Source organism: Haliotis rubra, unplaced genomic scaffold, assembly GCF_003918875.1.
Source record: "Haliotis rubra isolate DU_JTF1 unplaced genomic scaffold, ASM391887v1 Scf1269, whole genome shotgun sequence".
NCBI lineage: Eukaryota > Metazoa > Mollusca > Gastropoda > Lepetellida > Haliotidae > Haliotis > Haliotis rubra.
The window spans coordinates 1-235,232 of NW_025765191.1; the positions used below are offsets into that span (position 1 = coordinate 1).

Below are 235,232 nucleotides of genomic sequence, written 5' to 3' on the forward strand. Positions count from 1 at the left end.
CACCATCAAAAAGGAATTCTGATCCCTACTAAGAAATCTGAATGGTAAAAAATGCCACCCTGGTAATGTAGTATATAACATACATGAGTGGCTGGTACACTTCAGCAACCTATTTTCTACCGACATACAGGTTGATAACCAAGGTAACCTGAGTAGTGTAACACCACCTCCTGTAGACGAAGTTACATATGATATATACTGAACCATAAAAAGAAATGTCGCACCGATAGCGGTTTCTAAAAAGCACACACTTTAACCTTCACTCTAATTATACTACATTGTCCTATAAGCCATGAAGAAGTAACCAAAAGTATAGATAACCTCTCAAAACTGGCAAATCACCAGGATATTACAAAATACCTCCTGGAGTTTTTATATATTGTTACACCATACCTTGTTTTACTCTTTTAACCAGATTTTACACACAGGGTGCTTTCAGGAATCTTGGACTGTAGGGATTATTGTTCCGATCCATAAACATGATGGTAGCAATAATACGAACAAATTACAGAGGCATAACGTTACTAAAGCTTATTCAGTAAGATATTCACTTTATAAATAAGAGACTAAAGTTCTGGGCCGATAGTAATGAATAAGATAAACGAAGCCTTCAAGCTGGATTTCAAGTGAGGGTTACAAAACAGTTGACAATATCTTTATCCTACAATCCCTTATACAAAGATACTTGAATAACAAAGGATCAATTCTATGCCGTTTTTTATTGATTTCTAAAGCTTTTGACACGATGGGATAGGAAACTATGGACACTTCTGCAATCCCCACGTAATCACCCCCAAAATGAACACCCTCTTAACAAGCATATAGGGTAATGTAAGAGGCCTGTGTATAAATAACAGTGAACTTTTAAGATATGTTTAAAATAAATAATAGGAGTTAGACAATGATGTATTCTGAGCCCTTATTCTTTTCTTTCTTTATTAATGAATTAGCCAGCCAAATTCATAAAACTGCAACTATGGACTACAACTACACCCTGATGCCATTGAGCCTTTCTTGCTACTTTTTGCAGATGATGTTACAATGTTTCCACCACAACTTCCAGCAAGCAAATTTGGGAACTTGAAAATTCTTTGAAGATGCAAAATTGAGTGTGTAAATATGGACAAAACTAGAGTGATTGCTTTTAAAACTGGAGGTAAATTAGCGAAAAAATGAAAAGTGGTTATATAACGGGCCAGATGTTAGGAAACTATGTCTTTCTATAAATATTTAGGTGTCTATTTTACAGATCGCCTCACTTGGAACTTACTTACATACTAAGGAGGTGTCAAACCAGGCTAAGAAAATACTGATAGGAATTGGCAAGAACCTTCTGTACTTTAAACATTTTTAACTAAAAATAAGTCCAATACTACTTATGGGTCAGAGGTATGGGGACTTAAAAGCTTATTATGCAATCAAAAAGTACACACTTATTTGGTGTGTAAAAAATATATAGGAATTATAACAAATGCTCCCAGTGTTATGGTGTAATGGGAAACTGGACGTTATCCTATCTATATATATATGTATATATATATATATATGCTTTATATAAAAGTCATTAAATATTGGTTACGGACCCATCCATATGCCCCTTACAGATACCCACGAAAGTGCTACAGAAATGATGTTAGTATATGGTGAAAATGGTAAACGAAATTTGGCCATTACTAATGTGAAGGGAGATTCTTTTTAATACGTGGGATTTTAACTACATTTGGTATGATCAGCATGTAAACTGTACTTCCAAATTTCATAATGACTTTTACACAGAGATAAAAAAGACATATTTCTGCAAGATTGACATCACACACCCTGAGTCTGTCGAGTAAATGTTTCTATTACAAACAGCTAAAATCCACTATTGAAACTGAAACTTATCTCAAGGTTTTAAATGTGAAGACATTTAGGATAGCAATTGCAAGGCTAAGATGTTCATCCCACTTGATCTCTTTGTGGGAACCGGAAGGTACACAAATATCTCTAGAGAAAAGATATTGTAAGCATGAATAGCATAGAAGACGAATATCATTTTACTTTATATGTCCATTTTATTCAGCAATAAGAGAAAAAATATCTGTCTAATTATTATAATAGACACCCAAACACTCACAAATTTATTGATCTACTTAGTTCGTATTAATTCTCTAATTCTACGAAAATGTATCCAGCATTTATATTGAATGTTTTATACCATAGGAAGACTGTCATGTCTTAAAAGAGTTTTATGTAGTGCCCACGTTAATGATTGCTTATGTTCTAACATATGCATATATTGTGAATGTACTAATAGGCCTGTTGCCTCTTTTAATACAAAAATAAACGGATTGACATTCCAACTCCAGACATTGATTCCGGTTTCCGATAACCGGATTGCAGATTATATATTGTGAACAGAGAATCAGTAGGCAACGATCACAACACCACAGATACTGCAGAAGGTAAAGGAGATTTTATTTCTTTGTTTATCTTATGTCTTTGTAGGATAATGATATGTAAATATAATAATATATAAAATAACTTCAGGTTCACAAAGCAATTGTCATCGACTTTTTATACATGTATATTCATAGCCAATCTTGCACATTTGCCGGCGGGATTTTAAGGGCGAGAATGTGATCCATAAAAGTATGCAATATTTACTGTTTTCAAAATTTTCTTCAAGCGTTGAATACAGGTAAAACCCTGGGTTATCTTTACTGTACCAAAACGTTTAGATCTAAAAATTAAATTAATATTAAAGAAACCAAAACGATGTCTCAAATTCACACGTAGTGCATTCTCTCATGCACATGCACGGACATTAGACGTACTAGCTACAGTCCATGAGGACCCTACTTTGCTGTACGCTACTTCAGTCCTCTAACAAATCTTCATGACATGTGATCTCTCAACATATGTACATGGTACACAGAACACAAACGAGATGAGGGCTTTATCTATCAGTCTCTTTAAGTGAATGCCATGGCAGCCATAAACAATGGGAATATCATGTTAATTGACGATAAACATATCGCGATTTGCATGTTTATTGCAATAAATACAACGTAGAAATATCGTTAATAATATGGTAATGACCAGGATTATATACATTCCACGAATGGCATCTTTATTATGCACATATGACCTGATGCTTAGCCAAATGTTTAGTTGGTATCATCTGAGTTCCAGCTTATCATAAAACTTTACTGGACAAAGCTATAGTCTGTCAACCTTTCTTTGGCACCCAAACACAGCGAGACAGACATTGGATTAGGGAATCTTCAGTGACTGAGGAAATAAACTGGATTACAGTGAGTAATATGCTTTAAAGCGCCTTTGTTTTCACTTTAATGGGATCATAAACCACCAACTAAAGCATACCATGCAATCATGTCTTATTTGTTGACTTAATGGGTTCCTGGATATATGGTCTGTCGTGCACACAGGGAGCACGCTTGTCACTCCACTCTCGGCAGTGTCACCTAATACTGCGCATGACGAAACGGATCACTGCCATGAACTTACATGATAACAATGAAGGAAATATCTTCAAACTCAAAACCTTTTTCTCTTGTTAGCCTCTTGTTATAAATAGTGTTGATCTTAATTTTCATCATATACAAAATATAGTCAGGCGAATTAATACTACTGACTATAGAACGTAGAATGAGCCAGTATCCCCGTCAGTTTGTTTAAATATGTACAAAATAAAACAAATATCCGGGCTGGTTAAAGCGTTTTGGGGATATCTGTCTCTTCAAAACACAGAAGTCCATCATTGGGCTTTATCTTCGGCAGATAAGTATGTAATTACATGATGATACTGCAGCAACGGCCAGGCAGCATCATCTCAGGGCGATCGTCAGCCCACCTGCCTAGCCGTCCTCTGAGGGTCAAGTCCCGTTACATTAAGAATTCATTGTCTATATACTACTGACTGTCAGGTTGCCCGCGTATCGTATTACGATACATGTATGAATCAACCTGCAGTATCCAGAATGCACCTCATCCACAATGTTAAACTTCCGTGGCCAACCGGTCATACTCTAAAGTTAATTAGGGTTAATTACACGCAGGCAGTTGACCTGTACATGGCTGTGCTGATGGTCATGATAATAAGCTGCTGATATTTCATTTTATATTTGATCAGCACTGTGATTTAGATTTAGATAACCCAAATTTAACCTAACTCAGAGAATATACAAACGTGTCTATATTTCCCCGATAAAACCCATACCCCATCAAAGTGCCTACGACACACAAATTATAAATGTCATACACCTCAATATACCACAAATGGTCCTTCAGTACAATGAGCATTATATATTACATGATCAACTCCACTTTGAAGATGAAAACACCCGTTTGGTCAGTTCTTCTTCAACGCAAAATCGGAAAAACCCCACCCTCAATAGTAGAGACCCACCACTTAGAATATGAAACACACCTAATGCGTTATGCTTTGAAAACGATATGTGCTCGTTTGAAATCCAGTTATGCTGGCCGGGCTACGTTTGTGCTATTCCAGCATATTTGGGTAACGCGCATATATCCTTTGCTTATGCAAGCTCTCAAATATCTTGAGCATGTGTGTTTTAGATTGTTGGATTTTGAAAAGTCTCCATGGAGGACTGTGGGAGACTGTTCCAGGCCATTAGTCCTGCAAGGACTCCGTTTCCATACTGCACTGTCTTTACTTTGGGAACAACAAGCAGGTTCATGTATCCTGTGAGCGGAGAGATCGGGAAGGCGTGTACACGGTTAGAAGATTGATAGATAAGAAGGCGCAGTTCCAGTGAGACAGCGGAAAACAAGGCACAAGGAGTTTAAACTTGATCCGGAACTCGACTGAAGCCAGTGGAGAGTGTACAGTAGTAGGAGTACATGTAATGTGTCTATATATTTCCAGAGCGAGTCACGATGCGGGCGGCGACATTCTGCACTCTCTGCAGCTTGCTTATTTGGATCTTTTGATGCACCGACCAGTAACAGTTACAATAATCAAGTTTACTTAAGTGACAATACAGAGTCTTGGCAGATCCAACTGTAAGACATTGGCGAATATTTCCAATGTTCCGGAGTGACATGAAACAGGTTTTGACAAGAAAGAGATACATGAGAATAGAGTGACAAAGATTGAATCTAGGAACACGCCTTGAGGTCTTCTTTGACTTGATCAGCAAAGTAGAGACATGAATTGTCAAATTCAAGTGAGCTGACTCCACACTTGACCTCCGCTTCTCTGGACCAAGGAGAATGCATTCTTGTCTTGTTGCTGCATTGGAGCTAAAAGTTTGTTGTGGGTCATCCAGGATTTAACGTTATCACAGCATTCAGGCGGGTAGCAAGCCAATTCTTTTCGTGTAAGCCCGAACGGATTCAAAGCTTTATATATCGATAGTACTCGAGGGCTTGCCCAACCTTTTAGCAATAAATCATGTAAGCCCGGGTTTTAATGGTAGCTACGCCCCTGGCATTGACTCATGTGTCTGTTAGTACGCTACATGACTGTTCTTATTGGTCTGCAGGAAAACACTTGATGACGATTTAAGTTTTGTTCGGCAATAACACTTACAAACTTCTTTAACATGTTAAGCGTGAAGAGAACCGGCCCTAGGACCGATCCTGTGGTACACCATGTTTGAGATGGACTGAGCAGAGTGGTGTCCGTCTGTGAGCACAGATCTGACGGCGGGAGGTTTGGTAGGATTTGAACCAACACATGTCATTTATTAATTGTATCAAAAGCCGAACTAAAAAATCGAGGAGTGTTAAGGATACAAATATTGTTGTTGTATGTGGGTAGCGTTAGGAACTAACTGGACGCAGTGCATGGACTCGAGAAGACCTCTATGTTATCACACTGAGTAATTTGATTTGCTATTTGCTAGCATCCAAGCATGATGAATCGAGAACGTGTTGTGCATTTTGATTCAACGAAATATTGACATTTTGATCACAAATTGGTTTTTCCGAAAGAACGTTTGTTTCGCGTTGAAGGAGTGGGTCTGTATAAAGCAACAATGTTTGTTGTTGGTTTTGCAAAGCAGTCAACAGAAACTCTAAACTTCAAAAAGAGGAAAATGTCTTCCCAATGACGATGAGATTTCAAGACAATGGCCACGCCTCCACCCCTGAGATGTGCGGGGCTTATGTTTCAACACATACCCTGGCGCGGTGTCATTGACGCAATCTTCGATTCATCCTGAGGGTTGTAGCCAAGTCTCAGTTAAAATCAAAACATCAATGTCTCTGTCATTCAACAGGTCCAATATTTCATCGCATTTTATTACAGGCTGGGCGAATGTTCAGTAAACACATTGTGATTTTAGAAGATACCTTGGGAGGGTTGGATAAGGATGAGATTGTCTTTATCTACTGACCTCTCTGATTGGTTGGTTTCACTCTGGGAATGCCGTTATCACCCCTTTTGATTGAACAATGTTTGAATCTACTCTTGCCCTGGTTCCTCTTCTGTACATCCCCCTGCAAAACTTCGTTCAGATGGGGCGTGATATCAAAAACAAGACAGTAAAGTTGTATGTACAGTTTTACTTTAGTTAAGAGCAACTGTGTTTCTCGTATTTATTTTTGGCAATAATGAAATTCATTTTCATACTCATCAAAAAAAGCAACATCCCAACAGTTACTTGCCCCTTCTACCCGTGAAGATTTTGGGTTAGAACTAGTCTTCAGTAACCCATGCTTGTCGTAAGAGGCGGCTAAACTGGATCAGGTGGTCAGGCTCGCTGATTTGGTTGACACAATCAACATCCCGATTGCGTAGATCGATGCTTGTGCTATTGATCACTGGATTGTGTTGCCTGAGACTCGATAACTGACAGATCGCAGGCCATGTATCTGGAATATTGCTGAGTGCAGCGTCAAACGAAACAACAACCAACCAAATCTGTCCCTTGTAATCTATATTTTATGGTATATCCGTACACATGTGTCATGGTAATAGTGATGATCATTAATGACTTTAATTATCTTTATTACAGGTATATTATATCCATAGACTGAATGCACGCTCCTTGCATAATTTATTTATTATTATTGCAAACCATCCCGTTATCTCACTCGGTCGCCAGAACTGAACCATGTTTTCACCATTTTGGAGGTCTGTCTTCTTGACAAAAATGCCACTATCATACACACTACAACCGACATAAGTTCAATAACATCAGACAGTTGCCTTGCTCGAAAATGTCGCCATCAATATCCGCTAAAAGAACAATATCCCATCCATTCACAGCTGACGGAGAAACGTGTTCCATGTCACGTGTCTGTTGTACAAATGTAAATAACGTTTCGAGATATCATACAGTTGTACCTTTAATAGCTTCTCCACTGGTCATCATGTATGTAACTGCGTTTCAGGTTTTACACAAGTTGAAATTTTGAAATTATTACGAAAGTGTACCTTTAACTCTTGAATATCATGTTGTTAAAAATGTTCTTGAAAAACAACAAATGTGTTGTATTTCTTCAGGACCATGTCCCATAACGTCGAGATGGAACCCCACCCGAGACGCTGAGTTGTACCCCTGGGCCGAACGCAGCACCTTCCTTCGCATAAAGCTCGACGTTCTCTACAACAAAATCTCCATTCTCAGCAAAATGATGTTCGCAGCATACAGGTTGAGATAATCTACATTTCCATCCCTGTTTCTAAATGATTAGCAGTAAAGATGTACATCTCTTTCTGTTCTGCAGTGGGCGGTGAGTTAGCCTAGTGGTTAAAGTGTCCGCTCATCACGCTGAAGACCCGGGTTGATTTCCCACATGGGTACAATGTGAAAGTGAAGCCCATTTATGGTGTCTTCCGTCGTAATATTGCTGGAATGCTGCTAAAAAGCGGCGTAAATCTGAACTCACTCACTCCGTTCCTCTTGTCGTGAGCAGTTTGACAAGATACAGCATATTCTATAGAAACAGGGCCATTTATTGCCATTACACGAGACAACCAGTTGATCTTAGCGTGATACATACAATTTACCGTTAGTTATTGATTTGGTTGAAATCCCCTTTACATAAACATGAGTGAGTGAGTGAGTGAGTTAAAATTTTAAGTCAGATCGGCAATATTTCAGCCATATCGTGACTAAAGCAAGTTATAAATAGATCAACAATTTAAGTGAAATGATAAAATTCTGCCGACGAAGGACAGTAAAATAACTAGATTATCACAGATATATATATGTGAAAACTAGTAATTGAATCTAAAACATTTTAACTAGAGGGGACAACACAATATAAAATGGGCTATAGATCGCTAACAACTGAAGTTAGATCACCATACTAGAGACCATGGGGACTTACAGTACATTTGCTTCCTGCATGGGCCCTAGTTGGATTTACATCATCCCTCAGCTGTTAGCAATTGAGATAAATCTAGCCATACGTTAAAATTACACATATTCTTCGATTAAAAAACGGAAAGTTGAAATTTACTTTGAATGTTTTGGGATTTACGTACCCTCTCTCGGGAGGACAATAATTTTACAGTACTTTTAACCCTCGAGGATACAGCCACTAACAATCTGTGTTACTAATTCGAACTTCCAATCATAAAATATTTAGCTATTTACAAATCTGTTAACAAATCTAATTCTTTTAAAAATTCAATAATTAAATGATAACTGATACTATTTAAAAGATCCTTCATAGTTCGTGATTGATAATATTTATCCCTTTGTGATGGAATATTTCAACACAGTCAAGCAAGACATGCTTGACCGTGATTCTTTCATCACAAGGGATACAAAACGGAGGATCCTCACCTTTAATAGGTACTCATGCGTATATCTTGTGTGGCCAATACGACATCGTCGTATGATGATCTTCTTCAAATCTGGACTGACAGCCCAAGTAGGTGTAAACTGATATAGGGTTTTATTGCATGTAATTTATTTATACCTACTTGGGTTTCCCACTTTTCTTTGCATCAGATCACGGATATAAGATCTTAATAGCAGCTTTGTAATCAGAGTATGGAATAAGAAGTGGTGTCACAGATTTGTTGAGTGCTGCCTTAGCAGCAAGATCGGCCATTGTATTCCCAGAAATGCCAACGTGGCTGGGTAAACCAACAAAAGACGATGTCGCATTGGCCAGTAGCAAGTTCATTGTACAATTCAATAATTTCTAATAAAAGTGGATGTTTACAGGATAAGTTTTAATAGCCTGGAAGACAAGAAAGAGAATCTGAAAAGATGATATATTGTTTATACTTACGGTGTTTATTAATATATTTAAGAGCTGTTAAGATGGCGTTTGCTTCTGCTGTAAAAATAGAGCTGTTATCTGGTAAACGAGAAGATATGGTTCTGATCCAATTACAGTGGCACATGCCACCGCGCCACCATCCTTGATCCATCTGTAACAAGGATTTATATGTATTATATTGACTTTTAATTGATGATATTCTTGTTTATATTGTAATTCATTAGTTTCTGCTTTTTAAATGCTGTTAATGTTAGGTCAACTTGTGGCCTAAACCAATTGCCAAGGAGGAGAAGAAAGAAGATGGGAAGGAGCTATATTTTCCAGCTCAATGCCGGCAGCAGCAATAAATGGCTTAATTTGAGCCCAAGAGGCGGAACAAGAGAAGGTTTTTCTTATACAAATCCTCATAAAGAGGATTAAAGACACAGTTAAATGCAGGATTAAACTCGTTAGATATATAATTTTGTAATATATTGTAACGATAATTTTATACGTCGTTGGTTAAGAGAAGGTTCATCTGCCTCGACGTAAAGACTGTCAACGGAGAGAGGTTCGAAAAGACCCAAGACAAAGTCTTAGGCCTTGGTGATGGACAGAATCAAGTAGTTTGAGGTTGCTTTTACAAGCCCCACCATATACGATAGAGCCGTAATCAAGCTTCGAGCGGACAAGTGATCTGTAAAGGTGTAGGAGCGTAGCTTGATCCCCTCCCCACCTTGAATTAGACACGACTTTCAATAAATCGAGTGCCTTCAGGCATTTAGTTTTAGGGATTTAATATGCGGAAGAAAGGTTAAATGGAGTCGAAAATCAGACCCAAGAACTTGGCCTCTTTACAAACCTTGATGGGAGTGCCATTTAAAAAAACAGTTCTGGGTCTTTATGAGGCTTATATTTTCTACAGAAGTGTAGACAATTAGTTTTGATTTAGAAAATTGTAAAAGCCGTTTTGAAGACACCATTTATTTATCTTATTTAAACACAACTGCAGTTGCCGTTCAATAGTATGCATATTCTTACCGCGACAAGAAATGTTAAAATCATCCACAAAAAGTGATCCATCAATGGAATCGTCTAAAACCTTGGATAAACTGTTGATCTTAATGCTAAATAAAGTGACAGACAAAATACTGCCTTGTGGGACACCCTGATCCTGATTGTAATGGTCAGACAGGGTTGAACCCACTCGGACTTGAAATTGCCTTTCTTTTAAAACTGTGATATAAAAGAGGTAAACGACCCTTTAAACCAAATTCATGTAAATCCTTTAAAATGCCATGCTTCCAGGGTGGTATCGTACGCTTTCTCGAGATCAAAGAATAGCGATACTGCATGTTGTTTATTAACTATTGCATTTTTGACAAAGGATTCTAATCGTACCAAATGATCAATGGTACTACGATTTTTTCCTGAAACCACATTGAATGTTGGTTATAAGGTTATTGGTTTTCAAGATGCCATGTTAATCTATTATTGACTATTCGTTCCATGGTTTTACAGACACAACTCGTTAAAGAGATTGGTCTGTAATTCGATGGATCAGTATGATCCCGGCCAGGCTTTGGAATAGGAACAACAATGGCATCACGCCAATGAAGTTGGGAAATTCCCTGAAGTCCATATTTGATCAAAAATGTCTAAAAGGATTTGTAAACATGATTCGGGCAAATGCTTCAAGAGCTGATAGTGAATATTATCAGCTCCTGTTGCTGTATCGTGAGCTTGCTCAAGGGCGGTATGGAGCTCATGTAACGAAAATAGTTCGTTATAATCTTCACCGTTGTCTGAGTTAAAATTTAATCTGTTTAATCTCTTCTCCTGTTGTTTCTGATACGTTTGAAACTCAGGGACATAATTAGATGAAGATGAATGCTTGGCAAGAGTTTCACCAAGTTTATTTGTAATGTCAGTTTTATTAGTCAATAAATTATCACCGTCCTTCAAATGATGAAACAGTAGATTTGGGAACCTTTGCCCTTTATTCTTTGGATCATGTTCCACACTTTTGACATAGGTGTACGTGAATTTATTTTAGAAACATAATTTCGCCAAGACTGACGCTTATTTTGTTTTTAAAAGAACGTCTAGCCTTTTAGCATTAGTAATTTTGACCTTGTCTAGATTATGGACAGTAGGGTGTTTGCGGAAAAATATTTTTCGGCCTTTTTCCTACATTTTCTGGCCTGTTTGCATTCATTATTAAACCATGGTTTACGAATATGCGGAATTGCAGAGGAGTTAGGAATTGTTTTGTCAGCAATGTGATTAAGTATATCCGAAAAAGACTGTATAGGATCTTTACTGTTCCTAAAAAAAGATCATGCTGCAAGTGTTCAACACACAGTTTCTCATATAATGACCAATCCGCCCTGAAGCGAAATTTCTCCTTGATAAAGGTGGATCATCACCAGGGCTGATTGTTTTGAGAATGGTACGGAAGTGAGTCACTCCCACATAGGTCATCATGGACCATCCATTCAAAGTCATTATACAAGTTTGAGTCAGCGAGAGACAGATCCAGGAAGAATAAGTCTCGTAGCTGAATCATCATTCAAAATACATAAATTATTATCAGCAAATGAATTCCTCAATAATTTTACCTTTAGTATTAGTATGGACACTGCCCCCAAAGCGGGTTGTGTCCGTTCAGATCGCCCATGATGATACATGGCTTTGGCAGCTGATCATACAGATTTTGCAGATCCGACAGTCGGATATCAGAAGATGGAGGGACGTATAAACTGCACAGCGTCAACGCAATGTGCATAGTCAGACGAACAGCTACAGCTTGGAGATTGGTATTAAGAGCGACAGTGGGCTATGTATGATGCCCTGCTGTACCAAAACAGAAGCACCACCAGTTAGTTTTATCTCCTGGCGGAGAGAAGTTGTGATAATCACTGTATTGTCGTAAATTGAATGAGTCCGCATTTTTATATATGTCTCCTGAACACATAATGCTGAAGGTTTAAAAATCCTGTAATAACAATTGTATCTCATTGAAGTTATTCTTAGCCCCCTGCAATTCCATTGAATTAAATTGGCCACTAACTGAGTCAAGTCAGTCTGACATGGCAGTTGAGGACACCGCTACAGAGCGGGATACTGCAGCCGAATACGTGATACTCTGAGGGGTTGAAGGCTGATTATTGAACATTTTTTTTCGCATCAAGGTGGGAATATTCTTTCAGACATTTTATCTTCATAATTTGTGATTCCCGATACACGGGGCAGGACCTGGATGAAGCAGAATGTAGACCATTAATTAGCGCATTTGAAAAGTATTCTGACAATTCTGTACTATCATGATTGTCCCCACAACGGTGACAAACTGCAGAATTACGGCATGAATAGGTCCCATGACCAAATTGTTGACACTTGTAACACCGGAGTGGATTGGGGATATACACATCCAACCTGATGTTAAAGTAACCTGCCTTGATCGACTGGGGAAGAGCTGATCTGGCAAAAGTCGTAAGAGATAGGTGTTGGTTTTACTATTTTCCTTCTTTTGATCGTAAAACGCTTCACCGCTGTAACAGCCTGATCTTCAAGCTCTGCAGCTATCTCCTCCTCGATTATGACAGAGAGACAGCGAGCCCTGTCTCGTATAATGCCACGGCTTAAGAATTGAGAGTCCTGTGCACGGACACAGCAACCTCCACATTTGCAAATGTTTTGATAGACAAAAAAGATTTAGAGATTGCTGTTTCCCGCGCACTCCACCAAAGTGAACCACTACGGAGCCGGGTGACATTTTAACCTCACCACATATCTCATGGATAGCTTTGGATATGGCAAATGGATTTAGCTTTTATTGGTAGAAAATCCGAAGCTTCCAATTACTAGGAAACGAGCCCATGAATCAATGTTTGGCGAATTTGTTTCAGTAGAGTGATCTGTTCGTCTAGTCGTCGCTTTTCTCGTATCGAGATGAACCAGCTTGTTGGGATGCCATCATGAAAGGAAAGTATTCAGCACCCTGCTCCCCACCCACCATGGAGTGTCAACAAGGACGGTGTCAAAGAGCACCGGATATCCAAGATGCTGACACCAGGGATACAGGGATGTTATAATTCAGAGACAACGACACAAATAGCTATATTTATCTACCGAATCAATGTCAGGCTGGTTCGGCCCATGACAATAAATTGAGACATACATCATTTGGAGGTCATTATCACCAGATTGGCCCATGAGCCACCGCCTTCTGGCATAGAACTCTAGGCAAGTTAACATAATAATTCGAAACATTGAGGATAAAAAAATAACCAAGGCCAAAAAATAAGCAAATGTGCATATAATAGATTCACCCATGCACAGGGCTTATGTGACCAGCCGATTGATAGAACCGGGCCAGTTCTACCACCCGTCTAGGTGAAGTAAGGGCCAAAGTGGTGTGTTAGGCAACAGGAACACGGTTCCAGGATCCTATTGCCCTCAACCACCAGAATCCCGTCCTCCACCGACACAGGGGCGCAATCCACGGCAAACAAGTTGGTTGACCAAATATGCCCCGGGTCCACAACGGGGTTGAAGGGCGCTTAGCGTGACCCAGCACCCACCACGAGGAGGTGGCCCTTCATGGGTGCCCCGCTTGGATGAACCAAGGCCTTTGTCCACAACGTTCAACATCATCACTGACGACTTCACCGTGAAAAAGATGGCTGCTACTCGGCACAATCCCTGATGAGGTGACGACAAGCTCCTAGCTGCCAGACTACCTCGCGTGTTTGTGGCTGGTGGACATGCTGTAGCTATCACGAAATCCTGGTGACAGACGAGAGATGATATATAGTGGATTGTTAATCGTGGAGGAATGTTGTCTGATCATCTTCCACGTGTTACGGCAAGGGTGTCCTGTAAAGAGTTAAGTCCTTGCGGGAACGAGTTGTCCCTCTTTTCTTACATTCCACATGTGTCGTCACTGTCACAGAAGATCGTTGGTCCTTGATGGGGTATACCCTTCGTCACAAACTTTGTCCATGTGGTTACAGTGCATAGATATTTCCATTATTGGGAACAAGCTTTAGACTTTGTCATAATAAAAGCGTTATTGTTTCTGTAATTGAAATACTGAGTTGTTAACGTGATCCAGTTAGACATTAATACTTTCTACGGACAGCATTGGCTTGTTACTGGAATAACGTCATTGAACCTGTGTTCATGCTGCCCGATTCACATGTACCTAAAAGTCAACAAAATGATGATCACAATTACCCATCGTGGCAAAACACTATCTTTCATTTATCACTTGGAGTTAAGTTAGTCATAAGACTTTTGTAGCAAATATGTTTGTAAGGCACTTTGTTACAGTGTTTAATATATAATATATTTCTAAACTATATCTATTTAGAAAAAAATCAAGCACCTTACAGTACGAATGAGAGGTCATTTTTCAGATGACCAGGTCACAAACAAAGGATATTAACTATCATTCACGTAGCACTATTCAATCAGAAAATGTAATATAAAAAAATGGTTCGTTGTGAAGCTGCACCACGCATCAGAGCCTCTTTGGGATAGATGGGTTCAAAATGAAGGTAAAGTTCTATTTCAAAAACAATGATGCGTTCACAAACATAGTTAGAAGATTTCCTGATAGATTGAAAACTGTGCTCTGAAACGTTTCTAGACAAATAACAGCTCAACAGCCTCTCCGTTTACTTTATCCTTGGTTATGAAATGCTACTATCCAGTGAGTGAAACTCACAAAATTCGATTCCCTTCCTGGACAAAAATTAAATGAAAATTACAGTTATTTTTGCAATATGGTCCTTATGGGGCCTAACACCTCACTTCATCAGTAATTTTGCCTTTAGTTTTGTAAGTCATGTCAGACAGCAAGGACGAAAGCTATGTCTCAAGCGTAATGATCTCAATGCTTTCGGGTAAGACAAATGACTTAAATAACTAAACACGCTCGTAAGTGTACATTTTAGTCTGACCTTCAGATCGCTCTATGGCTGAACGAATCAATGCCATCGCACCAATTTGCTAAGTAATCCAAATCACTATTAGTGCCGTAAATACATGTCTAAAATGAGCTAAATATTTACGTAATCCAACTACACGATGACTTGAACATATGTGGCCAAGGGATTTTTCTTTTAAATTTACGCACCACATACATTGTACTATTGTTCAACAAATTACAAATATAATGATGGTATGGAATGTGGTCATGATGATCTAGCACATTGTAGTGTGCATAAAGAAATGTATAATTAATAGTAAATGGAATTATATTTTTATTAAAAATATCGTTTCGCAAGCTGTTGTCATGTGTTATATGTGTAAGAAAATAGTGTTTGCATGAAAGACAAGGTACCTCACATGTTGGTTGTTTGCCTAGTGCCACACAGCAATATTCCAGCTATATGGAGGCGGTCTGTATATGATCAAGTCTGACCAGACAATCCAGTGATCAACTCCATGATCACCGATCTACCACAACTGGGATACGTTGACATGAGTTAACCAAGTCGGCGAGCCTGACCACCCGACCCCGTAAGTCGCCTTTCACTACAAGCATGGGTTGTTGAAGACCAATTCTAACCCGGATCTTCACGGGTCTTCACATGTACAATATATACCTGTTCATTGTTCATTGGTATAGCACGTTTCCAAGATAAGGACTTCTACAGAGGCAATACTGGCTTATGTTTGTTAAATCTAGCTAATGTTGTGTGGAGTCCTGAACAGAATTGGTTTTTCAGAAAGCATCGATTACAGTCATTTCGACAGCAAATGTCTTGGATAATGTGACATTTGAAACTGATTCCAGTTTTGGGTTTCTGTTAACGGGATAATAGAATAGCGCCAGTGGACCTACCATAATTTAACAGATCTGGCTGAAACACCACAACAGCATTAGACAGTAAGCCGACCTGTGTTGTCTATTTATTATATGATATGTATTCTATAACTATTTTAGAATGTTTGTAAATAATTAAATAACAACTTATATATTAAAGGTCACATGCAACGTAAAACACAACTTTGCAGATTCTGATACCGTTTGGTATGGACTTACCGAAACAAATCATCAAAAATGCAAATTCAACTTATAAAGTTGAAAAATAACGCGATGAAAAAAACCGCGCGAAATCGGAGTTCAAACGATTCACTAATTTTCCCCCAGCGCTTGGGGGAATTGAAGTGGTTTCAACAGCTGGGCTGCGCTCATTGCACATGCGCAGTGAAATAGGTTCGCGCAGCTTGGAAGCGGGTTGTCCGGTGAATACTCGATGAAGGCTTTGATGTGAGCTATTTTTCTAATGTTTTGTTGATATTTCACAGGCGCGAGCTTTTTATATGTTATGACCGTAGATTACCGATTTAACTGTTTATATAATTTCATTTGTCTATTTCACCACACGTTCTTCTTACCGAGTCACTTTCAGGTCGATACTTAAAAAGCAATGTCATTATTTAGCATTGACAGAATTTCTAACTGTGATATAGATATGTCGTTGTCACAGACAAAACTCAATGTCTGTTTTATTGACACCTATATGTCTGCCTGCCCGTCTGCTAATGACAATATTCAATACAACAACTTCGATCACTGACCACATGCAATTTGAACTTAACACCTATCAGGCTATACACCATAAACAAAACGCATTGATTTATGGCCCGAGTTCGGTCTCTGTCACGTTATGTAATTACACAGACAGGCAGGTGTGATACTTGTACACATAACATGTTATGATGTCTGTTGATTGCAAAATGTTATACACAAAAAATGAGCATGTATTTACAAAACCTAACATCTCTAAATATGCACACACAATGAGCCGTGAGGGCATCGGCAAATGAACCAGCCGTTACACTTGAGTGCACACCCACCCGCTCTGACTGGGTTCGGTATCGCGGCTGCTTCGTTTCTTGGGAAGTAAACCCAAGTACAAAATATTGCACTTTTGATTTGCGATTGTACACTTATAATTTCGTTTATATGTTTTTTCATAATCAGCAATGTATACTATTTGTCATGAATAAGTGATAATTGGGTTTTAATTATGTTTGATTTTTTGGTTGCATGTGACCTTTAAAGGTACTGTGAATAATAATAATAATAATAATAATATGAAATTTAAAGCGAAACTAAAATGGGGACATGATCCGGACATATATTTACTGTATATTAGTTACAGTCATATTAATTGTAGATTAGATATACAATGAACATTAATTAGTGATGCATTGTCGAAACTGTCCAAATGTTCGTGACAAGTGCTGCCGTATAGGTCTGTATGAATGAATGACCTTATCTCATACCATGAACTCTCATAGCAGATATGTTATGATAAGTTCAAGTGTATGGGCTCGATGGGGTAACCTTGTGCGCAAAGCGTCCGCTGGTCACGCTGAAGACCGGGTTCGATTCCCCACATGGGTACAATGTGTGAAGCCAAACCGTGATATTGCTGGAATGTTGCTAAAAGCGGCGTAAAACTAAATTCACTCGCTCAATCACTCAGGTGTATTTCCGAGTCTGTTCTTTTTGATTATCCGATATCTTCCTTATATGTTGTTGTCCGAGACTATCCCTAAACCGTGGAAACATGCCATTATTGTCCCAGTGCCAAGACTTAGAAGGATCTAACAACGTTATTCCTTTTTCATGTAGGCCAGTTTCAGAAACTGCAATCTATGCAAAAAAATTGAAAGCCTACTGACAAATAGATGAATTTTTTTCTTGAGAAGAATATAGTGCTCCTAGCAAGGGACGTTCATAAACAGATTATTATGTACGTTCCATAATGAAGTACATCAATCCTTATTCAATTAAGAGTAGCCTGTGCATCTTCCTCGATATTGAAATGACATGGGAAACAATCTGGAGACAAGGCATCCTTTTCAAATTACAGAATTTTGGGGAAAAAAACATCATCTTCATCTTCACTAACCACACGAAAGAACAGTATTTCCCAGATCTAACCATGTGAGGGAATAAATGTATCATCCGAGGTGAAAATGACCAACGTATTTGGGAGAGAGTAGTATAAACAATGGGGGTACGGGACCAGTCTATATAAGGCAAGGAATCAATAAGTATCTATTCCTAACTCATATTAATTTATAAATCCATAACACAACTACTTTTCATCTCCCCTGTAAAAAGTTGATAAAACTTTGATCGAATCTCTTCTTTCAATTTTTAATATTTTTCGAGTTCACATAGGATCAAACGAAACTCTTCCTCTGAGATTTTATTCTCATTGAGTGCGGTGGAAATATGGTCTTCTATCGTGTTTAACTTTGCTTCAGCAAGAATTCTAATTTCATCGTGTTTCTTAGCTTTACGATTCAATTTGCGAGATACAAATTTAAACACTGACCCAGCTATTCCTGTCACTACAGCTGTTATTTCAAGGTCTAACACCATTGGTGCAGCTACGATGGTGGTCAACAATCCAACTCCTACTGGTCCTAATCCCCTGCTAGTTGTCATTAGAGTAGTATCAGCCCCATCCATGTAGTTTAAAGCTCTATTGTATTTTTTGTGTAGCGATGCCCGAATATCACGGTCTTGTACTAGCTGACGTTTTATTTCACATATCTGTTTAAGTCGAAACCCTTCTACCCTTCCCTTTATATTTCCTTCTTCATCTATGGCTGGGTATAGCCCAATTTTATGTGTTTATAATATATTTTATAAATTATTTTTTAATTATATGTCATTTAATTTTTTATTAATATATTTGAGGCTTATAATGTTTAGATTATTGTACAGGTAAATGGGTGAGACATTAATAGGTATGTTTTGGTCTCAAAATACTGACCCCATCTAGGCTTATTAATGGTTTATAACCTTGTCTTATTATGATTCGCAACGTTTATTCTCATGTCTTTTAAACCAAATTATTTTCAGGCCGTCTAAAAGTATTCTTGGACTGGACATCTCTGCGAGATATACGTCTATAACTAGCGTGGTGTGTGATTCCATACCATGATTTTCTGGAAAAACACGTTGGTAATCGTAAATTCTGCGAATGAATAAACTGGCATTCAAGCCGACTGGAGCTATCATGTTACCAGTGTGCCCTGGTATTCCTAATACTTTGAACAGTATTTTCTTTGAAGGGATTTAAGCACGTGAGAAGAATCCCGTTGTTTGTAATTTTGGAAACGAAATCATTTTGATTAGAAAAGATGTAAGGTGAGGTTAGTGTTATTTTAATTAACCATTCAAGCTCTGAAAAATCTGCTAGTGGCATTCGTTCGTATACGTCGTCTTTATAGTATAGTAGGTACGGGGTGTCTTCCTCACCAGGTAAATTGAACCGCTTTGTGTGTCCTAGATCACCGAAAGTGTTACATTGGGGTGATGACTTACCATTGTTTATATAACTGTTATAAAATAGTTTCCAATTGTTTTTCTGATAATTTCTCAGGAGTTAACTTCAATTCCATAAAATGTATGTTCTCGGATAGAAAAATACTGGCTAGAGATATAGTGTCTTCCACGTTAACGGTGACACCCTGCAGACTGGTGCGTGTGAATCGTCTCCCACCCGCACGTAAATTGAGCAAACGCGATACTGGTGTTTTTAGCCCACTGGAGTTTGATTCCTTCACGATCTCAATCTCACTCTGCTTTGGTTGGCCCTAGGTAGACGACTTGATGAACAGCGTGGAATTCTCCTGTAGATTTTGCAAGATGTTGAGCACGCCGCCGAATTCAGACACCAACTTCAATACCGTTTTTTTTCCCCTGGTTTAACCGATAGCATGTGGGCAAAGCATCCCTATTACAATATAAGGTAGCTCTATTTATTTATCACGCGCTTATATTGAGAAGAGATTCAATGTAACGTGTGTGTCGCATGTTGTATATGTTGTACATATCATACATATTTATTCTGTATATGGGCCTCTGGCCTTCATGCAATAAACTGATAGACTACTCGCATTCCTGGGCCTTGATTGCTAGCCATTATTGTATATGTAGTGTTACGCTGAGGTATCCTATATTTATATTATTATTTTTTGTATCTAAAATTGATATTTTTAATTCAGAAATATTACCATTTATCAATTTTTTATACTGTCGTGATGAAAACGACTCGGTGCGTCCATCATTGTATTTTTCTGTTTTAACCGGGACAGCCCTCAACAACGTGGAAGGACGTTCACTTTGTACATTATCTGTTGTGCTAAGCTGATCGAGAGGAATGCATAGCTCGCGGTATGGAACTAGCTCTGGTAACTTCGTACCAGTAACGGTAATCTTAGGGTTTATTTCTTCTGGTGGCAGCCCTAGTATCTTCGCCAACGGTCGACCGAGTCTCAATTTGTTTAGACTGTTGTTAATCAACACCACTGTTCCGTTTGAGTCATTTATTTTGAGTTCAGCTCCTAAAGGTTTGAAAACTTCATTGAGAGAACACACGCTGTAGTATCCATCTGTTATTTTACGTAGGAATCCACCAAAGAACACCTTATTATTATTGCTGTTGATGTTTGTCCATCGGGGGTAGTAGGTTATATCACATAGTGCTATTTCGAGTTGACTAGACGTGTTATCAATAGCGTGCATAAGTTGAACGGCCTCACCGCTCGTTACACCCGGAAGTAATGTACATATTTATATGTATTTATATATTATATAATAATATGTATAAACCCGAAGTACGTTACCCAAAAACGACAACATAAAGGCTTATGACTTCACACACATGAAAATAGTGGTTGACATGGCTGGTTCGTACTTCAAAACCAAGTTTATAGGCGTGTTTAAAAATTATAGGTTTTCGGTCACTAATGTTAAAACGGTTCACGATTGGTTTCACAACCCTATGCAGTTCTGGCAGAATCAATTCAATTTTGCCGTGTGGTGTGCGACAACTGGATGTGGTTTGACATTGACAGACACTAGGCGTAATGAGCTAAGTAAATCCGTTTTCACTTTTCACGTGTATTACCAGGTAAGGCGTATCCTCAAAGAAATCAGCGCTCCAGTCCCACAGGACAAGGCATGGGATGCAGTAAACAATCCGTACGGTGGACGTGCGTATGAACGTATTTGTAATGAATTCGAACTAGACCCAAAGACGGATTGGCGTTTTACGGGCCCAAACCATGGGTTGGGCATCCCTATCGTTCACAACATGCCCCTCGTGGAAGCCAGCAAAAGCTAAAAGAATGGGGTGGTAAAACATATGCTAATGCTTACGTCACGAAAGTAACGAATGGAGAGATGATCTCATGTCTTTCGACGACAGCAAGGATTACCGAGTATGGAGGTTCGAGTAGGGTCCGATGACTGGAAAATATTTATGCTGGACACGTCGAAGGGTTTTACTCATGCTGGTGTTATCAGATTGAACGATTCGATTCGAACGTACGTGTGCTATTCTAGGGTCTCAATCACAGACGCGTTCTAATATTATAGGTAAGGGAACGGCTTACGATTCTCAAAAACAGTTCGTGGCTAATATTGAGGACGCTATCTCATCACCAGTAGATTTACCTAGTGCTATAAAACGATATCAGGATACGTTGCAATAAGCCAGGTCAAAAGTCGACTACGTGTTCGTGTTCGGTGTTGGATTGTACATGGCTCCGAGTGATATGCGTCTGAGAATCAATAAAATAACAGGCTACAACAATGAAATAATCATCGCCACAGCCGACCAAAAATTGGGTGTTAACGCCGACGTCAACGTCTCCCATGTACCACCACCCACGCATACTGGTGAAACGGGTATAGTGGCATCAACCCCAGAGTCTAGGGTTCAGTCCACACCACCACAACCCCAACCACCACACGTGCAGGTGTCTAATCAGCAGCACATCGACCGTAAAACAGCGCTGGTGGTTGTTGGGATCGCGGTTGGCTTGGGTTTCATCTGGTTAAAAATTCCTTAGCTTAACACGCGCATTACACCAACCCGCAACGGCGACGATGAACGCCCACAGGTTTTGACTGAGCCACGTGACTGTTTTCGAGAGAGAGTGCTAAGCAACAACAGACGATGCTACCCAGGATACCTGGCAGGGCTTCAGCGGCTTTACCGGCGAGTTTAGCCAGGGATTCCCCTAGTGATTTCAGATGGTTTTTTATCCAGTCTCTGACCTCACCACCACTCGGTGGCTTTGGTGGTGTTGGTGTTCCTCCACCACCCGTCAGCGATACGACCAGGGCTGATATGATGAAGCCAAATGCTGTAAGAACGCTGGCAATGGTGATACCTCTTGCCTCGGAACAATATTCTGATCCTTTCAGCCAACGTGGTATCCTCGCTCAGTACTTTCGATTGATGGTTTCACCACGCTGATCTGAGATCGAAGCTGTTCTCGATTCGAGGAAGCTTGATTCCAATCGGGTCTGTCTCTCATCTTGTAAATTACGTAGTCGTTCTGTGATATGACGCTTCATATCATCGTCTTCAGTTTCTGTGAGTTTGGTTTTTCACCGCATGTATGTGCTCGCCGAGTTCGCTCAGTTTATTCATGTTGTTCACGAGTTCTCCACGTACATGTTTCAAGGCTTCATCTAAACCGCATAGCAGTTCCCTCATTGGAAATTTAAAACCAGGCAATGGTTTGTCCCAGTATATACCCAACAGTTTTCGATGCTGTCTGACGCTTCTGTAGCACACTGTGTCATGTCACCACCACTACTGAGTTCGGACCTGGTAGCTTGCAGATCTTGAACTACCTTCGGAGGAATCTTAGGTTTTGCACCACCATAATCCTGCATGTTTAGTTTATTACGGATAAATTCGGTACCATGGCGACTGGTTAGCGTTGACAAGGCAAGTGGTTTTCTAGCGTGTTCATGATATCAACCTCCGGTTATCCTTAAAGAATATAGAATGCCCTTATCATCTATGGTAAACTTCGAATAGTCTTTGTACTGAGGCTCGACGTAGTTTCTATCGTTTTTTAATCCATCATAATAATCGTCTACTGTTGTTTTCAGTAGTTGGCTGCTCAATGATGAGTTAGTAAACGAAATGTCTTCATCGTAATCAACATCAGCAGAGGCCATAGATCCAAAATCATCCATCGGGATATCGTCCATATTTTTAAAATTATATTATATTAATATAAATATATAACAATGTCATATGGTAGAAAACTAAATCCTTTTCGAAGATTAAGAGAACCACTAGGCGTCAAAGCCATGCGTCAGTCGGTGACTATTACAAACAACCCCAGCAAGATAGACCAGAACCAAGTACTGTTGGTTAGATTCCCCAACTTGGGGGAGAACGACGTCATAGTACCAGGTACAGTACGATTGGCATTTAACATCACGTTGAAATCAGACAACGACAAACGTGAGCTAGTGAATAATGTGGGCCGTGCTATAGTCAAGAGGACCTCGATAAAAATTAGTGGTAATGAGGTGCTTAGCATAGACGACAGCGATGTATATTTACTCCTAGGCCAAATGTAGAGATAACATCATTATCAGGTAATATGATACACCAGGTCTTATCAACCATACTGCATATCCTGATCATGTTGAACATCAGTGCTTGTCACCGTCCATTAAACCATGCAGTTAATACTCATGAAGATGGTCTATGAACATGTGGACACTGTTTCAACAGCGGGGTAATCCTTGTTTGTTTTCAGCAACCTGATACATTCTGTGTCTAGTTCCACATTGACAAGAATCTCTGGAGGGTGGGAGTTGTCATACCAATTACTGGATAACGCTTTTACTGCTGCTGATAGATCCTAAAAGATAGGGACTTTTCTAACATTTGGCCTAGGACTATATTACTGTTACATATACCTATGGAAAAGTGAGGGAGAATGCGCCAACGACGTGTACCAGGGAATCAGTAAATCGACTAGGTTACGTGATCGGCACGCCTTCACACAAGACGAGACAGCCAAACTATCGAATAGTGAAAAAGCCATCGCCGAAGCGTATGGAAACAGGTTCTGTATCCCGCTAGACTTTGAGTTGCTAACGGGGCACGCACCATTTTACCAAGCCGCATTAGGTGACAGGTTGGAATATGAACTCACGTTCAATGATTACAGCAAAGTCGTATACCAAACGGTAAAGAGGGTAGTTACGAGATCGATAACATCTCGTTGGAGTTCGACATGGTGACTAATCCTGATCTCGCCCGGCAGATTCGAAATCAGTACTCTGGGAAAATGACCATCCTGTACGATAGGATACTGCGACATAGAATGATATTACGTGACAAGAGCGACACGGTATGGAATATCAACATGAACGTGCCGGGCGCCGATCGATGAAAGGTGTATTAATCATACCCATGGAGGAATACGATCCATTCGAAAGAGACACAGAAATTTTTCAACCCAGGGATCACCAAAGTTGAAGTGACCATAGAGGGAGTGCCTAATCAGCTATTTAGCCATGGAATGAAGGCATATCAGCAGTGGGATGAAATAATGAAGCTACCGGCTATCAAACGAAACTCAATAGTCAACAACTTAGTCAATGACCTGCATCTATCCTCCGTGCATATCGGGATTACCTAACCACAAAGTACGCTAAGTATGGTTGGATATGAGATCGACAGATGACGACACTCTTCACGGTAGTGGTGGTCGCATCAACAACGGAAGCGAGGGTATAACCATTCAAATAATGAAGAAGGCTCAACCAACTGGTAAATTAAAATTATATTTATATGTAATTATGGACGCGCAACTTAATATAGAGAATTGGAGATTTGTGCAAGCCATCTATTAATTTACCACGAGATCACCGACGCCTATAATATGTGGGCAGACGGGTTGTGGTAAGACAGTTTTCGTACTGGATTTGTTGGAGGGGTACTATAAAGACGTATTTGACAATATCATTATCTTATGTCCTACTATAAATATGAACAAGACTTACACGGATAGATCTTGGGTGATGAAGGATCCCGATGTATATAAAATCGACCCGGGAACACACCTGCAGGACTATTTGAAAGTTTATCACAACAAATTTAAAGGGAAGCCGACGCTATTCATCCTGGATGACTGCAGCAGTAGTATATACAGTGATAGTCCGAGATCAAGTCTAACAAAAGCCTCTGTAATTATTTATTTCACAAATAAAGCTTTTGTCAGGCCCTTAGATCTCACCCCCCATTGTATATACTACTTTTGAACCCCCAGTTAACTTCCCGACCCCACGTGGCACAATAGTGCCGCTATGGCCACGAACTAGCACTTGACACTATGTCGCGTTGACCTCAATGAAACAGGTTAATGTGAATGGCCTATGATCTCTTTGGCGTTCGTAATAAAGGCTTGCTGGGCTTTTCGTACCCCCTGTTCTATGTACTTTTTTTTCTCGTCTTCGCTGATAGCAAACTTACAAGACTTGGACCGGATTTCTTGTTTCATCTTACGGTACTTGTCGAGTTCAGGGAGGATTGAACGAAATTCCTCCTCTGAGATCTTACTGTCAGTGAGTGCCATGGAAATACACTCACTTACCGTGTTCAGCTTTGCTTCGGCTAGAACCCTGATCTCGTCGTGTTTCAACGCTTTATGGTGCAGTCTGCGGGGATGCAAACTTAAACACCAACCCTGCCACCCCTACCACCCCAGCTGTTATTTCAATGCCTAGCACTATAAGTGCGGCCACGATGGTGGCTAACAACCCAACACCTGCGGCCCCTAGTCCCATGCTGGCTGCGATAAGGGCAGTATCAGTCCCTTCCACCATATTGAAAGCTCTATGGTACTTCTTATAAAGTGCTTTCCGCATGTCGCAGTCTTGTTCTAGTTGGCATTTTACATCACATAACTGTCTCAAGCGGAACCCGTCTACGGTTTCCAGGGTCTTCGCGACTTCTTCTAGGACAGGGTACAGCCCCATCCTGTGTGCCTATAATATATCTTATGAGATACTTTCTAATTGTGTGCTATTTAATTCTTGCACAGTGTATTTGAGACTTATAAGGTGCAGACTCTCGGGTAGGGTAATAGGTGAGAAACTAATAGGATGCTCTGCTCTCACACGAACCCCATGGAGGCTTACTAAGGGGTCTATAGGATCCTTGGAGCCCGGTTGTATGACAATACGGCAACGTTGGTTCCTGTGTATGCCGTTCCAGTACATTGTCACCTCGGGTAAAAGTGGTAGTGCTGAACTATAAAGGGTTCCCCCAAAATGGACTTCTATGCTGAGTGTGGAGAATCGTACCACACCCATAAACCTCAATTGGGGATCAGAGGCGTCAAACCTTAATTTATTATTTTTGCCTGAAACTAACATGTTGTTCATTCGACCCGAGGTTCGCTGGACACTTATATCAGACTCCGGAATGAAAACCCCGAGAAAGTTACCGTTGTTCCTAATTTCGGAGACATAGCCATCTTTGTTTAATGAGATATAATGTGCGGTGAGGCTCATGTTGATCAACCATTTGGGTTCTTTATAGGCTGCTAGGGACACCCGCCTATACACGTTGTCTTTTTAAGTGTAGGACGTACAAGGTGTCTTCCTCGCCGGGTAGAACGAATCCCTCCGTGTCTCCTAGATCGTTAAGTGTGACGTTGGGCCGATGATGATTGGACATTGCTATAATACTATTACGATATAGTTTCCAATTGTTTTTCTGATAATTTCTCAGGGGTGCACTTCAACCCCATGAAGTGTATGTTGTCGGGTAGGAAGATCTTGGTGAGCGATATCGTGTGTTCCACGGTCATGGTGACCCCCTGCAGACTGTTGTGGGAGTCGACACCCACCTGCACATAAACAGTGCAAACCTGATCCTGGTGCCGTTTCACCCACCGGAGTTTTACCCCCTTCACGATTTCGACTTCATCCGGCGATGGTTCCCCTAGGTAGACTTTGATGACCAGCGTGGAGTTCGCCGGTAGGCATGCCAGGATGTTGACCACGCCTTCAAATTCAGACACCAACTGCAATGCCCGGTCTTGCACTCTCGGTTTACTCGATAGCATGTGGGCTGCCATACTGGCGACTGGGCTGATGATTACACTACGTCTCTGCGCCGGGACATAAGCCACGGCGGGGTTCCGTTGTTCACAACTTTGTTTAGGTAGTTGTCTTTGTTCTCCCTGAACACGTAGGGGGAGCCGAGCCTAATATTGAGAAACCAGTCGACTTTAGCGGGTAACAACACCCACTTGTCATCGTCGGTGTAGACGAACTTATATGGCTTGTTTCGGGCGACAGTCGTGCTCTCAACATCTCCTATGTCGAACAGTTTGCCTCCGAACGATGGGTATACCATCCATTTATCATCACCGGTGCGGACTAGGTCGAACCGAGTGTTGACGGCTGCCCCTGAGGTATCTACTATGTCACCTAGGGTTCCACCGATGGAGGGGACTTCAACGCGTTTGTAAATGTTGTTTTTCAGTTGCAAGGCGTACAGTTTACCATCTACTCCGGGGTCGTCGAGTCCGCGCGTGTCCCCGAGGTCTGAGATCCCCACTTCATCCCGGGACCTTGTGCGCTAGTCATTTTATGTGCAGCGTTATGCTGAGGTATCCTATATTCACAGGATTATGATTTATATCTAACACCGATATTATCAGCTCAGGGATGTTACCCCGAGTTAACCTCTTATACTGCCGCGGTGAAAACGACTCGGTTCTACCGTCGTTGTATTTCTCCGTTTTCACCAGTACGGCTCTCAGTATCGTGGAAGGGTGACCCCCCTTGAATGTTGTCCATTGTGCTCAGCTGACCGAGATGAATGCACAGCTCTCAGTACGGTACTAGGTCGGGTAACTTCGTGCCTGTGACGGTAGTTGTTGGTTTTATCTCGTCAGGCGGCATACCGAGTGTCCTCGCCAATGGCCGGCCGAGCCTCAAGGGGTTTATTCCGCTGTTGATTAACACCACTGTGCCGTTTGAGTCGTTCATCTTGAGTTTGGCTCCAAGGGTTTGAAGACCTCATCGCTTAGCGAGCACACGCTGTAGTAGCCGTCAGTTATCTGGTTGCGGGCGCCACTGACGACCAGCTTGTTGTTGTTGACGTTGATGTTAGTCCATCACGGTAGGTAGGTGATATCGCAGAGTGCGACTTCGAGTTGGCCCGACGTGTTATCGATCGCGTGCATCAACTGAACGGACTCGCCGCTCGTTATTCCTGGAAGTGTTACGTACATGTTAGAGTATATATACCCAGTATATAATACTTTAAAAAATGTACAACCCAGGAGTGTTTTACCCTAAACTGGACATAGACTTCACAAATATGAAGATCGTGGTCGCTGTTGGGCTGTATTTCGGCGCCCAGTTTATGGATGTATTTGCCAGGTATAGGTTTTCGGTGACTAACGCTAAGGTAGTCCACGCTTGGTTCAACAACCCGATGCAGTTCTGGCAGAATCAACTCAACTTCGCCGTCTGGTGTGCGACGACTGGGTGTGGCTGGACATTAACCAACACTCGGCGGGGACCACTGTGTCAGTCTGTGTTCATGTTCCACGTGTACTACCAGGTCAGACGTATCCTCAAAGAGATCAGCGCTCCACTCCCACAGGACAAAGCATGGGACGCAGTAAACAACCCGTACGATAGACGGGCCTACGAACGTATTTGCAACGAATTCAAGCTAGACCCAAAGACGGATTGGCGTTTGCCGGGACCGAACCATGGGTTGGGTATCCCAATCGTTTACAACATGCCCCTCGTGGAAGCCAGCAAGAAGATGAAAGAATGGGGGTACAAGTCGTATCATCACCTCACAACAAACGAATGGGATGGCCGTTACATGGCTTTGACGCCAGCAAGGATTACCATGTCTGGAGGTTCGAGCAGGGGCCAGCGGATGACTGGAAAAAGTTCATGTTGGACACGTCGAGGGGGTTCACTCGTGCCGACATCGAACGCTTGAACGACTCGATTCGAATGTACGTGTGGGCCGTGCTGGGCGCTCAGAATCAAACGCGTTCCAGTATCCTCAGCAAGGGGACTGTTTACGACGCACAGAAACAATTCGTTGCTAACGTCGACGATGCCATAGCCTCCCCGGTCGATCTACCGGGTGCCATCCGACGATACCAAGACGTGTTGGAATATGCCCGGTCGAAAGTCGACTACGTGTTCGACGTGGGACTGTACATGGCTCCGAGCGACATGCGGCTGAGAATCAACAAAGTGGTGGGCTACAACAACGAAATAACCATAGCCACGGCAGACCAAAAGTTGGGCATCAACCCCGATGTGAACGTCACCCACGTACCACCCCCAACGGGTGAAACGGGTATAGTCGTACCACCCCCGGAGCGTAGGGTTCAACCCACACCCCCACAACCCCTGCCACCACACCGGGTGGCTGAAAACAAGGAACACATTGACTGTAAAACAGCGCTGGTGGCAGGCGTCAGCGACACCACCAGGGTTGATATGATGAAGCCCAATGCAGTCAGAATGCTGGCGATGGTGATGCCTTGTTCTCCAAAGAGGATTCGGATCCTGTTGGCCAACGTGGTGTCTTCATTTAGGACTCGATCGATGGTTTCCCGTACACGACTGATCTGGGATCGGAGGGCTTCCCGGTTCGAGGAAGCGGATTCCAACCGAGTCCGTCTCTCGTCTTCCAAGTTTTTTATTCTCTCCTCGATACAGCTCTTCATATCCTCGTCGTCCGTTTCGGTGAGTTTTACTTTCTCGCGAGCGATGTGCTCATCGAGTTCGTTCAGTTTCCCAATGTTGTTCACGGGTTCTCTGCATACACGTTTCAAGGCTTCGTCTAGGCCTCGAAATTCGAAACCAGGCAAGGGTTTATCATGGTACGTGGCCAATATTTTTTCGATACTGTCTGATGTTTCTTTAGCACGTTGGGGTACGTCCCCGATATTGCTGAGTTCGGTCCTGGCTGCTTGCAGATCTTGGACGACCTTCGGGGGAAGCTTGATCGTGCGCCACCGTTATCTATGAAGCCTAGTTCCTCACGGATCACTTGACTCCCACCAGGGCGACTGGTGAGTGTTGACAAAGCATACGGCCCTTTCCCGTCTTTTTTCATGATATCGACCCCTGGGTGAGCCTTCAATCGCAGCGTGCCCTTCTTATCGACGGTAAACTTGGCATAGTCTCGTACCAACGGCTTGATGTTGTCTCTATTTTCAACTGCGTCATAATAATCGTCGACGGCCGGCTGTACAAGTTCAGCACTTAAGGCGTTGTTCGTGAATGTGGTGTCATCGTAATCCACATCAGCACCAACATCCATATCATCCATCGGGATGTCCTCATGGCCGCCTTCAGCCATTATTTATATTAAACTTTTATATTTTATCTATATAACAATGTATGGTAGGAAACTAGATCCTTTCCGAAGATCAAGAGAGCCTTTAGGCGTCAGAGCCGTGCGCCAGTCGGTGACCATCACCAACAACCCCAGCAAGATAGACCAGAACCAAACCAACTGGTTAGATTCCGAAACCTGGGTGAGAATGACCTCATCGTACCAGGCACGGTTCGACTGACGTTCAATATCACGTTGACCTCTGCCAACGACAAACGCGAGCTAGTGCAGAACGTAGGTCGAGCCATCATCAAGAAAACCACCATCAAGATCAGCGGTAACGAGGTGCTGAGCATCGATGACAGCGACGTGTTTTATTGCTACGGGGACCTCTGGAAAAGCGAGGGAGAACGCGTCAATGACGTGTACCAAGGTATAAGCAAATCAACTCGGTTGCCCGTGGGGTACGGCTTGACGGCAGACCAGCTAGACAAGACCTCGGATGGTGAAAAGGCCATCGCTCAAGCGTACGGGAGCAGGTTCTGCGTGCCGCTCGACTTTGAGTTGCTCACGGGGCACACGCCGTTTTACCAGGCCGCGCTGGGTGATAGGCTTGAATATGAGCTCACGTTTAGCGACTACAGCAAAGTCGTGCGTACGCCGAACGGTGATGAGGCCAGTTACACCTTCGACAACATCTCTCTGGAGTTCGACATGGTCACTAGCCCGGAGCTGGCCAGGCAGGTTCGAAACCAGTACTCGGGGAAGGTGGCCATCCTGTACGACTGCGTATTGAGGCATAGAGCGATCGTGCGGAATAAGAGCGACACGCTGTGGAATATCAACCTAAACGTGCCGGCGCGGTCTATGAAAGGTATCCTGATCGTCACCGTGGAGGATTACGAGCCCTTCCAAAGGGACAGCGAGAAGTTTTTCAACCCCGAGATTGAAAAGGTGGAAGTGACCATCGAGGGCGTGCCCAACCAGCTGTTCAGCGCCGGTATGAGGGCACACCAGCAGTGGGACGAGATAACGAAACTACCGACCCGGCACCAACACATCATCAAGGACCTGGACCTATCCGCCGTGCAGATCGGTAAATACCTGACCACCAAGTACGCGCTATGGTTGGACATGCGATCCACGGACGATGATCAATTACACGGTAGCAGTCGCCGCATCGACAACGGCAGTGAGGGGATAACAATCCAACAATTACCAAGAAGGCTCAACCCATGGGCAAGTTGAAATTATAACTGTACGTGATTATGGACGCGCAACTTAATATAGAGAATGGGAGATTCGTGCAAGCCATCTATTGATTTGCCTGGTGGCAAGCCATCTATTGATTTGCCTGGTGGCAAGCCATCTATTGATTTGCCCCGCGACCCGCACTGCACCATAGTGTGCGGGCAGACTGGTTGTGGGAACACCGTTTTCGTGCTGGATATGTTGGAGGGGTACTACCGGGAGGTGTTCGATAACATCGTTATCATGTGCCCTACTTTGCACATGAATAGAACGTACACGGAAAGACCTTGGGTGATGACGGACCCGGACGTACACAGAGTCGACCCGGGAACACGTCTGCAGGACTGGTTGAAAGCTTATCACAACAAATTCAAGGGGGAGTCGACGCTGTTCATACTGGACGACTACAGCGCTAATCCTGGGATAACAAAAAAGAGAGACATGCTATCGTACCTGGCCTTCTCCGGCCGGCACGCAAAGCACAGGGTCTGGGTACTAACGCAGAAGTTCAACTCGGTGTTGAAAGACCTCAGGGAGCAGACGCGATGGGTGGCCCTATTCGACAGGGATTCGTTCGAGGAGTGTTTGAGGGAAAATGATGTGATGAATAAACATTATAGGGAATCGGTGAAGAAACAGCTTGCTGAAACTAAACATGCTAAGCTCGTGCTCAAGACCGACCAACCCGTGGCCTATAGGGTGTTTTAGCTTAGCAAATGCTTAGCAAAGCTTAGCAAATGCTTACCAAAGCTTAGCAATTAATTGTTACAGTTCTATAGGGAAGACCGATGGTTGTTTTTGAAGTGCTCGTCGTGTGCAACTTAACCTTTATCTCGTTATGTTTCACCTGCATCGGGTATTATATTATTAAAACTAAAACTTGCTTATTACATTATAAGATGGAGTGTGATGAATTGCTAGAACAACTGTTTGTGGAGGGGGGATAAGCGAGGGGACGATGACAAGACTGAGAGACTGGTAGCATTGGCTGTTGGTGGTAAAGCCAAACAATACTTTGGGGACTACACTCCCGATAAAATTCACAAAATGTCAACCGAAGAAATCGATAAGCTGTACGCTAGATACGAGACTAGACTCGGGGCCGAGATGACAAAGACTATAGGATCGGCTATGACCCAGATCTACACTGGTATAGTGTCGTACTTCCTTCCCATTTCCCAGGAACATCGACTTTACCTGTGGGAGGACCTAGAGAAAGACCCGTTTATTGAACACGCCTTGAGCTCTATCAGCTGCGTGCTGTACCACAAATACGGTATGTGTTTATCCCCGGTGACGGCGGCGATTATCACAGCAAAGCATTGCCAATTTAAGGGGAAAATGATAATAATAGTATACAAGATGGATACTACCCAGGAAGAAATGACACAGGAGGTGAACGAGGGAAATCCACCCCAACTGGGGGAGACCCCCCGGGAGGTGAAATCCTACAGTCACCAGGCAGAAGAACCCCAAGAGAGTAGCTGCCGGTAAAAAAAGGTGGTCTAACCAACATAAGAGTAACTACACGTTGAGCCGGGCTCCACTTCTGTGGATTGCAGGCGCAACTGCTGCCGCGGCTCTCTCATTATTGTTATATAATAAACAACCTCCCCGAGAGGGTATCCCTTCCCCACAATTAGAGGTCAACCCACATATCATGTTATAAATATATATTTTTATATCATATACATAATGTCTGAGGGTAAAACGTTCGTCAACGATGCCGACCACACCACTGTGGTCGCCAGTCTAGCCGTAGGGTACGCTCGGTTGACCAAAATGGTGCTTAAACAACCGACTATCAAGCTAGATTTCAACCTGCAGGATATGGGTATGCTCATAATGAACCTGGGTATGGCGGTGGCCACCAAGTACATCCTCGTAAAACAAGGGATCATACTGGAAAATATTTTGAAGTAAATGTAACTATATATATATAGGATGGCTACGATCGCCATTATGGTTGGCGGGGCGTTAGTAAACGCTCTGGCATTTTCCGGGAGTAATTTCCTCTTCTCGAAACTAAGGGAGTCGAACGCGGCTGAGATACAAGCTGAACGGAAGCACCACGATCTGGCCTTTGAGAAATTTCAAGCAACGCAAGCCGAGTACGCGAAGAAACGTGTACAGAGGATCGATTACATTAACGAACAACTCCATCGTGAGAACCATGCCATAAATGGATTAATACCAAATTAACAGTGTTGGCATTTTATTTCGATGGTTTGGTAATATAATGTGTCCGTATCATATTAACAGTAATGGCTCGTTAGCGAGAAGCATCCACGTTAGTGACGTAATGAGATAATTGGCGTGGAAATCCACTTTTCCGCAGACATTTACCGTGTAGGTGGAGTATTTGTAAACCCTAACGTCATCCACGCACTGCATTGAATTGATATCAGATTTTAACTAAGCAAAGGCCTACAGAGAGTTTGTGATATATGTATTATATATGTAACAACTATACAAGTTTTTGATGTGACTAAAACCGTTTAACATGTGTGTACACACTCCAACATGTTTATTCCATGGGGTTATATGCAGTACCAAGGGCTTGACCCATCAACCAATGTGAGCATGTTACCATCAATACACCAATAATTCAATCCCTGACATCCACCACCACCCATAATATCATTGAATTCAAAAGTAACTTAAGTTGCAAGTAATATATCTAAGTATATATATTAATAAATAAATTGATATTCTCCAGAAATTTACTCTTCACGAAAATAACATGCTTACACCACAGCTTTGTTTCATTGATTCATGTATGCACGAGTGCACACCTCCGGGTATACACTAATAAAAAGAGTGGGCCAAATGTTACGCATCCGCGTTTTTAAGATCAGCAAGAGTTGGACATATATAAAAATACCCAAAAGAAATGTGAAACAAGAATAAGAACTACGTTCATAATGTTGCGTTTTCTTTTAACTTATACTCTATATCTACATAGCGTGACATAACCTATAGTGATTATGTGTAATATATCGGGTTTCACAAACACCTGACATTGTCAGAGTAAGTACCGTCAAAATGAGATAGAATATTACATGGTGCTCAATATCATGGCATAAAATAGGACATTTCAGTGTATTCAAATATTTAGACAGTGGACTTAACATGAAGTGTTCCATATATATGTAACGGAATGAATGTATTTTATGTGTATAGTTTCATACAGATCTGAAATTAGCGATAGAAACGACCATGCCTCAACTGTGTCAGTAGGTTTGGAAGTGATTCAAATGACAGGATTATTTACACATATTCCAAACAAATGGCATTTAATATGCAAGTCTGTCATGCATATATCTCATGAGTTTTAGACGTTTGAAATATATGTGACATACTTGATATCACTGACAGTGTTTGAGTACAGTGTAAGCTGATACCAAACCCCAGTACTGAGTTAATCTCTCATTATGCAGGTGGTACGCCAGGAGAGGGAGTTATGGTGGTGGTTAAGGTACTGAAACCTTTAATGAACAGATGCTTTGTTCTGCATCTGATGTACGGGCCTATCTAATGTCTTTGGTCAATGCAGGTAACACGTACAAGAAGAGTATTGGTTTGGTGTCTTATCACACATTACTTTCAGAAAGTATGCTTGTTGTTGAAATGATATGTTGATCGGGAGCTCCGGCAACTTGTAATAAATGTCCTCAGACGATTCAGACAGATATATACGATTTATTCCCTCATTTAGTATGGCACACTTTCTCTCAGGTTTGGGTTGGGGTAAACACGTGTGTAATTATCATGACTTAGGATGTTTGCAAGCGTCCTGCGACTCAAGTTCGTGGGTTGTCTGATTGGGTTGTGAGCACACGGGACCTGGGTCGGGATTCAAAAGGTTTTGTTTTGGACGTGATGACGGTATTTCCAGATTTGGTGTAGCAGTTACGAACATGTTGTCCCTTGCAATTCCCCTTTATGAATTAAACCAAGTGTATCCTAGGGCCTACGATGAACATTTCACAGTCATTGAAAACAATAATCGTCATTGCATGTAATGGAGATTAAGAGAAAATCGTTTTCTATGGTTAGTTAAGCAAACATAAACCAGAATACAAAACTCCACATGCGACATGAACTTGAAACATACTGTGACAAGAAAACATTAAAAAGAAAACACTTGTGTGCTGAGTCAGCAGTACTACATAAATCACAAAATAGTTTTTAAATAGAATCCTAGCTGAGTTTAAAGTTGAATCGGGGACAATTACACTTCACTAATTTTCGTCTTGCTACAGGAACAGATTCTTATGGCGAGGCATGCAAATTCACCCAGAAGGAAATATCCTTCTTTTTAGTACATATGCAGTTCCGCTAAATATCACCATACATGTGCGGAATTCAGGTTTCTAAATCTCAGTTGCTGTGTGGAAATTCGGGAAAGATATTTGAATGAAAATTGTAGATGTGTTCATTTCAATATGAGGAATGTCTTAAAATGATCTTCGCCCATGCTGAGTTACACTGAAATAATTTGTTTAATTTATATGACATCCAACAACTAGACCCTTAACAACTATCAGTACTCACTGAAATAGACATGAAATGGTTTGGGCGTTTATTTGTTTATTGATTTAAACAATATTTTATTTCCATTATTGTTCACATTTTACATGTTACATGACATAACAAAATGGAAATATATAGGGTAAACAAACAGGCAAAAAGGCCTATGTCAATGCTTCTCCGCATACGGTACATCATAATCAATTCTATGAAGCACACATTAATGAGTGACTCAAAAATCAAAATAATATAAAATAAAAAGCAAGACACTAAATGTATTTTATATTCTTAAGTTTTTACTTAAATTCCGTAAAGCGGTTATTTTCAAATGTATGTTGGAACTGATTTTATAATGTTTACATTGTCTGAAGGAGAGGAATCGTCATTGCCGTGAAGTATAGTATGTATGCTAAGGTGGTTAACGACAAAGTATTTATCAATTCTGAACTGGGCATAGCGGGGACAAGAAAGAAAGAAGTGGAAAGCATCTTCTGTTATTGCCACATGAACAAGTGGGATCATCAATAAAACATCTGTCAAATAAATGTGATTTTAAATCACTTCAACCTTGCCTAATTCTAGATAGAATCACTTGGCATTGGCGCTGGCCATAACCAGCAATGGAGGAAAGCTTAATTTCGGTGGAAATCAATTGCTTAAACCTAGATAAGGAATCTACATTCCCTACATAAATGTCGAGTGCATTCCAAGCTTGAACAACAGATGGCAGAAAAGATCGATTATGCTGGGATAAGCGCCCTGCATAGATCTGAAAGTTGTTAGAGTTACGAGGTTATATCCTGTTATGCTGGAGATATTAGGTGGGACCCATAAATATAGGTATTTAGGAGTCAGCCCATCGACCATTTTATAAAATATACACAATTTATGGTAATGCCGTCTGTCTGACAGTGAGCAAAACACTGTTTTCCTGTAAAGTTTTTCATGGCTGGTTTCTCGTACTGCTCCACATATTGTTCCAAGAGCATCTGAGTGTAAGTGTTCTAATATTTTTACTTGTTCATTATTACAATTATCCCAAATGTTATCGCAGTAGTCTAATATGGGTTAGATAAAAGATTTGTACTTGATTTCAAGCGTTCTTCGATTTAGCCTGTATTTTAGACTGCGTAAATAATTTGTCAATGGACTCACTTTAAGGGCAAGATATTCAATAGTTTTGTGCCATTTTCCATCTTCCTGAAAAACATGTCCTAGGTGTTTGTGATCACTTACTTCATCAACAGCATGAACATCAATCTGCGCAATTGGGATGCGATGACATGTGTCAACCCAGTCAGCGAGCCTGACAACCAGATCCCGTTAGTCGCCTCTTACGACAAGCATGGGTTATTGAAGATCAATTCTAACCCGGATCTTTACAGGTCCGATTCTGACATGAAGTAACATATGAAATGAAAAAAGTGAAAAGGAGGGTTAGTTGCAAGCTTATGGATGTATCAAATGTGATTAAGAGTTATCTGATAGAACAATTTGAATACCTACAACCAAAGCTTAGACGTAGTTATCGGCCATGAAGCGTAGTTTTCAAACACTTCTGGATAATGTTATTTCCTCAAATATTTTAGGAGTGTGAAGCTTTGATTGACCATATCATTGAAATTTAGCTCTATTCCTATACTGTATTAAACATTAGACACAAAATGAGTTGTTTGGATTTCATATCAGTACAAATTTAGTCCTCCACTAAGTATATGTAGTTAAACTACAATGGCGGCCACTTTTGCGGCCATTTTGAAATCTGGGTAATATATAAAAATTCGTAATAATATGCCGTCACTCTAGAAGTAAAGAGAAAACAAAAAAAATTTGTTATAAAACAAAAATATGTTAAGTGCCATTAAATAAATCACCCTCACACAAAACCATGAAAAGTCGGAGAATCGCTAAAATGCCCCTGTCTCAAAGAATAAGCTGTAAAACATTAAATTGCCACGATATGACCATACAAAATGATTTGTTTGGGGCCCAAGCCATCACTCTAGGAGAAACAAGTGTCAAAAAAACATAAAAAGTATCAACTTTGGATGTAAATGGAAACATTCGGTGTTCATTTTTATGTAAATTTAACTGCTGAGAAGGCAAAACACGACAAAACAAAATTATGTAAAATAATTTCTACATCCTTTAGCAGTACACAGAAGTCAAAATGAAAGTGATCAGATTGATAGTAGTAAAACTATTAATGATTATCTTTGAGGTATCGTCAGGCAGCCTGTAAAAAAAACCTGATACCACAATCTGAGAGTATTACAGGCCTTTTTCATGAGCCCAAGACATCATACTAACTGAAAATAGTGTCAAACAAAATCAGTACTGGGGAGGCTACGAAATCTTATTTCTAGGCCCCTTTTTGAGATTCTCCTCCTGGACTATCAGGTATAAGAACAATTTGTTCGAAGAGGTAATTTAGGACTAGAATTAATTTTAGTCGAGAATAGCATGGCTTCCGTTTTGGTAGAACTAAATTTAACTTGCCATTTACCTTCCCAGTCTGACATGAGTTATAAGTCACTATTCGGTATGGAGATTGTGGATTCAGGGTCTTCAATAAACAGATATGAGGATGTATCATCAGCTAAACGTTTAACATTACTCGTTATCCCATGAGTCAGATCATTGATATAAACAAGGAATAACAGAGGTCCTAAAACCGAGCCCTGAGGAACTCCGTCTAGAACAGGTTTATAATTTGACATATAGCTATTACTAAGGTAACTCCCAAACCAATCCAAAATATTACCACTTATCCCGGTTGACTTTATTTTCAAACTTTCATTGCCAAAACACGATCAAACGCATTGCGGATATCACAGAATATAGCGCGAACTTCCTTTCATTTAAAGTTGCTTAAATACACATTTTTCAAATACCTTAGGAAGAGAATATGTCAAGGCAACTGGCCTATTTTTATGGCAATCATGATGGCTACTTTTTTATGAATTGGAACAACAACAGATTGCATCCATTGACAAGGAAAGCAGGAAAGACCTGGTGATAAGTTGAACAACTTGGTAATGGGAGCGCACAGAAATACAGCTATTTTTAGAAGCTTATTACCAACATTAACTAGACCTTTAGCTTAGTAGTATTTAGATTTAATAACATATCATGCACTTCTTTTTCGGACAAGAGCAAGTCATTAAGTTTATTTACAGGCTCATGTAAGCTGCTAGTTTCCTTCTCGGGTCCTTCAACTTGAGATTGTTGAGAAAAGAATTCATTAAATGCATCAGCAAATTTGTTTATTACTTCATTAGAGTAGGTAGTTTCAACAGATATTAAAATAAGTATTTTTCCCAACTAGGCCTTTTCATGGTCCTCTAATCATCATCCAAAATACATTACAGGTAAAAATAACACAAATTTGCATATTCTTTGTTCCTCTAATCATCATCCAAAATACATTTGCATATTATCAACAAATTTTGAAACATACGTCACAATCAACAATGGTCTGTAACAACCTGCAGCACTGTTTAGGCAGGAAGATGCTTTTGCACCTGCGTCGCCATAGCGATTATGCAATTGACAATCAAAGCTATGAATGAACTCGTAAAAGTAGTAGACTTCCAACAAGCATACAGGCATGAGAAATGTAATGAGACAATCCCTAAATTAATTATTTTGTATATCAATTAGGATAAAAGAAATAAAGAATGAATGGTATATGACCTTTTTCATGAAATATATTATGTACGCGAACCTATGGAGAGTACATCTCACTTGCATGCTATAGCTTGCATCAGAACCGGACGCTTTGACTTTGATGATATTCCATGGGGTAAAAATGACACGATTTGTTCTCTTGTATTAAACTCATCTATTTTGGATGATTTTACAAAAAGTGTTCAAAACAAAAGTTGGAAAAAACGATTGTCATAAAATATTTAACAATCAAACTTTAGTTCTGTTCAAAACTACGAAATAAACGCCAAAAACCAGTTTATTTCTGTTTCCGTGAGTATTTTAGATATACGCAGACGAATACACCTCAAAATTAGCCTTTCTCACGTGTTTGAACCTATTTTTGATGTGGTTGTAAAATCGTCTATTTGCACCGAGTTGTTAATGTATGTCCGTTTGCTTTGTGACGCTGCACACTATTTGGCGATGTATAAATAGTCGTAACAATCTGACAAACCAAAGATTGCCATTATTACATTGTTTTAACATGCATCAATGAATATCGAGTTTTTCAATGTAATCATATATTTCATGAGAGTGAAGTGAAGTGATAGTCAAGTTAGTGCTATCCTTGTTCATTATTATTCATTATTATACATTAATACTGAACGAACTGACCGAGGATCATATGCATATCGCCAAGGTAAACGTAAAACCAGGCTATAGGTCGCCAACAACTGAAGGTAGATCACCATACTAGGGACCATGGCCAGTGATCAACAGCATGAACATTGATCTAGGCAGTTGGCATACGATGGCGTGTCCACCAAGTCAGCGAGCCTGACCACTCGATCCTGTTAGTTGCCTCTTACGACAAGCATGGGTTACTGAAGACCAATTCTAACCCTGATCCTTTCGGGTCGGCTGGGAAAGTCGGGCCAGGTGGCCTGGTTGATTGCACGCCGGATGGTGATCCCAACCTCCTCTTTCATCGTTGCGCCTGCTCTTTAGTTGCTGGTTTAGTTGGTCCAGACTCGATAGTGAACACCCATTGATATAGGAGCATCATGTTAGGAAACGTTCAAGATGTAATGTAAACTGATTGACTGTTAAAGTTGACTCCAGCAGTCGGTATAATGTCCTCTTCAGGACCATGTACCATAACGGCGAGATGGAACCCCCACCCCCAGACTCTGAGTTGTACCCCCCGGGCCGGACGCAGCACCTTCCTTCGTATAAAGCTCGACGTCCTCTTCAAGAACATCTCCATTCTCAAGGAACGGTGTTCACCCCATACAGGTAACGATCATTAACTGTATTCTACTAGTCTCAACAGGATAAAGACGCTCCCCTTTGTTCTGAAAGGTTACTAAATGACCTTTGAAACTCTCCTGCACATGAACTGTGCAACCACCGCCCCCAACTCCACCCCACCCCACCCCTCTTTCTCAAAAAGCTGTTTCCGCCCCTGATGTCGATATGTATTATTTTATTACTCGATGGATTTGCATCATCATCACTTGCTCATCATAATCATAAACGTAAGTCATCTACTTTAAAGTCGAAGCGATTTTTTCTAACAGACATCATAGCAGTGGTGAAAGCCAACGCCTACGGTCATGGCAGCGTGGAGATATCCAGGTATCTGGAGTCCCGGGGGATCGGGCACTTCGCCGTCGCCACCCCAGAGGAAGGCGCTCAGCTCAGGCAGGCAGGGATACAGGGACACATACTGATTTTAGGTATGCATTATTCGACGTACCTTAACCGAAGCTGAAGTCACATTGTAATGTGGTGATCATGTCGTCTCATTTACAAACTGAAATACTCTTCAAACGGATTATTAATCCATCTCAATTTTTTCATGCACTGTAAACGTGTTTAGAATAAACACATTAGGTTGTAGTCACTTTTAGCTTGAAAACGATGTAAGAATCTACATCGAAACGTCGCTCTTTGCAGTAAACAGTTGTCATCAATAAAGTTGTGTAAGGTCTTCAGGCCCACATAACACGCAACACAGATGAACAAATAAGAGACGTTTACTTGACGAAGACAAAGACGAGACTCACTACAATCGAGAAACAATCACACGACACAGTTGACGAGTCCACGTGCAGGCGCACGCTATTGATGGATGCGTTCGTGCGATACTGTCCAAATACCAGGAACAACCTCAAATCCCTCCCCTCTCAAGAAAAGTCTGGCACGACTTGATCAACACTAACGACGACTGTTTCTCTCGATGAACGATCAGATGACTTGACTTGTAGGAACTCACCATAACACTTGGATACCACAAATCCGGACTTGAAATGTTTCTTGAACATGTGTCCTCCTAATATTTTGACTGCAACACGATCACCAACATTAAACAACCTTGACACTCTTTGTGATGTCTGCTCCTGACGATGTAATTTAGCCGACGTATGGGATTCGACACACATATCCCACACCTCTACACAGCTATCCATCTCCTCCCCCACAGAGGAAACATCGTCTGACACTAATTGATGAATCAAACTGTTCGACCAAACATAACTAAATAAGGAGCGAAACCCGTGGTACGATTTAACAACGATTTATGTGCTAAAACAATTTCTGGCAAAACTCTGTACCACGTTTTGTCACACTCTGCTGTTTTCACTAAAGAAATTTTTAATGTTCTGTGAGCTCTTTCAACTGGATTAGCCTGAGGTCTAGCAACTGGAGTATAACTGCATCTAATTCCCCACTTGGAAGTAAACACACAAAACTCTTTTGATGTAAAACAGTTACGTACCATTATATGTAAAACACTGGGTGGACCAAATATGGAAAACAGACGTTCAAGCACTGTTGTTGCACTAGATGTCGTCGCCGTACGAACTGGAAAGGCGAAAAACATCCTACTCAAATCATCTAAACATGTAAACACATACAAATAACCACAAGACGAACGTGGAAGTGGGCCAACAAAATCACAATGAAGAACCTCCCAAGGACGCGAAGCAGTAACAGTAACACCTAACGGAGACCTTGCTATAGCATGTGGACCCTCTATACACACAGTACATTTCTCCACTATTTCAGCTACCTCACGTTGTGTAACTGAAGAATCAACTTTTTGTGCTAATTGCCATGTTCTTTTTACACCAAAGTGACCCAGTTCATGTGCTTTGAGAATAATATCACGTCGTTTTTCTTGACCTCTAGTCACAGCTAACACTGGTAATTCATTGGCGTCTTCAACAGGCTTACGACTCAAAATATCACTTGGAATGTTTTCATTCCCTGGAATGTGATCAATGTCAAATGAGTACTCAGAAAGTTCTAAACTCCATCTGGCGAATTTCTCTGATTTTGATGTCAAAATGTATGTCAGAGGTTTATGATCTGTTCTCAAACGAAACGTCTTCCCGAACACATAGGGTCGAAATTTCCTAACAGCCCAAATTATCGCCAGTGCTTCTCGGTGGATAGTGGAATAATTTCGTTCAGTTTTGGAAAGTTTCTTTGAAGCATAACTGATGGGATGGTCATCTTGCAAAAGCACTCCCGCTAAACCTGTCTTACTAGCATCTGTTTGTATTATGAACTGCGACGCCTCTGCACTAAAATCAGGATGTTTCAAAACAGGGTAAGACGTCAAGATCAACTTGAGCCTATCAAAAGATTCCTGATGTGGCAACTGCCAACAGTAGACATGCTTTTCAGCAACACGACTGAGAGGCATAATAAGATCTGAAAAATTTGGAATGAACCTCTGAAAGTACGTTGCAAGGCCTACCAACGAACGAACTTCTTCCCATGAAGTCGGAACCGGAAACTGCCTGATTGCTTCCAAACCTTTCTTTCCTGGACTCACACCTGAAGCAGAAATCTCATAACCTAGATATTGGACACTCTCCATGAAGAAAAAACATTTGTCTGGCCTTAAAGTAACACCACTGGATGCAAATTTTTCAAATACCTGTCTCAAACTGTCCAAATGTTCATTAGCTGTACGGGAATGGACTAACACATCGTCCAAATACACCAAAACATGATCACGAGATATCTAAAGTCCGCTGACTTTTCCTTTGGCTTAACGACTATTTCCTCAAACCTACACATAAAGTCCCATCCTAGCAACAAATGGTCATCACGAACATCCAACACATTGAATCTACAATCATAGATTTCACCACTGATCTGTATAGTTGTATCGAACACACCGATAACGCACAAAGAACCCGACAGATCAGTTAATTTAGATTGTCTCTTCTAGACAAACACCATTTGGAAAAGCTCTCTTAAGCAAAGACACACTTATGCACGAGACGCTAGCTCCACTATCTATGATTGCAGTGAAAGACTCGCTACCAAGACGGATTTGTGTGGTTGGTGAATTTTGAGGAATTGAGGGAAAGTTTCTGTTGGTGTCTGAAGAAACACAATGTACATGGGATTTATCTGGACATTTAGTCGCAATGTGTCCATATTTTCGACAGTTGTAACACCGAATGTTTCTGTACTTTGACATATCACTCGACTCTGAATCACGACATTCAGCTGCTGACTTTAAGGAACAAAACTTGCTACGACTATTTGATGAACCTAAATCCCGTTTCTTCTTGTAACACTGTCGCTCCTTGTGACCTGGCTTCTTGCAATAATTGCACTTGATAAGAAACACGGACTTATCACTGTCCTCACACAGAGAACCCGCAAGACGTCTAGCCATGTCTACAAGAGCATCAAATTTTGGAGATTTAGATTGTTGAAAAAATGGCAATGTTCAGTTGATTTCTCAATTTCTTACTTGACAAGCCATCAAAAAATCCTTGAGCACAGAGTTCATTTTTGTTTGTTTTTGCGAATGAGAGATATGCTTCATTAACCTTGACCTGAAGACGGTGGGCGAAATCATCAATGGATTCATGGGGTTTTTGACACATGTCTCTGAACTGTCCCTAGCAGCAGTTTGAGTACGCTCTTGGGTTCTATGAAGTTCTTTAATCAAAGCGGCTTTCAGACTTGCATAATCAGTTTTGAAATATCGTTGAATACTCGTGAGCAAAACCCTGCAGGAAGTACTAAAGCTAAGCCACGTAACTTTTTTATCAGAGTTCCAGTTTAGGCCCCAAGCTTTCACTTCATACACATTTTCAATAAAGTTCGCAAAAGTTGACCGTTTGGGATCAAATAGAGGAATTTTGAAATGCTTGATATCGCCAGAATGTTCTTGACTTGAACCACCTTCAGCCATGATGAAATGAAGAGTATTCTTGCTTAAATGTTCAATGTCATTCACACAGAAGACGAAAAAGTTCAACCACAAGGTCAAAATGGCAAAATGGAACAAACTCACGTCACAGTTCGATGAAGAGCACATTCCTTGAAATTCTTCTTAAAGTCGCACTTCCTTCAAAGTCCTTCCATGTGTCTACACTATCCCAACGCTGCCACCATTGTAAGGTCTTCAGGCCAACATAACACGCAACACAGATGAACAAATAAGAGACGTTTACTTGACGAAGACAAAGACGAGACTCACTACAATCGAGAAACAATCACACGACACAGTTGACGAGTCCACGTGAAGGCGCACGCTATTGATGGATGCGTTCGTGCGATACTGTCCAAATACCGGGAACAACCTCACAGTTGATATGTCATTTTTGACTCACCAACTTCTAGAATGGCGATCAAACAATGCACATCAAGCAATAGTTAATCCGACACAACTGCTTACATTAGATAGTAAAACACACGTTCCTGAAAAGAAATCGTCGTTAAAAACAGCATCTGCTGAATCTTGCCAGAAACAATGCAATGCAATCACGATATTGTTTAACAACAATTACCATTAATGGTATTAGAAAAAATGACATTTGTGGCACAGGCAATGTCCGTAGCACAGGCAATGGTTTCAGGTGCGTTTCAAGAGTGATGTGTTAGCACAGGCAAAGGTTTCAGGTGCGTTTCAAGAGTGATGTGTTAACACAGGCAAAGGTTTCAGGTGCGTTTCAAGAGTGATGTGTTAGCACAGGTAAAGGTTTCAGGTGCGTTTCAAGAGTGATGTGTTTATAATGTGTTGTTTGTGTATAACTAACAGTATTTCTGGGACACAGGCATCTCAATCAAAGGGTATCTGATTACTGATATAGACATCCAAGTGTCTCCCTTCTTCAAACCATTAAACTCTCCAAACATAGACAGCGCTAGACCCTAAACGCCTCAAAATTATGGGACAATGAACTCGCGGTGTTTTGGATTCGAACTATTTGTTACAGTGCTGGTACCGTCTCGATATAGTTTCTTTTCAACGTCCTCAGAAGATTTATTTATATCACAGGTAACGCCATCGAGGAGGACATCCCTATATTGGTGAAGTATACGTTGACACCGACGGTGGCGGAACTCAACTTCCTCAAGGAATGGCGTAAGGCCATCACAACAGACCCTGTAAGTTACAACAGCTCCTGTAACCAAGTCAACAGTAACAACCATGTCATCACTTTAAAGGAGAGGGTAACTAAAAGTTCGGTGCGTTTTCCGATAATTTATTCGGTAGAACACCTATACATTTCTACGTCGAAGTGGTTTCAAGTTCACACTGTATCCTTCACAGGTCCAACTAAGCAGTTCGTGGTGATCACATTCAGGGTTCAGAATAATGAGTTTCATTGTATAGAGTGAGTGAGTGAGTTTGATTTTACGCTGCTTTTAGCAATATTCCAGAAATATCACCAGAAATAGGCTTCACACATTGTACCCATTTGGGCAATCGAACCCGGGTCTTCAGCGTGACGAGAGAACGCTTTAACCACTAGGCTACCCCGCCGTCCCTGATTGTATAGAGCAACGTATGTGCACGGTGTGTTGTGTGGATTTAGAAGGTGTCAGTTATTTCTAGGTGAAGGAGAGACACCAGGTGGTGCTGAAGATTGACACGGGAATGTCCAGGAACGGGTGTCAGACTCACGACTTCCTCTTCCTTATACAAGTAGGTCCTTGTGGTTTTCCGGAATTAACATGGGCACCGTTCTGGATAATATGCTGCATTATATAGAACGTTTCTCCATACCAAATGTGTTGTGCGGATGTGCGTAATGCATCGGAAAAGAGTTGAGCACAGGATGAATCTGTGATTTAGTTATCGAATTTGACTGAATACCACAATTGTTAATTTGCAAACATGATCCTATGCATCTGACATTGTATGTTGGTTCATCGATAACATCCTTTTTGGAGATTGCATGCAGGGATGGTATTACAATTGTCTCCTTGCAGTTCTGCCAGACACACGGTCTAACTATCCACAGTGTGATGACGCACTTTTCCCAGGCCTGGGACAACCCCTACTTTACCAAGCAGCAGCTGAACACCTTCATGACCCTGGTAGGACCACTCAGGTATACCTTATACACCTTGGTAGCTCTGAGAAACATTAGTGTGGTTCCTAAGCTACTGCATGCTGGCGCATTGTCAGCAGATTTTTGACATGCTGTGTGGTGGAACCTTGATCAGCTATGTCAGTGAGGCTGCAAGTTTACTTACCGGGGCACAGGTTGAAGGTCACGAAACAGTAAAACTTAAAGTATTGTGTATGGATGTGTAATTAGATGCTATAGATTATAGAAAATATTTGACAATGGTTCCACGTATGCATATTACAAACTCTTACATGCCAAGATAACATGTCTTGACTCATTCAAGCTCCGGTTTAGTCTGTCACACAAATATACCCAATACAGCCCGTGGAAGCCTAGAATATGTGACAAGTCCTCAATACTGCAGTTTCTGAAAATGAAAAAGTCTCTGGGCTCCTATTTAATATATTTTATGAACATAATTTAAGAACAATTCTTCTGTAAAATATATATATTTCAGAGACTAGATGTTAGTCCTGCGCCCGTTAAGAAATTATCTTCATTGCATATACATAGCTGTTTGATGACGCAGCTCTGATACCTCTGATACCTAAATATGAAACAATAGTCATGTAGTAAAGATGACTTTGTGTATTGTCCACAGAGCAAGTGGCGTGAAGGTGCATGTCGCCAGCTCCGCCGCCATCATCAGAGGGTTGGGGACACAGCTGGACTTCATCAGACCCGGGAGCTGCATGTACGGGCTTCCTCCAGGTCAGGCTGTCTTCCACATCCCTCCCCAGGTATAATGGCGGTAGGGCTGCTTGCTTCAACTGGTAGATCTTGACAACGAACCTACCTTGCTGAATAACCACATAGGCAAGACGGGATTATGAAATGAATTTGTGCAATGGACAGAAGAGAACATTTCAAACTGCTTGGTAAGGTTGTTTTGTGCGGCTATTGAAGACAATGTAGAAAAAGGCATCGTGTATAACGCGTCCTGGTATTTACAGAACCCATGTCGGAGACTGGTGAGTTGGTGGAGTCCCTGGGACTGAGACCCGTTCTCTCGTGGCGAGCTCGCCCCACCCTCATCAAGCAACTGCCCCAGGGCAGGGTCGTGGGATATGACAACACCTACGTGTAAGCAAAAATACCAAGATAAGATCATATGTTGTCCTGTTTACCTCCCGGCTGGGATCGCGCTGCAGATAGCTATATTTAAACCTCTAGGGAAAGTTATGTCCATTGTTCTTGGAAGTGTTTTATTAGCATAACTGGATAACTGCCCTAGGGCAATTATTTCTATTTAAAAACAATAAACTTGTACTCATTTTGTTAATGTCCATCATGCCTAATACATTACACGCGTCTTAAATAAGTATGCCCTCGTGGTGCAAGCTGTTTAATCATCCTCACTACGGTAGTTATCTAAATAAACTCTGTTCGGGCTAAAACCCTCGCAGAGTTTATTTAAATAACTACCTTGTAATGGTAATTAATCTATACATAGTGAATTGTGGTTTGGCAATTAATTATGTCCAGAATCTACCCCTGGTTTGTCTAGCCACCAGACGCGACTGTGAGTGTAGTGATACACATTCAATATGTCTGACTAGAATATGTCATCAACATTGACCGACGAATTAAAAAGGCAGGGTAGGTGGCATTGATATATAAACACAGCTTCATGATATAGTCGAAATCGTACTACCGACATTGCTTTTGGCAGAGGATCCTTGTCGATGTGGAAAAGGTTTTGTCGCCTTTACATTAAACATATCAAATCCGAGGATGACAGATGGTTCTTTCTGCTTCCAGGACTCGGGCTACAGAGACCATTGCAACCTTCAGTCTGGGCTATGCAGATGGGTACAGCAGGCTGTTGTCGAACAGAGGTGTGGTGTCTCTGGATGAAGGTGAGGCCGTTTGTCAGTATTATAGATGTCTCTGGCTATTTTTAGAAACATGGTAAGGAGTGGGTAGCTTCCAGTTGAATTCCAAGAATAATCCCAAGCGTCCGTGTCCTAACATGACACTACCTCAGGGAAAGTGAATGTCCCTCACATAGGTTTCGTTTCGTCACATGTTTACTAAGATGTTGCATCCTTATCACAGCCCTTTGGCCTTCGTCTTTTTTTGACATTTAGGTTTAGTGCAGTGTTACCCATAATTCCCTCATTATTTCAGATGGTCTCCAACTTCCGGTTGTGGGGACAGTGTCCATGGATGCCATCACAGTCCGCTTGGATAAACCAAAGCCTTCGTCCACAACGTTCAACATCATCACAGACGACTTCACCTCCCCCAACAGCGTGACAAAGATGGCTGCCACAATAATTCCTCACGATGTGACGACAAGCCTAGCTGCCAGACTACCTCGCGTCTTTGTGTCTGGCGGACATGTTGTAGCTGTCACGAAATCCTTGGTGACAGACGAGAGATGATAGTGGATTCTATATTGTGGAAGAATATATTCTGACCATCTTCCAGGTGTGTAGGTAAGGGTATGTTGACAGAGTTAGCTCCCTTGCGGGACGCGAGTTGTCCCTCTTTCCTTACATTCTATATGCTGCCGTGTCTCAGTCACAAACGGTCGTTGATTCTGGATTGTGGCGGGTTATATCCTTCATTCGTGAACAAACTTTGTGGACTTTTCCTTTCCAAACAGATTGTTTCAAGAGTAAGAAAAGACACCAGGTGGTACTCACTTATACACATATGTTCGATTATCATTATGATATTGCGGGTATACGATGTGCGGGTCTCTGCTTCTACTCCTAACCACTGCAGGATCAGGTACGGCTTGAAGAAACAGTACCAACGTGGATTACGCCAGCTTCCATGTGTCAGGGAGATGAGGTTTATGTCAGTACATTTATTCAGCAATATGGAACATTGTTTACCTGTCGAAAATGGGATACTGGCTCAGTTACTGCTTGTCAACCCACCCTTGTATGCCTCCCATCCTTGATAAAACTAGCGGGTGGTGTTGAGTCGAACCCTGGACCTGAATCATCCCAACTAGATACAATGAAAGATGCACTTATAGCCCAAATAAAGCAAACAGAAGATAGACTTACTAAAGAAATAAGCTCAATAAAAGAGAGCGTAAAATCTACCAATGCAGAAATCCAAGATCTCAGAGGTGAAGTAACAATACAGGACTAGAATACCAAAGGATGGACATAGACTCACTTAAATCTGAGCAGATGGAAAGTTTCCAGAAGCACGATTAGAAGACCAGGAACGTCGTAATCGGAGAAATAATTTATGTAACAAACTTAATCGTTCCACTGATGACTTACATTGTCGTAGCGGGATATCTGTGCTTTTCTTTATCAATTTTCTTTATCACATAAGAATTAAAACCTTCCAATTATGGATGACTTGGATCGACCTTCAGGTCGGGGACAGTAACCATTGAACCACAGAACTGGTTGCATGTGTTTCCAGGACCAGATATTTTATATTTTATAAGTGTCTCTTTAGACTGCACTTTTCTGCATCATCGCAGTCGACTGAGCATCCTTCCTCCACATCGTACAGGCCCAGTAACAAGGCGTGTACGGCCATAATAGTCATTTGATGTTTTCAGAACAACGATATCTTTTAACTTCTTTGAGTGGCATGTTAGAAGTTGGAAGTACAATATTGAACATGTGAGTGAGTTTAGTTTTACGCCTCGTTTAGCAATATTCCAGCAATATCACGGCGGGGGACACCAAAAATGGGCTTCACACATTGTACCCATGTGGGGAATCGAACCCGGGTCTTCCATCCCTCAGTTTTGAATATAACTTTATGAATAACAACTTCTGTCTGTTCAATATTCAACGTTATCTTCCCTCGGTAACTTCACCCATTACTTTGTCACTCTTGGTTAAACGTGACCTACGATACTGGGAGTTGCTGTCATCTGTCATCGCATCTCATAATGTCAGTCGCTGGATTGTCTGGTCCAGGCTCGATTATTTACAGACGGTCGTCAACTCAACTACTACTGGTATATATCACAGTGACTGTCCTTTCGCAAACAAAACTTTAACGGTGATATAACTCAGTGACCTAACTGTCAGGTTACGAAACTACCACGGCGATATACTTACTTTAAATTTATGTGTTTTGTTCGCCAAACATACTACAATGGCGACACAGTCCAGTTAACCGGACATCGGTCCTAAGAGGAGTATGTATGAAACCGTAAAACAAATTTCACTCCGCAAGAAGCTTCACCTCTAGTTCCTATTTTCTCCACTGAGACGTAACAGATGACGTTCCATACACACCCAACTCTGTGGTGGATTGTAGTTTCTGATCAACACGTGAAAGCATATTAAACTGGCATAACATTCATTTAGAAGGTGGTGTGATATTAAATGCCCAATGGACATGTTAATGATTTGATTTTAGAGTATAAAGGGATGTAATTAAAAGATGGCATATACATATATATAACGTTTGATTGAACGTTTGGTACAGAACACCTTGCCTTTGAAACATATATTTAATTATTTTAATTGGTATATAATTCCACACTACAAACCTGTAAGTTGTTACTTCCATTTATTTAATAATGCTGCTTTATACTGTCGCTTTCAAGATTCTTGATCTTAAATGCGGATGTGCATGCACGTGTGTGTGCGCGTGCGTTTGTGCGTGCGTGCGTGCGTGTGTGTGTCTGCACGTGTGTGACTGAATATACTAGTCTAGACTAATGCCGGTTTATAGTCCTTTCGCTCTCAGTTACCATGCCCGAGTCGAGCCTGAATACCCGATTAAGACACTTTATACGGTGCATACCCACTTCGCCTAAATTTCCTGCTAAATTTTTCCCACATCGCCTAATGAGCAGACATATCAGAACGCCTACTATCTATAATCACTGAACCGTTGAGTCTCACTGGAACAGGCTAAGTTCCCAAGACATAGTAAATCTATCAAAATAAATCCTACATCTATCATCTCTTGTCAGAAAAAAATGTTAATATGTTGTTTACTTCCATCTTGAATTTGAATTTGTATTTGTATATATGTTTACAATATATGCTCTTGTACCACCAAGGTGGTTTATGAGAATAAAGAATTGAATTGAAGTGGGGATGTCCCTTCTCCCAGCACTCCATTAATTCTTACAACAACATAGTTAAAGTAGCTTTATGTGACTTTGAGATGAATTTGGCTCAGGATATGTGGAAATATATCTAAGAAACACTTATAAGAATTTTATCATCAAAACACGAATCTGTCCATGTAAAATTAGCCCTCTTTTTAACACATTCGTTGTCGTTAAGGAAGAGTCTGATTTCTCCTGTCAACTAACCTAACAATGTTATGATGCTTTCCACTGTTTGCAATGTCCATACCTTGCCTGTCATTACAATACTATGTATACGGGCCAGAGGCCTTATGTACAATAAACCATCTTGATCTTGATCTTGTATTTATTATGCACTCAGCAATATTGCAGCTATATGCGCAATTGGGAACCGATGACATGTGTCAACCAAGCCAGCGAGCCTGACCACCCAATCCCGTTAGTCGCCTCTTACGGACTGAATGTATGACATGAGTATGACATGTGTTAATGACTGAAACTGATTGTTGTATAACTCATCTACACTCTTCAAAAAAAGAAACGCAAAACCCAAATATCAATGAAAATTTGGTGTTATTCAAGGACGTGTAGATCAGCGGAAAAGTATGGAATCCTAGAAGGGACATTGTCGCTATGTCGCATTGTCGCGTTGTCAAAAACAAGTAAAGTGAGGCAAAATAAACCAAAACGCGACACGCGACATCGCGACAACGCGACATTTCGCCCATTTGTCGCATTGTCACGATGTCGCGTGTCGCGTTTTGAATAATATTTTTCTATTCTTCCAAAGGGCGACACGCGACATAGCGACAAGTTTCAAGGTCAAAATATGTCGCGTTGTCGCGCGTCGCCCTATCTAAGATGTGTAAAAAGAAGCCTAAAAAATTCACACGCCCTTTTCGATTACCGGTGCGCATGCGTAAAAAGTCAATGAGTCTACGCATGCGCAGGATATGTTATACTCTATTTCACACTTCAGTGGTCTTTTGTTACCTCCAAAGGTTTTTACAATGAAGTAGTACGCGTAATGATAATGGGGGCTGCTTTTCTTGAACTTAATGGAAATCTTTCATTGTTGCTTTGAAAATTATTGTATATATTGTAAATGTATTTGGCCAATCAAGTGTGTTTTAGCAGCAAGACAAATTATTAGCGCTACTACTCTTTGTAATCACGGGACACGGTGGCTCTGTCATTCAAGGCGGGGCAATTTGCTGTGCAGAGTTGTGTCTCTTAGTCACACCAGAAAACTATGATCATAGGTTCGAATCCCAGCACCATACACATTCATCACTTTGGACATTTCACCCATATCAAGCTCACAGGTTGTGAAAAAACTCAAATATTGTTAAAATTCAGGCCACATCGGCAGAAACATCAAGTGGTGTCCACGAATGGGTCACTATGTTCCACAGTGTGGCTCCTCAGAGAGATTCTTGGTACAGTCCTGTCCGACGCTGATGAACTTGTTCAGCCAGCAATGGATGGATACCAGGTAGAATGAGATGGTAATATCACTTTACCATCCAGCACCTCAAATACAGTTTTGGTCGACTTTGAACGTGATATTCTTCTTGGGAAAACGCCATACAAATGGAATGTTATGATTATGATTTTAAAAGCGGTCAAATCGCTTGGCGGAGTTGCGTACCCTTGGAGTGCCAGAAATCAACCCTCGCTCGCTCGCTCCCTCCCTCCCTCCCTCCACTCCGCTCCCCCGCTCCACCCACTCACTCACTCCACCCCTCTCCGCTCCACTCCGCTCTTCTCCACTCCACTCTACTCTACTCCACACCACTCCGCTCCATTCCGCTCCACTCACTCACTCACTCATTCCACTCCACTCCGCTCCGCTCACTGACTCACTTCTCTCACTCACTCATTCCTCTCCGCTCCACTCCACTCCGCTCCGCTTCGCTCCTCTCCACTCCACTCCACTCCGCTCACTGACTCACTTCCCTCACTCACCCATTCCGCTCCTCTCCACTCCACCCACTCTCTCACTCCACTCCCTCATTCACTCACTCCGCCCCTCTCCGCTCCACTCACTCTACTCCCCGCTCCAATCACTCACTCCACTCCGCTCCTCTCCACTCCACTCCACTCCACTCAAATCCACTCCACTCAAATCCACTCCACTCAAATCCAATCCACTCCAAACATCGAAAAGTAATCATGCTTGTGATAGTTTATAAAATCTGCCGTAACTAATAAAACGCGTGTCGCGTTTTGTTAACATATTGAGTATAGTATGTATTATAATGCATTTGACTAAAACGCGACACGCGACAATGCGACATTTTGATGAAATGTCGCGTTGTCGCGCGTCGCGTGTCGCGCTTTGTAAAAATATTGAGTATACTATGTATTATAACGTATTTGACTAAAACGCGACACGCGACACGCGACACGCGACAATGCGACAACGCGACATTTTGATGAAATGTCGCGTTGTCGCGCTTTGTTAAAATATTGAGTATAGTATGTATTATAACGTATTTGACTAAAACGCGACACGCGACAATGCGACATTTTGATGAAATGTCGCGTTGTCACATTGTCGCGTGTCGCGCTTTGTTAAAATATTGACTATAGTATGTATTATAACCACAGGGGTTCGAATCACTGTTTGGCCTCTCTTCGATAAACATAGACAGTTTCCGTGGATATTTTAATGACTCGGAAACAGAAAACGGCTCAGCCTGGTTCCCAGGGTCTGCTGCCCTAACGCTTCCACACTGAAAAAGCCATTTGTTATCTAATTCTTTTCTTATGTATTATGAGGAAATAATTGATAAAGTTCAAACCATTGTTTTTTAACTGCGGGTGTGCTTGTAAAATTATCGGCTCTCAGTAACATAATACAGAAAAATATATTCCTTATCTTGAGTTACTTTGGTACATATAATTTGTAATAAAATTAAACAGATCCATCCATGTACACACTTTTCTTCGAGGAATGTTGTCTGAATCGGTTTGTAAAACAAGGTTTTACCAATATTATTCAGAAATGTTTATGATTAAAATAAACATGGGGAATCAAATGATGTGTACAGAAAACACACACAATTATACCCATTATTTTACTAAAATGAATATATAAAAATACACAGTATGATCAGTATGCTAATACACTACCATAAAAATACATACATTGCCTTAAAAGTACATATATTTGAAGATTAACATTTAATACAGATGTACATTCCGCTATTTGAGCTTTTTACCACTGAAACTTGTCCTGAGTACTGTAGTTTTTATGGCTTGAAGCCAGTATCAGTGTATACATTTGGTATACATGTATACTCTCCCCAAAAAAGAAACGCATATAGGAATTTCAATTGTATTTTTTTGTTTATTTATGAACGTTGGTGCACAATTGAACTCGATGTCGACGATGCTACAATGGAGTCTTTTTGCGTTACTTTATTATACTTTAGGGCTGTGCATACAAACAGATTTCAACACATAATCAGTGATTTTACATTGAATTTTGGAGAATGACGGTGCTCTGAATTTGTTAGCCAGTTCACTATTGATATTTGTTTTAAATTGAAATTGTATGGTTTGTATCTAGAAATCTGGGTATTGTGTTAACACCTATCCTTATTTGGACTAAAGCACTAACTACTCTTGGTGTAGAGATTGAAAAGGCTATTATGACATTGTACAGATATTAAAAGAAAGTTGGAAATATACTATGTCCAGATTTATATAAGATATTTAGGGCTCTTTGCCTCTAGGCAGGAGACCTATTGTAATCGTTAGTGTTTTTATTATCATTATTATTTATTATTCCGCCGTATTTTGTACCAGCCCTACAAAGAGCACCAGTGGGCAGAATCGCTTGAGAAAGGTCACCTAGGTGCCCATCGAGGTGTAGATATTCCCCATTAAAATCTCAATGCTCTAGGCCCAATGGCAAAGGGCAGATAATTCAAAATAATTTTAAAAATTCAATTTCAAAAGCAAGTATGTGCAAAACTACTGATCTAATAAGTGCCAAAGTTCTTGAGCAGCTGCGCAATCAAAATGCCTACACTTTTGCTTGTACGGGTCAAGTCGCTAAAATGTACCGTTTGGCAATTATATTTGTTTAACTGATGTCCAGTACAATTGTGCAAATTCTGCACAAAAAGCGCCAGGACGATAGACAAAGTCTGGGTGATTCCAGAACACTAATTGTTTTGACCATAGACTAAAGAACAACTGAGATACCGACTTTTAAAGAGGGAACTATTTCTTCTCAAGAACTTCTTAAAAGGAACATGACCCCCGCGACCCCGGCTGCATTTCAACGATTCGCTCCCGTGTCAAAAACGTGTTCTGGATGCGTTTGGGGCGATTTCTATCCCTCAAATACAATTCAAACACCCGTAACTCCGATTTCGACCAAAATGTACCTGTACAAGTGGGCTATTAGTGTGGATTATAACTAACGATTACAGTAATGTATCTCCAAAGACAACAGAGGGACAAGTGAAAATATATTTTCCACATTTTAGTTGCTATCTTCATCGGTTCTCTAGAGAACACAATGAAAGTTAGCCGTATGTATCTCAAACGTTAGCTGATCAGTTTCTGTTTTTTCGGTGCATGTGAAAAGTATCACCGTTTGGTACATATCTTCTTCATGATTGTTAGAGGTAATTAAGATAGATGTTTGAACAAAGGGTTCTTCTGTTTTGAGATTCATGATACCCAAGTGATATTTTCTAATCTAAGAAAAAAGGTTTGGTGATGAATTTATCGAAACTTAAAGACCTTCCAGTACTTCCAGTCGAAGAGCATTCGACTAGCAGTGATATGATTCATATTGACTAAAACTATTACTACGTTCATCAGTTATGTGATAGACACAATAGGCTAGATAGAACTAAAGCCAAGGAGCCTACATCGTTGCTTGCAACTATATTTGATGCTATGATTGTTCCTATGGTGTGTTATGGTGCAGAGGTATATGTTACCTCATTCTTATTGAACTATTGAAGATGTTCAGTATAAAATGTATAAATGGTTTCTCAAAACAATGGTATGGTTTGGGGAGAATGTGGCACAGCCCCTCTCCAACTTGTCAACACCACAAGGGCTATTAAGTATTGGTGCAGGCTACTGCATTTGGATGAATGCAGACTGCCAAGGTTACCTAATGGATGACTCTGGCTGTACCATATGGGCTACTCATATTAAAGATATTCTGTTTAGACCTGGATTTGAATATGTGTGGTTAACACAAGATGTGGGAAAAGTGAAGATATATATTCTCCTTTTGAAACCATGATTATTTAACAACCTACAATTATCATGGTGTTGTTCTATCAACAGTTTATCTGATTCCTTCTATTTATATTCCATAATGTGTCCGTTTCCGATTACATAAAAACAACTGTAGCTGTATCTGGAGTGGGATGGGTATTGGGGTACATTCAGTTTTATTTTTATCATAGTCATGTGATTTTACATATCCAGAAAATAACAGGCATCACGCAGATGTTGTAATGCCATGGCCACTGAAGATCATTATGTCTATTCCATCACCATGATCAACCTCATGCAAAATGGAAGAATAGAAATGGATGTTATTTTGAAATGATATATGCAAAATGAGTAAAAATAATAAATACTAGTATATTCTTCTTCACATACATTGTCAAAAATAAATGGTTGAATTAATCAGTTATGTGTTACACATGTATTAGATCTATTTATTATTGGTTACATAATGTGGTAAACAACAATTTTCTAGTTACTATTACTGGGTGTTCAGTTTATTTCCAGCATACAACAGGAGAAAATGGGACCAAATCATCGAATCATACGTCATCAACTATGTTAAAATAAAGATGCTAACTATATTCAATCAATGTGGTCGTTCAGATCCATGTTTTATGTGTACGATTTTGACACAATAGCGAGCTGGCAGGAAATATCAACGCACATGTCGGTGTTGAAAATGGGGTCTTTGTTATTGTAACGATTTTCGTGTCTCGAACCTGCATAAATAACGTTTTCGTACACGGAAAGATTTACGGAAACTGTCGATGTTTACCTAAGAGAGGCCAGACATTTGTTCAAAGCAGAGGGTAGTGCTAATGCGAGGGTCAGTGTTCAAATATCAAAAGCGGGTAGACAAATTGAATACAATGAGCAGAAAGGTAATAGAATAACCTACAAGCTCAAAACAATGTTTTGTGAAAAAACGTAAGTTTTGATTGAACCGCACGTTAAAATAGTCGGGCTGTCCGGTTTTCGATAAGGTTTTGAGCATCGCGAGTGTCACCCTTTGAGTATTGTATGTAACTAGTGCAGCGGTAGAATTTTCTTAAAAATTCATTTCTTCACCGATCTCGTTCAAATTTGAAATACAGGTTAATCATAACATAAAAAACAACAATATACGATTGCAAAAGTCTAGATTTTTATTTGTATTGTCCAAACAGTGATTCCAACTCCTGTGGTTATATAATGCATACTATAATCAATATTTTAACAATGCGCGACACGCGACAATGCCACAACGCGACATTTCATCAAAATGTTGCGTTGTCGCATTGTCGCATGTCGCGTTTTAGTCAAATACGTTATAATACATATTGAACATATTTTAACAAAGCGCGACAACGCGACATTTCATCAAAATGTCGCGTTGTCGCATTGTCGCGTTTTTAGTAAATACGTTCATAGGCGCTTGACTCTGATATGTTTATAAGTATGACCTATATATATCTTACCTATATCTTATATATATAGGTCATACTTATAAACATATCAGAGTCAAGCGCCTATGAATACGATTATAATACATACTATACTCAATATTTTAACAAAGCGCGACACGCGACGCGCGACAACGCGACATCATCAAAATGTCGCGTTGTCGCATTGTCGCGTGTCGCGTTTTATTAGTTACGGCGGAATTTCAAAACTATTACAAGGATGATTATGTTTAGATGCTTTTAAAGGGCTAACATACACAGGGATCGAACTGAGAGTAATAATAAATGTGGCCGTGAAGTCTGAGGGTTAAGAGCTCTTGGTTAATGGAATGGATGTGTTGAAACTGGCCATTTTGCTGAAAATTATTATGATTGAGTAGGTGTATGTGTGAAACGATACAAGTACATGTGTATCGCTTGATATATTATTATTATTATAAATAATATAGGATTCAAATAGAATTGAAAATCAGACATCACAACACATTATTGTAATGAAATATCTTGCTAATTTACCTAGTTCCCTAAACCTTGAGTGAGTGAGTGAGTGAGGAGTGAAAGTGGAGTGGCGTGGAGCGGAGAGGAGAGGAGAGGAGTGTAGAGGAGAGGAGAGGAGTGGAGCGGAGAGGAGAGGAGAGGAAAGGAGAGGAGCGGAGAGGATAGGAGAGGAGAGGAGAGGACCGGAGAGGAGAGGAGTGGAGGGAGAGGAGCGGACAAGAGAGGAGAGGAGGGAGAGGTGAGGAGAGGAGAGGAGGAGGAGAGGAGGAGGAGGGACCGAGAGGAGAGGAGGGCGGAGCGGAGATGAGCGGAGGAGGAGGAGGGTGGGAGAGGAGGAGAGGGAGGAGGAGAGGAGAGCGGAGAGGAGGTGAGGAGGAGAGGAGAGGAGGTGGAGGAGGAGAGAGGAGGAGGAGAGGGAGAGGAGAGGAGGGAGAGGAGAGGAGAGGAGAGGAGAGAGGAGGAGAGGAGAGGAGAGGAGAGGAGGAGGAGAGGAGAGGAGAGGAGAGAGGAGGAGAGTGGAGGGAGAGGGGAGGGAGAGGAGAGAGGGAGGAGAGGAGAGGAGGAGAGGAGGAGGGAGGAGGAGCGAGGAGGGAGGAGAGGAGAGGAGGGAGGAGGAGAGGACAGGAGGGAGAGGAGAGGAGGAGGGAGAGAGAGGAGAGGAGAGGAGAGGAGAGAGAGAGGAGGAGAGAGGAGAGGAGCGGAGAGGGGAGAGGAGGAGGAGAGGACGGAGAGAGGAGGAGAGGAGAGGAGTGGAGAGGAGATGGAGAGGAGAGAGGAGAGGAGAGGAGAGGAGAGAGGAGTGGAGCGGAGAGGAGCGGGGTGGAGAGAGGGAGAGTTGGTTTCTGCCACTCCAAGGGTACGCAACCCTGCTAAGCGATTTCATCGTTTCTAATATCATAATGATAACAGTCCATTTGTATGGCGTTTTCCCAAAAAGAAAATCACGTTCAAAGCCGACCTAAACTGTCTTTGAGGTGCTGGATGGTTAAGTGATATTACCACCTCATTCTACCTGGTATCCATCCACTGCTGGTTGAACAGAGGCAGATGTCGGACAAATTCATCAGCGTCGGACAGGACTGTACCAAGAAATGACCCGATGTGGCCTGAATTTTAACAATATTTGAGTTTTTTCACAACCTGTGAGCTTGATCTAGGTGAAATGTTCAAAGTGATGAATGTGTATGGTGCTGGGATTCGAACCTATGATCATAGTTATCTAGTGTGACTAAGAGACACAACCCTGCATAGCAAATTGCCTCGCCTTGAATGACAGTCATTACAATGAATAGTAGCGCTAATAATTTGTCTTGCTGCTAAAACACACTTGATTGGCTAAACACAGTTACAATCTATAAAATAATAAAGCAACAATGAAAGATTTCCATTAAGTTCAAGAAAAGCAGCCCCCATTGCCATTACGAGCACTACTTCATTGTAAAAACCATTGGAGGTAACAAAAGACCAGTGAACGCCGAAATAGAGTATAACATTGTCTGCGCATGCGTAGACTAATTGACTTTCTACACATGCGCACCGGTAATCGAAAAGGGCGAAAACGCGTTTTAGTCATATGTCATAATACATACTATACTCAATATTTTAACAAAGCGCGACACGCGACAATGCGACAACGCGACATTTCATCAAAATGTCGCGTTGTCGCATTGTCGCGTCATAATCTTTAGTAAATTTTAGGCTGTTTTTACACATCTTACATAGGGCGACGCGCGACAACGCGACATATTTTGACCTTGAAAATTGTCGCTATGTCGCGTGTCGCCCTTTGGAGGAATGAAAAAATATATTATTCAAAACGCGACATGCGACATCGCGACAATGCGACAAATGGGCGAAATTTCGCGTGTCGCCTTTTGGTTTAATTTTGCTTGTATTTGAGAGGGCGACAATGCGACAAAGCGACAAGGTCCCTTCCAGGATTCCATAGAAAACAAAGATACATGAATGACATTTTGTGGAGCAATGCATTGCTATCTTGTCCATATCTCATGAGAATAAGTCATCACAGTCATTATTGCTGTCCACCAGGTGGTGTTGAAGTCAGTACCTCGTATGACCACCTCCAGCTGCTACCACTGCCCGACACCTCCTGGGTACAGATCGAATCAGTCGTTGGATGTTTTGTTGTGGAATCCTTCTCCATTCCTCCTGCAGCATGTGGAACAACTGTTGAAGATTCTGTGGTGGAATACGACGTCGACGTACCCGTCTATCGATCTGATCCCAAAGGCGTTCGATTGGGTTTAGATCCGGGGATCTGGAGGGCCAGGGGAGGGTATTGATATTGTTATTGGCCAGGTAGTCAACGGTGGCATGTGCTGTGTGGGGTCTGGCGTTGGCCTGTCGGAAGAGCTGCCGTTGACGGTCAACAAAGTGAAGGACGTGCGGACGGAGAATCTGGTCGATGTATCGATTGGCCGTCAGATTGCCTTGGACAAACACAAGTTCCGATCTGCGGGTGTATGAGATCGCTCCCCACACCATAACACTCTCTCCACCGAATCTGTCCACCTGTCTGATGCAGTTAGGAACAAAACGTTCATGACGTCGTCTGTAGACACGGTCTTTACCATCACGTCGCCTGAGGAGATAACGGGAATCATCGCTAAACCATATGTGCCTCCAGTTTGCCAGGTTCCATGGCAGCACCGTGTTACACCATCTCACTCGTCGACGTCGATGTAGTCGTGTCAAGGAGGGGGCAACTTTTGGACGTTTGGCACGTATTCCTACTTCTCGGAGACGGTTCCTAATTGTCTGATCGGACACTCTTCGGGCTCCAAACTGTTGTTGTGCTGTGTCCCGGGAGGTACGATGGCGGTCACGTAGGTGGGTTACCCGGATGTACCGATCTTGGGCAGGTGTGGTGACTCTAGGTCTTCCTGATCTTTGACGGTCATTTGTCGAATTTGTTTGACGAAATCGATCCCACAATCGAGTTATTGTGCTGGGATGAACGTTGAAGATCCATGCCACCTCACTCTTTGATTCGCCAGCTTGCAATCGTCCAATTGCCTGATTTCGATCGGCAGCGTTGAGACGTCCCATTTTCGTGTACAGTACTTGCAAAGATCGTGGATGAAATTGTGAGATTCATTTGGGTCTTTTATAGTCACATGCTGTACTCTTGCTTTGCACGTGAGAAACAATCATTGTGCCTGATATTCGTGCTGCATGACATCCACGCACATCATGACAATCCTGATTGATAAAACCGTTCAAAATCATTTTTGGTTGCGTTTGGTCAAGCATGATCTTCTAAAACATTCCAGAAACAATGTGCAACCCTAAAAAAATGTTTGAGTTTACATATGTGTACAAAATTGTAAGTATCATTCTTGAATTTCATTTTGCGTTTCTTTTTCTGAAGAGAGTATTATTGTGATTGAGTGGGACATGTGTTAATGATATGTTAAAGATGTGTATAAAGTAGTAAATGTATATAAAAAGGTCACTTGCATTTTCTCATTCTTTGAACACCCCTCTGATCACTGCATGTGGACTCTCCCATTCCCTCTTCGCCTACTTCTTAGTAATCATCCAGGCGTTACATACGTGCATTCCCTAAAAGATTTTCCGTACCCAATGGGTTAAAATTAGGCGAAGTGGGAGGACACCCTTTATACAGACGCCGAGCCGACCAGTCCTCCGTTTTTATCCCCTTAATACCCAGGCTGGGTAACGACAAGCACCGTCGTTTGACATCTTGTGGTGTGATGAGGCCAGGGGGTCGAACCACAGAGATTCCGCTCACTGGGCAAACGATCTATCATCTACACCATCACAGCATGAACAAGTACAATATATGAAGAGGCAGGAACGCTAAAGCAAGGCTTGATGTATATTGTAATGGGTTCATGTATATTCACACAAAAGCATCATGCATACCAACCTGTCTTTTTCTTGATTATTTTAATAATTATAATATAAATTTCAGAAACGCATTCAAAGGAATGGTGTGGAAATACGAGATGATATTGCTGAAATTAATCCATGCATATCTATTAGTATCTATAGAAAAATGCTATTCTATAACAATAGCACTGTAAAAATAGATTATGTTATTGATACTGCCGCTTTTTAGCGTACCTGAATATCAATATATACATGTATTTGTTACGCGGGTTGACATAATGTAATACATAGTTTCGATGGTTTCATATAACACTTTCATCAGCAAATAGTGCTATCTCTTACACAAACATAGCAATATTTAAATGCAAGTGTCCTACGGATTCTAGGATACACCAAACCCAAGGAAGGAGCTAGTGTACTTCTCTTCCCAACATGGCGGGAGGTGTACGGTAAACTGTATTCTTAGTTCCTTACTCTGTTTCCTTTTGTCGCGACCCGTGAAGATCCGGGATAGAATAGGTCTTCAGCAACCCATGTGCTTGCCATAAAAGGCGACTATGCTTGTCGTAAGAGGCGACTAAAGGGATCGGGTGGTCAGTTTCGCTGACTTGGTTGACACATGTCATCGGTTCCCAATTGCGCAGATCGATGCTCATGCTGTTGATCACTGGATTGTCTGGTCCAGACTCGATTATTTACAGACCGCCGCCATATAGCTGGGATATTGCGGAGTGCGGCGTAAAACTAAACTCACTCACTCCTTTTGTCGCTGTGTGGGACATCTGACTGCATTTTGTGACGTTGTGACATTATACTGACCAGTAAGACATTACACAGTTGTGAAGTCTCATAGACTAGAATAGCCTGCCATTGATATTTTGTGTTTCTCATGCCTTTAAAGATCTTGTATTCTTAAAGTGACGTCGCCCAATCATGAATGTTCCACATTGTAGGTTTAAGGGCAGCATAGACGTCAACACTGACTGACTACACACGTTCTTGGGAAAAAATGAGAATTTCCTACAACGAATAAAAACAGAAGCATTAATTGTTATAATTTAAACCCTTTAATCATGGATGTAGTGTTTTAGTATTTAATGGAACACGTCAGAGAGTAAATCGAAAAAAGGCACATGGACGCTTTGATGTCGACATGGACATGTGACGGTCCACAGCAATCTGCACATCTACCTCAGTTACCATTTGACGCATCTTTATATCACGTTTCAGTTGATCAGTGATCAACAAGCTGACAATTTCACGTTGTCACAACGTTATGCTTTCGTGTTGTTACGTTATTCTGTAGACACCCATTGACGTTGTCACAACGTTGTGGCCTGACGTTGTGATACGTCATTGTTACGTCGCCACAAGGTCAAGTTATTTGATGCTAACGTATTTTACGTTGTCTTAACGTTCTATTTAACGTTAATAGTTGAATAGTTTTCCCAGTAGTGAACAGTACATAAGAAACAAAGCAGAAATTCACTTCGATGTTTATTCGTCAATTCGCATGTTGTTTTGGTCGTGTGTTTTCTGAAGCTGTAGTTGAATAGTGAAGAAAGAATCTCAAAGTGACAGATTTTACAGAAAACTATATATCGTGACACCAAGTTATAAGAAACGTTGTTAGGAGCCCAAAGCATAACGTTTTCCTCAACGTATATTTGCAGCGTTGTTATTACGTTGTGACATAATGTTATAAAATGACGTAATACTAACGTTGTTTATCGTGTCGGACAGTATGTTACCAAGAGCTGTATTATACCTTTCCCATTTGGTGATGGAATTATTTGAATACTAATACGTTCATACTATGTTTGGCTTTCAATCTATGAAGGGTCATACTAAAATGAACTCAAAGTGAAATTAAAAGCTCCTAAACCCTTTCTGCATCCATAAAAAGCTTCTGTTTAAGGCAGAGCCGACTGTACAATTCCGACGTTAGGGACCGTTCATAATTTATGGCTAGTTTTTTTTGGGGGGGATTGGATGACTTTTATGGAGAAGTATGTACAATGTGAATGACCCCCACCCCCCTGCTGACCCCCCTAGTACGTGTGTACCAAATTAATGACCCCCCTTGCTCCCTAGAAAAAAATGGTTCAAAACACACACACACACACACACACACACCCTTAAAATCATCATCATTCCCTCCCCCGAACGGTCCCTTATCATGAACTAATTACCATCAAGTACTGATGGTACCAGGTTATCGCGAAAACGTGAGCATATCCTGCCCTATCTGTGGCACCCGTTATAAACAATTCCAATGCTTTTCTTCTGTGAAATACATGTGAACGTATGGTGCAAATAACAAGGGATTTGCACGGGACATCATTTTAGGCGTCAAATTTGGAAATGTATTCCATATGTCTTCCATAAAACGTTTTGAAAGCTATACTGAAGCCTTGGACGTTGTAACTTTGGCCAAACAACCAGCAAGAGTGATACGGACCTCTTTGAAATCTTGATAAATAGAGCATGCTCGACTGTACCTCTTGAAACGTAAAATCCAAAGGCACCGAAGTCAATTAGTAAGTCTATCTATTTATAAATCTTTAAGTCTTTTTGTAAATTCAAATATACCTGGAATGTGTATCAATCAATCACTAAATGACATATGTTCCATTGTCTTTTAACTGCAATCATATCTTATTAACATGGATGATTTTTTATCGTCTTCCAGTTGTTGGCTGAGAAAGCTTGCAAACACTATATCAAGGTACGCTTTAACGTAAATGCTATGTACATTTCTTTTCGCATTCACAGTAGAGTTACGTAAACGTTACATGTGATATGTATATTTGGCACAGATGGTTATTCAATCATTGATCATTCAAAACTTAAAATTATGAGTTGAAACACCTTTTCGAGAAAAGACGGAACTAACGTTACCAGGTTAATACAACCAAGCCCATTTCACAGTGTTACATCCAAGACAAAGTTCTCGAAGACCAAGATCAAGGCCACAGATGCACAGATATATACATTGGTGGGACGACGTACCTACCTCCGTATCGACCTCGACGCCCTTGACAACAACCTCGCCATTCTCAGACGCCAGTGTTCACCGTTTACAGGTACCCGTAACAATTCATTTTTTGTCTCTTTAGCATCAAGGTATAATATATTGTCACTGCCGGGGTGTTAACACCGTCTGAAAGGAAAGGGATGTACCGAGGTCAACACACCTGGCTATGGAATCCGAGAAGGGACATTGTCGCTATGTCGCATTGTCGCCCTCTCAAAAACAAGTAAAGTGAGGCAAAATAAACCAAAACGCGACACGCGACATCGCGACATTTCGCCCATTTGTCGCATTGTTGCGATGTCGCGTGTCGCGTTTTGAATAATATTTTTCTATTCCTCCAGGGCGACACGCGACATAGCGACAATTTTCAAGGTCAAAATATGTCGCGTTGTCGCGCGTCGCCCTATCTAAGATGTGTAAAAGAAGCCTAAAAGTCACTAAAACGCGACGCGACAATGCGACATATTCAATATGTCGCATTGTCGCGTGTCGCGTTGTCGCCCTTTTCGATTACCGGTGCGCATGTGTAGAAAGTCAATGAGTCTACGCATGCGCAGAAAATGTTATACTCTATTTCACACTTCAGTGGTCTTTTGTTACCTCCAATGGTTTTTACAATGAAGTAGTACGCGTAATGGCAATGGAGGCTGCTTTTCTTGAACTTAATGGAAATCTTTCATTGTTGCTTTATTATGTTATATATTGTAAATGTGTTTAGCCAATCAAGTGTGTTTTAGCAGCCAGACAAATTATTAGCGCTACTATGCATTGTAATGACGGCACACGGTGGACCTGTCATTCAAGGCGGGGCAATTTGCTATGCAGAGTTGTGTCTCTTAGTCACATTAGATAACTATGATCATAGGTTCGAATCCCATCACCATACACATTCATCACTTTGAACATTTCACCCATATCAAGCTGACAGGTTGTGAAAAAACTCAAATATTGTTAAACTTCAGGCCACATCGGCATAAACATCAGGTGATGTCCTCGAATGAGACACTATGTTCGACAGTGTGGCTCCTGACAGAGTTTCTTGGTACAGTTCTGTCCGACGCTGATGAATTTGTCCGACAACTGCCTCTGTTCAGCCAGCAGTGGATGGATACCAGGTAGAATGAGATGGTAATATCACTTAACCATCCAACACCTCAAATACAGTTTGGGTCGGCTTTGAACGTGATATTCTTCTTGGGAAAACGCCATACAAATGGACTGTTATCATTATGATATTAGAAACGATGAAATCGCTTGGCAGAGTTGCGTACCCCTGGAGTGCCAGAAACCAACCCTCCCTCTCTCACTCACACTCCGCTCCACTGCGCTCCGCTCTTCTCCACCCCTCTCCTGTCCGCTCCACTCCACTCCTCTTCTCTTCTCTCCTCTCCACTCCACTCCGCTCCTCACTCACTGACTCACTCACTCACTCAAGGTTTAGGGAACTAGGTAAATTAGCAAGGTATTTCATTACAATACTGTGTTGTGATGTCTGTTTTCAATTCTATTTGAATCCTATATTATTAATCCTGCCATGTCATGATTCACAATATATCGATAATTTTCTCATACGATACTATACCAAGCGATACACATGTACTTGTATCCTTTCAAACATACACCTACTCAATCATAATAAATTTCAGCAAAATGGCCAGTTTCAACACATCCATTCCATTAACCAAGAACTCTTAACCCACAGACTTCACGGCCACGTTTATTATTACTCTGAGTTCGACCCCTGTGTATCTTAGCCCTTTAAAAACATCTAAACATAATCATCCTTGTAATAGTTTTGAAATTCCGCCGTAACTAATAAAACGCGACACGCGACAATGCGACAACGCGACATTTTGATGAAATGTCCTGTTGTCGCATTGTCGCGCGTCGCGCTTTGTTAACATATTGAGTATAGTATGTATTATAACGTATTTGACTAAAACGCGACACGCGATAATGCGACAACGCGACATTTTGATGAAATGTCGCATTGTCGTTTTGTCGCGTGTCGCGCTTTGTTAAAATATTGATTATAGTATGTATTATAAGGTATTGACTAAAACGCGACAACGCGACATTTTGATGAAATGTCGCGTTGTCGCATTGTCGCGTGTCGCGCTTTGTTAAAATATTGACTATAGTATGTATTATAACCACAGGGGTTCGAATCACTGTTTGGCCTCTCTTCGATAAACATCGACAGTTTCCGTGGATTATTTAATGACTCGGAAACAGAAAACGGCTCAGCCTGGTTCCCAGGGTCTGCTGCCCTAACGCTTCGACACTGAAAAAGCCATTTATTAACTTATTCTTTTCTTTTGTATTATGAGGAAATAATTGATAAACTTCAAACCATTGTTTTTTAACTGCGGGGGTGCTTGTAAAATTATCGGCTCTCATCAGTAACATAATACAGAAAAATATATTCCTTATCTTGAGTTACTTTGGTACATATAATTTGTAATAAAATTAAACAGATCCATCCATGTACACACTTTTTTTCGAAGAATGTTGTCTGAATCGGTTTGCAAAACAACATGAAAAGGTTTTACCAATATTATTCAGAAATGTTTATGATTAAAATAAACATGGGGAATCAAATGATCTGTACATAAAAACACACACAATTATACTGCTGAATACAATGAATTTGACCCACTATTTTACTAAATGAATATATACAAATACACAGTATGATCAGTATGCTAATACACTACCATAAAAATACATACATTGCCTTAAAAGTACATATATTTGAAGATTAACTTTTAATACAGATGTACATTCCGCTATTTGAGATTTTTACCAATGAAACTTGTCCTGAGTACTGTAGTTTTTATGGCTAGAAGCCAGTATCAGTGTATACATTTGGTATACATGTATACTATCCCAAAAAAGAAACGCATATAGGAATTTTAACTGTATTTTTATGTTTATTTTGAAACATCTTGTAGGCTTTATGAGTGAATGAAATATAGCGAAACTGCACACTGGGAATGCAGACTTATCCGTCTTTAGCACCAACTCGAGGAAAGTCAGCTGTTTGATGACGCAGGTGATGTACCCGGATGTAGCGATCCTGTGCCGCAGTGGTCGCTCAAGGTCGCCCACTACGAGGGGCATCTGCTACCGCATTCTGCCGGCGATATCTCTCCCAGAGCCGTGAAATGGTGCTTTGGTGAACATTCATGCGTCGGGCAACTGCACGTTGAGACTGGCCAGCTTCAAGCAAACCAATGGCGATATGACGGTTGGCTTCACTTAGACGTGGCATTTTGCGTTCGTCAACAATATTCCAAATACAGTGAATAATCGACAGACAACGATCAACCTTTTATACCAATCATTGAGACTATCTGATCCCCAACTTTCACGTGCATTGCATGTGAATTGTGTATTCTGTGACACTACACGCCGAAATTGAAACTCATGCTGTTAAATACGGGTATTTTACGGATGGTGCGTTTTGTTGTGATGTTTCAAAACATAAACACCATAGGACTCATAAACAGAGCAAAACCTTTTGTAAAATGAATCACGTTTTCATTCATTGCTACATGAAATTGCTATTTTCATGATGCGTTTCTTTTTTTGGAGAGTATATATTGATCGTTTTTGAGCATGATAACCCTGGTGATATTAGAATAGATCTGATACATGTTAATAATCATATAATTTGATATCAGCAATTATTCAGCAGTTAACAAGTTTGATAAAGTGCTACAATGGAGTCTTTTTGCGTTACTATATTATACTTTAGGGCCGTGCATACAATCATATTTCAACACATAATCAGTGATTTTACATTGAATTTTGGAGAATGACGGTGCTCTGAATTTGTTAGCCAGTTCACTATTGATATTTTTTTAAAATTGAAATTGTATGGTTTGTATCTAGAAATCTGGGTATTGTGTCAACACCTATCCTTCTTTGGACTAAAGCACTAACTACTCTTGGTGTAGAGATTGAAAAGGCTATTATGACATTGTACAGATATTAAAAGAAAGTTGGAAATATACCATGTCCAGATTTATTTAAGATATTTAGGGCTCCTTGCCTCTAGGCAGGAGACCTATTGTAATCGTTCGGATTATTAGGGCTCCTTGCTGCAAAGCAGGAGACCTATTGTAATCGTTAATGTTTTTATTATTATTTATTATTCCGCCGTATTTTGTACCAGCCCTACAAAGAGCACCAGTGGACAGAATCGCTTGAGAAAGGTCACCTAGATGCCCATCGAGGTGTAGATATTCCCCATTAAAATCTCAATGCTCTAGGCCCAATAGCAAAGGGCAGATAATTCAAAATAATTTTAAAAATTCAATTTCAAAAGCAAGTATGTGCAAAACTACTGATCTAATAAGTGCCAAAGTTCTTGAGCAGCTGCGCAATCAAAATGCCTACAATTTTGACTGGACGGGTCAAGTCGCTAAAATGTACCGTTTGGAAGTTATTTTTGTTTAACTGATGTCCAGTAACGATTTTGCAAATTCTGCACAAAAAGTGCCAGGACGATAGACGAAGTCTTGGTGATTCCAGAACACTACCTGTTTTGACCATAGACTAAAGAACAACTGAGATACCGCCTTTTAAAGAGGGAACTATTTCTTCTCAAGAACTTCTTAAAAGTAACATGACCCCCGTGACCCCGGCTGCATTTCAACGATTCGCTCCCGTGTCAAAAGCGTGTTCTGGCTGCGTTTGGGACGATTTCTAGCTCTAAAATACAATTCAAACACCCGTAACTCTGAAACCAACCGTCCGATTTCGACCAAAATGTACCTGTACAAGTGGGCTATTAGTGTGGATTATAACTAACGATTGCAGTAATGTATCTCCAAAGACAACAGAGGGACAAGTGAAATTATATTTTCCACATTTTAGTTGCTATCTTCATCGGTTCTCTAGAGAACACAATGAAAGTTAGCCGTATGTATCTCAAACGTTAGCTGATCAGTTTCTGTTCTTCGGTGCATGTGAAAAGTATCACCGTTTGGTACATATCTTCTCCATGATTGTTAGAGGTAATTAAGATAGATGTTTGAACAAAGGGTTCTTCTGTTTTGGGATTCATGATACCCAAGTGATATTTTCTAATCTAAGAAAAAAGGTTTTGTGATAAATTTATCGAAACTTAAAGACCTTCCAGTACTTCCAGTCGAAGAGCATTCGACTAGCAGTGATATGATTCATATTAACTAAAACTATTACTACTTTCATGAGTTATGTGACAGACACAATAGGCTAGATAGAACTAAAGACAAGGAGCCTATATCGTTGCTTGCAACTATATTTGATGCTATGATTGTTCCTATGGTGTGTTATGGTGCAGAGGTATATGGTACCTCATTCTTATTGAACTATTGAAGATGTTCAGTATAAAATGTATAAATGGTTTCTCAAAACAATGGTATGGTTTGGGGAGAATGTGGCACAGCCCCTCTCCAACTTGTCAACACCACAAGGGCTATTAAGTATTGGTGCAGGCTACTGCATTTGGATGAATGCAGACTACCTAATGGATGACTCTGGCTGTACCATATGGGCTACTCATATTAAAAATATTCTGTTTAGACTTGGATTTGAATATGTGTGGTTAACACAAGATGTGGGAAAAGCGAAGATATGTATTCTCCTTTTTAAACCATGATTATTTAACAACTTACAACTATCATGGTGTTGTTCTATCAACAGTTTATCTGATTCCTTCTATTTATATTCCATAATGTGTCCGTTTTCCGATTACATAAAAAAAACTGTAGCTGTATCTGGAGTGGGATGGGTAATGGGGTACATTCAATTTTATTTTTATCATAGTCATGTGATTTTACATATCCAGAAAATAACAAGCATCACGCAGATGTTGTAATGCCATGATCACTGAAGGTCATTACGTCCATTCCATCACCATGATCAACCTCATGCAAAATGGAAGAATAGAAATGGATGTTATTTTGAAATGATATTTGCAAAATGAGTAAAAATAATAAATATATTCCTTATTATTATTATTCCCTTATTGAAAGCACATACATTGTCAAAAATAAATGGTTGAATTAATCAGTTATGTGTTACACATGTATTAGATCTATAAATATTGATTACATGATGTGGTAAACAACAATTTTCTAGTTACTATTACTGGGTGTACAGTTTATTTCCAGCATAAAACAGGAGAAAATGGGACCAAATCATCGAATTATATGTCATCAACTATGTTAAAATAAAGATGCTAACTATATTCAATCAATGTGGTAGTTCAGATCCATGTTTTATGTGTACTATAGGTTAATCATAACATAAACAAATATATATACGACTGCAAAAGTCGAGATTTTTTTTGGTAACAATTATTGTCCAAACAGTGATTCGAACTCCTGTGGTTATAATGCATACTATAATCAATATTTTAACAAAGCGCGACACGCGACAATGCGACAACGCGACATTTTGATGAAATGTTGCGTTGTCGCATTGTCGCGTGTCGCGTTTTAGTGAAATACGTTATAATACATACTATAGTCAATATTTTAACAAAGCGCGACGCGCGACAATGCGACAACGCGACATTTCATCAAAATGTCGCGTTGTCGCATTGTCGCGTCGCGTTTTAGTCAAATACGTTATAATACATACTATACTCAATATTTAAACAAAATGCGACACGCGACACGCGACAATGCGACAACGCGACATTTCATCAAAATTGTCGCGTGTCGCGTTTTAGTCAAATACGTTATAATACATACTATACTCAATATTGTAACAAAGCGCCACACGCGACAATGCGACAACGCGACATTTCACCAAAATGTCGCGTTGTCGCATTGTCGCGTCGCGTTTTAATCAATACGTTATAATACATACTATACTCAATATTTTAACAAAGCGCGACAGGCGACAATGCGACAACGCGACATTTAATCAAAATGTCGCGTTGTCGCATTGTCGCGTGTCGCGTTTTATTAGTTACGGCGGTTTTTATAAACTATCACAAGCATGATTACTTTTCGATGTTTGCAGTGGAGTTGAGCGGAGTGGAGTGAGTGGGTGGGTGGAGAGGGAGCGGGGAGCGGAGTGGAGTGGAGTGGAGTAGAGTGGAGTGGAGTGAGTGACTGAGTGACTGAGTGGAGAGGGAGCGGGGAGTGGAGTGAGTGAGTGGGCGGAGAGGAGCGGAATGAGTGAGTGAGTGACTGAGTGAGCGGAGCGGGGAGGGGAGTGAGTAACTGAGTGACTGGAGCGGAGAGGAGTGGAGTGAGTGAGTGGAGCGGAGTAAAGTTTGTGAGTGAGTGAGTGGAGCGGAGTGAAGTTGAGTGGAGTAAGTGAGCGGAGCGGGGAGGAGCGGAGTCAGTGAGTGAGTGGAGCGGGGAGCGGAGTGGAGTGAGTGAGTGAGTGTATGGAGCGGAGTGGAGTGGAATGAGTGAGTGAGTGGAGTGAAGCGGAGTGGAGTGGAATGAGTGAGTGGAGAGGAGCGAAGTGGTGTGGAGTAGAGCGGAGATGAGTGGAGTGGAGCGGGGTGGAGTGAGTGAGTGGGCGGAGCGGGGAGCGGAGGGAGGGAGCGAGCGAGCGAGGGTTGATTTCTGGCACTCCAAGGGTACGCAACTCTGCCAAGCGATTTGACTGCTTTTAAAATCATAATCATAACATTCCATTTGTATGGCGTTTTCCCAAGAAGAATATCACGTTCAAAATCGACCAAAACTGTATTTGAGGTGCTGGATGGTTAAGTGATATTACCATCTCATTCTACCTGGTATCCATCCACTGCTGGCTGAACAAGTTCATCAGCGTCGGACAGGACTGTACCAAGAATCTCTCTGAGGAGCCACACTGTGGAACATAGTGACCCATTCGTGGACATCACCTGATGTTTATGCCGATGTGGCCTGAATTTTAACAATATTTGAGTTTTTTCACAACCTGTCAGCTTAATATGGGTGAAATGTCCAAAGTGATGAGTGTGTATGGTGCTGGGATTAGAACCTATGATCATAGTTTTCTGGTGTGACTAAGAGACACAACTCTGCACAGCAAATTGCCCCGCCTTGAATGACAGGTCCACCGTGTGCCGTCATTACAATGAATAGTAGCGCTAATAATTTGTCTGGCTGCTAAACACACTTGATTGGCCAAATACGTCTACAATATATAACATAATAAAGCAACAATGAAACATTTCCATTAAGTTCAAGAAAAGCAGCCCCCATTATCATTACGCGTACTACTTCATTGTAAAAACCATTGGAGGTAACAAAAGACAACTGAAGTGTGAAATAGAGTATAACATTTCCTGCGCATGCGTAGACTCATTGACTTTCTACACATGCGCACCGGTAATCGAAAAGGGCGACAACGCGACACGCGACACGCGACAATGCTTCTTTTTACACATCTTAGATAGGGCGACAGCGCGACATATTTTGACCTTGAAAATTGTCGCTATGTTGCGTGTCGCCCTTTAGAGGAATAGAAAAATATTATTCAAAACGCGACACGCGACATCGCAACAATGCGACAAATGGGCGAAATGTCGCGTGTCGCGTTTTGGTTTATCTTGCCTTACTTTACTTGTTTTTGAGAGGGCGACAATGCGACATAGCGACAATGTCCCTTCTCGGATTCCATACAAATCCTTGCTTTCCCTCTTTCAAGTTTTCTGAATTCTGTGTCTTTTGATAAAAAATAAATAATTATCTGATCGATACCTCGTTGTTATGTCAGTTGAAACAATTGATTTGTAAAGAATTCTCCTCACGAGGAAGAAGTCTACTGTGATCACCCCCCAATAGGGATTTCGTACATTGGTCTGAATCTGATCATTGAATGACTCAAATCTTCTGAATAAACCTAATTTTTAAAATACTATCTGTCACTCGGTGCAACATCAAAGTATTACCGGTGTATATGTAAACCTTGTGTTATATATGTTCATACTAACAACATTAAATATGAGGTAATGTGAAGTCGGCTTACCAAACCAGTAAAGAGCATTCACTTCTCATACAGATCATTTGATAAACGAGCTTTGGGTAGCTTGCTTTCAATCATGTATAGTCTTCTGTTACATCATTATTATGACGACGCACATAAACCGATCGGAATTATAGTGGAACACTTTTCTTGTAAGACATATATTCTTTATTATTATAATAAAGACGACACAGGTCGTACGATGGACTAAAACAATTTTAAATGTTTTGCAATAAATGAAATACCATAACTCTCCATTAGTTTCTCTCTCTCTCTCTCTCTCTCTCTCTCTCTCTCTCTCTCTCTCTCTCTCTCTCTCTCTCTCTCTCTCTCTCTCTCTCTCTCTCTCTCTCACACACACACACACACACACAAACACACACACAGGGCTTTGACGCAAACGGAAACGTTCGGGCCACATAAAATGTAAACAATGAATCAGTGGCAATTCAACTGAAATTATAAATCTCAGTGAAACATAGCGAACAATGTTTCATTCAGGGGCAAACATACTGATGAAGTTATTTTCACTTATTCGTTAATTTCATTAATCATAAACATTTGTTTCATGTTGATTGTATAGTTTATCTTGTTTCATTATTGTTTCATTGTTTGTCAAGATCCATGTCATGTTACCATTGTTTCATTGTTTGTCAAGATCCAAGTCATGTTACTGTTGTTTCATTGTTTGTCAAGATCCATGTCATGTTACCATTGTTTCATTGTTTGTCAAGATCCATGCCATGTTACTATTGTTTGTCAAGATCCATCCATTGTTTGTCAAGATCCATGTCATGTTACCATTGTTTCATTGTTTGTCAAGATCCATGTCATGTTACCATTGTTTCATTGTTTGTCAAGATCCATGTCATGTTACTATTGTTTCATTGTTTGTCAAGATCCATGTCATGTTACTATTGTTTCATTGTTTGTCAAGATCCATGCCATGTTACTATTGTTTCATTGTTTGTCAAGATCCATGCCATGTTACTATTGTTTCATTGTTTGTCAAGATCCATGCCATGTTACTATTGTTTCATTGTTTGTCAAGATCCATGTCATGGTACTATTGTTTCATTGTTTGTCAAGATCCATGTCATGGTACTATTGTTTCATTGTTTGTCAAGATCCATGTCATGTTACTATTGTTTCATTGTTTGTCAAGATCCATGCCATGTTACTATGTGTGGCGAGTATGGAACATTAGCTTAAGCTAATATGTCCCATATGAATTGTTTGCTATCTCGTCGACAGACATCATAGCAGTGGTGAAAGCCAACGCCTACGGTCATGGCAGCGTGGAGATATCCAGGTATCTGGAGTCCCGGGGGGTCGGGCACTTCGCCGTCGCCACCCCAGAGGAAGGCGCTCAGCTTAGGCAGGCAGGGATACAGGGGCACATACTGATTTTAAGTATGCATTATTCGACGTACCTTAACCGAAGCTGAAGTCACATTGTAATGTGGTGATCATGTCGTCTCATTTACAAAGATAATTTTCGCTTCTCATATGGGGCTCATTTTGCATTAATACTCCAATCTGGATATATTTCCCAAATCAGTATACCGAGGTTAACGGGATTTTTTTGTCCAAGGCAACGCTGTCGAGGAAGAAATCCCAGCGCTGGTGAAGTATAGACTGACACCGGTGGTGGCCGAACTAATATTCCTCCAGAAATGGTCTCGCGCAATCACAACGTCCAGCCACACGAGGAACACAAGCCAGGTGGGGACATTCCGAATCTTTTGTTCAACATTCCATTTAATCAACTCGGATGGTGTGCATCTCTTACTTGGACGTTTCGAATTTTGTTGTTCTTGTTTAAGACTAGAGAGAGACACCAGGTGGTGCTGAAGATTGACACGGGGATGTCCAGGAACGGGTGTCAGACTCACGACTTCCCCTGCGTTATTGAAGTAGGTATGATGTTATTAAGGGCGCCGACACTGTCACCAAATGAGTGCTCTGTGAGAAAATCTATTTGGGCTTTGAACTGGATTCTTAGGCTTCACAGGATCCGTATGATCACCAACTGCTTTTCACAAATACAAAGATTAACTAATGACAACAATCAACTAAAACACAGAACCTATAGGACAGATTTCATCGTATTTAATTGTTAACTTGAAAGCATTTCCTTTCTTGTGGTTATGCCAGTCATGATGCCCATTGCGGGTAGTGGTGGCCGTCAATTTGAATTCCCAAAGGGTAATCACTGCCCACACACAGCTTCTATGTTCAATTTATGTTTTATGAACGTCACCAGTCGTACATAGATGCCTTTCATCACTTTGATGAAACATAATTGTGTGTGTAAAAATCATGTTATAGGTGTGATGAACATGTCACACTGGTCAGCAATAATCTTGATACTATAACGGAGTGAGTGAGTGAGATTAGCTTTACGCAGCTCTTAGCAATATTCCAGCAATATCACGGCGGGAGACACCAGAAATGGGCTTAACACACTGTACCCATGTGGGGATTCGAACTCGGTTCTTCGGCGTGACGAACGAACGCTTTAACCACTAGGCTACTCCACCGCCCCTCACTATAACGGAGGTGTGAGTTAGTACGGATAATCTACTTAATGAATCATTTCTTTCCAGTATTGCCTGGAGAACAACCTTCACATTCACAGTGTGATGACCCATTTTCCCCAGGGATGGGACAATCCAGATTTCACCCGTCACCAGTTCAACACCTTCATGTCTCTGACCGAACCGTACAGGTTGGTACTCGCAACAAATGATCTCCTTTACCAGAACCGTCATATAACCGTCAAATGTTCTTTTGTGATTTCCAGTTCCCGAACGAAGGAAGTTATAATTTACGTGACATATAATAACTTTGTAAATCGACAGTGGTTGGTTGGCTGGTTGGTTAACGCCACACTAAGCAATATTCTAGTTATATGCCGGCGGTCTGTAAATAATCGAGGCTGGACCAGACAATCCAGTGATTAACAGCATGAGAATCGATCTACGCAATTGGGATACGATGACATGTGTCAACCAAGTCAACGAGCCTGACCACCCGATGCCGTTAGTAGGCTCTTACGAGAAGCATGGGTTGCTGAAGACCAATTCTAACCCTGATGTTCACGGGTCTTGTACTTGGCAGGAGACTTGGGGTGAAACTGCATGTCGCCAGCTCGTCGGCCATTGTACATGGGCTTGGGACCAATCTGGAGTTCATCCGATATGGTGCTAACCTGTACGGTCTGCAGACAGGTAGGTCATCGCACCAACATACATCAGTTTCACGACTTCCGATTCCACTTTTGTAGTTAGTTGCAGGTCTCATTTGGCATAAATATCAGACCCTGTAGTGGTCATCATTGCCCATGGTATGGATATGTTTCACGACATCCCGTCCATTATGTGGCTTGATGTGGGTGTCAGTGTAAGTGTCCTTCATTGTTTCATTTGTGTAGGTTCTTTTCCCTCTTTTAAATCCTCTGGTTTTGTAACACTTGAGGTTTTTGTGTCCTCAGATGCCAGTTCTGCTGAACAAGTGCGGTCACTAGGACTCAAACCTATTCTCTCGTGGCGAGCTCGCCCCAACCTCATCAAACAACTGCCCCAGGGCAGAACTGTTGGATACGGCAACCACTACATGTATGGATATACAATAATACAGGCAAAACATTAGCACAATCCTGTAAAATCTGTGAAAAACAGAAGCCACAAGGCCATAACCAATGAGGAGAAATCACAATATTCCCTTGAGTCAATTGTCAGATTACAAGCCAGGTGAAAATCCTACAATAAAATGTGACCATGACCTTTACAATCAACCAATCATATGCTAAAATGTCATCTCTTAGTGACTTAGTTTCGATTTGAAAATCTTAAATGATCGTGTTTCATTCTTATTTTAAGAACACTTGGCACAGAGACAATAGCGACCTTCGGTCTTGGCTTTGCGGACGGGTATGACTTGTTACTTTCTGGGAAAGGCGTCGTTACGCTCCAGAAAGGTGAGGTATCGTGCAAGACTTTCTGCCAAGTGACAAGTGGACTGCCCTTTCATAATCAGTTATACAAGTTCCTACAGGAAGATCTTACTCACGTGACATGAAACAATATTCATATTCATATTCAGAATGACACGTCTTGCCAAAATCCATGCCAAATCATCAAACAGCACCACGACACTGATCTGTAAAGCAAGTTAATGAAGCCATGACTCAGAAGGATGGAAAATAAATTACCAACATGGTCAAGAAAAGTAGGAAATGTCCTTGTCTGTTTAGCTGCTTAACAGATATGGAACCATATATTTAATTTTTTCTAGACATAAGAATTCTATAACATGTTCCCAGGAAAGACGGACATAATGTATCCATATCACAATAACAGCAGTATAGTGGCTTGTTGAGTTATGAGAATATGAAGGAGTCGGCGACAATACAGCTAGTTCACACCGACCTGGGAGATTGACATGGGCCTAAAAATCAGAAAACGGTATTCAAGGCTATGGCAGGGAGCACAATGACTTCTTTGATTGGCATTCTGGAAGTTGAGATGAAGAATGAGGACAATCTTTTATGGATATGTAACCTCTTTATTCTGTGCGGGCGACGCTTTGACATATTCTGTCACTTGCTTGACAACGACATTAAAAACTATGTCGAAACGTCGCCTATACAGAATAAAGAAGTTGTATATCTATAAAAACTTGTCCTCATTCTTCAGTGGGCACAATGTTATCAAAATAAAACTACGATATAATATCACGTCAAGTGCTAATCAAGTCGAGTTGTGTTGTATTTCAGATGGTCTTCTGTGTCCAGTTGTTGGTAAAGTGTCCATGGATGCCATCACAGTCCGTTTGGATGAACCAAGGCCTTCGTACGCTACGTTCAACATCATCACAGATGACTTCACCTCCCCGAACAGCTTGACTCGGATGTCTGCCGCGCTTGGTATGGATTCTGTGGAAGTGGTAACAAAGCTATCTTGCAGACTGGCCCGTGTCTTCGTGTCGGGAGCGCATGTGGAAGCCGTCAGTCATTAATGGCCTACCTTTAATTAAACCTCATAAACAGCTTGCCTGATATATGTTTCTTCCACGTTAAAAGAGAACCTACTATTAAATGACCTTACACCTTAATGGGAAAACGACCTTCATCACAATTTTCCACCGGACTTATGGAATACCTATCACTTTATACCATTCAGAGCTTTTCATAACACTAAGGAAAGATTGTTTCAATATCGTATTGTCCACAGAATTCTCACGACCAATAAAGACCTATACAACTATAATATATTAGAATCACCACCATGTACGTTTTGCAAGGCTGACAAAAAAAACATTGTACATTTGATGTTAGAATGCAGATACGTAAATAGGCTGTGGCAAAACCTTTTAAATTGGATTGAAGATAAAACAGACACTACTATAAACCTGGATCCGAAAACAGTCCTTTTGGGCTTTCATGAAAAACGTAACGATGTTCTGAACTTGATATTTGTCATGACAAAGGAATATATATATTCCAGAAAACTAGCAAATTTACGTCCAACCCTTGAAAGTCTCAAAGCCAAATTAAACCACAGTCACAATCTCCATATATATAATGCATACTCTGTATGCAAATATAGCAAGTTCACGACTTTCTCGTCATCATGCCACAACTTATTTACATAATCTATTCGATCTCACTTATGCTTGTTTTTTAATTGTGCTATGTATTTGAAATAGTGTTGTGTATGAAGGATAAAACTGTACCAGTGCGAAAAAGAAATAAAGTGAACAAAAAATATGACCTTACAAATGGGCGTAAGTAACCATATCCATCCTTAAAAGTTTCAATGCTCAATCTTTGCATAATACTGTTAACTTTGTGTCATGTACAGGTCAATATTGTAATAGAATCTAAATATGGTATAAGTATAAAAAACATCATGTAAACTTTGTCAATCATGAGTGTCACCTATGTTCGTTATATCACGATCTATCTGCAAATGTCCATCCATATTTTTAACATTAAAGTAAATAATAACCTAACAACATCATAGACAGTTACCTGGTTCTGAAGTTCACAGATCTGAGGCATCTTTAAGGGGGCATATTCACTGTTGATAGCTATGTTTTATCAAGCACTGAACGTTCGCGGTAGCAGCACTTGTCAGACATGACCTAATTACCACTGTGTGTCACTACGCTATTTACATCCATGAAGGATTCTACTACTGATGTCATTGTGTACTATTATTACACAGACTTATGTATTTCATGTCTCAAATGATATATTTATTCACTGTCTTGAATCATTGTGTATTTCGAGTGTTAACACCGATGTTTGTCAGGGACTATTTCTTGAGTACACTCCTATTTATAGAAAGTAAGTGTGACTTTTGACCCAGATAAACAATGACTTATTACACTTGTTAATGACGATTTTCTGATAACTTTCTTGCTCAGAAGTGTTTTAAAGTGTATTCCATGATGGATACTAATGAAAATTACACTTGATTGAATTGAATAACGAATTTGATCTGTTTGACATTTCTCAGGTTACGGTGTCCTGTCAACAACAGTTACGTTAGGCTGAGTGACTAATTATAAATTGGATGTCCGTTTTTATATCAAAGCCACATATTCATTATCTGGTATTTTCCTGCTTTCTATGGTAGAAATGCCTTGCTTTACGATATAGAGGACAATGTATAACCATCTGTATTTCCTACATTTGTACCTGCAATATGACAGTCGTTTCGTGTTTTGACATTTGTTGCCGACAATCATTCTAGGCACTAATTGACAGTCTGCTGTCCGTTTTCTCTGTTTGCATTTACCAAATATTTTGGCCATCTTGTTAGTGTCCGAATTGTTAAAGGACACATAGGACAACATCAATTCCTGGATACAGGGCATATTGATGCTACACTGGGCCAAAGTTGTCAATGGTCTTAGTATACATTTGACGTCTGTCAAAATGTCGTCCCGCCGCTTGGCCTGAATATTATCGTTGTCCTTATTCTTGTTATATCACATGTTTACACAAATCTCACTTGTCCATCATGGTTGATCTTTTTGGACACCTTATTTAACATAAGGACAATACCATATGATAAAGGAAACTGATGCTTTTGTAAATTTCACTTGTCATAGAGCCGACCACAAACCAAGATGGCGGCCACTGGCGCTACGTTGACGGAAAGATATTGTCCGTTCTATTATAACAAATTGTCTCGATGTCCTGATTATTTCTACTGTGTCCTAATTGTATTCGGACAAGAAGGACAACATAAGGACAATTAGTAGTCACTTACTTCTGTTAGAAATGAAACTGCCTAAGCAGTGTTTCTTGTATGCAAGCCATCAAACCTGTGTTCTGATTGGTTGAGAAAGGTCACATGACCTCCTGATGATGCCTATAAATACGATCACTGGTCAAGGCCTGACACACTCGATTCGGATTCGATTCAATCGGGTCACTGGATTTAGATGCAATAAGACTTTCGGTCTGATTAAAGGCTCCTGCTCGTTTTTACCTGGCACCTCTACTGACTTAGATTTATCATCATAACTGCTTCTAGGTATATATTTTAAGTCAAATTACAATCAATTTAATAACTATATTACATACTCAGTAACATTTCTGCAAGATATTTGAGTTGAAATAACAAAATAACTATTTCCTTGGAGACTGAGCCTTGTCATTAGATATATATATATATATATATAGGCCGAGTAGTGTGTAATATTTATTGGCATTTATTTTATTGCATTGCTAACAAAATCCCATCTACATTCTTGCCATTGAAACAAAATTAAAACAAAGTTTGCATGTATCACGGCAAACTTTGCTCTCTACTTCATGGTCTCCTTGTGTTATTTGTTTTCCCACGTGCACCCCAGGGTGTTACAATATTACCAAGGGCAGACAACTCCCAGATACAGAAGAGGAAGAAAATCCTCATTACCTGGGACATCGAGTATGTTCTTGTTCACGGACTGTACATAAAATGACCACAACGCTTTACAAATGTATCATGTCTTTATCCATTCTGGTCTTTGAAATTTACCAATCTGATGCATTGTGCAGAAAAACCAAGCATTATTATCATGGGAAATCTTGGCTTTAAACTCACATTCATGGATATTGACCTTCCTAAGACATGCAACTCAGCATTGTGGCACTGTCTGATCATGGGCATCAGCTGCAGGGGACCACTTTTAACCATGAAACCCCACAAGACACTGGCATGTTGTCCAGGAGTGAGTGAGTTTAGTTTTACGCCGCACTCAGCAATATTCCAGCTATATGGCGGCGGTCTGTAAATAATCGAGTCTGGACCAGACAATCCAGTGATCAACAGCATGAGCATCGATCTGCGCAATTGGGAACCGATGACATGTGTCAACCAAGTCAGCGAAACTGACCACCCGATCCCGTTAGTCGCCTCTTACGACAAGATAGTCGCCTTTTTATGTTGTCCAGGAAGTGTGGGTACTAACATGCATCTCTTTTTTTCTGCAGACATCATTTTCAGGACATCCACCATGCCCATATGGCATTTGTATATTTTTGTATGTCACAAGTTAGCATTGTCAAAAATACCTTTATATCTCCACTGTTTTCTTTCCATCCTAAGGTCGCTTTAACTACGTACTGTAACAATAGCCACACAAATCCCAACATACCTTTGGCAGTTACAAAAACATAATGCTGTTTATGAATATTGTTCTGGATGTAAGAGTCAAATACTCCACACTAACTCCTCATCCATTATCTCAGTGAAACTATTTTGCTTCAGTATTCCTTCAGTGTAATTTCCAAAGCAGAAACAATCAAACCCCTGATAACAACATACAAGACAAAAAACAAAACATTCTTATTTAAATATTTTCATTCCTCCACATTGATGTATATTCTGTACATACATTACAGTTTGAAACTGACAATGCTAAAGTACTTGTAGATTGAGCTGAAGGAATTGTGACAAGCTTCAAACACCACCATAACGATTTATTACACAATATTTAAGTGTTCCAGCTGTAGATTCACTAGTGCCAATGCAAAGAGTAACTGTTTCCAGTTTCAAAATCATTCATTGGATGATTAAGAATTACAGATTCAAATTACTAGTAATTTTCATTTTCTCCAAATATTCCTTTTGTCATATTCTCATTATGAGCACGCTGTGACTGTATTCATTAAACTGAATTAAGTCTGATAACAAAACAGTAACATGGTTGTTCACGAAGAGCAACTGGGTACATCTCATCTCTCACACCAATACAGGGGGAGAAGTCAATGTCACGTCGCTGCAGACGCTTCAGGAATGTGGAAGTCGTCGTTGTCAAAGATGAGTGGACGTTTGGTTAGTTCTGGCTTCTTTTCAGCTGTACACAGGTTAAGGACAATGTCTATGAACATGTATTATCAAACATATACATCATTATATCCAAATCCTTCATACATGTAATATCATACACAAGCTTGTCTGGTACGAATCTTGATCATATCAGATTTCTTTCTTCTCTCTCTGCTTGAAGACTCGGAAACCCTCCATAGAAGTTATCCAGTAAACACTAGTCCCTTTCACTAAGTTCCCTACAGAATTCAGTTACTGGTCTGGATACTCTGCTTAACCATACTGAGAATCTATAAGCTCATTACTGACTGGGAAAGTTATAAGAATGTTACCCTGACATTCTACAGAAGGGTTACCAGACCTTCATACAGAGTAGAATCACCTCAGAGCTAAGGTCTGCTTTTAATGAGATTGTTCCGTATCAAAAAGTGTTCAGTGTATTTCTGGATTTAGTTTCTATTACATTTCTTGTAGGTGATATGCATGAAATGTAAATCACAATTAATCATTTATTGCTACATTTTTATTGACATTTTGAAAATTTTAATATAAATTGTATATTTATATACTTATCCTATCTCGCAATTTGCACTTCTCTCTCTTGCTTCAACGCTGAGTGGAACGAATGAGAACTTTTCCTGTAGGCCTCTCTTGTAGATAGACCTGTGTTCCCCAGGCTGCTCTCCTTATAGGACAGGTCCCTAGTCCCCGGCTAAGCGTGCAGCACGTTCCCCTGTCTACCCACGTGACTACCTCAGAGTGATCATTCTCTTCTTGGAGCCAATGACAGTTATACTTAACCGTTGTAATCTGAGTAGAGGGGAGGCTGGGTGGGCATCCATCTCATAAGATAGGATAAGTATATAAATATACAATTTATGGGTACTCCTGAGCAATGTGGCGTTCGGCTGCAGGATCCAACTAGCATAGTATCTATACTAGTGATGGGTTCTCCTGAACCCCTTGACGTGAATGCTCTGTGGAGTAGAGGTCAGCAAGCGAAATTGTCGAACACTTCTACATATGTAGGAAGCAACGACGAACTAGGTCAATAGCTACCAAGGTCACTACATGCGATGGATAGTTTGAACCCACTGACTTACTAGGCACAAGTGCTCCCAGGGACCGGGATTCCCGAGCAATGTGGTGTTCAGTCACTACCTTCACGAAAGTGAAAGGACGCAGCTTAGCGAGATTTCCAAGGTCTAACGACTAGTATCAGGCCAGCCCCTGCTTCGAAACAACCCCCACAGACACCGTCCCATGGAGGGTGAAAGGGTAATTGAATCAGAAAACTCACAATTTTAACGTTCAGTACAACATCATCTTATGACTTCCACTACTGCCCACAGTAAGTATTTTCCACTCTGTGGGTGACGATTGTTTGGGACGTGACAGGGCATCGGAAATGACATTCCTCGTCCCGGGAATGTGTCGGGCTCTGGCCACTGTGTTTAGTGAATCGATCAGATGATAAATTCGAAACATCAACTGAAGCAGAGCTGCTGATCCTGTCGACCCCTGATGGTTTATGTACCAAACTACCATCAAATTATCTGATTGAATCAGTATATGAGAGGACCATAGTTCAACTGCTCAATACCGAACGTCGAGAATGACAGTGCTGAAGTCCAATTCGTTGATATGAAGGGCCCTTTCTCCTAATGACCACTGCTAGGCCACTTGATGGAGAAAGTGAGCGCCCCAGCCCCTGAGAGATGCGTCAACAAACAGGTGTTGAGTCGGTATGAAGGCACCATAGAGACTCCACCGCAAACATTCCACTCGTTCAGCCAGCAACGAAAGACTGAATGTAGTTTTGCGGGAAGATGAATCAACTCCCTGGGGTTGTCGTCCCCGATGTATGGGCACAGAAACATCCGAAGAGGGCGAAGCTGCAGCTGGCCCCTGTAAGTCAGCGCTTGTGCCGATGTCAACCACCCTAGTAACTTCTGCCACTGGCGAAAAGTTGTGGGTTAGACCAGCACTAGTGGTACATTGCACTGAATCTTGACCTGTCGTGTTGAATATTGTCCCAATAAAAAGTAATCACCAGGTCGGCGTTACCTCCAATTTCTCTGAATTCAGCAGCCACCCTAATTGTACGAGCAGCTTGATGATGAACTGCCTTTGGAGATGAAGGACAACTGGATCCTGCTGGGCTTGAACAGTCATCAATATAGTTCTCAAATGTCACGCCTCAACAATGCAGGTAGCTTGTTATCGGATTGGGTACCTGAGTAAAGCACCATGGGGCCGTACATATGCCAACCCTCCATTGGTAATGATGCCTCTTGAAAGTAAATCGAAGATACTTCCAATAGTCTGGATGTATCGGAATGTGAAGGTAGGCGTCTCGCAGGTCGAGGGAAATGAGAGGTCTAACAACTCTTGCCTCCGACAAAGAGAATCGAGATATCTCCTGAGATAAGAATGTTCAATAAGTCGAGCTACTATGTCAGTACTAACGGAGTGCTGAATGTAGTATGTTCGGCGCATGGAGATTGTCAGTCAATCTACAGGAACGTTCACATTGTAAACGAATTGAAGAAATTCGTACGATCGGCGACCTCAACGTTTTGGTTCGCCAAACAAAATGATAGTTCACCAGGTGGAATGATAAAGGCAGTAGATAGGTGCCTGGTGACAGTCCACACATAACTACAGTGACCTCTGAACTCAGTGCTTGAGCCAGTGTAGAAAACCGCGTAGCCCCAGCCAAAGTCAAACCGTTCACGGGTGTTTCTGTCTGTCACCTTCGATAAGTAGTCTCTCTCGACAAGCTGTCGAAATCCCGACACAATCACTCTTACCGGGAATGGCACCGTTCAATGTTCCTAGCATTGAAAGGCTGGACTTGATATCCGATTCGTGGGACCAGAGTCACTCTTATCATCAAAATTCGGGTGAACAAACAGTAGTCCGCCATTTGCAAACGTTACACACGAGTGACAAAAAAACGGACAACACGGTCTTCGGTTAACCGGGCGAGTCGCAACCCATAAATTCCGGGCTGAGCTATGCTGGCTATTTGACAAAACATCACTGCTTGTACCATGTGCAAAAACTTGACCCATCTGTTATCTGTCCAGAAACTTGCTTATCATGTAAAACAAAGGGAGCTGAAGATGACGAACCATCTGCAATAATTGCACCCAGCGATACACAAACACGCTGTTATCAGTAGTCTGTAGTAACAAGACTCAGTGAAGCGTCGTAAAGTATTCCTGGCTAGCAAGCGTATCTAGTAATGTCCTATCGGGTGGTTGTAGAACTGATATCGACACCGAAGGGTAGAATCGTTGAACCGAATCATTCTTCAAAGGTGAAGATCGGATGGTAGATTAAATCTGGAATGAGATGAGCCCCAGTCACGGAGGACTCTTGAGAACTGGGAACATCAGACCGTCAAGTGCCGAGTATGATATGTCTAGATGACTGTGCTACTGACATCACATGTAAATCGATTCGGCATGGTGAAGCACATAGCTACTACCTCTGTTCAACCAGCCGAAAAGGGGTACAAGGTGGGATAAGTAATGTGACTAAAAACATTAAGCACCTCACAAGCCGTAAGGTAAACCGGGTAAACTAATCAAATTGTCGTGCTTAGAGCTTGCCACTTCGTAATGAGGAATTCAGAGCCTCAACCAAACCAATTCCTGTATCTCATAGGCGATTGGCATAGCCCGAACCATGAAAACAAAGACGAGGTTCGATGTCGGTTAAGTGTCTTGGGAGCCATCCGAGACACATTTGGTAGAGGCTCTGATGGGCTGATAAGATGCGCTGTGTTGGAAATAACACGAGTGGTCAATCGCCTGATTCGTGAATAAGCTCAATTGCTGGCAAGGTCCGAGGAACGGATTATTGACGAATACTGACAGTTCGATGAATGCTGACAATTCAGCAATCTTGAACGGCCAGGTGAACTGGTTCTGCGATAGGAATCGGTTCGTCCTGGTGAAACGGTACGAGTCGGGCTGGTAAATCGGTTCAGGGTGGTGAGCCGGAACGTTGATGTGATCTGAATCAGTCCATGATCTGGATCGGCGTTGTGATCTGGAGAGGACTGTGATCTAGATCGGTTCGGTAATCCAAAACATTTAAATGATCTCAGCTGATGGAGAGATCTAGAACGATCAGATGAATCGGGGAGGAGAGGTGAAATGTTCCGGCCGAGGTGAATTGGTTCAACGAGGTGAATCATTTCGGTGAAGAGAGCCGTGTACGACGAGGCAAGCCGTTTCAGTGCTGTGAATCGAATCGATGATGTGAACCGTTTTGGCGATAAGAAACAGTGTTAATATTACGGCGAATTGAGTCGATGTCGTAATCCAATAGGCCGTGGCGAAACGGTTCGGTCTGGTGAATCCATTCGGTATGGCGAACCGATTCTGTGTGGTGAATTGGTTCGGCGATTTGACGATGTAGATCGGCTGTGTGAGTCAGCTGGCAACACAGAGCGGTTTGATGAGGCGGAACGACGAGTAGACATCTGATGATGCGCCAATAAAATCATCACCATCCGACATGGGAATCTCTGGACGACGAGCAGTTAATACTGGTTGTTGAAAGCGGGGTTTTGTTGGGTGATCAACTGTTGAAATGTAACGAGCTCTGTCTGCCAGCCAACGGGAGAAAGCATGTCTATATGCTCTAAAAACGTCCTTGATAAAGGAGCACATTCCCGACAATGTTTGCTCCAGGAACACAGGTCAATACAACCCACACATGACGAGTGGGATCCGAGGAAGTAAATATACTTAGGGTCAACTACCCATGATATATTTCTCATGTTAACTTGTAAGTAAAGCTGAAAACTCTCACATTACGTCCACACAGTGGTGCGACAAGCAGAAGAATGATCACTCTGAGGTAGTCATGTGGGTAGACTGGGGAACGTGCTGCACGCTTAGCCGGGGACTAGGGACCTGTCCTATAAGGAGAGCAGCCTGGGGAACATGGGCGTATGGACAAGAGAGGCCTACAGGAAAAGTTCTCATTCGTTCCACTCAGCGTCGAAGCAAGAGAGAGAAGTGCAAATCGTGAGATACGATAAGTTTAAAAATTTGTAATGTCCTGTTATCTCCAGCAAAAATTTTCACCTTCACAAAATAATGTAGGTTTGGACTGTGCAATGTATACAAAAAGATAAAATATACACAAGAGAATATTATACAAGAAAACATGGCATCAATTTACTTCCAATATGCTACTCCCATTTTACTGTCTGTACAGGAAGTCAAACATTTGCAACCACACTAGTTAGCAACAGTGTGAGTGAGTGAGTTTAGTTTTACGCCTCCTTAAGCAATATTCAAGCAATATCACGGTGGGGACACCCATGGGGGGTATGGAACACGGGTCTTCAGAATTACGAGCAAAAGCCTTAACCACTAGGCCACCCCACCACCCAGTTACCAATAGACGGTGTATTAGAAGTTATTAGAAGTATGTCCTGACTATATTGTGTGTAAATGTAGAGGTGTAAAAGGATATCTGTAGAGCAGCTTGAAGAGGCCAGTGCCTATTGTCATCGGGATTCCCATGATGATGCACTCACTCACACCTGAAACACAAATATTACACACGACACTGTTGATCAGTGGTTGATACTCGCAGGATTAATGTACCCAAAACTATTGGGTATAAGCCACATTCACTGAAACAAATTCCTAGGGGGTAAAATGTGAGACATAGATTATGTCATCATGTCCTTTGATATCAAATATATCAACATGAATAAACATTCTGATGACTGAGTGTTTGATTGAGATTTGATTTCTCATTCTATCTGTGGTGGCGTGTGTTCCTGTGCATTAAGCTTAGGTCACAATCAGGTGAAGTTAAGCAACGTTGGTCGCGGAGAGTCCTTAAATAGGTGATCGTGTTTGGCAGCTTGACTCCTGAGAGTTTCTAGGCCTTGAGTCCTGCCCCACAACGAAGCACATGAGACATGTGGTCTCACCGTAGGCAAGTGAGTTTGTTCAAAATTGCCTAGGTTCACCCAGCAGAAAAAGGGTACCCGGTAGGATAAGGCATGTAACCACTAACCTTCTAGCGCTTCACAGGCAGCTTGGGTTATCCAGGGTAATAATAATCAGATTGTTTGGGCGCTTCAAACATGCATTTTGCATGGAGAAATGAGCGTGATAAATGGACTATTATTATCATTATTCTAAATATTCTGAATGTAAACAGTCATAATCATCAGCATAAACCATACAGCTAACCAGCTTCAGGGAAGCCAACACTCAATATCTACACATCAGTTTATCCGTTGACATGTTGGCTAATATCTACTATGTGTATATCCTGAAAGCAATATACAAAATTTGTTGATTTTGACATATCTAGTGCCAAAAGACGAATGGGTAATGTGTATCAAATAAACAAACCATTGATGGAGTCTGTCTGTCCGTAGTATGCAGCATCGAACAGATGGTCGGCAGTTTTCTCAAACTGAAATGGAGAATGTGTTCTGTCAGGACCGTCACAACAAACACACCTGTGTTCATTAGGCAAGGTGAAGTGGGGTGTAACATTTCAAGATTTTTGCACTCAAACAGCCCAGTGTGCTTCACTGTACAGTGGAAGCTGTCAAAACCAGCAGTTGTCCAATCCAGCAAGTTGTCAACACCGGCATAAAATCTCAGTCCTGTCTGTGGCTAGTACATTTATCATCATATAAGAGCTCTCCAATCCGGCAGCTGTCAATTCTGGATCTTGGCATGAAATGAGCCGCCCGAATATGTTTATACAGTAATCAGCACTGTCTAACCCGGTGCATGGCGGATGTGTATTGTCACAAATTAATCCTGCGTTGAAACTACATGGTTGCTGACAAAGATAATTTATTCCTAGTTCAGTGTGGGTATCCTTGTACATGTAATTAGTGAGTATGAGCTCAAATCTTTGTCTTTTATTGTCAGTGTGTGCAGTAATTGAGAGAACCACATGATACAACAACGTATATGAGAGTGACAAAACTGATTCAGTTCTAGTTGTATGTAACCGAGTGAGCTCTACAATCCAGCACGCTGTCTAAACTGGATTATTTCTTCAGTCCCAACGAGTGCCGGTTTAGACAGCTTCCACTGTATTAGTCTGGACAAATGTCAATTTTACAGTACGAGCCCGATGCCTATATGAATACCAAATCCGGAAAAGTTATGATTACGATCCCAAGCCGTCTTTGTTATATCTTCCTTACTGCCCACAAGAAGGCAGGGAAACAACAAGTGACATCTTTTAAAATCTTTTGGTATGACCTTCTGATGTCCTGGCAGGACCATGGTGTGGTGGTTAGAGCGTCCGCCCAGACGGTGGAAAATCGCGGGTTTGATTGCTGGCCACATCATACCAAATGGTACTTGTTGGTCCTTGCCTGGCATTAATGGGTACAACAAGGACTGGTCGGCTCGGAGTCAGTATGTGTGTGAGTGGGGTATTCATGCTTAACTGCAGCATGGTACCTCAGTAAGCTGGCACTATAAAACCAGCTGAAGTCTGGGCTTGTACAAGCAGTCACACATACACAAACATGCACGTCGTCATATGAACGAAATATTTTTAAGTACAACGTTAAACCCCATTTCACCTCACCTCACCTGTCCAGGCAGATGCTCCATCAGCTACATCACAGATGCAGAGCTACTTTTTCATAAATCTGTTTGCCTTCAGAAGTATCATACTCTAATATGTCACTTCAATATGATCCATAGTTTGACAAAAATAAACAATATTTTCAGGATTGGCATCCATCAGATTATACAAACCTCTCTAGTTGATATAGACAGGCAAGTCCAGCAATCAGCATTTGGAAAACTATATTCAATGAGGGAAACTTACAAGGATGTCAGTGAAAATCATGCAGTTATCTGATGGAAGGGCTGACTGTGGACACTGATTCCATGATGCGACACAACTGAAATACTTACAGACGCCAGCATCAACACGCTGTCCTTCATTTTGGCCAGCCCAAATCTGGTGATCCCAAGAACTTCTCCCTTGAAAAACAATAAACATTTCAATTCTCCATTTCCTGACAATTCTTGAGTTGGGGGTGAAATTTGGCTCGGCATAAAAAACACACAAAAAATAATTTAGGTTCAACTGCATAACACGGGAACACCTCACAGAAAATCGACTGAACCTGAGTAACTATGACAAAAGCACATCAAACACTTTTCTGAAAAGATCTTATGAAACATAGTGGGTGATTTCACCTTAAAGGTCATCAGGTCAGCCAGTAACATGACATGTCTGATGTCGATGCTCATGCCATGGTTGACCATGGTGTATACAATCTCGTTCATGATGGTTGAACGAGCAGCCTCCACCCCAAGTGTCTTCATCACCTCGAATGTATTATTAGATAATGTGGCGGTGCCTTTCACCCCTGAAACAATCAATTTGCTGTTAGAAACTGTTGAAGTGTAAACTGAAAGAATGAAAGGGAGCGAATAATCCAGTGTAATGAGATCAGTGAGACAATACTGACAATACATCATCACGGTAAATCTGTGAACCATTGCCATGGGAGACAACTCTGCACATGTACAAGACATACCACTAGCCAATTTGTGATGACAGATTGAATATTGTTCAAAGTCAGTCAACAGTAATACAGTCATATCACAATGACCTGTAAACAAATGACTCTGGACAAGACTCTAAAGCTTAAGAAACAAATTGACAATCAGCAAATTCTATGCAGACGGACAACACTATCAATTTTCATGGACCCTCAGTAAAAAGGGCATAGGTTCATGAGGACCTGTTCTGCCTACGTATCCCAATGGATGACTTGAACGAATAAGTGAATATTGCTTATTGCCACATCAGCAGGTTTACTGCTATTTACAGTTAAAGTAAAACATGATCTTCAGCCCCCTAACAATCTAATGTCACCACTGTTGCTCGCCCAACCACAGATGTCAACCACTACCACTTATCCACAGATTTGCTGTACATACCTTGAGTGGCCATAACCTCCAATAAATTATCTCCCTCCACCAGCAGTGTGAGGGAGTCAGACTTCTCGTCTATATGTATCACAGCACGCGTCACAGTCGGGATGCCCTGAAAGCAATACAGACAATAATCTGAGGTCTTTGTATGGCAACCCAAATGTTTAGAATTATACAAGGTCGGGAGTGTCATGAAGCAACCACAGATCCAAGATTCATAACTTGTCTCCAGTCAAGCGTATGTCCAGAAGAAAACAATGCATTCACATCTGTCATCTTGGTGGGTCTTATCTGCATCATCTTGTTTTGTGATGATGATTTTGTAGTCATCAATACAAGAGCTATTCATGACAGCCTGCAGTGTAATCAAGACTGGATCTGAATATTAATCATTAACAAACAGGTGTCACAAACATAACTATATTCAGGCACAAATCAGAATGATCATCTGATCCCATTGTGGTCTCCATAAACACAAGTACTGACACAAAGCAACAATACAAGACCTGACAGGTAGTCAAGTCAAGTCAAAGATATTAATTGTACTTAAGGCCTCAGACCCATATACAAGTAATACAAGTATATACAAGTATACACAACATGTTACATACATTTCAAAAAACAAATTAAATTTCAGATAAGATATTGTTTCTACAGATAACAGCATGTTTTATATAAAGCGTTAGATTACATATTACATAGTCCCAGGGTGCACAGTCTCACCTTGATCATGACGCCAGGCAGGTGCTTCTTGAGGTTCTGCAGCACGGCACGTAGTACATGGACGACTTGGACGTCTCGTGTGCAGATACCGAAAGGAGGTCAGTGTTGTAGATGTGGACATCCTGCACAAATCACAGTCAAAGTGACATTTGCCGGTGAAACCATAGATTGAACATACCCAGTATATATTGGTTGATTGGCATAACGAGTAAGTCAATGAGTTGGTTTACTATGAACAGTATTTCAAAATCTTGGTGACAAAATACAAACAAACAGGAATAAAACACGAAACACTGTTGAGATGACATTATAAATACTTACAGGAAACTTGATCCCAAGTTTGGATTTAGTTAATGAATCTCTGATACTGTCTGCTGTCACCTCCAGCTGAAGCAAAAACACACGTAGAACGTTAACATCGTTCTCTTTAGCCTCCATGAATTGAATTCATCCATGTCAAAAAGCCAAACTGTTGACAACAAAGATTAAACCAAATCACATGAACACAGAGACGACTTACCTTGAGCAGTTTGATTCTGTCCATGTCTAGTTTGATGAGTATAAAACAATCATCTGGAAGGAATACTTCTTCAATGTACTCCGACACCTGAAATAGGAGACTTGATCAGGAAAACTTTGAAGCAGTATCAGTCTGAAAAAACTGGTTCCCCTATCTCTCCTGAACAAATGAACAGTGAAGTTGATGTTATCACCATGCTTAAGAAGAAGTCATTATGTATTCCAACATGGCAATAAACATTCCTGTCACACCCACCCCACACAACATCTCCTAACATTTAGCAACATCTCCCATCACACATCATGTCCCACATCGACCCACCTCTCCCATCACACATCATGTCCCACGTCGACCCACCTCTCCCATCACACATCATGTCCCACGTCAACCCACCTCTCCCATCACACATCATGTCCCACGTCGACCCACCTCTCCCATCACACATCATGTCCCACTTCGACCCACCTCTCCCATCACACATCATGTCCCACGTCTACCCAATTTCTCCTATCACACATCATGTCCCATGTCGACCCACCTCTCCTATCACACATCATGTCTATCACGCCAACTCCCACCTCTCCTATCACACATCATGTCCCACGCTTTCATTCCACCATCACACCATGTCTCCTCCCATCACACATCATGTCCCACGTCTACCCACCTCTCCACATCATGTCCCACGCCACACATCATGTCCACGTCAACGCCACTCTTCCTTATCACACATATCATGTCCCATCGCCTAATTCCACTCTCTCCCATCACACATCATGTCCCACGCCTAATTCCACCTCTCCCATCACACATCATGTCCCACACTCCATCTCCCATCACATCATGTCCCACGCCAACCCCACCTCTCCCATCACACATCATGTCCCACGCCTAATCTCATCATCACACATCATGTCCTATCACATCCCACGCTTCATGTCACCATCGCCCACCTCTCATCATCACACATCATGTCCCACGTCTACCCACCTCTCCCATCACACATCATGTCCCACGCCTACCCACTTCTCCTATCCACATCATGTCCCACGCTTCTACCCCACCATGTCCTCCTATCATCATGTCCCACGCTTCACCCTCCTCCCATCACACATCATGTCCCACGTCTACCCACCTCTCCCATCACACATCATGTCCCACGCCAACCCACCTCTCCATCACACACATCATGTCCACGCCTACCCACCTCTCCCATCACATCATGTCCCACGTCTACCCACCTCTCCCATCACACATCATGTCCCCGCCGCATGTCCTTACTTCTCAATATCATGTCCCACGCCACCCACTCCTCCCATCACACATCTCTCCCATCACACATCATGTCCCACGTCTACCCACCTCTCCCATCACACATCATGTCCCACGTCTACCCACCTCTCCCATCACACATCATGTCCCACGTCTACCCACCTCTCCCATCACACATCATGTCCCACGTCTACCCACCTCTCCCAGCACAGTCTCTCTATATCCCACCCTACCCACCTCTCCTTGACAACCCTTTCTATCGTCTGCCCTTGACAACCCTGGCAAATTCCGCGTTGTCGCTGACCTCCAACTGGGCGCTGATGATGGGAGTGCTGATGGACTTGGAGGCGTTGATGATCTCCTTGATTCTGGGCACACCAAGCGTGATGTCTTACACTGTCAAGGACGTTTTCCAGGGAATATCATCTTTTCAGTAACATTTACTATGATGTAATTAAAACAGGTGTATCCATTTTCTCAAAGAGATATGCAAACCAGGACAAACAATTGCTGGGGCTTATCCCACACCATGAGCATTTAAAGTTAGTATTTGTCCCGACACCCAGCACCCAACACCCAACAACCTGCACCCAACACCCAGCAACCTGCACCCAACACCCAGCAACCTGCACCCAACACCCAGCAACCAACACCTACTAACCTGCACCAAACACCCAGCAACCTGCACCCAGCAACCAGCAACCTGCAGCCAGCAGCCAGCAACCTTCACCCTGCACCCAACACCCAGCAACCAACACCTACTAACCTGCACCCAACACCCAGCAACCTGCACCCAGCAACCAGCAACCTGCAGCCAGCAACCTTCACCCTGCACCCAACACCCAGCAACCTGCACCCAGCAACCTGCACCCAGCAACCTGCACGCAGCAACCAGCTCCCAGCAACCAGCACCCAACACCCAGCAATCTGCATGCAGCAACCAGCAACCAACACCTACTAACCTGCACCCAACACCCAGCAACCAGCACCCAGCAACCAGCACCCAACACCCAGCAATCTGCACCCAACACCCAGCAACCAACACCTACTAACCTGCACCCAACACCCAGCAACCAGCACCCAACACCCAGCAACCAACAACCAACAACCTGCACCCAGCAACCTGCACCCAACACCCAGCAACCTTCACCCAACACCCAGCAACCTGCACCCAACACCCAGCAACCTGCACCCAACACCCAGCAACCTGCACCCAATACCCAGCACCCAACAACCTGCATGCAGCAACCAGCACCCAACACCCAGCAACCTGCACCCAACACCCCGCAACCTGCACCCAACACCCAGCAACCAACACCCAACACCCTGCAACCAGCACCCAACACCCAGCAACCTGCACCCAACACCCCGCAACCTGCACCCAACACCCAGCAACCAACACCCAGCAACCTGCACCCAACACCCAGCAACCTGCACCCAACACCCAGCAACCAACACCCAACAACCTGTACCCAGCAACCTGCACCCAACAACCGGCACCCAGCAACCTGCACCCAACACCCAGCAACCTGCAACCTGCACCCAGCAACCATGGATTGAGTGTCCACGCTTGGTAGCCTGGTTGATTGTGTGTCAGTGTGCTTGTAAATCATGAATCACTTCTCCTGGTATCAGTGACTTATAGGAGATTTAATCTACCACTGTCATATAACTGGAATACTGCTGAATCCGTGACAAACAAATCTTGATTCACATGAAGTTGTTTTCTGGGTGTAACAATATTTTACTTGCAGTTGAGTACAGAAGTTGAGCATGTTGTGTACAGAGCCAAGTTGGCTCAGTGTTACACATGGCTCGACAGGTCACTGTGCAGAGTTGTGTCCCTTGCCTTCAATTTCGGGCTCTCTTCTGACCACAAGCTGATGCACGATGAATACTGTTCAGTCACTCACTAAGATATTGTCTGAATAGACCAAACACATATGACGTGTTTAAAATATTTAACGTTAAATATAAATAAGGATACTCATGGACGCCACCCCGGCGAAGTGAAAGGTCTTGAGGGTCATCTGTGTCCCCGGCTCCCCGATAGACTGGGCACACACAGCTCCCACTGCCGTCCCTGAGGGTAGACATGTTCAACAGTAGTACAGCTACATGGATACACAGCACACTGATCATACTACACATCTCATCACATCCTTTACACTGCAGGTTACAATGGTGGACACGGAAGTCTTGCACTTTTCAAATACACATCATACTGTGTTGGAAATCATGTTACTGAGACTAGCGTGACCTACCTGGCTCTATGAGGGCCCGCATGTACTTGTCCAGACAGGTGTTACTGAAACTAGCATCACCTACCTGGCTCTATGAGGGCCTGCATGTACTTGTCCAGACAGGTGTTACTGAAACTAGCATCACCTACCTGGCTCTATGAGGGCCTGCATGTACTTGTCCAGACAGGTGTTACTGAGACTAGCATCACCTACCTGGCTCTATGAGGGCCCGCCTGTACTTGTCCAGACAGGTGTTACTGAGACTAGCATCACCTACCTGGCTCTATAAGGGCCCGCATGTACTTGTCCAGACAGGTGTTACTGAGACTAGCATCACCTACCTGGCTCTATGAGGGCCTGCATGTACTTGTCCAGACAGGTGTTACTGACACTAGCATCACCTACCTTGCTCTATAAGGGCCTGCATGTACTTGTCCAGACAGGTGTTACTGAGACTAGCATCACCTACCTGGCTCTATGAGGGCCCGCCTGTACTTGTCCAGACAGGTGTTACTGAGACTAGCATCACCTACCTGGCTCTATAAGGGCCCGCATGTACTTGTCCAGACAGGTGTTACTGAGACTAGCATGACCTACCTGGCTCTATAAGGGCCCGCATGTACTTGTCCAGACAGGTGTTACTGAGACTAGCATCACCTACCTGGCTCTATGAGGGCGCGCATGTACTTGTCCAGACAGGTGTTACTGAGACTAACATGACCTACCTGGCTCTATGAGGGCCCGCCTGTTCTTGTCCAGACAGGTGTTACTGAGACAAGCGTCACCTACCTGGCTCTATGAGGGCCCGCATGTACTTGTCCAGACAGGTGTTACTGAGACTAGCATGACCTACCTGGCTCTATGAGGGCCCGCATGTACTTGTCCAGACAGGTGTTACTGAAACTAGCATGACCTACCTGGCTCTATGAGGGCCCGCATGTACTTGTCCAGACAGGTGTTACTGAGACTAGCATCACCTACCTGGCTCTATGAGGGCCCGCATGTACTTGTCCAGACAGGTGTTACTGAGACAAGCGTGACCTACCTGGCTCTATGAGGGCCTGCCTGTACTTGTCCAGACAGGTGTTACTGAGACTAGCACGACCTACCTGGCTCTATGAGGGCCCGCCTGTACTTGTCCAGACAGATGTTACTGAGACTAACATGACCTACCTGGCTCTATGAGGGCCCGCCTGTACTTGTCCAGACGACCTACCTGGCTCTATGAGGGCCCGCATGTACTTGTCCAGGCAGGTGTTACAGAGACTAACATGACCTACCTGGCTCTATGAAGGCCCGCCTGAACTTGTCCAGACAGGTGTTACTGAGACTAGCATGACCTACCTGGCTCTATGAGGGCCCGCATGTACTTGTCCAGACAGGTGTTACTGAGACTAGCATGACCTACCTGGCTCTATGAAGGCCCGCCTGAACTTGTCCAGACAGGTGTTACTGAGACTAGCATGACCTACCTGGCTCTATGAGGGCCCGCCTGTACTTGTCCAGACAGGTGTTACTGAGACTAGCATGACCTACCTGGCTCTATGAAGGCCCGCCTGAACTTGTCCAGATAGGTGTTACTGAGACTAGCATGACCTACCTGGCTCTATGAGGGCCCGCATGTACTTGTCCAGACAGGTGTTACTGAGACTAGCATGACCTACCTGGCTCTATGAAGGCCCGCATGTACTTGTCGAGACAGGTGTTACTGAGACTAGCATGACCTACCTGGCTCTATGAGGGCCCGCATGTACTTGTCCAGACAGGTGTTACTGAGACTAGCATGACCTACCTGGCTCTATGAGGGCCCGCCTGTACTTGTCCAGACAGGTGTTACTGAGACTAGCATGACCTACCTGGCTCTATGAGGGCCCGCATGTACTTGTCCAGACAGGTGTTACTGAGACTCGCATGACCTACCTGGCTCTATGAAGGCCCGCATGTACTTGTCCAGACAGGTGTTACTGAGACTAGCATGACCTACCTGGCTCTATGAGGGCCCGCATGTACTTGTCCAGACAGGTGTTACTGAGACTAGCATGACCTACCTGGCTCTATGAGGGCCCGCATGTACTTGTCCAGACGACCTACCTGGCTCTATGAGGGCCCCATGTACTTGTGCCCGAGACAGGTGTTACTGAGACTAGCATGACCTACCTGGCTCTATGAGGGGCCCGCATGTACTTGTCCAAGACAGGTGTTACTGAGACTAGCATGACCTACCTGGCTCTATGAGGGCCCGCATGTACTTGTCCAGACGACCTACCTGGCTCTATGAGGGCCCGCATGTACTTGTCCAGACGACCTACCTGGCTCTATGAGGGCCCGCCTGTACTTGTCCAGACAGGTGTTACTGAGACTAGCATGACCTACCACCTGGCTCTATGAGGGGGCCGCATGTACTTGTCGAGACAGGTGTTACTGAGACTAGCATGACCTACCTGGCTCTATGAGGGCCCGCATGTACTTGTCCAGACGACCTACCTGGCTCTATGAGGGCCCGCATGTACTTGTCCAGACGACCTACCTGGCTCTATGAGGGCCCGCATGTACTTGTCCAGACAGGTGTTACTGAGACTAGCGTGACCTACCTGGCTCTATGAGGGCCCGCATGTACTTGTCCAGACAGGTGTTACTGAGGCTAGTATCACCTACCTGGCTCTATGAGGGCCCGCATGTACTTGTCCAGACGACCTACCTGGCTCTATGAGGGCCCGCATGTACTTGTCCAGACAGGTGTTACTGAGACTAGCGTGACCTACCTGGCTCTATGAGGGGCCAAGATGTGTACTTGTCCAGACAGGTGTTACTGAGGCTAGTATCACCTACCTGGCTCTATGAGGGCCCGCATGTACTGTCAGGCGACCTACCTGGCTGGCTCTATGAGGGCCCGCATGTACTTGTCCAGACAGGTGTTACTGAGACTAGCGTGACCTACCTGGCTCTATGAGGGCCCGCATGTACTTGTCCAGACGACCTACCTGGCTCTATGAGGGCCCGCATGTACTTGTCGAGACAGGTGTTACTGAGACTAGCATGACCTACCTGGCTCTATGAGGGCCCGCATGTACTTGTCCAGACAGGTGTTACTGAGACTAGCATGACCTACCTGGCTCTATGAGGGCCCGCATGTACTTGTCCAGACGACCTACCTGGCTCTATGAGGGCCCGCATGTACTTGTCCAGACGACCTACCTGGCTCTATGAGGGCCCGCCTGTACTTGTCCAGACAGGTGTTACTGAGACTAGCATGACATACCTGGCTCTATGAGGGCCCGCCTGTACTTGTCCAGACAGGTGTTACTGAGACTAGCATGACCTACCTGGCTCTATGAGGGCCCGCATGTACTTGTCCAGACGACCTACCTGGCTCTATGAGGGCCCGCCTGTACTTGTCCAGACAGGTGTTACAGAGACTAGCGTCACCTACCTGGCTCTATGAGGGCCCGCATGTACTTGTCCAGACAGGTGTTACAGAGACTAGCGTCACCTACCTGGCTCTATGAGGGCCCGCATGTACTTGTCCAGACAGGTGTTACTGAGACTAGCGTCACCTACCTGGCTCTATGAGGGCCTGCATGTACTTGTCCAGACAGGTGTTACTGAGACAAGCGTGACCTACCTGGCTCTATGAGGGCCCGCATGTACTTGTCCAGACAGGTGTTACTGAGACAAGCGTGACCTACCTGGCTCTATGAGGGCCCGCATGTACTTGTCCAGACAGGTGTCCAGCATCTTCTTCACCTGCAGCTTGGTGACCCTCTCCACCTGGTACACAACTACAACAAACAAACACACCATCTGAACATTCTCTCGTCACCATGAGACAATAACAAATATAAGATGTGAGCCCTGACAATATTCTATGATAACATTACCTACATAACTGTGGTATCAAACAAACATCTACTACCGTCATCCCATCTGGACCTTTACATCATCACATCCTGGGGAAGAAAAACAGGGGGATGGTAGTGTGAGCAGAGATTACTAGAGGGTACTATGTGGGTGGGACACACGTAGTGGCACGAGACAATCCTTGGAGCTGTGGCAATAATCTTTATGAAAATTCCCCAGAAACCTCATTTTTAGTAACAGATGTTTATCTATGATTTATAAAGAGTGAGTGAGTTTAGTTTTATGCCGCACTCAGCAATATTCCAGCTATATGGCAGCGATTTATAAGGAACTAATGATTTCAATTTTACCATTTCCTTTCTTTGACTTCTGTTTTGTTACAAGTTTACTCCGGGTTTTGTCGATCTTCTCAGCATAATTCTCCATATATTTCCTGAGATGAAAACACAACATATTAACATCTATCATATATTGATTTCTATCATAAGCTCATAGATTTACATCACACAGAAGTGTGGTTCTGCGTTTTTCATTAAATCCTCAACCACCCACTTGTGTCCAATACCTTGACGTAGATTTGTAAATTATATCAAAATTGGACCAGACATTCCAGTGATTGATATTATGTTCAACTATATAGCCCCATCAGGGTACAATTACATGCGATCCAAGTCACAGAGTCCGACCATGAAATCCATTTAGTACAACCTGCATTGGTTACTTGGAAATTGTTTAAAACAGAGTCTCCAAGGGGTCAGTATGGTCAGATTTAGTTATCACTGGAAACAATGCATTACAAAGTTCCTGCCGCCTCCACTTACCTGACCTCCTCCCTGAACTCCTTGCTGACCTCGTGCCAAGCCTCCCCTTCAAGGATCTGGCTGGAGAGGTCACGCAGCTGCTTCCCCGTCAGGGACGGATCACTGTGACAGTCCCTCATAGTAACACTCTAGGAGACAGAACAAACACTGCACAATGGTAGTCGCGTAATTACATTACAACCAGATCTTAGTTCCCACTATCACTAATCATAGATATGAGAGATCCTATTGGGCAGACACTGTCAAACAGAACCAACATCGATTACATCATGACATACACACCAGGTATTAACTTACTTAATTGTTTATCACAACAAAGTATATCGACCTGCAATGTTGGATCTACTACTCAAGTACAAGGAATGTCTTTAACAATCCATAAACTATCCACTGATTAACTATTAACCTGCTTTCGATTACTTTTACCCTTGTAATCTAATAATTTCTGTTTTCCCAAATACCACCATACACATTTTACCAAAATGAGGACTCACAGCTCCAGGAATTTAAGAGGCCCAATTGTGTTTGGTTTGCTGCTACAATACTTTTATCTCAGGACCCAATAAATCAACCATCATACATCAATGTTACAATCAACCTGCTTAATTTCAACCAGTGTTAAGCTGTCAGTACAAATTATGATAGCGCTGTATAATACAACCGTACCCGGATATGATCCATGACTCTCTTGAAGACCATAGGCTTTTCATTGCCCTCCATGGCGGCTGGGTCAAGGCTGTCTCCCCCGTACACAAACTGCACCACCTCCCCTGTAGACGACCTGACTGTCAGGTCGTACTGCAAGCACAGGTCCTCGAGCGACTGAAACAACAGCAACACTGTAGCAATCACGCTGCACCATCCCAACAAAACCAAATCTATTTTTCCTGTCAGAAAGATTTTATTAAAATCTAAATATTTTAGATATTTAAATACTTACCTTACCATAGGTCTTATGCATATTACCTCAAGCTCCGCTTAAAAGAGATCAGACAGTCGTTGATTCGCCATTCTCTAGAATGGCTGCCTCAACTATCGACGAGTGTACAGGAACGAAGTGACGTGATCTCCCCTCCCGCGCAAGCGCGGTCTATCCAAAAATCACTTTTCATGACCACCCCTTTCGACTTGCCACGAAAAGGCCGAACTCAGAGCATCGAAAGTAGACAGGGAAACCTCAGTATTAGTAAGCTCCACGTGCTCCTTATAAACCTCCGGAATCCGGTCATCAAAGAGGAAGCAAGAGGATCTCAACAGCTTTCTTTTGAACTCTTCCTGCCAAGAGCAAGGCTCAAGGAACTCCACCCGCCGAACAACTGTCATCATGGCCAACGCCATCAGGAGGTGTGCCAATAAATCATGTAACACCTTACCCTGCCATTGAAACAGGGTGGTAAGGTGTTCTGTCCTCGACGTGTTGTCTTCAGTCAAGTCCCAAGCTGCAGCCAAAGTTGCAGAGGCCAACGCCAAAACAGGCTTCAACATCCTCTTGAGCTCTGCATCAATAGCCAACATCTTAGAGTCCTGCACTCAGGAAGAAGACAGTGGAGAACCTGATAAACGTTTGAGGGATTCATCATGAGCCGCGCCACCATCAGCGAAATCCAAGCCATGTATTTTGTAGTCCCCTTTGCGCGACTTAGGAGCCTTAATAGTAGTATTGAGAGACAGTTTAGCAAAGTCGGCATCCAAAGAGGCCACAGCATCGGCCACCAATGGGTGAGGCAGGAGGAGTAACTCGGGAGAATCCGGCAGTCTGTCGGCAATCCAGTCAAACACAGCAGATAAGGGGAGGTAAGTACCCCCCATCATCTTCCTCTAGTAACATCTCCTCGTTATAGTCGGGAGAAAATAGTGCTCCTCAGTGTCTTCCCAGGACACGGTCAGGAGCATTAAACCGTTGGCCAGAAGCAGCAGGCGTCGGGCGCTCAGATGACAGCTGAGAAACAGCACTAAAGGTAACTGTAGGGGAACGTGGCTGTCGCGGCGAGCGGCAAAAAGGAGGCTACCTTGAACTGGACCAACGGTAGCGCCTCCCACGAGTCGGTGACCTTGAACGCCTCTCCCTATCATTGGAACGTCTGGGAGAGCGAAACCTGGAATCAGACTGATGACGGCGATGATTAGTATCAGAACTATGACGAGGACTCCTAGAACGATGGGGCTGTCGAGGAGACCTAGAGTGAGACCGCTTCAAACGACGGGAGCACTCGGCTTCCTGGCGTCGGGAACGCTCTACCAATAACTGACACTGTAAATCCTCCTCTCTAGACATTGTAGACACAGGTGCCTTCTTGGGTATACGGTAGTCTGATAACGGCGTCAGTGTCGGCATCGAGGGAGGCGCTGGTTGATGCAACAATCCAACAACGTCAGAGCTAGGTGCCACGGCTGTCGGCGCTGGAACTGCACTAGGAAACACAGAAGTCGGCGCTGGGACAGCGCTAGGTAACGAGGGTAACGAGGGTGACGAGGGTGTCGGTGCTGGAACGGCGCTAGCTTGGGCTTCAACTGCTGCAGGCAAGAGGAGCGTCCTTAGAAGCTTCTGCACCTCCAGATGAGATAAGGCGTCCGGCTGAGATAAGTCAACAAATGTGTCAGACAGGCGCTGGGCTTCAGGCGTCAGCACACGCGGCACAGGTGTAGATGTCTGTTCTGCTAAAGGAGAGGAGAGTCCATCCGGCGTCCGTGGAAGAGAAGATCGGGACCCCAAAGAAGAAGCAGGTGAAGACATCTTCCTCTTACGTTGCGACAACTGTTTCTTCTCGGCGGTGGTATAAGCCTTAAAATCCGCGACGGACAACGGAGTACAAAAATGACAGCACTCAGCAAGTGAACAGGCAACTGTAGTGCAGTCTGGGCATCAAGGGTGGGGATCCTTGGCAGACTTCTGCACCTTGCAGATGCAGCAAAACTGGCGGGTCATGCACACATAAAAAATACGTAAACACACAGAAAAAAAAAAAAACCTGCAGAGAAAATGGAAACACCCCTGCAGCAAGAATGGGCACGCCCAAGCAGGCGGAACAGTAGAGTAAACAACCAAGATGGCTGCCCTCACTGCGCCGAGAAGAACGTGAAACAAGCACAAATTAGGCAATAATATCAAGATACACAAAACCAAGCATGAACATTATGGTGACAGAGACATAGGAGAATACAATACACCAAACATGCCTAGTGTAGAGACACTCGCGACGTGGGAACACACCCCACACCGAAGTGAGAAACATGAGGCAGCCAGGTAAGCGAAGTTTACTTTAATTATGCTCTTTACCCACACAGAGAAGACTATAGGATTAAAAAGCATACATACCAAAAACAAACAAGAACTTTAATATCTGAAAGTATCAGTAAGTAGCAAACTAGCAAAATCAAAAAACATCTGACACGCAGTATGCGTGAAGTAAAAGTGATTTTTGGATAGATCACTTCACTTCCGTTCCTGTACACTCGTCGATACTTGAGGTAGACATTCTAGAGAATGGCAAATCAACGACTGTCTGATTTCTTTTATGCGGAGCTTGAGGTAATAAGCATAAGACCTATGGTAAGGTAAATTAAAATGTAATTTTCTGAGTAAAATTGATATTTTATACTTATCCTGACTCATGCTTTTTGCTTGTCTTCTTCTTCTTTGCGAACATAGTGGAACATTTGTATCTCCCAATTGAAGTTCCCTTCAATGTAAAATCACTAATTAGTACTCACCCTGAGTTATCTTTCCCCTCGTAAGAGCGGGAACGAGGGCGCCACCTCCCACCATTTGCCTCACTCTCTCCTTTGTAGCGAGCCCAACACTTGAATTTACAGGGAAATCCAAAGTGTTATGTGGGGAGGACGGGAGGGCTTACCTCATGAGTCAGGATAAGTATAAAATATCAATTTTACTAGGAAAATTACATATTTTTCCTTATCCTGACTCATGCTTTTTGCTTGTAGAATCCAACGGCTATGGAGGTGGGATTATATAATACTTTGGATTTGGATAATTAGTGATTAGAATAGTAAAAAACTGTAATAACCCTATGGGAACTTCATAAAGGCACTGAACTGATGAATTCCTGCTGCTAAGTTATCAGCTGCCATATATGGGTTATTACAATATAACTGTTACAATATACATATTATGATAAAGTATATACAACCTAGTACAAAACTTAAGACTCGTAGACTTAAGTAGTTAATGTGATAGCATAAACTCCTTGAGTTTATAGTTAATATACTTTTATGCAGTAACCAAAGTACTAAGCTTAAGATATGTATAAACTTAAGCTATATGAGTATAGTACTGAGCTTAAATTAGAATTTAACTTAAGCTAAATAATAGCAATTAACTCCATAGAGTTTGTTAGCTAATGTATATATAAATGTGACCATATTACTGAGCTTAAGATATGATGAACTTAAGCTAAATATAGTAGCAAAACTTCTAGAGTTGTAAGCTAATATATTATATGATATAATAAACATAGTACTGAGCTTAAGATAATAGATTGAACTTAAGCAAAATATATATAGCATGTAGCTATTTAGTACTGATCTCTGATAAGTATAAATCTGTAAGATTGACTTATCTTCTCCTGGGAACTGTCAACTGTTGAGCGAGGACCAAGGGACCGAAATGGTGGATACCTGAGACGTCCTTAGTGGTAATATCTCTCAGATAGTGGTTGGCAAACACCATATCGGATCTCCAGAAACAGCCCTCCATTATGGTATTCAACGAGCAGTTACCGTGTAGAGCGAGTGTTGATGCTAGTGCTCTAATTTCATGGGGATTAGCCGCTCTTGGAGGGTCGAGTCCTGCAGCCTTGTAGGCACGTAGTATGACAGTTCTGATCCAAATTGAGATAGTGTAGTACGTGAGACTTCCGTCTGCGTAGCTGTAGATAGAGGGATAAATAATCTCTTGAATTTTCCTCTCCTCTGTTTGGATCGGTGGAGATATATTTTCAGTGCTCTTACTGGACATAGTGATAGATCCATCGTATCCTGAGGTCCAAGAATGGATGAGAGAGCTGGGACGTGGAATAATCTGTCTTGTTGACCTGGCAATTGGTTCTTAGCTATAAAATCCCAGCGTAGTCCCAGGTGTGCGATGTTATGAATATCATCAAAGCGTGTTCTCTCGTAATCCAAGGCGTGAATCTCCGACATCCTGGCAGCTGTGGCAAGGGCTAGCAGGAACAAAGTTTTCTGGGTCAGTGATTCAAAAGATGTAGATTCTAACGGTTCATAACCCTCACTAGTGAGGTGTTGGAGCACTATATTTAGATCCCAAGCTGGAGCTTGAAACTTCCGCTTGTGATCCTCCAATCGGAACGCTCGTAGCAAAGCGAGTAACTCTGGGGTCTTTGTTAACTTGACGCCCGTTCTCATAGTTATGACAGAACTTAATGCTGCAAGATAAGTGGACAAAGTTGAGCCTTTTAGATTCTTAGTTTGTCGTAGATAACATAAATAGTCCGCCACTTGAGGATGGGTAGCATATCTGGCTGTAAATCCTTTCTTTGCAGCATAAATGGTGAAACTGTGCCATTTGTCATCGTATAAGTTGCGAGTAGAATGTCGCAGTGCAAGCGTGACAGCTTTTGCCGCTCTGGCTGAATAACCTCTCTTATTCAGGCATGCCTTGATACAATCCAAACGTGAAGTTGGAATACTTCTGGTTTCCCGTGCACTTGTTTGGTGTGTGGATGTATCAATAGATTCGAGCGTTCTGGAAGTTGTAGAATTGGTTGACCGATTTCTTGAATAAGATTTGGAAACCATGTTTTCGCTGGCCAGTAGGGCGCGACCAAAATGAGATTGAGGCTCTGCGTTGGGCTGATTTTCTGTAAGACTTGTGGGATTAACGCTGGAGGTGGGAAAGCGTACGCGTTGAGTCCCTCCCACGATATGCTTAGTGCGTCCGTTGCCCATGCTAGTGGGTCTGGAACTGGTGATACGAATGTTGTCAGTTGTTTGTTGAATCGAGTGGCGAATAGGTCTACTAGTGGAGATCCTATTTCCATGATTATTTGAGTGAATATCTCTGTGTGGAGCATCCATTCTGTCGGCGACGGTAGGTGTGGCCGAGAGAGAGCGTCTGCTAATACATTCTTTGCTCCTGGAATGTGGCAAGCTCTGGCATGTATGTTTAGATTGTCTATTAGCTTGAATAGTTGGAAACAAAGGGACAGTAGGTTCGGTGACCTTGTTGAGCCTTGTTTGTTCACATAAAACGCCACTGTCGAATTGTCTGTGTGAATCATCAACTGAGTGTTCTGTAGTAGGTTGCTCCAGTGATTTATGGCGTTTATGACTGCTTGCATCTCTAGCAGATTTATGTGATATTTGCTCTCTTGTTTGCTCCATAGGCCTGACGCTGTCTTGTAAGCAAGGTGGGCTCCCCAACCTTGTAGTGACGCGTCTACGTACAGATGTGTTTCCGATTCCGGCTCTAATAAGGAGACGCCTACGCAAACATTCAATCTCTTGGTCCACCAGGGTAGATGAGGTTTGAAGTGATCTGGTAGACTGAATGGTAGAGGGTCCTCGAGATGCGCATTGATGAGGACTTGTAACGGACGTAATTGAAGCCTGCCTCTGACTGTCAAGTCTTGGGCTGAAGTGAGTAGTCCCAATAGAATTTGCCACTGTCGTAGTGGTAGCGGAGAGAGTAAGGCTTGTGGGATTAACTGTTGGATCTTGATCCATCTGTCCTCCGGGACTACTATACGATTCTGGGCTGTTAGAAATCGTATCCCTAGAAATTGCAGATCTTGCGTTGGTTCTAGGTCCGACTTGAGTAGATTTACTAACCATCCTAGTTGTGTTAGTAACTTGATTATAAAGTTCAGCTGTAGTCTGAGACCTGTGGATCTGGATCCACTTGTATCCCGTCGTCTAGGTAAAATGCGCTGCGAAGACCTTGACGATGTAGGTATGCGACAATAGGCTTCGTCACTCTTGTGAATAACCAAGGGGCCGATGAGATTCCGAAGGGAAGTACTTTCCATTGGTAGTGTTTCCCGTCTAGGATAAATCTTAGATATTTCCTTGAATTGCGATGAATCGGAATGTGTAGATATGCATCTTGCAGATCTATGCTGGCCATGTAATCTTTGGGACGAATTAAGTGCCGAAGTTGCGGTAAGTGTATCATGCGAAACGCTGGCGGTTTGCTTAGATAGTCTCTGTTGAAGATGCTCATGTTGTATATGAGACGAAACTTTTCCCTGGAATTCTTCTTGGGCACTAGGAAAACTGGGGAGTAGAAACCTGGTACGATGTTTCGCTGATCCAGAACTTCTAAGGCCTGTTTGCTTAGTAGAGTAGCTACTGTTTCTCTTAACATAGGTAGTTGAGCCAGTAGAAAGTCGAACCTTGGAGGGGTGACTGTTAACGGAGGTGTGGCCTTGAGTTGTATTTGATATCCGTGGTGTAGGATGTTGGATACATAAGGATCTTGTAGTAGTCCCCAGTTTTCCCAGTGCAGCTGAAGGCGTCCACCCACTTGGGAAGGTTGTACTGGAACGGCTGGGGGTGGAAGACTCCAGTCGTTCCGAACCTGAATATCATCGTCTAAATCCACGGAAACCTCTGGATGATCTGCCTCTTGTTGATCCTCCTCTGAAATTGCTGTATGGGCGACGAAAAGATTCCCTGGGACCTTTTGCTGTAGCCAATTTCTTGTCACGTGCTTTCTGTAGTCCAGAGAATTTAGACTTGCCAGAGTATCTCAAGGATGATTGTTTAATGACGCTCGCTAACGTATCCATGGACTTGATCATAAGCACCTCTCTAGAGTCCTTAGACACCTCTTTGGAGACCTTGTCTATGTTACCACCAAAGAGTAGGGGCGATGACCATGGGGCAGCGTAGAGTGATTCCGTAAATTGATTATTCCAATTGCAGGAGGCTAGTAGACCCTGCCGACGAGCCATGGTAGTAGCTTCCGTAAGTGCAGACAAGTGATTAGTCAGGAACTGCTGGTCTCTTTTCTGCATGAGTAGAGCCGAGTAGATCATTCTATCTTCCTCCTCTGTAGAATCTTTGAACTTGGTGATGAGAGTTTCATTAACCGTTCTAGATCTATTCAATCCAAAAAACATTCTCCTAGAAATGGTATCCAACTGGGCTAGTTTGCGATCGTCTATTCTGTAATTCCTGGACTTGGAATCACTGATTAACTTGAAGTTGTCATCAATCTCTTGGGCCTTGAAAAAGGAGTCCATATTGTGACCTGCAAATTTCTTGGCGTTGAAATTGGGGAAATGTGTTGATTGAAATTTTGTAGATTTGGTAAAGGCTGTATCCAGATTAGCTGGAACCGTTGCTATCGGGTCAATAGGAGGTAAGGTGATAGTGTCCGCATCATCTTCCTTCATCAAATAAGTATGAGCTGAGTTCTCGTTCTTAGACGGGGAAGCAAGTTCTAATCCATTCACCATCCAATATCTAATTTCTGCATCAGAGAAAATAATACCTTCTTCCTCTTCTGACGTAGGATCACATGTAATAGAGTGAGGTGGAGTCCTAGATCTGTTAGAAGATTGATGAGAAGATTGTGGTGAACGGACTGACGAGTGGCTAGTATAGGGAGACCTTGGAGGAGACTTCCTCGGTGAGCGCTGGTGGCTTCGTGAAGCTCTCGATGAATCCCTTCTAGATCTTCTGGGTGAAGATGCCTTTGAGCCACTTAACCTTCGTGTAGGCGTTCGGGAAGGTATCGAGTCAGAGTCCAAATCATTATATGAGAGCCTGCTTCGTGAACGACCTCTGTGTTCTACAGGGTGTGAGTTCGGTGAAGCACTTCTCCTCCGCGAAGCCCTTCGCAACTGTTGAGGCTCTGGATCTTTCGTGGAGGCGGCCTGGGTTGCTCTTCGTGAGGGCTTCGCTACGGGCTGGGTTGCCCTTCGTGGAGGCGCGTTTGTGGGCTCTAGGGCCCTACGCGAAGCCAAGGCGGGCTCTAGGGCCCTGTATGACTTATTATGGGTTGGGCTCTGGGGCCCGCGGCTCTGGGGCCTCTGTAAACCGTATCGGTCTTCCATCAACTGCATGATTTGGTGAACCAGGTCGTCTGGGACGGTCTGCGCTGATGTAGAGGGTGTCCTCTCTGTGGTAGTAATGGGACCCTCAGTTATGATCTCCGGCGACAGCGTAGGCATCTCTGGTTGCGTGTTGATCTGCGCTGAAGTGACGGTAGCCGATACTGGTCGTTTCCTATGACGTGCATCTGGAATGATTATCGGAATGTCATCATCATATAAACACAATTCTGAAACAGGTAAAATGTCTGAAGCAAAGTTTTAAGTAGTCTTCCCTTTAGACGAAGCTGTAGACCTGGGGGTTTGGAGCGTACGTTGAGACGACGTGGAGGCTCTTCTAGTCTTAGGCTGTGATGATGGAACATCCTGGGAAGCAGGTCGCTTCTTGGATAAAGCGGACTGCGTCCCACGCTTATCCCCTACAGGCGGAACACCAGACGGTAGAGGGTCATCCGCTAACAGTTGACAGGGTATATCTGACTCTGACCTATTAGCCATGACTGAAGCTTGTTTCCGAGATCTATCTGCCTCCCGTCTCAAGACGGAATATAAATAATTATCAAAGGCAGAATTAGACAAATAAATACATAATTTGCAGCGTGAAACAATAGAGCATGGAGTTATGCAGCTAAAGCATATTAAATGCGTATGGCAGCAGTGCGTAATTTAGAAACAATGCAGATTTTTTCATTGAAGTAAACTGCTGAGCAAACACGGCGGACCGTGCATAAAGCAGCAGAAACATGAATAAATATCAATGCATGTTGAATAAGGATACTAGTTACACCTCTATAGATGAATATAAGAGGTAGCAAACTAAATATAAATAAGGATATAGTGTGTAGGGAGACACAGGCGCTCTCACGTCCAGCTCACAGCTCAAGGAGAGAGTGAAGAATGGTGGGAGAGAGTAACTCAGGGTGAGCTAATTAGTGATTTTACATTGAAGGTCAATTGGGAGGTACAAGTGTTCCACTATGTTCGCAAAGAAGAAGAAGACAAGCAGAAAGCATGAGTCAGGAAAGATAACTGTTTAAGAAAAAGGTGAGTCACTAGTTTTAAAGTGATTTTTTCACTATTAAATTAACCAAACACAATCAGGGAACTTGATGCAGGACATGGGAGTCTACACAGTTACAATTAGTAACATGTGGCACACAACAGTCACACATGGAACTAAAACATCAGAAAGACAATCGATCCAATGAAATGTTGTGTAGCACTGAGTTAGCAACTGTTCCTGCTATATGACAGCAGCCTAGACTGAGGTTCATATCCTGACTAAAGTCACTTACCCAGATCCAGTATTGTCACTTTTCAGGATAATCAATACAATGTTGGGGATGACTCTAGCTCTAGTCCACCGAACAGGTCATACAGAACAAGATGTCACACGAGGAACAAGAAGTCACACAAACATCAAAAAGGTCAAACATGGAAGAGAAAGATCACATTCATATGAGCAGGTCCCCCACAGTCCTACCTTGACCAGTCGCCTCTGCATGTAGCCAGTCTCTGCCGTCTTGACCGCAGTGTCCACCAGACCCTCTCGTCCAGCCATGGTGTGGAAGAAAAACTCTGTCGGTGTGAGGCCAGTGTAGAAACTGTTGGACACAAACCCTCTAGCTGCAGGCTCTTTGGCTGAAGCAGAAGCAAGGATACTTATGTACATTCCACCACATGAACACCTGTTCCTTACATAAGATGTTTGTATTTGAGAAGTGGTAGGGTTGAAAGAACAACAGTGAGTGAGTGAGTGAGTCTAGTTTTACGCACTTTTATGATAGGGTTACACTATATTCCCGGTGGCCACGGCAGCCCTGTTTCACCGAAACGGGGACAAAACAGGATGGACGTGAGACAACGTGGGGGACTGAATAAGCAAACGTGACTGTCCGCGATTGCCATGGTATTCCATGAAAACTTGATCAAAATGTCAGAAACATGGACAACCCATCAGAATGCGACAGGCCGGGAGGAAACGTAATGGCATGCGTAGTGGACTGTGGGCTGGACTGTAGTGCGCCTTTGAGCTTCCAGGACTCAGCAGCCCGTTTTTCCCAACGGGCCCATTACGGATGCCATGATAGACTGTGAGAAAACTTAGCAGTACATAACCAAACTTGACTTTGGAGGAAACAAAGGGCCACGATTGAACACATGTGGGGAATCGATACCGGGTCTTTGGTGTGACTACTAGGCTACCTCACCATCCCTTTGAAGAAGAACTGACCATAGCACCATTTAACAAGTGGTGACATGGTGGCCGTGACATTCTCGGGATATGTATAATATGATGTGATGGAACATACTGTCTGGGACGCATGAGTAACTGAGATAAATGTAACCAATGATTCATTTGGATATATTTTACATCATAACAAAATACACACAACCTTAACTCTGACTACATACCTCAGAACATCAATGTGTCAACCAAGTCAGCGAGCCTGACCAACTGATCCTCATCCTCTTACGACAAGCATGGGTTACTGAAGACCAATTCTAACCCGGATCTTCACAGGTACTTAATTTGTGAATCATGTCATTGATAGATCAAATATGTACAACCTTACAGCTGCCAGTGCATACTCACCATGTCTCTCGAAGTGAGGCAGAGCCCTGTCCTCAAATCCGTTGGGCACTCGTTTGCCACTGATGGCTTGCTGGCCGACACAGGCAATCATCTGCGAGATGTTGATAAAGGACCCTGGAACACACAAGCACCACGTTCATCAGTGCCAGCCTGTCAGATGATCCACAGATACCTGAACTATAGCCATACATACACTATGTACACTGCATACACTGAGAAGTAACGCGACCGTACGAACAATACCAAAGATGCATCTTACATTATATGGACAAAGCTCTTCTTACCTTTGGAGCCACAGATGGCCATGGTGAGGGGGCTATTGCTCTTGTGCAGCTCCCGTAAACAGGCCTTCCCAGCATGGTCTCGGATCACAGACAGCTCCTTCAGGATCATGGCCTGAAGCATGGAGGGTTGAATATCACGTCCAGATACTTATAAAGTGACATGCCATCACACACATGACTGTCCTTGCGTTTGTAGCAGTGTCTGCTCATACCAATCTAGATTAACGCCAGTTTCATATTAATGCCAGTCCAATGTAATCCCATACAACAGTTTACCTGTATCCTCACTCCAAGCTGACCAGTCCTCATTTAAATCCCTTCATGCACAGCCCCAGGTAGGGCAACAACATGTACCACCTTTACATTTGGCTTAACAGGTCGAATTACTGAACCACCTATCTCCTGCTCTCCAGGCAGACATTCTATCCACTGCAGCACACATGTAGTGGATAATGACTGCAACTTTCAACCAAATATTCTGAAATGTGTGACCACATCAATGATCAATCAACAACTAACTGCAGTGAATAAAACACTTTCTGCAAATGTCCAGACTGAGGCCAGTACGACAAGGTGTTTCTTCATTTGAATGGTGATAATTAAACAGTAGATAAGCATATTTTAATATTAAGCTTCTCCCATCACAGACAAATCAGAGTGAAAAGTGGAGTATTGTATCAGCCAGAAACAGTTCTTATGATCTAGTGACCGACATTGAACAGTATAGCTGGTGAAATCACAAATTTTGCATCTTAGCTGAAAACAAGAAGACAAAGTCATCAATAACCACTGCAATGGCAAAATACTCAAAAGGCACCAGTACACCACCAGACCAATCTATGTGCCAAGTTTGGCGAAGAAATAGTGAACGGTTTTAGAGTTCTGCTCCAGAAAAGAGTACTACTACCAATATCAGTCTAAGTCAAACTTGTTGCCAAGGAAATGCCAAAAATATTTCACTCAGAAATCCAAAACTACCAAAAGGCACCAGTACACCACCAGAACAATCTACGTGCCAAGTTTGGCGATGATATAGTGAACGGTTTTACAGTTCTGCTACAGAAAAGAGCACAACCACCAATTTCAATCTAAGTCAAACTTGTTGCCATGGAAATGCCAAAAATATTATATTCAGAATACCAAAACTACCAAAAGGCACCAGTACACCACCAGATCTATCCATGTGCCAAGTTTGGTGAAGAAATATTGAAGGTTTTAAAGTTCTGCTCCAGAGAAGACAAATGTGCACAGACACACGGATGCACGGTTGCACAGACGTACGCACGGATGGAGTCCATTTTAATACCCCCTGCAAAACGAGTTGCGGGGGATAACAAATATATGAAAATACTTTCTGTAAAGCCAAATCCAAAAAGTAACCTTAACATTTTTTAAAATCTTTGACAGAAGGTTATTTCATTGTGTGCAAGTATTATCCTGTTATGATAAGAACACAAACCTCAAGCGTTTCCTCCTCTGAGCAGCCTGGCTGTGTCTGGAGCTTGCCATCCTCCAGGTCTCGGATGTAGCTGTCACAGCTACTGTACCTGCAGTCACAGACACAGACTGTCAGACAGACACAGGTGCAGTCAGACAGACAGACACAGGCAGTCACAGACACAGACTGTCAGACAGACAGACACAGGTGCAGTCAGACAGACAGACACAGGCAGTCATAGACACAGGCAATCATGGACACAGTCAGTGAGACAGACAGACACAGGCAGCCACAGACTGTCAGGCAGACAGACACAGGTGCAGTCAGACACAGGCAGTCACAGTCACAGCCACAGACTGGTAGACATTCACAGACATATCAGACAGACAGACAGACAAACAAACAGGTAGTTACAGTAGTAATTGCAGAGTTAGGCAGTCACAATCCCAGATTCATCAGACACACAGACACAGTAAGCTTGCCACTGACAGCATTACCTCTAGTGATACTTCAGCATTACACCTAGTGATACTTCAGCATTACATCTAGTGATACTTCAGCATTGTTCTGGACTGTTTTCAGCTGACAGGTATGTATGAAAACTTACAAATTTCAGTTCAGGTATCAGCTGCATAAGCTTACACTTGAAAGCAGTCATGATGTTTCAACATGTCACAGAGAGCAGTAATAGTTCGAACACCTTGTTAGATGAAGCCATGTATCCTTGAAGATATAGCTAAAATGGAAGTGCATCACACTGCTTTGCAGACCATTGTGACATTTTTGTTTCTGATCACCTTGCAATCAAATAACACCACTACTCACTCTGTCACTGAAGCTGGTTAGCTTTACCTACACAAGACACTGGTTAGTAGTCTACACACTGGAATAATTTGGAATGACAAGAATAACCTAAGAGTCTTTTGACATCAAATCCAATCACATGGGTGAATGAAAGTTCAAACCTCTGAGCCTTGCTGCCAAGGACCACATATTTGACATCAGTAGTCTGCTGGGTTAAACTATCTGTGTATGCTACATCCTTATAACAAAGACAACCCTTACCCATCATCCAGCAATGCGTTCTTGGCCTTGATCAGGCCCAGACCAGGTGTCACATCACCAATGCCGATAGAAAACCCTCGGTTAGCTGCAAGGTGGATAAGAAAACTGACACTATGATAAAGTGGGATTACAAATAAACATGCTAGCAGGGAGCATGCACTATTATGGTGGGAAATATGATGTCAAACAAGGAAAATACACCATCAACTTCTAATGGGCGATGACAAGATTACCCAATTGCAGTCTAAGTAAACTTAGGCACAGTATTATTCGTTACACTGCTATACTGAGTCTAACAATACCTTGTGGAAGGTCGAGTCAGCTGACCTTTTCAATGGACCAATCAGAACACAGCTTACCAAATCGCGAAAGCTGACATTCGCACATACTGTTTGAACTTCTACCTCGAAAAAGTTTTGTACCCGAATAATTCTGAATGCTATTTTCTGTACGATCGCTTCCGAATGATGCACATGGAGCACGTCACAAGAGTGAGTAAACAGTCGCTGAGAATAGCGTTTTGTCAGCATTCAAGGATGTCAGCTTGCGGAAATATTAGGTAATGATAGCCATGTCAACAGAAACCCAAAAGCGTATATTCTGCAGGTCATATATCTGTGTTTTATGCGGGTTTTCATTTGTTATGAGATCAGTGTTGGCGACCGGGGAAGAGAAAATCCATTTTGTAAGTCCCGCCAAACCTTAAATAGTAGCCGTTGTCTGATTGGTTAAATCCGTTCAGCCATCTTGCGTTTGATTGGAAGGTCATAGGTCGCTCAAAGGTTACCAGACGCGACCTTCCACAAGGTTTTGTTAGACTCAGTATAGCAGTGTAACAAAAAATACTGAGCCTAAGTTTACTTAGACTGACGCAATTGGTAATTAAACTGCCCCTTATCACTGAGATGAGATTTTACTGTGAGCTTGAACTATGTACTGAGATATCACTCACAGAGGTATGCCGGACAGAGTCGAGCGAGTCGGGACATGGCATCAGCTGCATACTCTTGTCCGTAGTCTCGCAGAATGATGTAGAAGATATTGTTCTTGGAGCCGGACCCCAGTGTGGCCTTGTCCATGGCTCCACACAGCAGCTCACTGTTCTGGATCACCACCCCTGAACAAACCATTCAGGATCAGCAGAGTCTCGTTGGAGGTTCATACACACCACCATAAGGATGAAACATCACAATGAATCGGTTTCTGTGTTGCATGTTATAACAGAACTACAGTATGTGGCTAGCAACAACATTAAATTGGCTGTGGTGCTTATATCTTTGATATTTGTTTTCTTTTTTCTTTATAAATCAGTTGCTGTACTAAACTATATGACAGCGGTCTGTAGATCAAATCTGGGCCAGAAAATCCAGTGATTGACATCATGAGCATTGACCTTCGTAATTCCGACACAAAGACATGTATGAACCAGTTGGCCATCTTATCTTTAGCCCCATTCTTACCACAAACATGGCTTGCTGAACATCAGTCCGACCAAAAGTCATACTGACTTTAGTTACTACAAATAGATTTTCATGTCAAGCTATGACATCATTCTATTGTTTACATGTCACAGTATTGTTGACATAACGTTATTGGTTTGTAGCGAAAATAAAATTACTTTCCTTGACTAAATGGACATGTTTTGGTTTTTAGAAGCTTATTTTTGGTAATTACATAATAAAACATTTATGGACTGGTCAGTTAGGTCAATATTTCGCAGGTCCATAAAAACAGGTATTGACCTCATCACCAGTCTGAACAAGAACATCAAAAATGGGATACATCACATCTCCTAATATGCATCACTCACATTAAAACTTCATTATTAGTTATTCATCTTGTCGGCAGCAACACGTTCAAGTAAATATTACATGTGTATTTTTGTTCATAAGTATGACAGGGATAGCACAGCTACAATCAGCATTGTCGTCTAATTGTACGTGAACATCAAGGTATACATCAAGGTAAACAAACTCTCAGCCTGAAGCTAGAAAATGGACTCACATGAGTCATTTGTGCACAGGTCCTCATCCTTAGTGTAGTTCTTGCCCTTGGTCCTCAGGTTGGCCTTCACAGGACAAGATCTATTTGGCCGCATCAGCAGACTGAAGATCTGCTTGCCTGTCCACAGCTTGCATGGCTGCAGGGACAAATGCTCAAATCAGTTATCGTAATCAGTTATCGTAATCAGTTACAGAGTTTCAGTGTGTGTTGGTAAACATGCTGGTAAAAAAGGTGGACAAAAATGCTTGATTGCATTGAAGGAAGTTGATGTTTCACTCGCCTTCCAGATTGCAGGAGGAGGTAGATCAATTTTGATTTTCATGTCTTTGGCAGCCAACATGGAGGACACAAGTTGACAGGCACGACTTCGGTCAAAGAAGACATCCTTTTGGGTCACAAGGTAGGCACCTGCACAAAACCACACCATCACTCACATACTGACAGGATATCAACTCAAAAAGAAACCATCATTACAAACACTGACAAATACAGATCGTCAGTACACTTACTCATAAACATTCAGTAGCTTGTCCATTAATTCGAGTTCGAGTATAAGAAGCATATACAAGGGTACTGGGTCCCTCCAAAGTTGTATTTCCCAGAGATCAGTTCTAAAGACAAGTATGACCAGAGTACTAGGGTCAAGCAGAACATAAAAAAAGATAGAATTCTTGCATTGAACTGAAGAAATAAACATTAAGTTGCTACACAAGACAACCCACCTGTGATGAAATCCTGTATAGCAGCAATCAGTGGTTCTCCATTCCGGGGTGTGATAATATTGGATTTAGACTGAAGCAGAAAGGTAAAATAGTGCAGGGCAAAATGCTGGTACTGGCATACAATCTGCGATACGATACATCACAATACTAAAAATGTAATTTTTTGACTAAACTTGATATTTTATACTTATCCTGACTCATGCTAATTATGCTTGTCTCCTTCCTCTTGCAATTGATAGTGGAACACTTGAAATCCCTTGAAGTTCCCTTCTACAAAAGCGGACGTAAAATCACTCACCCACGAGTAGCGTCCCTTTCCTCCCTTTTGGCCATGTGAATGGCCATATTTGTCACTCTCTCCATATGTAAGCCCGACACCCGGATTTACAGGGAAATCCAGAGTGCCATAAGAGGGGAGGTTGGGAGGGCTAACCTCATGAGTCAGGAAAAGTATAAAATATCAATTTTAGTCAGAAAATTACATATTTTTCCTTATCCTGACTTATGCTAATTATGCTTGCAGAATCCGTCGGAAACGGTGGTGGGTCAGCCAACGTTCTGGTTTCAATGGTTGTAGATTTACGTCCTGTATTACCCCCCTTGGGAACTTATGACGGCACTGTTGAAGATTCTGTTCTTTCAACTTCTCTCTGTTGAGTCTGGGGGGACCACAACTTGTCAGATTTCTTCCGAAACTTCTCCTGACATTTTCGTGTGGTTTTTAGATATACTGATATTCCATTAGTTATCTTTTGCAAGTCCATCAGCATCAAGTGGAGATGCGACCCTTCTTCAGGTACAAGTATGTCCTATTCAAGTACAGGGTCTATCACTCATGATAGTCTGTCCTAGACGTGTGCATGGACTTATAGCCATTGCTCTCCAGAGCGTTGGTTTTCACAAGTCACGTGATAAAAGGGGTGAGATTTACTCAGCGTCTTTGTGGAACCGTTAGTTGTCGTGCTACAACAAGTGGCCCAAACTGGTGAATGCCTGAAACGTCTTCGATGGCAATGTCTCTGAGGTAGTGGTTGGTAAACACTGTGTTCGATCTCCAAAAGCAGCCCTCCATTATAGTTGTAATCGAGCAGTTTCCATGCAGAGCAAGTGTTGACGCCAGGGCTCTGACTTCATGTGGATTCGAGGCTCGTGGAGGCTCAAGTCCTGCTGCTTTATAGGCCCTTAGTATAACGGCTCTCATCCAGATTGATATTGTTGTCCGAGAGACTTCCGTGGGCGTCTCGGTGGATAAGGGGATGAATAGGCGCTTGAATTTTCGTCTCCTTGTTTTAGTTCTCTGTAAGTAGACTTTAAGTGCTCTGACTGGGCATAAGGATAGATCCTGCGTATCCTGTGGCCCAAGGACTGTAGATAATGCTGGGACGTGGAAATGTCTGTCAGGCTGACCAAGCAGTTGGTTCTTGGCAAAAAAATCCCATCTCAGTCCAAGATGTACGATGTCACGATGTCTTGATTCAAATCGTGTTCGTTCAAAGTCCAGAGCATGTATTTCTGACATCCTTGCAGCTGTTGCTAGGGCGATCAGGAACAGCGTTTTCTGAGTTAGTAGTTCAAAGGATGTCCGTTCTAGAGGCTCTGGTGAGATGTTGTAGAACTATGTTGAGATCCCAGGCAGGAGCCTTAAATTTTTTTTGTTGGTCTTCCAACTTGAATGAGCGTAGTAGTGCCAGAATCTCTGGTACTTTGGTCAACTTAATACCCGTTTTCATGGTGATAACTGTACTGAGGGCAGCTAAGTAAGTTGAGAGAGTTGAACCTTTTAAGTGTCTCGTCTGTCGTAGATGACATAAGTATTCCGCCACTTGAGGATGTGTTGCTTTCACCGCTGTAAAGCCTTTCCTCTTTGCATATTGTTCAAATCTCTGCCACTTGTCGTCGTACAAGTTGCGTCGGACGATGTAGATATGTGACGATTGGCTTGGTCACTCGAGTAAACAACCAGGGGGCCGACGATATTCCAAACGGTAGAACCTTCCACTGGAAGTGCTGTCCGTTGAAAAGGAATCGTAGGTATTTCCTTGAGTCTGGATGTATCGGGATGTGGAAGTACGCATCTTGCAGATCTATGCTGGCGAGGTAGTCTGCTGGACGAACGAGATGTCGGAGCTGAGGAAGATGTATCATCTTGAATTTTGCTGGTCTGTGTAGATACTCCCGGTTGAACTTCCTCATGTTGTAGACGAGCCGAAATTTCTCCTTGGAATTCTTCTTCAGTACCAGGAAATTTGGTGAGTAAAACCCGGGCGTGATGAGATCTTGATCTATCTCTTCTACTGCCTCTTTGTCGAGTAGGGTCTTGATAGCATCGTCCAGTTTTTCTATTTGGTCGGCTGCATAGTTGAAGGCCATCGGGTTGCTTGTGAGCGGCAGAGTGGCTTCCAACTGTATCTTGTACCCTCTGCGCAGTATCTGGGATACATAGTCGTCCTGTAGTATTCCCCAATTCTCCCAGTACCGTTGAAGACGTCCACCCACTGTCGAAGGTTGTACAGGAACGGCTGGGGGTGGAAGACTCCAGTCGTTCCGAACCTGGTCTTCAGCGTTTGATTCCTCTTGCACCCCAAGGTGCTCGGCCTCTTCCGGGGTTACCTCTAGGAGCTCCGGTTGGGAGACGAAAGGAGCCTTTTCCTCCTTTCATGCTGGAATACTTCTTTTCTCTGGCTCTCTGGACTCCTGCAAACTTAGATTTATTGGAGTAGGGTTGGGACGTCTGACGAATCACGTTAGCCAAGGTGTCAATGGATTTAATCATCATAACCTCCCTTGAGTCGTGAGAGACTTCTCTGGCGACTTCTTCAATTCCTCCTCCGAAGATGTAAGTTGCTGATCATGGGGCTCTGTATAAGGACTTTGTGAAGCGTTCACTCCAAGTGCATGCTGACAATAACCCTTGTCTTCTCAGGAGAGTCAAGCCCGCTGATGTGGATGCTAGGTGCTCCGACATAAACTGATGGTCCCTCTTCTGCATTAGTAGAGCGGAGTATATCATCCGGTCGGATGGAATTCTTGAACTTCGAGATGAGTGTTTCGTTGATAGCCCTCGATCTGGCTAATCCAAGGAAAGTACGTCTGGTGGTTGTATCCAGCTGCGCTAACTTCTTATCCTCAATCTTGTAAGTTCTCTGACGGGAGTTGGTGATAATCTTGTAGTCATCATCAACCTCTGGAGCCTTCAGGAAGGGTTCCATCCTATGTAGAGGGAATTTCCTGGCCTTGAACGTTGGGATGTGCTGATTCTGCGACTTGGTGGCTTTATCAAAAGCTGCGCTAAGGTTGACTGGTACTTGAGAGATCGGGTCGATCGGTGGAATGGTGAGCGTGTCGAAATCATCGTTGGACATCTTGTAGATAAACGCCTCATCTGTGTCCTTAGAAGGTGATGATAAGTCCAAGCCATTGGCGATCCAGGAGTTAACTTCCGAATCGGAGAATACGCCTTCACCTTTATCTTCTGATTTAGACATCTCTCACTCTATGGATGCACAATGCGTTGAGTCTCTATAGGATGATCTGTAAGATGAGTTTCACGCAGGCGATCGATCCCGAGGCGATTCTGAATCCTTCCTGGAGTTTTGAGATAATTCTCTAGGCCTTCGTGAAGGTGGGTTCCTGGACGTAGCTTCCCCTCTGTAGGAGTGCCTTCGCGCAGGCTCTCAATGGGCGTCAAAGTCCGATGGAGATGAAGACTCATATCTGCGACTTCTGTAGGGTTCGGGAGAACACCTTGATCCCTTCCTGCGTGGAGACTTCTTAGCAGCAATCTCTGGAACGTCTACATTGGTAGCGGAGTCCAGACTCCTCACTTCAGAAGGGGCAGATCGTCGTGTTCCGTGAGCCTTCGCGCAGGCTTCCCTCTTCATCCGGATGTGGTGGGGAGACTGTAGAGCCTTCATGCAGGCTAGTAGTCGCTGTAGAGATCTTCATAGCAGCCTTCTCCTGAGCGAAGCCACGTTCCATTATCGACATCATCTGGTCTGTAAACTGTTGCATGAACAGTCCTGGTTTGAAGTTCTGCGTTGTCCGAAGAGACTGCTGCAGGGATGATGCATCTGATACTGAAGAGACGTCATCTAAGGCTCGCTGCACTTGTGAAGAGTTGACGCTGCTGCTTACTCTGGTACCCGATGTCTGCGTTGACAGGAGGTCTTCTGTCAATGTCTGAGCTGATACCAATGCCGATGTAGCTGTAGAAGCAGGCTTCGTCTTCTTACTGACAATGGTGACTTCAGGTATGAGGATCGGTGGATCATCATAAACATCTGCTTCTTCCGGAGGAACAATCTCGGCTGAGAAAGACCTCGTCTTCTGTGTAGAGCTGATCTTAGACTTCGCTGAAGTCTTCATGGTAGTAGCCTTCTTCTTCTGCGAAGATGATGATTTAGCCTTCTTCATCTGCGATGGGGTCAGCTCAGTAGACGATGATCTCTTATGGCCTCCGGTGTTCACCACTGGTACATCGACCTGCTCCCGAGAAACGTTCAGCAATTCACTGGAATTATGAATAGACACTAGGTACCTACAACGAATACACGTTTTCATCAAATGTAAACAAGAAGAAAACACATCAAACAAGGGAAAATTTAGATTAAACCGTAATGTAGAATATAATCCTAAAAACCGTATACAGCAATAATTTTGATGCAAGGTCCAAAAATATAAAAGGATATGTGCCGTATAGGGACCCAGGTGCTCTCACAACCGTAATCAAGGGCGAAGAAGGGGAGAGTGACAATATGGCCGATCATGTGACCATTTGGGCGCCAAAAGGGAGGAAAGGGACGCTACTTGCGGGTGAGTGATTTTACGTCCGCTTTTTTAGAAGGGAACTTCAAGGGATTTCAAGTGTTCCACTATCATTTGCAAGAGGAAGGAGACAAGCATAATTAGCACGAGTCAGGAGAAGGAAATATTTTTAGTTACGGCAATATATATTAGCAAAGTATTGTTCACTGAAGCTACGATACGATTCGAATCCCAATATAAGGGTGGCGATACGTATCACGATACTAAAATCCTTAATTCTAACACCAACTATAAAACACCTTAAGCTCAAAGCAAAACCATTTTAGAGTATTTCGGCAAATTCCACCAGCGTTTTTCAATGTTCATTCGGAAACGAGATAATTATGTTTATACGCAGATTTTGTGAATGTTATTAACATGTGAGCGCTGTCAGACACAGCTCTTGACGCAAGAATTTCCGACAAAACGTTATGAAGGGAAAATAAGTAAGCATATATTTTAATCATCAAAAAAGTAAGTCTTTTTTTGACAGATATCGCAATTCAGCAATATTCAAAGTTAGAAATTGACATATCGTGGCCATTTTGAAGTATTGTATCAAGATATACAAAACTGTAAAAGTTTGTATCGAATCACTGTATCGGCGGCCCATGGATCGCTGCATCGATGCATATTGATGAATCGTCACACCACTATTGCTGGTGATTCGTGATTTCCTCAACGTTTAATGGTACAAGGCGGATATTTCATATTTCAACTAGAACAGAGAATTGTGGGAAGAAAGCCCCAAATGATGCCAGTCTTAAAAATGTTACCACAAGCATGGTGGTGCTCACAAACCAAGAAACAAACCTGGCAAATATGGGATTCATGACCACACACGATGTTTCTGGCAAGCACAAGGGAGGCAACTTTGCAGTGTTAACTGAGGCACCTCAGACAACCAGACCTCATGCAACCTGGTAGCACTTACAACCTGTGTCTACACATGGTGGGTTGACTTGTTTCACTGACAGTGACCAGGACACAACAAGAGGCTAGAGACAATCAATGGGTTCATGGTTGGAATCAAACCAGTTTGTTCTCAATGACATCCAACACAGGAATGAGGTGAGGTGAAATTTAACCAAACCTGCAGAGGTTTTCAATTCTTTGAAGAGAGTCGTCCTTGGGGTACATATTATGCATTTTCCGGCTGAAAAATGTCCTGTGACAGTTGTATCAATGTTTTTTGAATAAAAAGATTGAACAATAAATAAACTCTTTTATTTATTATACGGCCCCTACCTCACGGAGTTACCTCCCTTAGCGCATGCGCACCAACTGGGTAGGCTCCTAGACCCGTATCATCATTCCTTCTGCTGAATATATCAGTGAACAGAATTGCGGGAGGCGGGAGGCCCTACCCCAGGGCGACTCTCTTCAAAGAATTGAAAACCTCTGCAGGTTTGGTTAATTCTTTTCAGAGAGATCGTCCTTGGGGTACATATTATGCATAAACACAGACTCCCAAAGACCGGAGGCCAGGGAGGAGGAATTCTGTCCAAGCACACACAAATATAGCGATCATTATCATGGAAAAAAATTGAACAGGCGCCATAACACTCACCTGTCACTTGTCCCAGTTTTGGCTTCGCGAGAGGCATTATGGGAGGGAACTGACAGGGAGGAATTGTGCTCAAAGGCGACCTCACTAGCATAATGAGACATTGCACGAGTGCGAATGTCAATGAATCCCCACCCACTAAGTGGCTTTTACATAAGAGCACCGTAGGGGGAATGCAAAATACCACTCACTAACGATATAGTAACTCCGTAGAGAATCGAAAGGGGGTACAGGTTCTCTGAGTGAGCACACAGTAGCAGACATGTCAATAATGGAATTATTGTACAGTAGCGTCAAAACAAACCAATAAACCAAGACTCACTCGGTCAGGGTGGCAGGACACTGTCCACTGGAGAGAACAGTCACGACCAAAGCTTCGCGCGATTACGGGAATGCGTGTCGAGCTGATAATGGCGATATAAGCGTGCTTGGCGGCTCCAAATAGCGGCGGAGCAGATCTCTTCAATGGGGAGTGCCGATGCAAAAGCTTTTGAGGCGGCTACTGCCCTGACCGAGTGAGCCTTCAACCCCTCAGGGGGAGGCTTGCCCTTAGCCTGATAAGCGGCACAAATACACGAGACTAGCCAGCGAGACAAAGTCTGCTTGCTCGCTGGCAGACCAGCCTTCCGCCACCGTAACAACAGAACAGCTGGGTACCCGTGCAGTTCCCTGCGTTGCGTTTGATATAGACTTTGGCGTCTTCACGGACATCCAACGGGTGAGTGCTCGTAGGAGTGGTCCCGATGTGGAAGGCTGGGTAAGAGTAGGAAGTTCGATAGGAGCTGTCACATGGAAAGCGTGATCGACCTTCGGTCGGTAAGTATCTGTGAGGCGAATACTGACACGATCCGTGTGAAACACAGTCAGCGCCGGGTCGGACGACATAGCATGTAAATCGCCGACCCTACGACCAGATGTTACCGCCACCAGAAAAACAGCTTTCTAGGTCAACAACTGAATGGAAATAGCCGATAGGTGTGAGAAAGTGGGACCGGACAGCCAATCGAGCACGATCGACAAATCCCAAGGTGGACTGAGAAAGCGCTGTACGAGAGGGTGCTGCCCCAGAAGAGCACCATCGACAGGGGTGTGAAAAGTGGAAATAGCGGTGGAGTAGCCGCGAATGGTCGAAGCCGCCAGGCCTTCTTCCAAACGAGCTTGCAAAAACTCCAATACTCGGACTAAATCCGCAGAAAAGGGATCTGCAATCCCCCTATCTGAACACCAGCGCGCATAGCGGGACCACCTATCCTCGTACTAAACGTTTGTCGAATCCCGCCTCGAAGCCAGAATTGTGTCTGCAACTGCTGCAGGAATTCCGCGTGCCTCGAGGTTAGACCTGACAGAGGCCAAGCCACCCACTGAATCCGTGGATTTGGGTGGGCCCGCTCGTGAGAGAGAATGTCCGGTCGCCAAAGGTAATAGAACAGGAGGCTGAGCCAGAAACCTGAGAATTACCGGAAACCAGCTCTGTGGGGGCCAAAGCGGTGCCAGTAGCACAAGTAGCCGAGCTGGCTGGGTGAACAGCTGTGAAAGGACACGGGGAATGAGTGGTAGCGGCGGGAACGCCCAGAGCACTTTGCCCGTCAATCCAGCTGGAAGGCCGCAGCCAACGCCCTGGGTCGGTATCCGAGAGCAGAACATGGGTGTCTGATGCGTCCCGCCCGGACGCAAACAGATCCACCTCGAGCGACCCGTACAACTGGGAGATTACTGTGAATATCTGCCTGTCGAGCATCCACTCGTATGCGGGGCCAGGATCCGCGAGAGCGCATCTGCTCGCACGTTCTCCAGCCCCGGGAGATAAACAGGGAGTACCTGACAATCGTACTGGTCGCACCAGAGGAGAAAGTCCCACGCTTCCCGGAGGAGCGCTGGGGACACCGTGCCTCCCTGCTTCAGGATGTACGACATGGCCGTCTGGTTGTCTAACTGAAGACGGACTACCTGGCCACGGACATGCTCTCTGAAGCGCTCGAATACCAACCGCACAGCTCTCAGTTCCAACACGTTGATGTGAAGGTGGGCTTCGGCTTCGGACCAGAGTCCGGAAGCCGACAGACTGCCCAGAACACCCCCCCAGCCCGTGAGGGACGCATCGGTCTGAACTGTGAGAGCTGGCGTCCGGGATTTCAAGGGAACCCCTGGTGAGATTCCCGACATTTGTCCACCACTGAAGGTGAGGTGTCAACCACTTTCGGGGACTGTGAGACTGCGCTCCAGATCCTCCGTGTGAGTCCACAGCCGAGCCAAAGCTTGCTGTATGGGGACGCATCCTCAACCGCGCCCGCCACACTACAGAGATAAATTCGCCTCCATATGGCCCAGTAGGCGGAGCCAAGTCCGTGCTGGTGCCTGGGGCTGGGAGAGGAATGAAGATACCATCTCCCGAACTCTGGTGACCCAGTCGGGCGACAAAGGAAACGAGATCCTTGTTCGTTTGGAATCGCTCCAAGAAAAACCAAGTCCTGGGTGGGTACCAGGTCGGATTTCTTGAGGTTGATGATCCACCCAGTCGAGTTAGAATGTCTATCACTGTGTGAGTAGCATCTTGACTCGCTGGCTGTGTTAGTGCTCCGAGCAACCAGTCGTCTAGGTAAGGTAAGGGCCTTTGCGGCGAGCTAGGGTAGCTGGGACTAACATGAGCTTGGTGAACACCCTTGGGGCAGTCGATATGCGAAGGGGAGCACCCTGAATTGGTAATACATCCCGTCGTAAAGAGAACCGAAGGTACTGCTTGAACGATGGATGTATGGGTACATGCAGAATACGCATCCTTTAGGTCGATTGGCGTGGAGCCAATCGCCCGGGCTGAACAGATGAGATCACCGGCGCAGTGTCTCCATCTTGAAGGATGGTACTTGAGCATCGCGATTCAACCCCTTGAGGTTGAGAATCGGGACGGAACCCGCTGTCTTTCTTGGGCGAGGAAGTGCGTGGAATAAAATCCCGCCTGTTCCTCTCCCGGTGGAATGCGCTCGATTGCGGACTTGTCCAGCAGAGCCTGAACCGTCGCGCAATATGTCCGCCCTGGCTTGACATGGCGGCACGGAGTCGCGGCGTATGCGGTGAAGTCGGGCGGACCTCGCTTCCACAGTGGGAGATGGCCTATGCTGACCGTGGCCAGCACCCAAGCGTTGTTGGTAGCCTTCTCCCATTCCGGCAGGAATAGAGAGAGGCGGCCTTCCACTGGGATATGGGGTAGGAGAGCGTGTGTAGACCCGAGTAGCGGAGCTGACTGGGCGTGACACACGGCTTGAGCGGCAGCCTGATGGGTTAACGGGAGGTCGGGGCAGACCTCCCGCGCCCGCGAAAAGGCTGGGAGCTAGTCGAGGACTGCTCCTTGCCCCTACCCTTGGCGGACCTGTTCCTCCGCCTACCCCTACCAAGCGGCCGAAGCCAGCCGGCAGACTCGGGTGTAGGCTGCACCCCGGCGGAGGAAGGTGGCACGGGAGCGCGGGCCTTAGAGTCCTTGAAGGAGGTAGCTGCAGCGGCAGCCTCCCGTATGACCTGCTGGGCCCCTGGAAAGAGGGTCGCTCCCAGACGGAAAGGGAGGGCCAGCAAGGTCTGCTGTGTTGCTGCCGAGTACCTAGACGTCGACAGCCACAGCCTGCGCATCCCCATGACTGCGCACATCACCGTCGACGCAGCAGACCGCAAAGAGTCGCGCGCGAGGTGAGCCTGCACTTCCGAAAGCTGACGGAGCAGCACGACATGCGGCGACACGTCGCCAGCATGCCCCTCCGCCTCCAGGGCCGACCTCTGAACCGAGGAGAGGTAGGCCTCATGGACCACCACCCGCACCTGCTGCATCGCGTTCCGGTAGACCTCCTCGTAGGTCGGTGCACGCGTACCGCAGGGGAAGCCAGCGAGGGCAAAAGGTGGAGTCAGGCGCCCTTGCCGAGCAGCCGGAGCTGCTCCGGAGGAAGCCGAGCCTCCCCCCAGGGCGACGGAAGTGAACACACATTCGTCTACAATTGGCACAACGAACAGGGAATCCTCCCCAAGCTGGTAGCGCCGCACGAGATCCGGTAAGTCAAACCGTACTCGGGCACCAGACAAGAGGGGATCGACCACGTCCGAGACCAACGAAGGCAGAATGCGGAGCTGCGTCTGCGAGGGTTGCCTAGGGGCAAACGCCTCGCCTGGCAAGCGGAACTCAGTCGAGTCCACGCAACCAGCAGGCACCGCGGCCTGGGGTAGGCCCTCGGCAATTCTCTGCCGGACCTCCCGCAAGGCCGAAGCAAAACGGAAGCCTCCGTCCTGCTCCTCAACCTCCCCAAGCTCCATTGCCTCGGCGCCCGAGCCCGAGTCAGAGGCTGGGTCTCCTCCGTAAGAGGACCCGAACCCCGACCCGGTGGACTGCCTAGCGCTAGGAACCACAGGAAGGGAAGAACAGACAGACGGCTCCACGTCAGCGCCAGCCGGCGTGCGTGGACCCGGTCCCGAGGCGCTGGAGGCAGGCCAGGCAGAACTGGTGCCTCCCGCTCTCAAAGGCGGGTGTGTGCGCAAGGACCGGAATACCAGGAATACTCAGCGTCCCTGCGCTAACTCCGAGAGGGGACTGGGAGCACCTCCCTCTCGAGCAGCCGAGGCGTCGGATCGAAGCCAGAGGCAGCGGATCTACAGAGCGCCTCAAGGCTGAGGGATCGAGCCCGAGCCGGCGATCCCACCCGGACTCTCTGCCCCCGTCCGGAGTGGGCGAGGAACTCCTGCCGGAGACCTCCAACCCGACTCCCGAGCGAAGGACTTCACGGAGTCCATATGCTGCTGAAACATAGAGTCCATTACCGACATGTCAAAACCACTCGAAGTGGTAGGAGAGGGGAAGGGCCTCGGGATTTTTTCCCTTTTGACGATGCGTTTGGTTTTAGGCGGGGGACCTGCGTCAGGTCCCTCCGCCTCCACGCATCTCCGCGATAAAACAGCGTATCGGCCGCCCGCCTCTTCTGGGCCCGGGGAAAAGGCCAGACAAATAGGGCAGGACTCAGCGTCGTGGCCCGTCTTCTCAAGACAGGCAGCGATAGCTCATGCCTGTCGGCCCGTGGAATTTCTCTCTGTCCACAGACCGAACAGGATGAAAAGGCCTGAAAGCAAACACGCAAGCATGTAGCTAACAGCGGCCAGCAGCATATAAACACGTAGAAAACATTGAAAAATACGTGAAGGTTACCCACGGAAAGGAATAGTTGGTTTTAATCGCGCAATATTGCGACCACATGGCACGCTAAACTTCCCGCCATGGCAGAGCAACACGTCGCGTAAACCACGGGAAAGTTCAAGCGTAATTTGTATTAATACAAAGTCACAATTATGAAACAACCAACTGTAAAGCTTTACTGTTCCTTGTTTTAGGCAAATAAAGACCATACATACAGGTGGTGTCTCAGACATAGCTTTCTTAGTAGCTTTCAGCGCTGTCCGGCTCATGAAGTGCGTTCTATTATAAACACGTCTGTTCACGGCAGTGACAGCAGAAGGAATGATGATACGGGTCTAGGAGCCTACCCAGTTGGTGCGCATGCGCTAAGGGAGGTAACTCCGTGAGGTAGGGGCCGTATAATAAATAAAAGAGTTTATTTATTGTTCAATCTTTTTATTCAAAAAACATTGATACAACTGTCACAGGACATTTTTCAGCCGGAAAATGCATAATATGTACCCCAAGGACGATCTCTCTGAAAAAGAATGGGTTTTACGTCGTGCTTGAGAATATTTCGCTCATATGACGATGTGCATGCGTGTGTGTATATGTGCATGTGCTTGTACTAGCCCAGACTGAAGCTGGTTTTATAGTGTTAGCCCACTGAGATACCATGCCGCAGTGAAGCATGAATACCCCACTCAGACACAATATACTGACTCCGAGCCAACCAGTCCTTGTTGTACCAATTAATGCCGAGCGCCAAGCAGGGACCAACAAGTACCATATTTTAATGTCTTTTGGTATGACCTGGTCGGGGATCGAACCCGCGACCTTCCGCTCTCCGGGCGGAAACTCTAACACACAGGAATGAGGAAGAGAGTAAGTGAGTATGGTTTTAGCAACATTAAAAAAACATGGTGGGGGGACACCAGAAATGAGCTTCACAATTGTACTCCTGTGGTCCAAAACAGGAACTTAAGCACGAGCCAACAAAGCTACAATGGTTGACAATGAATCGTCTTACATGTCCTGAACTCTGTAAATACTGAAACGAGATTGCAGTTTTTCCACCCCCGAAAGACAACTGACCCCCATGAGTGTGATTGCCTCTGCCTTTGCCTCTTCTGTCTGCGGCAGGTGGAGGTTCATCTCATCTCCGTCAAAGTCGGCATTGAAGGGGCCACAGCAGCATTCGTTGAAACGGAATGTCCGATTTGGCATCACCTTGGCCTGGAGGAAATTGGTCAGACATCACACCATATTTGAAAAACATATTGATTAGTTTGTAAATAAAAACTCAGTTTTCACACGACTCTCCTACTGAAATGGACATGAAGTGAAGTAAAGTTCAGAAAGATATCATTTTGCCCTCAACACAAAACATGTCAGTGACACGGAGATACAATCTAATACTATTTGAGAGGAATCTCTGCCAGATCATGTCACTGTTAGGTCATCCATGTATCATTGAGACGATGTCTGCAGAACCTCATTATTTACTTAACCACAACTCACATAAAATGCCTGTATACTGAGTTTATGCAGGGATGGCTGCCTGTTGAACAGAACCACGTCACCATCCATAAGATGCCTTTCCACTGTGTCACCAAACTTCAAACTGCTGGCTATTTTCTGACGATTTCCATACTTCAAAAACCTGAAAGAAGGGTCACATATTTCTACAGATGATTGATATTATTATTGCTGGAAGGAAATAAAAGTATGCAGACAGTACCATTTTGCTGAGTGGCAAAACTTTGCAGCTTACATTTACAGCTTACAGCTTACTATTTAGCTATTTAAATTCTACTGTTCTGGAAACATATCACTGTGTGATGTCTCATACCTCTTGATGTTGTTGTCACGCTGCTGGATGAAGTTGGCACCTGGATGGACGTCACAGCCATTGAGCACTAACTGTTTCATGAGTTTGATGTTGGCTCTGTTCACTTTCTCTGGGTAAGTGAGGATCTTGGCCACATGCTCTGGTACTGCTACCTGCAGAACAGTTAGACGATTGGGTTCAGATGGGTTGAACATGGTTCGGAATGGGTTCAGTTGGGTTGAATACTGTTTGTAATGGGTTCAGTTTGGTTGAACACTGCTTGGAATGGGGTTCAGATGGGTTGAACACTGTTTGGAATAGGGTTCAGATATGTTCAGTTGGGTTGAACCCTGTTTGGAATGGGATTCAGTTGGGTTGAAAACTGATTGGAATGGGGTTCAGTTGGGTTGAACACTGAATGACATGGAGTTCAGTTGGGTTGAACACTGCTTGGAATGGGGTTAAGATATGTTCAGTTGGGTTGAACACTGCTTGGATTGGGATTCAGTTGGGCTGAACACTGAATGGAATGGGGATCAGATATGTTCAGTTGGGTTGAACACTGAATGGAATGGGGATCAGATATGTTCAGTTGGGTTGAACACAGCTTGGAGTGGGGTTCAGTTGGGTTGAACACTGAATGAACTGGGGTTTAGTTGGGCTATTGAGGAAGACTGTATATAATGTATGTTTTCTCCCTTGCCTACCTGATCTATCCTCATGTTGGGGTCAGGAGAGATCACAGTTCTTCCAGAGTAATCAACTCGCTTTCCAGACAGGTTTCCACGGAAACGACCCTGTTTGCCCTTCAACCTTTGTACAAACCCTCGCATCGACTTCTTTGGCTAAATTTAAAGAAAAGTTACAGGTGCAAGTTAATGAGTTAAAATATTACAGCTTTTGTTCTAATATCTAGGCTTACGTTTCTTCTTAAATTGGAATGCCAAGTACACTTGAGATCAAAAACAAACAATTCAATTCTTTGTCAAGACACACAGTTTTGTTTAGATCACTATATACATGTATGACCGGATATTTCATTCCACTCAATATGCCAACAAACATCAACTGTTCCTGTTTTGTGACATCAAGACAACAAGATAGGACTAGATGTCTTACACGGATCTGGACACACAGCAAACTGTGCTCAAACCATATCTGTGAGTGAGTGAGTGAGTGAGTTAAAATTTAATGTCACATCGGCAATATTTCAGCCATATCGTGACGAGAACAATTAATTTTATGCATAGTAAGCAATGGTAAACTATAAAAACCCGTCAACGAAGGACAGTAAAATGACTAGATTATCACAGATTCGAATTTAAAATTAGCAATCAAATCTAAAACAGTCTAACTATAGATGACAATACAAGGTTAAAACAGGCTATATATTGCCAACAACTGAAGGTAGATCACCATACCATATCTGTCCATAGCAAGGGCTTTGATTGGTCCTATTCACCATACTGTCCAGACTCACCTGCATGTGGAGCGGGATGCCGGACGTCTCACTGTTGTATAGCAGCGCGCCACCTGGAGCTGCAGAAAGTCCCAGTCTTCCTGCAAACAATGACATCGCGTTATGGACTCATGGAGTGATGAATGTTGCAATATTTGTGTGAATAAAGATTGTTGAAACTTGATCTGAAGTGAATGTCAGAGTATAGACAAACTTTCAGGATACCAATTACTTCGTGTGTGCAACGTATCAATACAGTCAAGCAGGTACAAGCATCTGAGTCAAAACGTCGCACACATAAAACAAAAGTTGTTGTTATCCATAAAGTTTGTCTTTATTGTACTTCCCAAATTTCTAAATTGTAAAATGTTGAGAGCTACTCTGACCAGATTCTGCAAGTCCCTGGCAGTGAGAGCAATTAGGAGTTATCTGCTTTTGTGTATGAGAAACATGACAAACATGATTGTTGGAGGAGTTTTTGGAGGAAACAGATCCTAGAAGGTACAGCCAGCCTTTCTCACCATGATCATCTGCATCTTGGCGCCAGTAGCACGGTGTTTCTGAATGACATCATTCAGGAAAATGATTTCCGTCAGTTTCATTGTAATGTCATCTTCGTTCCTGCAAAATGAAATTTTGAAGGTCGATGATGTACCATTCTAGGTGACATACTTCAGCTTACAGTTTCAAGACAAACCTCCATCATTAGAGTAATGCAGTCTTCAATGTAGGTATTGGTAGTGTGTCAGACAATCAAAACAAAATTGGGGTCATTACAATGCTGGTTGCCATGAGAGACAACATCGTAACTCACGTGCCAGACTTGAGGTCGGAGACAACTGAAGGCCGTATGCAGATAGGTGGGACGAGGATTCGAGTGAGAATGAGGTTTTCTGGTCTTCCCACTGTCTGGTTCATCAACAACAGAGGAATATCCTGTAACAAATATACAGAAACATATAGATGATATATTTATGTTTATCATATAGATCTGAAGTAAAGAATAATGTATGTAGATATTCATCCTTATCTATCAGTATTTATGGTTCGTGTTCTCCTTACTTTGTGATGCTTCTCTTAACCATATCCTGGGAATGACATGCCTTTGGATATCAGGTGTGGATTCAAACCAGGACCTTCAGCATGAAAGGCAAGCACTTTAAACAGTCAGCTGCTCCACTACCCCCTCCTTTCGTTACAAAGAGGGGCGGTAGGGTAGCCTAGTGGTTAAAGTGTCCACTCGTCGCTTCGAAGACCGGGTTCAATTCCCCATATGGATACATTTCTGGTGTCCCCCGCCATGATATTGCTGGAATATTGCTGAAAGTGGCATAAAACCGTACTCACTCACTCACTGTTATAAAGATGCTCTTCTCATTGAGTGAACAAAGGCTTACCTCATCTCGTATCCTCTCAAACAGATAAAGGACTGACAGTGGATTAAGCACCTCCTGCAGCATATACAACATTATACATCAGACTTTGTCTCTGGGGGGAAGGTGACCACAGATTACAATACAACAAAGACTACATGTAATAAACAAAAACAAAAATAATAACAAAATTAGATTGGGCAGTGATTGAACTCAGTAAAGGACATGGTGAAAAACAATTCCATGTTCAACATGATTTGATGGGTTTTTTTAACATTTTAAACTATATGAAAAGAAATAGAAGAATATGCTGCAAAATATTCTACCATTTGATTGTTAAGTCTTTCAAATCCAAGTATTTACCCTATTTAAAAACTGACGTTACATTTAACCAGAGTAAATATTTTACCTGTGTTTTAGGCAAAAGTCCTTCAAGCTCCTTATTGCTTTCACTTGCACTTTGAAATGAACCAACAAACTCGGTAAAAACAGGCTCTCCTCCTTTCCTGTTTTGTTTGTAACGATCATGAATAATCTTTAAGAGACCGCATTTCTTCACCATTCCTGAAAGAGAAACCATATAAAGCAAGGTTTGAAATTAAACATCAAAGTCTGGGGACCTCAACAGAACAGTTGTTGAATGTTACACAAATCGGGGTCCTTGTCAGAACTATTGAATCATGTTACACAAGTAGGGTTCTTGTCAGAACTATTGTTAAATGTGTCATCCTGTGGCTGTGTCATCCTGTGGCTGTGTCACACTGTGGCTGTGTCATCCTGTGGCTGTGTCACACTGTGGCTGTGACATCCTGTGGCTGTGTCATCCTGTGGCTGTGTCATCCTGTAGTGCTATGCTGTGGCTGTGGCATCCTGTGGTGCTATGCTGTGGCTGTGGCATCCTGTGGTGCTATGCTGTGGCTGTGGCATCCTGTGGCTGTGGCATCCTGTGGCTGTGACATCCTGTGGCTGGGTCATACTGTGGCTGTGACATCCTGTGGCTATGTCATCCTGTGGTTGTGAGGGGCATCCTGTGGTTGTGTCATCCTGTGGTGCTATGCTCTGTGGTGCTATGCTGTGGCTGCGTCATCCTGTGGGCGTTACCCAGTGGCTGTGTCATCCTATGGATGTGACATCCTGTGGTGCTATGCTATGGCTGTGTCATCCTGTGGCTTGGTCACCCTGTGGCTTTGTCACCCTGTGGCTGTGTCATCCTGTTTGTGTTATCCTGTGGCTGTGTCATCCTGTGGCAGTGTCATCCTTTCACCATGAGAATGCATCACCCTGTGGCTGTTTCATATTATGACGTGTTTGTTATCTTGCAGTCGTGTAGGCTGACATGAAGTTGAAGTTGAGCAGCCATTGCCATGAACTATCTCAGAGGTATGCCGGATTTGAGGTGAAATAGGAATGTTCTTAGGAATATGCTCGCCCTGAGGTTATGGCTCCACATTCCTGAAAACTCTACAGATCACACTACAGTGATCATAACTTCCATACTAATATAATGCTGACAAACAAAGGATAATAATTGGGGAAAAACTTGAATTCAAACCTATGTATAGTAAATTCCAGACATGGCCAAGGGATGCAATACTGCACCGCAAAGTAACTTGTGCCAGAAAGACAAAACATCTCACCATTATATGTCCCACAGGACCGACATATTGACACCTTTCTGGCAGCATCGTAGATCTTCTTCCTCATAGCTTTCTTCTGGAGGTAGGTCATCCCTGGCCTCTTCAGAGCCTCCAGGAATGATTTCTTATCAGCAGCATGCAGCAGTAGGTGGCTACAGTTCTGAGAGAAAGCGATGGAATAGTATAATGAAGAATTGGCAACTAAGTGAGTGGTTTCAAACTGAACAATGCTTTGATGTTTATCGGTGCCATTGTGAAGAAAGCAACAAAATACACAGCACTAGCTCGCCACATGTCAGAGCTGCGACAATCTAAAACACAGGGCTCGATTTAAGAGAGGTTAACCTACTTGCACCAGGTGCAACCTAAGATAAAAACTGAGTTGCACCAGCCAAATTCCAGTTGCAATGTAGTGTGTTAAAACATCAGAGGTTTCAGTGCACATAAACATATTTCCGTGATGTAGAACCTATGAAACCATAGCAACACAGAGACACAGCTGATCCCTGTTTACAAGAGCTGTCATAGCCGAAACGTGTATATGAATAGCAATATTTCAGTGCCATAGCTATTCAAAGTTTAGAAGAAACATGAGCTGACATATTTATGCTTATAATGTTAGATTTATTGTTGATTTATTTCTCACAAATTGACTTGCACCTTGTGCAAGTTAAGACTCATAACTAGGTTGCACTTTGTGATATTGTGTTGCACCAGTGCAAGTAACAAAGCACTAAATCGAGCCCTGAAATACCATCATGTATCTGCATTTCATTTCAGTTTCTGTTGTTTTTCACCTAGCACGTCTACATACAAATACATTTCAAAATTCGGATGAGTTGTGCATGGCATTTTGACATCTCTAATAATAACACTGTTGTCGGTCACATCAATTTCATATGACTGAGAGATATGTACACACATCATGCTTTAAGGGTGAGCAGTAGACATGGGAAAGTCTGTGTATATGTATCCTACGTTTCTAACATACACATTTATGTGTGACCTTTCCTAAACCACATGAAACATATAATCTTCTTCCTCTCATCTGTTTTTCAGATGGGAAGGATGTATCAAGATTTTGTTAGATGGGGGCAGTTTAAAGAAAGTTTAAAGGTTTGTTGTTTAACACAACATTCACAATAAGATGGTGGTCTGCTAATAATTGATTAAGGCCAAAACAAGTTGGAGATTAACATAATGAACACCAGTCTAACCAGTTTGGAAGTCACAGAACCTGCCCATCCAATTCATTTGGAAGCCTCATAAAAAAAGAATATGTTACTGTGGACTGAGATGGTTTCCCAGAATTCCCATTGGTTAGTTGTAACAAATGCAGGCAAATCAAAGCAAGATGTTCATGTTTCTCTACCTTACAAATCATTTGTAATACTGTTATAGTTGTCCTGAAAAATCCAATATGGAAAACAGGGAGTTCCAGTTCTACGTAACCATAGTGACCAGTACAGTCTGCGAGGCCCTTGCCGCATGTATCACACGTGTTGTCCTTCTCACTGGTCCCCTGAAAGGAGAAAGGCTACTGCAGAAACATACATATAAACAAAACACACTGGACATATAAAATAAACATTACATTACAAATACCATTTGATGACATCGACTGAATTAGGTTTTGTTTGCTGCACAACCCAGCACTGTGCAACATTCCGGTTTAATATGACGGTGTGTAAGTCTGGACCAGACAATACAGAGATTAACATTCCGGTTTAATATGACGGGGTGTAAGTCTGGACCAGACAATACAGAGATTAACATTCCGGTTTAATATGACGGTGTGTAAGTCTGGACCAGACAATACAGAGATTAACATTCCGGTTTAATATGACGGGTGTAAGTCTGGACCAGACAATACAGAGATTAACATTCCGGTTTAATATGACGGGGTGTAAGTCTGGACCAGACAATACAGAGATTAACATTCGGTTTAATATGGACGGGTGTAAGTCTGGACCAGACAATACAGAGATTAACATTCGGTTTAATATGGCCGAGGGTGTAAGTCTGGACCAGACAATACAGAGATTAACATTCGGTTTAATATGGACGGTGTGTAAGTCTGGACCAGACAATACAGAGATTAACATTCCAGTTTAATATGACGGTGTGTAAGTCTGGACCAGACAATACAGAGATTAACATTCCGGTTTAATATGACGGGGTGTAAGTCTGGACCAGACAATACAGAGATTAACATTCCGGTTTAATATGACGGTGTGTAAGTCTGGACCAGACAATACAGACATTAACATTCCGGTTTAATATGACGGGGTGTAAGTCTGGACCAGACAATACAGAGATTAACATTCCAGTTTAATATGACAGTGTGTAAGTCTGGACCAGACAATACAGAGATTAACATTCCAGTTTAATATGACGGTGTGTAAGTCTGGACCAGACAATACAGAGATTAACATTCCAGTTTAATATGACGGTGTGTAAGTCTGGACCAGACAATACAGAGATTAACATTCCAGTTTAATATGACGGTGTGTGAGTCTGGACCAGACAATACAGAGATTAACATTCCAGTTTAATATGACGGTGTGTAAGTCTGGACCAGACAATACAGAGATTAACATTCCGGTTTAATATGACGGTGTGTGAGTCTGGACCAGACAATACAGAGATTAACATTCCGGTTTAATATGACGGTGTGTGAGTCTGGACCAGACAGTTTAATATGACGGTGTGAAAGTCTGGACCAGACAATACAGAGATTAACATTCCAGTTTAATATGACGGTGTGTAAGTCTGGACCAGACAATACAGAGATTAACATTCCAGTTTAATATGACGGTGTGTAAGTCTGGACCAGACAATACAGAGATTAACATTCCAGTTTAATATGACGATTGTGTAAGTCTGGGCCAGACAATACAGAGATTAACATTCCAGTTTAATATGACGGTGTGTAAGTCTGGACCAGACAATACAGAGATTAACATTCCAGTTTAATATGACGGTGTGTAAGTCTGGACCAGACAATACAGAGATTAACATTCCAGTTTAATATGACGGTGTGTAAGTCTGGACCAGACAATACAGAGATTAACATTCCAGTTTAATATGGCCGGTGTGTAAGTCTGGACCAGACAATACAGAGATTAACATTCGGTTTAATATGACGGGTGTAAGTCTGGACCAGACAATACAGAGATTAACATTCCAGTTTAATATGGACGTGTGTAAGTCTGGACCAGACAATACAGAGATTAACATTCCAGTTTAATATGACGGTGTGTAAGTCTGGACCAGACAATACAGAGATTAACATTCCAGTTTAATATGACGGTGTGTAAGTCTGGACCAGACAATACAGAGATTAACATTCCAGTTTAATATGACGGTGTGTAAGTCTGGACCAGACAATACAGAGATTAACATTCCAGTTTAATATGACGGTGTGTAAGTCTGGACCAGACAATACAGAGATTAACATTCCAGTTTAATATGACGGGGTGTAAGTCTGGACCAGACAATACAGAGATTAACATTCCAGTTTAATATGGCCCGGTGTGTAAGTCTGGACCAGACAATACAGACATTAACATTCCGGTTTAATATGACGGGGTGTAAGTCTGGACCAGACAATACAGACATTAACATTCCGGTTTAATATGACGGGGTGTAAGTCTGGACCAGACAATACAGAGATTAACATTCCAGTTTAATATGACGGTGTGTAAGTCTGGACCAGACAATACAGAGATTAACATTCCAGTTTAATATGACGGTGTGTAAGTCTGGACCAGACAATACAGAGATTAACATTCCAGTTTAATATGACGGTGTGTAAGTCTGGACCAGACAATACAGAGATTAACATTCCAGTTTAATATGACGGTGTGTAAGTCTGGACCAGACAATACAGAGATTAACATTCCAGTTTAATATGACGGTGTGTAAGTCTGGACCAGACAATACAGAGATTAACATTCCAGTTTAATATGACGGTGTGTAAGTCTGGACCAGACAATACAGAGATTAACATTCCAGTTTAATATGGCCGGTGTGTAAGTCTGGACCAGACAATACAGAGATTAACATTCCAGTTTAATATGACGGTGTGTAAGTCTGGACCAGACAATACAGAGATTAACATTCGGTTTAATATGGCGGTGTGTAAGTCTGGACCAGACAATACAGAGATTAACATTCCAGTTTAATATGGCGGTGTGTAAGTCTGGACCAGACAATACAGAGATTAACATTCCAGTTTAATATGGCCGATGTGTGTAAGTCTGGACCAGACAATACAGAGATTAACATTCGGTTTAATATGACGGTGTGTAAGTCTGGACCAGACAATACAGAGATTAACATTCCAGTTTAATATGACGGTGTGTAAGTCTGGACCAGACAATACAGACATTAAAATTCCAGTTTGATATGACGGTGTGTAAGTCTGGACCAGACAATACAGAGATTAACATTCCAGTTTAATATGACGGTGTTTAAGTCTGGACCAGACAATACAGAGATTAACATTCCAGTTTAATATAACGGTGTGTAAGTCTGGACCAGACAATACAGAGATTAACATTCCAGTTTAATATGACGGTGTGTAAGTCTCGACCAGACAATACAGAAATTAACTTTACGAGCAATAATCCATTCCACTGAGCTTCAATGATGAAATCAATTTAGTCACAGACACAGAATTGTTCATTACTTCATCATACCAAATGTCCAGCATAGGTTTCTAGAGAACTATTTCAACACAGAATTCTAAGAGGCTGACATAAAATCATGTTGATAAAAGCACTGGTGGTTCACCGACTATAGAGAGTGACAACAGTTCTAGTCAGAAGTAAAATATTACATGCTACTGACATGTGTGAAACATTTATACATCAAATCAAGTTACATACACTTATCTTCCCTGAAATACTCTCAGCATAACCCATGATATCATGTCTGGAACAATGACTTGCCAATATAAACTGTAAGCCATTAAAAACGCAATTGGTATTTGTTGTCCTGAAACTTACAAAAGTTCTATTGAAGATGTTTTCCTGCGATACAGAGGATGTAGGGATAAAAGGCTGTTATTCTGGCCCATTTCGAGTTTGAGTCCCGGAGCATTCCTCTCACATGAAATTTGATACTTAAAACTGAACCTTTGACATTTCTCGTTAACACAACCACATTCATGAAACACGTTGTGCACATGCATTACCTGCACCCAGGCCCTGTAAAAGCACAAGGAATTGTGGAACTCAATCACTTTGAGGAAATGCCACACTTGACACAAGACGAAAGGAATCAGGTTATCGGTATGGTCAGCCAAGGTGCTTCAGATGTGATGATTGCCAGGCACTTTAATGTGCATCCATCCACTGTAAGTCGACTCAGACAACGTTTTCGGGCTACCGGAAGTGTTGCTGATCGTCCGCGACCTGGTGCACCACCTGTGATAACAGCTCGACAAAACCGCAATATCCGAGTTTCCCACTTGCGAAATCGGTTCCAAACAGCTGATGATTAGGCTAATGATTAGGCATATTATTAGGCAAGGAGGACAATTGGGACAAGTCAACGTCATTTCAGCGCCCAAAACGTGCAAGGACGCCTTGCTGCCTTCAACATCCGGTGTCGTCACCCGTACCGTGGTCCAACCTTATTGCATCGCCACAGACTTGCCAGACAGCGATGGGCAGCAAATGGTGCCAATCTTGGCAACAGGACATGGCCAGATGTCGTCTTTTCAGATGAATCCAGGTTTAACTTATCCTTTGCAGATGGACGTCAACAGATTTATCGACATAAAGGAGAAAGACTTGCGCCAAACTGTGTCCTTGAACATGATCGTTTTGGAGGGGGTGGTGTCATGATCAGACCACAGACCATCAGAGGCTGCAGACCATCCAACAGCTGTTCCTGAGAAATGTGTGTCTTTCAATGCCCCAAAGACTGCGAGCATGTCTTGCAGCGCACGGTGGCCACACACGATATTGACTGCAAGTGACCCCTCCTTTGTTTGATGTTGTTGTTGCATCACTGATGTTGTTGTTGACTGGACATTTTCAGATGAAATTATTCACAGATGTTCACTTACAACATATCTGCCAGTTAGGTGATTTTTATATATACTACCCATCAAAAGTTTAGACTCACTAGTGTAAATGTAGCCACTTACTTGTCCACTGTTCTAAACTAGCTTTTTGCAAAATATTCCATACTGTTTAAAGGTACTGTTTAGTTATGAACTGGTGTATTGTAAAACATATTCGTAACATTGAAAAGATTATTGTCATGAGTTCAGTAAATGATTAAAATCTGTGAAAATTGGCGAATTCTTAACAAAACTTTACACCAAAACGAATCTGTTCACATGCACGACATTTGCTCATGCCTTTCGCAATTTGAAGCATCATCCTTGTGCAATTCATCTGCATAAGGTTTTCAGTTGGTTCCCCCAAGTTGGTGGAGCAATTCATCTTCGATGTAACCACATACATATACATAACATATAGTGAGTGCTTTAAGTGAGTCTAAACTTTTGATGGGTAGTATATGTTGAAATTAGTGTGAGTAAAGAAAGTATGAATGTCAAATTGCATTTTTAATGGCTTTCAGTATAGATACTTTAACAAGTACATTACAAGATCTATGCTCAAGGGAATGATTATGATGATTACGAAATTCTACCAAGACTGCAGTTCTAAAGACTATCAAAAGTTACCAAATCCTGCAAAATATTTTGAAGCAACTAGTTCAGTGAACGGCACCTTGAATGCCACTCACCATCTTGTGATCCAGGACCCCGAAGGCCACAGGTTTCCTGCTTCCATCCTGGTTGTAGAGGTTCTTGCAGGTCACCTGTATGTGTGCTACTTGCTGCATCTCCTGGGGAGTCATCATCCCAAACGTGACGTGGGAGCTACAGCACAAGTGGGTGGTCATCAATTTTGTACACATATACTACGGGGGTTGGGGATGGTTTGTCATTGATTTGGTATATGATATGCATGGGGGTGGGTAGGGTGGGGGTGTTTCAGGACAGGGAACACTAGATACAGCGCGTGGCCATATTATTACGTACAATTGTAAAGGCGTTAACATTGTGTATACCGATGCCCTTTTTTAAAATACTGCTACTCAAAAACGACACCGCAAATCGTCGTAATATTTTGTCACATGATTGACCATGATATCATGTGTCTGTCACGTGACTCTATTTTTAATCCATTTGTAGTATGCTACATATTCTGGTTATTTCCTGCAACAATGGGGAAATCGGCTTTTTGGTCAGAGCCACTTAAGAAATTAATTGTAAAAAATGTTCTAACATTGCAAGATTCTTTGGAATGCCTCGAAGCAGCGTATATTCGGTGGTAAAGCAGTTTAATCGATGTGGATCAGTCGAGAATGCTCTCAGAACAGGCCGTATGAGAAAACTGACTCCTTGGACAATCGACAACTTTTGAGTTTGGTCAGAGACAGTAGGATTTCACCTTTGGGTGAAATAGCTGAGAATTTGAACAACAATAGGGCTACACGTGTATCGGTGAGGACTGTAAGGAGACGATTATATGAAAATAAATTTCATAGACGTGTTAATGTCAGAAATCATTTGGTTTGGGCAACGATATCGTACAGTGATCAATTACTGGAATCAAGTAAGCTTCTCTGATGAGTGTAAAATTATCATTGAGGAAAACAATCATGTTTTTGTTTGGAGACAGCCCTGTGAATAATACCTCCCGCCATGTCTTTGTCTGGGACGACAGCCACTCGTCAGTTTGATGGTGTGGGGATGTATCACCTGGCATGATGTTGGTACCATTTGTGTTGTTAATGGCAACATAAATGCTCAGAAATACACAGAAATCCTCGATGATATGCTTTGGCCCATTATAACCAGACATTTTCCGGGAAACCAGTACATCTTCCAAGATGACAACGCCCCTGTACATCAGGCCCGTGTCATTCAGGAGTCCAGACGAAAATATTATTGAGAACTGTTGGCTCTACCTGAAGAATATACTTCAGGGACGCTGAAGAAACATTCAGTCGGCTGCCGACTTTAAACGCGTAGTGCGGGACATCTGGGAAAATATTCCCCTCGATTTCATCAGAAATCTTTATTCATCGTTTCCAAGGCGGATGTTGAAAATAATAAGGAACAAGGGACACATCAGAAAATATTGAGGTAAGACTGTTTATATTTAACGAGTAATGACACTTTGAACTCCCTCGAAAATTTGTCGTCAACAATCGGTTTGCCATATTTGTACGTAATAATATGGGCACCCGCTGTATGTGCTTCACACATTGTACGCATTGGCGCGGATCGGTGTTGGGGGGGAGGGGGGAGATGTGGTTTTGTCATGGTCAGGGGAATTGAATCCAGGTCTTCTGCTGAAACACTTTAAGAACGAGGCTACAAAACTGACAGCAAGATTGCATACAAGAAAGTCCGGTAATTCCGCATGTCCGGTAATTCTGCACAGCTGCAATAGCGTACTTCCGTATCGAAGGTAAACATCGTCTGCTACCACATTTACGCTTGAAATCGGGACATTTCTACAAGGGACTGGCTTTTAATCACTAAAGGTAAGTAAATAACTGTAATTGACTGATAAATTAACAGTTTTATGAAAATTCGTTTTCTTCAGACTTTCAAGCCTTTTTCTTCATTATTCATAATTGGATTTAATATGAAACACTCTTCCTTACATTGGTGAAGTGATTTTTTAAAATAATTGGCCCTACTACGTTTCCATACTTAAGATCTCCAGCTGGTTGTTATGCGCCTCAGTTGCTGCGCAGAACTACCGGACAGCAAGCGAAGTCGTCAGAACGCCGGTAAGGTCAACCGTATGGCATAATGCAAGATTTTAATAGTCGTCAATAAAACTTATATTTCTAGGTAAATATGATGCATACCAGCATGATTAGTCGCGTAAACCACAAAAAATAAGAGACGTTAGTTGCCGTGTTGCGATCGATGTGCTTAGGTGCGCGGAATTACCGGACGGCATTGTAGTCAATAATTAGTAAAGATAGAAACATTGTTATCAAGGTAGATTTGCACAATGTGTATGAATCTTAAAGTGTCTTTTTTTCATTATTTTAATATACAAGATTTACGTATAAATAGAGTACATTGTCATTGATAAAACACATCTTTATAACAAATTATTTTGCGCTAACGGTCTCAAGAACGATGTTGTGTTCGAGGACACCCTACATGGATATTTGCCGAATAGTTTTTCGTGTCACTTGGAAGGCATAGACGTCTTAAAGCATTTCTTACATTTTCTTGGCCACATCGGCCTCTCTGAACTGTTCCTTCACCATTGTCACTTATTATGTCAGCGCACTTATGTCAGTAGCATCACAATATTCCAACAAGTTCTTCCACATCTAAGACTTTGCACATGTTTTCGTCAGTCTTATTTTGACCTATACCCGTGTATGCTTTCCGATGAAAGATTTGCGCATAAATAGCTTAACCATGTTAACTAGACAGACACCAGTCAGATAACGAAGGGACAGACTAAACCAGCATTGCTCCGAAATGGCAAGGTGTATTAAGTTAAACTGATCAAAGAAACGTCTGCATCATGATTTTAAGAAGAAAGTGACATCTAGTTGTAGCAATCGCCTGATTATGTTTTAATTTCTTATTTTGCATTAAAAATTACAAGATGACTTAAGAATAAAAGTATTCAATACATCTGAAAACTTTCAAAATGGTTTGCAAATGTTGATATTGTGCATATCCCCTTGGTCTAAAGTGCATTTGTTTGTCAGAAAAAGGAAAGGGGGTTGGGGGTGGGATGGATTTGAGTGAAAGCAGTTTGTGTGCTTGCGCGCGCGTGAGTGTATCATGCTATTGAATTGTTCACTTTACACAAACAAAGGGAGTGTCTCAAGATTAGATTTATGAAATAAGTTCTACTAAAGATCTGTGCCTTGACATGGATGTTTTATTCATATTTTACAATTTCCAATATGGGTGTGGTCTGTTTTTAACTACAATCATTTTGCCGGGTAATCATCGATAACAGCGGGCGATAACTCTGATATACCAGCCTCCGAAATAGTCTATTTCAATGTATCAGACCGAGACAGACTCAGGGACGTATGTTCAGCATAAAGGCTTAGAGGCCAAATAAAAAATATTTTTTAATTTTTTGTACATGTAGTTAAGAATTTACATATATCAAGTTTCCAGTGTTGAGAAAATATTAACATTGAAGAATAAACAAAAGATTTGTATGGGACAGTTTAGGATTTAAAATATTCCAGGCTTATCTTGGAAAATATTAACGAGCAGGCTGGATAAAACAAGGAAACCTTCATATGGAAATTTACGAATTGATTTGTTTCTTTTAAAGATGGAAATCTGAACATTTTTATTGTGTTCATATTTTTGGACCAAAGAGCATTATTCCAGATTTGTTCACTTCAGATTGCAAAACATATACTCATGCCAATAATGGTTGTTTGGGTTCAAGTATATATTTTGAACTTGCATATTTGTCTGATGAAAAGTAGTTGAAACCTTTGAATGGTTACAAGGCCGAGCAAACTACTAGATTAATATTTGTGTTAAAGTATGCAGGGGCGGATCGCGCGCGCGTGCGTGCGTGCGTGGGTGCGCGTGTGTGTGTGTGTGTTTTGCGCCGGTGCGCACCCCCCACACCCTTTCCCCGAAAAATATTCCCTGAGGAGCATTTCCCCCCTAACTTTGGGCTTCATGATCTATGTGTATCCCCCTTCTCCAAGATTCTGGATCCGCCCTTGGTATACATATAAACATGTATCATTGTGCTCCCTTCATCTATCAAAACAAACGAATCCACTCGAATGGAAATGTTGCTCCAACCATTTGGGAACTTACGAAATCAAGGACTGTAATGGAATACTCCACAGTTTTGTTTGTTCAAACTCTACCCAAACAATGGATACGGAAACTCTTTAGGACCTACGTACGTATACGGTGACTCATTATATGCTGACACTTTTTGTTCTGGCTAAGATGCAATATCAAATTTGCTTCTTTCTTTTTTTCACGTATATGCGTCTGGTGAAAAGTTTTGTTAAGAATTCGTCAGTTTTCACTGAGTTTCATCATCTATTGCACTCATGACAATAATCATTTCAACTTTACGAATTTGTTTTACAATACATCCAAAAAATTATGCTAAAATTATGGGAAGGGGGAAGGGAGGTCATTGATTTTGTATATGATATGCAAAGGGGGTCACTTACATTGTACGTAAATTTAGGGGGGGATCATTCACATTGTACATGCTTCTGCATAAAAATCATCACACACACACACCTTTGCCATAAATTTCTAACGGTCCCTTAACAGTGTGGAATATTTTGCAAAATCTAGTTTGGATCAGTTGACTGAAGTAAGTGGCTACATTTACACTAGTGAGTCTAAAGTTTTCATGGGTAGTATACATGCACATAAAAGACTTCGTCTTGTTGCAAAAACTATGTTACGTCCTACAAACATTCTTTCTGTTTCGATGCCAAACGAACGCTTATGAAGCAGTAATAGGTTTTTCACAGTAATAAAAAACAAAAAAACAAATGGACAATTCATATTATATATGTGTTCTTGATGTATTTTGTCGTAAATATTTGGTTATCGTTTTACAATCGTTTTAGGTTCGACGTACGGCATTGATTTTCATACTTCCCATTGCACAAACCCTCGACCACAACGTCCAACACAAAGACGTTGCAAGGAATACCATAAACATTTCTGAGGATCAAAAAGACGTTCAGATTATTCTTAAAATGCATGCCCAAAGCTGTTACACTCAAATAACAAAAAAATCAACGTAACATGGACGCTAATCTATGGCCCTTTTGACTTTTCTTTGGCCCTTTTGACTTGTCCAGTTTTAGCCCTTTTGTCCTTTGGCCCTTTTGACCTGTTCCCAATTATGGGAACTAAAACTCATGTTTAGATTTTTATAAGGATTCTAAACTAATTTTCTAATCCTCACATGCAGTGTGAATTTGCATGTGGCTAAAAAGTTTTAAGTTTCTTATTTTTCGGTCGAAAATCGAAATACTCATTAGCAAGGGCGAAAATGTTTTTGTTGACTTTTCGGAAACAGCTCATAGCAGTTATAACTCATAACGAGGCATATCTAGCAGGCAACTTCCGGCGGCCATTGTGTAACTCGTGGAGAACGTTTTGCCGCTGTGTGGTATTTTTCCTGCATAGTGAATCACGTCGACAATGTTTACACCGAATCCTTTGAAAAGACCTTTCGAAGGGGGAGACAATGTCTCTGGTAAACAATTTACTAAACCTACTTTGATATGAGGCTGTTGACATTAAAAAACGACTGTTCGAGAATCTGGGCCCAGTAGATGTGTGTAGTGTAGAAACTGTGCCAGTGGGCCAATTGGAACCTTGTCAAGAATCTGATTCTTGTCCAGGTGATCTCACCACATTCTTTCATGTATTATTCACAATCATTTGATTCATTAAGCAATGTAGATGTTGACCTTTTTTCCATCATGCGGTGGTCAGACTCGCTAACTTGGTGGACTACCCGACTACTCGTGAAGATCTGTGTGAGAATATTGGTCATCACACATGTCATGCTCATGTTGTTGATCACATTGTCTGGTCCAGACTTAATTATTTACAGACCCCTGCCATATAGCTGGAATATTGCTGAGTGTGGCGTAAAACAACAAACCAAAGTCATCATGCCATCACAGAAATCAAAACGTTGAATGCCTTGCCTTTGGCTACACCATAATAAAAAATTTCTTTGATCTAAGGACGCTTCCAAATGAAACCAATGATATGTGCTGTCATAACAAGAATGTCACACAGGACATTGTTTGTCTCACTTGTACAGGGTCTTCTCTGTGTGAAATTTTGAAATCCATATTCCCAATATGAAAGAACGGCAATATATTTATAAATTCCCTTCATGACATTGTTTTGGAGAATATTATCCTGGCGTAATGTAAATTTGCGGACATCTATTTTCGTGCACCTATCATTTCCGGGTTTACGCGGTCGCTACATACAAAGTTGTGATGTCAAATTTCGTGTTTGTAAACAAGAAGTGGTCTTCGTTTTCCTGCTGTCACGATTTGGAAATCACAAGCTTCAAAGGAGAGTTTTTTATCCAAAGTTTTCTAGCCAACCTATTTTTATGCTTCTGCACTAATGCGAAAACATCGAGACGAAAATGAGCCCTAAAAATAGTTTTCATTCATGACAGCACCGATCTACCGGTCGTCTGCATTGGTGAATGGTAACGCTGAAAGGTCATGACCCTAGAAGGTGGGGTGTTGCCCGGGAAAAATAATTATGGAAGCCCATTTCAGACACAATCCTTATAACTTTACAACACATTTTCATGAAAAGTTACTAAGTAAAAGCAATTATAATGACTTTATATGATCAAATCAAATAGTTTAAATTAATGAATTATGAAAATATACTTGTGTTTATTCAGTAAAAGTCTCCAAAGTGATGTTGAATATGTTTTAAATTTTCATTCAAGATTACTCTAATTTGTTCTTGTTTAAGTGCGTCTTTTTTATAAAAATAGACAAAATTAGACAAATTCTGAACATTTCCTGACAAAAACCCTCTTATCAGTAAACGTGAGACATGAACTTCAATATTACATCGGTATCAGCTTTTGGCGTAAACTATTCACAATACTGTTTGTCCGGTTTTTAGCTTTCACGAATATTGATGACGTTGCGCGCAACTGACCTAGATACTGTAGTGTGGATGATAGCTTCGTCCCGCTACGATAGCGATGTGTCAAAGGCTGAAACTTATGTTATAACATTTTATATTGATGAAGGTTTGTATAATTGTTGATTTTCATGTACCTTGTTAATTCCGCATACCGTGCCGAAACGTGTTAGGTGCGCGAATATTGATTACGCGAGGTTATAGTAATCATGGACAGTTACTCTTCTGAAGCTGTCCATAATAATATTGTCACAATCGATATGGATTCAGTGTAACATGGTTGTAAAAAGGACATTATTTCTAGGGGCCCCCCCAAAAATATGTCCGTTTCCGGTAACCCGACCGACCCTATCCTCACACACACTGTCTGTTTGACCCAAAGACCAAATATCGTTTGGGTTTGTGGTTTGAGTGTTGACAAATATCATCAGACTCAAATCCCTAAATCAAAAGAATTTTGCAGATCATATCTTGTAGATGATGCTGTTGTTAAGCTGTAGAAATGTGAGAAGATGGGCCACGTTTTCATAGAGTTGTTGTTTTTATTAGGTCATTTGATATACACAGAATCACAATAAGAGGAGATAGATTGCTAACAATGTGTGGTCAGAACTTTTTTATCAGACTTCAGCTGGGGTAGACACCATTGTTCATATCCAACTAGTCTCCATCTCACTTTGGACCAGTGAGATATGTAACATAATTAGTCCTGAAGTCAATTCATTGCGTTAGCCTTTTTCTCTTAGGTTGGGGTGCAGGAAGCAATCCAAATGTGGGCAACAGTGCTAGCAAGGCAGAAGATAGGAAGAAAAAGAGGCGAAGTCGATGGAATACTGAGTTTGATGACAAGACTGTTATTCCAGGAATGCCAACGTACATTCCACCTGATCTCACAGCTGAGCAAGAACGACAGTACTTGGGTAAGAATTCGATCAAAACACTTTCAATTATGGACAATCTTCAGTTACTACAAAGTTTATCTTGATAGAAATGTACTTTAATGCGAACAGAGTTTAAATTTCAGATACAAAAGCTGGTTTGGTAACAATGAAGATATTGAGAGACAGTGCTTGAATAACTTATTTTTGTTTTTTGTACTGTGTGAATGAATGGCAATCGACATGAGATTGTCTTTGTTTTGTCATGTTGTCTATGATCATGATGATAGTGAAATGAGTTTAAGCAAATATTATATTGTGGTTACATGAACACATTTCGATGCTTGATGAATGATATGCTCTGGATTTAACTAAGCTTTATTGTGTGTTGTGTATTTTCATGTACTCTTCTAGCATGTCTATTAAGGACTATCAGACTGACTTCAACCATTAGTACAGAACAGTGAGACTAGTATCATTTGCTAGTATTAGACCTTAAATTCACATTAAAATCTACCGAAAAAGATTGTGACAATTTTCGGCTTGTGAACCTGTGTGATTTTAGGAACGGATTGGATTGGTTTGTTGTTTAACCATGGACCAGACAATCCAGTGATCAACAACATACGCTATTGGATACAATGACATGAGTCAACCAAGTCAGTCAGTCTGACCACCCGATCCTGTTAGTTGCCTCTTGTGACAAGCATGAGTTTCTGAAAACCAATTCTAACCCACATCTTCATGGGTCAGAACAGATTGGAACATCTTTTGATCACTGTAAATTGTAATGTACTTCAGATATTAGGGTTCATCTGCACAATGTTTCTGAGAGAAAGGTCGAAGATATGTGTATAGGCTTTATAATTAGTTTGTCTTTGGCATCATTTATTTTCAATGTTTGATAAAATATAATTTATTTCAACATGTCCAAAATATAAGAAGTGAGTTTGATGATAGCAATGATAAACTCACCATCGCATATTTATGTCAATGTACTATTCACAATTACAAAACACCAAACTAAATTGAAAAAATATCTGTATTATCTTTTGTGCTGAAATTATTTTTACCCACCATTGTTATTTATTCATGTACATGACAATCTTGCTGGACTTCATGATGGCTAAATACCTTTTTTGCCCACAGGATAATATAGTATCATCATGTTTTCACAAAAATACTCCCATACAATATTCATAGTGTTTGCAATTCATTGACCAAATATTTCAGAAGGAAAGGTAAGGCTACCTGAAAATAATTATTTAATTTTCAGGCTCCGCTATTGCAAGATTCTAAATAATTTGGTGTAAATTTCAGTATCACCATTCTGGACTTGTCACCCATGTTTCATGATTAGGCATGGAATTAGTCTTCATCATGAAAGTAGGTCCTACTGCAGTGTTAACTTTTATCGTTTTATTTAAGACATTGTAAGTGTAAGATATCTCAACGAGATCAATTGTGACTTTATCTGTCACAATCTTTTGTCAATGCCAGGCATTTCTTTTAACAAGCTAATGTTTGAAGAACCTCAACATGATTGGTGAAAATATAGCAAATCAGACGAATTTGATACCACAGTTTATTTTTACTATTTATGGCAGTTCTGTTAGGTTTAGTAACTACCTCTCGGCATGTTCTTAACAAAACAAAAATTTCAGTGTCAGCAAATCTTTTCTTTAGGGCCATTCCACTGATATTGCATTGTATAGTTCTCAACACCTTTGCAATATTAATACCTCTAGCCCTGTTTATGGTTAAATCAGTGTTGCAGAAAGGAATAAAGTATTGCTGAAAATGCGAAAGTTGGCCATTTTCCTCCATGGTGCAACCTGAACCAAAGGGAAGCAACTCAAATGTGAAGCAGTTGTAATTCTTGCTTATACTTTTGTCAATTTTGAGGCCCTATTGAAAAAGTAGTACCTACCGCATAGATCTACAGTACATCAGCATGAACTCTTATAGTGTTTTCTTGTGTAAATAGGGGCGGTGGGGTAGCCTAGTGGTTAAAGCATTTCCATGTCACGCCGAAGACCCGGATTTGAATCCCCACATGGGTACAATGTGTGAGACCCATTTCTGGTGTCCCCAGCTGTGATATTGCTGGAATATTGCTGAAAGCGGCGTAAAACTGAACTTACTCACTCATTCTTGTGTGCATAGGGGCATAGGAGTAGCCTAGTGGTTAAAGCATTCGCTCATCACGCCTGGGAAGACCTTGGTTTGCAGCCCATATCTGATGTCCTCCACCGTGACATTGCTGGAATATTGCTAAAAGCAGCATAAAACCTCATTCACTCACTCTTTTAAATACCCAATCTATCCTAAATGCTACAAAGTGGCTGAAGCATTGTTAAAGTAGACATTTAAATACACTACGCAACATACTCAAAAGAATTTAAGAACCGTCAATTCTTTAATGTTGCTGCATTTAATCTGTCATTACATTAAGTGTTGTACTATGAAAGAATGTGGTGTTCTTTAACCTCTTTTTACGGAGTATGTAGGAAAACTGTGATTTTGAAGCTAGTTTCAGTACATTCCCTGTTTTGGTAAACATTGTAAAATGCTGCTGAAACTGACTATGAAACATTATCTTTTTGTCACTTTCGATAAAAATCATTTGGAACTTTCTTTTAGAATCTGTGATGAAAAATTCAAAATTCAATCCCAAATAAACAAAGTCTTGCAAGGACAGTCCAGAATGGTTCTTAACAGTTACTTTTGTATGTGTTAATGACCAAATGCTGCTACTTTAACCACTTGTATTACAGTGCACCTACAGATTGAAGAAATAAGTCGTAAGCTGCGCACTGGGGACCTTGGCATTCCACCTAATCCAGAACAAAGGTTTGACGCCGGAGGGTTAATCCTAAATGTCATCTGATTTTGTCAACAGCAGCTGCCTGAGCATGGGAGATTGGCACAAACATTGCTAGAATAATTCTTAGATTGTCTCTCGTTACGTTTCTATTGGCTAATATTTCCTTTTATTTTACTGATATTCATAATTCAGTCTTTCTTTTCTTCATTTTGTTAAAATGTGACTTGTTACACCTGAAATGTATTTGACTATTTTTCCAGATTACCTAGTAATAACCAAATTTTCAGCTTTAGGTATTTGTGATGTTTGGAAAGATTAAACAAAGTCAGTAGTATTCATTACTTGATAAGCACAGAAAATGATATTGTCATTTGATGTATGATGTAGCTTCTCCCTTCATTGAAGTACTGAAGTGTGGGAACGGAATGGGAAATTATGATCTGGTAGAACCAAATGAAATGGCAAAGCTTTGTCAAAACACAAGTTACATGAGATATTCTTCACGAAACATCTGCACGGTAGTTCACTATCATTCATTAGTATTCAATGGTTATTTTGGGCAAACTTGTTATTGTTATGTTTTAACTCTGTTTCATTCAAAGGGACCTTTTTAACTAGCCTTGTTTTAGTTGAAGGAATGATGGCTTTTATTCATTATTCTTAGTCAGTTCCAGCTTTATTTCATCAAATATACCGCCTAAGCTCATGAAACAAATTCTGTGTCATTTGTAATTTGGAAAGTGAATTTCATCAAAGAATTAAGAGTTGAAACAAGCAAGTGAGCTTGACAAGCAATGAAGGATCAGTTATGTGCGTGTTTGTGCCAATGAAACACTTCAACGAGGTGGGACCATCGCAACTGGTAATGGTTGTATCTACTACTCTTGTGCATTTAATGTTTTAACAGAACCTGCAATTTATATAACCCTTTCTTCATTAAGAATTTGTAAATGAGTCTAACCTCAAATTGCATCGCAACTAAGCAGAACTTAATTTGATAATCCATTATCTACCATGTATCTATGTCAGTATGATTTGGTTACTCTTTTAAAGAACATAAAATGTTGGATATTATCAGAACAATGCAAGATACAGTAATGGGAGATTTCACAGAAATTATTGCTACAACCAATGCTACACACAAACTGCATGTAGAATAAATCTAAAAGACTTGCATTAGAAGTAAATACTAGAAGATCTTCTTCCACAATATCAATATGTCATATTTGTTTGCATGTTCTTGTATTGATATGTTGGCTAAAATATTCTTTGAAGTAAAGTTGTACTTATGCTATCATTCTGACTCATTGAGACTATTTATTAACAAGTCAAGTTTTAAAATCATGACCAAAATTGAAAGAAATTTGAGGATTCCTTAGCCAGCTTGAAAGTTGCTGACTTGACATAAGTATAATCAGAACTGACTTGTCCATGAAATTAGTAATGTAAAATTTGTTATCCAAACCTTTAGGGCTCTCACTGTGGAGTCAAATGATGTGAACATCTCGCACCTGACCATTATTGCTATTCTATAGCATTTGTAACTAATCTGAATTTTTCTCCCATTGATAATTGACTTTTCTTTTAAAACAACCATGCATGAGTGATAATTGAAATTAGATTTGTGAAATAATGATTATACTCTCTTGATAAATGACTCAAGATCTTTTCCAGCGACAGAGGAAGTCATAATATAGTTGCCTGCTTTCAAGTCTTAATTGCCTTTCTCTTGACAACAGTCACTTTGACAGCAAATTAACAGAATTATTTATCAAAATGCACATGTTTGATAGTATTGTCAGCTCTGATTTTCTGTTAGTCCCATCCTCACTGGTGCATGACAGACCAAAGTTACTGCCAAGCTCTGTGGGTGTAGAGTGCATGTTCTCTTCCCAGTGCACTTTGATATTTCACCTTTCTGTATTTGTAATTATTTTTCTCCAAGTATCAATTTGCATGAAGCACTTAACTACATTAAACTAATAGAAAATATTGACACTGAATATAAATCAACTTCCTTGTTCTCAGAGTCCAACATGGCTATGTGTTATTGGCTTCCTGCACAATTGTATTAAAATATATCTATGTAGTTTTTGGTAAGTAATAACATTTGTACTTGGAGAAAAAGTGAATAATCCCCTACTGTCCTTTCCTGCACTTTCTGTTGCCAACTTATGTAATTAAGATTCCAGTTGTTATATTTGACAAAACATTTTTCAAGTCTGAATAGTCTTTGACAGGCAGTTAGGTAGGAAGGACATCATTCAGTTAGCTCTCAACAGAGGTACTCTTTGTCCTTCTAGTTAATGATTGAACTATTTACATGTAGGAGACTGTACAGCTCTGTAACTCATTCTTTCATTCTTTCATTCAGTTCATGAAACCGTCAGATCATAAAAAGAGTTTCTTTTAAATGTTATAGAGGATCTATTATTATTATTTTTTTTTTAATTTGAATATTTCAGTGAATTGAAATGGTGAATGTTTAAAATATATGAAAATAAGTTCCTACTTCTTCTACAGATTTGTTAAAACATAACAACTTAACTTCTTACATGCATGATTAAGTGAATTTTGTTAAATATAATGCCTAACAGTTATGCCGAGCTTCAGGTTACCATGCAGAGGATCTTCTGTGCCTGTCAATTTTAGTTTCTTCTGTTATCTGGGTACATCATAGCATGTAATGTGAGCATTCTTCGTCCCGGGTTCTCTCCCTCCCTGTACCTCTGTCCCTTCTGTCCATGCCCCACATAGTATCTTACCTCAATAACCCTGCCGCTAGGAGTCTGTCATGCCAGTTGTGGTTGGGTTCCTTTTCTGTGTTTTTATCACATATTTGTTGTCTGCAGATCTCCATCCCCGGGAACCAATTTACAACAACGAGGGGAAGAGGCTGAACACAAGGGAGTACCGGACACGAAAACGTCTTGAAGAGGATAGGCATAAACTGGTGCAGGAAGCACTGCAGTTGAATACAGACTACAAACCACCACCAGATTACAAGTAATAGAACAAAAACAAGATAGTAGGATTTTCCGACATGTCAGCTATTATATGAAAGATATTTTATATGAAGTTAAATTATAAAATACTGAAATTAGTGGTAGTGCTCTTTTCCGGAGCAGAACTTTAAAACCGTTCACTATTTCTTCACCAAACTTGGCACAAAGATAGATCTGGTGGTGTACTGGTGCCTTTTGATAGTTTTGGAATTCTGAATAAAATATTTTTGGCGTTTCCATGGCAACAAGTTTGACTTAGACTGAAATTGGTGGTTGTGCTCTTTTCCGGAGCAGAACTCTAAAACCGTTCAATGTTTCTTCACCAAACTTGGCACATACATACACCTGGTGGTGTACTGGTGCCTTTTGGTAGTTTTGAAATTCTGAATAAAATATTTTTGGCATTTCCATAGCAACAAGTTTGACTTGGCCTGAAATTGGTGATAGTGCTGCTTTCTGGAGCAGAACTTTAAAAACCTTTCAATACTCTCCTTCCACTTTTCTATATACACACCTAAATATTTGACATAATCATAACTCGTAGACATAATCATGAAGAGTATTTTGCCATTGCGGGTGATATTGATGACATTGTCTTCTTGTTGCGTTCCCATGGCAACAAGTTTGATTTAGAAATTGGTGGTAGTACAATTTCGGGAGCACAACTCTAAAACCGTTCAATGTTTCTTCACCAAACTTGGCACATAGATAGATCTGGTGGTGAACTGGTGCCTTTTGGTATTTTTGGGTTTCTGAATAAAATAGTTTTTGCGTTTCCATGGCAACAAGTTTGACTTAGACTAAAAATTGGTGGTAGTACTCTTTTCCGGAGCAGAGCTTAAAAACTGTTCACTGTTTCATCACGAAATTTCATACATAGGTAGGTCTAGTGGTGAACTGGTGCCTTTTGGTAGTTTTGGATTTCTGAATAAAATGTTTTTTTTGGTGTTTCCATGGCAACAATTTTGGCTTCAACTGAATTGGTGGTAGTGCTCCTTTCTGGAGCAGAACTTTGAACCCTTTCAGTACTCTCCCTCCATTTAGCTATATACACGCCAAAACATTTGACATAATCATAACTCGTATACATATTCATGAAGAGTATTTTGCCATTACGGGGGATATTGATGACTTTGTCTTTTTGTTGTTTTCTGGTGATTTAAACTTCTCAAACTCTATGGCTGCAGGCAGGAAATTGTTTCTTTTTCTGGTAATTATTATGACAAGTCAGTCTTTTCCTGAATCAAAGAAATGTTGCTTTGCTTGTGACAGCTTGTTGTGTTGCCAGCTTATGAGATTGATTGATTGTTTTAGACCTCCAGTGGTGCGGGTCAGTGACAAGGTGATGATACCACAAGAGGAGCACCCAGATATCAACTTTGTTGGTTTACTGATAGGCCCCAGAGGAAATACTCTGAAAAACTTGGAAAAAGATGTAAGTGGATATAAAAGTTCTGTCAGTATTCTGATCTTGTGATTAATTATCACTTTTAGTCCCCAGCCGCAATGTGGAACGGGGGACTACATACGTCCCAATTCTTGTTAAAGCGATATCTCATGAACTGTTGTACCCAATGTCTTCAAATTTGATCACAGGCTACATTGGGGGATTACGCAGACACCAGTAGATTTGGGTGACCTTGACATTATGTTCAAGGTCACCATGACACTTTGACCACTTTTCAAACTTATGTAAGCGCGATATCTCATAAAACATTGCACCCATTATCTTCAACCATGTCAACAGCCTACATTGGGTGATTTTGCAGACACCAGTAATTTCTTGTATGTGACCCCAAAATAAAAAGTAGTAAATATGTTATAAATATCTCATTTTTCTTTAGCGACGGAAGACATTGCCATATTAGTGGCAAACACTTGTTTGTATTGTGTTTTGACTTTATCAATATTGAATCTTTCAGTATGATAGAGATTTGTTCTTTTGCAGACTGGTGCTAAGATCATTATAAGAGGCAAAGGATCTGTAAAGGAGGGTAAGATTGGCCGGAAAGATGGGCAGCCGCTGCCAGGAGAAGATGAACCTCTTCATGCGTACGTCACAGCTAACAACCCAGAGAATGTGCAGACTGCTGTTGAGAAGGTAGTGGCATCTGTTACTGTCTTCCTGTATGAAATAACCAGGTGGTATAGGTAGTTAGACATCAAATCTCTCTACCTTAGGTATTGCCACAGTCCAATTACATGTACTTGAAAAGTATGTCCTGATTCAACTGAAAGTCAAGGAATCTTAGGCATTTTCAATTTGCAGAATCAATAAATGAAATAACCAATGTGTATACAAAATGAAATTGTGCATTTAAAAAAAGATTTTCGCCACACTTCCCATATATCCACAAATCAAGTTTATGTGAGTGTACATATTCTTCAAATAAGGATTTAGACAATATATTTTATTTTTCCTTATCCTGACTCATGCTCTTTTGCTTGTCTTCTTCTTCTTGCTAACATAGTGGAACACTTGTATCTCCCTAATTGAAGCTCCCTTCAATTTAAAATCACTAATTAGTATTCACCACGAAGTTACCTCCTTTCCAACAAGCTGAACGAGGGCCACCTCTACCCATGTGCCCCACTCTCTCCTTCTTCGCCCAGTGAGCTGGACGTGAGAGAGCTTCTGTGTCTCCGACACACTATATCCTTTGAAATATATTTAGTTAGTTACCTCGTGATAGACATCTATAGAGGTTTAGCTAGTATCCTTCAACGATTATATATTGATATTTAGTCGCTTTTTCTACAGTTTATTCAATGGACGCGGTTTGTTTCCAGTGGATTACGTTGATGAAAATTCTGTACTATTGCAGATTACGCTTTTTATGCTGCTGCTGATCCGCCTTTAATATGATGTACGGCGCCATGTTTATTATATTCACATTGCAGTTGCGGTACTAATTTATCCAATTCTACCTTTTATTAATATTTACTTTGGCGCTTGGCACGACAGCAGATAGGTCGCTGCGATGCAGACTCTAGTATGACTGATACACCGGAACCCTCGCCAGTCTACTGCTGTTGGCCAATTCCCTCCCGTGGTGGTGTTCCGCTAGAGTGGTGGAGAGGTGTGGACGTAGTCCGCCATCTCCAAGAAGCATCCTGCTTCCCCAGACATCCCATCGCCGCAGCAGAAGACTAGAGGGTTTTTCTACCACATCTCAACAGCCGACCGCTCCCATCGCGAAGTTTGGGCCTGTTTGATGATCAGCCGTCATCATACCAGATGTACATCAAAGATTGACCGATGTCGGCTCAGATCAGCATGCAGCCTGATGTACCAACGCAGATATGCGATGATCGCCCTGAGGGTCCCATCATTACCAACACTCAACGCAGACGCCGCGACACCCAGGGCAGCGCCGACCTCTGAGGGAAAATCAACGAAGTCTACTAGGACTTTCTCAACCGAGATTGTTCCAGCCGATGACCTGGACCTCTACGATGATCAGCTGATCATCATCCCCGACGACGCCACAAGAAACGACGGTGATAGCTACAACGACATCAGCAGAGATCACCATGCAGCCTGATGCCTCTACACTGATGTCGGACGCATTTTCCGTGGACCCTCCATTAACACCGCAGATAAAGCACCGACGCACCTCGCCGCAGACCATCCCAGAAGACATGATGCACAAATTATGAACATCATGGAGGACCACTATATCTGCGCGGTAGCAGGGTCCGAGTTTTTCGCGAAGGCTCCAACGTAGACAGCACCCCAGAGGCACCCCCGGCCAACGTAGCAGCCAGGACGATGTCACCTTCGCTGGAAGGAAGTCACGGACCACCTTTGACGGCGACCTAGATGTACAGCCTTCGCTAAGGCCTTCGCGAAGGCGAAAGGACCTAGATGTACAGCCTTCGCGGCGAAAGAACCTAGATACAGCCTTCGCTAAGGACTTCGCGAAGGCAGGATAGATCATCACCTTATGAGGTTTCATCCCTAGATGTGGACTCGACCATCAGACATCACGGAAGCCGAAGGTCATATCGCCGTCTCCCGACCGACGCAGAGGAAGCTTCGCTAAGGCATGCCAAGGACACCTGAATCCAGATCATCATCATCTAGAAGGACATCGAGGGACTATACAAGAGCTTCACGAAACTATCAACGCTCCTCAATAAGTCTCCGAGAAGATCAACCCATAGACAAGTTGATCATCGATATCAAGTATAAGAACTACAATCGTGATATTGGTTCTGTTGAATCCATGACGAGACGTATGTTCGCTGGCCTAAATAGATCTAGAACGATCAATTAGACACTTATCACCAGACTTCGAATAACCTACTTCTGAATATGATAAGATGATCCATGCGGCCCTATTTTAGGCAAGCGCCACGATCCCACATCCTGTTAAACACAGAGGCTGTTCACGGCAAGCCATATATATATTTATATATATATATATATACTAATCGGTTTTGATTCTCGACACCTTCGCTGATGGTCGCTAAGGCTAAGTGGCTCCAAGTCTACTTCACCCAGAAGATCTAGAAGGGATACTTCGAGAACTTCGCTAAGTCTCCGGGCGCTCACCGAGGAAGTCTCCTCCAAGGTTTCCATATACTAGCCACCGGCCATATATAGCTACTCGTCAGTCCGTTTCAAGACGCCGATAAGTTGATTATCAACTGTATGCCAGATGCCGCCTATAAGCCTACTAAGATAATTGCTCAGGCTATTTATAACACAGAACGCCGCTGTATTATTAGTCAACGACATTTCATAGATCTTCACAGAAATCAACTATTCCGTGATAAATTGCTAATATACAATCCCGGACGACGATACGATTATCTACATGCGACCATTACGCATATCTGCAGACAATTCAATATCGAAATTGAACAGCAGCCTTGTTACAGCCAGTATAACTCTTTAATCGCCAAAGTTTCTGAGAAGAAATATGTACAACAAGTTCAACGCTAATTCTACAATTATGACGATACATTCATGTATACAGTCTACAAGCTCACAACTTGCAAGTTGTTTATACCCTTATATATAAGGAAGTCGGAATTATATTCAAAACTGAAATTACTTTCACGACAACCAGGAAAATAACCTACCCAGCATAAAATTACAGAGCGTAGATATTTCGCTACCGGAGGTTTTCGCTGATTACCATTAACCCTCAAACACGTGGTCACCGGATAACTTCGGAAGCTACGGTGAAGACCGACGCTTATGCTAATATCAACTAATTTACAAGAATTTATTCAAGGTGGGTTTTTCCCCGCTACACCGTGACATCACAGCGCTGGGTATTATACAGAATCAAAATGCCTTGTTCTGATTGGACCGCGAGGGACAACGACCTACACAGAGGTCGCATCTCAATTCACAGTTCAAGACTTACGCCACAAGTGACAACTATATATCAGTGAACGAAAGCAAGCCTCATTACAGTCCAGTTAACCTGAACATTCATGATTAGACTGCCTTCTTCAGTTAGAGACCTCCCCTGTCAAGTTAAGACGAGGGATCGGCAGTCAGGCGATTTTACATAAAGTTCAACGAGGACAGACACACCTGGTTGTGCACCTACATCGCCAAGGACTCTGCGAGCTTAATTACCTAGACGAAGATACAAGTGGATCTAAATCCACAGCGCTTCAGACTACAGCTGAATTTCATCAAGTTTTACTAACACAACTAGATGGTTAGTAAACCTACTAAACTTCTGTTTGGAGAATAAAACGAAATTTCACTTCCAACCTGGGGATATGAATATAGTGTTCCAACACCTCACAAGTGAGGTTTATGAACACGCCTGGATGACATACTTGGACCCCATGATACGATGATTCTATCAAGTTGGCCAGCAAGAGCACTGTAAATTTATCTCCACCTAAACCAAACAGGAGGAAAAAAAATGCAACAGATTATTTCCCTCTATCATCAACTTACGCAGAGTGAAGTCTCATGTACTATATCTCCATTTGGATCAGAACTGTCATACTCACGCGGCATATGCGGATGGACCTATTCCGCCCTCCATGAGCTTAATACTCATGATATTATAGCTTAACTTCTACAATTGTTCTACACAAATGTGATTGAAATAATGGAGGGTTATTTCTGGAACTGATATGGTGGTTGCAAACCATTATCTGAGAGATATCACCACCGAGGACGCCTCAGGTATACACCAATTCGATCCCATGGTCCTCGCAGACAACAGCTGACAGTTCTCTCGAGAAGATAAGTCAATCTAACAGATTTTTACTTATCTTATAACAATACTAAATAGCTTCCATGCTATGTATAATTTACTTAAGTTCCTTTTATCATCACAGTACTATGATTATTACATCATACAATATATAAGTTAACAACTCTACAGAGTTTGTTATTATATATATTTACCTTAAGTTATTCATATCTTAAGAGTAATACTATGGTTACATGATAAATGCATTAGCTAACAAACTCTACAGAGTTTTTGGCTATTTTATACATAGCTTAAGTTAATTAAGCTAACAAACTCTAATGGAGTTTTACTATTATATAGGTAACTTAAGCTAATTATACCTTAAGCATAGTACTATACTCATATTATTAAAATATATTGGCTAACAAACTCTAAGGAGTTTTGCTATTATATAGGTAGCTTAAGCTTATTCATATCTTAAGCTTAGTACTATGTTTATATCATATAAGTAGATTAGCTAACAAACTCTAAAGAGTTTTTTTTTTGCTATAAGTATCATCATATTTCTAAGCAATATGGTTATATTATAACATGTATTAGCTAACAAACTCTACAGAGTTTTAGCTATTATATATGTAACTTAAGCTTATTCATATCTTAAGCTTAGTACTATGTTTATATCATATAGGTATATTAGCTATCAAAACTCTAAAAGAGGGTTTTGCTATTATATATTTCAGCTTAAGTTTCATCATATTTTAAGCTTTATGGTTACATTATAACATGTATTAGCTAACAAACTCTATGGAGTTCTTGCTATTATATATGTAGCTTAAGTTTTCCTTCATAAGCTCAATACTAGGTTTATATCATAGCAAACAAACTCTAAAGGGTTGTTTTCGCTATTATACAATTAGCTTAAGTTTCATCATATCTTAAGCAGTATGTTTACATTATAAAGTATTAGCTAACAAACCTCGATGGAGTTTTGTTATTATATATATATAGCTTAAGTTTCATCATAACTTAAGCTCAGTACTATGTTTTTAACATAAAAGTATATTAGTTAATAAACTCTAAGGAGTTTATTTTGCTATATACTTTTAGCTTAAGTCTAATCTTATCTTAAGCTTAGTACTATGGTTACACTATAAACATATTAGCTAATAAACTCTACAGAGTTTTTGGCTATTATATATGTAGCTTAAGTTAATAATATCTTAAGCACAATACTATACTCATATTGTAAAATATATTAGCTAACAAACTCTACGGAGTTTTGCTATTATATATGTAGCTTAAGTTAATTATATCTTAAGCACACTACTATACTCATATTGTAAAATATATTAGCCAAACAAAACCCTACAGAGTTTTGCTATTATATATATGTAGCTTAAGTTAATTATATCTTAAGCTCAGTACTATACTAATATTATAAATATATATTAGCTAACAAACTCTACAGAGTTTGGCTATTATATATGTAGCTTAAGTTAATTATAGCTTAAGCACAGTACTATACTCATATTATAAAAATATATTAGCTAACAAACTCTACAGAGTTTGGCTATTATATATGTAGCTTAAGTTAATTATAGCTTAAGCACAGTACTATACTCATATTATAAAAAAATATATTAGCTAACAAACTCTACAGAGTTTTTGCTATTATATATGTAGCTAAAGCTTATTCATATCTTAAGCTCAGCATTATATCTATATCATATAAGTATATTAACTAACAAACTCTAAAGAGTTTGCTATTATATAATTAGCTTAAGTTTAATCATATCTTAAGCTTAGTACTATGTTATATCTTAAAGTATTTTAGCTAACAAACTCTAAGGAGTTTATACTAGCATATTAACAAGCTTAAGTCTATTAGTCTTAAGCATTGTATTAATGTTATATATACTTTATCATAATAAGTACATGGTAATAACCTTTATATGGCAGCTGATAAGTTAGCAGCAGGAATTCATCAGTTCAGTGCCTTTATGAAGTTCCCATAGGGTTATTACAATCATCACAGTTCAAATCACTAATTATTAAAAATCCAAAGTATTAGATATTCCCACCTCCGTCTGTAGAGAGGATGCTACAAGCAAAAGAGCATGAGTCAGGATAAGGAAAAATATGTAATTTTTGGAGTAAAATTGATATTTTATACTTATCCTGACTCATGAGGTCAGCCCTCCCATCCTCCCCAAATAACACTTTGGATTTCCTGTAAATTCAAAATGTTGGGCTCAGTATATGAGGAGAGAGTGAGGCACATGGGTAGAGGTGGCTCTCGCTCCCCCGCTTGCCAGGAAAGGAGGTAACCTCGTGGTGAATACTAATTAGTGATTTTAAATTGAAGGAGCTTCAATTAGGGAGATACAAGTGTTCCACTATGTTCGCAAGAAGAAGAAGACAAGCAAAAGAGCATGAGTCAGGATAAGTATAAAATATCAATTTTACTCCAAAAATTATATTCTTATTTGAACTTAATGTGAATCAGTCTTTATGGGGCTGTCTCAGTATCCTAGATTTATGAGGAACTTGTAAATATGGATTATTTCCAGATCAAGGAGATTATACGACAAGGCATTGAAGTTCCTGAAGGACAAAATGATCTCAGAAGGCAGCAGCTAAGGGAGTTAGCCCTCCTCAATGGAACGCTGAGGGAGAATGATGGATTGGCGTAAGTAAATGAAAATGGATGAGGGCTATAATAATGAGAGAATGACTTGAAATATTAGGTGTTTAGTCTATTCCAAGCTCATCATGAACAGGACTTTATTTCAATACAATACCTCTCTGCATGGTAATAAGAAGGGATGCCATGATACATGGTTACATGGTTACATCGATACTTTTTCTAAGACGATACATATATTGATACATTCAAAACTGTATCGATATTTAGTTTTGAAAATATTGGTATAAATATGTTTATGTATCATTTACATTTTGTAATTGTATCATATTTTTTAACATATTGAGAGTTATAAATGATTATTTTTCATGCACAAAGATGGGAATTTGAACTTTTTAATCTCTGAGAATAAAAAATGTTGATCTTTTCATGGACAATTATAAAATATGAAAATGTCAATGTTCAAAATGTAACTAAATTTACGCAATAATGCTGCGAAAATAGGTATCGTGATACGTATTGAATCGTGACATGGGTATCGTGATACGTATCGATTCTTGAAACTTATGTATCGTGACACACCTAGTAATCAGACAAGGATCAAGACTTCAAATGTTTTAGCAATCAAACCAGTATATCTGACTTCTGATCACAAAAATGAACTAAGACTACATATTACCAAAAGACAGCAGCACTATTATTTTTGTGTGACTTTCATACTTCATGTTGTTTCTGAGTGCTGTAGCATGTACACTAAAAAGAGATTACCTTCAAAGGAACATTTGTGTTAAGTTAGATTTTCATGAGTCAAAATCAAAATGTCTGAATCAAAGTGGTGAAAAAGTGAAGCTGAATAGTGTTAGAAAGCTGACTATTTACTTGCTCAAGACCTGGGCTTTGGACTGCTGGCTTGTGTCTCTAGGTGACCCATTGAAAATTCATAGAATGAAATTAAACACACATTTAGTTCTAAATCATTAGTAGTATATTAGGAACAACATGGGACATCATTGGAACTACATATCCATGTCATGAAATTCCTAAATTTGAGAGACATCCATATTAAATTATGATTGATGTTCCGATATGATTACACCTGATAATATAATAGCTGATTTCTAAATTTATATCATTTGTATGCTTTTTCCTTTCCACAAGATAATGAAATGACTAATCTTCTGCTTGTATTACAGGAAATTAAAACAGCTACAACAGGCACAGACAATCATCACAAACACAATCATTTGTACAGTGTGTGGGGGCACAGGTCACATTGCACAAGATTGTAAAGAGAAAAAGTAAGTCAGTTTACTGATACTGCTCATGGGTTCTGCTGGGTAGATGGCCTCGAAGCATAAAAGGCCCAATAATATATCAGGAATATGTTGCAGGGATTTCTCAGTGGCTGATTTCAGGAAGGAAGGATAACAATATATGGATGAACAACTTCTTTATTACAGTGAGAGCTGTATTAAAGAAGTTATTTATTCATATATAGTTACCCTTCCTTACTGCTCCAACTTCTAAAATACATCTCAAAGAAGTTAGCTGATCTTCATTCACATGTCTATGCCAAATATCAATGAAAATATCTATATTGAAATTATATAACTTTCCAGATTATGATGATGATCACTAAGGGACTAGTATTTCACTTATTAATGGGCTAATTTAAAGAAACCCTTTTATCCCCCCCCCGGGATATAGTCGACGCCATGTCTGTCGCTCCATCCGTAAATCATTTTGTTTCCGGAGCATAACTAAAAAAAAACGTTCAATATTTTTCAACAAAAAACTTGCGAGTGGTGCCTTTTGCTATTTACAGATTTTTGTCAATTTTATATTTCTTTATTTCAATGGAAACTTGTTGGACTTAGTGTCAAAAGGGTGGGGCTTCGTTTTTACAGCACAACTCGAAAACTGTTCAATATCTTTCACCACAACTTGGCAGATATATCGAACAGAACCTAACGTGGTGCCTTTTGATGTGTACAGATTTTTGTCATTTTCATTTCCAATTTGGACTTAGTCTCAAAAAGGAGGGGTGGGCTTTGTTTATATTTTTCATGATTTCAATGGAAATGATTTGGATTTAGTGTAAAAAAAAAGTTTGTTCTTTCAAATTGTGAGGTCCGGGGGGGGATTTGTCATCTTCTGATGACTCTTGTTTACCTAGTTTTACATTACTATCTGAATATACAAATGAATTTCAAAATATTCATATGAATTTCAGGAACTGAAAAATGTTCAGAAGCTTTCCAGTGTTGAATATATATAATAATGCCATAATTTATGAGCACTTAGTTTGTGATCCTAAGTTCAACTTTCTACATTTGGAGACACATAATAAACATTGCACTTTTACTTTATTTCAACATTGCCTTCTCTTTAATACTGAATCACTATCACCACAATCAACCCAAACCATCTGCTCTTAACATTTGTTTGCGACATGTTATGTTATGTTTATGTAATGTTATGGCATATTTGTAATGAGAACTAAATCAAAACTACCCTCGCAAGAAAAACATGTTATTCCATTACTGGATGCTAATGCATAGTCACTATATGTTTCAGGCCTGGAGATAGTTTCAGAATGCAGCAGACCCCCTATTCAATCACAAGCTGATAAAGCAAAAATGGACAGCGAGGTATGAGAACTGTTTTGCAGAGTTGGTTGGTTTGTTTAAAGCCGCACTCAGCAATATTCCAGCTTGATGGTGGCGGTCTGTAAATAATCAAGTCTGGACCAGACAATCCAGGGCATGAGCATCAATCTACGCAATTGGGATATGATGACAAGATTGTGTCAACAAAGTCAGTGAGCCTGACCACCCGATCCCATTAGTCGCCTCTTATGACAAGCATGGGTTACTGAAGACTAATTCTAATCCAGATTTTCATGGTAGAGACCACTTGAGTTTGCTTGAATTATATTCACTTTATGCATATATTTTGTGTAAATACAAATTTATTACCTTCATTATAAAATATAATTATGTTATAATAATGATGTAGGATGAGTAAGCTGGTTGTCTTGTGGAACCAAAACTGGAAAGAATAACAGGATATATTGTGTGGAAAATGTTCTAGTAGTTTGTGTTGTGTTTCAGTATATGTCTCTGATGGCTGAGTTGGGTGAAGGTCCTCCACCTAAAGTAGAGAGGCCAGCTCATGTTTTCAATCAACCCAGACACTCAAACTTCAATCAACCACCACCAAATCCTATGGTATGTCATATTGACCAAGCTTGTTTCATTTCAGTGCAACAAAGCCATCTGTAAGCTATCCTGCATTTTAGAATTTTGTATGATTTCAGCTTTATTAAATCCTGTCACATTGAAAATAGAAATTATTGACGAACAGTAACATACTGAAATTACTCATTTTGGGATCTTTTATTCAGTCATGTGCAGATAGTATTTCATGATGAATTGTCTGAGAAATGCAGAGACATTTAGATCATCATTTGGACATGTCTTTTCATCTAATTTAATGCAAGTACAGAAATACACAGCAACAATGTAGTTATCTGTGAGCAAAAAATGACAGCAACAGCCATTCCCCGCGAGTTATACCTGACTGTGTTTTACTTGTTATAGAATGTAAAGGTTAATATATAGATAATATAGGTGGTACATGTTTGAACTCTTTCTTCAGGCAATCAATCCTCCGTGGCCTCAGAATGCTAGTAGCAAACCTAGCTTAGGCCCACCCGCCTTCCAAAACCCACAGCAACATCGTGGAGGCGTGCCTCAGGTGAGCAACTCCTCTCAAATGCAACAGCATGGTGTGATGAACACAGGTATACCCCCTGGTGTCCCACCCCCACAACAGTTCACCACAGCTCCTTCGCTAGCACCATGGCAACAGCCCAACAGTTCTGCACAGTCTGGAGTGACAACATCGATGGGTAAGTTGAAACGTTTTAGTAATGCTTATGAGAAACAACTGATTGGAACTCTAGGTTAACTCTGATAATCACAATAACAGCTGAAATGTGTTAATATTTCGATAGCTAACCAACTGTCAGCTGTGACTTTAATGGGATACTTGATGGCTTATTATGCAGCTCCATTCGTCTGTCTGAGATGATGGGGACAGATTGTCTGAAAAACTGTTATAGATAGGGAAACCAAATTTGGTATGTGTTTTCAGTACATGAATGCCTTGATGAAGTCCAAACAAAAAATGTGTTACAACTTGTTACAGAGTTATCGCCCTTGTCATGCGTTTCTTACTTAGTGCACAGCATCCCCAATAGGGACAGATATTCTCAAAAAACGTTATAGGTAGGGTATGTGTTTTCAGGACATGAATGTCATGTTGGAGTTAAAAAGTTGTAAACGTTTTTTGCCTATGTTTTTTTTATCTGCAATGTAGTCTCTCATAACTCCATGGTGGGTGGCTCGATATATTTTACTTGTATATTTTATGAATGTGTATAATTGGTGTTGATACGTATCGAAGTGAGACTTAAATGAAAAATCTGTCTGGCCCTGTGATCTTCTCTTTGCTGACATAACAGTAATCCTCTCAGTAGTCATTTAACAGCTGATGTATCGCTATTTGTAGGATGAATGAATATTTGATAAAATAGGAACAGAACACTGTGACAGGGGATATTGATGACCATGTCTTCTTGTTGGTGGCATATGTCTTATGGACAAGATCCCTCAACACAATACATTATACTTGTAAGGAATCCTTCAGCTTCTAAGATCAACTGATTGTAGGTTCAAATCCACTATTTGCCATGACTATGGTCCTTTGCCAGAATTGTAGGGTGCATGTTTTGTTTGCATTTATTTTGTTCACATAAGTGGTTATATATTTTTTTTCAGGCGTTCCCCCTTCCCCTCCTTCACTGCTGAATCAACCGCCACCACCTCCACCGAACAACCAGCATACCTCCACACCCTGGCTGCAGTACTCACAAGGTTTGCCCTTACAATGTCTTTAGTTTTCCAAGTAGGAGTAATATCATGCATCATTTTTCATGTGATAGATTTGCTGAAATTTGTATCTGATGAAGATGACATATTTTTGCCTTTCCAAACATTAATGTAGTTGAAATCTACTTTTTGATTGAAAACAATTCTTCTACCAGTTCGGTTTTCTTGTAACATAATATTTTGGTATGTTCAGCAGGCCCAGTTCCGCCACCACCACCATCTACAACAGCTCACTGGCAGACACAAACAACAGCACCACCTCCACCATCGAATTTGCCGCCATGGCAGCAACAGGCTCCTCCCCCTCCTGTCCAACCCCCAATGCCCAGTGGTGTAGCTCCACCACCACCACCAGTTAGTCAGAGTTACAACCCTGTACCTCCTCCTCCACCCCCACCTGGTGGCTTTGATGTCAATCAACTTGGTGGTGTCAACCCCATGCTGGTACCACCACCGCCACCACCACCCCCTTCATCTTAAGGCTTTCACAATTAATGGAATCACTGGAAGTGAAATATGCTGCATCCCGGTAGGTTTTCAAGTAGATCCTATAACAAATTCATCGTTTTAAAAATACGATGTAAATAATCCAGACTTGATTGTTAAGAGGTACTGTACATCCCACAGTTAAGGCTGCTTACAGTAGAGAAAAAGAACAATCTTTTGTGGTCTGTTGAAGAGAATATCTGAATCTTCTCTCAGTGCAATGCTTTCGAAGAAGGAATATAAGTGATTGTTAAAGCCATTAGTTTTTTGCAACATGTTGGAAGATGGGTTTATGTCCCTTATTGTATAGTTGTTTGTGTTCTTTGTACATACATACTCCTTCGATGATCAGGAAATGCTAGTCCCAGTTTGCATTGTAGAAATGTGATCAATTGTAGGTAATGAATTTTTTTCCACCAAGTGCTGTTGACATTGCTTCTAATAATTCCACATCACTTTTGTGCCAGGTTTGCATTTCATAACATTCTCATCCCTGTAGTGGATATGGATTAGACTTGTCCACCATGTGAATAGCTATACCCAAATGTAAATATTTCATTTCATTCAGTTAATTGTGTAGAAATAACTTCATTTTGATCACATTTTTATTTTCATTAATTTAGCACTACTTTCCAATGTATTGCTATAATAGTACTTCCATGAATTTGTACAAATAAATGAAGAAATAAAAACTAAATCAATGAAATGGTATGGTTTATTGTCAATTTGTGAACTATAGTTGTCACTAACAACATCCTTCAGCTGCAAGCAAAGAGGCTTAAATGTTAAGTTGCATTTTCAGTTTGCTTTCAAAGTCTAATCATAGCAATCTGTTGATGGAAATGTGTCTGCAAGATAACTTGAAGGAAAAGGCCTCTGTACAGTTATACATCGAGTTGGTTCATTTTTGTTAAATGAACTGAAATGTTCCTGTGCATCCAAAGCAAAGTTTTCACGAAGTCTGTGATTCATTGGATTTTCACCAGTCTTCCTCCATTAGGTCCCACAAATAGTTCACTGTGAAGGAATCCGACACCTGGTTCCTGTCAAATGAAAACGGACGCACACTGTTTTTGTCACACATATCTGGTCAGCTATTAAGGAAAATTGCAGCTTCTCCCACATTGCTGTAACATTGGAGCTTATACGAAACATAGAACAAAGGCAATTCCTCGTGTACATGCCTTGTATCATTTCATTAACAAATGGAGGAAAGTTGAAAAGAAATCAGCCCCAGATGACTGTCACCAAGATCCAAATAACGCTGTGGTTGCACATGTCTTGGGTTTGTATGATAAAAGGAGGAATGTATCATACAGTGGATTATCAAGGGTTGATCCCACAAACCAGTGACTGTTGCAAACATCAATCCATGCAATACAGTACAATATATACCCAGTATCAGCCAACCAAAATGTGACCGCCAAATTTCAGACTCCGAGATACTAAGACATTGCAAATATATTCTACAGGCGAACATCCATATTTACTGGAGCCTCTGTGGTTATGTCCACCCCTACTTAATAAAGTTCCTGGACCTGTTTCTGAGTGCGATGCTCAAAGTGAAAGCCCTTTATGTCATACCTTTCATCCCAAGATTGCTCTGCAGAATAATCTTGATGCAGAATGAAAGAAGAAATGTGTATGTTTAAGACACACCTTTACATAAAAGTAATTTCACATAGAAGGATACATCCAATGACTTCATTGGGTTGACAATCATATCGCCAACGGATGTTTGTAATGTGGCTGTATAAGTTCACATCATATCTGAAAGCAAAAACATTTTTTCATCAAATAAGAATATACAATGCATCAATCTATATGCTTTGAAAAAGAGAAGAGCTGCTCATCCTAGTTAAAACATGGTTATGTTGTCACTTTTATATGGGAATGACATGATTATGTGAATCAGTCGTCACTCCTACACATCCTACACATGAGGCAACACAAGAGTAACTCAGCTCTACAGTTTCATGTTACATGTACTGTAGCCTTACACCCCTGGCAGTCATCGAGGAGTAGAAAAACAAAACTATTCTGGAAGCTGTCTTTGTTAACAACAAAAATTAGGATTAGGTGAGACATATTGATTTGACAGTATGGGCTTTTTATGTCTGATGGCAAAATCAACTTATTTCCACTTGTACTTGCAAAACACAAACAACTCATCCCAGCAAACAAAGCAGAAAAAGTACATTGTTTTGGTTAAGAATTTGTGATTGCCACATATTTGTGAAAAGAATTCCATGATTTTTCAAGACAAATACACAATGTATTGCTTTTTCCAGATACCTTTAAACATATATATTACTCTGTCAGAAATCTAACACCCGTGAAGGTCCGGGTTAGAATATTGATCTTCAGTAACCCATGCTTGCCGTAAGAGGCAACTAACGGGATCGGGTGGTCAGACTCACTGAATTGGTTCCCAATTACGCAGATCGATACTCCTGCTGTTGATCACTGGATTGTCTGGTCCAGACTTGATTATTTACAGACCGCCACCATATAGCTGGAATATTGCTGAGTGCGGCATAAAACAAAACTCACTCACTCACTCACTCAGAAATAAAACAATATCTTTAATACAGCCTCCCGGGAATCTCCCCTTACAACTGTCCATCTAATATTGACTATATCTTATTGTTTAGAATTATAGTACCACATGTATTTAAGCAACAATTCACATATGTGCATACTAATCCTGATACACATGTTGATGGCTGCCATCGCCATTGTTAAGATATACAATTTTGTTTAAATAAAATCAAAAGAAGAGATAATTCCGTGATTATATCCAATTTTATTTTCAAATTTCATGATTTAAGGATATCAAAAGGATATCCTGCACCTAAAACAATGAAACTTACATACATTCAGATTATTTACAAAGTCTTTTTTGTATTTGTTTTGGTGTCATTTTCAAAGATGCAAGATGACTTTTGGCAAGATTTGTTTTACCTCACAGATTGCATGTATTCTATGTTAAATGAAATCAGTATCTCTACTAATATTTAACCAACTAGTATAGTGTCTGAAGGCTTTTTACTTGTCCTTGAGACTTTTATTACCCCTGGGATAGCATGGTGTGGACACACATACCTTGCTTTAGGAAGAGAGATGTTGGTTTCATCCTTGATGCGGTCTCTCTCAGCCTTCAGCTGCTGCCGTTGCTGCTGCAGCTGTTCTAGATTGGCATTTTTGGCTTCGCACTCATGTTCTGTTTCCTCCTTGGTTGTCTTGGTGTTCTGGATCTGCTGCTTCAGCTTCCTCTCCTCTACCATGTGTTCCCCAGCGTCCTGCTCGCCAGCTCCGGGGTTCTTCTGTAGCTCTTCCTCCTTCAGTCCTATCAGTTCTGGAGTTATAGGATGGGAACAAGTGAGACGAGCACTATACTCCAATGTTCTTGGTTATACGACAGTACAAATCGGAGCCGAGAAGATCCAGAGAGGAATTGGTCTTCAGCAACCCATACTTGTCGTAAGGAGCCAACCCAAAGGATCAGGTTATCTGACTTGCTGACTTGGTTGATGCAATGTATCCCAATTGTTAGAACAGTGCTCATGATGTCAATCACTTGATTGTTTACAGACCATTATTATAAAGCTGGAACACTGTTAAGTGTCGTATTGTATGAGTCACTTTTCAAAACACGTACCCTCAATTTTACAGTTTATAATGGTAAATAACTTGAACCCATAGATGTATTTTTTTCAGTAATGTTACAATTGTCTTTGTCTTGTATGTAACCTAACACAATGAGAATAAAACATAAGATGACTGTTACTAGTATTAGTCAAGTTATTGGAATCGGACAATTCTATAGTATAGAATAGGGTATTTATCACAATAGAACTCAGTGGATATACTCCACAGGATGTGTTAATGAGGACAATAAAACTGAAACTTACAGGGTGTATGGGGAAACAGAAATGTTCCCATTCCTTCACTCATGGGAAATCGGTTTTTGCTCCATGTAGATCAAGCGTAGGAGATGCATTCAGAGATGCCAACACTATTTTGGGCCCAAGTGTAATACTAGAGGTCAAAAAGTGTAATTTGGACCTAAAAAGTGTAATACTTGTCTGCCGATTGGCTTCAACATGGTACACGATTTCACGAAAGGAAGATTCTAGACAGAAACACATGTGACCAATCATTATGAAGCTCCATACATTGAAAATTGTTGGTCATATGACTCAAAATACTTTAATTCCTTGCAAGTTTATTGGAATGAGTGCGATGCTAAGAGTAAGCGATTCCTATCAATGCAAGGCCATTTTGCACCCCTGCACCTGTGCGTTACGAAACACCCCCCCTTTGAAATTTTACCCACTTAATTGATTTTCGTAAAACGAGTAGAAAAGTGTAATTTTCGCAGTGTAATGGTGTAATATACTAGTTAAAATCGTATTAATTACGCCTAAAGCGTAAGGGTTGGCATCTCTGTGCATTGAATATGTAAATATTACCTGTATCTGCACGTGAACAAGACGTACATTAAGTGTTATGAGTGTTATATCAGTGATAATGTTTTAGTATCGCTTAACATGACCAGTACCATGATCATGGGCTATTGTTATTAGGATAATGATATTACCTATACATTCTACAAAACTTGGAATAGTGTGGGGCAACACATTCATGTACCATAAATCATGACTTCCATGGATACAATGTGTGAAGACCATTCTTGATGTTCCAGCAATTACGTTGTTAAATGTCTAAAGAAACATACTTACCAACAACATGACTATTGTTTAGACTGAGCTTGATAATTACCTTCAATGGCTGTTTGTATGTGCTTGTGTTGTTTCTGTCGCTGTTGTTGTATGTCCGTCCACATCTCCTTCATGTCATCAATCATTTTCTTGTCTTCATTATCCTTGTCCAGGTACACAATCAATTCTCCCGCGAAACCTGTTATCACCTCGTATGACGTCATAGTGATGGAATTAACTCACCACTGAAACAAGGTATTAAAGAGTAACTTATCTATTACTAGTATTTTAAACATTACTGCAAATATCACCAGTCAACTGGTGGGTTTCTCTATATCTGCTAACAAGCCCTGCTGAAGCTGCTCAAAAACATACATATATTTCATAGTCATTGTTTATCCATACATGAAGATTTGGATTAGAATTGATCTTCAGCAATCCATGCTTGCCATAAGTGGCAACAAACCGATGGGTGGTAAGTCACGCTGTCTTGGTTGATGCATGCCATCCATTTTACAACTTCATAGATCGATGTTCATGATGTCAATCACTGGATTGTCTGGTCCAGACTTGATTATTTAGAGACTGCCGTAACATAGCTGGAATATTGCTAAGTGCGGCATTAAACAGCAATCCACCACTGTGGTTCTCGCTTATTGGACTGGAAGTCTTCATATCAACAAGAAAATGACACTTCATTATCAACACATGGATTAATAAAACATTTCAGACAGGATTTTGTATTGCACAGTAAAGATTAAGACATGTTTTTTGGTAAAAAAAAATTCAAGCATTGAATCAGTATCAGCAACATGTTTATGTTGTTCGGCAATGTTTAATGATGTGTGTATCTATTTTACTCACCTATGTATTGATACACTTCAACAGATACAAACATAAACATCAATCAATAAACCACAGCCCTACCTACCACCCATCAGTATTATTCGCTGGATATTATTACGTAAATGATCATAAAGCATAACTAACAACTTGTTATATGAACTGGATTGTTCATTCCACATGATATGGACCATGAAATCACAATAAACAATTATGCTTCAGGAGATAAATATTATAGGACACTAAAGGGCACCAGATGGCATATTTGTGCATTGTTCAGAACCTGCTTGTTTTTTTTGTATGGGAGATGAGATATTTACTGCAAATATGTGGTTGCATGAGGGGAAGCAACTCTTCAAGTTTTAAAGTGTTGAAATACATGGATTTGGCTTTCCTTTGAATCTAAATTAGCCGAGTACCAAGTAAAATATCGACTGGATTGAATTGCTGTGACGCCAATCGGAGGATCAAAGAATCAAATGATAAGCTGTAAATCATGCAAAGAATACACAATAAAGAGGCAAAGCCATACTAACGTGTTTCTGTCATTGATTAATGCTTACTGGACTTAAAAGGGTGAAGCTATCAGTGAACATCATATTATGAACATTAAAGGGGCACTGATCCAGAGCAATTTCTTTGCACTGGTTGTTGCTTTTGTTACTGTTTTTCTCCCGTGAGTACCTGGATGATATCCCAGAATTCATGACTGGTTCATTACCTGTGCTGCGCCACCCTAATGTGCAATTGATAGTATAAGTATAGACTGATCAACAAAGATGAAACCTTTTTTTTCACTCGATAATATTTCCATCTTCATTATTTTGATAACAAATTTTGAAGTTTAACCATCTGCCAGTGGTAAAAAATGTTAGGATTGAAATAACAAAGTCAATGTAAGTCTTTATGTTTTGTCTTATAATCCTAATTAGTTTATTATCATATTTATTTCTGTTGAATGCTATAGGAAATGAATAAAGACAAAATGCAAATATTAAAATTAAAACAGACTAAAGTTATAGCAACAATATCAGGCTATTACCTTGTTCGGGGGAATGTATCCATCAATATCCACATAAAAGAATGAGATGCCATTCATCTGCAGCTGACAAAGAATCCTGTTCCATGTCATGTGTCTTTTAACAGTCTGATATGCGGAAAGGGGATCTATCGTTTTCAGGTTTTTCACATTGGTAGATAGTCCCATTGGTCAGCCAAGACAGCACACCTGGCAACTAACTGCATGATGTCCACCGTACTTTAAAAAGTAATTTAGTTAGCCAATAATGAACAATCTATCAATGTATTGGTGGTTAATCCTTTGAAGGAAGGGTGTTGTTTTTACAGACACCTTACACTAATCTACATACATAAACACTACCTTTTGACAAATCCACTGTGCAAGATAAAAGCAATTAATCGATCAGCGTGTTATCAGTTACTCCTTTGATCGATGTTTGTTTTGTAACTCAGCTGATAATTCCTCTTGCTGAATTTCCATGTGCATATTACATAAGATGTAATACATTTGCCACATCAGACCTCAATTTATAATTATGAGTATTTACTTCAGACACAAGAAATGCCAAATGGGAACCTTTGTCGGTTAATCTGAGTGGTGTTTTCACTAATTATACCTGTTATAAATTCATTAACTGACCATTAAGTGAATGATGACAAATAACATGTGTAGGTTTACCACCAAACAAGGGTTACAGCAAGAGAGTAGTAATCGCTGTATTGCATTAAAGTGCCTGAAAAAGAACTTATTGGCCGAAACTGTTTTGAGGATACGAACGGAACTTCATTGTTGCATAAGACATACTTATAAGCATTTGCTGTGTACTTAGTTAAAAACTGTATATATACCTAAGTGAAATTTTAGATTTAGATTAGTGGGGTTGTTTAGTGTACGGATTCAAATATATCAAACGTGTGTTTTTTGATATCATAGTATAGGTAATAGACAACATATTTGTACATGATTAAATATCAAGGTAAAAAACACAGAAATAGGATCAAATTGGATAAATCACTATACCATCCAAGCATTTGAAAATCTGAAAAAGCCTACACTGCTAGGATTCTTTATTACAATCAGACAAGAACTACTGGGGATATTTTCAAATAACAACATCTGATGGGCATTCACCCTTCCTAATGTGAAGGTCCGGGTGGGAATGTTGATCATCAGTAACCCATGCTTGTCGTAAGAGGTGACTAACAGCATCGGGTGGTCAGGCTCACTGACTTGGTTGACACATGTCATCGGTTCTCAATTGCGCAGATCGATGCTCATGTTGTTGATCACTGGATTGTCAGGTCCAGAATCGATTATTTACAGACCGCCGCCATATAGCTGGAATATTGCTGAGTGCGGGGTAAAACTAAACTCACTCACTCACCTAATGTCTTACTATTTAGGTTGAAGAAATTCTGGCAAGGTGGACAGTAGCACAGTCCCCGGTTGAGGGAGCAGGGGCTGACCAGTTTGCAGCTAGGTTTGTTAATTAGACTGTTGGATGCAAACATTAATCACTCTGGATCAGTGTCCCTTTAAGAAAACTACACAGCATCCCTTCAGAGATTTATAGTTACTAACATTTAGTAGCAAATTTGGTCAGTGAAAATGTGACATTTATGAATTATCAATAGACATGATGGTTTACCATTTAAAATAACCGTTTCATCTGATCATTGCACCCAATTTCTTTGAATGCATATTACAGGGTATTGCTTAACCAAATTTGATGAGTGAAAATGTGTGTACAGCTGATTGCTATGAGTGTATGAGATTATAAGCACATGTGTATTTATATCTGAGCATCAATCAGTGCCATGCAGAATGGAAAGTACATTTTATTGAAACAATACATTCCAAGCCATTTGAGTTGCCGCTATTACTGTATTTATAAAGATAATGACAGCACTGGGACAGTTGGTTACAACTGGCAGATTATTTATAGGTATGGAACAGTTTAATCACCCACAGCTGAAGCCTGCCATGGTACTAGCTACAGCATTTGAAGAACAAAATAGCAAATATCATACAAACGGCAGACAAATATATATGTAATATCAGGCCTTGTTTGAGGAATATATCCGCTCATATCCAAAAAGAACAATATCCAATACATCTGAAACAGTACAAAGAAACTGGCTAGAAATCACATCTTTGTATGAATCTAATATTTCAAAATATCAAAAGTGTCATGGGATATTATGAGTTGTGTTTATCTTCCAAACTTATCCCAATTCAATTTAGTTTGACAATAATGAACAATTAACCAACATATTACCGGCTGATGCTGTGTTGTTTTTACTAGTCTGCCAAGATATGGGTGCATTCTGTCTGCTATAGTAAATCTACAATTCTAAACACATTTGACAAACCCCCCTGTGCAAGGTATCAGTAATTAATCAGTTAATGTATTAACAGTTAAATACTTTGATAGAAGTTTTTTCACTTGCTGCGCTGAAATGTGTTTTGAGTACATCAATTGAATGTCATTGTAGCATTGTAGCAAAAAATGATACATACACATAATTCCTGTACATTAAATGACATACAATATAGAACAAACTTTATGGATAACTGTTTTAACAACTTCTTTTATTCGTGGGTGTGACGTTTCAATACTGTATCGAAATGTCGCACTCACGAATAAAAGAAGTTGTTATCCATAAAGTTTGTTCTATATTGTACTTCCCAACTTCTAAAAAAAACCCAAGAAATTAAAGGACATAATTGTACATACACATTTACAGCCACATACACATTTACAGCCACATACACATTTTTGGGAGGTGAAAGGTTCTACTAAGCATCTGCAATGATTCATGTGGGTTCTCCCTTGCTGGTCCGAAACACAGTTTGTTGAGTTGGTGATGATAATTGGCATTTGGTGATTATACTACATAATTAAAATGGTGCCAGCTAGATGACTCAGAGTTGGACTGTTGTTTCCTTATAAAATCATAAATAAATGATAAAAGGGTCTGTATAACCCCTGAACCTACTCAGCTCAGCTTGCTCCACAAGTAGTTTCTAATCCAGTAACCATGCTGCATATGCTGCAGTAACCATGCTGCATCATGAACTGGAGTCTCATGTTTGTAAACTAATGCACATAATCCGAAATAAGAACAGGTGGGTCTAATGTAAGTCTTTCAATGTACTTTCATAACTATATAGATAAGCCAGTACAACTGCAACAGTTAAATGCATAACAGCATAGGTTTACACAGATAAACATGTATATATAATGTAGTGCTTTGATGAAGCACATGCAGCCAAACACCATCCTATGGGTAAATATGGTAATGGTAAGAATTTGTCTCTCAGTGAATGTTAAACAGATGATAAACACATGCAATATCTTCAATGGACTGTGTAAGATGTGATAATTTGGCAGAGGAATAAGGCTGGCAGCAAGGAGCTCTGGATGGGAGAGTGTTATGAAACATGATTGGATTCCTACAACAGAGTCGTTTTACAGTAATCAAGATTTTGTTAGACACTGGTTTCTAATACATTGAAATTGACAACTGGTAAATTGTACTCATACATAACATAATATAACACAAGCTGAAATGAGGGAGTGAATGAGTACGGCTTTAGGACACTTTGAGCAATATTCTAGTAATATTACAGTGAAGGACACCAGATATGGACTTCACACATTCTACCCATGTGGGGAATCGAACCCGAGTCTTCTATGTGACAAGCAAATGCTTTAACCACTAGGCTACACTACCACCCCAGCTTCAAATAAAAACATGATCAAAGTTTGTTATTCTATGCAAAGTTTGAAGTGTTGGCTTTGCTGTGAGCCCTCTTCGGTTTGAGAATAGCATTTTGCATGAACTTGAGATGTGATGTGCCAATCTGAAATTATTTCATACATAATTTATAAACAACCTGAAAAGCTATCTAAATATAAAACTTTACACTATCAGATTCACACGAAAACAATGGCTTGCTACACGCCTGCCAACAAAACCACATAAAGGTATAGTATGAAGATGGCGTGCCGCCTTGCCAGGTTTTACCCATTTTGACAAACTTGTTTTGATCGAAAACTGGACAAATAAGGCGTACTGCAAACATAATGTTCATACATGTAAATTTACATCCACATGGCATATATCATATTTATGATCTGACTCTGCATGTGATTCACACAACAGAATCAGAGCTTGTTCGTTCGTTGTGCGATTTTAAGGAACACAAATTTTGCTAAATAACTTACACCAATTTACTTGAATATTGCCGCCATAGCCTGCAAGCACCTCTCACATATGTCTATTGGTCGGAGACATGTAAAAGGAACCAATGGGTGGAAATCTTCTAAAGTTTTGCAAAAGCTTAATACACACTTTCTCGTTGGCTAAATATGGAAGCAACGAACCAATGAATGAGCCCTTAACAGTAAATGTGGTTTGTGTATAGTAAGCTGGGTCCCGTCTCTCATATCATGTCGCATTAATGAGGAAAGTTGACACGCGCAAATGGAGCCGGGAACCTGCTTAACTGTACAGCTGTCCTGACCAGCTCTCCACAGCAATACTTATATGCCAATGCAGTTACTTATCTGTGATTGTGTGGCAAATGTAGCACGCGTAGCTTGTGAGTGTTTTCTGGGGTTGGGAGGTTACGATAGTAGGGGAAGCTGTCCTTATGCGACGATCTCAGGGAACGAAAGGTTAATTTCACAATCAATTTGGAAAGTAACTTATTACAAAGGCAAAAATGGAAGGACTTGAAACCAGGTAAGTGTGAACGTTATAACTTTATGTCAATATAAATTATTTATCAGGGTTAGGTATTAGATGTCTATGTTTCTGATGATTCTAATTTATGACCTTTAACAAACTTATCTTTAATGGAATGTACACATTTACACAAACATAGATTCCCACCATGTGAATGAAAAAGTTACGATATGATTTGTTGTTAGCTAAAAACAGATTCAGCAAGGTTTTGCAAAAAGATGCAGGGATATGGTCTTGTCGAAAATTGACAGACATACAAAACCATCAGTTCTCATATGACACGTACAAATAAGAACTGAGAACTGATAGTTTTGAATGTCTGTCGTTTTTTGCCATATTCTGTGTGATAACCAGCACTAAATGTCATAAAACCCGTACAAAATGGAGAAAATATTTTAAAAATTTCTGACATTTTATGCCATCTAAATATATTACAAGTGACAGTACCTTGTTAGGCTGATCCATATACTGAATTTAAAGAATTAAATGCCTCTTATTTCACATAGAATAGATGACAAATCTGTAATAGTGATCCTAAAGTGCAAGTTTACACAAAAATGAACTTGTTTGTTTTCCACTTTTTCATTTTTCATCATAAAACGTGTTTGTCAAGTAGTTTTATAACCAAAGCAGTACAGATATTAGATTCACATTACATTACATTTACCGAGAGTTCTATTTCCAAAAAAAACACCATGGCTTATGTCCCATGCAATATGACGTCATTGTTGCCTAACAGCATCAAACGAAGGATGTTGTTAGACCTTATTAGACCAGTTCACATGGTGCAGATATAGGTTTGGTTCTTGTGTCTCGATTTGCAGGCCACTGTTTTAATCCATTTATTGCCTGGCTGTCAGCTGGCTATGTGGTCAGTTCCACACTGTGATGATGTTGCGGTTTGAAAATGTATACATTGTACTGGAAGTGTTACCCTGCTCTTCAACCTTCAGTTTGAAGTCGAAAACCATATCCAAATCACAGGGGCTTGTAACTCTAAAAACTGCCATCAAGGTATATACTGTAACTGACGGGGTGGGGTCTTAGTACTATATAAAAGGAAAGGGATGTAACGAGGTTAACAGACCAAGTTCGTTTCAGGGCGAATCCAACAATGCTCACTGTATTTATCCCATTTAAAGTATGCACAAATTTCAAGCCAATAGATTTACCTACAAAATGAGACAAACAGCACAGAAATCTAGGCAGTACTTTGGGAGCCAGGGTCTTCGGAAGCTCGAAAAAATTTGATTTCTCGATTCCGAGCCAAAATCCCCGCTCAGAATTTGTAAGTGTAAGATGGAAGATGTAAGTGTCTCCGAAAGAATGGTGACTAGCGTGCTGACAGGCGCCATCAGTTCAACATGTTTTGGTGAATGTCGTATGTGTATACTGTGAAATAAACAAGAAAATGGGTGAGTTACCGCTACAAATTCTGAGCGGGGATTTTGGCTCGGAATCAAGAAATCATGATTTTCGAGCTTCCGAAGACCCTAGCTCCCAAAGTACTGCTTCGATTTTTGTGCTGTATGTCTCATTTTGTAGGTAAATCTATTGGCTTGAAATGTGTTCATACTTTAAATGGGGTAAATACAGTGAGCATTGTTGAATTTTCCCCGAAACAAACTTGGTGTGTTGACCTAGTTACATCTCTTTCCTTTTATATAGTACTAAGACCCCGTCAGTGACAGAATATACCTTGATGGCAGTTTTTAGCGTTACAAGCCCCTGTGATCAAATACATCACGAACATGAATGCACTTTGCAGTTCTGAATTCTGAAATTCGCATTTAAAATTCGCTTTTCTATGATATCATCTGCTCATTACTGAAAATTACATTCATTGTAAATCTCGCCAGTTTTGACACATTACTGAATCAACATTCACAGCATTTTGCGTAAGGTATAGTATGTTTTAATTTAAATGTCGCATTTTACTGGGCGATTGAATTTTAAAAAAAAATGTATCAGTGTGATCACCAGTATTTTTGTCGTAGTTTGATCGAATCACCAATGGTCTTTCTGAAATATTATCGCTGAACCGAGAATCGCTGAGAATATTTTGGAAAATACGCAAACACGAACGTCGAAGTGAACTTTCAGTTATATTGCAGATTGTTGATATAGTCATGTCACACATATGTCAGTTATCTTTCGCCTATTACATCACAACTATAATTCAAAACCAGCTTCCTTACACAAATCCCTGAATTCCTCATGGTCATACAGTTCAAAATAATATGACAAATAGTCTTTGTCACCAAGACCAAGTGTCTCAGTGAAATCAAGCGAAATAAGTCAGATGTCAAAGCCAGTCTCAGATTTTACACTGTGTATCATGCTGTGAGATCTGTTCTCTTACTCGTTGCATACACTTGCTCATAAGTTTAAAAACATGCATGGGAAGAATATCATAGCAAGAGATAGGGAAATAAAAATAGGTGTATTCCAATGATTTCCTAGATTCAACATAATATATTACAGTTTCCATAATCATGACACCATGACTGATGCAAAATCACATACTTTGCCTCATTTGTGACATATCCCTTGGTCACAATGAAAACAAAAAGAAAATAACAACACACAGAATGTCAGAATGTTTCGGACTACTTACATGCCGCATTTATGCATATACGTTGCTTGACACAACGGGTGCGGTGAGGTAGCCTAGTGGTCAAAGTGTTCGCACATCATGCCGGGCCCCCACATGGGTACAATGTGTGAAGCCATTTCTGGTGTTCCCAGCCGTGATACTGCTAAAAGCGGCGTACAACTAAACTCACTCACTCACTCACTCACTTGACACAACTGAAGTTTCCTTCCTGATATACCATGAACTCGTGTAGATGAACACGCCAATTTCTGAAAGTCGCTTGCCAATAGGGATGTCATACGTACCTTATCATTGTTAATAATGTCATACATACTTGGTATTTTCATTGCGGTGAGGTTTTTGAATGAAAATACATGCAATCAATCTATCCTGCTGCTTACATTTTCAGTTTTAATTCATCTCCGTATTTTTACGTACATTTTTTACATGATTAATTTCAGTATTAATATCTCTTGCTTTGGGGTTAGACAGGAGACCAGTCTAAATCAAGTGACACCAATTACGTCATAATCACAGGGGGTAACTCTGGCCTGTTTAGCTCGGCAAACAAACGCTTCATGATGCTTAACATTTCAGTACTTTTATTGAGGGTTATGTTTTCATTGTAAGAAAAATGAGTATATATTTTCAAGCATTGATATTAATTTATTCAAAAATTCCATTTTGTTTCATATAAGAATAAACAGGATTTTTTCGTGTACACTACCCCTTTAAATATTTTCTTAGTTACCAAATTATATAAATGTAAATTGTGAAAATGACAACACTAGCATCAGCAATATTACTTCTAGCACTGTTATAGGACAATGTATCCATTCCAATTCATCATATGTGTCATTTTACTGCTAACATGTTTACCAATTATTGCTTATTAAAATTTCATGCAACACTACCTGGCAAGTAGTATGCACGTGTACAACAGATGGAAGAAAATGTTAATTAAGAGACTGACTTTATATTACAGATTGGAAATATATTTTTGTACTAATTAAGTAATATGATATAATGCAATTACTAGAATTGTTGCACATGTGCTAAAACATTCCAGCATCAACAAAAAAGGGTTTGAACAATATTATATTACAGTAGACAGCTGTCATAAATGTTATGTAGTATGGTTGTTTTTTATTTGGAAATCAGTCACACCTAAAGCTGTCAGTGTTAGGAGAATATATTATACAGCTAATAATACCTAAACAGCCAGAAGCTTCAAAACGTCAGGAATATTAGTAATCCAGATACCTTGTTTCAGGACATTTAATTGCATACATTAATAATTAAAATAAACATTGTGCTATAACCAGAATATATTTTTAGTCACTGCTTCACAAACATATGTTCAGTGAAAGGAAAAGGTAAACAAGTTTTCATTTTTTGTTATAATTTGTTAAGACGTGCAGCATGGTCAGATGTCAGTGTACTTCAGGCAGTAAAACATAATGACAACTTATTATTTTTCAAATTTCTCTAGAAACACTGTTGTTGTTTTGTACATCTGGGACTAGATATTGAGTAGCCTAGGAGGGATGTTGTAAAGCAATGCAAGCACACTGAATTGGTCAACCATGAATTTTTGGTAGTTTTATAATAACATGTAAACCTCATGTATACCGTATATGACCGTCTATAAGATGACCCCATGGATAAGACGACCCCCAAACTTGACCCTTAAAATCAGTGTCAAAATGGTATGTTTCGTGCATAAGTCGATCCACCGCGATGGGGTCCTAATCGCGGCAAACACAGACCACAGACAACTGGCAGTTACCAATAATTATAACTTTGTTCCACATTATTCAAAGAATTCACTGTCATATATATTGTGTCTACTCACGGATCGAAACGAAGTGTAGTTGACAGAAAATGCATAATATAGCTTCTCTAAATATCATATTTGTTGTAGCAACAAACTGGCTTGCTTATTTTACCCCATTCAACAATCACGAACTGATTACCGCCTCGTTTTCCATTGACTGCTAGTTTACACTGGACAGTAACATCGGTAAAAATGTGTGAATTTAAATGGCTTCCGTATTTTACCCCATTCCATGTGCTTACCACGTTCATGAGGGTCTGTATAACCTTAGTGTTGATTATATATATTTTACATAAAAACTATTACACAATGCTAGGATATATTTCTTTGGGTTAAATAATAGTATTCTGTATTATATTTACTGACGACTGCATCAGAATTCATCCCGTTATATTATTGTGCATGTTTGAACTTGTTCGCCGGGAAACGTGTGCACAGCTGATTGCTATTTCCGGCTTTGTGTACGAGACAAATACGCACGGTAATCTTAATTAATTTATAGAGCAAAAACTGTAACTAAAATTACACAATGCTAGGATATATTTCTTTGGGTTAAATAATGGTATTCTGTATTATATTTTACTGATGACTGCGTCAGAATTAGATCCCGTTATATTATTGTGCATGTTTGAACTTGTTCGCCGGGAAACGTGTGCACAGCTGATTGCTATTTCCGGTTTTGTGTACGAGACAAATATGCACGATAATCTTAATCCCTGCAAATAATACAATGCCCAGCATAAACAACTTATAACTTAAAAGGTAAATAATCTTGTCTAGTGATGTTTAATTGCAAATTTGACGTCTCTACTGACAAAGTCGTCTTCTGTTGTTTGTTCACGCGAAGTGATACGATGTTGTTTTCTTACCCCTGGAAAAAAGTTTGACGAAAGCGTAACCCATGGATAAGACAACCCCCTTCTACAGACTGCTTTTTTTTGGTCCTCAAAATTCAGCTTATAGACGGTCATATACGGTAGTTAGCGTGTTTACATGCTATGAATCACAATGGAGACAATTGACGATAATGTACAGGGAAAAGGTATTATTGATCAGAGTGTATTTTCCTTATACATTGTCACGTATTCTTGATTGAGGCAATATAAGAAATATATTTGGTGTTATGTTTGGAAAAGCAGATTTCAGTTATAATCAAGCATGTTACCCCGCTATTAGTCTCTCGTACAGACCCTGAAGCAAACATATCCAAGAAAGCCCACACAAGTCTAGAAAATGTGGCAAGTCTAGATTTCCAAGTCTCAGGGCTCCTTTTCATTATATATTTTTTTTTTTTACTATGAACTTTTTTCCGTAAAATATGTTCATTTCAGAGCCTAGTTGTTAGTCTACCCCGCTATTTGCATAATCAGTATGCACATTTGTTGCCCAGTGTCTACTGCTTTTTTTACTAGTACAGTTTTTTTTCTCTTTTGATAGAAATAGCATCCCTCACCACTTGACAGTACTGCATTTGTACAACCTTCTTACACTAACCCTGAATATACCTGTTTGTCAGGTTCTACATCTCATTGCTTACATATATATATATATATAGTATTGTTTGCTGCAGCTTAAAACCAGCTTCATGATAATCAGTTTCATGGAACAGGTGATATGTATTAGGTTTTTATGTTGATTGCAGTGTTCACGAATGGTGTTTCAAGGTAACAGGACATTGGGGCTTACAAGTTTCAGATGTCTGTCTGACCCATTGAAAATTCACAGGACCCTTAGAATAAAATTAAACATACATTTCAGATTTAACATTTCTTATAACTGGCACTGAAATTATTAACAAACACAAGATATATAAACAGCAAACAAGTGTCACATGTCAGATATAACAACTTAAGTCAAAGTCATTGTGAAATATACAGTCAGACACTGGGGCTGGTGGGTTGTAGACTTCTGCTGGATTTGTCAGAGGGTCAGACACTATTCGTGAACACTGTGATTGATTGATTTATTTACTATTTGACTGTCTACACAGCTTGACTATATTGCCTGACATTTGTCTAAGTCAGTTGGTTAAAAAGGTGATCAGATGAAAGATAACAGGTAAATAGCATATGTTTTTCCATTACTTGTCTTATTCCGAGATGGCAGACAACTAGTATATGTAATTCCACTGCTAGTCTTATTCCCAGATAACACATGGCTCAGAGGCGGATACAGCTTTTTGAGAAAGGGGGGTGGGGGGGGGATAATACATGCCATAAATGAGTTTTGGTGTTTTTGTCCCCAACACATTATCCATGAGCTCATAACACTGCAGATACCATATCAACAAAGTTGTACTGAACCATGCAATTAATTCCTGTTATTGCAGTATCTGGTTATAAAATAATGTTATTATATATCTGGTTGTAAAATAATGTTATTACATATCTGGACTTGTGTTTGTAATCTATTTTCTGAAGTTCATTCAAAATTTAATTCAATATGGTTTACTCAAATTTAGATGAAAATGTGCAAAATGATAAGTACCGGTAGATGGCATTTATTTGCAGCAACCACAATCAGGTGACATCTGAAATGAACTTTAGTTGACAGAGGATGGATACATGTGTCATAAATGTCATGCTTTGACTCATTAAAGTCATATTTATGGTGTCTTGACTGATGTGTCAACATAATATTTTCAACTTTGATACATTTCTGAAAGTTTGAAAATGTATGACTGGTACAATGAATACAAGCGTGATTACATGCTTAGTTTTCAGGTCCTTCATCCACAAAGGTAATTAATGCTTTAGAACTAATGTTTTTCTAAACTGCCTAACATGCTCACTATGCTTAAAAACCATTGTATATGCATAATTCCCATGTTGCAATGGCAGCCTTCTGTTTCCTAGGATAAACCCATATTATATTTGCTTTGTGTAATTGTTACTTATCATAACAAAGTATTAACATTGACCCGTAAAGATCCGGGTTAGATCTGATCATCAGTAACCCATGCTTGTCGTAAGAGGCGACTAACGGCATCGGGTGGTTAGGCTTGCTGACTGGGTTAACACGTGTGCTCGTATCCCAATTGCGTAGATCGATGTTCATGCTGTTGATACCTTGATCAATTCGATTATTTACAGACCGGCGCCATATAGCTGGAATATTGCTGCGTGTAGCGTAAAACTAAGCTCACTCACTCATTATCATACCATTATTGATCACCTTGCTATTAATGTACATATAATTCTCGCCCTTAACCCCCGAATAAGATGGGGTTAACTTACATCAATATTTGAACCACTAGAGTTTCAAGTGGTGATGGTGGGTGTCTGTTTCCTATCAGTGAAATCAAATGTCTGTTACTGACTAATTGCTCAGTTGATAAACGTTAACAGATTATAAACATTAGGCACAAGGTTTCTGAAAGTCTGTCATTCAGACCCTGAAGCAAATATATCCAAGAAAGCCCATGCAAGTCTAGAAAATGTGGCAAGTCTAGATTTCCAGTCTGAAAATGAAGACAGTCTGAGGGCTCCTTTTCATTATATTTTGGATTTTTTATTATGAGCCTTTTTTCTGTAAAATATTTTCATTTCAGAGACTAGTTGTTAGTCTAGGCTTTTGACAATGTCTGTGATTCAGTTAATTTAAGAGTTGAGTCTCCTATTGTGTATATATCTTTAGTTTCAGGATTATTCCAGTTTAGTTATTTTGGGGTTCACAGTTTTGTAGGTAGGTAGTCTGTGCTTGATGGGGGAAGAGCATTTCATGCCTGTCTGCATCGGATCTGAGAACAGTACCATGGAAAGTTGCTTAAAGTGGACAAACATTGACCACATTGAAAATTTTGATCTTCCAAAGAAAACCAGCAGAGTTCACAAACATATTATTAGTAGTGAGTGAGTTTAGTTTTACATTGCTTTTAGCAATCTTCCTGCAATATCACGGCTGGGGACACGAGAAATGGGATTCCACACGTTGCACTCATGTGGGGAATCGAGCCCAGGTTCGGCATGAAGAGCAAATGTTTTAACCATAAGGCTACCCCATTGTCCCCTGGCGTAGTAACTCCTTGTGGGTAGATGCTATGGAACTCAGATTTTGATATCCAATAAGGACCATGATTGTATCCATTTTCGTGGTACAGCAATAAGTGACTGAGTGAGTTTAGTTTTACGTCAAACTCAGCAATATTCCAGCTACATGGCGGTCTGTAAATAATCGAGTCTGGACCAGACAATCCAGTGATCAACAGCACAAGCATCGATCTGCGCAATTGGGAACCGATGACATGTGTCAACCTAGTCAGCAAGCCTGACCACCCGATTCTGTTAGTCACCTCTTACAACAAGCATGGGTTACCTGAGATCAGTGTTCTAACCCGGACCTTCACGGGTAGGTACAGCAATGAGGTGTGAATAATTTGCTCTATAATAACATCAATGAAGAACCTATAGCCAGATTGGAACATTTCATTGACACAACCTCCTATATGAAGGATGTGTTCCCAGACCTGCATGCAGACGGGTATCAGTATTTTACAAAGACTGGAAAAACAAATTGTGTATGTCAAGTCATTTTGTGTTACACCATATTTCTAGGTATGTATAGCTGGTTGCAGAGTGTGCAGTGTTTGCTAATCTGGTGACATGTGTCTATTAGCCTAATGTGTCCTGTGAGCTTGTGTAACCTCTCTGTGGTGTGTGGCTCCCACTGCTTATCTGGGGACGGCATGTAAACAGGTAGTCGGTCATCCAGACCCTGAAACAAATATAGCCAAGAAAGACTATGCAAGTCTAGAATGTATGTCAAGTGTAGATTACCAGAGTTTCATGTCTGAAAATTAATAGTCTCTGGTCTCCTTTTCACTATATTTTAGTGTTATAATTTAAGAACTGTTTGGGTTTTTTTTTTTTTATATAATGTTCATTTCAGAGACTAGATGTTAGTCTGGTAAACAAGTACAATGATATATTCAAAGTATTACCATAGAGTACTTTTATGTGCATAAACTTTGAAATGATTCCCAACACTACTGACCACCCCTTGAAGATCCGGGGTAGAACTGGTCTTCAGCAACCCATGCTTGTTGTCAGAGGCAACTAGAGCGGTCTGGTTTGCTGACTTGGTTGACACATGACATCATATCTCAATTGCATAGATTGATGTTCATGATGTCAGTCACTGGATTGACTGGTCCAGACTTGACTGTTCACAGACCACTATCAAATTGCAACAAAACTGCAGATCATGCTGTTTAATGCCCTTTAATCTTGTTACTGAGTAAAATGACTTGTAAATATTGGTGTTATGAATTCTCAAACTGAAGAAACTAAGACTTACTGATGTTAACAGAGACCCTGTAAGTTTATACATTATGCAAAACTAAACAGTTTACAATTCATCACATGATAAATACACACAATATTTTGCAGTTTCAATAACTAAATAAGAGATCTGATGCAATGATTCACGTCTTTATTTTTGACATCCCTAACGCTGTTATACAAAACATATTTATATACAGAATGTTCCTTTCATTATCGGGTGCTTTACTTAATTTATATAATGCATCATTATTATTTAATTTCTTTAGTCCTTTGGGTTTTTTTATACCTGTGTTATTGGTCTTACTCTTAAATTTGGTTGTTTTTCTGTGAATAAATAATTCTACTGTAATAGATAACATTTTAGAATGGATTTTAAAATGCATTACATTCCTAACAGTTTTTATTAGCATACCAGCCCAGTTGTGGTTGTGCAGTCTGTCACCCACCCTCAACTGAAATACAGACAATATAATGATAGGGTTATAGTATGCAGCTGACGTAAGCCAGGCACTGAGTCACACAGTGACAATCAGGGAGAAAGGTCAACTTGTCACTAACCAGTTCATCTAGTGGTGCTTATTTAGTAAACTCAGGTTTAATTCTATTGCTTTACTAACAATACTCATTGTACATCAGCTGAGAGTCATGTGAGGAGATTTGTTATTGAGGAAGTAACCTACCATTGTACCACTAGTAGGAGCATTCAGTTCATTCATGTTACTGGGGCATAGATGACTATAGTCTGTTTGCAGTGAAAACGTACCGATAAATTTCATTTTAAACAAAAAAGTAGATCAAATAATGTGAAATTAAGATTGCGAATTCTCAGAACTTTACGTTGCCAATTGAACATTAATATCTCAGAATTTTATTCAACTTAGGATAAAAGTTGTTTAACAAATGATCATAGTTTCAAATCGCTATTATTGGTTTGTATTACAAGGGGGTATGCACATTAAATGAAACCCCGAGGACAAGAAGGGTTGGTTTCTACGGTATTCTAAGTTAACGTTCATCACGGACCGCACATGCATTTGTTTCACTGTTCCAACTGCTGCGTGTACCCCTTTGTAATACAAAGTATAATGCCGAGCGCCAGGCAGGGACCAACAAGTACTATATTTTGACGTCTCGAACCCGCGACCTTCCGCTCTCCAGGGGGACGCTCTAACCACTACACCACGGCGGCGGTCTACTGTTTTGATGTTCATATTGTAAGCTATGATGATGATCGTGATGATGACAGATAAACAAATTATGACAACTCAAATTATGTCTGTGACCTCATGAAGTTTCGGCATGCTGTTTACTTGGTGTATTTGAATATTTCCATGATGTAACATGTTTGCTCATCATATCCTATATACATATGTATGTCTACTTTCTCAATGACATTTGTATTTCCACTTTCATTACCAGTAATGCTGATACTCCAATAAAATATGCCTTTATATCATTTGCATGTATCAGATTGCTATAATAAATGATATTTGAAACACATTTCATTATTATAAAACAACAAAAAATGTATACACTTAATGAACACAAACAGCCATCACAAGAGCCGAATCACGGGTACAGACACAACGAACAAAGCTGTCCTAGTCAAAACTAATTACATGTATTTGTCAAGAGTGAGTGAGTGAAGCGGTTTTACACCACTTTTAGCAATATTCAAGCATGGGGGGAAGGGGGGACACCAGAAGTGGGCTTCACACATTGTACCCATGTGGGAAATTGAACCTGGGCCTTCGAGCGAACGCTTTAACCACTAGGCTACCCCACCACCCCTATTTGTCAAGAGAGACTTGGGGCATGTCCGAAACTAACATTTAATCTATGAAATGTTTGATTACACAATACATTTTATTCCTGATTATTTTTACATGATGCTGAGCAAATGATGCATAAAGACAGTTCTTACAGACAGACAGACAGAATGGGTTGCTAACACCTATATTCTAACCCTTACGGATGAAGTTAGTGAAATTTTAGCTAAATATGGATCATTTGAAATGCAGGTCATAACTAATTGTGCTGATAAATATTTATGTGGTGAATCCCTGTTTCTTTTTCAGGAGAAATCCAAAATGGTACGTTCACATCGCAGACTTTGCCAACATGCTGAAGGCTTTCATTGGCTCCAACTATCTGTCCATTGCCTTCGCCTTCCACCAGAGTGGCCTTGTGGTGAGTAGATTTTGTATGTAAATGTAGAGTCAGACAAATGTGCATGAAAACGTGTGTTGAAACATGATGCACAGAGGCCCAAATAGTACATGGTCAAATATAATAATGTAGATATTTTGGCCAGTGTATCGACAAACTGCACAGGGCTGAAATAGTACATAGAAACATTCAACAGTGCATCGACAAATTGCACAGGGCAGAAATTGTACATTAACATTTAAACAGTGTATCGACAAACTGCACATTGCAGAAATATGATATAGACATGTTGAATGTGACTAGTGATGTTGGGATGATGATTTGGGGCCAACATTCAGGCCAGACAGCAGAACGCAGACTCCTGCCTTTGGGGCTGATAAGGTTTTAGAAGAGGCATCTATATTGCATACTGATGATATTTACCAAGGTATTTTCAATGATTGAAAACATCAGACATGGCTTCTCACATGTTATCGCGCCCTTAAAATTCCCACTGCACCTAATAACAACTGCAGTTTACAACTGACTGCACGTCAGATTAACTTGCTGTACCACATGCTTCAGTGGGAACATAAAGCTGAAAGGCTTGTTTTCAGACTGCCGTTGTTTACTTTTGCTCTGTATTATCTAGTATCAGACTTAAAAGTGTCCTTGGAACATTTACCCTACAGCACTACTGTAAGGCATGATCATATTCACCTCATTAGGATGACCGAATGTTATAACATACTCTTGGCATGGGTACAGCGAAAGGTGGCAATCTGTATAGCACATATTCTAGGTGTAAATATGTGCATTGGGAGAAATTATTGCAAGCTGTTTTCATACTCATAGCGAAATTACTGATATTGTTTATATTTGACTTGAATTAGTTTGATATCTTGTGATGAATTTGAGATATCTCAACCACAGATGATATATAGATATCTGGAGTAAAAGTTGTGATCTCACAAAAGGAATTGAGTATATGATAAATCATACTAGGTTTACAAAATGTAAACAAATGTTTTTCTAATGTCAGTAATTTAATTGCTGATAGCTTGCAATTGAATACAGGATAAAATCATGAATTATTGTTATATTGAATTGATGCTTATTTATTGATATTTTCAAATATCTCCATCTGTAAGGTACTGTTGGTAATGTATCTGATTGTGCTGACAATTCTCAGTGGGTTCTTGACCGTATTCACTCCACAATGCTGACCATGCTGACATGCAACGTTTGTTGAGTTGTTTCTGTGCAACAAGTTGTACATGGTTTGTCACAATTTTTGGGAAGCTGAAGAATTTACATATATACAGCGGGATTTATTTTAAGATATCTGTAAACAATTCTGACCAAGTACATGATATGTGTAGCCTGTTCATTTAGAATTACACCCACTCCACTTAGTGCATCATGCTTTTAAATTTAGACTGCACCAACCAACCACACAGGTGCCTGTCCACCACACAGGTGTATGTCCACCACACAGGTGCATGTCCACCACACAGGTGCATGTCCACCACACAGGTGCATGTCCACCACACAGGTGTATGTTCACCACGCAGGTGGGGCGGTAGGGTAGCCTAGTGGTTAAAGCATTTGCTCATAAGGCCGAAGACCCTGGTTTAATTCCCACATGGGTACAATGTTTGAAGCCCATTTCTGGTGTCATCCACTATGATATTGCTGGAATATTGCTAGAAGTGGCGTAAAACTAAACTCACTCACCACACAGGTGTATGTCCACAACTAAGGTGCATGTTCACTCAAAGTTCACAACATGTTTTTTCTCATTTTTGAAAGTTGTAGTAAGTGTAACCATGGTAACTATGTAAGTATATTGTTCAACTCCAAATTCCATGTTTCTGTCGTCCACAGCCAGGGGTGGTGTGCCTGGTTCTGATTGCCATAGTCACTGACCACTGTTGTCACATGATCGTCAAGTGCAAGTATAAGGCGATCGACGTCGTAGTGGACACACAGTTGCAAGGAGAGCCCGGAATCACGAACGCTGGGGACATCGTCATCGAAAATGCCTTAAGTGTTGAAATACGAGAAAAGTTGCTTAGGAATCTATCATATGGAGATGTAGGGAAAATAATTTATGGAAAATGTGGTCTGTACTATGTAAACTTTTGTTTATTTATTACACAGTTTGGATTTTGTGTAGCTTATTTCATATTTGTTGGCAATACCATTCGAGCCATATTTCCATTTCATATGTGCAATTTGATAAACAGCACGTACGTATGTGGGGGAAACAGACAAACTTTTAACCACAATTACAACTTTCCATCTACACAAGACGCACAGTCAGGGAGAAACAACTCTCTAGCAAGCTCAGGGAGACATGTTTACGAGGCTGATCCAGGAGCAGATTCCCACTCAGTGTTGGATTTCGTGGAACTGGATAAGAACACAACAGGCTTGAATGTCACCAACATCACTACCATCTCAACATCCATACTCACCTCCACAGCTCCATCGCTCATGCTATTGGTTTTGTTGCCTTTACCAGTTTTCATTGGATTTTCCTACGTGAGAAATGTACGTCATCTTGGCGCAATCAGTGTATGGGCAAACATCTCAATTTTACTTGGAGCCATTGCTGTAATGATTTACCTGGTTGCAGGTGAGTTTGATTGTGGAGATTGACATAAAACTTTGTCTTAAATTATACGATCAAGTGCCTTTTGAATTTTTAGTTAGCATGTTTATTTGCCTTCACAAGAGCTTACAATAGATTGATGCTTGGTGGCATGAAGTGTTTTTATGTTTTTCGTCTTATTTGATAATTGACTCTGTGTAATTTAGGAGATAACGATAAAATGTTTTCAATGCAGACACATGCTACCTATTAGTGCTCAGGTATTGGCATACAATCTGCGATACAATACATCACGATACTAAAATTTTAGTCACGACAATATATTGCCAAAGTATTGTGTACTTAAGCTGCGATACGATACAAATCCTGATACAAGGGTGTCGATATGATATGTATCACGATACTAAAATCTTTAATTCTAACACCAACTATAAAACACCTCTAGATAAAAACAAAACTATTTTAAAGTATTTTGTCAAATTCCGCCAGCGTTTTTCAGTGTTCAGTCGGAAATGAGATAATTAAGTTTATACACAGACTTTGTGAATGTTAATAAAATGCGAGCACTATGTTTGACACAGTTCCTGATGCAAGAATTTCAAAGAAACTTATGAAGGGAACATAAGTATGCATATACTTTAATCATTAAACAAAAGTAAGCATATGGTAAGTCTTTCCTGACAGATATCGCATTTCGGCAATATTCAAAGTAAAGCATCGATTTATGTGGCCCATTTGAAGTATCGTATCGGGATATACAACAATGTAAAACTTTGTATCGATTTACTGTATCGGCGGCCCATGGATCGATGCATCGGTATGTATGGATAAATAGTCACACTATTACAACCGATACATTTGACAGTTAAAAAAACAAGCCTCTACTGTTACACATTTTGTATTAGCATATCAAGAACACAGCATAGAACACAAGTCATCTTCACTGCATCAGTGAGCTGTACTATCGACTGCTTCATAATGAACTTGTCTGTGTTCTGCCGAGCTCCTGCTCATGTTTTTATACGTAGTATGGTGTAAATATTGCAGAAATGAAATGACAATGTGAGAGTTGTCATGTTGTTGAATGTTAACAGAACTGATTATGATGTGGCAGCTGTGGCCATCTACATTCATCTGCTTGTTCATGTGAAGATGAGGTGGAATAGCTGTAATTGCATATTGTCTTTTAGCTCATTAACATTAATATATCGCTTTAACTTTGTAATAACATTCAATTTATGTCCCATAATTTAACACATGATACAGATGAATGTTTTCACCGTATAAGAACATGTAGAAATGCATCATACCATGTTAAACATATTCAACTTGTTCAAAAGTTAAGCATCCACCTCCTACATTCCTGAAGTCTTCACGACATCAGTTTAATTACTATCAGGTTTTTAAATCTCATCTGTCTCTGCTTGCGATCTGAGGACACGTTAGGAGGCCCAGCAGATGTACTTTCTTGATTAGATAGTCGATACAGAGGCTTCTAAAACCCCAGCATGGGCAGGTGGTACTTTCAGACAGGCATATCTGATTTCTTTATACAGGTCAATAATTCACTAGGTTACTTAGACAGAATTTACTGAATTAACAGCATGAAGGCCCATATATGTGATGAGAGCTGTGGCTTTTATTGTTTCATCTGCTATTTCATAATACCAGTAATGTAGACTGTTGATGGTAGACTGATTAGTACAACTGATATACAAAGAAATATCTATAGGTTTCTGTTTCAGATTTCAGCGTTAGTTCCTCATTCAGGCTCTACAACTGGGCCGAGTTGCCCATATTCTTTGGACTTGTCACCAGCGCCTTTGAAGGAATCGGCACGGTATGTACTGTGGGGTGTTATTATGGACGTCCACATGGAGTAAGGAGTGTTATGATTAGAAATCAATATTCACTATATGGTGTTGGGATTGACAGAGCTTCCAGTCATTCTATATGGTGTCATGATTGATTACACATCCATATGTTTTGGGGGGTAATGATTGATTAAACATCCATAAGGACAAAGGAGTGTCATGATTGATTAGACATCCATGTATGCTATATGGTGTCATGATTGATTAATCATCCATAAGGACAAAGGAGGGTCATGATTGATTAATCATCCATAAGGACAAAGGAGGGTCATGATTGATTAATCATCCATAAGGACTAAGGAGGGTCATGATTGATTGAACATCCATGTGTGCTATATGGTGTCATGATTGATTAATCATCCATGTGTTTTATATGATGTCATAATCAACTGAACATCCAAATGCATTATAAAAGGTGCCTCTCTCAGGGACTGTAGGTTGCAATCCCGGATGGGATTAATCACACCAAAAGTACTGGAGAGGAAATGGTTTGTGATGCATTTTTAATTTTCTTTGCAATTTACCTTACAAACTGTTGTGGATGTTTTAGAACATCAAATTTCCTATAATTGTTAGCAATCACACCTTATGCGTACTGCTAGAAAAACTCTAATCACGGTATTGTAACAAATATGCTGTCGTCAAGACAGTCAGACATGCTCATCAAGTGATAAGTATCCAAGAAAGGTGAGCTTCTGTACCTTCACTAAGTCTACCTGTTCCAGATTATTCCCATTGAATCCAGCATGGAGGGCAACAGGCACAACTTTGGCGCATTCCTGCATGGTGCAGTTGGCTGCCTGTCTTTTGTTCTGTTGGCATTTGGTATTTTGGGCTATCTGAAGTTTGGGGAGTCAACAAACCAGATGATCAACACCAACATCCCTTCCACCAGCTGGGTAGGAATAGCCGTCAACATCTGCCTGTGTATCGGGGTCATACTCACGTTCCCTCTCCAGATATACCCTGTGATAGAGCTGGCAGAAATCTACACATTCGCTGATGGTATGTGGAGGTAGACATAGAATCAGTTGTAGAACACACATCCCAAAAATGAATGCATATCTCAGGCTGTAGTATCTATGTGTGATCAATGATGACATCTGTGACAAAACATCACATTTGAAGAATATGTAAACTGAAATCCACAGGTCAACTGTTGGAAGCTACAACACAACGTCCGAGTCAAGTTTGCCATGTTTCCAACGTTTAAGAGACATTGTACTTGTAAACTTTTGCAGTGATAGCTCAAAATTACTACTTATGCTGCTGACTTTCAATTATGAAAATTTAGTGGTGGCGCATGGTCCTGTGCATAGAGCTCACTCAGGTCACACATTAGTTGACGTTAAGCAACATCGAGGGCATAGAATCCTTGGATAGGTGACCGTGTTTGGCAGGTTGACTCTTGAGAATTTCTAGAACATCAGTACTCCCCCACAACGAAACACATGTGACACATGTGGTCTCACCTTAGGCAAGTGAGTTTGTTCAAAATTGCCTCTCTTCACCCAGCATAAGTGGGTACCCGGTGGGATAAATCATGTGACTATAACCTTCTAGCGTCTCACAGGCAGCTGGGGCTATCCGGGGTAATAATAATCAGATAGTAACAAATTTGTAGCGCTTTGAGCATGCGCTAGGGCATGGAGTCTGGCACTACGGCAGGGAGTCTGGCGCTCTACAAATACACTGTATTACTGTATTATGTATCAAAGTTGGACTGTAAAACATATATGATAGATGGATTATTTATACAGTGCTGTGTCATTCAGCCATTAAAGTTTATCCAAGATATTAGACCCTTTTTTTCCTTATAGTTGACAATTATCTTAATTGAAAGTTTGCATAAGCGAATATTTTCAAAGTGTAATAAATATTTGAAGCGGTTTTCTTTTTTTTGGTGTCTTAATACTGTATTTGATTAACTGTACCCCATTGCTGACACAAGAAATCCACTTTTAAATCGTTTTGACGGAGGTGAGTCTAATAAGTGAACGTATGGCCATTATCTGTTGCCTGGTAGCAGTGTGCCGGTGTTCATGACGGTATAAGTTAGCTGCCATTGATCCTGTGATACAAAAGTCTTATCTTGATTATGGTTAATTTTAAAACACATTAAAATTGTCACATTGATGTAAATAACTTCAAAATGCAGAGTCAGCATAAATCAGTCTTCAACCTCACATGCAGTGGCAACCCCTTAGTACTGCTTGTCCATTTGTAATAGGAAGTGTGGCCTCTTATACTCCCAGATTGCTGTGTCAGGTATCTCAGCATAACATGTACTGATGGTAGCATTAGACACAGGGCATTGTGTAATGCTTCTCATCAGAAACATGCAGTAAAGGTGACATAAAAGACATGTCACTGTGTAGTACTTCTACACAGAAACATGCAGTGAAGCTGTGTTGCCACAGAAACATGGAGTAAGGGTGCATTGCCACGGAACCATGCAGTGAAGCTGTGTGACCACAGAAACATGTTATGTGTAAGGTGACGTACATCTATTGTTCTTTGCAGGGAAATGTTGTGGGCCCAAAAAAGTGACACCTCCTAAAAATGCTGATGATTATGGCAGCGAGGGTTATGGCGGTAGTGAGTACACTGACCAGGATGCACTGCTACCCTCGAGCTCATCCAGCACATCCCCCGTCCCAGTAGCGACCGTCATCTCCAGAGAGGCAAGTATTTGGGTTCTCTAGAGGACATGCCTGTTTGTTTTGCTTACCTCAGGGTTTGGGGTTTTATGTTCCTAAAGACATTCTTATCACCAAAAATTATCTTTTCTTGTATCATATGCCCAGTGACCACTTGATACAAATTGGCAGGAGTTTTTATTTTAAAAAACCCAGTTTTGTATTTAAGTAGAACAGAGGTTTTCTGAGATTTGTAACAATCATAGAAGGCTAACCAAGGTCAGTATTGGTCCAAGTGCACTAATGCCAACTTCATCTGAATCCCACCTGTGAAGATGTTGGTGATAATTGGTCTCCACTGTTTCAAACCCATTCTTGTTGTAAGAGAAGACTAATGGGATTGGCTTCCTAGATTTGGATGATGCATTTCACTGTATCCTTGTTCCGTACATTCATGCTTTTAATGGCTATCAATGGATTGTCTGGTTTGGACCTGAAATTTTTGGTTCACATTAATTTTGCTGGAAGATTGCCAAATGCAGTGCAATACCTCAAACAAAATCATACTAGTCATGTCTGTTTATCACATTCCACACTGTCTCCATCAAATCCTTCATAGGTGGTTAAATCAGGTGAACTAATCCATTAGCCACCTGTATAGAGGCTTCCAAATACTTTAAGTATGAGTGACTGAAGCATTCATAGAAACAAATGGATGTTCGTAAACGTTAAATAAGTGAAACTGATAGTGAACCCTGACTGTGTACTATGAAAGAACATTTGTTTAAAAAGACTCAGGAAATCATGTTGACAAATTTAATACAGTCCAACACTGTCGTGTCAGAACTGAAGGGATGTATGTATATACTTTGAGTTATCCAGGGGCAGTAGGGTAGCCTAGTGGTTAAAGCGTTCGTTCGTCATGCCGAAGATCCAGGTTCGATTCCTCACATGGGTACAATGTGTGAAGCCCATTTCTGACTATTGCTAAAAGTGGCATAGAACTAAACTCTCTCACCCTAGTTTGTTATCCAATGTTTGACTGACTGACTGAGTATGGTTTTACGCCGTTTTTAGCAATATTCCAGCAGATCACGGCGGGGGACACCAGAAATGGGCTTCACAAATTGTACCCAATTGGGGAATTGAACCCGGGCCTTCGGCGTGAGGAGCGAACGCTTTAACCACTAGGCTACCCAACCGCACCCCCCCAATGTTTGAAACAAGCCACAAAATGGATTACTAAAAAGGACTATGTAGGGACCAGGCTAGCTATTCTCGAAACGTTCGTAGCCCTACGAACTTCTTAAGCCCATTCTAAGCACATTGGCTACAATCAAAGTTAAGAATTCTTACGGCTACGAACGTTTCGAGAATAAGAGTCCAGGCTTTTACTTCAATCAATCCCACGTAGTGTATTCAGTTTCTGGGGCGGTGGGGTAGCCTATTGGTTAACGCGTTGGCTCGTCACGCCGAAGACCCGGGTTCTATTCCCCACATGGGCACAATGTGTTAAGCCCATTTCTGGTGTCCCCCGCCGTGATATTGCTGGAATATTGCTAAAAGCGGCGTAAAACCATACTCAGTCAGTCAGTCAGTCAGTATTCAGTTTCTTGATGTGAATGGTTTGTTTAGATGCTCATCACTAAGACAGCAGTAATAATCATGATAATGACGGGTGTTCTGTACAGGTGTCCACCCTGAAGCGGAATGTGATGCGGATGTTTATAGTGCTTACAGCTGCTGGCCTGGCTGTCCTCTTCCGAGACAAATTCGCATATATTGGTGCTTTTACTGGTGAGTGCACTACACACGATAACCACCATCCCTAATTGTAATGGCCCCAATGCAAATGATGGCAATAGGATTTCATGATTAGACTCATCCCCCCTGTCTCCCCAAACCCTACCCTAAGCTGATCCCCAGACCCCCCCCCCCAAATGCTGCCTACCCTAAGCTGATCCCCTCAGTCTCCCCAAACCCTGCCCACCCTAAGCTGATCCCCTCAAGCCCCTAAACCCAGCCTACCCTGAGCTGATCCCCTCAATCCCCCAAACCCTGCCTACCCTGAGCTGATCCCCTCAATCCCCCCAAACCCTGCCTACCCTGAGCTGATCCCCTCAATCCCCCAAACCCTGCCTACCCTGAGCTGATCCCCTCAATCCCCCAAAGCCTGCCTACCCTGAGCTGATCCCTCAATTTCCCCAAACCCTGCCTACCCTGAGCTGATCCCTCAACCCATCCCACCCCCACCCCAAAGCTGCCTACCCTAAGCCCGATCCCTCAAACCCCCAAACCCTGCCTACCCTAACTGATCCCTCAATTTCCCCAAACCCTGCCTTCCCCAAACTGATCCACTCAATTTCCCCAAACCCTGCCTGTCCTAAGCTGATCCCCTCAATCTCCCCAAACCCTGCCTACCCTAAGCTGATCCCCTCAAACACACACACACACACACACACACACACACACACCCGCCTACCCTAAACTGACCCCCTCAATTTCCCCAAACCCTGCCTACCCTAAACTGACCCCCTCAATCTCCCCAAACCCTGCCTACCCTAAGCTGATCCCCTCAAGCCCCCCAAACCCTGCCTACCCTAAACTGATCCCCTCAATCTTCCCAAACCCTGCCTACCCTAAACTGATCCCCTCAATCTCCCCAAACCCTGCCTGCCCTAAGCTGATCCCCTCAATCTCCCCAAACCCTGTCTACCCTATACTGATTCCCTCAATCTCCCCAAATGCTGCCTCCAATAAACTGATCCCCTCAATATCTCATGTGCATGGCATTTAAACATGTGCATGAGAAACGCAAGCCGGGAAATGAATCCTCCCAATCCATGCATTGTACACCCAACAACCTGCCAAGAATTTATTATCATGCAAATGTTCACACATTCCAGCCTTTCATCACCAGCTGGTGTATGGTAACAGTTTGAGTTGTTACGCATTGATGAAGAAAACAATATAATCGGATTAGCAAACTAGTGATCAATTCAATAATGCAAAAATATTTACATAGAGTTTATGGAAAAAAGCGATGTGTACTTTTTGCTTTGCCAAAATGTTTGCTTTGTGTGTGCAGGTGCAATTGGGAGCTCAGCACTGGCCTACATCCTGCCATGCTTGTTTTACATCAAGCTGTGTGGCCCCACCATGCCCTGGTACGTCAAGGCCAAGAACATCATCATCATCATCATGGGCATATCGTGCAGTGTTATCAGTCTGTACTCAACCATCAGAAATTTGGTTGATGGGAAGAAATAGTCCTTGGAGCCTTGTTTGCAGTGAAAGGTCAGGTATTCCACCAGCCAGCTGATACCAGCTGCTGTGTTATGGAGGTCCTCAAGTCTATGTCTTTCACAGATACTGAATAATTTCTATTCATATTTTTTCAAATACAGTAAACTTTACCTATAATGAAGCCAGAGGGACCACTGATTTTAGTTTGTTACAACCCTGTTTTGTTATAACCCTATTTTACAACCCTATTTGTTATAACCCTAATTTACAACCCTGTTTTGTTATAACCCTAATTTACAACCCTATTTGTTATAACCCTAATTTACAACCCTATTTGTTATAACCCTAATTTTGCAACAACCTTAGTTTGTTATAACCCTAATTTGCAACAACCCTGTTTTGTTATAACCCTAATTTACAACAACCCTATTTGTTATAACCCTAATTTGCAACAACCCTGTTTTGTTATAACCCTAATTTTGCAACAACCTTAGTTTGTTATAACCCTAATTTGCAACAACCCTGTTTTGTTACAACCCTAATTTGCAACAACCCTGTTTTGTTATAACCCTAATTTGCACAACCCTGTTTTGTTATAACCCTAATTGCAACAACCTTAGTTTATAACCCTAATTTACAACCCTGTTTTGTTATAACCCTAATTTACAACAACCCTATTTTGTTTTAACCCTAATTTACAACAACCCTAGTTTGTTATAACCCTAATTTGCATTTCAGCTAAAATGTAGGGCAAATGGCCAGGACCAACAAAACAGTTTGTTACATCTGTCAGTTTATTGTTAGTTATAGACACATCTTACTGTATTTATGTTTTCCTAAGTTCTAAATGAAGATATACACCAATGTTTCAAACCTACAATTCCAACAATATGTAATTTTATGAGTTTATCTTCAGACATAAATGGTACATTATTATATATTAGAATGTTTCCTTCAACACTTACTACTAACAGCTTGTGATGAAGAAATGTCATGTATTGAATGTGCTTCAACTCTGGATGAACTTCCTAAACTGTATGTGTATTTTACAAGTTTTTCTCTCAAGTTAGTGTCTTCAAATCCCTGACAAAGTGGGATCTCAATGGGATCAAATTTTCTCAAAAACTATTTAAGTTGGAGAACTGAACTTTTATACCATGATGTAACTGGTCATTTACTTCCATACTTTTCATTAGGATATACACAAACATAATTCAAATGAGCCCTGTGGCGGAGGATGGTGATAATGCTGTTTTCTTGTTTTATATCAACCCTGATTATTGTCTCGTATACTGGCCAAGGAGTTATATTTTACAAAGTTAAAGTGTAACAAATGTTATTTTTGTAAAACTGTTGTAAATATTATGTAAAACTCTCTGGCCCACACCATACACAAGTGCTATTATGATATTATTGAAGTGAGAGAGATTCTGACGTGGGAGTCTGGAACGTGATTACACCGAGAAGTCAGCAACGTCCTGAGATCCAGCAGAAGCTTGTCTCTTCTAACAGGACACTTGTTGTAGTTGAGACTACAAAGGTAGTCGAACCATCACAGAAAGGCAAAATTATATGAATACCTCACATATCAATACAACTGGTGATATTTAAATCAATGCAAAACTTGCATGATATTTAATTTGTACTAATTTTGATCAAAGTTCTCCTTGTTCCTTGTGGTCAGGCTGATCAGCTGTTTCCTTCAAGCAATGTGTGTTTTACTTCCTTGAATGGCTGTTTGAATATCTGTAGTTGTGTAGGGCTATCAGATATAGTATTTGGTTTCATGATAACACTTGCTCAAGTCATTATCAGGAAAGGATACAATGCAATGTCCTTAGTACAGTGTTTCGTAAATTGGTATGTCATGAAGACATGAACTGATACCCAGGTAAACACATTGTATATCATATTGTAGGGGGACGGTGTTGTAGCCTAGTGGTTAAAGCGTTCGTTCATCACGCCAAGATCCGGGTTTGATTCCCAACATGAGTACAGTGTGTAAAGCCCATTACTGGTGTCCCCCGCTGTGATATTCTTGGAATATTTCTAAAAGCAGCATAAAACTAAGTTCACTCACTCACTTGCATCGTGACTCATGACAATAAATGAAACAATGCTTGCAGTGTGTCTAATAATACATATGACGATATGTGACATGTGATATCATACTCTCACTCAATTACACCAGCACTTTATCACACCGACCAATGACATTGCATAATAAAACCAACGCATTGATTTTTACCTGTTTATAGTCCATCATCTGAAACTGCAAACAGTTGGTGAAGCAGTGTGAATCATTATGGAAAACAACATTACCACTGTTCATTGAACTTGAACTGTTGGTAACTAGACACTGGAACGAAAAGAACAATATATGTTTGTGTTTCATTTGTTTTGCATATGAATGAACTGTATGTGCAATTTGTAATGAAAACAGGTGATTCACTGATATGACAACATTACAATCAGTAGAACTGCTTGCATCAGCTCACATACATTATAAGGAATAATGTGTGCATTATCAGGTGATATTAATCACATTCCACTGAACCCAATGGAAATTCTTTGGGCCTTATGTAATATTAAAAAACAGTGTGTTTAGATCGGTATCTTTTATGTTGTATGAACATCAGATTTTTATTTTGTGTAATGCATACAATTATAAATGTTTGAAGGACATTTAGAAGGGCATTTAGATTCTCATACTATTATAACTCAAGATTATGTAACCTCTTAAGGTCAGGTGACCGGCATTTAGAAACATCTTCCTGATAAATGTACAAGGGCTTCCCAAATATGTTGTCTTCCAATCACATGGTATATTTCTCTGAATCAAAGAGTCTCTTACACATGTGTTGTTTCTGTTGCTAGAATCAAGATATGTTGTACGTGTCTGTGTTTAGTGGAGGACATTGTTGTGGCGATGGTATATACAACTCATAATAAATTAGGGACCACTCAGCATTCTCAGTGTGGTGTTACCGCTAATTGTCTTCCCATTTAAGGCTCATTTCTAACACCTATAAACAACAGCACTTACAAAATGTTCTATGCTCCCACACTTTACTCCTCGGAACATTCTGTCTGCTCATGCGCAGAGTTTTTCAAGTTGTAAAATGTGTTTCATGAATTGTTGTCAGTTTGTTATGTTTGGGTTGAGAATATATCTCATGTTGTGTGTTGTTTAATCACAATCAGTAGTATTCCAAATGATCATGTCCAGAGCAGCCAACCTGTGACTGACAGAGAGAGCAATGTCCCACTCTGTCCATCTTCCTGAAGCAAGGGAGGTAACTGACTTTACAAGTCCAGTTTCCACCTTGCCAAGCTTGGCAGGAATTTCTTAGTTATGTTCTGGCTGGTCTGACAAGTTTATATATAGTCCAGCCAAAATCAATGTCCCAAAATTAACATCCTGTTGATAATCTGCCCTGCTAATTTCTGTCAATTGCATATTTTGGAAACATGTGTATCGTCAATTGGATATAGACAGATATTTCCCGATCTTTTCATGTTTTTAACTAAGGTGCTCAAGTAAGCGCTTCACGAGGTATCACCCGTTCAATATAGATCTTGATTATTCATCAGATCTTCTTGACCATCGGCCACTATTTTGTTGGTACAAAAATGCAAGTAATATGACCGGTGAATCTGTTTGGCCAATAAGAGGGACAGTCATGGGATACAATACATAATAGCCTTTGGTGGTGTTACGATCGAGCAATATTCCAGCCTAAACAAGAGTGGAAACTGGACTTTTAAGGTTAGTTAACTCCCATGCCTCAAGAAGATGCACGTTGTCAAGGTTCCATGACATACCTTCAACTTAGTCACCAAGTCTGATCCAGCATCTTACATCAAACACAGATCCCTTGTAAGCATTTGTAACCTGTGATGATCATTTGTAACCAGTGATGATCATTTGTAACCTGTGATGATCATTTGTAACCTGTGATGATCATTTGTGACCTGTGATGATCATTTGTGACCTGTGATGATCATTTGTAACCTGTGATGATCATTGGTGACCTGTGATGATCATTTGTAACCTGTGATGATCATTTGTAACCTGTGATGATCATTTGTAACCAGTGATGATCATTTGTAACCTGTGATGATCATTTGTAACCTGTGATGATCATTTGTGACCTGTGATGATCATTTGTGACCTGTGATGATCATTTGTAACCTGTGATGATCATTGGTGACCTGTGATGATCATTTGTAACCTGTGATGATCATTTGTAACCTGTGAAGATCATTTGTGACCTGTGATGATCATTTGTAACCTGTGATGATCATTTGTGACCTGTGATGATCATTTGTAACCTGTGATGATCATTTGTAACCTGTGATGATCATTTGTAACCTGTGATGATCATTTGTCACCTGTGATGATTTGTAACCTGTGATGATCATTTGTCACCTGTGATGATCATTTGTGACCTGTGATGATCATTTGTAACCTGTGATGATCATTTGTAACCTGTGATGATCATTTGTGACCTGTGATGATCATTTGTAACCTGTGATGATCATTTGTAACCTGTGATGATCATTTGTGACCTGTGATGATCATTGTAACCTGTGATGATCATTTTGTATAACCCCACATTGGTACAATGTGTGAAACCCATTTCTGGTGTCCCTCGCTGTGATATTACTGGAATATTGCTAAAAGTGGCGTAAAACCCCATTCACTCACTCATTTTGTATAACTGTGTTTTACGAATAGTACTTGGGTTGTAAATAGGATTTCTGGAATAATTCTGTTTGTATAAATGTAAAAACAGAATAATTCTGAACTTGTAAAGGTTTTTGGCATGATGAATTATCAAGTTGTTTATACATATATGTGTATATATTTTTATCTACTGAGGGTTAAAGTCTTTGAATGGCATTTAGAAGTGATGCACATAAAATGGGAAATTTATAGATGTCAGCCCATGTTACAGAAGTTGACACCCACAAATTGCCCCCTTTTACTGACAGTTGTTCACAATGTGTGCAGTGTATAAAGACAGAAATTTGGGTTATACTCCAGGAACAATGTGTATATATGTGTATATATTAGTGTATAAAGACAAACATTTTGGTTTACTCCTGAAACAATGTGATAAAACAAATTTTATTTTGCTATAGAGTTGCTATGTTCCTAGTTTCATATTGTTTTATACCCTTGTTATCGAGATGTATATTTCTACATTTGAGAATCTGTGAATTGTAATGTTGCAGTCCATGTTCCACACAGCAGAATTAGCATGGTGACATCGTAGCTGTTTGTTGGTATTATTTTATGTGTTTTACACAGTATATCATCTTGTGACTCTAAATATCTTGAGGGTACTCAGGTTTGGGTGGAGTTGGGTAATGATGTAGTAATTGACTTGTTGCAGTGAAATGGGCAGGGATGAACACACAGTAATATGTTTCTTACTTACACGGAAGCATCACTGGGATTGATGTCTCTTGGCTAGTGCTGAAGAGTCTTCAGTATGTCGAGCAGTATGTATGTCAACTTCATACATTAATTTTATGTATTTTCTCATCACTCATTCCTGCAAAAGTTTGCAAAAAGTAACCTGTGACTGTGTTATTTAGAGAGAAAAAGTCCAATGAAAACTGGGATGAGAAATCATGTTTGAAATGTCATTAGTTTATGCCCAAAAAAGCAAAATCATTGATTTTCAGTGACATGATGTCAAAAATACCCATATCTTATGCAAGAAATAAATTGGGGTTTTTTTTAAATTTTTTATTTTAATTTATTTTTGTATTTTAAGAATAAACACATTTAGAAGAATTCTTTGAGTTTTAACTTAGTACCTGTATAGTCTGGAAGTTTTTATATTATGATATTGCTAACTTATGACATTTTCTTTTGAAAACGGGACATATCATAAAATCAGTTTATGTTCTAATTCGTAAACTCAACCGAACATAAAACGTTTAAAAATAATCATTGGGTACGTTCACGTCGGCCTCAAGTGACACATCATAAAATAAGTTGAGTACAATTTCTTTCACTATTTGGTTTATGTGAAGGTGTTTTGTGTAGAAACACTGTTTCAATTTGATCTAACTCTGTGTTTGTTTCAGCTGATATGCTCAGGATGTGGGTTATTCAGGAGATTGGTCATGTTTTTAATACAGTTTTAAATATGTTGTGTATAAAATCCAGTTACATATAAATCCAAATATATTATGATTATGATGTTTTTGGCATGTTGGCTGATGAAGGTTTTAATGAAGAATTTTTTAATTTAGAAGAAGTGTATCTGTTTGCTTATTCTTTGAAACATTTATATGTTTTTGTTGAAGTGTATGTTCATATATATCGTGAAACTTTCCTAAATCTTGTATACACATGGACAGCTGTTGAAGTAAGGCAATACATGTGCAGACACTTTAGGATAAATACTCTCAGTCGTGCATGGATGGATTCATACATGTCGGGTTGATTTCCTTCATAGGTTACAGAGTTTGAAACAAGACTATGTTCTAATCCTGAAGGCCCATGCATGAAACAACTTCTTTAGAACACCAATTCTACCCCAGTTCATTTCTGTTTTGGGAATATGGCACTGAAGCTGTCAATAAACTGATCATTATTTTGTGAATAAATTTCCATTATTGTAGTCTATGACTATTGGTGAAACATTTTAATTAAGAAACTGATGTGACCATTACCATGGTAACTGATGTAGTTTGATGTGAAGTGTGCTTCTGCAACAAATACCTCACTGTGATGTTTCCTTGTTAATACATATGTTCTCATGCATTTAAGTTGGTGCCATTGTATGTACTGAACTGTGTTATTGATAACATGACAGCCTTTCAGGTTATGTAGACATGTGGACAGGTCACGTGGTTTGTAGATATGATAAACAATTTGCAAGCAACAAAGATGCTTTTCAACAGCCACAAATGATACAAGAATAAGGTATGGTTAGTTTAGTTTACACCCTGATGCGTGTTTCACATCATATCATAACACAGATGTTCGCCACCATGGAACGGGTATTGTGCACAATTTGAATTCAAATCCATTATCACTGGATCCTGGTATGGGTAGGGTACACAACCTAATGAGATATTTTACTTCCAAGTTAAATCAATCACTGAATTTAATCACCGAAGTCTTCAGTGTTGCTGTTTCATTCTGGGAATATACATATTAGCAACTACGATGGTCCTGTCTATTGCATTATGGTGACAAACTGTCATGTCGCTACATATCTGGAGGAATTGCTGGTGCACTAATATGATTATATTAGCTTCGATGTGGTGCAAATCTTGGCAACTAAATATAGTATGTTTCTATTTTTATGAAATACAAAGTTTCTTGTACATAATAACAAATGTTGTTGAAGTTATATTTTTTAACCATTGTATCACATGTCAGATGACATGGAGCAAGGTATTATATTGTTTCGTGTGCCTATTTCTTGCTGTTAGTAACAGTTGTAGCCATCTCAAGTGTTTATTGTAGTGTTGGTAAATGCTTTTATGGTGATGTGCAATTCTGAAGAAGACATTTTGATACAGGTTGTTAACCTTCAGGAATGTTTCTCACTGAGCAAAATACCAACAAGCTAAGAGATAATCAGACATTTCTCACATTGAGATACTAAAATTTTGTTTTCTATTTTATTGTACAAAAGATTACACTTCAAAACAATTTTTATCATCTGTGACACTGCTTTTTATTTATTTTACTTTGAGGGATGTTTTCATATTTTTTTTCTGCTCTCAAAATAAACAAAAATGAGTCTGTGGTTTCTATTTTGCATACAATAAAACTACTATGTCTGTTTCAAAATATTAAGGCAGATAAGATTACTGTCAGAAACAAATAATTCTTCATGATGGTACTTAATTGTATTTTACATGTCATGCGACATGCTTAATAAACCATGATCCTCCAAGAGATTGTGTTGACTTCTCATTACTGATTACTCCACGGTCAATCTGCGATTATCTACATGTTTGGTTATGGTAACTGTAGGTCTTTCATATGTGTGATACTCCTTAATGTTTTAATCTTATATTTTATACATTTTATGCACATAGTGTCTAGTGTGTCTCATTGGCCATCTGGCCTGGTGTCTGTAGTTTTCTATATCTTTTTACCGTTGCCATTTTTTTACATGTACATTCACGTGACACATAAATTAACTATTTTGTGTGTCTGTCTGTCTGTATGCTCCAGTTTGGGGTATAAGATTCAACTCACTCACTTGCGGTAAATACACATGGCATTCATCTAATGTGACTGATGTAGCTCTGTTGGTGGTGAATTGTGATTGTTCGTGCATTTATCTAAATGTGTTCACAAAGTTCAGGTGGATGTATAATTCGGAGGGGTAGACTTGAGCATGGTGTTCTACAAATATGTTTGGATGTAGCCACAGAGAATTTGAGGAATGTGTCTGTTGAAGTGGAGGAATTAAACTTGTTATTAACTAACATACACATTTGGCATAGTTTGTCCAGATCTCTAAGAAATGCATTGCAATAAGAACTTCTTACAATCACCCTTGATTTGCCTCACTACCTCCAGAAACCGAACTTTCTGAAGGCTTAATCTGTTCTGGGCATGAGTGAGTTAATATTTAACGTCACATCGGCAATATCTCGGCCATATTGTGACGATGTTCTGGGCATGAAAACACAGAAAGTAGACAACAGGTTGATCCAGCATGACGGTCTTGATGCATGACAGTAGTAAGTGTAGTGCATGGAAGTTATATGCGTCTGTTGGTACAGGAAGGGCGATAACACGTTTGTCATTCTGCAACAAAACCAAGACCCAGCAGCCCTCTTGCAACACCTCAACCAACAGCATCCCCGGGTCCAGTTCACCACAGAAACAGAGACGCACGGCCAACTTCCCTTCCTAAATGTCCAGAACCCCAGGTAACAAGATCCAAATCGGTGTCTACAGAAAGCCAACTCAATCTGACCAATACATTCATTTTGACTCCAACCACCCCTTGAGAACCAAAACGGATTATCTCCACCCTCACCAGACAAGGTCTGGTGGAAGTGCTCAAAGAAGTCTAGTCTTAACTGCTGTGAACTGATTTTTTTTTCCTGTTTCTTTTTTTTCGATTCTTTTTTTCCTGATGCTTTTTTTTCCGATTACCCACCACACGAGCTATCAACCTCTCCTCCACCAGTCCTACTGTAGAAATTCAGCACCTCCGCCATGTTTTCAGCAAGTTAAACCACTTCCTGTCAAAGCTAGTCGACGAAATTATCAGCACAGCCCTTCACTCAACAAGAAAACCAGCCACCAACAAACCTGAACCAGCACCTATGCGCATCTCTCTCCCCTTCATGGGGAAGACCTCCCACCATATCAGCCGCCTCCTGAAACCTACTTTACCAGCTCTACACCACTGAAAACTAATGGCAGGAACACCTCAACACGACATCAACCCAAAGTTAGATCCGTCTATTGTAGTTCCCTTCCGAGGCTTATTGTGGAGCGGTTGATAGTGTTTACAGTGCCTGTGTTTTGACAGCCATGCGCCTTTCATAATCTCAATTGTGAAACGGTGTTTTTTTAAGCGAAAGCGATCGCTTCTTACCTGCCTGGCACCAGTTTTGAAAGCAACAATGTCACCCCAGCGTACTAATTCTTAAAATCACAGAGAAGCCATCTTTCACCATTTGAAGTGCATTTGGCAGAAGTTTGTTTGAAAAGTACACTTACCCTTCTTATAACTTCTTAAAACATTTACGCTGTGTTTTGCTATCTTTATCGTATAGAAATTGTTACTACAGTAAATGCGAACAATATATATTCCTTTAACACACTTCACACTCGGCATCCAAGTGGTATAGTGGATTAGCTTTTGTCACAATTCCACATAAATTGGCACCATTAAAGCTTGCACGTAGTAAGTATACAGCGTAAACAAGTAACATGCTTATATAAGGATTCCTATTTTATCATTAGGGAGTTCAAATCACGCTTCCAACTGAGAATCCCTTCCTGTCTGCACTGCCTCTCAATTAAAAAAGACAATTTCGGAAAGCATAACTTTTCAAGTGCTTCGAAACACAAAAAGGCAGACACAGACGGTGGTCCAACATCAGGCGATTCATGCATGGTGGTAGGAAGTAAGCAGTGTATGGAAGTTAAATGCATTTTTACTTGGAGTGTACTCGGGAGGTGACAACTAGTCTCTTGATAGTGAATTGCACTGTTGTCAGGCCATGGCTTCTTGCATGCGTACACTAACAAGTTCGGTTAGGTGTTGGAAACAAAGCCTTCCAACGTGTCTCCAATCTATTGTAACACATACAAATGCCCCCAAGCGTGGTGAGTGGTGAGACAACAGGGAGTTAACTGGGCTATCTTACTTATGACACAACTAATTCGGGAGGATCTGAGTTTGTTTTAATTGGAGCTTACACTTAGGTTTATCTTAATACCTTGTCAAAATATTGAAAACAGGATACCTATAAAACGTTTCCGGTTTCGGTATCATTTATCACGAACAAGACAACACACAGCAACTGCGAGGATCCCTCCCTACCTGACATGCCTCTCACTTGACAAAGAGCAGACAGTTTCTGAAGGCTTGGAAACACAAAAAGGCAGACACAGACGGTGGTCCAACATGACGGCATTGATGCATGGTGGTAGTAAGTAAGCAGTGTGTGGAAGTTAAATGCATGTGTCACAGTGATTGCAGAGTTTACATTGTGGGCTTGCTAGGAGATGTGTACAGTACCTGTATTCTGACAGCCATCGCCGCTACATTACAAGTAGGGTAGCCACAAAACGATATCCTACTACCCAGGTACAACAATACTGATGAGCGACGCGAACGTTAACTACTCACAGGTGTGTAAATGGTGTAAATGGAATAATGTGGTCGCCAAAGAGATATCGCTGATGCAGACAATGGGGCTACGTCACAACCTAGCTGCTGACATCATAGAGCGATTACGTCAACAATCAGTTGACGTCAGGGACAATCAGGCTGTCGGTACTGAACTGGACGGGCGCGCTTCTTGCTGTAGTGAACTTCCCGTTTCTAGAACAAACAGGGACAAGAGATCCACTCAGGTAAACCAGACCCTATATTTCCTCTTGAAACCCCATACACAGACAATTTTGTACAAAGGCTAGGCCCAAAGGACTAGCATTGGAGTGTATCCGGGGGGGACAACTAGTCTCTTGATAGTGAATTGCGCTTTTACGCCATGGTTTCTTGAGCAAGTTCGGCTAGGTGTTGGAAACAAAGCATTCCGACTTGTCTCCAATCTATTGTAACACATACAAATGCCCCCAAGCGTGGTGAGTGGTGAGACAACAGGGAGTTAATTGGGCTATCTTACTTATGACACAACTATTTCGGGTGGATCTGAGTTTGTTTTGATTGGAGCTTATCTTAATACCTTGTCAAAGCATTGAAAGCAGAAAAAACAGGATACCTATAAAACATTTCCAGTTTTGGTATCATTTATCACGAAGAAGGCTACACACAGCAACTGCGAGGGTCCCTCCCTACCTGACGTGCCTCTCACTTGACAAAGAGCAGACAGTTTCTGAAGGCTTGGAAACACAAAAGGCAGACACAGACGGTGTATTCTGACAGCCACCGCCACTACATTACAAGTAGGGTAGCCACAAAACGATATCCTACCATACCCAGGTGCCACACTACTGATGAGCAACGCGAACGTAAACTCCTCACAGGTGTGTAAATGGTCTAAATGGAATAATGTGGTCGCCAGATATCGCTGATGCAGACAATGGGGCTACGTCACGACCTAGCTGCTGACATCATTGAGCGATTACGTCAACAATCAGCTGAAATCAGAGACAATCAGGCTGTCGGTACTCAACAGGACGGGTGCGCTTCTTGCTGTAGTGAACTTTCCGTTTCTAGAACACACAGGGACAAGAGATCCACTCAGGTAAACCAGACTCTCTATTTCCTCTTGAAACCCAATACACAGACAAATCGGAACAAAGGCTACACCAAACAGACAAACATGAACAGGTACACAGGAGCCGACCTCTACTCACTTGATGCGGAATTGCGCTTGTCTCTGCCTTTGTTCCATTGTCAACGTCCGTTAACAAGTTGGGTAGCAGGTTGGAAGTGTGTTGTATCTTTGAGCATTGTGTTTGTGTATCAGATTAACTGTACTTCTCTTTGAAATCATATATTCATCATGTGTAATGACGAGCTATTACCACAGCAAATGTAAGAAAGATTTGTTTTTTTTCTGGTTGCAAATGTTTGTATTGGCATTTTGTCATTATTGCAGAAAGTAGTGTATACAAAGGAACCGATATAATCTTTTGATACCTCTTATTGGATATACGTGGAAGAAGGGGAATTAACATGCTATGTTAAGACACGTTTGACACCAATCTGTCGTAGCTGCCATTTGCGAAGAGTAGGCAATTTCTCAAGCCCTTTCCCTTCCCTTGGGTTTGAAAACGCACAATGTAGACACAGACAATGATCCAACATGACGACATTGATGCATGCTAGTAGCAAGTAAGCAGTGTATGGAAGTTAGATGGCAGCGTTTTGGCTTCATAGGAGGTGTGTGCCGTGCCTGTATTCTTACAGCCATCGTCGCTGCCGACACATTACAAGTAGGATGGCCACAAAACGATGTCCTACCCAACCCAGGTACCACACTACTGATGAGCGAGGCGAACGTAAGATACTCGTAGGTTGGCAACCCGTCTACATTGGAATGATGTGGCGGCCAAGCAGAAACCGCTGATGCAGACAATGAGGCTACGTCACGACCTAGCTGCTGACATCATAGAGCGATTACGTCAACAATCAGCTGACGTCAGAGACAATCGGGCTGTAGGTACTGAACAGGACGGGCGCGCTTCTGGCTGTAGTGAACTTCCCGTTTCTAGAACAAACAGGGACAAGAGATCCACTCAGGTAAACCAGACCCTCTATTTCCTCTTGAAAACCCATACACAGACAAATCTGTACAAAGGCTAGGCCCAAAAGACTAACATTGGAGTGTATTCGGGAGGTGACAACTAGTCTCTTGATAGTGAATTGCTCTTTTGTTATGCCATGGTTTCTTGAGCAAGTTCGGTTAGGTGTTGGAAACAAAGCCTTCCGACGTGTCTCCAATCTATTGTAACACATACAAATGCCCCCAAGCGTGGTGAGTGGTGAGACAACAGGGAGTTAATTGTGCTATCTTACTTATGACACAGCTAAATCGGGTGGATCTGAGTTTGTTTTAATTGGAGCTTACACTTAGGTTTATCTTAATACCTTGTCAAAACATTGAAAACAGGATACCTATAAAACGTTTCCGGTTTTGGCATCATTTATCACGAACAAGGCTACACACAGCAACTGCGAGGATCCCTCCCTACCTGACATGCCTCTCACTTGACAAAGAGCAGACAGTTTCTAAAGGCTTGGAAACACAAAAAGGCAGACACAGACGGTGGTCCAACATGACGGCATTGATGCATGGTGGTAGTAAGTAAGCAGTGTGTGGAAGTTAAATGCATGTGTCATAGTGATTGCAGAGTTTACATTGTGGGCTTGCTAGGAGGTGTGTGCAGTACCTGTATTCTGACAGCCATCGCCGCTACATTACAAGTAGGGTGGCCACAAAACGATATCCTACCCTACCCAGGTACAACAATACTGATGAGCGACGCGAACGTAAACTACTCACAGGTGTGTAAATGGTCTAAATGGAATAATGTGGTCGCCAGATATCGCTGATGCAGACAATGGGGCTACGTCACGACCTAGCTGCTGACATCATAGAGCGATTACGTCAACAATCAGCTGACGTCAGGGACAATCAGGCTGTCGGTACTGAACAGGACGGGCGTGCTTCTTGCTGTAGTGAAATTCCCGTTTCTAGAACAAACAGGGACAAGAGATTCACTCAGGTAAACCAGACTCTCTATTTCCTCTTGAAAACCAATACACAGACAAATCGGAACAAAGGCTACACCAAACAGACAAACATGAACAGGTACACAGGAGCCGACCCCTACTCACTGGATGCGGAATTGCGCTTGTCTCTGCCTTTGTTCCATTGTCAACGTCCGTTTACAAGTTGGGTAGCAGGTTGGAAGTGTGTTGTATCTTTGAGCATCGTGTTTGTGTATCAGATTAACTGTACTTCTCTTTGAAATCATTCATCATGTGTAATGCGTAGTTATTACTACAGCAAATGTAAGAAAGATTTGGCTTTTCTGGTTGCAAATGTTTGTATTGGCATTTTGTGATTATTGCAGAAATTAGTATATACAAGGGAACCGATATATCCTTTGATACCTCTTATTGAATGTACGTGCACTGTAAAACTTTACCGTTAATTTTTACGGTAAAAAGTTTGGCAGCCATGCTGCCGGTAAAAACTCAGTAGCTTTACGGGATACCGTAATAAATTCATACCGTAAAATATACGGTAAAACTCTGGCAGCCATGCTGCCGGTACAAAACCAGTAGCTTTACGGGATACCGTAATAATTCATACCGTAAAATATACGGTAATAGTTTGGCAGCCGTGCTGCCGGTACAAAACCAGTAGCTTTACGGTGTACCGAATGTATTCATACCGTAAAATATACGGTGAAATTGTGGCAGCCGGTAGAATTCCTGTGCATGTATAGCCAAATAAAGTAATAACCATTTACTGAGGTTACCTGCACATAACAGCTGAAAGGCAACAGCATTGGAATGTTAGCTACAACATGGGAACTATATCTATAATTGTCTTGCTTTTAATGCTGCGAACATATGCTATTCAAATAAAAAGAATACAACTGTGTTAGATGAATCTTTGAACCAGATGATTCAGATTTTATTGTTTTCAGTGTGAAGCTGGTCTTTTCTTACATCATCAGAGTTAGTATAACGATGTTAACCTAAGTTGGCATAGTATATGCTGTATACAGCTATACCCACTCGTACTTTGTTTAAGCTGGGGGAAAGAGGCGACAAAATGATGTGCATTAACAGCAAACAAAAAAAGAAACATTTCCCTATGTCCTGATGACAATATAGGTCTCTAACAATATAACTAATCCACGTGGACTGATATAAACAGTGATCTGTCTGAAAACATTACATGAAACAGAAAACACTAAACGCAAACAGACTACCATTTCACTTTCTTCAAGATCAGCTTCAACCAATCTGTTGTCTGTTTGTAAAGATATGCAGAGCTGTCCTTCATCTGTATTTGTATGTGTGTTATTTGCTTCAAGAACTGAATCTGATAACTCCGATAATGTGTGGTGCTTGTGCTTTCTACTTATATGAGATGAGAATGTTGATTTATGTACAATTTTGGTATTGCATGATCTAAATGGACAAACAATGGGATCCCTTCTGTCTAAATGCTGACGCAAATGTTTCAAGAGCTCCTCGATACGAGAGAATGTACTGTCACAAAAGCTTTGCCTACATACAAGATGCACATTCACATGTGACTGGCCATTTACTGACCTTGACTGACTCGTGTTTGTGTTGCGCCCATGATCAGCAGTACGTGTGCTCGAAACGCACTGTACGTGTGAAATTGTCTTACACAAAGCTCCTGACAACATGGAAACACAATGTTTGGTACGTTTCTGTGTAAACGATAATGTCTGACATACTGACGTAAGATAGAGGTCTCAAAAGTACATTCTTTGCAACGATACGTCATTACATTTGTCAAACACAAAAATACAGTTGGAAACAACAGAAAAGCTAAATAGTGAACATGTAAGTCCTTAATCTGCATACTCTAGACATCGTATAGTACAAATTACCAATAGATGAGTCTTGTGGCAGCTGATTCTGGAACGATTCGTCTTCGTGTAATCAAACCCAACGTAAAATGGCGGCGGCGTGGATGACAGTATCCCACAATGCTTTGGGGTTAAACGGTATTATACCGTCAGAATCATTCACTACAGTAAAATGCCGTATATCCCACAATGGTTTGGGGTTAAACGGCGTTATCCCGTAAATTATTGACGTTAGCGGCATTGCACCGTGCCACTGTCATAACGTAATTCTACCGTCGCATTTTCACTTGATGTTACCGTATATTTTACGGCAAAGTTTTACAGTGTGGAAGGAGGGGAATTAACATTCTATGTTGTACACACGTTTGACACCTATCTGTCGTAGCTGCCACATGCGAAGAGTAGACAATTTCTTTTACCTTCCCTTGGGTTTGAAAACGCAAAATGTAGACACAGACAATGATCCAACATAACGACATTGATGCATGCTAGTAGCAAGTAAGCAGTGTATGGAAGTTAGATGGCAGCGTTTTGGCTTAATAGGAGGTGTGTGCAGTGGCTGTATTCTTACAGCAATCGTCGCTGCCGACACATTACAAGTAGGATGGCCACAAAACGATGTCCTACCCAACCCAGGTACCACACTACTGATAAGCGAGGCGAACGTAAGATACTCGTAGGTTGGCAACCCGTCTACATTGGAATGATGTGGCGGCCAAGCAGAAACCGCTGATGCAGACAATGAGGCTACGTCACGACCTAGCTGCTGACATCATAGAGCGATTACGTCAACAATCAGCTGACGTCAGAGACAATCGGGCTGTAGGTATTGAACAGGACTGGCGCGCTTCTGGCTGTAGTGGACTTCCCGTTTGTAGAACAAACAGGGACAAGAGATTCACTCAGGTAAACCAGACCCTCTATTTCCTCTTGAAAACCAATACACAGACAAATCGGAACAAAGGCTACACCAAACAGACAAACATGAACAGGTACACAGGAGCCGACCCCTACTCACTGGATGCGGAATTGCGCTTGTCTCTGCCTTTGTTCCATTGTCAACGTCCGTTAACAAGTTGGGTAGCAGGTTGGAAGTGTGTTGTATCTTTGAGCATCGTGTTTGTGTATCAGATTAACTGTACTTCTCTTTGAAATCATTCATCATGTGTAATGCGTAGTTATTACTACAGCAAATGTAAGAAAGATTTGGCTTTTCTGGTTGCAAATGTTTGTATTGGCATTTTGTGATTATTGCAGAAAGTAGTATATACAAGGGAACCGATATATCCTTTGATACCTCTTATTGAATGTACGTGGAAGGAGGGGAATTAACATTCTATGTTGTACACACGTTTGACACCTATCTGTCGTAGCTGCCACATGCGAAGAGTAGGCAATTTCTCAAGCCTTTTACCTTCCCTTGGGTTTGAAAACGCAAAATGTAGACACAGACAATGATCCAACATGACGACATTGATGCATGCTAGTAGCAAGTAAGCAGTGTATGGAAGTTAGATGGCAGCGTTTTGGCTTAATAGGAGGTGTGTGCAGTGGCTGTATTCTTACAGCAATCGTCGCTGCCGACACATTACAAGTAGGATGGCCACAAAACGATGTCCTACCCAACCCAGGTACCACACTACTGATGAGCGACGCGAACGTAAGATACTCGTAGGTTGGCAACACGTCTACATTGGAATGATGTGGCGCCAAGGAGAAACCGCTGATGCAGACAATGAGGCTACGTCACGACCTAGCTGCTGACATCATAGAGCGATTACGTCAACAATCAGCTGACGTCAGAGACAATCGGGCTGTAGGTACTGAACAGGACGGGCGCGCTTCTGGCTGTAGTGAACTTCCCGTTTCTAGAACAAACAGGGACAAGAGATCCACTCAGGTAAACCAGACCCTCTATTTCCTCTTGAAAACCCATACACAGACAAATCTGTACAAAGGTTAGGCCCAAAAGACTAACATTGGAGTGTATTCGGGAGGTGACAACTAGTCTCTTGATAGTGAATTGCGCTTTTGTTACGCCATGGTTTCTTGAGCAAGTTCGGTTAGGTGTTGGAAACAAAGCCTTCCGACGTGTCTCCAATCTATTGTAACACATACAAATGCCCCCCAAGCGTGGTGAGTGGTGAGACAACAGGGAGTTAATTGTGCTATCTTACTTATGACACAGCTAAATCGGGTGGATCTGAGTTTGTTTTAATTGGAGCTTACACTTAGGTTTATCTTAATACCTTGTCAAAACATTGAAAACAGGATAACTATAAAAAGTTTTTGGTTTTGGTATCATTTATCACGAACAAGGCTACACACAGCAACTGCGAGGATCCCTCCCTACCTGACATGCCTCTCACTTGACAAAGAGCAGACAGTTTCTGAAGGCTTGGAAACACAAAAAAGGCAGACACAGACGGTGGTCCAACATGACGGCATTGATGCATGGTGGTAGTAAGTAAGCAGTGTGTGGAAGTTAAATGCATGTGTCATAGTGATTGCAGAGTTTACATTGTGGGCTTGCTAGAAGGTGTGTGCAGTACCTGTATTCTGACAGCCACCGCCGCTACATTACAAGTAGGGTGGCCACAAAACGATATCCTACCCTACCCAGGTACAACAATACTGATGAGCGACGCGAACGTAAACTACTCACAGGTGTGTAAATGGTCTAAATGGAATAATGTGGTCGCCAGATATCGCTGATGCAGACAATTGGGCTACGTCACGACCTAGCTGCTGACATCATAGAGCGATTACGTCAACAATCAGCTGACGTCAGGGACAATCAGGCTGTCGGTACTGAACAGGACGGGCGCGCTGCTTGCTGTAGTGAACTTCCCGTTTCTAGAATAAACAGGGACAAGAAATTCACTCAGGTAAACCAGACTCTCTATTTCCTCTTGAAAACCAATACACAGACAAATCGGAACAAAGGCTACACCAAACAGACAAACATGAACAGGTACACAGGAGCCGACCCCTACTCACTGGATGCGGAATTGCGCTTGTCTCTGCCTTTGTTCCATTGTCAACGTCCGTTAACAAGTTGGGTAGCTGGTTGGAAGTGTGTTGTATCTTTGAGCATCGTGTTTGTGTATCAGATTAACTGTACTTCTCTTTGAAATCATTCATCATGTGTAATGCGTAGTTATTACTACAGCTAATGTAAGAAAGATTTGGCTTTTCTGGTTGCAAATGTTTGTATTGGCATTTTGTGATTATTGCAGGAAGTAGTATATACAAGGGAACCGATATATCCTTTGATACCTCTTATTGAATGTACGTGGAAGGAGGGGAATTAACATTCTATGTTGTACACACGTTTGACACCTATCTGTCGTAGCTGCCACATGCGAAGAGTAGGCAATTTCTCAAGCCTTTTACCTTCCCTTGGGTTTGAAAACGCAAAATGTAGACACAGACAATGATCCAACATAACGACATTGATGCATGCTAGTAGCAAGTAAGCAGTGTATGGAAGTTAGATGGCAGCGTTTTGGCTTTAATAGGAGGTGTGTGCCGTGCCTGTATTCTTACAGCCATCGTCGCTGCCGACACATTACAAGTAGGATGGCCACACACAACGATGTCCTGCCCAAACAAGGTACCACACTACTGATGAGCGACTCGAACGTAATAATACTCGTAGGTTGGCAACCCGTCTACATTGGAATGATGTGGGCGCCAAGGAGAAACCGCTGATGCAGACAATGAGGCTACGTCACGACCTAGCTGCTGACATCATAAAGCGATTACGTCAACAATCAGCTGACGTCAGAGACAATCGGGCTGTAGGTACTGAACAGGACGGGCGCGCATCTTGCTGTAGTGAACTTCCCGTTTCTAGAACAAACAGGGACAAGAGATCCACTCAGGTAAACCAGACCCTCTATTTCCTCTTGAAAACCCATACACAGACAAATCTGTACAAAGGCTAGGCACCAAAGAATAACATTGGAGTGTATTCGGGAGGTGACAACTAGTCTCTTGATAGTGAATTGCTCTTTTGTTACGCAATGGTTTCTTGAGCAAGTTCGGTTAGGTGTTGGAAACAATGCCTTCCGACGTGTCTCCAATCTATTGTAATACATACAAATGCCCCCAAGCGTGGTGAGTGGTGAGACAACAGGGAGTTAATTGTGCTATCTTACTTATGACACAGCTAAATCGGGTGGATCTGAGTTTCTTTTAATTGGAGCTTACACTTCGGTTTATCTTAATACCTTGTCAAAACATTGAAAACAGGATACCTATAAAACGTTTCCGGTTTGGGTATCATTTATCACGAACAAGGCTACACACAGCAACTGCGAGGATCCCTCCCTACCTGACATGCCTCTCACTTGACAAAGAGCAGACAGTTTCTGAAGGCTTGGAAACACAAAAAGGCAGACACAGACGGTGGTCCAACATGACGGCATTGATGCATGGTGGTAGTAAGTAAGCAGTGTGTGGAAGTTAAATGCATGTGTCATAGTGATTGCAGAGTTTACATTGTGTGCTTGCTAGGAGGTGTGTGCAGTACCTGTATTCTGACAGCCACCGCCGCTACATTACTAGTAGCTATAGGGTGGCCACAAAACGATATCCTACCCTACCCAGGTACAACAATACTGATGAGCGACGCGAACGTAAACTACTCACAGGTGTGTAAATGGTCTAAATGGAATAATGTGGTCGCCAGATATCGCTGATGCAGACAATTGGGCTACGTCACGACCTAGCTGCTGACATCATAGAGCGATTACGTCAACAATCAGCTGACGTCAGGGACAATCAGGCTGTCGGTACTGAACAGGACGGGCGCTGCTTGCTGTAGTGAACTTCCCGTTTCTAGAATAAACAGGGACAAGAAATTCACTCAGGTAAACCAGACTCTCTATTTCCTCTTGAAAACCAATACACAGACAAATCGGAACAAAGGCTACACCAAACAGACAAACATGAACAGGTACACAGGAGCCGTCGCCTACTCACTGGATGCGGAATTGCGCTTGTCTCTGCCTTTGTTCCATTGTCAACGTCCGTTAACAAGTTGGGTAGCTGGTTGGAAGTGTGTTGTATCTTTGAGCATCGTGTTTGTGTATCAGATTAACTGTACTTCTCTTTGAAATCATTCATCATGTGTAATGCGTAGTTATTACTACAGCTAATGTAAGAAAGATTTGGCTTTTCTGGTTGCAAATGTTTGTATTGGCATTTTGTGATTATTGCAGGAAGAAGTATATACAAGGGAACCGATATATCCTTTGATACCTCTTATTGAATGTACGTGGAAGGAGGGGACTTAACATTCTATGTTGTACACACGTTTGACACCTATCTGTCGTAGCTGCCACATGCGAAGAGTAGGCAATTTCTCAAGCCTTTTACCTTCCCTTGGGTTTGAAAACGCAAAATGTAGACACAGACAATGATCCAACATAACGACATTGATGCATGCTAGTAGCAAGTAAGCAGTGTATGGAAGTTAGATGGCAGCGTTTTGGCTTAATAGGAGGTGTGTGCCGTGCCTGTATTCTTACAGCCATCGTCGCTGCCGACACATTACAAGTAGGATGGCCACACAACGATGTCCTGCCCAAACAAGGTACCACACTACTGATGAGCGACTCGAACGTAATAAACTCGTAGGTTGGCAACCCGTCTACATTGGAATGATGTGGGCGCCAAGGAGAAACCGCTGATGCAGACAATGAGGCTACGTCACGACCTAGCTGCTGACATCATAGAGCGATTACGTCAACAATCAGCTGACGTCAGAGACAATCGGGCTGTAGGTACTCAACAGGACGGGCGCGCATCTTGCTGTAGTGAACTTCCCGTTTCTAGAACAAACAGGGACAAGAGATCCACTCAGGTAAACCAGACCCTCTATTTCCTCTTGAAAACCCATACACAGACAAATCTGTACAAAGCTGTAGAAGCACCAAAAGAATAACATTGGAGTGTATTCGGGAGGTGACAACTAGTCTCTTGATAGTGAATTGCTCTTTTGTTACGCAATGGTTTCTTGAGCAAGTTCGGTTAGGTGTTGGAAACAATGCCTTCCGACGTGTCTCCAATCTATTGTAACACATACAAATGCCCCAAGCGTGGGTGAGTGGTGAGACAACAGGGGAGTTAATTGTGCTATCTTACTTATGACACAGCTAAATCGGGTGGATCTGAGTTTTCTTTTAATTGGAGCTTACACTTCGGTTTATCTTAATACCTTGTCAAACATTGAAAACAGGATACCTATAAAACGTTTCCGGTTTTGGGTATCATTTATCACGAACAAGGCTACACACAGCAACTGCGAGGATCCCTCCCTACCTGACATGCCTCTCAACTTGACAAAGAGCAGACCAGTTTCTGAAGGCTTGGAAACACAAAAAGGCAGACACAGACGGTGGTCCAACATGACGGCATTGATGCATGGTGGTAGTAGTAAGTAAGCAGTGTGTGGAAGTTAAATGCATGTCATAGTGATTGCAGAGTTTACATTGTGGGCTTGCTAGAAGGTGTGCAGTACCTGTATTCTGACAGCCACCGCCGCTACATTACAAGTAGGGTGGCCCACAAAACGATATCCTACCCTACCCAGGTACAACAATACTGATGAGCGACGCGGGCGTTAACTACTCACAGGTGTGTAAAATGGTCTAAATGGAATAATGTGGTCGCCAGATATCGCTGATGCAGACAATTTGGGCTACGTCACGACCTAGCTGCTGACATCATAGAGCGATTATGTCAACAATCAGCTGACGTCAGGGACAATCAGGCTGTCGGTACTGGAACAGGACGGGCGCGCTACTCTTGTTGTAGTGAACTTCCCGTTTCTAGAATAAACAGGGACAAGAAATTCACTCAGGTAAACCAGACTCTCTATTTCCTCTTGAAACCAATACACAGACAAATCGGAACAAAGGCTACACCAAACAGACAAACATGAACCTGGGTACACAGGAGCCGACCCCTACTCACTGGATGCGGAATTGCGCTTGTCTCTGCCTTTGTTCCATTGTCAACGTCCGTTAACAAGTTGGGTAGCTGGTTGGAAGTGTGTTGTATCTTTGAGCATCGTGTTTGTGTATCAGATTAACTGTACTTCTCTTTGAAATCATTCATCATGTGTAATGCGTAGTTATTACTACAGCAAATGTAAAGAAAGATTTGGCTTTTCTGGTTGCAAATGTTTGTATTGGCATTTGTGATTATTGCAGGAAGAAGTATATACAAAGGAACCGATATATCCTTTGATACCTCTTATTGAATGTACGTGGAAGGAGGGAATTAACATTCTATGTTGTACACACGTTTGACACCTATCTGTCGTAGCTGCCACATGCGAAGAGTAGGCAATTTCTCAAGCCTTTACCTTCCTTGGGTTTGAAAACGCAAAATGTAGACACAGACAATGATCCAACATAACGACATTGATGCATGCTAGTAGCAAATGGCAGTGTATGGAAGTTAGATGGCAGCGTTTTGGCTTAATAGGAGGTGTGTGCCGTGCCTGTATTCTTACAGCCATCGTCGCTGCCGACACATTACAAATAGGATGGCCACACAACGATGTCCTGCCCAAACTAAGGTACCACACTACTGATGAGCGACTCGAACGTAATAAACTCGTAGGTTGGCAACCCGTCTACATTGGAATGATGTGGGCGCCAAGGAGAAAACCGCTGATGCAGACAATGAGGCTACGTCACGACCTAGCTGCTGACATCATAGAGCGATTACGTCAACAATCAGCTGACGTCAGAGACAATCGGGCTGTAGGTACTGAACAGGACGGGCGCGCATCTTGCTGTAGTGAACTTCCGTTTCTAGAACAAACAGGGACAAAGAGATCTCACTCAGGTAAACCAGACCTCTATTTCCTCTTGAAAACCCATACACAGACAAATCTGTACAAAGGCTAGGCACCAAAGAATAACATTGGGGTATTCGGGGAGGTGACAGCTTCTATCTCTTGATGAGTGAATTGCTCTTTTGTTGCCAATGGTTTCTTAGGCAAAGTTCCGGTTAGGTGTTGGAACACAAAGCCTTCCTACTTTGTCTCCAATCTATTGTAATACATACAAATGCCCCAAGCGTGGTGAGTGGGTGAGGACAACAGGAGTTAATTGTGCTATCTTACTTATGACACAGCTAAATCAGGGTGGATCTGAGTTTTCTTTAATTGGAGCTTACACTTCCGGTTTATCTTAATACCTTGTCAAAACATTGAAAAACAGGATACCTATAAAACGTTTCCGGTTTTGGGTATCATTTATCACGAACAAGGCTACACACAGCAACTATCTGAGGATCCCTCCCTACCTGACATGCCTCTCACTTGACAAGAGCAGACAGTTTCTGAAGGCTTGGAAACACAAAAGGCAGACACAGACGGTGGTCCAACATGACGGCATTGATGCATGGTGGTAGTAAGTAAGCAGTGTGTGGAAGTTAAATGCATGTCATAGTGATTGCAGAGTTTTACATTGTGTGCTTGCTAGGAGGTGTGGTGCAGTACCTGTATTCTGACAGCCACCGCCGCTACATTATTTACATTACAAGTAGGGTGGCCACAAAACGATATCCCTACCCTACCCAGGTACAACAATACTGATGAGCGACGCGAACGTAAACTACTCACAGGTGTGTAAATGGTCTAAATGGAATAACGTGGACCGCCAGATATCGCTGATGCAGACAATTGGGCTACGTCACGACCTAGCTGCTGACATCATAGAGCGATTACGTCAACAATCAGCTGACGTCAGGGACAATCAGGCTGTCGGTACTGAACAGGACGGGGCGCTGCTTGCTGTAGTGAACTTCCCGTTTTCTAGAATAAACAGGGACAAGAAATTCACTCAGGTAAACCAGACTCTCTATTTCCTCTTGAAAACCAATACACAGACAAATCGGAACAAAGGCTACACCAAACAGACAAACATGAACAGGTACACAGGAGCCGACCCTACTCACTGGATGCGGAATTGCGCTTGTCTCTGCCTTTGTTCCATTGTCAACGTCCGTTAACAAGTTGGGTAGCTGGTTGGAAGTGTGTTGTATCTTTGAGCATCGTGTTTGTGTATCAGATTAACTGTACTTCTCTTTGAAATCATTCATCATGTGTAATGCGTAGTTATTACTACAGTAAATGTAAGAACGATTTGGCCTTTTTGGTTGCAAATGTTTGTATTGGCATTTTGTGATTATTGCAGGAAGAAGTATATACAAGGGAACCGATATATCCTTTGATACCTCTTATTGAATGTATGTGGAAGGAGGGGAATTAACATTCTATGTTGTACACACGTTTGACACCTATCTGTCGTAGCTGCCACATGCGAAGAGTAGGCAATTTCTCAAGCCTTTTACCTTCCCTTGGGTTTGAAAACGCAAAATGTAGACACAGACAATGATCCAACATAACGACATTGATGCATGCTAGTAGCAAGTAAGCAGTGTATGGAAGTTAGATGGCAGCGTTTTGGCTTAATAGGAGGTGTGTGCCGTGCCTGTATTCTTACAGCCATCGTCGCTGCCGACACATACAAGTAGGATGGCCACACAACGATGTCCTGCCCAAACAAGGTACCACACTACTGATGAGCGACTCGAACGTAATAAACTCGTAGGTTGGCAACCCGTCTACATTGGAATGATGTGGGCGCCAAGGAGAAACCGCTGATGCAGACAATGAGGCTACGTCACGACCTAGCTGCTGACATCATAAAGCGATTACGTCAACAATCAGCTGACGTCAGAGACAATCGGGCTGTAGGAGGTACTGAACAGGACGGGCGCGTATCTTGATGTAGTGAACTTCCCGTTTCTAGAACAAACAGGGACAAGAGATCTCACTCAGGTAAACCAGACCCTCTATTTCCTCTTGAAAACCCATACACAGACAAATCTGTACAAAGGCTAGGCACCAAAAGAATAACATTGGAGTGTATTTGGGAGGTGACAACTAGTCTCTTGATAGTGAATTGCTCTTTTGTTACGCAAATGGTTTCTTGAGCAAGTTCGGTTAGGTGTTGGAAACAATGCCTTCCGACGTGTCTCCAATCTATTGTAATACATACAAATGCCCCCAAGCGTGGTGAGTGGTGAGACAACAGGGAGTTAATTGTGCTATCTTACTTATGGCACAGCTAAATCGGGTGGATCTGAGTTTCTTTTAATTGGAGCTTACACTTCGGTTTTATCTTAATACCTTGTCAAAACATTGAAAACAGGATACCTATAAAACGTTTCCGGTTTGGGTATCATTTATCACGAACAAGGCTACACACAGCAACTGCGAGGATCCCTCCCTACCTGACATGCCTCTCACTTGACAAAGAGCAGACAGTTTCTGAAGGCTTGGAAACACAAAAAGGCAGACACAGACGGTGGTCCAACATGACGGCATTGATGCATGGTGGTAGTAAGTAAGCAGTGTGTGGAAGTTAAATGCATGTGTCATAGTGATTGCAGAGTTTACATTGTGGGCTTGCTAGAAGGTGTGTGCAGTACCTGTATTCTGACAGCCACCGCCGCTACATTACAAGTAGGGTGGCCACAAAACGATATCCTACCCTACCCAGGTACAACAATACTGATGAGCGACGCGAACGTAAACTACTCACAGGTGTGTAAATGGTCTAAATGGAATAATGTGGTCGCCAGATATCGCTGATGCAGACAATTGGGCTACGTCACGACCTAGCTGCTGACATCATAGAGCGATTACGTCAACAATCAGCTGACGTCAGGGACAATCAGGCTGTCGGTACTGAACAGGACGGGCGCTGCTTGCTGTAGTGAACTTCCCGTTTCTAGAATAAACAGGGACAAGAAATTCACTCAGGTAAACCAGACTCTCTATTTCCTCTTGAAAACCAATACACAGACAAATCGGAACAAAGGCTACACCAAACAGACAAACATGAACAGGTACACAGGAGCCGACCCCTACTCACTGGATGCGGAATTGCGCTTGTCTCTGCCTTTGTTCCATTGTCAACGTCCGTTAACAAGTTGGGTAGCTGGTTGGAAGTGTGTTGTATCTTTGAGCATCGTGTTTGTGTATCAGATTAACTGTACTTCTCTTTGAAATCATTCATCATGTGTAATGCGTAGTTATTACTACAGTAAATGTAAGAACGATTTGGCCTTTTTGGTTGCAAATGTTTGTATTGGCATTTTGTGATTATTGCAGGAAGAAGTATATACAAGGAACCGATATATCCTTTGATACCTCTTATTGAATGTACGTGGAAGGAGGGGAATTAACATTCTATGTTGTACACACGTTTGACACCTATCTGTCGTAGCTGCCACATGCGAAGAGTAGGCAATTTCTCAAGCCTTTTACCTTCCCTTGGGTTTGAAAACGCAAAATGTAAGACACAGACAATGATCCAACATAACGACATTGATGCATGCTAGTAGCAAGTAAGCAGTGTATGGAAGTTAGATGGCAGCGTTTTGGCTTAATAGGAGGTGTGTGCCGTGCCTGTATTCTTACAGCCATCGTCGCTGCCGACACATTACAAGTAGGATGGCCACACAACGATGTCCTGCCCAAACAAGGTACCACACTACTGATGAGCGACTCGAACGTAATAAACTCGTAGGTTGGCAACCCGTCTACATTGGAATGATGTGGGCGCTAAGGAGAAACCGCTGATGCAGACAATGAGGCTACGTCACGACCTAGCTGCTGACATCATAAAGCGATTACGTCAACAATCAGCTGACGTCAGAGACAATCGGGCTGTAGGTACTGAACAGGACGGGCGCGCATCTTGATGTAGTGAACTTCCCGTTTCTAGAACAAACAGGGACAAGAGATCTACTCAGGTAAAACCAGACCCTCTATTTCCTCTTGAAAACCCATACACAGACAAATCTGTACAAAGGCTAGGCACCAAAAGAATAACATTGGAGTGTATTCGGGGAGGTGACAACTAGTCTCTTGATAGTGAATTGCTCTTTTGTTACGCAATGGTTTCTTGAGCAAGTTCGGTTAGGTGTTGGAAACAATGCCTTCCGACGTGTCTCCAATCTATTGTAACACATACAAATGCCCCAAGCGTGGTGAGTGGTGAGACAACAGGAGTTAATTGTGCTATCTTACTTATGACACAGCTAAATCGGGTGGATCTGAGTTTGTTTTTAATTGGAGCTTACACTTAGGTTTATCTTAATACCTTGTCAAAACATTGAAAACAGGATACCTATAAAACGTTTCCGGTTTGGGTATCATTTATCACGAACAAGGCTACACACAGCAACTGCGAGGATCCCTCCCTACCTGACATGCCTCTCACTTGACAAAGAGCAGACAGTTTCTGAAGGCTTGGAAACACAAAAAGGCAGACACAGACGGTGGTCCAACATGACGGCATTGATGCATGGTGGTAGTAAGTAAGCAGTGTGTGGAAGTTAAATGCATGTGTCATAGTGATTGCAGAGTTTACATTGTGGGCTTGCTAGAAGGTGTGTGCAGTACCTGTATTCTGACAGCCACCGCCGCTACATTACAAGTAGGGTGGCCACAAAACGATATCCTACCCTACCCAGGTACAACAATACTGATGAGCGACGCGAACGTAAACTACTCACAGGTGTGTAAATGGTCTAAATGGAATAATGTGGTCGCCAGATATCGCTGATGCAGACAATTGGGCTACGTCACGACCTAGCTGCTGACATCATAGAGCGATTACGTCAACAATCAGCTGACGTCAGGGACAATCAGGCTGTCGGTACTGAACAGGACGGGCGCTGCTTGCTGTAGTGAACTTCCCGTTTCTAGAATAAACAGGGACAAGAAATTCACTCAGGTAAACCAGACTCTCTATTTCCTCTTGAAAACCAATACACAGACAAATCGGAACAAAGGCTACACCAAACAGACAAACATGAACAGGTACACAGGAGCCGACCCCTACTCACTGGATGCGGAATTGCGCTTGTCTCTGCCTTTGTTCCATTGTCAACGTCCGTTAACAAGTTGGGTAGCTGGTTGGAAGTGTGTTGTATCTTTGAGCATCGTGTTTGTGTATCAGATTAACTGTACTTCTCTTTGAAATC

General features: G+C 41.3%; 6 protein-coding genes across 8 annotated transcripts; 4 read left to right on the top strand and 2 right to left on the bottom strand.

Annotated features, from left to right (window-relative positions):
• Positions 1 to 45,684: 45,684 nt before the first annotated feature.
• On the top strand, positions 45,685 to 49,623 carry LOC124266617 (alanine racemase-like). Its single transcript, XM_046701412.1, has 8 exons — positions 45,685 to 45,733; positions 46,156 to 46,265; positions 46,717 to 46,806; positions 47,094 to 47,215; positions 47,838 to 47,947; positions 48,190 to 48,319; positions 48,998 to 49,095; positions 49,367 to 49,623. The coding sequence occupies exons 1-8, from the start codon at positions 45,685 to 45,687 to the stop codon at positions 49,621 to 49,623; spliced, it is 966 nt and encodes a 321-aa protein (XP_046557368.1).
• A 14,173-nt stretch (positions 49,624 to 63,796) lies between these two features.
• LOC124266618 (alanine racemase-like) lies at positions 63,797 to 80,393 on the top strand. The gene is made up of 9 exons (XM_046701413.1): positions 63,797 to 63,813; positions 66,296 to 66,450; positions 76,626 to 76,753; positions 77,198 to 77,287; positions 78,035 to 78,102; positions 78,495 to 78,604; positions 78,868 to 78,991; positions 79,256 to 79,353; positions 80,152 to 80,393. Exons 1-9 carry the CDS (start codon positions 63,797 to 63,799, stop codon positions 80,391 to 80,393), a joined length of 1,032 nt encoding a protein of 343 aa, XP_046557369.1.
• Positions 80,394 to 84,220: 3,827 nt separating this feature from the next.
• Positions 84,221 to 147,507, bottom strand: LOC124266612 (DNA-directed RNA polymerase III subunit RPC1-like). Its single transcript, XM_046701406.1, is given in 39 exon segments — positions 84,221 to 84,736; positions 90,209 to 90,278; positions 91,108 to 91,171; positions 92,650 to 92,718; positions 92,938 to 93,110; positions 93,688 to 93,793; positions 94,405 to 94,449; positions 94,452 to 94,526; positions 94,726 to 94,791; positions 94,925 to 95,024; positions 96,448 to 96,586; positions 98,184 to 98,279; positions 102,126 to 102,218; positions 102,648 to 102,730; positions 103,119 to 103,246; positions 103,785 to 103,940; positions 113,637 to 113,794; positions 114,750 to 114,863; positions 115,034 to 115,145; positions 116,493 to 116,580; positions 117,537 to 117,621; positions 118,489 to 118,653; positions 119,541 to 119,676; positions 119,821 to 119,948; positions 120,263 to 120,332; positions 132,868 to 133,008; positions 133,294 to 133,435; positions 133,625 to 133,776; positions 134,311 to 134,448; positions 135,084 to 135,131; positions 135,134 to 135,163; positions 135,584 to 135,683; positions 135,877 to 135,998; positions 136,460 to 136,513; positions 136,845 to 136,999; positions 138,073 to 138,232; positions 139,445 to 139,594; positions 144,841 to 144,976; positions 147,356 to 147,507. Coding segments are annotated over 39 exon segments (4,179 nt in total). The 5' UTR covers positions 147,400 to 147,507; the 3' UTR covers positions 84,221 to 84,648.
• Positions 147,508 to 150,229: 2,722 nt separating this feature from the next.
• LOC124266613 (splicing factor 1-like) lies at positions 150,230 to 173,480 on the top strand. Its single transcript, XM_046701407.1, is given in 15 exon segments — positions 150,230 to 150,368; positions 152,554 to 152,727; positions 155,463 to 155,538; positions 158,365 to 158,377; positions 158,379 to 158,518; positions 159,832 to 159,952; positions 160,466 to 160,618; positions 167,264 to 167,382; positions 168,531 to 168,635; positions 169,915 to 169,942; positions 169,944 to 169,988; positions 170,451 to 170,567; positions 170,998 to 171,250; positions 172,182 to 172,277; positions 172,486 to 173,480. Coding segments are annotated over 15 exon segments (1,782 nt in total). The 5' UTR covers positions 150,230 to 150,313; the 3' UTR covers positions 172,773 to 173,480.
• Positions 173,481 to 173,554: 74 nt separating this feature from the next.
• LOC124266614 (kinetochore protein Spc24-like) lies at positions 173,555 to 183,659 on the bottom strand. The gene is made up of 5 exons (XM_046701408.1): positions 183,598 to 183,659; positions 177,564 to 177,747; positions 175,884 to 176,136; positions 174,472 to 174,548; positions 173,555 to 173,864 (listed from the first exon to the last, which is right to left on the bottom strand). The coding sequence occupies exons 2-5, from the start codon at positions 177,724 to 177,726 to the stop codon at positions 173,758 to 173,760; spliced, it is 600 nt and encodes a 199-aa protein (XP_046557364.1). The 5' UTR covers positions 177,727 to 177,747; positions 183,598 to 183,659; the 3' UTR covers positions 173,555 to 173,757.
• Positions 183,660 to 183,856: 197 nt separating this feature from the next.
• On the top strand, positions 183,857 to 206,648 carry LOC124266615 (proton-coupled amino acid transporter 4-like). 3 transcript variants are annotated; one of them, XM_046701409.1, is made up of 9 exons: positions 183,857 to 184,117; positions 191,270 to 191,293; positions 195,914 to 196,025; positions 197,871 to 198,624; positions 200,346 to 200,440; positions 201,200 to 201,479; positions 202,998 to 203,158; positions 204,805 to 204,910; positions 206,202 to 206,648. In XM_046701409.1, exons 1-9 carry the CDS (start codon positions 184,098 to 184,100, stop codon positions 206,381 to 206,383), a joined length of 1,734 nt encoding a protein of 577 aa, XP_046557365.1. In that variant the 5' UTR covers positions 183,857 to 184,097; the 3' UTR covers positions 206,384 to 206,648. The 3 variants fall into 3 exon arrangements, with proteins under 3 accessions (XP_046557365.1, XP_046557367.1, XP_046557366.1); XM_046701410.1 differs by lacking the exon at positions 183,857 to 184,117 and adding an exon at positions 190,525 to 190,611; XM_046701411.1 differs by lacking the exon at positions 191,270 to 191,293 and having other exon boundaries at positions 183,858 to 184,117.
• The last annotated feature ends 28,584 nt before the right edge of the window (positions 206,649 to 235,232 follow it).

What these genes read in the sequence shown, in the direction of transcription:
- LOC124266617 (XM_046701412.1), top strand. Translation starts at nt 45,685, where the DNA reads ATGACATTTGTGGCACAGGCAATGTCCGTAGCACAGGCAATGGTTTCA. An exon ending in AGGCCATCACAACAGACCCT is followed by an intron (nt 46,266 to 46,716) that starts GTAAGTTACAAC and finishes AGTTATTTCTAG; the next exon opens with GTGAAGGAGAGACACCAGGT. An exon ending in GGATATGACAACACCTACGT is followed by an intron (nt 48,320 to 48,997) that starts GTAAGCAAAAAT and finishes TTCTGCTTCCAG; the next exon opens with GACTCGGGCTACAGAGACCA.
- LOC124266618 (XM_046701413.1), top strand. An exon ending in AAGGCGCTCAGCTTAGGCAG is followed by an intron (nt 76,754 to 77,197) that starts GCAGGGATACAG and finishes TTCTTGTTTAAG; the next exon opens with ACTAGAGAGAGACACCAGGT. An exon ending in CCTGTACGGTCTGCAGACAG is followed by an intron (nt 78,605 to 78,867) that starts GTAGGTCATCGC and finishes TTGTGTCCTCAG; the next exon opens with ATGCCAGTTCTGCTGAACAA.
- LOC124266614 (XM_046701408.1), bottom strand. Translation starts at nt 177,726, where the DNA reads ATGACGTCATACGAGGTGATAACAGGTTTCGCGGGAGAATTGATTGTG. An exon ending in CATACAAACAGCCATTGAAG is followed by an intron (nt 176,137 to 177,563) that starts GTAATTATCAAG and finishes CTATAACTCCAG; the next exon opens with AACTGATAGGACTGAAGGAG. An exon ending in ACCCAATGAAGTCATTGGAT is followed by an intron (nt 173,865 to 174,471) that starts GTATCCTTCTAT and finishes ATAGCTGACCAG; the next exon opens with ATATGTGTGACAAAAACAGT.
- LOC124266615 (XM_046701409.1), top strand. Translation starts at nt 184,098, where the DNA reads ATGGAAGGACTTGAAACCAG. An exon ending in TCCACCAGAGTGGCCTTGTG is followed by an intron (nt 196,026 to 197,870) that starts GTGAGTAGATTT and finishes TGTCGTCCACAG; the next exon opens with CCAGGGGTGGTGTGCCTGGT. An exon ending in CGACCGTCATCTCCAGAGAG is followed by an intron (nt 203,159 to 204,804) that starts GCAAGTATTTGG and finishes TGTTCTGTACAG; the next exon opens with GTGTCCACCCTGAAGCGGAA.